At 39.9% G+C, this 288358-nt stretch overlaps 2 protein-coding genes across 2 annotated transcripts; one reads left to right on the top strand and one right to left on the bottom strand.

The window, feature by feature from the left end:
• Nucleotides 1-69198: 69198 nt before the first annotated feature.
• LOC124773398 (disks large homolog 5-like) lies at nt 69199-262054 on the bottom strand. Its single transcript, XM_047249398.1, has 27 exons — nt 261911-262054; nt 248447-248562; nt 236897-237029; nt 233369-233588; nt 208198-208365; nt 204044-204205; nt 197373-197615; nt 194458-194645; nt 190935-191089; nt 182131-182347; nt 180530-180665; nt 179900-180030; nt 176382-176532; nt 175783-175905; nt 173560-174840; nt 173055-173221; nt 166628-166804; nt 163600-163741; nt 162264-162387; nt 154989-155235; nt 145725-145889; nt 144593-144717; nt 123328-123550; nt 100747-100985; nt 82522-82751; nt 76419-76638; nt 69199-74964 (listed from the first exon to the last, which is right to left on the bottom strand). The coding sequence occupies exons 2-27, from the start codon at nt 248487-248489 to the stop codon at nt 74858-74860; spliced, it is 5517 nt and encodes a 1838-aa protein (XP_047105354.1). The 5' UTR covers nt 248490-248562; nt 261911-262054; the 3' UTR covers nt 69199-74857.
• LOC124775863 lies at nt 252889-264055 on the top strand. The gene is given in 3 exon segments (XM_047250696.1): nt 252889-253414; nt 263279-263475; nt 263477-264055. Coding segments are annotated over 3 exon segments (1287 nt in total). The 3' UTR covers nt 264041-264055.
• Nucleotides 264056-288358: the final 24303 nt, after the last annotated feature.

Below are 288358 nucleotides of genomic sequence, written 5' to 3'. Positions count from 1 at the left end.
GGGTTGTATATTAAGACTCGAAAATTCTGGAATTCTAATAATGAGAGGGGTCAAATTTTGAAGTGTACGCGGTTTACGTGAATTGCAAATTTTGTATGTCTCTCTAAATAAACTGTTGCTACATAAAGTATTTGTTGTTGTTGTTGTTGTGGTCTTCAGTCCTGAGACTGGTTTGATGCAGCTCTCCATGCTACTCTATCCTGTGCAAGCTTTTTCATCTCCCAGTACCTACTGCAACCTACATCCTTCTGAATCTGCTTAGTGTATTCATCTCTTGGTCTCCCTCTACGATTTTTACCCTCCACGCTGCCCTCCAATACTAAATTGGTGATCCCTTGATGCCTCAGAACATGTCCTACCAACCGATCCCTTCTTCTGGTCAAGTTGTGCCACAAACTTCTCTTCTCCCCAATCCTATTCAATACTTCCTCATTAGTTATGTGATCTACCCATCTAATCTTCAACATTCTTCTGTAGCACCACATTTCGAAAGCTTCTATTCTCTTCTTGTCCAAACTATTTATCGTCCATGTTTCACTTCCATACATGGCTACACTCCATACGAATACCTTCAGAAATGACTTCCTGACACTTAAATCAATACTGGATGTTAACAAATTTCTCTTCTTCAGAAACGCTTTCCTTGCCATTGCCAGCCTACATTTTATATCCTCTCTACTTCGACCATCATCAGTTATTTTGCTCCCCAAATAGCAAAACTCCTTTACTACTTTAAGTGTCTCATTTCCTAATCTAATTCCCTCAGCATCACCCGACTTAATTCGACTACATTCCATTATCCTTGTTTTGCTTTTGTTGATGTTCATCTTATATCCTCCTTTCAAGACACTGTCCATTCCATTCAACTGCTCTTCCAAGTCCTTTGCTGTCTCTGACAGAATTACAATGTCATCGGCGAACCTCAAAGTTTTTATTTCTTCTCCATGAATTTTAATACCTACTCCGAATTTTTCTTTTGTTTCCTTTACTGCTTGCTCAATATACAGATTGAACAACATCGGGGAGAGGCTACAACCCTGTCTTACTCCCTTCCCAACCACTGCTCCCCTTTCATGTCCCTCGACTCTTATAACTGCCATCTGGTTTCTGTACAAATTGTAAATAGCTTCTCGCTCCCTGTATTTTACCCCTGCCACCTTTAGAATTTGAAAGAGAGTATTCCAGTCAACATTGTCAAAAGCTTTCTCTAAGTCTACAAATGCTAGAAACGTAGGTTTGCCTTTCCTTAATCTTTCTTCTAAGATAAGTCGTAAGGTCAGTATTGCCTCACGTGTTCCAGTGTTTCTACGGAATCCAAACTGATCTTCCCCGAGGTTGGCTTCTACTAGTTTTTCCATTCGTCTGTAAAGAATTCGTGTTAGTATTTTGCAGCTGTGACTTATTAAGCTAATAGTTCGGTAATTTTCACATCTGTCAACACCTGCTTTCTTTGGGATTGGAATTATTATATTCTTCTTGAAGTCTGAGGGTATTTCGCCTGTTTCATACATCTTGCTCACCAGATGGTAGAGTTTTGTCAGGACTGGCTCTCCCACGGCCGTCAGTAGTTCCAATGGAATATTGTCTACTCCGGGGGCCTTGTTTCGACTCAGGTCTTTCAGTGCTCTGTCAAACTCTTCACGCAGTATCATATCTCCCATTTCATCTTCATCTACATCCTCTTCCATTTCCATAATATTGTCCTCAAGTACATCGCCCTTGTATAGACCCTCTATATACTCCTTCCACCTTTCTGCTTTCCCTTCTTTGCTTAGAACTGGGTTTCCATCTGAGCTCTTGATATTCATACAAGTCGTTCTCTTATCTCCAAAGGTCTCTTTAATTTTCCTGTAGGCGGTATCTATCTTACCCCTAGTGAGATAGGCCTCTACATCCTTACATTTGTCCTCTAGCCATCCCTGCTTAGCCATTTTGCACTTCGTGACGACCTCATTTTTGAGACGTTTGTATTCCTTTTTGCCTGTTTCACTTACTGCATTTTTATATTTTCTCCTTTCATCAATTAAATTCAATATTTCTTCTGTTACCCAAGGATTTCTACTAGCCCTCGTCTTTTTACCTACTTGATCCTCTGCTGCCTTCACTACTTCATCCCTCAAAGCTACCCATTCTTCTTCTACTGTATTTATTTCCCCCATTCCTGTCAATTGCTCCCTTATGCTCTCCCTGAATCTCTGTACAACCTCTGGTTCTTTTAGTTTATCCAGGTCCCATCTCCTTAAATTCCCACCTTTTTGCAGTTTCTTCAGTTTTAATCTACAGGTCATAACCAATAGATTGTGGTCAGAGTCCACATCTGCCCCTGGAAATGTCTTACAATTTAAAACCTGGTTCCTAAATCTCTGTCTTACCATTATACAATCTATCTGATACCTTTTAGTATCTCCAGGGTTCTTCCATGTATACAACCTTCTTTCATGATTCTTAAACCAAGTGTTAGTCATGATTATGTTGTGCTCTGTGCAAAATTCGACGAGGCGGCTTCCTCTTTCATTTCTGTCCCCCAATCCATATTCACCTACTATGTTTCCTTCTCTCCCTTTTCCTACACTTGAATTCCAGTCACCCATGACTATTAAATTTTCGTCTCCCTTCACAATCTGAATAATTTCTTTTATTTCATCATACATTTCTTCAATTTCTTCGTCATCTGCAGAGCTAGTTGGCATATAAACTTGTACTACTGTAGTAGGCGTGGGCTTCGTATCTATCTTGGCCACAATAATGCGTACACTATGCTGTTTGTAGTAGCTTACCCGCATTCCTATTTTCCTATTCATTATTAAACCTACTCCTGCATTACCCCTATTTGATTTTGTGTTTATAACCCTGTAGTCACCTGACCAGAAGTCTTGTTCCTCCTGCCACCGAACTTCACTAATTCCCACTATATCTAACTTCAACCTATCCATTTCCCTTTTTAAATTTTCTAACCTACCTGCCCGATTAAGGGATCTGACATTCCACGCTCCGATCAGTAGAACGCCAGTTTTCTTTCTCCTGATAACGACATCCTCTTGAGTAGTCCCCGCCCGGAGATCCGAATGGGGGACTATTTTACCTCCGGAATATTTTACCCAAGAGGACGCCATCATCATGTAATCATACAGTAAAGCTGCATGCCCTCGGGAAAAATTACGGCTGTAGTTTCCCCTTGCTTTCAGCCGTTCGCAGTACCAGCACAGCAAGGCCGTTTTGGTTATTGTTACAAGGCCAGATCAGTCAATCATCCAGACTGTTGCCCTTGCAACTACTGAAAAGGCTGCTGCCCCTCTTCAGGAACCACACGTTTGTCTGGCTTCTCAACAGATACCCCTCTGTTGTGGTTGCACCTACGGTACGGCTATCTGTATCGCTGAGGCACGCAAGCCTCCCCACCAACGGCAAGGTCCATGGTTCATCGGGGGGGGATAAAGTATTTAGGCTATTGTAATCATCAGCCTATAAACCATATATTGAATAACAAAGTATTTGAAAAAAATACAGACGAGAATTTGGAGCTTTCGTATATGCCTAATCTATGCATTATGATGGGTTTTTGTTTACTTTTTTTCCTGTGCCAACTTTTTCATCTCGTAGTAGAAATTGCTACCTCAGTTATTTGCTAGATGTGTCCCAATCTCTGTCTTCCTCTACCTTTTTACCTCTACAACAACCATGGAAGTTATTCCCTGATGTCTTAATAGGTGTCCTATCATCCTGTCCCTTCTTTTACCAATGTTTTCCATGCATTCCTTTTCTCGTCGATTCTGCGTAAAATCACTTCATTCCTTACCTCGTCAGCCCACTTAATTTTCCACATTCTTCCGTAACACCAAATCCCACATGCTTCGATTCTCTTCTGTTCCGATTTTCCCCTCTGTCCGTGTTTCACTATCATGCAATGCTGTGCTCCAAACCTACATTCTCAGAAATTTATTCCTCAAATTAAGGCCTATGTTTAATACTAGTAAACTTATCTTGACCAAGAATGCCCCTTTTGCCAGTGCTAGGCTGCTTTTTGAGTCTTCTTTGGTCCGTCTATCATGGGATATTTTGCTGACTACGAAGCAGATTCATTTACTTCGTGCTCACCAATTCTGATGTTAAGTTTCTCGCTATTAACATGTCTGCTACTTCTCATTACTGTCGTCTTAATTCGAATTACTCTCAATCCAGATTATGCACTTGTTACACTGTTCATTCTTTTCAACATATCCTGTTAATCTTCTTCTCTTTCACTCAGAATATCAATGTCATCAGTGAATCTTAGCACCGATATCCTTTCACCTTGAATTTTAATCCACTCTTTATCTTTCCGTCACTGTTTCTTCGAGGCATAGATTGGACAGTAGGGGCTGTGTAGGTTCTTTAAATGGCCTACATTTATAAATAAATATTCGAGCCGTCTACGTACGGCAAAGATATCGTAGGGATGTATGATTATACCTACGCTGAAAGGAAATTGAAGAACTGAAATAGCAATTATTTTGTAACTCATTTGTCTTTTTTCACGGATCTCGCTGTCGGTCGGTCTTCTGAGATGGCGCGGGAAAGACGTATGTAATCGAGTTGTCTCAGTATTGTGTTAAGTAAAAGTTCTAATATGTGGGAGTCGCAAGTTTTTCATTTTACTACCGAGTTACGTCCTAATTTCCTTCTCCCGATGCGACGAGGATTTGCAATTTAAAATTGGGCTCTTCGGAGAGGAAGTCAACTCGAGGTAGTAATACCCGCCGCAGCCACATTGTACGTCGCTAGAGAGAAAAGGTAAATTATCAATCCACGCACAAAAACTATGAGGTTAGCACATACACTCCTGGAAATGGAAAAAAGAACACATTGACACCGGTGTGTCAGACCCACCATACTTGCTCCGGACACTGCGAGAGGGCTGTACAAGCAATGATCACACGCACGGCACAGCGGACACACCAGGAACCGTGGTGTTGGCCGTCAAATGGCGCTAGCTGCGCAGCATTTGTGCACCGCCGCCGTCAGTGTCAGCCAGTTTGCCGTGGCATACGGAGCTCCATCGCAGTCTTTAACACTGGTAGCATGCCGTGACAGCGTGGACGTGAACCGTATGAGCAGTTGACGGACTTTGAGCGAGGGCGTATAGTGGGCATGCAGGAGGCCGGGTGGACGTACCGCCGAATTGCTCAACACGTGGGGCGTGAGGTCTCCACAGTACATCGATGTTGTCGCCAGTGGTCGGCGGAAGGTGCACGTGCCCGTCGTCCTGGAACCGGACCGCAGCGACGCACGGATGCACGCCAAGACCGTAGGATCCTACGCAGTGCCGTAGGGGACCGCACCGCCACTTCCCAGCAAATTAGGGACACTGTTGCTCCTGGGGTATCGGCGAGGACCATTCGCAACCGTCTCCATGAAGCTGGGCTACGGTCCCGCACACCGTTAGGCCGTCTTCCGCTCACGCCCCAACATCGTGCAGCCCGCCTCCAGTGGTGTCGCGACAGGCGTGAATGGAGGGACGAATGGAGACGTGTCGTCTTCAGCGATGAGAGTCGCTTCTGCCTTGGTGCCAATGATGGTCGTATGCGTGTTTGGCGCCGTGCAGGTGAGCGCCACAATCAGGACTGCATACGACCGAGGCACACAGGGCCAACACCCGGCATCATGGTGTGGGGAGCGATCTCCTACACTGGCCGTACACCACTGGTGATCGTCGAGGGGACACTGAATAGTGCATGGTACATCCAAACCGTCATCGAACCCATCGTTCTACCATTCCTAGACCGGCAAGGGAACTTGCTGTTCCAACAGGACAATGCACGTCCGCATGTATCCCGTGCCACCCAACGTGCTCTAGATGGTGTAAGTCAACTACCCTGGCCAGCAAGATCTCCGGATCTGTCCCCCATTGAGCATGTTTGGGACTGGATGAAGCGTCGTCTCACGCGGTCTGCACGTCCAGCACGAACGCTGGTCCAACTGAGGCGCCAGGTGGAAATGGCATGGCAAGCCGTTCCACAGGACTACATCCAGCATCTCTACGATCGTCTCCATGGGAGAATAGCAGCCTGCATTGCTGCGAAAGGTGGATATACACTGTACTAGTGCCGACATTGTGCATGCTCTGTTGCCTGTGTCTATGTGCCTGTGGTTCTGTCAGTGTGATCATGTGATGTATCTGACCCCAGGAATGCGTCAATAAAGTTTCCCCTTCCTGGGACAATGAATTCACGGTGTTCTTATTTCAATTTCCAGGAGTGTATTTAATGTTTTAGAACGCATTTATGCCAGCACACGTTTCTGGGCATACAATTTTTCATGCGGCTTCCCGATAATTGATTAATATACATCTCTCACAAATCAATATATCTGGCGACCTACAGAAGGACGTCGCCATCGGGAGACAGTTAGCACGTTTGTAATAATTTAAAATAATAATACAATTTTATAAATTTTCTATTCTAATAATTTTTATTTTTCTCTGTTTCATGAATGGGATACTTGTTATCGCAACGAGAAGAGAAAAGGAAAGCACACGATGTGCAATAGGTTAAACATAATCAATTGGAGAATAAACTCCGGCAAGAGCGAGAAAGCCAACGAAAAGATAGGAAAGTTCACGATCCAACGTGCGCATGACTGTGCTTACAAGGGAACCTCCCCATCGCACCCCCCTCAGATTTAGCTATAAATTGGCACAGTGGATAGGCCTTGAAAAACTGAACAGAGATCAATCGAGAAAATAGGAAGACGTTATGTGGAACTACGAAAAAACAAGCAAAATATACAAACTGAGTAGTCCATGCGCAAGATATGTAATATAATGGCTAGTGTGAACACAGAAGCGCCGTGGTCCCGTGGTTACCGTGAGCAGCTGCGGAATGAGAGGTTCTTGGTTCAAGTATGCCCTCGAGTGAAAAGTTTTCTTTATTTTCAGACAATTACCAAAGTTCAGGCACTCACACATAATCAAATTCACTCTCCAATATTCCGGGACATGTTCAGATTTCCTTGGACATATGCAGGATTTGATGGTCTACCCACGGAAAAATTTGAAAACGTTAAAAACATATGTTTTGACAGAGCACAGGGAAAACTGTGCGACTGTGAAACTGTTGCATTCATTTGTTGCAGTTTATGTGACAAACTCTTACGTTTTCATCACTTTTTTGGGAGTGATTATCACATCCACAAGAAAACCTAAATCGGGCAAGGTAGAAGAATCTTTTTACCCATTCGCCAAATGTACAAGTTAGGTGGGTCGACAACATATTGCTGTCATGTGACGCACATGCCGTCACCATTGTCGTACAGAATATATCAGACGTGTTTTCCTGTGGAGAAATCGGTTGACCTATGACCTTGCGATCAAATGTTTTCGGTTCCCATTGGAGAGGCACGTCCTTTCGTCTACTAATTGCACGGTTTTGCGGTGCGGTCGCAAAACACCGACGCTAAACTTATTACAGTGAACAGAGACGTCAATGAACGAACGGACAGATCATAACTTTTTAAACAAACAAAAAAAGTAAACTCTTCATTCGCGGGAAGGCTTGAACCAAGGACCTCACGTTCCGCAGCTGCTAACGCTAACCACGGGACCACGGCGCTCCTGTCTTCAGATTAGCCATGATGTTGCCTATCTTGCGCATGGACTACTCAGTTTGTATATTTGGTTATTTCTTCATAGTTCCACATAACTTATTCCTGTTTTCTCGATTGATCAGTGTTCAGTTTTTCAAGGCCTATCCACTGTGCCAACTTATAACTAAATCTGAGGGGGGTGCGATGGGGAGGTTCCCTTGTTAGTAGCGTCTCTGCCAAAAGTGATCGTAGTACCTTTCCAAATCCAGTTCCCAAATTGAAGCGTTTCCGTAAAATACGTAGACAACTGGACAGAAAATTAATTTTAGGGAGAGAAACTTCTGCATATACTTGCGTTTTGATAAAAGTTAGCGACGCAAAACTGACTAGCTTTCGTAGTGATATCCTCACTGTTACAAACAGAATATTTCATTTTCAAAAGTATTCACTTATTTGCTCATTTTGTGTGTTAAAAATTAGTTCACCCAAAAGGCCCATTGTTGTCAGTCCATTGCCGTATAGCCAGGGACATAATGTCGCCAAATGGATGTGGCAACAAATGAAATCCAAACTGAAAATGTCGGTCGCAATGACGACGACCAATTACATTTTCGAATTAACGTGGACACAGATTCGAAATGATACAATGATGACAGTAGATGAGACAAGGTCACAATTTTCTCCGGTGAGAATTTTTTCGTCTGGTGAAAATGTAACACGAGACAGCCTGCTGCCTGCCACACTTGCGACTAAGGCAGAGGATAGGGTGCATTGCGCACACCGAAAACCCCGATTACGACGCAAATGTTATTTAAACAAATCTTCAATGAGTTTTCAGATACACAAAGGGAATTATTTGAAGTGCAAAATCAAACTCTTGATGCTTTCAAAACCTACATAACACAACAGTTCAATGACTTGGCAAAAGATTTGCGTGCTGATCTTTCAAATTAATTATCGGATATACTTTCAAGTATGGGGAAAGGCCTGAAAACACAATTGCTCAGTGATTTGTCACAAGCTATAGATAATTTAAGCCAAAGAGTGCCATCATTAGGCAAGACATAAGAACAGCCCGCGGAAAAGGTGGCGGAAGTATCTTGAGGCTCAAAGATGCAGCAGGAACAGTCACAATCGTGTCAGAATATAAATACACTAGTAGGTACCATTGACAGGTTGCAAACAGCGTACAAATGTCTACCTAAATAGGTGCAAGACCTGTCATGGTAACTAAATAGCATAAGTTTAAATACTCATTTCATGAGAAAGGAGCAAGAAAGAATAGATAAAGTCATTAAAGAAATAAAGGATAGAGCCGAGGCTGTTATCCTAGACCAATGCAGTGCCCTGGCGCGTGAAAGTAGTCCAGGAACATAAGGGTTACGTAGACGTAATCGCGGAAGCAATGAAGGTACAGAAGGCAACACTAAGAGCTGAAATAGATCAGAGGTAGAAAGCAGTGGAAGAAAAATCGCGGACTAACATTGTTAATAACGCTGAAAAAGAAAGGGAACATTCAGCCCCAAGCCATCAGGTGTCAACTGACAGGGCAAATAATCCGAACATCTAACAGCACTTGAACCCTAACCTATCAGGTGAAACAGATGGCAACTAGAACATGCAGCACGTGCTGCCGACTTCTATAATTGTCGCGCAGAGGTATTCGGAAAATGATTCGATACATCAAAACAGATAGCCGTACCGTAGGTGCTACCACAACGGTAGAGTATCTCTCGAGAGGATAGACAAACGTGTGGTTCCTGAAGAGGAGCAGCAGCCTTTTCAGTAGTTGTAAGGGCAACAATCTGGATAATTGACTGATCTGGCCTTGTAACATTAACCAAAACGGCCTTGATGTGCTGGTACTGCGAACGCTTGAAACTAAGGGGAAACTACAGCCGCAATTTTTCCCGAGGGCATGCAACTTTACTGTATGGTTAAATGATGATGGCGTCCTCTTGGGTAAATTAGTCCGGAGGTAAAATAGTCCCCCATTCGGATCTCCAGGCGGGGACTACTTAGGAGGACGTCGTTATCACGAGAAAGAAAACTGGCTTTCTATCGATCGGAGCGTGGAATGTCAGATCCCTTACTCGGGCAGATGGGTTAGAAAATTTAAAAAGAGAAATGGATAGGTTAAAGCTAGATATAATGGGAACTAGTGAAGTTCAATGGCAGGAGGAACAAGACTTCTGGTCAGGTGAATATAGGGTTATAAATACAAAATCAAATAGGGGTAATGCAGGAGTAGGTTTAAAAAAGAATAGGAGCACAAATGGTTCAAATAGCTCTGAGCACTATGGGACTTAACTTCGGAGGTCATCAGTCCCCTAGAACTTAGCACTACTTAAACCTAACTAACCTAAGGACATCACACACATCCATGCCCGAGGCGGGATTCGAACCTGAGACCGTAGCGATCGCGCGGTCTCAGACTGTAGCGCCTAGAACCGCTCGGCCAATCCGGCCGGCAATAGGAGCGCAGGTAAACTACTACGAACAGCATAGTGAACGCATTACTGAAGCAAAGATAGACACAAATCCCACGCCTACCACGGTAGTACACATTTATATGCAAACTAGCTCCGCAGACGACGAAGAGATTGAAGAAATGTATGATGAGATAAAAGAAATTATTAAGATAGTGAAGGGAGACGAAAGGAAAAGCTAGAGAAATAAAAGTAGTAGGTGAATATGGGATGGGGGTAAGGAATGAAAGAGGAAGCCGCCTGGTAGAATTTTGGGCAGAGCATAACTTAATCATAACTAACACTTGGTTTAAGAATCATGAAAGAAGGTTGTATACGTGGAAGAGGCCTGGAGACACTAGAAAGTTTCAGATAGATTATATCATGGTAAGACATTTCCAGGGGCACTTGTGGACTCTAACCACAATCTATCGGTTATGAACTGTAGATTAAAATTGATAAAACTGCAAAAAGGTGGGAATCTAAGGAGACTGGACCTGGATAAACTGAAAGAACCAGAGTTTGTAGAGAGTTTCAGAATGAGCATTAGAGAACGATTGACAAGAACGGGGGAAAGAAATACAGCAGAAGAAGAATGGATAAATTTGAGAGATGACATAGTGAAGGCAGCAGAGGATCAGGTGTGTAAAAAGACGAGGGCTAGTAGGAATCCCAGGGTAACGGAAGAGATATTGAATTTAATGAAGCAGTCACAAAAGGAATACAAACGTCTAAAAAATGAGATCGATAGGAAGTGCAAAATGGCTAAGCAGGGATGGCTAGAGAACAAATGTAAGTATGTAGAGGCATATATCACTAGGGGTAAGGTAGATACTGCCTACAGGAAAATTAAAGAGACCTTTTGAGAAAGGAGAACCAAGTGTATAAGGTCAAGGGCTCAGATGGAAAACCAGTTCTAAACAAAGAGGGGAAAGCAGAAAGGCAGGAGGAGTATATTGAAGGTCTATTACAAGAGCGATGTACTTGAGGGCAATATTATGGAAATGGAAGAGGACGTAGATGAAGATGAAATGAGAGATATGATACTGCATGAAGAATTTGACAGAACACTGAAAGACCTAAGTCGAAACAAGGCCCCGGGAATAGACAACATTCCGTTAAAAATACTGATAAACTTGTGAGAGCCAGCCCTGATTAAACTCTACCATCTGGTGAGCAAGATGTATGAGACAGACGAAATACCCTCAGACTTCAAGAAGAATATAATAATTCCAATCCCAAAGAAAGCAGGTGTTGAGAGGTGTGAAAAATACAGAACTAACAGTTTAATAAGTCACGGCTACAAAATACTAACACCAATTCTTTACAGACGAATGGAAAAACTGGTAGATGCCGACCTCGGGGAAGATCAGTTTGGATTCCGTAGAAATGTTGGAACACATGGGGCAATACTGACGCTAAGACTTATTTTGGAAGCTAGATTAAGGAAAGGCAAAAGCTACGCTTCTAGAATTTGTAGACTTAGGGAAAGCTTTTGACAATGTTGACTGGAATACTCTCTTTCAAATGCTGAAGGTGGCAGGGGTCAAATACAGGGAGCGAAAGGTTATTTACAATTTGTACAGAAACCAGATGGCAGTTATAAGAGTTGAGGGGCGAGAAAGGAAAGCAGGGGTTGAGAAGGGAGTGAGAGATGTTATTCAATCTGTATACTGAGCAAGCAGTAGTGGAAACAAAAGAAAAATTTGGAGCAGGAAATAAAATCCATGGAGAAAAAAGGTTTGCCGATGATATTGTAATTCGGTCAGAGACAGAAAAGGACCTGGAAAAGCAGTTGAACGGAATGGACAGTGTCTTGAAAGGAGGATATAAGATTAACATCAACAAAAGCAAAACCAGGGTAATGGAATGTAGTCAAATCAGATGATGCTGAGGAAATTAGATTAGAAAATGAGGTACTTAAAGTAGTAGATGAGTTTCGCTATTTGAGCAGCAAAATAACTGGAGAGCTGCATCAAACCAGTCTTTGGACTGAAGACCACAACAACTTCAACACATCAAAACAATGCCACGCCGGCAAGAAACAGTGCTGCCTGCCTTTCTACTTTGCTCGCGGATGATGGCTTATTACGACACAGACAGTTTCCGACTTGGTCTTGCGAAGGTAAGGAAACAAACTCAGTCGTGTTCATAAGAGCCTTCCGGAACGTTTTACCCAAGGAATTAGACCGAAGCGCAGAAGATACGCTTTGTGGTAAGTTACAAACATGGTGATGTCTTGCTGTGGGCCACTGACATGGCGGAAAAATGTCACACGTATGAACAGTTTGACAGGGCATTTTAGACAAGTTCTGGTCCATTACAGTACCAGAGAGACTGAGGGGCGAAGTGTTTCACCTGGCGCCATTCAGCTGTATGAAAGGAGGCCCCAGAAGATGCTTCGAGAAGTATCTCAATAAAAATCGATACTGGACAAACCCGACATCACACATAGATGTCCTAAAAATCCGGAAAATCCGACTAACGGCTAACAAACGAAAGAAATTAATCATCACTCCTGAGCACGATATAGAGAATTTCCCCTCAGTTCTCTATTCCATTGATTTTATTTATGAAAAGACATCTTCGCAACCATTACGTGATAACGCACTAACGTGCAAGCAGACCCCACACGAACTAATGCACAACACGTCAGAAATGGCAATAACAACCAACACAGTTGGCAGCCATATCCCCCTCGGAACATTACCAACAAGAACCAGTTTGGTAACGGAAAGAAGCAAAAATTCAAGCGAGGATATAAAAACAACCAAGGACAGAATTTCTGTCGGACACGATTTAATGGCCAGAGGGGTTATAGTCAGCAAGCGAACAATGTGCCACCGACCCGATCGGCCACTGGAAAGCGCAGAAGGCAAACTGGCGACAAATATTCCGCTGCCGGCTGGCTATAATCAGCACAATCAAAATTACGTTTCGAATAGCGGCCAGGGAGAACGAAATTTCGAATCGAGAACAGCGCAAGATACTAACTGGCGAAACCAACCACACAATGTGCACGTAGCTGAGGCGACACCTAACGAAGAGGTCAGTGCTCAGAGCAATTCGGAAAACTCGAATCGGTCTCGATAAGCCCCTGTTCGGTTTACAGTAATAGGGGTGGGGGCATGGACCTAGTTAAAAGCTATTTTCTTAGATACGAAGCTATGGTGACAACAAAGATGACCAGTGTCTGGAGGAATTTACAAACTGTGTAGATGTAAATGAAGACACAGTACAGACAGTAATTAGTGCACAAATATTTGATTTAAGGGTACCCGTAGTACTGGACACTGGGCCTATGACGAATGTAATTTCACAGGGTCTGTTTGATCAATTATAAAAACTACGACACATACCCACGCTTCCAGTCGAAAAATGTGAAATCTAAACAGCTGTAGGAAGTAGATTTAAGGGCATAAAATTGCAGGCATGGATTCCTATTCAAATTCAGAGCTTCTCTTTACAATGCATTTTTCTTGTGGTTGAAAGGTTAATAGTAAAGTGCCTTATCGGCATGACACCTTTAGGAAGCACGAAGCACAAATTGATATTGGTAAGGAGAAGTGTCATTCCTTTGTGAACGACCTACAATATTCAGTAGACCAACCAAAACGCACTGCTGACATTCGAAGACAATTCTTTTTTCCTACCGTCATGTTTGTAAACACACAGGGAATTGAACATCCTCAGGAAGAAGAAATAGGCAATGAAATCGTGCGCGCCAAGACATGTGAGTCAGCATGTCTTACAGAAGAACAAAAGGAAGAACTGCAGGATCTTTTAATGCGTTTTGCTCATGTTTTTGAGTGACACCCTGGATTAACCAAAGGATACAAATACAAAATGGAGATGTACCCACACGAAAACTTCTGCTTTTCGTATTACCCCATCTCATGGGCCAAGAAGACGGCTCTTAGGGAAGATATCAGTAGAACGCTAAACTGGGAAATAATAAAACCATCATTATTTCCATAATAGAGCACCATTTTGACAGTTAGCGACTCAGATGGTAGCATCCGCCTCGTGCTCGATGCATGAGGAATAAATAAAATTATTGTTCCTGTCAGGACACGGCCTGACAACCTGGAAGAACAGCTTCTAAATTTCATTACTTTCATAATATATCTCCAAACCTCGTACTGGCAAATTGTTCTACATGACAATAGCCATAAGTAAATCGCTTTTGTATGTGGGGGCAGAAGTTTTGAGTTCTGTGTTCTCCCTTTTGGTTTAAACATCAGTGCAGGGGTATTTCTGCTTTAGATCGAGTCTTAGGACCTGAATTGTTAAGTAGAGTCACCATGTATGTTGATGATTTACTGATTGCTACCCACACATGGTCAGAACACTTAAGTCTCTTAGCTCAAGTCTTGTATCAGTTTTCAGAATACAGAGTCACAGCCAACCTAATGAAGTCACATCTCGGTAAGGAAAGTTAAACTCCTTAGACACATAATACCACCTCAGGGTGGTATCAGACATTGCTATCAGGCATTGTCCTGTACTTCAAAATAAGAAACAGATGAAGGGATATCTTGGATTAGTATCTTTCTTCAGAAAGTTTATACCACAGCAGCTTTTAAGTAATGATGCTCTAATGAAGCTGCGGAAGAACCACCCTCGGTTATGGACCAAGCAATACCGAACTGATTTTGACAACATCAAAGAAGCTCTTTTCAATGCCGGCTTCTTTCATCATCTTGACATCACCCAGGATTTTTCTCTGTGTACAGACGCATCCTAGCAAGGTCTGGGGGCTTGTTTATTCCAAACCACTGACACGAATGGGGAGTTTACCCCCAAGGTAATTAGATTTGCTAGTAGTACCGTATCTGAATCTTAACGAGCATATTTCGTGATCGAATTGGAAGCTCTCGCAGTAATAAGGGCGTTCAAAAAGTTCGTATATTACCTGTGGGCAAAGCATAACGAGGTGTATTGCAACCATCAGTCTTTGTCCTTCTTTCTCACTTGTAAACTCTTACATAGGAGAATCGCTAAGTGGTGTTTGCATTTACAGGAATTTGATTTTGAAATTGTGTATATCAAAGGTAATTGCAACGTAGTTGCTGATGCATTATTGATGCTTCCATAAGGCCTAGATGAATTCTCGGAATTCATGGAGAACAATTCAGAAATCAGGGTTCTGTCGATGAAAAATAAAAAACATAGGCCATACTACGTTAGAATGTGTAAAAGCGTGGAGCAACTGCAGCGTCATACTTTACAGGCAACCGCTGGAAAGAGTTCATGAACGCTCACAACATTAAACATACAGGGTATAAATTTTAATTTGACAAACCGGAATGACTCGAAAAATATGCTTCACATGAAAAAATGTGTAGAATTCAAAGTTGATTATTTTCGAGAGGGACATCTGCTGGATCTAAAATTAGCCCGCCTCCCCAGCACCCTGGGGGTGGGGAGGGATGAAAGTTTAAAATTTCAAATGGGAACCCAAATTTTATTGTAGAATCAGATTCTACATACAAAACTACGTACATTTTGTCTTAAACATTTGTTTTGATTCTTGGTAGTTGGCGTTGTAATTCAAGAAAATCCATGTTCACATTTTTGCATGGAAAATGGTTATGGATAAATAAAAAATATTTATTTACTTCAAAATTTTGATTCGCTAAAACTAAAACTTTCCATCTCTCCCCATAGGCTGGGGTTAGAGAGAGAGGAATAAGAATTTTACAAATGTTGACCCGAATCTGCGGAAAAAATTAATATTTGGGTCAACATTTGTAAAACTAAGTTACCTCTCGCCCCACCCCCAGGGGCTGGGGCGGCGGGCTAATTTTAGCACTAGCATATGTCCCCCTTGAAAGTAATCAACTGATAAAGAATGAACTGCATACTGACAGAAAGTGAAAATATGAATATTGAAAGTGTGATGCTTTAGTAGCCAGCGAGCAACTATGTACTTAGTTTTAAGTTAATATTTAAGTGCCCTTCCAGCGAGCAATGCAGAGTCATGTCCTGGGTAAAAAAGGGAACACAATAGTTGGGTTTTCGTACCAAAGCATAAGGGCTGTACCGAAAATAAATTGTATGTATAAAATTATGAGAGTGTGATGGTGTGAATCCGTGTATGAAAAAGCTGCAGTACGCCAGATGTATAAAAAGTTGAACTTAGGTCTTGTGCTACCGAATTCAAGAGGTCAGACTACGTTTTATCTGTCCATGGGACTGAGGAGAGCGCCAAGCAAGAGTTATTACAATATATTTGCACACGAACATAAGATGTCTCAACATTGTTTTACACTTGCTTATTGGCACAATTCAAGGAGTGACATATTCGTGCACAACAGAAAACACAAGAGTGATATCCTATAGTAAAATGGAGTATCAGTCACCGACATTGAAGTACACTGTTTGCAGAGCCCGCCCGGCTAGCCGAGTAGTCTAACGCGCTGCTTCCCGACCAGGACGGCGTGTCGGTCCCCGCCGCAAATCCGCCCGGCGGATTAGTGTCGAGGTCCGGTGTGCGGGCCAGCCTGTGGATGGGTTTTAAGGCGGTTTTCCGTCTGCCTTGGCAAATGCACGCTGGTTCCCCTTATTGCGCCTCAGTTACACTATGTCGGTGATTGCTGCGCAAACACTGTCTCCACACATTACACCATAATTACTCTACCACGCAAACATTTGGGGTTACACTCGTCTGGTGCGAGACGTTCTCATCGTGGTCTACAGGGGCCGAACCCTACAATAACCCTGGCTTCGGTGTGGGGCGGCGGTGGGGTGGGTGGACTGCTGTGGACTGTTGTGGGGTTGTGAACCACTGCGGGCTACGGCGGGACGAAGCCCCCCCCCCCCCCCCCAGTCGTTTCTAGGTCCCTGGTTCACTAAACAGTACACACAGTGTTTACAGTCGATGATGACACTTGTGTAACGCAATACTGTACTGTCAGAATGTATCAGTAGATGGTAAACACAAAGTGAATCAACACGAATAGATAGAAGTGAAATGATATACTCAGTAGTTCTCCCGTGATGAACAAAGGATTGCAGTAGTAAGAATAAAAACTAAATGCTTCTTCCTACCCATAACATTTCCTGTAGACCAGTAAACACGTCCTAGTAAACGAGTCAGAGGGGCAGCTAGGCGTACTTATGTAGGCTTATCGCGATTTCATATTACGAAGCTTTCTGTCCTCCGCATCCGTAACGACGGACACTCATATGCTGTGCATGAATAGAAAACTTTTGCACATCATGTAATAATATTGTATGCAAATATTTTGTCAATACTGGAAAATGAAGTTGAAAAAAACGACAACTTGCGCAATGTTAAAGTGAAATGAGACTGTGAACACAGATTGCTCACAAATGAACATTCAAAGTGTTAATTCCTGAGAGTAAAATGCGATAAAAATGATAAAGTAAAAACTGAAAGATATTACGTGACATAAAAATACAGCGGATGTACGTAATATTAAATGTCTAGTATGTATAATTTCTGTACAGTGTTTATGTAAAGTTCTGTATAAAGTTATGTAAATAAATATAAACGCAGTATGAAAATGTACAGAGTAAGAAATACGCAAACACGGCGTGTCAATATACACTACTGGCCATTAAAATTGCTACACCAAGAAGAAATGCCGATGATAAATGGATATTCATTGGACAAATATATTATACTAGAACTGACATGTGATTACATTTTAACGTAATTTGGGTACATAGATCCTGAGAAATAAGTACCCAGAACAACCACCTCTGGCCGTAATAACGGCATTGATACGTATGGGCATTGCGTCAATCGGAGCTTGGATGGCGTGTACAGGTACAGCTGCCCATGCAGCTTCAGCACGATAACACAGTTCATCAAGAGTAGTGAAGGGCGTATTGCGAAGAGCCAGTTGCTCGGCCACCATTGACCAGACGTTTTCAATTGGTGAGAGATCTGGAGAATGAGGTGGCCAGGGCAGCAGTCGAACATTTTCTGTATCCAGAAAGGCCCGTACAGGACCTGCAATATGCGGTCGTGCATTATCCTACTGAAATGTAGGGTTTCTCAGGGATCGAATGAAGGGTAGAGCCACAGGTCGTAACACGTCTGAAATGTAACGTCCACTGTTCAAAGTGCCGTCAATGCGAACAAGAGGTGATCGAGACGTGTAACCAATGGCACCCCATACCATCACGCCGGGTGATACGACATTATGGCGAGGACGAATAGCCGCTTCCAATGTGCATTCACCGCGATGTCGCCAAACACGGTTGCGACCATCGTGATGCTGTAAAGAGAACCTGGATTCATTCGAAAAATGACGTTTAGCCATTCGTGCACCCAGGTTCGTCTTTGAGTACACCATCGCAGGCACTCCTGTCTGCGATACAGCGTCAAGGGTAACCGCGGCCATGGTCTCCGAGCTAATAGCCCATGCTGCTGCAAACGTCGTCGAACTGTTCGTGCAGATGGTTGTTGTCTTGCAAACGTCCCCATCGAGACGTGGCTGCACGATCCGTTACAGCCATGCGGATAAGATGCCTGTCATCTCGACTGCTAGTGATACGAGGCCGTTGGGATCCAGCACGGCGTTTCGTATTACCCTCCTGAACCCACCGATTCCATATTCTGCTAACAGTCATTGGATCTCGACTAACGCGAGCAGCAAAGTCGCGATACGATAAACCGCAATCGCGATAAGCTACAATCCTACCTTTATCAAAGTCGGAAACGTGATGGTACGCATTTCTCCTCCTTACACGAGGCATCACAACAACGCTTCACCAGGCAACGCCGGTCAGCTGCTGATTGTGTATGTGAAATTGGTTGGATACTTTCCTCATGTCAGCACGTTGTAGGTGTCACCACCGGTGCCAACATTGTGTGAATGATCTGAAGAGCTAATCATTTGCATATCACAGTATCTTCTTCCTGTTGGTTAAATTTTGCGTCTGTAGCACGTCATCTTCGTGGTGTAGCAATTTTAATGGCCTGTAGTGTACCTTCATTGGCTTTAGTATTCAACAGTCCGATGAAATCCCTGCAGTACACTTTTGCATCACACATAGCTCGCTCAGAAAAATTAGTGTTTAAGTTAGGAATTTTCATCACTCTTGTTTGTAATTAGAATACTGTGTGAGGTGAGAACGAGAGCATTGTATGCTTTCCGTCTGGTCACCAAAGAAGCTCCCGGTAGTGCTGTAGCTTTGCCAAATATTATTTCATTCTTTTTAAGTATTAAATGACATTCGAAGCTATATTGTATCTTTGCTAGTCTCCTTTTACGTCTGAACAGTATCTGCTCACATCACAGCAGATTAGTTGGACCAGCTGCCTGCCCAGTGCTGTCGAAGTTAAATGCACCGGTTATGCAGTTGTGGCGCTTTAGCGCTCAGTCTATGTGCGTGTAACACAGCATAAAACGTACCCTTATGATCGTACTTGACTGTACTGGGCATTGCCGGCCACTGTGGCCGAGCAGTTCAAGGAGCTTCAGTCTGGAACCGCGCGACCGATACGTCGCAGGTTTGAATCCTGCCTCGGGCATGGATGTGTGTGATGTCCTTAGGTTAGTTAGGTGTAAGTAGTTCTAAGTTCTAGGGGACTGATGACCTCAGATGTTAAGTCCCGTAGTGCTCAGAGCCATTGGAACCATTTTTTACTGGTCACAGCTTGGTTTCCGCTCCACGTGAAACGAAATCCAATGAGATTGAAGCAAATGCTGGCGTAATGTTTACTTCAGGTTTATTCTTATTATGAACCGGGTATAGAAATTACGAAGTCAGTTACTGAATTGCACCAGACAGTGGGTCAATCTTGTTGGCTGTAAAGGAAGAAAACTGTCGACAGTCGACACGTCTGGGGCTGTGTTGGGAGACGTAATGGTGGTCGAGTGTCAACAGCTTCACACACACCTCTTGAAGCTACAAATCGGTGGAGGGTACTGTTCCAAAAATCGAAACAGTCTGGAGCACCTTTGTTAATGACGTGTTATGAATCTTAACGGTAGGAAGCGAACTGACAATCACATCTCGAGTAAGGGAATTTGTATAAGATGTTTGCCAGCCGTCGGATATAAAATTACAATGCCACCTTGGTGTTTTCAGATCTGTGATGCGTGCACAATAGGATTGATCTGCTTCCTTATTACAGAAATGTAGCTGCAAGCTGAAGGCCACAACGGAGTTTGAGGAAGGAAACAATTATGTGAGAGGTCACAAACTGCTTTAAAAGTCTGAGTTACCAGACTGATGATCCAAGAGATCATCTGTAAGAACTGAAAGATGCTGGAAAGAAGCATAACTTTTTGAGCTTGTGGGTCTAGTACTCGGTACACGTAATGATGCTGATGTAGCGGTTTATTGTAACCCAGTCCCCCTTCCCCTCCCAAAAGGATCTGAATGACAGGGGCTGCACCGTCCAATGGGCAAAGGAGCTTGTATGTACCATTTGTGTTGGCTGGTGCTGTTGCAGGAATACCACCAACATCTGCAGTTGCTCCTGGTGCTAGCTTTGCTTAAGAGCAGTTTGCTGCTGTTAATGTACCTCTTACGCGTCGAAATATTGTAAAAGCTGTGGCTCCATGATGATGCGTTCCAAAATTGTTAAACTTACAGGTTTGACTATGGTGCTCGAATCACCTTATCGCCAGTTTGTTTCATTTCAACAATTACAACTTCTTCAGAGAAATTCACATATGAATTCTCTGACAGTCATTTTATGAAATACTAATTCGACTTGCAGTACCACTCAGTGCTTCTATCCTGTCCACAGCCACAGCCTGCAACCGAAATGGATAACGCAACTAGGTACACACGTAGTCAAGAGTCTCAGAAAGAAGCGAAGTTGTCGACTATAATCCGTTCCGTTCATAGGCGTAATCGTGCTGAACAACGACTCTTTTGTCATGGAACAAATCACTACATATGTAAAATGCATAATGCTGATTTAAGAAAAACATATAAGCCGGACACACCCACGGAACACAATTAAATAGACAAAACTCTAAACCATCTAAGCTACTGTGAAGAAAACCTATTCAGAGAAAAATGAGAGTGGTAAGGACACATTTCAACGTAGTTTATAAATTGTACTATTTGTCATTTATATTATACAGTGATGCTAGAAGTATGTTAAAAACGAAACCTGCAGAATTCGACAAACCTCACTGGACAATGTTTTCAGTTTTATCCATGTCCAAATCATTTTCCTTTCTACTTCTCAGCCGGCCGGAGTGGCAGAGCGTTCTAGGCGCTTCAGTCTGGAACCGCGCGACCGCTACGGTCGCAGGTTCGAATCCTGCCTCGGGCATGGATGTTTGTGATGTCCTTAGGTTAGTTAGGTTTAATTAGTTCTAAGTTCTAGGGGACTGATGACCTCATAAGTTAAGTCCCATAGTGCTCAGAGCCATCTGAACCATTTGAACCAACTTCTCACTAGTACAAAGAGACCAAGTCATTAATAAATATTGCTTACGGGAAAATATACACGGGGATGGTAGAGCTAAAATTGTAAGAGTCAATCTGGTTTTTATGAAATGATACTTCAAATTGTGCTGGTAACCCTTTATTGTGTCATAAATAATCCTTGTGAGTACATGGAGTTACCTAAAAATATACAGGACTTGGAAGAGTGAAAATATTGAAAGGAGACTTACTCCCATGTTTAAGTATCAATGACTGAGAAGACCATTCTTATAGAGAAAACAATACTGGTTAAGACAGTAAGATAAAACACCAAATTATGCATCATAACAATTTCATGCAACTGCGTTTGCTGGGGGAGAGGGAGAAAAGGGTAACTTTCCCCCCCAAGTTCCTTGGGATCTGCAGTACAGAATTTTTAATTTAGTTCTTGTCGTATGGCACTTCTCGAAACTGATCAGCTCATTTGTATTAAAAATGAAAATTTTACAGTCCCTCCCCCCTTTTCCCTGGATAAATTTTTGTAGACACATAAGCGTACCACATAATTTTTTTCACATTCATGTACAAATCAATCAGTCAATATAATTCAGAACTTTCATCCTGACAAAACTTCGGAACAAGAATACAGTAACATAGAGAAATTATGCTAAAACACTGAGAGCAACATCATAGATAAATGGCCACAAACTGATAAAATGGAAAGATTTTGATTTAAAGGTAAGTGCATACACACAACAGAAGTTGTAGCTACATACAGACACTATATGAGTATCTAATATTTAAGAAAGACATTTACTTATTACATTTATTAAAAATATCTTTCAACAACAAATTTCAAGCAGAGCTCATCACAATATGGTAATGTGATAAATGTTTCCCACAGTCAAGATTTTTCTGGAATGGGTGAAAGTATTTTAATCAGCAAAATGAATATATATTCAACAATGTTAACAATTTATATGTTTTTTTAAAAGAATCATTCCTAGGTAAAACGACAACACAATGTCGTGGTATTCAGTGTGCACGCGTTTCCTTGCAAGACGACGTTCCAGTTTCACTTGCTGTGTAGTGTTCCAAGAGAGCCATCAGAACAACTGGCCACTAGAAATTCCATTTTCTACTAAGAAATTCAATATGCTTGGTCAGAATATATTTGACTGCTTATCTGAAAGTTTATATACATCGATTTCATCTAAATGAGTAAGAATGATCTCAGAAAAATGCTTCGAAGTTATAGTGAAAACAAATTTAGAAAATATAAAATGGAAGATACTGCCCTGTCAACACAGCACTACGGACGTGAACCTTTAAAACAATCAGTAATCAGAAGATGGAGGTCACTGAGAGCAAATTACTCTGTGTTGTCATTCATAACATTAAATATTGGTCACGAACTAAAGACCCTGAACCTGAATGTAAGGATATAACATATGCGATCAGATGGAATACGTGGCAGGAAGTAGCAGACTGAGAAAACCAAAGCCAATGAACGAACAAATCTGAAAACTGAGGAAATTATCATTGTAAAACAAGCGAAACCCGTGTAATCCTTGGTTCCAACGTTACTTCCGCTGCTGTTCAAGATTAGCATTAGTAGACGTTGTCGTTGTTTCATTCGCCTGCGAGTCATTTTTACATGGATGTTGGACATGTCAGGACATCGCATTTTGAAGAAAACAAAGCAACATAATTCATATATACCAGCATTTATATACTTGTAGGTGTAGTTTGAATAGAATGAGACAGATAGCTGGCCATGGTCTCTAAGAAGGAACCATCCTCATATTATTTGTCTGAAGTAATTTAGATGACTATAAGAGCTTCCATTCTTGCAAGTGCAATGTCTGTGTTTAATATTGCTTTGCAAATAAGTTATTTAACAGTGTAAAACACTAGTACCGCACTGTTCATTCATCTTTCACTACATGTAAGTTCAAGCACTACACACATGCTATTTCATAATGTAACACAACAGACACTATCAGCTGACATCATAACCGTAACAATGATTATTGGTTTCCATTTTGTGTAACGAAAATCTAAGTTCACTCTATATCTTGTTCCATCATCATGGCAAAAGCTATTTGAGCAGTAATTATTAATGTTTTTATGTACATAACTGATTGTTTAATGTTCTCACACGGCGTGGTTCAAATCCTCAGTGTCTTGAACAGATCTCTACAATGAGCTCAGTTACCATTTGTGGTTATTATTCTTAATCTCTTCTCTTTAGTCTGAAAACTTTGTTCATTTCAATTTAGTTTGGAGTCATAAACAAAAACACAGGTATCCCAAATGAAACTAGAAGCACCCTCATAAACACCCTTCATGGTTTTGCTTGTCTCTGTTGATCAATAGCGCAACAAGGGTAATTACAAGAACTGCGTCGGTAATTGACCAAGTGGCCACAAACCTAAAAAGGTAAATGTCAGAATCTGAGCTCCCATACTGTTCCTGGCAAACAGTAACAGTAAAAGCAAGTACGGAAAAAATTCATAAACTGCACACTGTAAAAGGCTTTCATCAGAAATCCAAATACAAGATTTTTCAAGAGGTATAGCAAACAAACCTATGGGACTCACACCTAGTGAGTACGTGGCTGGCGACCACGGGGTCCCGAGCTGCGTCCTGGCATTGCTTCCACTTACTTACGCCAGGCTCCTCACTTTTATCTTTCGTATTTGGCCACTCTCGGCCAACACTTGTTCTTTTCCGACCCTGACGCTATTAGGTTTCGAGGACTAGGGGTCTTTCATTTCCAACCTATACTTCTACTGAGCCGAATATCTCCCGGGATAAGAAGATTACCTCCTATGAAGTGCCAACGGTCTTCTAGGAGGGCGGATGAGCAGCTAGAAGGAAGGGCACTCTCTTGCCCTTGGGGTGGGAAACTGCTCCTAAAGGCGGAGGAGCCACAAGGTGGCCAACGGCATAGAATGAAGAAGGCAACGGGAAACCACTACATTAAAGACCCGGGCGGGTATCCCAAGTATCAACAGTTTATGATGGAAAGCTCTCTGGTTAAATTCTCCGGAGGTAAAATAGTTCCCCATTCGGATCTCCGGGCGGGGACAACTAAAGAGATACCGAAATCCAAAAGCATTAATGTAAGAAGGATGGCAACATGGAACGTCAACTCACTTCTTAAATGTAGTAAACTTGAAAACTCGAAAATGGAAATGAAACGAATGGATATTGATGTACTGGGAGTCTCAGAAATGAGATGGCCAAATGCTGGCGACTTTTGGTCAGGGGATTACAGAATCATACACACTGTAACAGCACAATACAATCCCGGGATTGTAGGAGTGGGAATTATCCTCAATAAAGAGACGGGGTTAAGAGTAAAAGGATTTGTTCAACATAGTGAGAGGATAATTTATGTCAGATTGGAAACTCAGCCAAGAGACACAATCATAATCCAAGTATACATGCCACCTACGAGGCACGAGGATGATGAAATCGACATGATGTATGACCACCTTGAAGAAGTAATTGGCAGAATTAAAGGAGCTGAAAACCTTGTCATCATGGGAGATATGAATGCCGTTGTTGGGGAAGGTAAAGAAGAGGATGTGGCAAGGAATTTTGGATTAGGATTAAGAAATGAAAGAGGGGATAAACTTGTAGAATTCTGCCAAAGAAATAAACTTTGCATTACAAATACCTTCTTTAATCATCATCCAAGAAGAAGATATACTTGGAAAATGCCTGATGACATTAACAGATATCAAATTGACTTCATATTAGTGAAGCAAAGATTTAAAAACCAAGTTAAGGAAAGCAGATCATATCCAGGCTGTGATGTGTAAAGTGACCACATACTCGTTATGATGACGACTGAACTAAAATTCAAGAACATTAAAAAAAGAAGTACATGTAAATGGGATTTGACAGACCTGAAAAATGAAAATACACTGAAGCACTATCAACTAGAAACAGACAAGAAAACAAATACAGAGGGCTGCAATGACATCCAAAGCAGCTGGGAAAAAATAAAAACTGGTATTTTAGAAGCAGCAGAAAAAGTAATAGGAAAAGAAAGGACAGAGAAAAGGAAGGAATGGATCTCTAATGACCTACTAAATATGATGGAAGAAAGAAGGAAATTAAAAAATTCTGTGAAGAAGGAAGACCAAGAGAAATATAAGAGCCTGAAAAACAGAATCAACAGAGTGGCAAAACAAGCAAGAGAAAAATACCTTGATGATATCTGTATTTCAGTTGAGGACAACATGAGAAAGGGAAATATTAACAAGGCCTATAAATGTGTGAGACATTGCTTTGGAGACAGAAGAAACAAGTGTAGGGCTGTGATGGATGAAAATGGCAATATGTTGGATGACGATGATGAAGTTGCAAGAAGATGGAAACAATATATAGGAAAACTGTACAGCGGACCAGAACTGTCTGAAAACATCATGGAAGAAGAAACAGAAGTAGATGCACACAACATAGGTGAACCTATATTACAGGAAGAGTTTGAACTAGCTCTGAAAAAATTGAAAAACAACAAATCGCCTGGTATAGACAATATCCCAGCCGAACTTTTGAAATCTGGAGGAGAAAAACTGAATCAGCTGTTGTATAATCTTGTTTTCAACATGTACGAGCAGGGTAAAATTCCTACAGACTTTGATACAAACATTATGATCCCCATTCCAAAGAAGGCAAATGCTACAAGATGTGAAAATTGTAGGACGCTCAGCCTAGTTACTCACGCCTCTAAAATAGTAACCTCAATTATCCTAAAACGCATAGAACAAAAAGTCGAAGCTACACTCTCCGAAGACCAGTTTGGATTCCGGAAAGATAGAGGAACCAGAGAAGCAATATTTGCTCTAAAACTAATAATAGAGAAACGACTAGATAAGAACCTGACAACATACATAGCTTTCATAGATGTAGAGAAAGCCTTTGATAATGTTAAATGGGATAAGATGTTTGAGATACTCAAAAAAGTAGGAATAGACTATAAAGATAGAAAAATGATATGGAACCTGTACAAAAACGAGACAGCAGTTATCCGTGGACGGACAAAACAAGAAGAGGTGCAGATACGGTAAGGTGTCCGACAAGGTTGCGCACTATCCCCTGTTATCTTTAACCTATACATTGAAGAGGCGCTGAAAAAAGTAAGGGAAAATTCACAGACAGGTGTAGCAATTCATGGCCAACGAATAGATATGATAAGATATGCCGATGATATAGCTGTCCTGGCTGAAAGTGAAGAAGATCTTGTAGTCCTACTGAATAGAATGGATAAAGTTATGGGGGAAGAATTGATAAAGCAAAAACAAAAGTAATGGCATGTGACAAAAAAGATCAAGTGAAAGTCCAAGTTCATGTAGGCAATGAACTGCTAGAACAAGCTGATAAATTTACTTATCTGGGCAGTAATATTACCAGGGATGGAAGGAGCGAGGCAGAAGTGAGAAGTAGAATTGCTCAAGCAAAGGCTGCTTTTAACAAGAAGAAAAACATCTTAACATCTAAGAGCATCAGCCTTGAAATCAGGAAAAGATTTTTGAAATCAAATGTGTGGAGTGTGGCATGCTATGGGTGTGAAACATGGACTCTCGGGACAGAGGTGCTATAGACGCATGCTCAAAATAAAATGTATCGACAAGGTCACAAACGAAGTGGTTCTGGAAAGAGCAGGTGAGAAGAGAAGCTTCTGGAGTTTCATTGTTAAAAGAAGAGTGCAACTTACAGGCCATCTATTAAGACATAAAGGACTCCTGAACACAATCATAGAGGGATATGTTGAGGGAAAAAGACCAAGAGGAAGACCACGACTGAGGTACATGGATCAAATCGTGAAAGATGTGGGATGTAACACCTATAAAGAAATGAAGAGAAAAGCTGAAAAACGCACAGAATGGAGACGAGCTGCCATTGTAGCTGTTGCAAACCAATCCTTGGATTGACCACTACAGAAGAAGAAGCAAAAAAAAGTTGGAATGAAGTGTTTAGAGAAATCAATGTAAATGCAAAATCTCAATGTTATTTAAATTTAATAATTTCATCTATAATGGTTAGAGAACTTCGCACCGGTTTTCGCAAATTGCACTATAGGAAATACTGCAATTAGCCAGAAGCTGTTACGAGTGATCTTATTGCACCGTTGCCAGTTTGAGGTCTGAGCCCATTGATAGTCGGTAGCAATGATTTCTTGGCAAGCTTTACATTTGTGTCCTAAAATATAACAAAGTTTTTATGATTTCATAGTTTACAAACGGTTTTACATTTCTGTCCTAAACCATAAAAAAATTATGATTACACAGCTCACATATTATAAGATACAGGTTTCATTCTCTTTTTCCATCCATGCTTATCCATGAGCTGAACATTTGTTTACATCGGCTGCTGATTTGACCTACTAAAAAACATGATATTGTACAGCTATGGAATACTTCTGGAGCTATTTCAAAGTTACTTCTTCGAAGTACTTATCATTCTTAAGCTACCAATTTAATTATTTAGGTACTGTGTTGTCAGTAGGAAAGCAGTTAGCAGAATGGGTCGCTCGAAACAGCTCAGTGGCTTCGGACGTGGACTTTTCTTTGGATGTTGCCTGAGTAACAGATACATCGGGTACATGTCAACCTTTCTGAAACTGCTCAAGCCGAGATAGTGAAGTGGAAACGCTAAGGAACAACCACACTGAAATCAACACCAGGTAGACCTCATGAACTGACTGATAGGGACCGTGGACCACTGTGGAAGGCGCTTGTAAAAAATTGCATGAAATAAGCTGAACGAATCAGTTGCGAGTTCCAAAGTGCTACCAGCAGTCCAGACAGCATAATGACTGTGTGTAGGGATTTAAAAAGAGTAAAAGAGTGGGGTAGAATGATCGAGCAGCTCCTCATAAGCCACTGTAGTCACTGCTAAGCGACAGTCGCGATAAATGATTGGAAATGAGTGATATGGAGCAATGAATTACACTATATCTTGCGGCAGTCCAAATGAAGGGCTTGGATTTGGCGAATGCGTGGAGAACGTTATCTGCCATTCTGCGTATTGACAACAGGAGTGGTGTTACGGTATCGGGGTGTTTTTCATGGTTAGGGTATGAGCCCCTCATATACTTTTGATCACATAATGTACTTAAAAAATTGTATTTTGTGCATAATAGAGGAACAGTTTGGAGACGATGATTGTATCAGCATGATTGTATCCAGCTTGTTGTAAAGTATCATCTGTCAGACAAGTGTTTGTGGAATACAACAGTCCTGAAATGTACTGGTCTGCCCAGAGTCCCGACCTAAACCTAACAGAAAACCTTTGGGATGGGGTGGAGTATCGACTTCGCTTCAGACCTCAGCATCCAGCCTCACTTACCTACACTGTTTTCGGCTCTTGAGGTAGAATGGGCTGCCATTCCTCCACAGACAACAGACACCTCACTGAAGGTGTCCCCAGCAGAGTTCGGGCGGTCATAAAGACAAATACCCCATATTAATTCCCACTAATACGTGTCCTGATACTTTTGATCAGATAGTTCACAGTGCAAAATGACAAAACAATAACTTTGGTTGCTGTTGATTCATTTTGCAATTTCATTATTAAAGAATCCATGGAGATACACATGATGGACAGTGTTATTTATTGGGACAGCGGTTATCAATTGGATAACACATGGAGTATCATTATTTCCACGATTTTGCTGCTAACAGTGTGGTCTGTCTTAAGATTACGATGACGTCTCATGTGTTTACAACACTATAATAAATTATGCGAGGTGGTTAGCCGATGCCGTTTAGAATAGCTACACTGCACAGCTCGACGAAGACACTGACATTGAGAAGTGGTGGCAAAATGCATGTGGAACTTTTCGCTCCGGGCCTGACAGCATTCAGAAGACTGAAAAGCGCTAAAGGCGTCCACAATAACACTGCAGTGAGGCGTCAGGCCTTTGCAGACGCGTACTCTTATCCCGAATTTGTTCTTCAAGACACTCTCTACAACCGGTAGTAGTTTGTCAGTGTCATTGCGTTGCATTTTAGTTGTCCCATGTTCAGCTGTTATGAAGAATTTCTTGCTAGACACGACCTCCGTGAACCTGCAGATTGCAAATTACAAAAGTAAACATTCGCTAATAAATTTAAATGAAAATTGAATTTAATTGAATGTCATGGAGAATTCGTTTTGTTTGATTAACATAACTGAGTTTGGGATTTACCGCAGAATTCTGCTTGAAAATAAATTCCCAGTGTTTCGACGGCGTGTTTTTGCAAGCTCTGTTCACGTCAATCTTAGGTTGGTTTCAGATCAAAAAACTCATGCCTTCGCTATAGTGTAGGCAACTGCCTTGCCGCAGTGGATACACCGGTTCCCGTGAGATCATCGAAGTTAAGCGCTGTTGGGCATGGTCGGCACTTGGATGGATGACCATTAAGCCGCCACGCGCTGTTGCCATTTTTCGGGGTTCACTCAGCCTCGTGATGCCAATTGAGGAGCTACTCGACCGAATAGTAGCGGCTTCGGTCAAGAATACCATCATAACAACCGGGAGAGCGGTGTGCTGACCCCACGCCCCTCCTATCCGCATCCTCCTCTGAGGATGACACAGCGGTCGGATGGTCCCGCTAGGCAACTCGTGGCCTGAAGACGGAGTGCTTTTTTCGCTATAGTGTAGCTCTAGTGTGATTAAATATCATTTAAAATGAACAGTACCAGAACGTTAAATATACTGTACTTTATGGCAGCCATTTATGAGGAAGGAAACAGAGATAACTCGTCCTGAATGGCGTTACACCATACACAGGTTGTGAAGCTAAGCATAACAGAAACAGTTATAAGGGACATCTTTTTTACAAAAGTTGGTTGTAAATGTGGATTTCGATACACTGTTATTGGTTAACCACGGATTGTCCAATGATGATGAGGTACGTGGCGACAACAGCAAGTGCAGAAACCAACAGACGGCGGTCGATTTCGACGAATCCTGAGGCAGCGAAATGCAGTGGTGGACCCAGCAACGTCACTCGCAGGAACAATTCCACTTCAGCGGAGCGTCCGTACGGCTGCACTGGAGACCTCTGGAGGAGCACACCGGTTCGCACCGCCTCTTTTTGAGCTGCTGCGCAGGCCAGGGACAGGGCCACCAGCTTGAGACAGTGGTACGCGATCCACAGCACAGAAGCGCTCATGGACAAGCGGAACGGGAGGACCTTGGTGTGTTGTAGACTTTGCAACAATACAAACACTTCGTATGCACTGCAGGTGGCAACACACACGCACTGCATGATGTCGAAGGCCACCGGTAGCCCAAAGTGTTCCTCCAGATGCTCGGCAGTGAGTCCCAGTGGCACAAACGCCTCCCGCAGTTGGGGTAGTCTTCCTGAAGGTGCAGCCAGATGTGGTGCCACTCGTGAAAGCGGACGGTCGCTGTGGTACAACTCCCCTACGAGACACTCGTTGAGACTGCGGAATCTCGTCCAGAGTTCCAGGACCAGCAATACGAACTGGAGGAGCACCACTGAATCTACGAAGCATCGGAACGTGACGTGTAATGTTAGAACCAGCCCTTCGATGCTTGAGTACAAACTGATCGTAATACCACTCAGCAGCACAATGGTGATGGCTAGTAGCAAACCACCAAACCATGTACAAAAAAGTGTCTTTTTCACTGGAATGTCTTTATCTACAATCTTCAGCCCCTTCAAGAAAGATTTTAAACGTTCGAGTCTTGTTATAGTGCATATACCAAATATCAAGAGGAGCTTTCCATCTGTCATCGTTGCTAAAACGACGTAAACAGCTAAGGGCACAGTAGGTAAACTGGTGTAGATTTGTAACTCTTGAGACCAGAAAAGCGCTGACATCAGAGCAGCTGCAAGCAACCAGAACGCGGAAGGACAAGTCACAGTACTCCACAAATCTCTACGGCCTCTGTTGCAGCATGTTATTGCAGGGGCGTCTTGTAGCACTGGTGCCAGCCCCAATATTAGCCATAGTTTGTATAGCAGCGCTAAGACGAAACGAAAATGTACCAAAGATGTGTGCTCTGGTATCATCACTGCAGCTGTTTCCTTTTATAAGAATCAAGTTAAGCTCTCCAGGTGAACAGTACCAGTAGTAAAGGAATGATGGAATTTTCACGTCACTAACTTCTGCTGCCTTCGAGTTCCTTTGAGTTCTGTTCCTCTAACGTGTTGCCATGGTGTTTCACATTCCTCAACACCTACATTAAGAAAATTAACTTTGTCTGCTGGGTCATCGACATTCTTGTAATTAGTTTAATTTTCTAACAGCACACACTGTAACCAACGTAATCTAGAAAATATGACTGTTATATTGTTATCATAGTTACGTGTCCATAATATCCATCATCCTATCAGCATCGCTAAATAACACTTTCCTACAGAGTTATTAAAGCTGAATCAATATTTGGCACCTACTTAGCGTTGTGACGTCCGTAACACAAAAGGATTGTAAGCCAATAATTCGCTCCATTCAGTACACAAAATATTTCACAAAGCATCGCAAGACCGACACTTAGTCTTTCCAGTACTAATTTAGATTATTAGAAGAGAATTTAATCACATAAAAACCGATCTGTGACAAAATAATAAAAACCATTTTTGTTCGTTATCGGATTGAATCATAGCAAATTCAGAATCCGTTTGAATTTAGTGTTATCAAACCGGAAATTTGACTCCCAAGTATACAACGAAGTTTCTAAAGGAATTTTGAAATTAATAAGTCGTTCATGGTTTTGGCGTTTTCTTCCAACTCTTCATATGTTTTGCTAATCTCTACATTCCTATTACACAACCAATCATCTATAATAGTGGTTCTCAAACTTTTTTCGTCTGGGCTTCCCTTCACGAGGAAAAATAACATTAGGTGCTGCCCATATTTTCTTTGCCTCATTCTCTGTTTTACCAAATTAAGTTTAGAAAGGTTTTAGCAACAAAAACCAAAATAACATGAATTTTATTATTCTAAAGAAATTACGGAACAAATTGTTTATCTTAATTAATTTTCATTTTTTCAAAAACTATGAAATGAACAATATTAACAATTCTGCAAACAAGGATTACAAGAACAATAAAAATTTTAATTAGAGGTTGCTTTTAAGAGGAAAGTTTCTCATGACTTGATGTAATAGCAGAATGAGCAACTGGAAGTTCCATGCTTACATTTAAATTTTAACGGTAGTTCGACTTCATAGTTGCCAAAGCTGAAAAGCCAGTTCCGCAAAAGTAGTATATTGTTGCAAGAGGAATCAGGATCTTCACTACATTTTGGCTCAGCGTTGGGAATTCGTTGCTAATATACAGTTAAAACGCCAACAAAGAGCCTTTATTAAATTCACTTTTCAGTGAAATAACACAAGTGAGATCAATAAGTTATGATGATCCAGGAGCATTTTTATGGGCTTTTAATCCAATTAAATTTAGCAAAATGGTCTCTAAAATATGTTTCGAAGTGAACTTTTAGTGTTGCAAGATGATGAAGAAGACAAACTTTTTTCTCCATTGGAAATACCGGATTATTTGTGTCCTCTAACACTAAATTAGCGAACATAGTCAGCATGCTACTTCCCTTTCGGTTTTGTCAGAGCACTAATTTGTTTATGAAAGCCTTCAGTTTGCAGGGTCGTCATGTCGTTTTGGGTTTTGTATGTCATCGACGTGCACGTCAGAGAGAGCAAGTTATGTTACTGTTAAACGATATTTTGTCTTGTCATGGCACAGTACTTACCTCTGCGCAGTCGGATACATTCCTAGTTGAAGTGTGGTAGGTGGTACATGTATTCAGTAGTGCTGTGTTGACTTGTGATTGTATGTGTTGGATAAAGAATATGGTAAAGGGCAACAAGGATGAGTATGCTCTGTTCATTGAAAGGTGAAAGGAATATGTATTTTGAGTAATGCTATTATATTTTAAGAGAAGAAAGTTGAGGTAAGACTGCAGCATTGCGCAGCTATGAATGATTACTGTCAGCTACCTAACACGCTCAGAGCTGAGAGAAAGACCACCCCACTTCCCTGAGTCGAGCATTAACATATTAATTGATCAAGCTGTTTGATTTTTATAGAAATTCTTTGTTAACATTGTACCCTGGAAGAAGATTATTATTAATGAACTAAAGATCCACGCAGTGGACACCAAGTGAAAAGCTACTCCTTATGTTTCAGATCTAGACTGCCATAAAAATGCGAAGGAACTGTTAATCAGAACTCAGGGAGAAGTTGTAGTCTAATTCGCAATCGATTTATTGATCTTAAAATGACAATACAACAAAATTATTAAAGGAACATCATACAAAAAAATATTTATTTAACAAAAGCCTTACTAAAATTGGGTCTGTGGTGGACAAAGTGATCTGCTGGGGATCGACACGACACTACTCACACATGACACTAATCAGAACACTACTCGCTCTATCTGACTTCATGGATGAGAATCCAGGTTATGGCATCAAACTACGCCACCACCAAGTATCTATATTCTAACATACAAAAAAAAAAAAAGAAAGAAAATTATGGTTCAAAAGAACAGGGTGCTGAGAAATATATATTATAGTGCTACGTCACAGCAGTGAATACTTTACCATCCTGCTGGTCAAGGCAGCCCACCACGATGCGTTCGGTGACTGAAGTCATGGATGGCGGCAATCTGTTATTAAACGCACGTTCCCGAAAAATGCAAGTACTCGGTCTCATGTTCGGTTAATTCAGAATGCAGGTACTTCCCTATGAGCTCCTGAAACCCCGATGGATTCCAGTGTGCAAGTGGACCCACTTGCTGGTGTGCCAAACCAATTTGACTCCGTGCCACGACTGTGCGTGTCGGAATACGCCAAATGTTTAGACGGCCAACTCAAGACAAATAAGCACACACACGCATCACTTGTTGTGACCGTGATGATATAAGCGGTACCTCTGACGGTTCAGAAGGTGACTGGCACAGGCTCTAAGTCGCTCACTAACAAAGGACGCAAGTCTCACTGTTTAGGTAGAGACCTGCAGTTCTTTACTAGCGAAGTGCCAGTACAAGAGACTTGTACAAGAGTGCCAATCTCCCTGTTTCCTCCTCAGCTCGGTTCCAAAAGCACATTTCTCTGTTTAGACTTCCCCCACTTTGCACAAGCCAATCAGGATCTGGAGCCCGGCATTCTCATCTTGGAGAATGGTCTTTGCACTGCAAACCGATTTGACCAATCAGAGATTTTAAAGTTAATTGGCACAAAACGGAAAAAATTCAGCTTCGCGGCCTATTTCCCACACGTTTACCATGTCTTTTGCTGACACAATACAGGGTGGAAGCACAGCCCTCCATAAACAGCTTGTTATCTCCCCTGTTGCATCCATTTCAAAGTTTGCAAAGAATGACCATAAACATGCAGACAGCTTTGTGCATTGACAAAAACTCGTTTTGAAACAGAGTCTGGACGTCTGGGCGCCAGTTTCCCTGTCCCACAGACATTTGCAGAACGTTTACATTTCTTTTGGCGGCTTGCTCACTAACAAGGTCTACAATGCACTGTCGGCGACTTTTCGGCGCTAGGCCGTATACCTGGATGTCTGCCCGCTGTCTGGCGCCAAAGCTAATGTGTTTTGCACAATGTGACCACTGCACGTGGCCATCTGAAAATGTCTCTTAATCGTTCCCAGATAAAACGCGCTTTGTCGGCCCACCAACGCCGTGTTTTACTGCAGTCGTTTAAGTCGGCACCCTGTTCCTTTGAACGCAGGTAAAGCTTACCATATTTCTTTCCCTAGAGCATGCAAACAAGACCATAAACTGCTGCGCACCATTTCATCACAATATATGAAGTCAAATCGCCGTAGATCGTATTCCCTACACCGAATTAGAAGTGACAGTGCCCTGCAACCCTCAACCCTTCTTAAATCATTGTTCACTTTGTTGAGCATAGTATTATTCAGACCAATGTTATGTGTGAAGGTCACGCGAAGTTTTACTCTGTCTTTTTGAATATATACTTCATTCTAAAATCGTTATCTTGGAATATCATTTCATAGGAATAGTTACTCGCTCCACCCCACTGTATCTCACTGTGCATTACCACATGCAACAGTTTGAATCTGTATTTAAAAACAGAAATCTAGGTTGCCCACTGCCTGTTTGCAGTTGTGCTTTCAAGATATCTGCAACACTGTTGTCAAGACGCGATGTAAATGGAAATTTTGATTATGACCAGATAATTCTTTTATTTTCATTCCGGATTTAATACAAAGACAAGCTGCATCCAGATCAGTTACAGTTCAGATTAGATTCTGTTTAGTGAAAGGTTAGCATACGAGTTTAAGTTGGTTAACAGTTTGTGAATACTTAGTTTTCGGTAATACGTTGACTTTTATAGAGTGGGATTGCAAGTTGGTCTAGATTTCAGACAGAAATAAATATAGTGGGAAGGTTACAACTTCTACATCCCGAGATACTACATTTGCCTAATTACCTTCAAGTGAAGTGTTTTAAGAATATTTAATTTCTCAAAAATTTCAGTGAGGTAAGCCATTTTCAAAATAAAATCTCCATTGTTGAAACAGTCTGCAAGAGAGTGACAGTTCTCCTTTAAAAAATAGAACACGTCGTTTCTCAGTTCAAACTTTCTTTTAAGTAGTTTGAAAGCTATCGATCATTACTAAAAAAGAGCACCTGTCTCATTACGTAGCAGTTTAAAAAGCCTTGAATTTATAGGTTTCGCCTAATAATATTAACTGTTTGCAGCACTTCATGAATGGGTGGGCTAAGTTATTTAGCGACCAGAGCCTACCGATATATCATGCAGTGAGCCCATACTGCATGTCAGCAGTAAGGCTTTAACTTTCACTTGCAATCCACCATAAATTCCGAACACCGAGCGAGCTCCATCTGTGCGTACTCCAGTGCACCTATTTGATGATATCTTGTTTTATTAAAGAAAGTATTCATCATGTCAAAAAGGCTTTGAGCTATAGCTCACAGAAAAGTAATTCCTCTCGAATGTTAAAATTCATCAACGAAACGAACATAAGGAATCTAAAGTGCATCTTTATGAATATCAGTCGGTTCGCCCATTTGAAGCATAAAACAGTTGTTAGGCAATTTATCGATTAACTACTCGAGTAAATTGTCAGAAACGTCTAAAATTCCTCAAGGCACTTTGTCTTTATAGAGATAGAAATACTATTCAACTGTTTATGAGTCACCATACGTTGCCGATTGTATATCAGTCGATGCTGGTAAAATCAGAGTTTCTGCAACCGTGTACGGTTTCTTGCATATAGCAATCCTATGTGAAATCTGGTAAGAGGCTACAGGGGGCTTAGATGTAACATTCGTAGCTTTAGCAAAGTTCTTCTGGGTAAAAAATAAACACTTAGTTTCCTGAGGAAACATTCTTTTGGTTTCCCGTTATTTCGGGATGTTTGTTTTCAAGATGTCTCTTTAACTTGTTAGGCTTCATGCTGTCAGCAGCCGAAGTGTTTAAACAAGTTACACACTGCGGACGTTCTTTGCCATTGATGGTATTTTTCGTGAAGCCTAACAATAAATACAGGGCTATTACAAATGATTGAAGCGATTTCACAAATTCACTGTAGCTCCATTCATTGACATATGGTCACGACACACTACAGATACGTAGAAAAACTCATAAAGTTTTGTTCGGCTGAAGCCGCACTTCAGGTTTCTCCCGTCAGAGCGCTCGAGAGCGCAGTGAGACAAAATGGCGACAGGAGCCGAGAAAGCGTATGTCGTGCTTGAAATGCACTCACATCAGTCAGTCATAACAGTGCAACGACACTTCAGGACGAAGTTCAACAAAGATCCACCAACTGCTAACTCCATTCGGCGATGGTATGCGCAGTTTAAAGCTTCTGGATGCCTCTGTAAGGGGAAATCAACGGGTCGGCCTGCAGTGAGCGAAGAAACGGTTGAACGCGTGCGGGCAAGTTTCACGCGTAGCCCGCGGAAAATTGGCTCATGCCACAACTGGAGACCGACAGCGCCGACTTCATCTTTCAACAGGATGGTGCTCCACCGCACTTCCATCATGATGTTCGGCATTTCTTAAACTGGAGATTGGAAAACCGATGGATCGGTCGTGGTGGAGATCATGATCAGCAATTCATGTCATGGCCTCCACGCTCTCCCAACTTAACCCCATGCGATTTCTTTCTGTGGGGTTATGTGAAAGATTCAGTGTTTAAACCTCCTCTACCAAGAAACGTGCCAGAACTGCGAGCTCGCATCAACGATGCTTTCGAACTCATTGATGGGGACATGCTGTGCCGAGTGTGGGAGGAACTTGATTATCGGCTTGATGTCTGACGAATGACTAAAGGGGCACATATCGAACATTTGTGAATGCCTAAAATCACTTTTTGAGTTTTTGTATGTCTGTGCAAAGCATTGTGAAAATATCTCAAATAATAAAGTTATTGTAGAGCTGTGAAATCGCTTCAATCATTTGTAATAACCCTGTAATTCCCATCATGCCTTCTCGGTTTCGCCAGCTGGTAGACCTCTTGCGTCTTGCGTGTCTGTCACTAACCAGAAACCGCTTCGTAATGCAGCTACGTCTTCTCGCAAAGTCTGAGGAGGCGTCCAGATACACGAGCCAAAGCTCAGACTGCGCGCGACAGTAAGAGGATATTACCACAGTGGAGCTGCCAACGTGACATTACGCCGACGTCGCCCAGTTCGTCAGATCATTCTAGACATGCTAAAAATATGATGGTGGTTTCACTGTCGTCGAGGTTCGCAGGAGAGCTTCTGTGAAGTTTGCAAAGTAGGAGACAAGGTACTGGAGGAGGTAAAGCTGTGAGGAAGGGGCGTGAGTCGTGCTTAGGTAGCTCAGATGGTAGAGCACTTGCCCGCGAAAGGCCCCTTGACTGCTATATTTGGAGCGTAGTCGGAAGAGTTACCAATAAGGCGAGGCACCCTAATGGCACATCTCTACGCAACCGTATCGAGACAGCATTCGCATATGTGGACAGCGCTGTATTAAAGCTTCAGGACAAGATTGGAGGGGGTTATTGCGACTGCAGGGGGTTGCATCAAGTAATATTACTCTTGAAACATACCACTACTTATATGTAAAAGTATGTTCATTTTCATTTGTATTTTGTTTTAACAATTTTTTTTAATTTCATTTGTCCGGATTTAAGGGCCGCACACTGTGTATATTTGATGTTGCAAAATATACATGTGACCGACGCAGAAACTGTTTTATTTGTGTTAATCGACGATCGCAGCCCTCATAATGCCGTCCATTATGGATGAAATGTTTATACTGATTGTGGTTTTTTGGGATATGTTAGCAACATGTAGACGGGGCGGAAAATCCATTAGCAGCGGGTACATTCCCACACTGGCATCCTCTATAGCGAGGAGGTTAACGTATTATCGAACTAAGCGGCCTCCATTGGCACTGTCCTTGATCTGAATTTGGCATATACAGACTACTTACGTGACTCAAGAAACACGGAAAACATCAGTGGTGGAAGAAGTGGAACACGTCCCAACAAATGAAAGGTGGTTATTAAGTGGAATTACGACATCGAATTCCGTGGTTTTCTACCATCATTCGACTCCGTTTCAACCATGCCTCCTTTCCTTGCCATCTACAGTTCTTCTCTATGTGAGTACGCTTCTGAATTGGAAGCTGGTGTAAAAACCACATCTTGTTTTCGTGTCCCAGATTTGACTGTAAAAGGCTGAACTTTTTGAAAACCTTGCTGAGTATGAGATGCCACCTGTCTCAATCAGCTTCCTGACTTTCGGTTACTATAGACATTCGCCTTTATAAAGTGACTCAATTTCCTTAAGAGCACTGGAAGAAATCTGTAGGTTTTAATGGTAAGCGTATTTCATTGTTACGTCTTACTCATGATGAAAGCACCGAAATGGTGTGACTTCATGAATCAAAGCGTTCCAATTTCCTTGTAAATCTAATTGTTAAAAATTTATGGTGGACAAAATTGCTACATCTGGGGGGTTTACATATACAGGGTGGTCCATTGATCGTGACCGGGTCAAATATCTCACGAAATAAGTGTCAAATGAAAAAACTACAAAGAACGAAACTTGTCTAGCTTGAAGGGGGAAACCAGATGGCGCTATGGTTGGCCCGCTAGATGGCGCTGCTATAGGCCAAACGGATATCAACCGCGTTTTTTTGTTTTTTTTTTAATAGGAACCCCTAATTTTTTACATATTCGTGTAGTACGTAAAGAAATATGAATGTTTTCGTTGGACCACTTTTTTTGCTTTGTGATAGATGGTGCAGTAATAGTCACAAACATATGGCTCACAATTTTAGACGAACAGTTGGTAACAGGTAGGTTTTTTAAATTGAAATACAGAATGTAGATACGTTTGAACATTTTGTTTCGGTTGTTCCAATGTGATACATGTACCTTTGTGAACTTATCATTTGTGAGAACGCATGCTGTTACAGCGTGATTATCTGTAAATACCGCATTAATGCAATAAATGCTCAAAATGCTGTCCGTCAACCTCAATGCATTTGGCAATATGCGTAACGACATTCCTCTCAACAGCGAGTAGTTCGCCTTCCGTAATGTTCGCACATGCATTGACAATGCACTGACGCATGTTGTCAGGCGTTGTCGGTGGATCTCGATAGCAAATATCCTTCAACTTTCCCCACAAAAAGAAATCTGGGGACGTCAGATCCGGTGAATGTGCGGGCCATGATACGGTGCTTCGACGACCAATCCACCTGTCAATAAATATGCTATTCAATACCGCTTCAACCGCACGCGAGCTATGTGCCGGACATCCATCATGCTGGAAGTACATCGCCATTCTGTCATGCAGTGAAACATCTTGTAGTAACATCGGTAGAACATTACGTAGGAAAGCCGGCCGGAGTGGCCGTGCGGTTCTAGGCGCTACAGTCTGGAACCGAGCGACCGCTACGGTCGCAGGTTCGAATCCTGCCTCGGGAATGTATGTGTGTGATGTCTTTAGGTTAGTTAGGTTCAATTAGCTCTAAGTTCTAGGCGACTGATCACCTCATAAGTTAAGTCGCATAGTGCTCAGAGCCATTTGAACCATTTTGAAGCCATTACGTAGGAAATCAGCGTACATTGCACAATTTAGACTGCCATCAAAAAAATGGGGGCCAATTACCCTTCCTCCCATAATGCCGCTCCATACATTAGCTCGCCAAGGTCGCTGATGTCCACTTGTCGCAGCCATCGTGGATTTTCCGTTGCCCAATAGTGCATATTATGTCGGTTTACGTTACCGCTGTTGGTGAATGACGCTTCATCAGTAAATAGTACGCGTGCAAAAACTCTGTCATCGTTCCGTAATTTCTCTTGCGTCCAGTGGCAGAACTTACACGACGTTCAAAGTCGTCGCCATGCAATTCCTGGTGCATAGAAATATGGTACGGGTGCAATTGATGTTGATGTAGCATTCTCAACACCGGCGTTTTTGAGATTCCCGATTCTTGCGTAATTTGTCTGCTACTGATGTGCGGATTAGCCGCGACAGCAGCCAAAACACCTACATGGGTATCATCATTTGTTGCAAGTCGTGGCTGACGTTTCACATGTGGCTGAACACTTCCTGTTTCCTTAAATAACGTAACTATCCGGCGAACAGTCCGGACACTCGGATGATGTCGTCCAGGATACCGAGCACCATACATAGCACACGCCCGTTGGGCATTTTGATCACAATAGCCATACATAAACACGATAGCGACCTTTTCCGCAAGTGGTAAACGGTCTATTTTAACACGGGTAATGTATCACGAAGCAAATACCGTCCGCATGGGGGGATGTTACGTGGTACCACGTACTTATACGTTTGTGAATATTACACCGCCATCTGTCACAAAGCGAAAAAAGTGGTCCAACTAAAACATTCATATTTCTTTACGTACTACACGAATATGTAATAAAAAATGAGTGTTCCTATTTTAAAAAAACGCAATTGATATCCGTTTGACCTATGGCAGCGCCATCTAGCGGGCCAACCATAGCGCCATCTGGTTTTCCCCTTCAAGCTAGACGAGTTTCGTCCTTTGTAGTTTTTTCGTGAGAAATTTGGCCTGGTCACTATCAATGGACCACCCTGCATAAATTTGCATTTGTGTATTGTCTTCATTCAATTCAGTGTACATTGTAAGCATGTGATTCAGATGGCTAAATATAGTTCACACTCTGGAGCCAAATAAATAAAAAAAGGAAGGAAACCATCCTCAGTAATGACATAAGGAAATATTAGGTGAAATCGATCCGCTTTGTTAGATATGACAGATCTCAACATCCCGTCCTCCCCTATCAAGAACACCATGAGCACTCTTCCACCTAAGGTGATTCACAAAGGACGTATTCCAGGCGTAGTTTACTCTCTGATGTCTCATCAAGCAGCTCAAGAGGAACCTCACTGGCATCACTTACCTGCATGTCTGCAATGCTTACCTCAGTACCGGCATCGGTGGCCTACCTGTTACCACTGCAGTATCAGAGGTCTTATTATCAGTGTTTGCAATGCAGAATATACGTCTCACAAGATCAGTGGGCGTCATAGCACAGAAGTAGTACATAAAACAAGGATTGCAGCGCGCCCAGAAACTGCTGTTTCCCTAAATGACTGAAGTTGCAAATGCTTGGCAATACATTTTTCAAGTAGATTTACAACTTCATCGTCCTTGACAAGTGGAGTATTTATACTTTGGTTCCCAAGAACTGCAATGATTTTACAGAAAAGTAATTTTACATAACAGTAGCGGACATGAAATGGAAGTAAAAGCAACTTTTATATGAAATTTTTCAGGAAAATCTCGATCCTGGTTCAAATTCAACTAACGAAGAGAATTTTATGTGTGATGGCAGTGCTATACAAGCCAGATACACTACTGGCCATTAAAATTGCTACACCAAGAAGAAATGCAGATGATAAACGGGTATTCATTGGACAGATATATTATACTAGAACTGACATGTGATTACATTTTCACGCAATTTAGGTGCATAGATCCTGAGAAATCAGTACCCAGAACAACCACCTCTAGCCGTAATAACTGTCTTGTTACGCCTGGGCATTGAGTCAAACAGAGCTTGGATGGCGTGTACAGGTACAGCTGCCCATGCAGCTTCAACACAATACCACCGTTCATAAAGAGTAGTGACTGGAGTACTGTGACGAGCGAGCTGCTCGGCCACCATTGACCAGACGTTTTCAATTGGTGAGACATCTGGAGAATGTGCTGGCCAGGGCAGCAGTCGAACGTTTTCTGTATCCAGAAAGGCCCGTACAGGACCTGCAACATGCGGTCGTGCATTATCCTGCTGAAATGTAGGGTTTCTCAGGGATCGAATGAAGGGTAGAGCCACAGGTCGTAACACGTCTGAAATGTAACGTCCACTGTTCAAAGTGCCGTCAATGCGAACAAGAGGTGACCGACACGTGTAACCGATGGCACCCCATACCATCGTGCCGGGTGATACGCCAGTATAGCGATGACGAATACACGCTTCCAATGTGCAGTCACCGCGATGTCGCCAAACACGGATGCGACCATCATGATGCTGTAAACAGAACCTGGATTCATCCGAAAAATGACGTTTTGCCATTCGTGCACCCACGTTCGTCGTTGAGCACACCATCGAAGGCACTCCTGTCTGTGATGCAGCGTCAAGGGTAACCACAGCCATGGTCTCCGAGTTGTTAGTCCATGCTGCTTCAAACGTCGTCGCACTGTTTGTGCAGATGGTTGTTGTCTTGCAAACATCCCCATCTGTTGACTCAGGGATCGAGACATGGCTGCACGATCTGTTACAGCCATGCGGATAAGATGCCTGTCATCTCGACTGCTAGTGATACGAGGCTGTTGGGATCCATAATGCCATTCCGTATTACCCTCCTGAACCCATTGATTCCATATTCTGCTAAAAGTCATTGGATCTCAAGCAACACGAGCAGCAATGTCGCAATACGATAAACCCCAATTGCGATAGGCTACAATCTGACCTTTATCAAAGTCGGAAACGTGATGGTACGCATTTCTCCTCCTTACACGAGGCATCACAACAACTTTTCACCAGGCAACGTATGAGAAATCGGTTGGAAACTTTCCTCATGTCAGCACGTTGTAGGTGTCGCCACTGGCGCCAACCTTGTGTGAATGCTCTGAAAAGCTAATCATTTGCATATCACAGCATCTTCTTCCTGTCGGTTAAATTTCGCGTCTGTAGCACGTCATCTTCGTGGTGTAGCAATTTTAATGGCCAGTAGTGTATATTTCACATGTGGTTATGGGCTGTTCGTATCTGTCAAGTGAAATGTGCCAATAAAGGAAAGCTGTGGTTTTTCTACAATTTTAATATATTTGGATTAGATGAATTCAAACAATCTGACTTTCCAATGACTGAAAATATGCAGTTTGCATAAATTGAAATTTCACTCCATGGCGTTGAAGATTTACGTACAAAATGCTTAGATGTATTTGCCCAAGGCTTAGTTTGTGCAATAAGATTGAAGTCTATGTCCCATTGCGCACGAGACCACCTGATACCGTGCGCGCTACTTGAGGCAGTTAAAGAACAACTATATAGACTAGAGAAAGAAGTATTTGAAACTGGGCTCAGAAGTAGTCTTTGTCCTAAGAGAATGTTCATAACGTAGACATTAGGGAAGACAATGGTTCAAATCCGCGTCCAGTCATCCAGATTTAGGTTTTCTGTGATTTTCGTCCGGGCAAATACAGTTATGGCTCCTTCGAAAGGGCACAGCCGATTTCCTTACCCACTCTTGTAACATCGCTAATGACCTCTACATGGACGGGACGTTAAAGCCTAATTTTCTTTCTTCCTTCCTATTGTAGCGATTGTTGCTGCTTGCACGATGTCAGACACTAAACTGCACAAAGTCTTGGGACGAATAAATAAGGGTTGGTCACATAGATTACAGACAATAGCAGATACATTGCAAAAACGTTTTTCTTTCTAAACAGCAGACTATTTATTAGAGATTAAACAAAGCTCTTACAAGCTGAGCAAAAACACTCTCGAGCCATAGTACCTTACTCCAACTAAAAGTGCCATGCACTTTAGCCAGATGTCGACAGAGATTTTGCATACCTAGTATGCTCACACGCTGAATGCACTGAGCAATAGTCCCCATCACAGAAAGTATCCTCCCCGTATTCATCATGACCATGGGAATGTCTCTGAGCACTATGGGACTTAATTGCTGAGGTCATCAGTCCCCTAGAACTTACAATTACTTAAACCTAACTAACCTAAGGACATTACACACATCCATGCCCGAGGCATGATTCGAACCTGCGACCGAAGCGGTCGCGCGGTTCCAGACTGTGGCACCTAGAACCGCTCGGCCACGACCATGGGAACCTGCTGATGTTGATTTCGTAGGACCATTTCTTGAGAGTATGTGGTTGTTAGTAGTTGACGCATATTGTAAATTTCCCTACATGAGACCACTGTATTCCACAGCGAAGGAGAAAAAACTCAAAACACTCACGCATTAAAAGGCATTCGAAAGGCAATAGTACCTGGCAACGGTCCACAGCATGTTTAGGCACAATTTTTGAGTTCTGTGGTCATAGTGGAACTCAGCATATTGTCACAGCCCTTTCCATCTACACTCCAATAAGAAACAGAACATATGGCGAAAATATTTAAAAAGAAAATGAAAGCAGTTATGACTGCCTCAAAGGATAATGCTCTTACATTGTTTGAAAGATTGCTCGTCCTTCGGGCTCGCCTCTGTTTCATCTAATTGATCTTAATTACGTTGTGTGGACAGATTAGGGCACTCGTGTAGCGTTAAAGAGACACAGTGGCCAATTCAGTGAACAATTACAGTGATTAAGCTCAGTGTTGGTTATAATGTAGTTTTGTATGCGTTATTTCGAGGTGAAGGAATTGTGCGCATGTTGGAAACGCGTTTTCATCATGACCAGCTAAGGCTGCTGAATAGTGTGGCAGCCGCCGCCAGCACAGATAGCACAACAGCTACTTTGTGGCAAGCAATTTAGAAATTGCGAAGCGATGAGCCCAATTATGCTGAGGAGCAGGCCAAGAGTCCCGGTCACTGCTTCCCCCGGTGGGTGGAGCGGTGGCAGATGGGCTCTTGCCGTTTGTGTGTATGTGTGTGTGCGTGTGCGTGTAAGGGGGGGGGGGGGGGCATACCGGTGTCCCCCGCGAGACACGAGGTAGTTCGGTACAGAGATCGGCACATCTACATCTACATTTACATCCATACTCCGCAAGCCACCTGACGGTGTGTGGCGGAGGGTACCTTGAGTACCTCTAACGGTTCTCCCTTCTATTCCAGTCTCGTATTGTTCGTGGAAAGAAGGAGTGTCGGTATGCCTCTGTGTGGGCTCTAATCTCTCTGATTTTATTCTCACGGTCTATTCGCGAGATATACGTAGGAGGGAGCAATATACTGCTTGACTCCTCGGTGAAGGTATGTTCTCGAAACTTCAACAAAAGCCCGTACCGAGCTACTGAGCGTCTCTCCTGCAGTGTCTTCCACTGGAGTTTATCTATCATCTCCGTGACGCTTTCGCGATTACTAAATGATCCTGTAACGAAGCGCGCTGCTCTCTGTTGGATCTCCTCTCTCTCTTCTATCAACCCTATCTGGTACAGATCCCACACTGCTGAGCAGTATTCAAGCAGTGGGCGAACAAGTGTAATGTAACCTACTTCCTTTGTTTTCGGATTGCATTTCCTTAGGATTTTTCCAATGAATCTCAGTCTGGCATCTGCTTTACCGACGATCAACTTTATATGATCATTCCATTTTAAATCACTCCTAATGCGTATTCCCAGATAATTTATGGAATTAACTGCTTCCAATTGCTGACTTGCTATATTGTAGCTAAATGATAAGGGAAGACACCTTTTCAACAATGCATAAGCCCACGGCGCTAGTATTTTATCCCTGTAGAGGACTGAGCGTGCCTCAGCTTTCATATGTTGCCCTAACAATACTTTTTTCGATGAACGTGCTGGAGAAAGCCATTTCAGCCTGTGGGGAAAAAAAAACTTTTCGCTTCAGTTGCCATAATGGGTCAGTGCAGACTGACGTCCGCCATCCGCCGCGCGGGATTAGCCGAGCGGTCTTGGGGCGCTTCAGTCATGGACTGTGCGGCTGGTCCCGGCGGAGGTTCGAGTCCTCCCTCGGGCATGGGTGTGTGTGTTTGTTCTTAGGGTAATTTAGATTAAGTAGTTTGTAAGCTTAGGGACTGATGACCTTAGCAGTTAAGTCCCATAAGATTTCACACACATTTGAACATTTTTTCCGCCATCCCGGTGTTCAAACAATTTATGCATTGTTTCTTTGAGGGAAGCACTGGCTCCCACGCCAGTGGTCCCGCGCTAACTGAGAAGTCATGTTTTGATTGGCGTGCTAACTGTGACGTTAAGGAGTCTACCAAAGGCCGCGTGATCGATGTCTCGATAGAGAGAGCATTGGTCCAAGAGGATCTACTCATCCGTTGAAGGGAGGCAGTACCAGGCATTAAAAATTACGCAGCTGGCGAAAACGCCCGTTCATGGCCCGCCGTTGGTGAATTGTGCTTTTTGATGCAGCTCCAAGTGGAGCACATGGTTTTGGAAGGCACTTAGAAGACTAGGGGGACTCGCGTTTTGGAAGATGTGGGGGGGAAACCTAGATTTGCGTTCTGGAGGTTGTGACTGTGAGGAAAGGACGAGGTCCGCAATTGAACTATTGGACAAGAGTCATATAGGACTGTCGGAGCTGTATCTGTTGTGTGGCAGTCGCTGCGCCCACCATACACTCTGGGTTGTGTTCAAGACATTTCATGTCGATTTTCGGTTTGTTACCACAAGGCAAATCTGAGCGAAATTTCTGAACAATAGCCTTGGCTTGTGAATCATTACTATTTCTTGTCCGGTTCGAAGATGCAACTCTGGGCCCAGCGTCCAGTACAATTACAGAGTCTTTGACCACAGGCATTTCATCTCAATGAAAAATCTCCAACACTGTGAAGACAATGATCATCCAGAGGGTTGGATAGCTCAATTTGATAAAATAATGACGCCCGATTGGCTCTTAGGCCGATGTTACAATATCGATATATATTGTCAGAGTTGATATATCAGATATTTATGTCAAAAAAATTTCATGGTGTAATGGAGAACTTTGTCAAATCGCGCCTGTCGTCATTATTATAAAAATGTGATCAAATCTAGTGCCTCGCCGTAGATTTGAATCATAAAAGTCGTTCGTCTTCTGTTCGCTGCAATGCGAGATGTAACCGCTTCGAGCGCTGGTGTCGCTACAGCTATTTGACGTCCCTGCAATGTTTTTGTAAACATAGCTTCAAAGTTTGTGTTTTCCTTAGAAGCAAGCCAGGTCTCTACTATCTTCAATGAAAAACACAGACAAACTGGAAAAGAAATGGTGCAGATTACCTTTTACAGGGAAAACATCAGAACACCACAGAAGCTGGAGATTGAAGAAGCCTGATTCAGCCTTTGGAGAACATTTCCTGAACAATACCTACAAATACACAATAGATGTACAAGTCTTACACACAGAGGAAAAGGCGGCCAAACTCAACCAATTAGAAATTTTAGAAATTAAAAGACAGATGCATATATCCCCACACCTATTATTAAATGAGTAAACCCAATTCAATTACTCACCTCTTTTAGATGATATCATAAGACCAGTAAAGAAGAAAAACTTCGGGCTCCAGTCCATCGCAGTTAAAATGTTCTTGGCTGATGCATAATTTTATTCTGGTTATTGTAGTTTAATTGCCGAATGTGTAATAATGTATGTAATTTGTTAACAAATAGTCATTGACGTAATTGTACATTAAGCTATGGATCGATACCTTAAGAAGCTGAGATGATTATCTTTGCCTTGTCATGTTTATCTGTGCATTATTATCTTTTGGAATCAGTAATGTACTTGAAAATTGGCTTATAACCCGAAACCTTCTACACTTGCAGCTCTCGTAACAAATTTTGCTGAATGCTTTTGTTATCTCGACGTAATACCTATGGCTTCATTCAAGTATGTCTCCTTTTTGCCGCCGCTTCTCTTCCAAATGCACAAACAATGCAATTGTGGTACTATCAACTGCAGCGCATAATAACAAGTTGTTATCCGCCATCTTCAAATTTAAGGAAAAGTGTGACGACAGTGTAATACCTCTTTTTAGTGGCACGTCAAAGATCTCTGTCAAAGAAATTTGACGAATATTTGATCATATTTCTTTGTCAAAGAAATATGATGGTGTAATACCGACCTTAGGATATAAATCAGAGTTCGTATGCGTTTGAATGGAAGGATCAGTTGCGGAAAAAATGCGAGGAATAGCAGCCACCTGTAGTATGCACCAAGAGTTTAAAAATATTTACCTCATCAGCTATTTGTCTCAAGAGGTGTAAGAAAGAAAATGGTTCAAATGGCTCTAAGTACTGTGGTACTTAACATCTGAGGTCATCAGTCCCCTGAACTTAGAACTACTTAAACCTAACTAACCTAAGGACATCACACACATCCATGCCCGAGGCAGTATTCGAACCTGCGACCGTAGCAGCCGCGTGGTTCCAGACTGAAGCTAGAACCGCTCGACCACCGCGGCCGGCTGTAAGAAAGAATTAAACAAAAATTCATAATATGCAGATACCTAGGATGGTAGGGATTCAGATGATTGATTAAACTTTTTGATTCATTAGTAAAGAAGGACCAGCTTTTAAGTGTTTCTTGTAGCACAAGCAAAATCATACGGCTCTGCCACATGAAACTGCCCTTCAGCTGTCAAAAAATACTAGCAGGAAGGTGCAGCGACAATTTAGAAACATTCAGGAGCATTCTCTGAGAATCAGAATTTCTTATGAGATGAATGACTTTTGAGAAAAGAGAAGAAATATTGGGAGGAACTTATGGGAACTGTCAAACAGGAACAATGATGAAAGAAATGACAACAGACGTGGGTCATCAGGAGGAAATGGTTACAGACATCTGCGAGCAAATGGACCACTGGCAGAATGGAGAAAGTAACTTGAATAATTTCGATGTTGGGAAGAATCACGGTAATCGACACTTTGAAAGAAAAAGGTGTGAAAGAGACACAGTACAACAGCAGGAGGGCATTGTTGAGATTAGACCTCAATTGAAGAATGAAATGATAACCTGCACCGCATCTGAGTAACGACCGACTCAGTATAGACTCATACTACTCCCGCGGCAAACATCAGAATGAGACGGATTAAAGTTACAGTAGGAAACATTCGACTGAAAGGGACTGTGGACAGCAGAAGCCGTATTACTGCCGTAGTGGAAACTGAATCAGAAGAATGCACAAGATCGTTCTTGGCCGGTTCTATTACTTTGCAAGACGAAGATAAAAGGTGCATTAGTGGACAACATTACGGAGTTACGACTCCAAATCCACCTCAAATTTCAGTGTCAAGGGCATACTTTGAAACAAATTACTCGACTGTGCCGAATTTGGCTATTGATATCACACTCGACATAAATTTTCTCAGTGAATAGTAGGCAATATTAGGTGTGGGAAGAGGAGAAATCACACTACACAAGGATTAGACCATTAAAATACGGTTCGTAGAGCAGGCAGTTACGCCTCAGGTTCCAGGAGCTTGTCTTTAAGCTGAGCTACGCAGATAGAGAACAGGAGGAAGAAGTCTGACAGTACGACTGTGAACTGCATGAACACTCGTGCTTGACTTGTGTGAAATAAATACGATCATTGAGATGGAGACAGACAGGTCAGAAAAATTAGAAGACCTACTTCACAACTTTCATTGTGTGACCGTATTTTCAATAATTAATCTGTGCTCCAGTTTCTGGTAAATCGTCCTGCACCCTAACTGTCGAAAATACGTGGCGTTCTCGGCATTCGTAAGATAATACCATTTAGATTAAATGTATCTTCTGCTGCCTTCATAGTGTGCTGGATAGCATTCTGAGTGATTCACTTAAGGAGAACGTAACTAGTTACGTGGACGATCTCTCCATCGTAGATGGATCATGGAAGGATCACAACAAAATTCTGAGGCAAGTACTTCAAGAAACACCGTGTGACAGCAAACGTTAATAACCATATTTCGTAAATATTGTGCAGCTTCTACATAATTATCCGACGCGATGCCCGTGAACCATTGAACCATATTTCGTAACTTTAAACGTCAAATTTCAGGGTCGTTTCGTCACTTTAGAAGGAATATCTCCCAACCGAGACAAGATAGAGGGAATCGCGAAATTCGCAACACCAACAACAAAAGAGTAACTCAAAGGATTCCTGAGGATAATAAATTTCTACCGTGTAAAAGATACATATCTGTCACGACTCCAGTATCAGCGCAACTCTACCAACAGACAGGCAAGAAGACATCTTGGTCTTTAGAAACAGAAGCAAAACAGGAATTTCAAGCCTTAAAATCAACAGTAATAGAAGCAGCACTACTATCACATCTCAGTTTGTCGCTGGACTTCTGTATGGCCACAGGGCAGCGCTTATTCTGGATTGGATGTCGCGATATTCCAGGAATATGAAGAGGACAGGAACTTAGTCCACAAGATCATTGCATTTGGGAGCCTTGTTTTGTCAAAATATGAGAAAATTTATTCCATTACCAAGCTAGAAGCTCTGGCTGTGGTTTGGGGATTCCAAAAATTCGAGTTTTTCTTGTTCCGGAGAAAAAGAAAGATCCTCACAGACCACAAGGCACTTGAATTCTTATTAACCACCAAACTAATACACAAGAGACTGGCACTAACGGCACTTTATCTCCAGCTGTTTAACTTCTCCATTACTTATGTACCGGGCAAGACCAACATATTTGCGGAAGTATTGTCTTATTCTCCTCTAGGTTTGGTTCAAGGGGTGAACAAAACATTGGAGGAGAACCGCTTTAAATTGTTTAATATGCACAATGTGGCCTTAGAAAATTACATAACCATGAGCCTGAAGGATACAGGGAAAGAACCGAACAAGGATCCAGCGCTACTAGTTCTAAAAAGGAAATGGAAAGAACGGTCGCATGCAGCAGTTAGACAATTTTACCTGTTACACAGAGGCAGTCTCTTCTACCAGAGCGGTGCAGGTGATTGGTGGTTAGATGCACCAGGAGAACTCATTGTCAAAAAAATTTGTCATACACACCTGACCTGCCCAAACTCTTATCGCATGAAGAGTTTCTTGAAACTGTGAACACTCTGCTACTTTGGCAATATCGAGAAGAGATTAAGGAGAATTTTGGCCGTGTATAAGGCGTGCCAGAAAACAAAATATACCACAGTAGCGGTACAGGTACCACTATATCCCATTATACGTGAAAAATTGAAGCAATTAGCGGCGGCGGATTTAATGAGGCCCCTGCCACACACTAGATGAGGATTTTGTGATATAATGGTGGTAGTGTAATTGACCTCAAAATTCGTAACACTCCGTAAACTAGACATAACTACAACTTTGACGATATCGAGAGCAGTGTGTAAGGATTTCCTGGCACAGATATGACACGTGGACAATATAATATCTGACAGTGGTCTGCAGTTCTGACCTGAGAGGTGGAATACCTCACTGAAAAGATGTAAAATCATTTCGAATGCCTCAGAATGTGTAAGGAAAGACTTGAAAATCTTTTTTAGGATCTACTGTGCAAAACAGCACTCGATTTTCCTACACGACTTCCTGGAGGTCATTAACAAGGTACCATAATACAAATCATCAAAAAAAAAGTGGACTTCCGCCAAGCACATGAGAGCGCCATCTAAAGGTAGTGGAACAGGCCCTCCACAAGAAGCCGCAAGGAAATCAAAGGCGCTCTCGGAGAGAAAGGCGCATGTGAGGAAATTCCGTGTAGTCCAGTAAGTCCTCATGAAGCCCTTCAGACTGTCGAACAAACAAAAACAGATTTACCACAAATTTTTTTCAGTATAGAATGGTCCTGTGCATATCCAGTGGATTGCTCCCCCAAAAGCAGGATAGCTGAAATCAATGAAAACCAGAAACAGGGTATATATGCGGACAAGGAAAAAAATTCCCGCATCTTTGACGAATAGAAATACACTTTTTCCCGGATGAAAATACACTTTTTCTTAGTTAAGTAAATGTATACTTTCCCTTGCAAGTGTAAAACTTAAGAATCCTTTGAATGTTTAAGGTTTATACATCGGCATAGAAGTTCCCGGCACTTTAGAAAACTAACACAAGAAAAAAATAAGCGTTTGGAAGATCTTTGATGTGCAGAAACATGTGTGCAGATACAGCACGTTAGTTTCCGAAGTACTGAAATCGAGATTGTGGTGCGCTTCTGTAAGCCAATCAAAGCTCATGTCACGTGATCACGCTAGTCGACGATAGCAGATATTCAGAGCATAGGAGACGTGATGTAGTCAGCCAAAAGCAAGATCATTGTTAAGTTGCGGGAACACACAAATATGAAATATTAATGGTTTAAATTAATATAAGCAGTGCAGCTACAAGGAAAGCTAAGCCTTCAAATATAATATTGGTCTTTTTAGCGTGTGTCACACTTTAAGATATATCAGACAAATGTGTTAAATAACGACGTAAATGTCTGGCCTTCTGGGCCCGGAATTATTCTAAGGGGCTGGCCCTCAAAGTGTCAAGCTTTAAGTGAGAATCAAACGCTCTGTGATTTAAGAAATTCAAAGCACGTTCACACACGTAACATAATTCATCTTGCGTAAAACGAAATTTACTTTGGAAGTAACGCTTTTCAAACCACCATTCGTAATATTTTCCGCGACCTGTTAGAAGTCGTTTCAGCAGTTGTCAGAGCGCTCCAGAAAACGGCATTACTACGCGTGCGCATCTGCGAAGACGTAGGAAGCCCGTATATTCGTACTTATATAGCATTAAGAGATCTTACATTGCGTAATAAACGAAACAGGACATCAGAGGATAGGAATTACGTAAACCATACTAAAGTGCATAATTCGGCTTAAAGTGCACATTACAAAGAAGTAGGCCCAAATCTGATATTAAGCTATTCAGTGTGGTTTTCGGGATGCAGATGTTCTTGGATTACCAGTGCTGTATTATCTCATGTTTGGTTCTTTATTATAGCATAATGCCAGACGTGCCAGAAGATAAAAACGTGCACTTGAAATTCAGCAAACAGCTGACACTAGGCAATAGTGTTTCAAATAAATTGACTGTCTCTGCGGGAAAGATTAATAAATGCCAAATTTCTTTAGCAGATCGATAAAAAAAACTTCATTGTTCTGTAAGCTAATTAAACTGCCAAAAACCTGGAAATAAAGTAAAATTAGAAAACTGACTAATAACATTTTACCCTTCCATAGTCATGTGAATGTCACTTAATCCGTTTTGTTTTCATTTGAAGTGAGAGCTGGAAACGAAGATGAAAAAGCAAAATCACTAAATGTAAAAATATGTCATGTGGAGACTACCCACCTCCCGACTGCAACTCAGACTGCTCTGCGTATATACGAATCTGGCAGCTTAGGCTTGTCAGAAAAATGTTTCCGGATAGCATCTGGCTGCTTGTTGCTATTGCTCATTCAGCTAACAGCCGCACGTCAAATAGCCAGAAACTGGAGATGCTACTGATCTACGCTACCCAACTGCGCATGCACACGAGCTCGCTGGCAACTGCTCGAACGAACCAAATATACCGTTGTGACGCCACGCCCAACGGAAGCAGTTTGTTGTTATGTAATATTGCTCAGTCTTCGTCCTAAAGCCTTTGACACAGTTTGCTGTTGGCAGACTTTAGTGTATGCACTGTGTTTTGTTGTTATAAAAGGCGCATTTCCTTTGCAACTTAAGTTTTATTTTGTTTTTTCCCCTCTTTTGTGTTTTATTGCTGCAGAATTATTCTGCAGTAGCGGGCTAAAGTAAAATTCTTTCTTAGAGTATCAGTTTTTACCAGTTAAAAGTACAAAAATTTAATTGAAAACTAAAAGAATGAAAAATTCCCGAAATTTTAAAAAAATTCCCGGTTTTCTTCGAATGAAAAAATTCCCGTGTTTTTGTAGGATTTCCCGCGGCGTATACACCTTGAATGAGCCATTAGGGGTTCATCACATTTGTCACGTCAAACCATTTGTCAAGTAGAGAGAGTGACTGTTCAAATGGTTCAAATGGCTCTGAGCACTATGGGACTTAACTTCTGAGGTCCTCAGTCCCCTAGAACTTAGAACTACTTAAACCTAACTAACCTAAGGACATCACACACATCCATGCCTGAGGCAGGATTCGAACTTGCGACCGTAGCGGTGGCGCGGTTCCAGACTGTAGCGCCTAGAACCGCTCGGCCACTCCGGCCGGCGACTGTAAATAATTATGTAGCATAACACAGATTTTTGAATTTTTTTCTGTTAGTAAGAATGTTAATCTTAATGTACTGTTTTCCTTATATTATAAAATGAACTACGTAATTATGCGTGGTACACAGTCGCCGACTCCAAAGAGCCTGAGGGGGCCCGAGCCCCCTCAAAAATTCGTTTGGGGGTCGGAGCCCCCCCCCCCCCTCCCCCAAATAATTTAAGAAAATTATTAGTTACATTATGCTTTGTAAAATCACAAAATTATGCTGGAATTTTTTATTTTCCTTGTTTGACGATAGTTACCTTTTAAAATACATTCAGTAATGAGTTAAAACAAATTATTATTACGGTAGTAAGCAGGTTAACTGAAAACGAGTGGTGTGAATCATGATAGTGTTACGGTGCTGTCGGCACTCTTAGAATTTGTCCTGGTGCACGAAAGTTCGGGTAAAGTCTGGCGCCGATATATATATATATATATATATATATATATATATATATATATATATATATATATATATATATATATATATATATATATATAGCCCACCCTGCTGTCGTAGTCATTCAGTATGGATAGTTTCGTTCAGTGCATGCTGCAGACGTGTTTAGTGTTCCGACTGTAGTGTCTAGTGGACTATTTGATATGACTATATTTTATTCATTTACTTTAGTCTCTTAGTGTATTGTGAATTAAGTTTGCAATGGATAAATTTGTTACCAAAAAGGCGCGGTTGGAAGTTGATACTGCAAGTCAGCCTCCAACAATTATTGTGTCGTCAATTGCATCGTCGTCTTCAGGCGAGAAACGTTCACAGCCGAAACCTGGCAAGGAAAGATCATTTCAGAAGTCTTGGTTGATCAAATGTACATGGCTAGAATATGAAGCATCTACCGAAAAAGTTTTAAATTATATCACTAACCGAGGTGTGGCCTCCCAATTGAATGAACAGTTAGATAGTGATATGAAGAAACGCCGTTTAGCTCTTGAGACAATTTTTACTACCATACAATTTCTATGCCGACAAGGACTAGCAATTAGAGGGCACGAAGATGCAAACTCAAATTGTTTTCAATTGTTGGAACTCCGAAAGAATGACATACTTGAGTTTAAAGATTGGTTAGGTCATTCGGGGTATAAGTGGACGTCCCACAATATTCAAAACTTGATCATTGATCTACTAGGAAAGTCTGTGTTGAGAAAGGTATTGGCTTCAATCAAGAAGGCTGAACATTTTTCTGTTATGGTTGACGAAACAAGTGATTCTTCGATTCACTGTTGATGATTCCTGAATCATCAATGAAGACTTTATTGGCTTATATGAGACCCCCAACACTAAATCAGAAACTCTGTTTAGTATTTAAAAAGACGTTTTTGCTTGTCTTCATTTGTCAATGGATTACTTAAGAGGACAGTGTTAAGATGGTGCCTCGAATATGAGAGGTAAGTTCAAAGGGCTAAAAAAGTTAGTTTTGGATATACAACCAAAATCATGTTAAGTGCACTGCACTGATCACAGTTTAGGCTTGGCACTTGTAGACAGTCTCCGTCATCTTACGTCTATGAGGGATATTATGGCTTTAGCCAAGAACTTAAACACCGTAAGGGAATCCAACAAAAGGATGGGACTTTTCAGAAACATATGCTGTTAGAGTGCCAACAACCTAGTTGGTCTACAATCCCTTTGCCCGACTCGATGGATTATGCGAGCTGCTAGTGTCTTGAGAATGTTGAAAAACTTCGAAGAACTTCTAGAGTTTTTTGAAACATTTTCTGCAGAGGACAAAACAGAGGCAGGTTACAAATGTGCAAGCAACCTTGAGTCAATGTTACAATTCAAGGCTTATTTCTTTTTACATCTTTATTGCCATGCAATGAACCCAGTAGAGGATATCAATGAAAAAATTCAATGCCCTCATCTAAGTGTTGCTGATCTGGAAAAAATATATGAGGGCTTGATTTGTATATTGAATGGAAGGCGTGATGGTTTTGAACACTTTTGGAAGTTGTGTTTAAAAGAAAAACCTTCACAAGTTGATGATCCTTCGCTTCCTCGGAATCGAAGTATACCAAAGAAGTACAAAAACAACAAAGCCATCTCACCGCACACTTTCATAACCTCAAAAGAATAACACAAAGCTATTTACATTGATGTTTGTGATACAGTGCCATCTTGCATTCAAAAGAATAACACAAAGCTATTTACATTGATGTTTGTGACACAGTGCTATCTTGCATTACTGAACAGTTTGCTTCAACTGGACTCACACAGGTCATTGCAGTTGAACAAAAGTGCTTGCTTTTAGGAAACAGAGGTGAAACAAATTTGGAAAAATCAAACTGAGTTTTTCAAAAAGGACCTAGACATTGAGAGACTGCACTTACACTTGAATATGTTAGCCAATATCGCTAATAAAAAACAACTGGTCATAAAAAACATGCGTGATTTAAGAAAGCACATAAAACAAGAGCCTGCAGTTGGAGAAATGTTATGTGAAGTAGTGAAATGCATTAAGCTTCTCCAAGTAGTTCCAATCATGACAGCAACAGCAGAACAATCATTTAGCACCCTTAGATGTCTGAAGTCATATCTCCGATCAACAATGAGACAGAAGCGATTGAAAAACTTGGCTGTTCTTCATGCCCACCAAGATGTTTTGGGTGAATGGGACATACGACCAGTCATCAATGACTTTATATTCAGTAATCCAGTCAGACGGTCAACATTTGCACCTTTCTAAAGACATTCTAGCCCAAATAATGGCATTTAGATCAATATTAAAAATCTTTATAAAATAGAGAATTAAATACATACATAATGTTAAATTTTCAGTTTCTAAATATTAATACTAGTTTAGTACTCTATTACTACATTACTATATTAGTTATTTTCAAATACTTAAATATTTTTAGGATGTAAGACCTAATTAAAACCCGCTATATACATACTTTTTGACTGAAAGTATTAGGCATACTGTATTAACTTTATCAACTGTATTAAAAAATTAACTTTGAGATATTGTTTTTATTTAATGAACCCTAAGCCTTATTCAAAGTAAGCTTAAATTAGCTATTTCACTTATTAATCAAAGTGCTATTACTGTCTGACAGCAATATTTTATGTTTTATTCATTTAATGATAGTTTAGGATTTATTTAAACATAATTCCAGTCTTTTCAGAGCTAAATATTCACTGCTCTGTAATAGTCTATAATTACTATAAATTAAATTAGCTTTTTATGAAAATACCGTGCATGTTTATGTTTTGTTTCTTTTTTTCAAATCCAAAAAATGTGTCAGGCTTGTCGAGTTTCCCGGAGTGTCGAGTTATCGAGAGTCCAGTTTTCGGGGTTCTAATGTTGATCATATGACTCTAAAATTCTTTAAAACTCACTGTTTTTTATCTAAAATTTAGAAAATTTCCCGGGGCAAGACCCCCAGTATGCCCCCACCCCCCCAATATTTTTTATAAATCGGCACCCCTGGCGTGGTACCATCAAGTTGGCAGAAGTCTCAATGTGACTAATCATGCACATATTTACTTTTTAATGCAACAGCATTGAAAGGGAATATGGAGGTTAGCAAACTTATTTATGGTCATTTATGAGATCATGAAAAAATAAAGTTAAAATAAACTAGGTGACAAAGTCATAATGTTTTTCTCATAGTATTCTGTCTTATTGTGTGAACATTTCATCGATATTTTTCGATGTGTGAGATTTTATACCTGTGCAGACAAAGTTCTTATATGTGTAGCAAGCAGTTTATTGTTAGAAAAGGTGTTTTTCCGATGTTCTTCTATGTGTAGTTCGTAGTTTTTCATGATGTGCTGTGAGTTACAAACCGTTTTTTGATGTGGAGGCCCTTATTTTCTCACGAGGGCTGTGTGTCTTCAGTAGCGTTTTTCTATCGTCCCACCAGTTTGAAGCCATTATGTTTATGTGAATTTCAAGCAGCAAAGCTGTAGGGTAATTGTCAGTTCGGTCTCCCTACCAAAATTTAGAAAATTTTTCCAGCAGTATAATAGATATATAAATAAATAAGCTCAGCACAGACTGAGAATTTCCCGCCAATTTCCAGGTAGGAAAGTGGGGGAAGGGAGATGGAGGGGGGGGGGAGTGCTAAGGATTTCCTGAAGGCGGGGTGGAGGGGGGGGAGTGTCAGGGCCAACGGCCTTGGCGCAGTGGTTTCACTGGTTCCCGTCAGGTTACCCTAGTTAAGCGCTGTCGGGCTTGGCAAAACTTAAGATAGGTCGTCCGTGTCAGCCGAGTGCTGTTGGCAAGTGGGGTGCACTTGTGAGGCCAATTGAGGAGCTACATGATTGAGAAGTAGCAGCACCGGTCATGAAAACTTACAATGGCCAGAAGAGCAATGTGCTGACCACCTACTGACCAGATGCCCCTCCATATCCGCATCCAGTGACATCTTTGGGCTGAGCATGACTTGGCGACCAGTCTGTCCTGTTGGGCCTTCAGGGCCTGTTAGGAAGGTGTTTGTCTTTTGTTTTTTTGTGGGGTGGGGGAGGGGTGGTTTAATTGATCAGTTTGATTAATTAGTCTATCAATTTGATATCAAAAGTGTGAAGTGTGCCCCTCCTCCTTATTCTTCTACTGCCACAGCCAAACTATGTTTGATATTTACAGCATAGCCAATACTTCCTTCTCTTTTTCAGTTTTCTGAACTTTAAGGATAACCCACAATAATGTCCTCTTCAGAAGAGAATTCATAATTGCAACTGAGGCAGAAAAGAGATCCGTGCCATATTGCTTGTCATATCGGTACAGTGGGAGCACCTGTGTGGCACTGATAAGCATTGCGTAATGTGATCCTTATTGCGGTATTTCGTATCGCTTATCGAATTGTCTCAGCATGAACTGTGCCTTAGTATTGTTCAAGTTTAGTGTTGTTACCAAGCCTGGTTCACTACATAAGGGGAGTGAACAGTGCTACATGTTGAATGATAACTGTGAAGAAGATACATAATCATATGACAGAATGATACAACCAAATGACACAGTTTGAAAGGGGGCTTACTGTGGTTTTCTGTTTGGCCAACTGGTCAAATACCCACATTTGTGGGGCATTCGGATGTGACAGTGGCCCAATGTTTCACTGCTTGGGAAAGCGAGGGCAGGCACACTCATCAGTAAAACTTCAGTTGACCATATCTGACCACCAAAAGGGAGGATCGCCATATTGTGCTTCAAGCATATCGTAACCTCTTCACATCTGTGCCTGTCATCTGAGAACAAATAATTGGCATCCTGCAATATTCTGTGTCATCCTGCACCACTGTTCGGAGCTTAGTAACAGCCAGACCAGAGAGAACCATATCATGCATAGGCTGCCATTAACAACATAACACAAACAGTTGTATTAGGAATGGTGCTGTGACCAGGAAGCATGGACTGCTGATGAGTGGCATCACATTATGTTCAGTGATTAACTGCAATTCTACACTACCCCAGAAAACCATCGCTGTCGAGTGTGGCAGGTTCCATTCTTCCAAGTTTTTGGAGAAGCATAGCAGTGTTACTCTGGCCACCACAGTGTAGCGAGTCACCAGGTGTGACTTACAGTCACAGCTCATAGTGACTGAAAGAACTCTGACGGCATAATGATATATCATGGACATCTTGTGTCCTCATGTATTACCTCTCATGTGGCAGTATTGTGGTGCCATTATTCAATGGGACAATGTTCGCCCATACGTGGCACATGTCTCTATGAACCGTTTGCATGATGTTGAGGTACTACCGTGACCAGCGAGATCCCCAGATCTGTCTGTGATAGAACACGTGTGGAACCAACTCGGACGTCAGTTCCATCCCAAAGTCAGTATCCAGGATATCAAGGACCTGTTACAATAGTTTTGTGCCAGCTTTCTCTATGACACCCTTCCCAACCGAATCAGTGCATGTATCCAGGCAAGGAAGAGTGCAACATCATAATGATAAATAGGTTCATAGTGTCAAGATATCTGACTCAATTCTGTGATTATCTAAATAACATCACACATCTCTCAACTCGTAAAATTCATTCATTTCCTCTTCTCCCTTGGCTGCTGCACTTCTTTTGTCATGCAGGGTAATTGCTGCCAACGGCCTTGCCAAAGTGCTAACATCGGTTCCCGTCACATCACCAAAGTTAAGCACTGTCACATTGGGCTAGCACTTGGATGGGAGACTATCCTGTCTGCCGAGCGCTGTTGGCAAGCGGGCTGCACCCAGCCTTTGTGCGGCAAATTGTGGAGCTACTTCACTGAGAACTAGCGCCTCCACTCACAAACACTGACAACGGCTGGGAGAGCGGTGTGCTGACCAGATGCCCCACCGTATCCACATCCAGTGACACCCTGGGCTGAGAGGATGACACGCTGGCCGGTTGGTACTGTTGGGCCTTTCACAACCTGTTCAGATGGAGAGTGTAATTGCTGCAGTTAGACTTTGAATGATTCGTGACCCAGAATGGGTGAGTATGCAGTTTCGATTTGTTGCCATGTTGCCTTGGAGCAGTACTTACACTTATCATCTATTAAAATCACAAGTAGTCTTACGTGCAAATTAAAAGTGGTCAAGTAGCTGCAATTAACTAATGATCAAGCGAAAGGTTCTGACTAGCGCGCTCCCTCCCATTATTTCAGAAGGGATGAGTAAATTGGTACCGGTATGTGCTCAGAGGAAACACAGGGGTGTGAACATCTGCTCAAAGTAAAGCTGTTGCTTGTGTCTAGTCCACGACATGCATTTATGGCTCCCAGGGCCTGATTGCTCACTGGAAGAGCCGAAGATCTATGAGACAGCCGTCTAAAAGCACTCATTGTTCAGTGGGTTGATGGCTGACTTCAGTGTGTGGATAAAGCTCTGATTACAACAAGACTTTGAAAAAAAAAAGCAGATTATAGACACAGCCAGGGAATTTGGGTGTATCACTCCACAATCAAGGGTGTAAATATTTTACAAAAATGTTTATGTGTCAAATAGTTTAATCAGGATCACAATCTAATGTGCTGTGAAAGACATGACCATGCATCAGAGATTGGTGTTGTTGTTGTGGTCTTCAGTCCAGAGACTGGTATGATGCAGCTCTTCATGCTACTGTATCCCATGCAAGCTTCTTCATTTCCAAGTAACTACCACAACTCCCTGTATTTTACCCTTGCCACCTTCAGAATGTGAAAGAGAGTATTCCAGTCAACATTGTCAAAAGCTTTCTCTAAGTCTACAAATGCTAGAAATGTAGGTTTGCCTTTCCTTAATCAATATTCCAAGATAAGTCGTAGGGTCAGTATTGCCTCACATGTTCCAACATTTCTACAGAATCCAAACTGATCTTCCCTGAGGTCAGCTTCTAACAGTTTTTCCATTCGTCTGTAAAGAATTCGTGTTAGTATTTTGCAGCCATGACTTATTTAACTGATAGTTCAGTAATTTTCACACCTGTCAACACCTGCTTTCTTTGGGATTGGAATTATTATATTGTTCTTGAAGTCTGAGGGTATTTCTCCCATCTGATACATCTTTGTCACCAGATGGTAGAGTTTTGTCAGGGCTCTCCCAAGGCTGTCAGTAGTTCTAATGGAATGTTGTCTACTCCCAGGACCTTGTTTTGACTTAGGTCTTTCAGTGCTCTGTCAAATTCTTCACGCAGTATCATATCTCCCATTTCATCTTCATCTACATCCTCTTCCATTTCCATAATATTGCCCTCAAGTACATCGCTCTTGTATAGATCTTCAATATACTCTTCCTGCCTTTCTGCTTTCCCTTCTGTGCTTAGAACTGGTTTTCCATCTGAGCTCTTGGTATTCATACAAGTGGCTCTCTTTTCTCCAAAGGTCTCTCTTAATTTTCCTGTAGGCAGTATCTATCTTACCCCTAGTGATATATGCCTCTACATACTTACATTTGTTCTCTAGCCATCTCTGCTTAGCCATCTTGCACTTCCTGTCAATCTCATTCTTGAGACATTTGTATTCCTTTTTGACTGCTTCATTTACTGCATTTCTATATTTTCTCCTTTCATCAATTAAATTCAGTATCTCTTCTGTTAACCAAAGATTTCTGCTAGCCCTCGTCTTTTTACCTACTTGATCCTCTGCTGCCTTCACTATTTCATCTCTCAAAGCCATCCATTCTTCTTCTACTATATTTCTTTCCCCCACTCTTGTCAATCATTCCCTAAAGCTCTCTCTGAAACGCTCTACAACCTCTGGTACTTTCAGTTTATCCAAGCCCCATCTCCTTAAATTCCCACCTTTTTGCAGTTCCTTCAGTTTTAATCTGAGATTCATAACCAATAGGTTGTGGTCAGAGTCCACATCTGCCCTCTTACAATTTAAAACCTGGTTCCTAAATCTCTGACTTACCATTATATAAACAATCTGAAACCATGTAGTGTCTCCGGGCCTCTTCCAAGTATACAGCCTTCTTTCGTGATTCTTAAACCAAGTGTTAGCTATGATTAAATTATACTCTGTGCAAAATTCTACCAGGTGGCTTCCTCTTACATTCCTTACCCCCATTCTATATTCACATACTACTTTTCCTTCTCTTGCTTTTCCTACTATTGAATTCCAGTTCCCCATGAATATTAAATTTTCATCTCACTTCACTATCTGAATAATCTCTTTTATCTCATCATACATTTCTTCAATCTCTCTGTCATCTGCGGAGCTAGTGGGCATATAAACTTGTACTACTGTGGGAGATGTGGGTTTCATGTCTATCTTGGCTACAATAATGCATTCATTCACTATGCTGTTCGTAGTGACTTATCCGTGCTCCTATGTTTTATTCATTATTAAACCTACTCCTGCATTACTCCCATTTGAGTTTGTATTTATAACCCTGTATTCACCTGATCAGAAGTCTTGTTCCTCCTGCCACCGAACTTCACTAATTCCCACTATATTTAACTTTAACCTATCCATTTCCCTTTTTTAAATTTTCTAACCTACCTACCCAATTAAGGGCTCTGGCACCCCATGCTCCGATCCGTAGAATGGCAGTTTTGTTTCTTCTGATAATGACGTCCTCCTGAGTAGTCCCCGCCCTGAGATCCGAATTGGGGACTATTTTACCTCCGGAATATTTTACCCAAGAGGACGTCATCATCATTTAACCATACAGTAAAGCTGCATGCCCTCGGGAAAAATTACAGTTCTTGTTTCCCCTTGCTTTCAGCTGTACGCAGTACCAGCAGAACAAGGCCATTTTGGTTAATGTTACAAGGCCAGATCAGTTGATCATCCAGACAGTTGCCCCTGCAACTACTGAAAAGGCTGCTGCCCCTCTTCAGAAACCACACTTTTGTCTGACGTCTCAACAAATACCCTACCGTTGTGGTTGCAACTACGATAGGCTACCTGTATGGCTGAGGCACACAAGCCTTCCCACCACCAATGGTTAGGTCCATGGTTCAGGAGTTCAGGAGATGGGCGGCAGGGGGGTGGGGGGTGAGTGGTATTAGTATGAAAATGAAAGTCGTTTCTAAAAAATGCAGTTTTGATCACTTAGCATCTAAATGTGGTGTGTCAATGACACTAGAACAGACTGAATTCGATTTTGTTCTGTAAGCAACAGAATGAAAGAAACGTGTTTTCACGTAACATAAAAATGAGTGGATCATTTTATACTTCAAATGAAGTCACATGGTAAGTCAACTGCACAATCAAATATGTGACTACTCATGTGAGTATGCAGAATGTTATAAGCTATGTCATTCAGTCTTGACAGAAACAGGGGGAAAACACTAGATTTTTACATCACCAGCAGAATTCAATCCCATGCACTAAACAACATAATAAGATGGGGCCTGAGGGTCGTAATCCGATCAGGTTAAACAAACAAGCAAATAAATAAATATCTGCTTCCAAGTTAGAACCCAATAACAAAAAAGATTTATTTAACATCAAGCAACACAATAATTTACGCTCAAATGTCACATACATAAAGACGTATTTCTCAGGGTAATAATTGTGGCTTAATGAGTGATAATCCCTGTGTATTGTAAGCAGACTAATAAGTCATTCATTCTGGATATTTTCTCTCGTTACGGCGAATAGTGCTCAAGGCGAATTACAGTGATTGTATTTTTATCGATGGACCCTTGTGCTTTCCTTATTCCAAAACAATCAACTCAAGAGATGATAGTGTTTCTCACTGAAATGCAGTCTGAAGTAAGTAAAACTCTGTTTTCAACAATATGCCAATATTAGGCTTATAATACCATATACGTTTTTAGCAGCACTGTAAATAATTTTGTGGCCATAGAAAGTGATGGCGACTTTCAATTCTCTGGCCATCTAACAGGAATGTTCTTTTGACAGGATCTGGTAAGTACTGGATGTGGCCCGAATTGTTACAGAAAACTGCCAATGCAGACGTTTACTGCAATACAAGGAATCTTTATCTGAAATGTTGTCTTTGATCTTTTGTTACAGTACAGCAGTGGAAATCAGTATAAAGGCAGGATTCTTCAAAAGTAATTGTATAATGTATGTAGCCTATTGTATCGAATTTATTATGAAATTAGTAGATACAAATAAGCCAAAAACAATCATGACGGACTTTCGTAGTTTCTTTCATAACACAGGTAACAAAACAAGGTGTTTGCATTTCCTGAGTGGAAATTGGTATAAAGGTCTTCATACATTCTAATCAGTTCTATCTCCAGCAAGTCAGTGTTCACGTGGAATTCAGTGTAGTGTTCAGCTACGTAATATGTTATTTACCTTACCACAGAAGCCTATCCAAATCATAACACTTTCACCACCAAAATTTCTGCTCTTCCGTTTAATTTTTGGTCTGTCACAGATCTTCATATGTTACTATTGTGTAGTAGATCTATACCCAATACAGCTGATCTCAATAAACTCATTCAGCAAATTAATTTCAAATTATTTCGTGAAGCTATGAATCATCAACAGACTCTGTTCTTCCTGACATGCATGCAATTATGATGTGTACTCGCCCAGGACATTTGGCGATTGCTCTCACATCTTTTATGCAAGTAAGGCGAGTAAGTGGACCCTCAGAAATCACGACATACAGGTATTTTTAAGAAAAACTGCTAAACATTTGAGACAAACAAGAGCATGATAATAATTGGTGCTTGTTTCACTTCAGCAATTTAAGCTGTGCTCTTAGGCTGCTGCCCTGGGAAATCACTACATTTTCAGAAATAAACAGCCAAATACTAGTGACAAGTAAGAATATAAGAGCCATTGCCGCTCAATTCACTAACAGCAATTCAGTCTTTCATTTTTTTAATTGGACTGAAGTCACAAAATCGAACAAATGCATTCCTGAGGAACAGCTCTGTTATATGTAAATAACATTGAGTATTGCAGTACATATTTCTATTACATCAATAAGAAAGTCCTAGAATCTTTTACAACCACAAAGATGTATGAAAAAATATAAGAACACAGCAGGATGCGATCCTACTTCTTTCCACACCGTAATTCCAAATCTGTAACCATTACACCACAATGACACAGACAGCAGTCAACAACAGTGTCCAGAATCAGATTTTCACTCTGCAGTGGAGTGTGCATTGATATGAAACTTTCTGGCAGATTAAAACTGTGTGCCGGATGGAGACTCGAAGTCAGGACCTTTGCCTTTCGTGGGCAAGTGCTCTACCAACTGAGCTACCCAAGCACAACTCATGCACCGTCCTCACAGCTTTACTTCCACCAGTACCTCATCTCCTACTTTCCAAACTTCACAGAAGCTGCCCTGCACTTGCACTTGCCCGCAAAAGACAAAGGTCCCAAGTTCGAGTCTCAGTCCGGCAAACAGTTTTAATCTGCCAGGAAGTTTCATATCAGCGCACACTCTGCTGCAGAGTGAAAATCTCATTCTGCAAACATCCCCCAGGCTGTGGCTAAGCCATGTCTTCACAATATCCTTTCTTCCAGGAGTGCTAGTTCTGCAAGGTTCGCAGGAGAGCTTCTGTGAAGTTTGGAAAGTAGGAGACGAGGTACTGGTGGAAGTAAAGCTGTGAGGACGGGGCATGAGTCATGCTTGGGTAGCTCAGTTGTTAGAGCACTTGCCCGCGAAAGGCAAAGGTCCCGAGTTTGAGTCTCTGTCCAGCACACAGTTTTAACCTGCCAGGAAGTTTCAACAACAGTGTCATTCACCTTAGGATCTTCTGAAAGCTTTTACCACCAGTGTGGCATAACATGGAAGTTGTAATATGAAAACAAATAATATACGACGCGGCCTCTCCCAAAAATCAGCTGTTATCAAGTTTCATGGTAGCACTGAGTGACACGCTGCCAGGGTTGTTTAACCTGCACCACAGAAGTTTCACTGTGTGGGCTTCACACATCCTCCGTAAAGTCCCGATCTCGTTTCACCTATATTTTGGAGCCCAGAAGAAAGATATTCAGGCCATCAATTTGCTTTGGACAAAGAAGTGCATGCCTGGGTACAACTATGGTTCTGTAGGCAGCCGAAAACTATTTTCCTCAAAGATACTGGCTTTGCTCACAGTGGGATATATGTATCAACAGTTTTGGGAATTACTTTTGAAATGATAAATAGATTATTTAGTTTTTCCTCTCGGTTTCATTTTCAATTGGCTGTCCCTTATATTTGTGAAAAAATGTTTTAGTCTCCTCTGCTATTTTGCTACCACTTAGGCTCGTTATTGACTTATACCAACCTCACTACTGTGCTTACATAATCTGATGTGGAAGTTCCATCATCATTTGACTGCTTCATCTTATGGCAAGACACTGCCCAAAAACAAAGTATCCATTTTGAAGTGAAGTCGCAGTTACTAACAGCAAACACAACCCTACGATACAACACACAATCACTGACTAAAGGTGGATTTACACACACAAGTGACACAGCAACACCATGAATGGCCTACGATTCTGCCAACATGGTAAGAAGTAATATTGTCGGAATTTAAATCACAGTGTTCACACTTGTCCATGGCACAACTGTGTAGACTGTGCTCTAACTGTTGAGTACATGTGTGTCGGTCATTCTCTTCAGTTTCATTCAGCATATGCCTTCCTTAGAGTGTTTCCTGATACTGTCATAAAACTCTTAAACACATTTCGACACTCTGTGAAACTGTAACATTAAATTCAAATTGAACAAGATTGCCTCAGAGATTTTTTCCTCCCTTCATTGTTACTGGTTTATCCGTCACAGAGGAAATTAACAGAGTAAAAAGCATTTATAAATCACTACCACCTCAGTCACTGCAGTCATTACACATTGTTTCCATTATGTCACTGTAGTTTCCAAATCTCATTAAATCTTGTTCTGCATACAGAATATACTGGCATTAATGCATCCTCAGTTGCCGTTTTATACAAACTATCAAAGACAGTGAACAATACACACGGGACCTGTTTGAGAACATTTTACTATGCAAGCAATGTATCATTAGGTGCCTCCCTCCTTTCTCCCATGAACACTTTCACCTGTGTCAGTTTTCGCTAATAATTGTGATACACACTGTGTACAAGTTTTGCTCTGTGTACCAGCCCCAGCTTGGTGCTCCAAGCGGCCTTTGCTAACTGTTTTGTGTCCTTATAAAAATCTTACAGTTATGGCACCTCTGGCATCCCTCTCAGCTTGGCGTCCTAAGCTATAATAGTGCACAACTAATAAACAGAATTACTTTTTTATGTATTCTGAAATTGTATATATAAGGGGGAGGGGGGGGGGGGGGCAGGGACCATTCCCTTGTGAGTGGTACAGGATAGTGATAAGGCATTTTAACTTTTATTTCATTCTGTACCCATTGATGTTGACGACTGACGAGCAACTCCTGAAGTTCCCAATAATTGTTATATTGTCTTTGACTGTCATCTAGCATTCACAAAAATACTAGTGTTATATATGCCAATTACTTTTCCTCTATTAACTAAATTTAGCCATTTCTTATATTTAGTGTGATTGTTCAGCCAGCCTGAAGTTAATTACACATTTATAATCAATTTTGCATCAATGCTTCCACAGACAGCACAGTATCGGAACTCATTGTCTAACTGTGTGTGTGTGTGTGTGTGTGTGTGTGTGTGTGTGTGTGTGTGTGTTCTTAGAGTGCAATAAAATCATTCTTTTTTTGCTAGGGGGTGTGTTATCCCTTTAACAGATGTATGGACAGTAGGGGGGGGGGGGGGGGGGAAACATATCTGTCTTATTTTGCTCTACTCAACAACATATTCAACACCAATCAAAATCAAAGTGTACCCCTTGAGTAGATTTACTTGTTGGTGTTAATAAAGTTTTATTGGCTCATGTAAACTGATTACTCTGCATGTAACATATATATTTCCAATGTCTCTGTGCTTTAAGCATACATGTACTTGGGTAAGTCATGTCTACAGCACCAAGAGTGGAACATTATTATGCAATTCACATCTCATATTTGTTAAAACATCAAAATAGAAGAATGGTTCAATTATATTCCTAAAATTTCAGTGAAGGATAGTAATTTAAAACGGGAAGCACAATATTTTATTCTGAAAAAGGGACATGTTTAAGGTCATTTCAATTAAAATTTACATTTTTTCCACAACTTTAACAATTGAACACTGTGTTTAATTAAATTATTTTCACATCACAATTATCTACTGCTTATAAAAAAAAGGAGGGAAAGAAAATCCAACATACACCACATGACTATTTTGTGCTTGGCAATTATCTGTACAGGTGCAACAAAACACCACAATAAAATTCTGAGCCAATATGGCTTCTTGTTCAGTCTCTGTAAATATAACTTCCAACATAAAATGATCTATCCACCAATATACATAATTTTTCCTTTACACTTAATTTTCTTACATTAATAAAACACGTTTGACAGTACCCTGATTTCTAAAAGTCACAAGAGGGTTAAATACATTACAAAAATACATTTTCAGTCAAAGTACACATAAAAAATTATTAAAACATATTCCTTAAGTTGGAAAGATATTTCACACATTACATTTACAAAGATATACAGTTTCATCTGTTAATCAAATACGTACACAAATAAGTTAAAAGTGATTCTCTATAAACATTATATTGCGGCATTTCTTTTAAAAATATAGGAAGAGAGAGCACCCTGTAAAATACGTGACTCGAGTGCACAATAATACTAAGAAACGTGGCTGCCACTGATTAAGGGCTTCTTTCCCACAGTAATTTCATAGAAAATCAGATCCTATCAACAGATATGAAGAGGAATGAAAAACTGGAAGAGTGTCATTCAAGTTGTACTTGAAGACTACTGTATTCTAAAATGCTAATCACAGTTGCCCATCTTTGACTCAATGGTTATGAATACATAAACAAAGCCACCAAACATTTTATTTTGTCACATGAAAAAAAAGAAAGAAAAGTGCACAGAGAAGCAATGAAAGTCTACCAAAGTGCAAACTAAATTCTTCTTTTTTAACGTGTTTGCAAGTAGTTTACGGTCCAATTGGAACTTCAGATGACTGTGTAGTTCAAACAAATAGATTTTTTCTTATTGCACTTTTTCTATCTTTCAATATTTCTCTTATGAATGTAAAAAGTTTACATTGAAGTTCCTTTCTAATTACAAGAGCTGACTACAAAAATAAAATTTGAAATTGACCTAGAAAGTCAACTGCAGATAGTGATCACATATTTGTCTAGTGTTTTGTGAACAAGTGTCTTACTTCAAACCACTATTGCTACAAAATACTCATTCCTAGAGGGAGTGAATTTTGAAATACTCTATGGCCCAAATCAAAACTGATGATATGTTTTGGGTGACAGCCAGTCAATGAGGCATCAGATTTAATGACCACATCTCCCTGCTGGTATATTTCACATGAGAATGAAAAGTGTTTTGAACATGGTACGTGAACTGAAATAATGACAGTGAAATCCACTACACAGAAAACTATATATGACATAAGAAACAAATACAATCACATGGCAAGTTATACAAAATGAAATTAAATGTGGAAGATGCTCAACAGAACATCAATTTATGAAACGATCACAGGGAGGGAAAGATGTCTCATGGAAGTGCTTGCTGGTGCATATTAGTACAATCTGTTTATCTGTACAATGTACTATAAAAAACAGGATTTTTTAAAAAAATAATTTAGGCCAGTTAATCCTCTCTTCTGCACCTCATTTCCCTGATTATTAAATAAATAAATAAACAATAATTAACACATACACAGAGAAAGATAATCCAAATCTATCCAGGACATACAAAAAAATGCTTTTCACAAGAGTGTCAGGGGAACCTTATGTAGCGATAAATTTGTTTGCATCTAGTTTACACTTTCAAAATATATTTGCCAACGTAGCAGATTCCTAAAATGGCAAATAACACCTGTCTACTGATTCCTCAATAAGTAAACAATTCATTATTCTTTATGCTGCCTGTAATTCAAAGACACCAACGAACTCTGGTGACAAATACTAGTCAACTGATTTGGCATATTTGTTACAAAGAACTCATGTAAGGCTCTATAAGAAATTAATTTTAAAAGAGGCAAAACAATTTTATAACCACCTGAAAACAAAAACTTCATGGCAAACAAAACTGCCATGACAAACACACGCTGGTGAATTGGACCATCGCTACACAACCACTGCCACCACACAGTTATGTAACTCTTTAGCTGTGACATAGTCTATCCTATGCTAATCTTTTTGATGAAGTATTGGTTCATGGATAAAGAGTGCCAAATGGAATTAACAGACCCCCTTTAATGTTCTTAGTATCAAATTCTTTCTCAAAAATGAAGCTTGAGTAAATAGTTACAAATGTTTCTTTTCTTTCTTATTTACATATACCAAGCTATAGTTGATATCATCAACCCATCAGCTTTGTTCACTGTGTTGTACTAATCATCTGTCATTTCACCTAATACGTAGGCATGACATATGGTCCAGAACCAGTATTACCAGCATATACAACCTAAATCTATGCAACTTAGTTTTAACTGAAGTTAGCGATTTCAAAACAGTAATCAAGACAAAAATTTCAATGTCTAAGTGAAATACAAAAATCCACCATTGCCGCAAATTAAACTGTAAAGTCCAATTAAAACTGTACAATCTTATTTGCAATTAACTACTTAAGTAATAACACTCTCCATCTGTGAGACATTTCCAATTTAACAGACAATTCATATTTTTCTAGCAGTCATTACTGAGACATAAAAAAATTTTCTTGTAAGAAAGGAACAAGTACCATGATAACAATTACTAATTACTACAGAGCACTGGGATTTATTTTTTACTGTCTGTTAATGGGAAAGAAGCACAGCAGACACAATACCGTTTAAGTCAAAAATTATTAACAATGTAAACAAGTACTGTACAAAATGCAAACTAAAATTTCCTTGATTCATAAATACCGTTGAAATTTCTCTAGTGCACAGCCAACAAAATTAAACACAGTGCAAGTCAAAATGGTCCAAGTAATTTGAAATGTTTGGTGAGAAAATTACAACAAAGCCATAACTGCAGGAAGACTTGAGTGTTTTCTGCTGACCATGTGTTCAAATAACTCTTCACTATGATAACCATGTGAGACCTCTTCAGGATGCTGCCATGTATTCTTATGTTAGCTCCAATGCATCACTCGTCTCCTGCATCTCACAATGTGAAATGAAAAAAACTCATGGTTAATCCTTATGGACAGTTAGATCAAGGTATCTCTTACACTTACTTTCTTCCTTTCTAGTGTCTTTGTACATTTCAGGAGACTGGATGCATATTTAATTTTAGGAGGTAGTGGTCGCTACTGTTTATCTTGAATGTAATGAATGAAGCATTCTAGTAGGCTGATCCTGAAATATTCTTAGTGCACAGTGGTAGCGTGTTCGCCACCATGTTGTTCTTTCAATTTCCACCTTACAATGAAATCATGATTATTTTTTAGTTCTCCAGTTGAAATATATGTCATGCAAAACCTTTATGTGATCACAGTGGCAGAAATAAGGCTCACTATTTTGAAGGTGGGAAACCACATAGTTCTCACAATAACAATAGAACTTGATTGGATTTGCTCAGGAATTTTAGTTTTATTCTTTCACCGATGAAGGATCAGTAAAATTTGAAGTTATAGTGGATTTTCGAGGCAGAGAGGTCAAGGGCTATCCGTCAATGTGCCGTCCTTGAGTGAGTGCATGTACTTCATGTTTATAAATCTCTAGGTTTCTTGGAATCTCATGTCATTATTTACTAATCTGAACAATAAACGGATCAAAATAGTGCCATTACAGCTTTTTTTTAATGTAACACTGTGGCAACCAAGCACAGCAGAACCACTCCTGTTTTTGTCAAAGGTGAAGAGGAAATTATAAATCCCAAAAGGATTTGAAAACCCATTTGTATAAGGGAGGAGTAATAAGACAACAGCAAGTTCAATGGAAGATTGTCATTGATCCCCTGCATGAGAATCAAAATTTATTGTAATCATATTAATGCAGTCAGCACTTTGTAAAGAAATGCCATAGTTTATGCTGTCCTTGGACAGATCTGAAAGTTACTATTAACACTACTGTGTGTTAATCATTTCAAATTACTCAAACAACTCTGACTCATGTTACATCAAAAAGTCTCAGAGAAGTACAATGAAGAGGTACAAAACTTTGTTAACAGGTTATGCAAAAACAGGTACAGTTCAGCTGAATATCAGTATCACTTGATAGAAATTAAACAGTAAATCTGTATCATTGTAAGCTTTTTTCCCATAAACTATTCTCGTAGAGAAAATGCTTTGACAAATTATTACAGCAACAGATTTTGACTGAACAATCTTACAAAACAGTTACAACAATTCTTTGACTGACACATTTCAAACAGATTTTGAATGAGTATTGCATTTACATGTTGCTTCATCACTCACACACACACACAGTGTCTACAATATATACATACAACAGATAAAAAATGACTAAAATTGAAAGTTCTCTCTGAATTCTCATATTAAAACATAACCTGCACATAAAATCATATGTTTTATGCTACTTACAACTGAGTTATTAATGTAATATCACACAGTATTCATAATCTAACAACTGCATTAACACATACAACAAAATAAACAAACAGAACATATAACAGTCTAGGGCCACTGACGCATAGCAGTCTTTACCAGCATAAATTTCCATATCAGCATGGGGTGATTTGGGAAATCGAATAATGGTGAAATGGGTTTTTTACAAGCCAACAGAACATGAACACAAGAGACATGGTTGTCACGTTAGTTTGCAATGGAATTGTTTTTTTTGGGAGAACCTCTGGATCTAGACGTCTTTCACAGAATTTTGACCACACAGGCATTAAATTATTGCAGTTACTGATTCAAAGCCAAAAATTTATGATGCATTAAAGCTTCATACACTGCAGACAATATTAAATGTTACTGAATATGGTACATCAATAACAATTATCCATGAATAATATAGCTACAGACATTTAGTGCCCAAAAATGTTGATTACTGAACTAAATGTCCAACTGGGCACAATCTGTCTCAAAGTAATCTTCATTTGTTACCCTGCCACTGAAATCTAGATGAGTATTCTTCACCAAAAATAATGGAGGTGGATCATTTGGAGGCTGTTGGGATTAATAATAACAACTGATAACATTAATGTGACACACATCTTCAGTTCGTGATGTGAAATTTGTCTAATTATGTACACTAATGCAATAAAAGGGAAACAAAGAGCAAGAATAATGACTGGGCAAATTATAGAAGAGCATTTGTGGTAGTTTGACACCACCAGGTTAACATCCCACAGATAGGCAAAAATGCAGAAATGTAAAGCAGCCAGGAGACAGACGTTCATGGCAACACAAACAAATGACAGACATGAAACTGTGTTAATACTCCTCTACCTCTACCCTTAATTTACTCTTATTGTAGAGCATTTATCTGAAATTACTACGTCCTTTACGATAAAATCACATCTACACATCCATGAGAATTCAAAGAGAGCTGGTAACAGTTTTTATAATACAACTCAATGTTATTGAGTCCTATTTATTATTATTAAACAATAAATACTAACACAATGTTCATGTCAGAATCTGACTGTTCTTCTAGATAAAAATTCCGCAAGGGAACATCATCAGTAACAGTTCTCAATATCTGACAAGCACAGATCTACAATGTTCCACAAGGAACCCACAGCGTCTTATTCTGTTCTTGATCCACTGCTGCCTTGATCTGTGTGCACATGTAGGCCACATTCACACCAGCTGGAATCACAGCTGTAACATCACAATTCAACAAATTTATTCACAAAGCATATGAGCAACAATAATGAGACTGATATAATCATAGGCAAAGCTACATTAACTCAAACACGACTTGTGCTTTGAGAGTTTAAGGTTCAGTCTGGAGGATAAAATAGACTAATGATGAAATATGGAAAAAAATGGATAAATAATTATAAAACATAAAATACACTTGATAAGAGCAGGCAACACATGAATTCCAGCACAAGAGAAGTTTATAAGAAATAAGTGGTGAATGACTAGAAAAGATGCACATCACACAAGTAGGAACATTATAGGATCCAAAGACAAACACTTCTTTGTCATTTTTTTACGTTCTCATCATTCTTCTCCAAGTACATCTGGTAACATGGAACATAGTTTAAAGAAAAACTTGGAATAGAATTCTGTCATTTGAGATTTTAATTACTTCAAAACAACAATTTCTTACACGTCTCTATCTCTTGGCAGGATGAATTGCAGGGGAAAGAGATAATTATGTGTGCAAAATCAGATGAATCACCCTGACAATGTGCATAGCAGTGTGTGAGTATACAGTCTTGTCTATCAAGACAATTCCAGCTCTTAGTTTTCATCACTGACAGTACTGAATGTCATATTTGGGGTTCAAAAATGTTACTGATGTTTCTAGTTCCACAATTCATTAAAAATGCACACCTTTGGTCAAAAAACATAGTTGCTTTGATTTTCTTGTATTTAATGGAACTTATTCAACTTTGCCAGATTTGAATGACGCCTCACCAATGACTGTTGCTTATGTTCCACCCAATAAAAGCAAAACAAATTTATTTCCACCTACCACCAGTATGAGTTCTAAAATAAACTTATGTTCTTTGTAAGCATTACTCAATTTTTTGTATCTATTTGGCAAATTATATCCGAATATTCACTTCCTCAATAACAAATCAGTGCAGTGTCACCTGAAATCATCATCTTTTTCTGAGCTTTATACAATACATTGGGTCAGCATATTGATGTGGGTTTAGCAATGTTAGTGGCAGAGGTGGGAAGTGGCTGGATGCCCTTTCTGTCATCTCCTCATACCTTTACAAAAATTTTTCAGCTGAAGTGGCACATGGGCACCAGAACGGTATTCACTACCTAAAAATGTTATCCACAGGCTGGTTGGTTAATCCACAGGGAAGATTCAATCTGGGACCCAGCATGCCTCTCTGAATACTGGAAGCAGCATGCTAACACACGTTGCTATCTTTCTACTTACTGTCATACAAATAAGTTGCTTCCTCTCATGTGGAGAACTTGCGCATTAGCTGATCACTGTAGACAACTGTATCTTTTAAGTTAACTCATCCTTCTTCTGATATACATTTTGTATAATAAATCACTACACCATGTAAATTATGTATTTCTATCTTGTTACTAAAGCTGTGCAGACCTTTTTACAAAAGGCATTTTACAGTTCTTACCTGAGATAAGATGTCGATACTCGACTTCCAGTTTCAAAGCATGTTCATACATTTCTTTTGCTGCTTTTGCTGAAACCTTTTCCATTGGATACCTAGTATCTTTGACCTCCTTAATCTGTTTTGTTGATTTGAATTTTATTAATAGAACAATGGGGTATATTTGGTGGCGATGAAGTCTCTCCACTGAAGTCAAGCTTATGTCAAGAATACAATGGGTATTCTGCAAATGAAAGGGAAAAGCACGTTTAATGTTATAAAGAAAGTTTGAATGTTTGGACAATATTACAAAATGTTAAATTTAAAAGTTGGAGCAATAGAGTGTGTACACATTTTATAAACAAAAATGAAGGAAGGCAACCACTCACCTGTAGCTGATTTATGTATGGTGCTTACACACACATAACTGCACAGAAAATTTCACCAACATTCTCTCTCTTGTTCCCCAGCTCAAGTGCGTGCGTGCATGCCCCCCCCCCCCCCCCCACACACACACACACACACACACACACACACACACACACACTCATTCTCACTCTCACTTTCTGTATGCAACTGCAGAAACACTTTACTGTTTATGAGCTGTAGTACAGGAAGATGAGTACGTGAGAGAGGACAAGGAGGAGTAAGAAGTGGAGACAAGGAGAGGATAAGGAGATATTTGAGGGGGAGGAGGGCACAACTTCAGAAGTGGTGGTGAAATGAACAGCAAAGTAGGTAACAAGCCCAAAATGGGAGGGTCATAGTCAAGGATGGGGTTTACCAGAAATTTAGTGTAAGTAGATAGAGGACGGAGAGAAGATGTGTTGGAGGAATAGCCCATGCCTGCATTTCAGAGGAGGAGGGGTTAAAATCCTAAAAGTATAGTTATTTAACCAGCTGCTGAAGTCACAGGTGTTGTTCTGTGCAGCACGTTGAGCAACTTGGTTTTCTTCAATTTGGTGGTAGCTATTCAATCAAGGTAGACAGCTTGTAAGTTATCCTAACTCACATACAATGTTGCACAGTAATTATGGCTCGGTTGGTATATAACATGGCTGTTTTCACATACAGGGTGAAGAAAAATTTGTGCACTCTGACTTCGTAGCACAATTCCTCACATACTGGCAATACAAAAATGTGTCTCATGAGATTCTGTCCTGTGCATATTTCGGGCTGTAAATGGATGTTAAAGACTGGCAATCTGGCAACACTGAAGTCACATGTACGGTAACTACCTCTGTCGGCATACACAGGGTGGTCCATTGATAGCAACCGGGCCAAATCTCCAATGAAATAAGCATCAAACGAAAAAACTACAAAGAACGAAATTCGCCTAGCTTTAAGGGGGAAACCAGATGGCGCTATGGTTGGCCCACTAGATGGAGCTGCCACAGGTCAAACGGATATCAACTGCATTTTTTTAAAATAAGAACTCCAATTTTTTATTACATATTCGTGTAGTATGTAAAGAAATATGAATGTTTTAGTTGGACCACTTTTTTTGCTTTGTAATAGATGGCGCTGTAATAGTCACATAGTCACGTAACATTCCGCCAGTGCGGACAGTATTTGCTTCGTGATACATCACCAGTGTTAAAATGGACTGTTTACCAATTCTGGAAAAGGTCGATATCGTGTTGATGTATGGCTATTGTGGGCAAAATGCCCAACGGGCATGTGCTATGTATGCTGCTCGGTATCCTAGATGACATCATCCAAGTGTCCGGACCGTTTGCCAGATAGTTACGTTATTTAAGGAAACAGGAAGTGTTCAGCCACATGTGAAACGTCAACCACGACCTGCAACAAATGATGATGCCCAAGTAGGTGCTTTAGCTGCTGTCGCGACTAATCCGCATATCAGTGGCAGACAAATTGCGCAAGAATTGAGAATCTCAAAAACATCGGTGTTGAGAATTCTACATCAACATTGATTGCACCCGTACCATATTTCTATGCACCAGGAATTGCATGGCAACGACTTTGAACGTTGTGTAGAGTTCTGCCATGGGGCACAAGAGAAATTACGGGACGATGACAGATTTTTTGCACACGTTCCATTCAGCAACAAAGCGTCATTCACCAACAGCGGTAACGTAAACCGGCATAATATGCACTATTGGGCAACGGAAAATACACGATGGCTGCGACAAGTGGAACATCAGTGACCTTTGCAAGTTAATGTATGGTGTAGCATTGTGGGAGGAAGGATAATTGGCCCCCATTTTATCGATGGCAATCTAAATGATGCAATGTATGCTGATTTCCTACGTAATGTTCTACCGAAGTTACTTCAAGATGTTTCACTGCATGACAGAATGGCGATGTACTTCCAACATGATGGATGTCTGGCACATAGATCGCATGCGGTTGAAGCGGTATTGAATAGCATATTTCATGACAGGTGGATTGGTCATCGAAGCACCGTACCATATCCTGCACGTTCACCGGATCTGACATCCCCGGATTTCTTTCTGTGGGGAAAGTTGAAGGATATTTGCTATCATGACCCACCGACAACGCCTGACAACATGCATGTGCGAACATTACGGAAGGCAGACTACTCGCTGTCGAGAGGAATATCGTTACACGTATTGCCAAATGCATTGAGGTTGACAGACATCATTTTGAGCATTTATTGCATTAATGTGGTATTTACAGGTAATCATGCTGCAACAGCATGCGCTCTCAGATATTATAAGTTTTCACAAAGGTACATGTATCACATTGGAACAACCGAAGTAAAATGTTCAAACGTATCTACGTTCTGTATTTTAATTTAAAAAACATACCTGTTACCAACTGTTCGTCTAAAACTGTGAGCCATATGTTTGTGACTATTACAGCGCCATCTATCACAAAGCGAAAAAAGTTAGCATGCAGGAGGTCGATGGTTTGATTATGTGTTGAGGCTTATTTGTTTATATTCGCTAAAAGTAGTCTGTGTCGTACAGCGATTACAGTGGGACTTCTACAAGATATTTGCAGTTACTTACTACAAACACAGAAATGGAAGTACTATCATTTTCATTGGTCAGCTTTTAAAGGAGCCTTTCACACATCGTGGACGTGATTTGTTTTGCACCACTGCATCTGCTAGATCCCAAACCTGTTTTCTGTGTGCCCTCCACAAACAGGCTCACTGAAATTATTTGCAAAGCATGTTACTAGCACTACTGGTGACATGAGGCCCTAACGAAGTGTTATGGACCTGAAGGTGGCAAGAATAATAGTTCATGTTAATCGACGGGACCACTGGGGGAAGTACCCATACAACTCAAGTTTGGAATCCAGTAGATACAAAACAATTCGCATCCACCAAGTGCAAAAGGTTTCTTTAAAAGTTGGCCAATGAAAATGATTGTACTTCCATTTCTGTGTCCACAGTACATAACTGCAAATGTTTTTGTAGAAGACCCACTGTAATCACTGTATAGCAATTAAGATGGCAGATATCATACCATGCAGACTACTTTTAGCAAACAAAAACTAATAAGCCTTGACCCAGACTCAAACCCTTGACCTACTGCATCTTAACCCAAAACGCTATCCACTGCACCAACCGCACAGCCCCGCTGCTACCTCCTGACAGAGGTATTACAGTACATGTGTTACAGTGTAGCCACACTGCCGATCTTTTATGTCCATCTACTGCCTGAAATCTGCGCAGGATGAAATTTTGTGAGAGACATTTTTTATTGCTGGTATGTTACGAATCAGGCTGTGAAGTTTGAGTGCACGAATTTTTCTTTATGCTGTGTAACTTCCTTTGGTTGGACTACAAATGTCTGTAACTGCAGTAAGTGTGGTGGATGGGTGTATTGAACTGACCTTGTAACTGGGTTATCCACAGGCAAATGACCTTTGAGATGTAGAAAAAAGAGCACGGGTGGCATATGGATGGGTTTGAATAGTGTGTGGGTTTGTGAGTAAAAAAATACTATTATAGCGCATATGACTAAAATTTTTGGTAGGATATCCATCATCTCAGGGCACAAGCAGAGCTCTGGTGAAGGATGTTAACATATTTGCATAATTTCTGCAATCAACTGCAATATAGTGCCCATAGGTGCCAAGATTTTAGAGGAGACTTTTTGACATGGAGACAGCTCTATAATTCTGAGACGAATCTTTCGCTCTTTAGTAGAGAGTGCACTGTCAAAACTTCACTGCACATTAAAACTTTGAGCCGGTCTGGCACTCAAACCCAGAACCTTGCAGTATGTTTTTCAACATCAAAACGATTATCCACAACCCACTGCAGATATAATGCCCATAGGTGCCAAGATTGGAGAGGAGAGAGATGGAATCAGAAGCAACTGACGAATTTCAAGATGAATCTTTCACTCTATAGGAGAGTGTGCACTATCAAAACTTCACTGTAGATTAAAACTTTGTGCCAGACTGGTGCTCAAATGCAAAACCTTGTGGTTTGCTTTTCAGCAACAAAGTGATTGTCCAAGAGGAATTTCTTCATCAGTGTACCGCAGATGACCAGCATTACTACTTTCAAGTGTAGGATGAATGCATGAGACATTGTAGTAAAAAGGGCTTGTATTGTGGCGAAGAAAGGATTGGCCTCTCCACCACACCTATTGTTCCAGTCACAAGTTGAAAATTGAGAATCAAGCAGTGACTTTAGTTTTGCAGAAATTAAAGGGACCTAGTATGGAGTGTTTTGGGGCTTAAAATAAGTGAGACAAAAAATTCCAAACATGTGAAAAAGCATTTATGATGGCAAGTAATGAAACTTTCCATACAGACGATGGTTGGTCAACTGTTTCAAAATAATATTTACCTTGAAGAAGAGCACACCACTACCTGCCCACTACTGGGAGGTAGGAAATCCCAACTGCTTATCGTTTCCCCCTCCCCTCCACTGCAAAGAGAGAGAGAGAGAGAGAGAGAGAGAGAGAGCAGAAGCTAGTGTCTGTCTGTGTCATGTGTCAATCAGCTACAGGTGAGTGGCAGCTTTTCTCCTGGTTTTTATGTAGTTTCTGTAATGTCCCCACAGAAAATACCCTCTACCACGCACCAATTCATCATTTTCAATCAAACCATCCACATTCATTCACTTTGGAAAAGTTATCTGATCTGATTTTCTCGTAATATATGCGGCGACAGCTCGACAACGCCAAAGTATTTTCTAGTGCGTTTATTCTTTGAAATAACAGAGATGCATATATGCATTCTCCATGGTTGTTAGAATGGTAACTAGGACAGCTTCTGGAGTATCTGTTGAGGTATTGACGTGTTTCTGAGAGATACATATTCTGCTTTTCTTCTCGCTAAAGCGAGCCAATTAACATTTGTGCCGCTAGCGGTTTGTTTGAAGAGAAAGAGACTGTAAACGGAAAATAATTAAGGCGTGGAATCACCGGAGATCTGGACATGTAATGGAGATGGATTTAATACACAATTTCCTCCATAAATAAGGTTTGTGACTTTTTTGTTCTGGAGTGAATGAATGAATGAGTTTTTTCTGAATCATTTGATGATCATGTTGGCCCTGTAATTAGTGGGGAAGTTTCAGCTGTGTCTAAGAGAGCCTGCAATCACTGAGTCTGTGTTAAATCGTCCAAAAAGGCTTCGTACATATCTGGAATTTGCAATCTTTCGTAAAAGGAACAAATTGTCCAAACGATTGATTCTCCCGACTGACTGCAGTGTTTAACAGTAATAATAAATGTAAAGATCTCTTACAGTAAGCCAGCCGCTGATTACCAAGACGAAGGACTCCACCAAAGATCCTATTTGGCTGATTTCACGTAATGAAATATTATATTAAAAACTGTACATAGATAAAGGAGAGAAAGAGAGAGAGCGAATGAAAATAGAGATAATACTAATAATCCTCCATTAGTCTAATTTTTCGCCTGTCTTATCACGGATCAGCCAAAAACGGGGAGGGCCTTACTTTACTGTATAGATTTATGTGTGAAGGTGAAGTGATCTTAAAGGCAACAGATACACGTCTATACAGACAAGACATTACACAGAGATAGCGGCTAGCTGCATTCACCATCTATTCTTAGATAAAGAGACGGCAACTTATTATCCGAACATTTTTAAAAATGTTAAATTTCTGTTGCAGAATTTATTTACTGTAACACATATTATGTACCTTATCACATATTTCTTTCACAGCATTAACAGATGTACATTCAAAATAGCTGCCCTTCTTTCTGTAGTCCACAAATAAATTTTCTGCTATTCCTTTTTCCATTACTGACTGTGGACATTGCATCACTTCTGGAATACAACGAGTAAATTTATCTGGAAAATCTTGAATAAGCTTCTCCATAACGCAGTCAGCAAGAGGTCCCATTATCAGCACTGGTCTGAACACAGGATCTGTAACAATCATTCAACATTTTTTAAAGTCTGCAGAAAATCTCTAATGGGAAAAAAGGGGAATAAATATGATATCATAAGATTAAATGATTGATACTATCCATCAATCAGCCTTAGTGTTGCAAACAATGGAGTAATGAAACTGGTTAGATAAAAAAATTTATTCATCATGAAGTGGCAGGAGAACCTACAAATATAAAAGTTATGGAAATTTACAAGCTTTCAAAGGCAGTGGCTCCTTCTTCTGACAGAAGGGTTGAAGGGGGAGGAAGAGGAGTGAAGAAAAAGGACTGGTGAGATGTAGGAAACGAAAAGACTTTGGAAAAATCTCCCCTGACCCAGGATTCTGGGTGACTTGACCAAACTCTCACCAATTCCTAAACTTCGCTAGTCCTCCTCCTTCACCCCCCCTTCTTTCCCCTTCAACCGTTCTTCCACAAGAAGCCACTGGCTCCAAATGCTTGACAATTTCTTTAACCTTTATACATCTGTGTTCTCCTGCTGTCATCTGCTGAGTAGATTTTTTAAATCCACCCACTTTCATTATTTTCTCAAAAATTGATTATTTTCATTGACACAAAGGAGTAAGGTATTCACCAGAAAAATCTTAATCACCTACTTAGTGACTGGATAATAAAATTAACTTCAAACACAAATAGAAATCACATCTGCTTCACAACTACAACTACACAGAAGAATTTCTGAATGTGTGGTTTCTTCACATTTTGTGGTGGTGGTGGTGGTGGTGGTGGTGGCAGCAGCAGCAGGAGTAAGAGGGGGGGGGGGGGTGCAGTTACTGAACACAGTTATGTATGAATCGCTGTATGCACACAACACTTAAGGACTTATCGAAACGGTCAGCATATTGACATATCTTCTGCTGAGAAGATGTGTTGGGTTCGTGCATAAGTTTAATAAATGCAACAGATACACATAATGGAGATTTTGGTCATCAATAATATATTCTCCTTTGCTATTTACAACAGTCTGCCAATGCTGGGATAACTTTCCGACTCTGCGGCTGCAGAAATTGTGCAGCTTTGAAGCAAAGAAATAGTCAAGTCATATTCAGACTGCATTTTCACCCAGAAAGGAAGCTCCTTGAAGGATGTTTCATAGAAAGCAGAAAGGTGAAAACCTGAGGGTGCAAGATCAGGTGCACAAGGTGGGTGCAGAATAACTTCCCAATCCATCTCCTGTATAATGTTTTTTGTGAGTCTAGTAGAATGCGAGCAGGTGTTATCGAGAAGTAGCATCAGTTCTTCGTTATTGTTCTTGGATTGCGTCTGCAAGACGTCTCAACTGTTGACAATAAATGTCAGCAATGATGGTTACACTTTGGGGAAGCAGGAGTTGCTGCTATGTTTGGGCTCAACCATTTCTTTCTTTTCCTTACGTTAGCATAAAGACACCATTTCTCATCATCAGTGATGATACAAGATAGGAATGGTTGGTGTTGTTCGTGATCCAATTGATGACAAGCAAGTAAAGATGCACAAACGGCCACCCGCTGATTTTTGTGATTTTGGCTTAGAGCATGCGGTACCCACACACTCGATTTTTGAACTTTCTCCATTGCATGAAAATGTCGCATGATGGTGGAATGATCAGATTTCATAACATTTGCCAGTTATTGAGTACAGTGAGGTGGATCCTTGTGGATTAACATGTTTGAACAATCTCGATCAAACCCTTAAGGTCTTCCTGAAGGTGGAGAGCCACTAATGTCAAAATGATCTACCTTAAAATGAGAAAAACATTTTCTTGCTGTGCCCTGTCCAATGGCATTATCTTCATACAAGGCACAAGTTTCTGGTTGCCTCAACTGAACTCAAACACACGAATATGTTGAAAATCTTCGGATTTCTCCCCTTGCCACTCCATTTTCTTGCGTCCACAGCTCCACTCACTATCTCCAAACAACCGTATGTAAACACAAATAGCACCAGTCAACTATAAATAATAACTGACAATCAATAAATAAACCCATTGCAACTGGAGGACTAACATGCAAAAGAAAAACACTACAAACTTACACACAAACCTAATAACACAATTCGGGTGTATACGGCCCTTGGACTGAGCAAGGTGACACACTGGTTACCACTCTGGACTCGCATTCGGGAGGACGACAGTTCAAACCCATGTCCAGCCATCCTGATTTAGGTTTTCCGTGATTTCCCTAAATCACTTCAGGCAAATGCCAGCGTGGTTCCTTTGAAAGGACATGGCCATCTTCCTTCCCCACCTTTCCCCACTCTGATGGGACCGATGACCTCACTGTTGATCCCCTCCCCCAAAATCAATCAACTAACCAACCAACCAACCAACAGCCTAGGACAAGCAGGAAAAATCTGGGAAAAACTTGTGAATTTCTTAGAATTCTGGAAGTTTTTCATTGTTTTAGTTTTCAGTTAAATTACTGCATAACCCCACTTTTACGTTCCTGGAATTAACATTTTCCCACCGTTTATGACATTTTTTATCGGTCCCGTCAAATTTCCTATGCCCACAATGTTAATTTGCACCTGATTCTGCATCAACATATTTATAACTTTCCCATGATTTACGCATTCCAAAAAAATGTTTGTGGAGAAAATATGATGCTGGCATAATGTTGACCATCCAGTAGTGTTTACAAATATTAAGTGGTTAAGTTTCTTACCATGAGGGCACTCTATTCAGCAGATTTGAACGTGTAAATGAGTAAAAGTTGTAACAATTTGTGCCGTATCTCCCGCCCCTGCCAAGCTCTACTTGGCGTGGTGGCTGATGGGAGTAATTAGGTTTGTTCGAATGAAGGTATCATGACCAATCAAACCATTTCTAAACTGCCTCTACTGAGCAAATGCAGTTTCATGATTGTTGTGATTATTGTGACACCTTTGTCTAACCATATTTAGCATGTTTCGGCCTATGGCCACTTGGAGTGCTAGTTGACACCTTCATTCACTTTGCGTTGCTCAAATGTGTTTAGTGTAAACACAGTGCCAATTACATATTGCAATAATGCTGAGCAAAACATGTTTCGAGAATTTATTCTTGTTGTCAAGTGCAGTATTTACGTATGTATTTCTTGTGATGTTACACAAACAAACAACATGAGTGATAGTGTGTGTGTGTGTGTGTGTGTGTGTGTGTGTGTGTGTGTGTGTGTGGTTTCTTACGTAATTGATGAGGCACACAGTATCCGATAACCTCAAAAACGACAAGTACAGTGCAAGAGATGCAGAACAACACATATTCAAACACTATACAAAACACTTATTTACACATTTGCACTTGACAATGACAAAAAATTCTCAAAACATGTTGTGCTAAGCATGAGAAAATACTAACTAGTGCAGTATTTTGTTATTCAAATAATGAATGACAGCTGCAGGCTTTCCAAAAACATCAATTGTGACATTCGAAATTAAAAATTCTCGAAATAAACAAGTGCAGTATTTCATTATTTAAATAATGAATGACAGCTGCAAGCTTTCCAAAAACATCGATTATGATGTCTGAAATTAAGTTAAATGTTTCCACTTCGCAGACAGTTATCAACTCCAGTTACATCAGCGGTTTTTATTAGATAATAAAAAATTCCCTGACAAGTCTTTTGATGCCTGTTATGTACATATATCATACATCAAGTGCAAGGGGATATCCTATATGTAACTTTCACAACTCAAAACATTATTTCCCACATTTTACATTTTCCCGCGTTTTACACCTTTTTTTTTTTTGAAGTCCCTTTAAAAGTGTAAAAGCGAGTTTTCACTGTATTGTAATTTTGACTGGCAAGAACTGGTACTCTAATGCAGAAATTTACTTTAGCCTGTTACTGTAGAATATCACTGCAGCAATAAAACATAAATGACAGAACAACGCCAAAATAATATTTTAGTAGCAAAGAAAATACACCCTTTACAGAAACAAAATATAATTCACACACAAGTGTCAGCCAACAGCAAAATGTGTCAACGGCTTTAGAATGAAAACTATCCAATACTTCAAAACAACAAGCTGCTTTTGATGAATGTCATTTCTAACATGTTGTGGGAAAATACACCAAACTGTTGTTCGAGAAGCATTACTTTCAAAGTAAATTTCCTTTTACACAACATTAATTATGTTACGGGTGAAAATGAGTGATGAATTTCTTTAATCGCGGAGCATTTGAATCTCATTCAAAACTTAACATTTAAGGAGCAGCCACTTAAAAACATTTCAGGGCCAAAGGCCAGCCATTTAAGCCATTATTTAAAATTTTACTGGCATGTTTGTGTTTGATATATCTTAAAAGACAACACACACTGAAAAAGACAAAACTTCAAGGTTAATTTTTTTATATCTGATTTAGTTTTTTTGTAGATTACAAATTATGCAATAACAATGGCAAGAAGTATAATTATTCTATATAAAGGGGGAAATGCGTTCTTGAGCAATTTTATTTGTAATTGGCTTTCCTACGGAAAACTCAAAGTGCTCAACAGAACGTGTATTCAGCCTCGAAATGTTCGGTGCACAACAGTGAAATTTATAATCATGCTCGTCAGAAATATTCAGCTCCTACAATTTAAGTTGTGCTCTTAGGATCCTGCGCAACCACATCCTTGGGGTGTGGTGAGGAAGGGGGGGGGGGTGGAGATATTTACTAACAATGTTTCCCTTGTGTGTGTGTGTGTGTGTGTGTGTGTGTGTGTGTGTGTGAGAGAGAGAGAGAGAGAGAGATAGAGAGAGAGAGAGAGAGAGAGAGAGAGAGAGAGAGAGAGAGAGAGAGAGTTTCACTAATCCACATTTCCTGTTTATGTATTAGATACATTTATGTATTATTATATTTAAAAAATATTCAGCCAGTGTCTCTTTGAATTTTTATTAGAGCCTGGAGTAAAAATTTCAAATTAAATGGTCACGAGCTTTTTGAGATTTTTGCTAACAACATTTCGCCTTTACTTATTATATATCCATTTATGTACCAGTTATATTAAAGAAATATGTACTCTATGTCCAACCAGTAAATCAGAGTATGTAGTGATTCGAGAATTTCTGTGTAAATTCTAGAACCACTAAGCCTTCTACCATCTTGAACAAATGATATTCTGGATATGAGTGTAGGATGGTAGAATCCTACCTATTGTGTGTCACATGTTAGTGTGTGTGCAGGTTTCAAATCAGTTGGGGGAAGAATGTACACGCGGCAGTCGGACGGCACCGACAAGTACCTGTCGGGAAATCCATGCATGTTTTAGTGAGTGTGTAAGGAAGAACCATGGAGTTTATATGTAGCTCTGGGCTTATTGTGTCATTGACTATTGTTATTAGAACAAGAACAGTTGAAAAAGAAGAACAGTTGAAAAAGATCTCTTGTGCACTCTTAACGCAACCTTGTTAGAGGCGAGACTAATTTTATGATTCATGTTAAGAAAGGTCATGGTATCCAAGCCAACTTTCTTTTAACTGTACTCCAATTTGTTTCTAATGTCTGACTGTATGAGAGACTTGCAGGAATTTACATATTCATGTGGAAAGTGAGATTTTTATTGTATATGGAGGTCAAATACATCGTTAATTGACAAAAAGTAAAGTTGGTATGTCTACTTATTTAATAAGTAGAAAGAGTCTAAAAATTCCTGTACCTAGCATTATTCGACGGAGAAGAAGTCAAGAGGGTTTCCAGCAGCTGGCTATTCGGTAAAGAAAAGTGGCTGCAAGTACCAAGTAAGTTATCTCGTAAAGAAGTGGAAGGTGGGTTGGGGGAATAAGCCAATATAACCCACATCCACATTTGCACTTTAAATCATCAGAACTTTAGAATTTGGCGACCTGTGTGAAAGGACCGAGAAAACAGGAATTTTAAGTCAAAAACGAGAAAACAAGCTGTTATGTGTTGCCATAGCAACCAAACATAATAAGACAAGGGAATTACTCCGAGACACTGGAATATGTTCAAATATACAATGGAGCGAAACTTAAATGAAAAAACATCGAGGAAATGAAACATTCACAACGATAAAAATAGTACAGAAGATTTCGACGTATTTGTCTAAGAAGAAGTACGCATAGAACGCTTTAGCTAAGAAGATCCAGTGTGGGGAATATACAGCCCTCACACACATCGTGGGGACACAGACGCAGAAACCAACATACACACTCGACGCCACCAACACCAACTGCTGTTAGCCGGTGCTGGCCTACCTCCACATCCGCTCACCTACACAATGTGAATTCTACGCCGGGTGAGTGTGAAACAAACTTGATTACTTTAGTACGAAGTAGTACAAGATACTGTTGAGTGAACTTTTATTGTGTAATTATCATATTTAAAGTCAGTTTTAAATGCTTAAAAGAACTAAGGCATATAAAAGTATGGAAAATAAACAACAGGTTGGGGAAACTCAACACCCTGCTATGGCCATGAAAATTAGCAAAGAAGTGCCTGACTGGGCTGAGTTGATAAATTTAATCAAAGCTCAGAGTCTTAAGTTAAACTCATTAAGTTCTCAATTAAATGATCAGAGTGTGATTCTAAGTAAAGAACTAGACTTAGTAAATTCTCAATTAAATGCTCAGAGTGAAACTCTAAATATTCAAAGGACAAATTTAGGTTTCTTAAATGCCAAAGTCGACTCTCAAAGCAAGGAATTTAGTAATCTATGTGAAGGCATGGGTGCTTTGACGACTGAATTTGACGCCATAAGTAGTAAAGTAGAGAATTTAAAAGTAGATTTAAAGAACGAGTTGACAGATTCTTTGGCCACTCATATAAATGATATGTTTACTAATCTTAGTCAGAAACAGAATGACACTTTTCGAGTTTTATCGAAAATGTTAGAACTTGACGTAGAGAACAAATGTAATAATGTAGAATCAGAACTTATTGAAAAGTTAGGATCTTTTGAAAACATGTACAATATGAAATACAATGATGTAATACAGGTAATGAATACTTTGAAAGAAAGTGTAGATAAGCATAATGAATTAATGTCAATCATTCAATCACAAGTTGCAGGTATCAATACACGGGTAGATAATGTAGAAAGGAATTTCAAAGAGAAAATAGCTAACTCTGATATTATAAATGTAATTAGTTTGGAGGAACAATTTGGAGAAATTATAGATCGAAAGGTTACTGAGAGAATAACATCTGGGAACGTGTCACCTATTCCTTCTTCCGAACGTAATGATACCAGGAAGGGTACGGATGACGTGGGGAGAGAAATTAAGCTTATCCAAGACAAAATAGAAAAAAGGGTAACTTCACCTAATGTCGTGTTAACTAGTGAAGTGGTGAATGATTTGCAATGGGGAACTGATTCAGGGTTATCTAGACAATTCCCTAAATTTAAGCCAGATGTAGATGTACATCCAACCCATTTCTTAAAAAGATTTAACCAAGCTTCGCCAAAAAATTGGGAAGATTCCAAGGAGATCGAATTTGCTGTGGGGTACCTTCTACGGGAAGCCTCAGAATGGGGAACAGTAAATATTGAGAATTTTTCCTCTTGGGAAGACTTTCAAAAGAAATTTGAAGAGAAGTACTGGTCTGCCAGTGCTCAAGAAAAGTTAATATCAGATCTGTGGGACCCAAAATATTATAATAATACTTGGGGTACTATGAGGAAATATTTCGATTGGCATTTAAGACAAGTAAAAACAAGGGGGAGGCATATTACAATGTAAAGGATGTAAAATTGTATATGTATGTTAACATTCTAAGTTAATGGGCGGAGTAACGACCGTTGGATCCTGAGTTGTTTTCGGTGTTTTTTCACAAATAGTTTCCTGCACCGAATTCCTTTAAAATCTAAAACTATTCTGTTATCTTATTGCTTAGAAAACTGGATAGGACTATGTAATAGAGAACAGCTTAAGAGAATCACAGAACAAAAGTGATACCTAGACAAAATAAACTAAATAGATTATTATATTTGTGGAAAATATAATAAGATATGACTAGCTGTACAGCTGTTATACCATAGTGTATAGGTTTTCTATTTTGTATAGAGTATTTTACACCTTTTATGAGATGTGATATAGATGGGAGGGTTTGTACAAATTTTGAAAGGGGTGGATATTGTAGCTAAAAGCATGATTTACAAGAACAGATAAATCATGATTAACACAAAACACACATCACACCTTTCAAACAACCCTCACAAACAAGTGTGCCCGATTTTTCATCATTTGTCATTTCCATAGCGTTGCTAGGATTTCCTTCGGGGACCTCAAAGGATGAAGGTCGGACACGTCCGTTTTGTAGGAAACGATACACCAAACCACCTCTGACGTCTCATTCAAGTACCTGAGGGGTAAGGATCCTAGGGAAGAGGGGTGGGAAGGGTTTCCTTCCTGTCTTTGGGGCTATCTTCTTTCTCTTCTTCGATCCCTGCATCCATATCTATTTTTCCTTTCAGGTCCTGTCTATTTTTTCCCTATTTCCATATTCACAAACTTGTATCACTGAAGTCCTCCCTTATCTCCGTGGTTACTAAAAACCTAAATCTTATCTTTAGATAAGAAGGCCAAAGAATCAGACTACACTAACACACATCCACATATACACAAATATACACTTCTACACAAACATTAAATCACATAAGAGGAAGCCTGTCACGATGTGAGAACCACCAGGTGTTGTAGGGAAAACGTGTACATATGGAAATATGCGCACATGTATAGGAAGTTATGATGGTTCTACATCGAAAATAAATAAGAAGAGTTGCACATACATAACAAACAACTATAAAGTAGTAATGAGTAATGAATAAACAAGACAGAGGCGTGAGAAAAGAAAGAAAATGAAAGTAGGAGTAGAATTAGTCATGTTGATCATTAAGAAACATCTGTGTAATGAGTACTCTGATGAATTGAAGGATAGGGGGACATAAATAGTATATGTAGACATAGTACCTATTGAAAATATAGAAGTTGATAAGTAGAGGACTCTAGGGAGTAAATGATATATTAAAGAATGAATGCGAAGTTTACGTAGATTTACATCTTTACCAGACAACACTTAATTATGGTATACATAGAAATGTATACTAGGGTAATGAACCATGAGGCCTACTCAGAAAGGATAAGGGGGCTTACCCGACATTCACTAATTATAAAGGGCAGGCATACCTACGTGGAGATAGGACGATATGTGGCCTAAAAAATAGGGATGTTTTGTAAGGGGTGTATCTATCAGAATGGAAAGAGGAAGTGCTCTCATACAGTCAACCCACAACCAAGGAATAGGAACTGATCCTAGGAGAAGGGGACAGTATCATGACAAAAGTCACAAATTTTATAGGGATCATTCTGGGAAGTGTGAATTCTATGAACAACTAGCATTATTAAGTTTTGTGGAAGTAAATGAATGTCAAAAGAACACTTTCATTTCATCCAGAGTTCCTCCAAGCTACAAATAATGAAAATAGTACATACTAGGAAAAAGATAGTACGAAGTTTACAATTGGAAAAAAGAAGAGTGTCCTCACAATTCCTAAATATTAGTAAACCTGACTAAACCCATGAGTAAATGCTCATGTCTTAATAACAAAGCAAATTAAGAAAAGAGTAGAAAAACAATAAGCGGAAGATTGTTCAAGAGAGGACAGAGAATTGTTATTGAAAGTAAAGATATGTATATAAACATATGTAAGAAATGTATACTGAAAAGATATGAAATATTGTTATGAGTGATATTATTTGCATAATGATTATGTACAAAATATCAGGTGTTCAATCTGAGGGGGGGATTTGTAGTGATTCGAGAATTTCTGTGTAAATTCTAGAACCACTCACCCTTCTACCATCTCGAACACACGATTTTCTGGATATGTGTGTGGGATGGTAGAATCCTACCTACTGGGTGTCACATGTTTGTGTGTGCAGGTTTCAAATCAGTCACAGGAAGAAAGTAGACGCGGCGGTCGGACGGCACCGATAAGTACCTGTCGGGCAATCCACACATATTTTAGTGAGTGTGTAAGGAAGAAACATGGAGTTTATATGTAGCTCTGTGCTTATTGTGTCACTGATTATTGTTATTAAAACAAGAACAGTTGAAAAAGAACTCTTATACACTCTTGACGCAACCTTGTTAGAGGCAAGACTAATTTTATGATTCATGTTAAGAAAGGTCATGGTATCCAAGTCAACTTACTTTTAACTGTAACCCAATTTGTTTCTAATGTCTGACTGTATGAGAGACTTGCAGGAAGTTACATATTCATGTGGAAAGTGAGATTTTTATAGTGTATGGAGATCAAATACATCGTTAGTTGACAAAAAGTAAAGTTTTTATGTCTATTTCATAAGTAGAAAGAGTCTAAAAATTCCTGTACCTAGCATTATTTGACGGAGAAGAAGTCAAGAGGGTTTCCAGCAGTCGGCTATTCGGTAAAGAAGAGTGGCTGCAAATTCTAAGTAAGTCATCTCGTAAAGAAATGGAAGGTGGTTTGGGGGAGTAAGCCAATATAACCCATATCCACACTCGCACTTTAAGTCATCAGAATGTTAGAAGCATCACCTAAATATTTTAACTAAATTGCTCAAGGACTTTTCAAGGTTTTTGTTAATGTGTCCTCTTTAAGTCTTATATAACTGAAAAACATGAAGCCAATGTCATTTTTAAAAATGTGTAGTCTACATATGTACAAACATTTTTTACAGTATCACATAAAAATTTGGAGTGAATCAGTCATGAACATTTCACTTTTTTTTTCCAACTATGTTTCCCATTTATGTAGTATATATTTATGTACCATATATATTAAAAATCTGAAGCTTATGTCGCTTCTGAATTCGGTGCTGCAGAAGCGCTGCACCGGCAAACGGATGCTTGAATACATTTCAGAATGTTCTCCATACTGCCTTTCTGAATACACGGTGAAGTCAATCACGTACTGTAATAACAGAGAGTGTTGTGCTTCAGAATTACTGGCTACAGTGTACAAAGTTCCAAGGTAAACGACCCAATTAAGGCAAATATTATTCCAGCCAGAAAAGCTTTATTAGAAGTTTATTAGAGAATCGCATAAAAATTTGAAATGATTTCATCAAGAACTTTGTTATTTTTGTTAGTAAACTTCCCCATTTATATGTTGTTTGTTGTTGTGGTCTTCAGTCCCGAGACTGGTTTGATGCAGCTCTCCATGCTACTCTATCCTGTGCAAGCTTCTTCATCGCCCAGTACCTACTGCAGCCTACATCCTTCTGAAACTGCTTAGTGTAGTCATCTCTTGGTCTCCCTCTATGATTTTTACCCTCCACGCTGCCCTCCAGTACTAAATTGGTGATCCGTTGATGCCTCAGAGCATGTCCTACCATCTGGTCCCTTCTTATAGTCAAGTTGTGCCACAAACTCCTCTTCTCCCCAATTCTATTCAATACCTCCTCATTAGTTATGTGCTCTACCCATCTAATCTTCAGTATTCTTTTGTAGCACCACATTTTGAAAGCTTTTATTCTCTTCTTGTCTAAACTATTTATTGTCCATGTTTCACTTTCATACATGGCTACACTCCATACAAATACTTTCAGAAACAACTTCCTGACCCTTAAATCAATACTCGATATTAACAAATTTATATAGTGCATTTATATTTATATACTGCATATATACTTATATACCACATACATTCGAAAAATGTGTAGGCCATGTCCGTCCCAGGTTTTATTAGATTGTTGTTGTTGTTGTTGTTGTGGTCTTCAGTCCTGAGACTGGTTTCATGCAGCTCTCCATGCTACTCTATCCTGTGCAAGCTTTTTCATCTCCCAGTACCTACTGCAACCTACATCCTTCTGAATCTGCTTAGTGTATTCATCTCTTGGTCTCCCTCTACGATTTTTACCCTCCACGCTGCCCTCCAATACTAAATTGGTGATCCCTTGATGCCTCAGAACATGTCCTACCAACCGATCCCTTCTTCTGGTCAAGTTGTGCCACAAACTTCTCTTCTCCCCAATCCTATTCAATACTTCCTCATTAGTTATGTGATCTACCCATCTAATCTTCAGCATTCTTCTGTAGCACCACATTTCGAAAGCTTCTATTCTCTTCTTGTCCAAACAATTTATCGTCCATGTTTCACTTCCATACATGGCTACACTCCATACGAATACTTTCAGAAATGACTTCCTGACACTTAAATCAATACTGGATGTTAACAAATTTCTCTTCTTCAGAAACGCTTTCCTTGCCATTGCCAGCCTACATTTTATATCCTCTCTACTTCGACCATCATCAGTTATTTTGCTCCCCAAATAGCAAAACTCCTTTACTACTTTAAGTGCCTCATTTCCTAATCTAATTCCCTCAGCATCACCCGACTTAATTCGACTACATTCCATTATCCTTGTTTTGCTTTTGTTGATGTTCATCTTATATCCTCCTTTCAAGACACTGTCCATTCCATTCAACTGCTCTTCCAAGTCCTTTGCTGTCTCTGACAGAATTACAATGTCATCGGCGAACCTCAAAGTTTTTATTTCTTCTCCATGAATTTTAATACCTACTCCGAATTTTTCTTTTGTTTCCTTTACTGCTTGCTCAATATACAGATTGAACAACATCGGGGAGAGGCTACAACCCTGTCTTACTCCCTTCCCAACCACTGCTTCCCTTTCATACCCCTCGACTCTTATAACTGCCATCTGGTTTCTGTACAAATTGTAAATAGCCTTTCGCTCCCTGTATATTACCCCTGCCGCCTTTAGAATTTGAAAGAGAGTATTCCAGCCAACATTGTCAAAAGCTTTCTCTAAGTCTACAAATGCTAGAAACGTAGGTTTGCCTTTCCTTAATCTTTCTTCTAAGATAAGTCGTAAGGTCAGCATTGCCTCACGTGTTCCAGTGTTTCTACGGAATCCAAACTGATCTTCCCCGAGGTTGGCTTCTACTAGTTTTTCCATTCGTCTGTAAAGAATTTGTGTTAGTATTTTGCAGCTGTGACTTATTAAGCTGATAGTTCGGTAATTTTCACATCTGTCAACACCTGCTTTCTTTGGGATTGGAATTATTATATTCTTCTTGAAGTCTGAGGGTATTTCGCCTGTTTCATACATCTTGCTCACCAGATGGTAGAGTTTTGTCAGGACTGGCTCTCCCACGGCCGTCAGTAGTTCCAATGGAATATTGTCTACTCCGGGGGCCTTGTTTCGACTCAGGTCTTTCAGTGCTCTGTTAAACTCTTCACGCAGTATCATATCTCCCATTTCATCTTCATCTACATCCTCTTCCATTTCCATAATATTGTCCTCAAGTACATCGCCCTTGTATACACCCTCTATATACTCCTTCCACCTTTCTGCTTTCCCTTCTTTGCTTAGAACTGGGTTTCCATCTGAGCTCTTGATATTCATACAAGTCGTTCTCGTATCTCCAAAGGTCTCTTTAATTTTCCTGTAGGCGGTATCTATCTTACCCCTAGTGAGATAGGCCTCTACATCCTTACATTTGTCCTCTAGCCATCCCTGCTTAGCCATTTTGCACTTCCTGTCGATCTCATTTTTGAGACGTTTGTATTCCTTTTTGCCTGTTTCACTTACTGCATTTTTATATTTTCTCCTTTCATCAATTAAATTCAATATTTCTTCTGTTACCCAAGGATTTCTACTAGCCCTCGTCTTTTTACCTACTTGATCCTCTGCTGCCTTCGCTACTTCATCCCTCAAAGCTACCCATTCTTCTTCTACTGTATTTCTTTCCCCCATTCCTGTCAATTGTTCCCTTATGCTCTCCCTGAAACTCTCTACAACCTCTGGTTCTTTCAGTTTATCCAGGTCCCATCTCCTTAAATTCCCACCTTTTTGCAGTTTCTTCAGTTTTAATCTACAGGTCATAACCAATAGATTGTGGTCAGAGTCCACATCTGCCCCTGGAAATGTCTTACAATTTAAAACCTGGTTCCTAAATCTCTGTCTTACCATTATATAATCTATCTGATACCTTTTAGTATCTCCAGGGTTCTTCCATGTATACAACCTTCTTTCATGATTCTTAAACCAAGTGTTAGTTATGATTATGTTGTGCTCTGTGCAAAATTCGACCAGGCGGCTTCCTCTTTCATTTCTGTCCCCCAATCCATATTCACCTACTATGTTTCCTTCTCTCCCTTTTCCTACACTCGAATTCCAGTCACCCATGACTATTAAATTTTCATCTCCCTTCACAATCTGAATAATTTCTTTTATTTCATCATACATTTCTTCAATTTCTTCGTCATCTGCAGAGCTAGTTGGCATATAAACTTGTACTACTGTAGTAGGCGTGGGCTTCGTATCTATCTTGGCCACAATAATGCGTTCACTATGCTGTTTGTAGTAGCTTACCCGCATTCCTATTTTCCTATTCATTATTAAACCTACTCCTGCATTACCCCTATTTGATTTTGTGTTTATAACCCTGTAGTCACCTGACCAGAAGTCTTGTTCCTCCTGCCACCGAACGTCACTAATTCCCACTATATCTAACTTCAACCTATCCATTTCCCTTTTTAAATTTTCTAACCTACCTGCCCGATTAAGGGATCTGACATTCCACGCTCCGATCCGTAGAACGCCAGTTTTCTTTCTCCTGATAACGACATCCTCTTGAGTAGTTCCCGCCCGGAGATCCGAATGGGGGACTATTTTACCTCCGGAATATTTTACCCAAGAGGACACCATCATCATGTAATCATACAGTAAAGCTGCATGCCCTCGGGAAAAATTACGGCTGTAGTTTCCCCTTGCTTTCAGCCGTTCGCAGTACCAGCACAGCAAGGCCGTTTTGGTTATTGTTACAAGGCCAGATCAGTCAATCATCCAGACTGTTGCCCTTGCAACTACTGAAAAGGCTGCTGCCCCTTTTCAGGAACCACACGTTTGTCTGGCCTCTCAACAGATACCCCTCCGTTGTGGTTGCACCTACGGTACGGCTATCTGTATCGCTGAGGCACGCAAGCCTCCCCACCAACGGCAAGGTCCATGGTTCATGGGGGGTTTATTAGATTATCATGTAAAAATTTTACAGATGAGGCATCCTTTACACAAGAGGGTATGTTCAACAGTCACCATGTGTGGGCATGGGGAGATTTGCTTGCTGCCTTTATTCATGGCCACCAAGAGTGCTTTGATGTCAACATATGAGCCAGCTTGGTAGGTGATAATAAAAATTTTTATTAGATTATCATGTAAAAATTTGAAGTTAACTGATCACAAACTTTTCAAGATTTTTGGTAACAATGTTAAACTATGACTTATTTTCATATAGAAGTTTGGGCGAATATATTAAAAAACATGCAGCCTATGTCTGTCCGAAAATTTATTCGCATATCACGTAAAAATCTGAGGTAAATCAGCCAAGAACTTTCTGACTTTTTAGTAAAAACCTTTTCCTTATATATATGCGCAGAGTGTATCTGAAATGAACTTAGAAAATTCGAAAACTAGTAGAGTGGGTCATAAACAAGCATATCTAACATAGAAACCCATGTCCCCATTCCTCAGCATACGGCACTAGGCGCTGTTTAACAGTGTCGCATACTACGAAGAGGGTAGGCACACAGCATGCTATCCGAGCCGTCATGGTACCAGGTCTGCAGGGCAAAGTTTTCAATGTATTTGTGACATCGAGGTAAATGAGATGTCGGGGTGAAGTTTTACAATCTTTATTTGAAAACAGTTACAAAAATTGCTTGATGTTATATCGTCCTGCTCGAATGCATGCTGTGCAATCATGCTGGAGTGACTGTGAAACTCTTTCAAATGTTCCTGGCAAAGTGTAAATTGCACTGCCATAATGTATACTACTGGCTCTCCATCAGTATCCAGATTTCAGGTGGCCCCAGAAGAAAAAAATCAAAGGGGGTCAAGTCAGGGGAATACGCAGGCCGTGCCACCAGCCCACTGTGCCCTATCCAATGCTCACCAAAAGTTTCATCCAAATGCATTTGCAATGCATGCCTAAAGTTCACAGGTACGCATCGTGTTACCACATACACTGTCACATGTTGAGTGGAACATGTTCCAACAACTCTGGCAGAGTTTCTTGAAAAAGATTAAGTGTCTGTGTTAAGTCACTGGGACAACACGTATGGACCAATCAGATTATCACCTACCAAGCTGGCTCATATGTTGACATCAAAGCACTCTTGGTGGCCATGAATAAAGGCAGCAAGCAAATCTCCCCATGCCCACACATGGTGACTGTCTGTTGAACATACCCTCTTGTGTAAAGGATGCCTCATCTGTAAAAAGTACATGGTTTGGAAAGTCCTGTTGAATGGCACACCTTTATAAAAACCACTTCCAGAATTCAATTTGATGTGGAAAATTGTCTGGATTAAAGGCCTGAATGTTCCACAGGCAGTAGGTTTGTAAATCATCTTCATGCCAAACAAGCCAAACTGTGGAATGGCTTACACCAATTTCTTGTGACCTTGTTGAGGGTGTGCTTTCCAGCCTGCTAATGCCTCCTCTTCAAGCCCTGGTGTACGCACTGTGCATTGACATCTGCCGCTGTCAGGCCTTCGCAACTGTAACATAAAATGAATATATAGTGGTTTGAAGTAGGCTTTAAATGAACACATGCCATTATGAGAATGTGCCAGTGATTCCGACTCTCATAGGGACCTGTGGATGCCAGTAAATGTGTATGGATCTGACACTCCACAATTCGGAAACTGCCAAATCTACAAATGTTGGACAGCGTGAGCACTTCCATCCACCATCCCATAAGCACAGTGCATGTTGCCCTTTCCTCCCAAGAATAGCGTTCCATTTCCTGTCTGCTCCACATAGTAACAAACACAAGAGTGTCCCTGTTTTATGACAAACTGAAGCAGGGCGAACCAGACTCCACAGTGTGCACACACGCTGCCATCTATGCAGCACTTATCAAACAGGCATTTGCACAGCCAAAAGCAATGTGTTCATGTGCCAGTAACAGGTGGCGGAAAGCCTGTAGTGTTGTCCTGCCTGGAATATCCACAACTATGTTGGCTACAGCAATTGCAAATAAAGATCATAAAACGACAACCCGGCATCTCTTTTACCATGATGTTACAATACAAGGAAATCATGGTCCTGCAGAACTGCTACCAGGAGGCTTGATTGGCATGCTGTGTGCCAACCATCTTGGCGCCGCACGATGCTGTTCAATGACACCTAGTGCCATACGCTAAGGGGTGTGGGCATGGGTTGTTATATGAAACACAAGCCCTCTAATTTTCTACAATCATTTCACTGTGTGTGTGTGTGTGTGTGTGTGTGTGTGTGTGTGTGCGCACACACACACGCTCGGACAACCACAGATTTTGAGTGAAATGTGCTAACAATAGAACTTTTGCAGCGGTTGAAGTAATGTAAAACAAATGTTGTACTCACAATTTTAAAATGCTCAGAAAAGCGTTAAAATAATGTTTTAAGAAGTCAAGTTTCGAAAATACACTGTGGAAGGTCACAGTGAAATCCCCCCCCCCCCCCCCCCCCCCCAAAAAAAAATCATACACTGTGATTTACACACACACACACACACACACACACACACACACACACACACATTATATATATATATATATATATATATATATATATATATATATATATATATATATATATATATAAAAAATAAAAACACAGATGATGTGACTTACCGAACGAAAGTGCTGACAGGTCGATAGATACACAAACAAACACAAACATACACACGAAATTCAAGCTTTCGCAACAAACTGTTGCCTCATCAGGAAAGAGGGAAGGAGAGGGAAAGACGAAAGCATGTGGGTTTTAAGGAAGAGGGTAAGGAGTCATTCCAATCCCGGGAGCGGAAAGACTTACCTTAGGGGGGAAAAAGGACGGGTATACACTCGCACACACACACACACACATATCCATCCACACATATACAGACACAAGCAGACATATTTAAATGTGAACAAATTTGGCAGTACACATCATACAAAATAAAGGCCTGTAAATGCCAAAATATTCTGCAACAAAAATCAGCAGTAGCGAATTTATACAAACAACTTACAATCTAGCCTCTCGACCCGCTGATATGAACAAAGAGCTACTTCCTCATTCAGAGTTCCAGAGTCACTATACCATCCCAAATTAATGTTGGAGAAGCTAGCAAGCTCTTTAGAGTCACGAGATGAGCTTCGCTGATGCTTTTTACGGCGGAAAAAACTCCGCCGAGCAGATGTTGTACCACGTCTGGCATCACCCTCCAAGTCACCAACACTTCGTCGAAGAAGTAATTCTTCATCTACTCTGTAAAGACAAAAACAAATACTGAATAGTGTTTTAAACAATGGTGATGTGTCTATTCAAAAGACAAATCTTTCTTAGTTATCAAAGTAAACCACAGGTGGATAGATGATTAGGACTATGTTGTAATGACACAACTACAACAGAGTTAACAGTACATGTTGACACACTGAGATGTCGTTAATTTCTATCACATGACCACAGGCTAGGCTTACAACACCGTCAAATCAATGTTTTGTTTTAATAGTGTCCTGTCATTGAATCCCTCACCAAAGAAGAAAAACCTGTTGCTACTCAAATTCATCTAAGACTTATGCATGAATATGGAGACGTGTACACAGATGACAGCAGTGTTAGAAAAAGGATGAAAAACTTCAAAGATGGGAACACCAGCACTCTGATTCATAACAAGCAAAGAGCTGACAAGTTACCTAGGGAAGGCATATATGTCACTGTGTTCAAAATCACATCAAAACTTGCAACAGAACACAGTGCGATGTTAGATATTAGTCGCAGCTTGGGTTATCCCATAGTTCGATTCCATTGGGGTCCAACATATATATATATATATATTTTTTTTTTTTTTGCGTGAATATCAAAGAGCTCCCCCATCACGAACAATGGACCTTGCCGTTGGTGGGAAGGCTTATGTGCCACAGCAATACAGATGGCCGTACCGTAGGTACAACCACAACGGAGGGGTATCTGTTGAGAGGTCAGACAAACATGTGGTTCCTGAAGAGGGGCAGCAGCCTTTTCAGTAGTTGCAGGGGCAACAGTCTGGATGATTGACTGATCTGGCCTTGTAACACTAACCAAAACGGCCTTGCTGTGCTGGTACTGCAAACAGCCGAAAGCAAGGGGAAAATACAGCTGTAATTTTTCCCGAGGGCATTCAACTTTACTGTATGGTTAAATTATGATGGCGTCCTCTTGGGTAAACATTCTGGAGGTAAAATAGTCCCCCAAATCGGATCTCCGGGCGGGGACTCCTCAAGAGGGTGTCATTATCAGGAGAAAGAAAACTGGCATTCTACAGATCGGAGCGTGGAATGTTAGATCCCTTAATCAGGCAGGTACGTTAGAAAATTTAAAATGGCAAATGGCTAGGTTAAAGCTACATATAGTGGGAATTAGTGAAGTTCGGTGGCAGGAGGAACAAGACTTTTGGTCAGGTGAATACAGGGTTATAAATACACTCCTGGAAATTGAAATAAGAACACCGTGAATTCATTGTCCCAGGAAGGGGAAACTTCATTAACACATTCCTGGGGTCAGATACATCACATGATCACACTGACGGAACCACAGGCACATAGACACAGGCAACAGAGCATGCACAATGTCGGCACTAGTACAGTGTATATCCACCTTTTGCAGCAATGCAGGCTGCTATTCTCCCATGGAGACGATCGTAGAGATGCTGGATGTAGTCCTGTGGAACGGCTTGCCATGCCATTTCCACCTGGCGCCTCAAATGGACCAGCGTTCGTGCTGGACGTGCAGACCGCGTGAGACGACGCTTCATCCAGTCCCAAACATGCTCAATGGGGGACAGATCCGGAGATCTTGCTGGCCAGGGTAGTTGACTTACACCTTCTAGAGCACGTTGGGTGGCACGGGATGCATGCGGACGTGCATTGTCCTGTTGGAACAGCAAGTTCCCTTGCCGGTCTAGGATGGGTTCGATGATGGTTTGGATGTACCGTGCACTATTCAGTGTCCCCTCGACGATCACCAGTGGTGTACGGCCAGTGTAGGAGATCGCTCCCCACACCATGATGCCGGGTGTTGGCCCTGTGTGCCTCGGTCGTATGCAGTCCTGATTGTGGCGCTCACCTGCACGGCGCCAAACACGCATACGACCATCATTGGCACCAAGGCAGAAGCGACTCTCATCGCTGAAGACGACACGTCTCCATTCGTCCCTCCATTCACGCCTGTCGCGACACCACTGGAGGCGGGCTGCACGATGTTGGGGCGTGAGCGGAAGACGGCCTAACGGTGTGCGGGACCGTAGCCCAGCTTCATGGAGACGGTTGCGAATGGTCCTCGCCGATACCCCAGGAGCAACAGTGTCCCTAATTTGCTGGGTTAGTGGCGGTGCGGTCCGCTACGGCACTGCGTAGGATCCTACGGTCTTGGCGTGCATCCGTGCGTCGCTGCGGTCCGGTCCCAGGTCGACGGGCACGTGCACCTTCCGCCGACCACTGGCGACAACATCGATGTACTGTGGAGACCTCACGCCCCACGTGTTGAGCAATTCGGCGGTACGTCCACCCGGCCTCCCGCATGCCCACTATACGCCCTCGCTCAAAGTCCGTCAACTGCACATACGGTTCACGTCCACGCTGTCGCGGCATGCTACCAGTGTTAAAGACTGCGATGGAGCTCCGTATGCCACGGCAAACTGGCTGACACTGACGGCGGCGGTGCACAAATGCTGCGCAGCTAGCGCCATTCGACGGCCAACACCGCGGTTCCTGGTGTGTCCGCTGTGCCGTGCGTGTGATCATTGCTTGTACAGCCCTCTCGCAGTGTCCGGAGCAAGTATGGTGGGTCTGACACACCGGTGTCAATGTGTTCTTTTTTCCATTTCCAGGAGTGTACAAAATCAAATAGGGGTAATGCAGGAGTAGGTTTAATAATGAATAAAAAAAATAGGAATGCGGGTAAGCTACTACAAACAGCATAGTGAACGCATTATTGTGGCCAAGATAGACATGAAGCCCATGCCTACTACAGTAGTACAAGTTTATACGCCAACTAGCTCTGCAGATGATGAAGATATTGATGAAATGTATGATGAGATAAAAGAAACAATTCAGGTGGTGAAGGGAGACGAAAATTTAATAGTCATGGGTGACTGGAATTCGAGAGTAGGAAAAGGGAGAGAAGGAAACGTAGTAGGTGAATATGGATTGGGGGTAAGAAAAGAAAGAGGAAGCCGTCTGGTAGAATTTTGCACAGAGCATAACTTAACCATAGCTAACACTTGGTTCAAGAATCATAAAAGAAGGTTGTATACATGGAAGAATCCTGGAGATACTAGAAGATATCAGATAGATTATATAATGGTAAGACAGAGATTTAGGAACCAGGTTTTAAATTGTAAGACATTTCCAGGGGCAGATGTGGACTCTGACCACAAGCTATTGGTTACGAACTGCAGATTAAAACTGAAGAAACTGCAAAAAGGTGGGAATTTAAGGAGATGGGATCTGGATAAACTGAAAGAATCAGACGTTGTACAGAGCTTCAGGGAGAGCATTAGGGAACAACTGACAAGAATGGGGGAAAGAAATACAATAGAAGAAGAATGGGTAGCTCTGAGGGATGAAGTAGTGAAGGCAGCAGAGGATCAAGTAGGTAAAAAGACGGGAACTACTAGAAATCCTTTGGTAACAAAAGAATTATTGAATTTAATTGATGGAAGGTGAAAATATAAAAATGCAGTAAATGTAGCAGGCAAAAAGGAATACAAACGTCTCAAAAATGAGATCGACAGGAAGTGCAAAATGGCTAAGCAGGGATGGCTAGAGGACAAATGTAAGGATGTAGAGGCGTATCTCACTAGGGGCAAGATAGATACTGCCTACAGGAAAATTAAAGAGACCTTTGGAGAAAAGAGAACCGCTTGTATGAATCTCAAGAGCTCAGATGGAAACCCAGTTCTAAGCAAAGAAGGGAAAGCAGAAAGGTGGAAGGAGTATATAGAGGGTGTATACAAGGGCGATGTACTTGAGGACAATATTGTGGAAATGGAGGAGGATGTAGATGAAGATGAAATGGGAGATACGATACTGCGTGAAGAGTTTGACAGAGCACTGAAAGACCTGAGTCGATATAAGGCCCCGGGAGTAGACAACATTCCATTAGAACTACTGATAGCCTTGGGAGAGCCAGCCCTGACAAAACTCTACCATCTGGTAAGCAAGATGTATGAGACAGGCGAAATACCCTCAGACTTCAAAAAGTATATAATAATTCCAATCCCAAAGAAAGCAGGTGCTGACAGATGTATAAATTACCCAACTATCAGTTTAATAAGTCACAGCTGCAAAATACTAACACAAATTCTTTACAGACGAATGGAAAAACTGGTAGAAGCCGACCTCCGGGGACGATCAGTTTGGATTCCGTAGAAATATTGGAACATTTTTCAGAAAAAATTAACTGTAAACACTGGATTATACATGCCTGATTTTACTGTAATTTTACAGCACTGGAAATAACAGATCATTCACTTAAGATTTGGGTGCATTTTTTAACATCTGAGGAATTCATTTATTAAACCACATATTACTACCACAAATTGAAACAACAGTCTTATTTACACATTTTACTCCATTCTGGTCTGCTGTGCATTATTACAGGACTTAAAACACAATTTTCTTGACAAAAATTGTTTGCTTTACAGTGTTAACAAAGATCCTACCGTTCAATTAAAATTAACTGATAGGTGACATCTGTCACTTGCAGCTACAGTGTTACTCGCTGCTGGCTACCACTCATTTATAGGTGACATACAAACACAGCTAATCTCTTCACAAATGTTTTTAATGTGTAACGTGCAGCAATGTTAGAAGTGGCCATCACAAGATATGATGGAAATGCAAGGTACTCTGTTGACAGCTGATTTTAAGTGACTGAACTGTGGCAGATGATGCGTTTTGTAGCCCTGAAACTCGTGTCCCAACCAGGATGTAATGATGTACAGTGTATCTGAGGAAACAGTGATCAACAATCTGTGGTGGAACTCAAATCATGATTGCTTTCTTCAGGCATTCAAGGCTAGCCTCTATGAGCAAACTCACAACGTAATAATTTCATAATGTTAGTGTGTGCATAACGATCTTACGCAGCAAAATTTAAATTTCAGTGGTAAAAGCAAACTGTAATTTTGCACTGTCATTGGTTACCTGAAACTATCCTCACACTGATTACATGAGAGGCCATGTTACCAACCAATGAGCAGTTTTGTTGGCACTTGGTTGCAGATTATAGGCGACACAAGCAGAGTCCAAACGAAAAAAAGAGTGACAGAAGAAAAGAGCAAATAAAAAAGTCAATACAATGAGGAAAATGATGTGGCAATGTACCAGAAAGAAGAAAGAAATACATTCACATCAAATACCTGAATATAAATCATAATCAAAGTCTTTAGATTAGATTCAGAAAATAATAAATTTCTCTGCATTTGACAAGATTTGAACCTACGACCTTCCACACATCAGGTTTATACACTAACCACTAAGCTATATAATTACAGTTCAAAAAGTAGTTGTATTTAGGAGTCTTATGACCCAGTCACAATGATTAACTGCAACCTTAAAAAAAAAATGGTTTCATGCAATGTTATATGAAGCTTATCTGATGTAAGCCAATCTCTCTGATTATAATAATTGCATAGGTGTGGCTGAATCTCATCTTGCGCAGAAGAATCCAGTTGTGTTTGGTTACTGCTGTGTAAGAAACATGAGAAAGTTGGACAAGGTACTGACAGTGAAATGAGTAATTGTTGTGGCAGTCTGGCAACTGCAAACGGTTCGCTTGCTCTGATGGGAGGAAGGCAGCTCCAATGTGTGAATTGTTAACTATTAAGTAATTTTAACTGGACTATACACAAATCATGTTGACACACCCTCCCTCCACACAACACAAGACACTATGCAAAACAGTCAGACAACCATAATACTCACAAGGGCTGACAACCACTAATACGACCAATGTTAGTGATAGTCTAGCTCACTTAGTATTGGCTGTTGATGTACTTTCCGGGATGTGAGGTCGTGGTCCAAGAACTTTTGTGCTCCTTACATTTCGTCCAGGACTGCGCTGGACTTCCTCAGAGGCGCTGCTCCGCTGAGTCTTGCCGACTGACTGGTCGGGTGTCTGAGAGCGACTTATATATTGTGAGAAAGGGGGGCGTCGTTCAGGTGACACGTGATGAGCAGTGATAATCCATAGCAAAGATAAGGTTGATTATCGATTACCACCTTGTCAAAGATAAAAATTGTTAGCAATTTTGTAGAGCCACTGTCCATATATCGCTAAGTTTCATAGCCTCCTCTTTCCTATTAAAATTATCGTGATGTTTATAAATTTCGATAGCTTCTCTACATAGCCGTGGATAGTAATTTAACGTTGTAGATAAAACTTCGGTATCCGAAAACTTCACTTGGTGGTTCCCTGGTTGAAGAGCATGTTCCGCTACAGCTGACTTTTCTATTTTTCCAAGTCGACAAAGACTTTTATGCTCTTTCAGTCGCGTGTTTACGCTTCTTTTGGTAGTACCAATGTAAACAGGTACATGGAATTTTATACACACCACATGTCGACAGGGGAGGGCGTTTATCCTTCACAGATTGTAGTACTTGACTTATTTTCTTTGTTGGTTTAAAGATTGGTTTTATGTCATGTTTTCGTAAAATCTTACCGATCCGATCTGTTACTTTTTTAATAAAAGGGAGAACTACTGTATTTTTCTGTTGTTGTGGTTCATTCTTATCTTTTAGGTTTCTGTTCCTTGGACACAAAATTCTATTTATCTCTTTTCTTGAATAGCCGTTTTTTTCAAAAGCCTGCTTCAGATGTTTCACTTCAGCAACCAAATGTTCAGGTGTACATATCCGTTCCGCTCGATCAACAAGACTTTTTATGACACCTCTTTTTTGTTGAGGATGATGATTAGCAGCGCCTCTGAGGAAGTCCAGCGCAGTCCTGGACGAAATGTAAGGAGCAGAAAAGTTCTTGGACCACGACCTCACGTCCCGGAAAGTATATCAACAGCCATGTCACCCGGTCGTGAAAGCCTTCATTCTACAATCACTTAGTATTGTTTTTGACATTCCAGTCACTAATATGAAATTTAGCTATAGTGCCCCTATAAAATATGTTTGTCTACCACATTTCAAAGCATTTAAGTGACATTTTCATTCATGCTTTAATGTTTAAGCTATCCAAACACACCAGTGTGGTCATTCTCTTCCAGTGTATGTCACAGCGTTAAGTTTCCATTTCCACCACTAAGTACAACACACATACAGCTTAACCAAGCAGTTTGTTGTGATGTTTTACTGTGTATCACAAAGATCTATGAAGCTGGTACAAAACTGTGTTCTACACAGAAGTACACACTTAATAAGTTCATACCATAATGCATTTTACTTGTTAACATGAACAGTAATAATTTACATTCAATTTCAAGGCAGTCTGTACAAGTCAGCATTTGCAGTGGTTGACAATGGCCAATATTGTTTGTTGGTAATTCAAGAATGGAACAGAAGAGAAAGTCATTAATAACTGAACAAAGTACTCCTTACAACACACTGTATAGTAGCTTGCAGGATACATGTTTAGATGTCAGAGTAGATACAGGGAAAAAACCTAGACCAGTGGTTGCTTTACTCTTCTCACTTACTGAAAACAAAATTAAGAACAACTGGATCACTTATTGGATTCACTATATTCATGGCTGTAGTAGGTCATGTCTCAAAACTTTATTTCAGATTTATGATGGAGAGACTTTGTACTCACAAAAGGCAAGCTGAATCACGTTTAGGACTTGTGACGGGGATTGTCAATTAGGCTACTTGAGTACCATTCAATTTTTCAGTGTCACACGCTTGCCTCAAATTTTCTGTGAATAGTATAGTTTGCTACAGTAGCATAACATCCTGTCTGCCTATCAACTGTTTCACATGTTGTGCTATTTATAAGTTGCTGGAGAACAGAGTATTATCCAGAGAAATAGGTGCAAACAAATGTTACAATGAGGATCCGAGTCCATCCAAACAGGTGCTCAAGTGTCTTAATTGGTAAAGGCGACCACTTGTGAGAAAATGGGAGATCATGGTTATGAAACCCATGTCTGGGACATATTTTCAATGGACACATTGTAATCATCATATTACACAATCAGCATCAACAAACTGCTTCCTTCAGTTTCAATAGTCAGGTAATTTTGGTATGGTGTGACTTTGTAGACTTTCCCAGCGTAATAAGTCTTGAAAGTCTCTTTGGGTTTGCTGCCAGATCCTAAAATCAACTCGATTCGATATTTTGGTGATCCAACTGGTCGCCATCTTCAGGAGAATGCTGCTTCTGCTGATGAATCCCACTGAGTACTGATGCCAGGCTGCAAATCAACGTCCTATATAGGCCACTGTACCATACATGGCACATGTGCCGCCCATCATGGTTGCTGCCCTCCAAGACTGCCCTTAGTAGAACACTGACGGCAACAATATATCGCACTCGGGGATGATTTTTGAACACTCGGATTAGTCGCACCAAAGAACTTTCTGTTTTGATGTGGGATAGCACAGGATTCCACGTCATGCTAAGTGTTGGCAACTGTCACAGTTTCGTCAAATTTCATACCGTGTCCCTCATTTAAGCAGTGTTCTGCTACTGCTGGTTTTTCCAGCTGTTGTAACCTCGTATGACGGCAATGTTCCACATACTTGTCATGAACTGTATGAATCGAATGGCCATTACAAGCCTTCCCACATTGACACAGAATTTTGTATACACTGGGTTTCCTAAGCCCAAAATCAAGAAGATGGACTCTTTTAATGTTAAAATTCCTTAAAATTCTTCCAATCTTAAAAGATATGCCCCCAGCATACGGAATAAAGGCCACTGATCTATGTTCCTCTTCATGCACCTCCAGAGATGATCCAAAATCCATAGCCCGGCAAATCTGCTTCTCAGCGTATCCATTTTCCTTAAAAACAGCCATCAAATGCACAAGTTCTTCGGTTAAGCTGTCCGTGTCGAATATGGCATATGCTCTGCATACCAAAGTCCTAAGGACACCACAGCATTGGTGTGGAGGATGACAACTCTTAGAATCCAGATACCAATCTGTGTGAGTGAGTTTTCAGTCAACACTATGTCCCAAAGTACCATCTGGCTTTTTATAAACCATGACGTCTAAAAATGGAAGCATCCCATCACTTTCAACCTCCATGGTAAATTTAATCTGGGGATGAAGACAGTTGAAGTGGTCCACAAATCTATAAAGGTTGGAACTTTAATAGTGGAAACTATTTATTTACAGCACATACAAAATAGATACACGTTTCAAAGTCTTACTTACCTTCGAAGTAGTCACCAGCATTGTGTATACCTGTTGCCAGCGATGTGGAAGTCATAGGATACTCTTAGCTGTGCCAGTTGTGTTGACAGTTCGAATGGCACGGTCTATTGCCCGACAAATTGGTAGCAGTTCTGAAGCGAAAGATGTGAAGTGTTTCCTTCAGTTTAGAAATCGAGCTGAACTCACGAGGGCTTAAGTCAGGGGAGTGCAGTAGGTGGTATAGCACTTAGCAGCCCCATCAGTCAAACAAATCAGTAACAGCTTGCACTGTACGTACTTGAGCATTGTCCTGCAAAATGATGGTCAGGTCCTGCAGAAAGTGACATACTTCTGTCTCTAAGCTGGTCGTAGGTTGTGATCCAAATATGAACAGCATAGAGACAGCAGTGATGACACTTTCTGCAGGACCAGACTATCATTTTGCAGGACAATGCTCAAGCACATACAGTGCAAGCTGTTACTGATTTGTTTGACTGTTGGGGCTGCTAAGTGCTATACAAACTACTGCACTCCCCTGAATGAAGCCCTTGTAAGTTCAACTTGATTTCTAAACTGAAGGAAACCCTTCACAGCATTCGCTTCAGGACTGCTACAAATTTATTGGGCAATAGATTGTGCCTCTCAAACTGTCAACACAACTGGCATAGCTAAGAGTAGCCTATGACTTCCACATCGCTGGCAACAGGTTATACACAATGCTGGTGACTACTTTGAAGGTCAGTAAAACTTTGAAACACATATCTTTTTTGTACGCACTGTAAATAAATAGTTACCACTATTAAAGTTCCAACCCTCGTATTAAGATCATCATGTCCATGTGACCAGGCGAAAAAGGTATCATCCACATATATCCATAAGCAAGTTGGTTGCAAAGCCAAAGTCCTCAGTGCCATAGCCTCGAAGTCCTCCATAAATAAATTGGCGACTGTGTGACAAAGGACTACCCATAACCACTCTGTCATTCTGTTCAAAAATGTTGCTGTTAAATAAAAAATACATGGATGTCAGCACATGACGACAAAGCTTCACCAACTTTTCATCCAGTCTTTCACTAATCAAAGTAAGAGACTCGAGACTCTTCCAGAGGGACTCTTGTAAACAGAAATACCACATCAAAACTCACTAATACATCTTAAGGACTCAGCCTTAAAGATTTCAATTGTCAAACAAAATCCACCGAATTGGAGATCTGGTGTTCACATTTGCCAACATACGGACTGAGAACAGATTATAAATACTTCACCAGGTTATAAGTGGGTGCACCCAAATTACTAATAATAGGGTGTAGAGGAACCCCTCCCTTATGCAACAGACCATACAACCTAGGCGGAACGGCAGCACCATGATGAAGTTTCTTCAGACAACGAACTCTTTATCAACAGCGAAAGTGTCTTGCACTTAATCTTTTCTGTGGGGTCACTAGAAAGTCTTCTATATGCCGGGTCGTTGAGTATTAAATCTATTTTTAGGACGTAATCATCCCATGTCATTACAACGTGACATTCCTCTTGTCAGCTGGTCAAACTACTACTTCATCATCATTCCTAAGGGCATGAATGGCTGCTCTCTCTGGGGAAGAGATGTTATCCAGCAGTGGCCGAGCCCGACCTAATGTGTGGGACACTTCTTGCCGTATTTCGTCCGCTCGGTCCTCAGGAAGGCAGTGTGCTGCTTGTTCTACAGAGCATTTAAACTCTGTGATAGGGAAAAATTTAAACCTTTCTCCAACACCACCACTGTGGGCCTATCCAAATCCTTGTTAGAAAGATTAGCCACAGCGCGTTGACATTTATTCCCTTCTGATGCTGTAGAACATGATAGAAGCCGTTCACATTTGGAGGACTGTCTGGAAACGGCGCTCCTACGTGCCCAATCCAAAAGTGCCCATGTGGAATCATCAACACACTGCAAAACATCACTTGAAAACTGCAATGACAAATTCATATGTAAGTAAAATAAATCTTTGGAAACAATATCCAGCTATCTATGGGTAAAACTAATGCGTTCTCTTATAAGTGCTTTGCTTGCACGCTCCTTAATTCTATTAGCTCTCTTACTACTAATAAAATGAACAAATCTGGCAAAGTTCTTCATCACGGCATCCCACCAAGAAGGCCACTGTACAGCTTTCCTTTTATTGTCTGAAGTTTATCTAACTTCTATACAAGTTTCACTATCTCCTCACCCTAGAGGTACTTGTGACTTAAATGATACACATTACATCGGGCTCGACCACTGCGGCATAACATCTCTTCCGCAGAGACAGCAGTCATTCGTGCCCTTCGGAATGATGATGATGTAGTAGACTACTGGCCATTAAAATTGCTACACCAAGAAGAAATGCAGATGATAAACGGGTATTAATTGGACAAATATATTATACTAGAACTGACATGTGATTACATTTTCACGCAATTGCACGTGTACAGGTACAGCTGCCCATGCAGCTTCAACACAATACCACAGTTCATCAAGAATAGTGATTGGAGTATTGTGACGAGCCAGTTGCTCCGCCACCACTGACCAGACGTTTTCAATTGGTGAGAGATCTGGAGAATGTGCTGGCCAGGGCGGCAGTCGAACATTATCTGTATCCAGAAAGGCCCGTGCAGGACCTGCAACATGCGGTCATGCACTATTCTGCTGAAATGTAGGGTTTCACAGGGATCGAATGAAGGATAGAGCCACAGGTCGTAACACATCTGAAATGTAACGTCCACTATTCAAAGTGCCGTCAATGCAAACAAGAGGTGACCGAGACATGTAACCAATGGCACCCCATACCATCACATGGGGTGATACGCCAGTATGTCGATGACGAATACGCGCTTCCAATGTCCATTCACCGCGATGTCGTCAAATACGGATGCGACCATCATGATGCTGTAAACAGAACCTGGATTCATTCCAAAAATGACTTTTGCCATTCGTGCACCCAGGTTCGTCGTTGAGTACACCATTGCAGGTGCTCCTGCCTGTGATGCAGCGTCAAGGGTAACCACAGCCATGGTCTCCGAGTTGATAGTCCATGCTGCTTCAAACGTCGTCGCAATGTTTGTGCAGATGGTTGTTGTCTTGCAAACGTCCCCATCTGTTGACTCAGGGATCGAGACGTGGCTGCACGATCTGTTACAGCCATGTGGATAAGATGCCTGTCATCTCGACTGCTAGTGATACGAGGCTGTTGGGATCCATAATGCCATTCCGTATTACTCTCCTGAACCCAATGATTCCATATTCTGCTAAAAGTCATTGGATCTCAACCAACACGAGCAACAATGTCGCGATACGATAAACCCCAATTGCGATAGGCTACAATCCGACCTTTATCAAAGTCGGAAACGTGATGGTACGCATTTCTCCTCCTTACACGAGGCATCACAACAACGTTTCACCAGGCAACGTATGAGAAATCGGTTGGAAACTTTCCTCATTTCAGCATGTTGTAGGTGTCGCCACTGGCGCCAACCTTGTGTGAATGCTCTGAAAAGCTACTCATTTGCATATCACAGCATCTTCTTCCTATCGGTTAAATTTTGCGTCTGTAGCCCGTCATCTTTGTGGTGTAGCAATTTTAATGGCCAGTAGTGTAGTTTTACCAGCTGACAAGAGGAATGCCACATTGTAATGACGCAGGATGATTACATCCTAAAAATGGATTTACTACTCAACGACCCGGCAAACAGAAGACTTTCTAGTGATCCCACAGAAAGGATTAAGTGCAAGACACTTTCATTGTTGATCAAGAGTTTGTTGTCCACAGATTTACATAAGAAACTACATCATGGAGCTGCCGTTCCACCTAGGCTCTTACTTTGTTTATCAGGCGACAGTGCGGAACAGTATTGAACACATTCCGGAAGTCAAGAAAAATAGCATCTACCTGGGAGATACAGGCTCCGAGGTAGATGCTATTTTTCTTGACTTCTGGAAGGCGTTCGATACAGTTCCACACTGTCGCCTGATAAACAAAGTAAGAGTCTACGGAATATCAGACCAGCTGTGTGGCTGGATTGAAGAGATTTTAGCAAACAGAACACAGCATGTTGTTATCAATGGAGAGACATCTACAGACGTTAAAGTAACCTCTGGTGTGCCACAGGGGAGTGTTATGGGACCATTTTTCACAAAATATATAAATGACCTAGTAGATAGTGTCGGAAGTCCCATGCAGCTTTTCGCGGATCATGCTGTAGTATACAGAGAAGTTGCAGCATTAGAAAATTGTAGCGAAATGCAGGAAGATCTGCAGCGGATAGGCACTTGGTGCAGGGAGTGGCAACTGACCCTTAACATAGACAAATGTAATGTATTGCGAATATATAGAAAGAAGGCTCCTTTATTGTATGATTATATGATAGCGGAACAAACACTGGTAGCAGTTACTTCTGTAAAATATCTGGGAGTATGCGTGCGGAACGATTTGAAGTGGAACGATCATATAAAATTAATTGTTGGTAAGGCGGGTACCAGGTTGAGATTCATTGGGAGAGTCCTTAGAAAATGTAGTCCATCAACAAAGGAGGTGGCTTACAAAACACTCGTTCGACCTATACTTGAGTATTGCTCATCAGTGTGGGATCCGTACCAGATCGGGGTTGACGGAGGAGATAGAGAAGATCCAAAGAACAGCGGCGCGTTTCGTCACAGGGTTATTTGGTAACCGTGATAGCGTTACGGAGATGTTTAACAAACTCAAGTGGCAGACTCTGCAAGAGAGGTGCTCTGCATCGCGGTGTAGTTTGCTCGCCAGGTTTCAAGAGGGTGCATTTCTGGATGAGGTATCGAATATATTGTTTCCCCCTACTTATACCTCCCGAGGAGATCACGAATGTAAAATTAGAGAGATTAGAGCGCGCACGGAGGCTTTCAGACAGTCGTTCTTCCCACGAACCATACGCGACTGGAACAGGAAAGGGAGGTAATGACAGTGGCACGTAAAGTGCCCTCCGCCACACACCGTTGGGTGGCTTGCGGAGTATAAATGTAGATGTAGATGTAGATGTAGGTTGTATGGTCTACCTAAGTTACATAAGGAAGGGGTTACTCTACACCCTTTTGTTAGTAATTTGGGTGCGCCCACTTATAACCTGGTGAAGTATTTATCATCTGTTCTCAGTCCATATGTTGGTAAGTGTGAACACCGTATCTCCAATTCGGTGGATTTTATTCAACAATTGAAATCTTTGAGGCTGAGAACTTCAAATCTATTGGTGAGTTTTGATGTGGTATCTCTGTTTACACGAGTCCCTCTGGAAGAGTTCCTTACTTTGATTAGTGAAAAACTGATAAAGAGTTGGTGAAGCTTTGTCATTAAGTGCTAACATCCACATATTTTTTATTTAATGTCGACATTTTCGAACAGAACGATGAAGTGGCTATGGGTAGTCCTTTATCAGCCATGGTCACCAATTTATTTATGGCGGACTTCGAGGATATGGCACTGAGGACTTCGGCTTTGCAACCAACATGCTTCTGGAGATATGTCGATGTTACCTTTTTTTGCCTGATCACATGGATGTGATGTCTTAATAGATTTTTGGACCACTTCAACTGTCTTCATCCCCACATTAAAGTTACCATAGAGGTTGAAAGTGATGGGATGCTTCCATTTTTAGAGGTTATGGATTATAAAAAAACCACATGGTACTTTGGGACATAGTGTTCACCGAAAGTCGACGCACACAGATCGTTGATTTGCAGCCTGGAGTCAGTTCTCACTGGAACTCATCAGCAGAAGCAGCATTCACCTGAAGATGGTGACCAGCTGGACTGCCAAAATATTGAATCGAGTTGATTTTAGGATCAGGCAGCAAACCTGAAGAGACTTTCAAAAAATTTAGGTATGTTTTTATCTGACATGGAGATGAACATATGTAACAGCTCATTTTCTTGATAAGGAAGAGCGTATGTTCACAAATCAGCTCGAATTTGGAAAGCACCACCCATGCAAAACTCAGATTGCCCTTTTGCCACATAGTATCCTGCAAACCCCATGGATGAAGGTAACAAGCTGATGACATATTCCTAGATTTCCGGAAAACATTTCCCCCCCACTGCGAACTGTTAACAGAGGTCCAAACTCACAGATTAGATTCCAAGATAAGCGTGTGGTTCAAAGACTTCTTATGTAGTATAACCCAGCAGATTGTCTTCAAAGGTGAGTGTCCATCAGAGGCAAGGGTATCATCAGGAGTGTATGATAGGACTGCACTTACTCTCTATGTACACAAACAATCTGATGGACAAAGTGATCAGCAAGCAGCAGCTATTATGGAAGATGGATATCATCAATAAAGAAGACTTTGTCTAGAACAGTAGTACGATCCATTCTTCCATGATCTCCACCTGATTGGAGTGATGTAAGACATCCAAGCGATTCAGAGAAATGCTGCTAGATTTATTACTGGTAGGTTCAATTTATACACAAGTATTACGAAGATGCTTCATGAACTCAAATGGGAATCCCTGGAGGGAAGATGATGTTCTTTAAGTGAAACGCTATCGAGAAAATTTAAAGAACCAACAGTTGAAGCTGACTGTAGAATGATTCTACTGCCATGAACGTACATTTCATGTAGAGGCCACGAAGATAAGAGAAATTAGGGCTTGCACAGGGACATGTGGGCAGTCACTTTTCCCTCGTTCTATTTGTGAATGGAACAGGAAAGGGAACAAGCAGTAGCAGCACAAAGTGCCGTGCACCATAAAGCAGCTTACATATGCAGCTGTAGATGCAGATGTCTTTTAAGTGGAACTGTTTTACCAAATAAATCAGTAAAACACAATCATCCTTATGTAAGGACAAAATCTAAGAGAATATTTCTAGCACCTTTGGAGGTCATAAACTAAATCTTTTCATGCATTAATAAAATTATTTCTGTTTCTGGCAAAACACTGCATGTTTCATATGTGCGTCACAAGGCAACATACTGAGAGAGGTATGAGGAAGCAGCAGATACAGTTGTAGAATCCATTGACTGTATATACAGCTCCAGCTGTCTGGTGCATCAAGGACCACAACAAATTAATAATTTTATTGTAGTTCTACCTTTGTAAGATTTTGCATTCAGTACCCAGTTACTCAGCTGGATAAATGTGCCGTCATCTGTATGATGAACTCACAGACCAAAAGTCCAAGATGCTCCTTAGTACAGTATATTTTGAAAATATTTTGCAAACCAATCAGGAAGCATGGGAGAGAGACCATGTGACTGCCTCCTGTGACTGTCTGCCAGAATATTCTTCTGAGTCTTACTGTCTCCTGTTCAAGATCTACAGCCATATGCTTCTGTCTGTCTCTCTTGTGTTGCAGCTCCTCTTCAGGGCACATAGATTACGCCAGCTGCCCTATCTTTACTGTAAATTGTGTCATCTCCGCCTCAGTCTCTCTCTATTATTCCACAGTTTCCCTTAAATGTCGCTGTTCTTTGTGACATCTTTTGACTTCCGGCCACCCACCAGGTAGCCCATGCAAATGGCATTGGGATGTTCTTTCTGGACGATTTCCTTTGTAACACATATTTGCAATAATGACCACACACTTTCTCAGATTTTATGACTTTCAATCAGCCTGAGAATCCAGTTCTCCCACTCTCCCACATCCCACATGATCCAACCTGTACACAGACATCACCTGTGATGCCATTTGACATGCCTCTTGTGTTCACAAGCAATATTAAATGCTTTTTCTGAAAACTACTAGGAACAAATAGTTTGGAAGCCCAATCATGACGAAAATACAAGATGGTTATTTAAACTTCTGCTACTTGTGAGATCCCACATGAAAAACAAGAGATCATATGAAAATAAAACTTGTGGAAACATGTTTAAGTACATGCAGGTGAGAAATAATGAATAAACCATTGAAAGAAACACATTTCATTTACCACATGTGAGGGTAAAATTTGTTAATTGCATACCATGTTTATGTTTAGGGTACAAATGTTGTCAATGTGATTGAGAATCTGTATCCACAACATTCTGGGACTGTACTAGAGATGGACCATGGAACATTCAATTATAGTGACACAGCTCACACTGCTTGAAAATTGCACATTCCTTCCAGCATTCTCAGCCATGGCAACAGTAACTTCTTCAACAACTTGTGGCACAATCTGCCAACAGACTCACCCAATAGCAATTCCCAAATCACAAAGTAATTCAAACTTCCGAGTCATGTTCTTCAACGCTGGTACAGAAAGAGGACCTCTCCGTATTCCTTTAATGTGTCGATACTCACAAAGAGCAGCAGCCCATGTTGACTGTCTGCAGCTGTAATTTACTATGAGATTGTGTTTTAACCCTAAGTCACTACATCAGTATCATGCCTAACAGTAAGTCATGACACTAACAATGCAAATCTTACAATGCGCAGTCTGAACATCATTTCTATAAAGTTTGTAACACATAGGGGTAAATATTTTTTCCACCCACAACGGCTCAAGTAGTGAAAGTTTAATTATAACCACCCTGTATAATAGTTCTAATGGTAACAAATATATCTGAGCTCCCTGAGGATATCCACATTGAAAATGATGTCACTGACCAAGATACAGCCCTACCAACAATGATTACCAAAGTACAAAGGAAATTAGAAATGTTTGTAACAATGAAAATATAATCTGTCATCAATTCAAAAGTTGGTTTGAACACCATCATGTTTTACTAGGCATGGTCCTGTTGAAAGTGCCATACACCCATCTTCAAACTGACTACACATACGGCTATAGGGGTACCGACAGATTAATAACGACTCCAAACCAGGTGCAACCCAGCATTTCCCAACAAACATTTTCTCATTTTCTGTGGTGAACGAAGTGATTAAAAAAAAACCTACAAATGACTGGGGCTCAAACTTCTGGCTCCATAGTCTGAGATTGTACCACTGAGTCAAGCAGAAGCACAATGTTCAGCAGACTAGATGAAGAGGCAGTAATATTATGACAGCTCTTCACTGCACTTCGATTTTAGCAGTCCGAATCCATTCAATACGCAATTATTTTTTCACTATGGCTGTCTAGTAATTCATTGAGGTCATTTCCTCATGCAAATCTGTCTACGTACTTCCACCCAAAGGTCTTAGTTCTGCCATGCGACCATACACCCATCTACTACAGTCACTGGCTAATGGGACCAAGACAATGGCCTTGCTCCTACCAATTCTTCCATCGGCCTAACTTCACTCTCAGTTCTCTTCTTCTTTTCAAGGTGACAATGCCAGTTTGGTTGTGACTTTATTCTGTGTGTCGACACTCATGTTGGACAGTGTATAGAGTGAGTGTTCCCCCCACCCCCTCCCCGAACAAATTGCTACTAATGATGCTATTTTTATTGCACTTCTTGGTGCCACTCTTTCCTTTCTTATTCACCATATCAACAACTGACATTAATATTGTGCCTCATGGTTTCAGGAACCAGTAAAAGCTATTAATTCTTGAGATTATTTCAGAGCTCCTTGTGGCAGTTCAGTTAATTCAATAATTCTGTTTTTGCCTTAAGTGTTTTGTGAAGGTTATTCATTGTGCCATTGCCTACCATGCCTATTCCCATGTGCTCAATTTTATCTAATTTTTTGTGGATTGTTTAATTAGGTACCAATGATCCTACATCGGTAACCCAATGATAAACTCAGGTGATTCAAACTCTACATGTTGCTAACTGCCACCTTGTCTCATTAGGTGCAAATCACAGACTCCTGCTCACATGCACACCCCACAAGCTACTTCTATTTCTTTGCTATGAACACAACCGCACTGAGGCTATTATGTTGTGTTTCACGTGACAAACTATACTGGCGGTACAGATAATATTTCGCAACAATCTATATTTCGTGCTTTGCATCACAAGCCATTTCACTCTCATGTGTTTCGTGTATTCACCCGCCAAAATTATCACTGATCTGACCATGCACTTTGTGGAGCTGGAATGCTAAAAAGCTAACTACACTGGAGACCCAGTCCCCTGCACCAGAAGCCACACTGGCGCCCCCACTGGCCCACATTTATTCTTCTTCTTCTTCTTCTTCTTCTTCTTCTTCTTCTTCTTCTGCTGCTGCTGCTGCCATTCCACCCAGTGACAATGTGCCAATATTTGAGACACCACCTATTTTAGCCACTCCATGCCACTATGCAACAGTAGCACAGCTCACCTGCCACTTTTCAACCCCTTACCCCTGGACCTGCACCTGCAGTTTTTCTCAGTGGATGCGATCTCCACCAGTTGCAGCATCAACGTGGTGATCAGCCAGTTCAAGTCAGCATACACGATGGAGATGCCCGACATCATCTTGTTGTCCCCCCAGCCACCGACCACTACAAGACTTTGAGACATCAGATTGCACATCAGTCTCTCTCAAATATAGCACTGCCAACTGGCTGTCGCACTGACAGCCACCCCACTCGTCATGGACTGCTACCCTCCTTGCCGGCCTGCAGCATGCTCTCCAGTTGTAGGGGGTACATGACATCTTCACGCACCTCAGCACAAAAATGGCAGTGCCACAGGCTGTTGTTGACACCCTCAACGCCGACCGCCACCAAGAGTGCAACCCCAGCTGCTGGCACAATGACAGCTATCACTGCTATAGCTCCAGCCACCCTGCTGGTGCCTCGCACAGCATGGCTAGTACCACGAGAGCTTTGTCCCAGATGCTTCAACCTGGGAGTGCTGCTCTTGGGCCACAACCACCAACAACTGCCAGGATTGGGCACCTGGCTGCTGCTCACTTCTTTGGTCTGCGATGCCTGCTCTGTCACACCTTTCCTGGTCGGCAATGGCTGCGAATTGTCTATTTTGCCATAATGGCTCATATGGGACATTGGTGTCACCACATCAACCCTCCTGACTGTGGCAAACACCTCTACCATCATCACTTATAGCATACATCATCGCATCCTCAATTTTGACCTCCAGTGGGACCTCTCCTCGGCCTTCAAGCCCCTGATGTCATCAAACCCGCTATTGGAGTGGACTTTATCAGGCACTACCACCTGCTGGCACCTAATTCACAGTGATACCAGGAGATCAACTAACTGCTCCACCCAGTTCACTGTCTTCTTCAATGTGAAGCAGGTGGCATACTCCAGCCCAAACGCTGACCTCCTGGCATAGCTTCCTGCTCTCACATGCCCATCCAGTGCACCTCGGTAAGTTTGTCATATGACTGTCCATTGCACTGATGCCACGACTGGACCACCAGTCTTCTGCCAGCCTTGGGCCCCTCTCATTGGGCAAACTCAAGATTGATTATGTAGAGTCTGACGAACTGATCGCCACAAGTGTTGTCCTTCAAAGAGCCCGTGAGTGTCTGCCCTTCACCTTGTCAAGGAGAAAGATGTCTCATGGTGATTATCAGATGTTAAATGTCTGTTCTATTCCTGAATGGTGCTCAGTTCCACTTGTACACAGCTACGACAACGCATTGGCTGGTGCTACAAACTTCACCACGATAAGCTGTGCCAAGGCTTTCATCCAGAGTCCTGTTGCACCTAAGGACATCCAGAAGACCACCATCACCACACCATTTAGCTTGCACAAGAACGCCTTTATGACATCCGACCTCCCAAATGTGGTACTATTTCCTGGACAATATCTTGTGAGGCTTTTCCTAGTGCCTCACCTACTTGGACGACATCCTCGTTTCCTCTGTGACACACGAGGAGCACAGTGAGCATCGCTGCATAATCTTTGAATGCCCCCAGGAAACCATCTTCATTGAAAACACTGCAAAATGCATCTTTGGTGTCAGCAAGATGCCATCGATGTCATCCTGCAGCTGCTCGCTTTTTTTCACGGAATCTCTCTGTAACTCAATGGTCCTTGAGTGCATCTCATTGCCATCTATGAGGCAATCAAATACTTTCAGCCATCACTGGAGGTCTGTCACTTCACAATCTTCACCAATCAGGAGCCTATAATGCTTGCTCTTTCAAAAGACATTGATCAGTGCTTCCCACGTCAATTCTGACAAGTCGTTCAACCCCAAGATCATGAAAGACACAGGTCACATTGTGGAAATTGCCAACATTGTCACCAAACGCCTCAACCATACCTGCCCCATCACTTCATTCCGAACTACAAGGCACTCAGCGCCACCCAGGAACATGATCCAAAACTTGCCCACCTCTGCCTGGACACCGCTTGCAGACCCCATCTTCAATGTATGTCTTTCCTCGGCTCAGACAGCAGTATCTGGCGCGATGTTTGTTGGTCCTTGGCTCAGGTGGCAATATCCTATTAAGTGCATCCACTGGCTCACTGCGCTGACCCTGTCCACTGCCTCCTGCAAGCCAAATTCAACCAGTTACACAATCTGGTGCACTCCAGCACACACACTTCCGCCACTCTGGTAGTGCACAATTTCGTGTGGCCACTGCTGATGCCTTCGCCACTCCCAATAGTTGACCAAGCACTGGAAAGATATGTACTTAGTAAAACAATTCATCATGTGTGGGGCGCTCCATGATTTATAGTCTCTATTAAGAAACTACTAGAGAAACAGAGACTACTACAAAATAGGCACTGAAAAGTGGCTGAGAGTATGGATAGAGAAATGCTAAATGAATTTTTCCTGTCAAAATGTCAATGACAAAATGACAATGCATAAAGCTTTCAATGATTACCATAGCAGTATCTTATTAAAAGACTTCTCACATAACCCAAAAAATTCTGGTCATATGTAAAGGCTGTCAGTGGTAATTTTATTACTCTATTATTGTATTGTGAATATTGTTATTACCTTTGTGTTGAGGTAGGTTATTTACATCAAATTTAACTCATATGCTTGAATTATATGACTGACAGTTAAAAGAACGTATCTAGACAGTTAAAAGAAAGTATCTATACTGTTAATATAGGTATCATATATATCGTATCCATAAACCTACTTGAGAGGAAAGCTCAAACAATCATGTTTAATAAATTCTCAGAAAAATTGTTTAAAATTCTCCTTGGAGAATTTTGAAAGAATATCATTACAAGTGAAAATGGAGGTTCAAGTGAATTTTCAGTAAGATGAGGTACTAAATATCTGAGCAAGAATTTCTGGAACTCTTGTAGGTTATTACTGCATATCACTCTTGCCATGAAAAGGTTAATATAATAAATAACCTTAACACCTCCACCATCTTTTGTATTCACAATATGATTAAATGTGTAATTTTGTCCTTCCAAATGGGAAAAGCTATGTCTAGTTCAGTTACATTATTAACTGAGAGTATACAATGCAGTGGTACTAACTTGTATTTACTGGGAATAATGCCACACTGCTGCATGTGGCCATCTTCACCAACAAACCAAGCTCGCCAATGGCCAGGAACACCATTGAACATTGTATTATCAACATAAAGCACATCATCTTTGTGGAACTGCAACTGATGTTGATCTCCCATGTCTCCCATCCGATCAAACATGGCTCGTATATAAAAGCTGTCACCAGGTTTGTCTCTTATTTCATTGTATCCTGGAAGTATTGGAGGGGAAAAAATTCAAATTCAAAACTGTCCAAGAGCACAAAACATTAAACAAAAAATGTATAGTAGTTCTAGCAAGACAGTCATTTTTATTTACATCCATGTAATTCTCTCAGAAATGTACTTGTGACAGGAAACGATCTTGTCAGCAAAACTTTATCAGCCAGTGACTGAAGGATAGAGCCAAGTTTCATAAACATACTGCCATATTGTGTATCCTGAGGGCTCTCAACATTGACACAAAATATTTTAGGCACATATTCACTAATCACTGTAAATAGTTTGGTGCTATTGTTTCATAAGGTTTCTAACAAAAGCTAAACATGTGAAAACATTGCTAGGCTTTCAATTAATGTCTCCTTGCAGAGTTAAAAATATAGCTGCGCAGGTGTATGTCTCTTTGCATCTTTGTATGTGAATGTGTATTCAATACTAGTCAGTTCTGAAAAACAACACTGTTTGAAAGCTTGGCAACTTTTCCAGACTTGTTTGCGTGTATATATTAACTGCTCAAAACCTTGGCTCTATGGTGAGTTGCTACCTTCATTCCTTCCATTACTTAAAAACTAAAACTCACTCTCAAATCTGAAACTCAGGTTTCCATTCTTGAAATAAAAAAGTCATTTTGACACAAACCTGTGATATAGCATGAATGCAATGCAAAAAGTGCTCCTTTACAGGGGTGGTGGTGAGGGGAGATGGTAGGGCAACATCATTACCATAACATAAGAACCACAGACTTATAAAGGCTGAAGCAGGTATGGGCAAAATCAACACTAGGCTAACATACATTACAAATGAAGATGTCACTAAGAACATTTCTGCTTATAGAATTCCACTGTGATGTGATGTAACATTAGCAAAGCATTTTGCTCCTATTGTGTACTCCCAATATGATGAATTACCATTTAATGAAATTCACTGTTTTGACAAAAATAAAGGACCACTCATGGAACTACAATTGGAGGTAGCTCTAACAAAAGATTTAGGACCACAGTTTGTGTTCAAAGCTTCATCAATGAGACTACATAAACTAATCATTTCACAGGTACCAACTTCTTAAAGAAGTTGGTTGGGAAGTTGATGGACCAGTGATGTCATCAGTCTCTTGTTAATGAGGTGGTGCACGTGAAGTTAGTGGCAAAACCAAGGAATGAAAGCTATATTGATACCAGATGTGAGAAATAATTGCATGAAAGATAAAATTATGTAGGACGGGCCAGTCTGTGGACTAGAGAGCAGATGAAGGACTCCTAGGGCTCATCTGCAACCAAGACACACCACCTACATGTCTGACTACCTCCAACACAATAGCAAAATAAATGAATAAATCGATGTAGCTGGGTGGAGCGGACAGTAAAAAGTGAAAAGGCTAACAACGTAATGAACACCAGTGGGGCCAACAAAAGTAAAATAAGATGATGAGAGAAATAATCAGGTTGGTAGGTGGGTAAGGAGGAGTGGGCTGTCCCCTCCACAACTATGCCATCCCAAAATTTGTTATGGTGAAAGCATTAAAGATGGAAAAAGTACACATTCTCTTGGAGGAAACCTGTTCAACTGTTCGTTCATCATCAGTTAGCATTACGGATGAGGAAGCCTTAAGGCCTAGCCATCATTGGAGTACTATAATGAAGAGGCACCTTAAAAAAATAAAACAGTGTGTGGCATAAAAAAGGGTTAATCACATCTAAAAGTACTTAAACACACAAAAAAAAGAAAAAAAGGGGTGACCAGGGTAGGTGGCAGAGGAGGTAGGGTCCAGCAAACACCGAGAGCCAAACCCAACCATCAGTCCCCCTGCCCTGAAAGCTGCTTTAAAAACTTTCTCAGAGGAAACAAAGGACCATTTCAACTTTCCCTATATAACTTCCATCAACATTAGAGGCAAAGAAACTGGAATACTGTGCACAGAGATGGATAGCAAGAAGGAGGAGACAATCAACCAGGATGTGACCCATCTGTAAGTTCCACAACCACAATGTGGGAGTGGCGCATTACATAAAGTAAAACTATGGTTTAACGTGACATGAATGACTCAGAGTAACTTGAGACAGTGGATTCTTCCGGAAGGAATGGGAGGAGGTATGCCGCACAGCCATCATCTCCTTGATAGTTTGGAATTTATTTGAGAGTGCAGTAGACAAACAGATCTTGTTCCATCTCTGAGTGAGTAGAGGTGTTATTATCTGCATTAATAGCCAAACAATCAGCCAGTTCATTTCATGAGATACTGACATGGCTTGAAACCCAAAGCAAGACAACTGAACAGGTAGTACGACGACATCAGAGAGAAAATTTTGAATCACTGGGTGACAAGATTAACATTAATCAATAGCCTAGTGACTCCTTGTTGAGTCACTATACATTAAAATACAGTCAATGGAGGTCTGTTTAATAAAATTTAGGGCTCTTTTAATGGCTACCAGCTTCACCGTAAAAGCATGCCATGTTTCCACCAACAAATGTTGCTCCTGACTCACAGGAGATGTAAAAGCATATCCCATCCTGTCTATCGTTTTAGAGCCATCAGTGTAAATGATGGTACCAACCTGATACCCATGAGGAACTGAGAAAAACAACTGCTAAAAGGTCATGGGGGTGACTAGAACTTTAGGTCCTTAAAATATATCTGTCATAGTATGTGGTCTGAGTACTAACCAAAGAGCAGAATGGCAAAAACACTGGGAGCTAAGCGGAGTTCCACGCAGAGGGTCTGTAGGTGCATTCCAATTGGGAAACGCACTCTAGGACAGAAGTCAGGAGATCAACACACCCTATATGAAGAATCTGATAAGTTAGATGATTAGGAAATCATCATATCGTGACCATGGGAGATGATACCATTAGAATTAATGCAGTAAGATCCCCACTGTCTATGGAACTATTCTAGGAGGTGTCAGTCAGCAGCCAGTCTCATTACACGATCATGTACTGGCTCCAATAATTTCAAAAACAAAGGTGCCACTGAGCCATAAAGATGGCAACCACAATTCAGTTGGGTCAAGATCAGCACCTGGCAAATACAGAGCAGAGGCATGCAATCTGCACCACAAGAGATATTGGTGAGAAAGCAGGTAGCATCAAGCCTTCGCATGTGGATAACATATTCGTCGTTGAATATGGAGCAGCCATGTCAGCTTTTTATCAGAGTTAAAAACTTCACGATAATGGATGACAGCCAAAAACAGTTGCAGGATAAAAATTTATTAAAATTCTTGACCAAGGTATCGGTACATATAAATATACCTTCATCAGAAGTAAAAAATCCTGAACAGGAAGACACTTTCATTAGAAAAGCCTTAGCATAGGAAGTGAGAAACACAAAAGCTTAAGTAATAGTGAAATTACCAGAGTAATACAGGCATAAAATCTTTAGTTACTTACTAAAATTACATCATGCAATGGAGATTAATAAAACAATTGTGCCAAAGGCGTCGTCAATAATTAAGACATCTTCTCCATTTGTACAACATGACTATAGGCACAGGGTCAAAGCGAATAGTTTAGCACCATTACTTCGCCTATGAACTATCGAGACAAGAGTGTGAAAGCACTAGGGCAAATGGTTTCGCCGAGAGAGGGCACTTGTATGTGCCAGACACTCATGCATATTAAAATCCATGAATACATACATAAGCACATCAAAAATTATTAAAAGTTGTGTTAATTCAAACTCTCTGTCTTAATAAATAAAACATATCAGACCATTTAAAAACATTTATGTAAAACATAAAATATAGAAACAATTTACCTGTGTCCTAGTGTCAAACAGATAACATCTAACGAGAGAGGGCACTAGTGTAATGCGCGAGAATCTCGCGTAAAGTAGGCGGTGAAATACATACTAGCGAAAACAACCAAAATGTTATAATAAAACGAAACCATCTGTCGTTGTGAACAAAAACATACTAGTCGATTAACCACACATACACATCGAAAATCACAAACAACAAACATCAAAAATAGATACGTCAAATCCCAACAAGACAAGAAAAGCGCATTTCACCAGCATCAACAAGCAAGAAAACTAACTTCTAGTCAGCCAGACTATATTATATTAAGGCAAGGAGGGGTTTGAAACTATCTAAAAAATTTTTGTTTCTAAGCTGCACCTGTTCATTAAGAACAAAACCATCTTTTAGAGACAGATGCTTGAAAATCTCTAATTCTTCGAGCAAGTCCAGTTTGTAACCCTTATTAGCTTCATGAAGCAACTCTACGTCGCCCAGTTCACGTGGCGTATGCTGTAAGAGCCATAGATGTTCAGCAAACGTGGAATTATGTACGTTTTCCCCATTTTTACCTAACATGTGTTCTTTCTTCCCCCATGAACCATGGACCTTGCCGTTGGTGGGGAGGCTTGCGTGCCTCAGCGATACAGATGGCCGTACCGTAGGTGCAACCACAACGGAGGGGTATCTGTTGAGAGGCCAGACAAACATGTGGTTCCTGAAGAGGGGCAGCAGCCTTTTCAGTAGTTGCAGGGGCAACAGTCTGGATGATTGACTGATCTGGCCTTGTAACATTAACCAAAACGGCCTTGCTGTGCTGGTACTGCGAACGGCTGAAAGCAAGGGGAAACTACAGCCGTAATTTTTCCCGAGGACATGAAGCTTTACTGTATGATTAAATGATGATGGCGTCCTCTTGGGTAAAATATTCCGGAGGTAAAATAGTCCCTCATTCGGATCTCCGGGCGGGGACTACTCAAGAGGACGTCGTTATCAGGAGAAAGAAAACTGGCATTCTACGGATCGGAGCGTGGAATGTCAGGTCCCTTAATCGGGCAGGTCGGTTAGAAAATTTAAAAAGGGAAATGGATAGGTTAAAGTTAGATATAGTGGGAATTAGTGAAGTTAGGTGGCAGGAGGAACAAGACTTTTGGTCAGGTGATTACAGGGTTATAAATACAAAATCAAATAGGGGTAATGCAGGAGTAGGTTTAATAATGAATAAAAAAAATAGGAGTGCGGGTTAGCTACTACAAACAGCATAGTGAACGCATTATTGTGGCCAAGATAGACACAAAGCCCATGCCTACTACAGTAGTACAAGTTTATATGCCAACTACTTCTGCAGATGAGGAAGAAATTGATGAAATGTATGACGAGATAAAAGAAATTATTCAGGTAGTGAAGGAAGACGAAAATTTAATAGTCATGGGTGACTGGAATTCGTCAGTAGGAAAAGGGAGAGAAGGAAACATAGTAGGTAAATATGGATTGGGGGGAAGAAATGAAAGAGGAAGCCACCTTGTAGAATTTTGCACAGAGCATAACTTAATCATAGCTAACACTTGGTTCAAGAATCATAAAAGAAGGTTGTATACCTGGAAGAATCCTGGAGATATTAATAGGTATCAGATAGATTATATAATGGTAAGACAGAGATTTAGGAACCAGGTTTTAAATTGTAAGACATTTCCAGGGGCAGATGTGGATTCTGACCACAATCTATTGGTTATGAACTGCAGATTGAAACTGAAGAAACTGCAAAAAGGTGGGAATTTAAGGAGATGGGACCTGGATAAACTGAAAGAACCAGGGGTTGTACAGAGCATAAGGGAGAGCATAAGGTAACAATTGACAGGAATGGGGGAAAGAAATACAGTAGAAGAAGAATGGGTAGCTCTGAGGGATGAAGTAGTGAAGGCAGCAGACGATCAAGTAGGTAAAAAGACGAGGGCTAATAGAAATCCTTGGGTAACAGAAGAAATATTGAATTTAATTGATGAAAGGAGAAAATATAAAAATGTAGTAAATGAAGCAGGCAAAAGGGAATACAAACGTCTCAAAAATGAGATCGACAGAAAGTGCAAAATGGCTAAGCAGGGATGGCTAGAGGACAAATGTAAGGATGTAGAGGCTTGTCTCACTAGGGGTAAGATAGATACTGCCTACAGGAAAATTAAAGAGACCTTTGGAGAGAAGAGAACCACTTGTATGAATATCAAGAGCTCAGATGGCAACCCAGTTCTAAGCAAAGAAGGGAAGGCAGAAAGGTGGAAGGAGTATATAGAGGGTTTATATAAGGGCGATGTACTTGAGGACAATATTATGGAAATGGAAGAGGATGTAGATGAAGATGAAATGGGAGATAAGATACTGCGTGAAGAGTTTGACAGAGCACTGAAAGACCTGAGTCGAAACAAGGCCCCGGGAGTAGACAACATTCCATTAGAACTACTGATGGCCTTGGGAGAGCCAGTCATGACAAAACTCTACCATCTGGTGAGCAAGATGTATGAGACAGGCGAAATACCCACAGACTTCAAGAAGAATATAATAATTCCAATACCAAAGAAAGCAGGTGTTGACAGATGTGAAAATTACCGAACTATCAGTTTAATAAGTCACAGCTGCAAAATACTAATGCGAATTCTTTATAGACGAATGGAAAAACTGGTAGAAGCGGACCTCGGCGAAGATCAGTTTGGATTCCGTAGAAATGTTGGAACACGTGAGGCAATACTAACCTTACGACTTATCTTAGAAGAAAGATTAAGGAAAGGCAAACCTACGTTTCTAGCATTTGTAGACTTAGAGAAAGCTTTTGACAACGTTAACTGGAATACTCTCTTTCAAATTCTGAAGGTGGCAGGGGTAAAATACAGGGAGCGAAAAGCTATTTACAATTTGTACAGAAACCAGATGGCAGTTATAAGAGTCGAGGGGCATGAAAGGGAAGCAGTTGTTGGGAAGGGAGTGAGACAGGGTTGTAGCCTCTCCCCGATGTTATTCAATCTGTATATTGAGCAAGCAGTAAAGGAAACAAAAGAAAAATTCGGAGTAGGTATTAAAATTCATGGAGAAGAAGTAAAAACTTTGAGGTTCGCCGATGACATTGTAATTCTGTCAGAGACAGCAAAGGACTTGGAAGAGCAGTTGAACGGAATGGACAGTGTCTTGAAAGGAGGATATAAGATGAACATCAACAAAAGCAAAACGAGGATAATGGAATGTAGTCAAATTAAATCGGGTGATGCTGAGGGGATTAGATTAGGAAATGAGACACTTAAAGTGGTAAAGGAGTTTTGCTATTTAGGGAGTAAAATAACTGATGATGGTCGAAGTAGAGAGGATATAAAATGTAGACTGGCAATGGCACGGAAATCGTTTCTGAAGAAGAGAAATTTGTTAACATCGAGTATAGATCTAAGTGTCAGGAAGTCGTTTCTGAAAGTATTTGTATGGAGTGTAGCCATGTATGGAAGTGAAACATGGACGATAACCAGTTTGGACAAGAAGAGAATAGAAGCTTTCGAAATGTGGTGCTACAGAAGAATGCTGAAGATAAGGTGGGTAGATCACGTAACTAATGAGGAGGTATTGAATAGGATTGGGGAGAAGAGAAGTTTGTGGCACAACTTGACTAGAAGAAGGGATCGGTTGGTAGGACATGTTTTGAGGCATCAAGGGATCACAAATTTAGCATTGGAGGGCAGCGTGGAGGGTAAAAGTCGTAGAGGGAGACCAAGAGATCAATACACTAAGCAGATTCAGAAGGATGTAGGTTGCAGTAGGTATTGGGAGATGAAGAAGCTTGCACAGGATAGAGTAGCATGGAGAGCTGCATCAAACCAGTCTCAGGACTGAAGACCACAACAACAACAACAACAACAACAATGTGTTCTTTATACCTAACCTTAATGGGTCTACCTGTCTGTCCAATGTAATAGTTTGGGCAGTCGTTACAAGTAATTTTGTATACACTGGACTTAGTGCCGAGTTCTTCCCGTGCTCCAATGGTATGAATTACTCTTTGTTTCAGGCTATTATTTACGGAAAATGCCACTCTGTAACCGTATTGTTTCTGTAAAAGTCTTCTTATCTTATATGAAACGTTCCCCAAAAATGGAATAGAAATAAAGTTATTACCCTCATTCTTTTTCGCCCTGTTATCTCCTAAAGTTGAACATTTTACAGCTGTTTTTTTCTTAACAATTTGGTCAATTAATTTAGGATCGTATCCATTGTTAGTAGCCATTGACTTTAATAAAGATATTTCTTTTTCGAAACAATTCTGTGCTAAAGGTGTGCTCACAGCACGATGAACAGCAGACTGAAAGAAGGCGATTTTGTGAGTTTGAGGATGACAAGAATCTACTGGAATAATATTATCAGAAAAAGTTTCTTTACGAAAAATGTCGAAGCTAATAGTGTTACCCGATAACTTAAGTTTCAAGTCGAGAAAATGGAGTTCTCTCTCATTGTTTTGTATCTCTTTTGTGAATTTCATTTTCTCGTGAAAACTGTTGAAAACATGAAACAGTTGTTGTAGATCTTGGTCTCTCCCTTGAAATATTATGATCATCAACATAACGAGCATAGAAAGGAATCATATTACCCAACGCAGGATTGTTTTTGAAGAAATTTTCTTCTAACGCATTCACAAAGATGTCAGCTAAGATACCAGCTAACGGGCAACCCATGGCTAAGCTGAATGGTTGCTCATACATTTTACCATTAAACTGAAAGTAATTGTATTCCAGTACAACCTGCAGTAGTGACATAAGTTCCGACAACTGTAGCTCACTTAGAGTTCTATGTTGTCGAATGTTATCTTCAATAATCTTAAGAGTGATATCCACTGGAACATTAGTGTATAAACTTAAGACGTCAAAAGAAACCAAACGAGAGGAAGAAGAGATCTCTATCGATTTTAGCTTGTTTATTACCTCGGCACTATTTTTAACAGAATAATTGTTTCCAAAAACAAAGGCTTCTTTGATTTTAGCATGTAAGAATCTCGCTAATTTATGATGTGGACTCTTTATTCCGTTAACGATGGGACGAACTGGGTGTTGCCTTTTGTCGACTTTTAGAAACAAAAATTTTTTAGATAGTTTCAAACCCCTCCTTGCCTTAATATAATATAGTCTGGCTGACTAGAAGTTAGTTTTCAAGCTTGTTGATGCTGGTGAAATGCACTTTTCTTGTCTTGTTGGGATTTTACGTATCTATTTTTGATGTTTGTTGTTTGTGATTTTCGATGTGTATGTGTGGTTAATCGACTAGTATGTTTTTATTCACAACGACAGATGGTTTCGTTTTATTATAACATTTTGGTTGTTTTCGCTAGTATGTATTTCACCGCCTACTTTACGCGAGATTCTCGCACATTACACTAGTGCCCTCTCTCGTTAGATGTTATCTGTTTGACACTAGGACACAGGTAAATTGTTTCTATATTTTATATTTTACATAAATGTTTTTAAATGGTCTGATATGTTTTATTTATTAAGACAGAGAGTTTGAATTAACACAACTTTTAATAATTTTTGATGCGCTTATGTATGTATTCATGGATTTTAATATGCGTGAGTGTCTGGCACATACAAGCGCCCTCTCTCTGCGAAACCATTTGCCCTAGTGCTTTCACACTCTTGTCTCGATAGTTCATAGGCGAAGTAATGGTGCTAAACTATTCGCTTTGACCCTGTGCCTATAGTCATGTTGTACAAATGGAGAAGATGTCTTAATTATTGACGACGCCTTTGGCACAATTGTTTTATTAATCTCCATTGCATGATGTAATTTTAGTAAGTAACTAAAGATTTTATGCCTGTATTACTCTGGCAATTTCACTATTACTTAAGCTTTTGTGTTTCTAACTTCCGATGCTAAGGCTTTTCTAATGAAAGTGTCTTCCTGTTCAGGATTTTTTACTTCTGATGAAGGTATATTTATATGTACCGAAACCTTGGTCAAGAATTTTAATAAATTTTTATCCTGCAACTGTTTTTGGCTGTCATCCATTATCGTGAAGAATTTCAACAGTTGCTGCTGCAGCCATGTTTAAAATCTTGAGAGTTAAAAACATCTGAACTGCACAACAGTGTCCAAGCTGAATTTTGGGTTTGGATGAAACATGGTGTGACAGCAGAAATCCACATTTTTGTGGGAGGAAAAGGTCCAAGTGGAGACCCTTTGAGTGGTTCCATGGAGCTGGCATTCAACAAAGGCTACAAGCTGGAAGCTATGTCAAATGCAACAGTCATTGATATACAGCACAGGGGTAATCACTGTTCTGACAGTGGAGGTTAGCCCACTGCTTGCAATAAAGAAGAGTGTATCAGTCATTATGGAGCTCTGAGGAATGCTGTTCTCTGGGACCTGGAGTAGAGTGACCTATCTACTTTAGCCCCAAAACGATTTGAGCGAGAAAAATTTATAATAAAAATCAGTAGTAGGGCGCCTTGAATGCTCCAGCCACAGAGGGTAGGCAAAATGTGATGGAGCCTACCAGCCTTATGTAGGTCAGTCATTCAGATCAGTACCAAACATTTAATGTCGATAGGGTATCAACCAAAACTCCAATTTAGTTCAAACTATGTGCTGTCATCCAGCAGTATGGGCATATATGTTAATTAAAAGTAACACCTGAACTACGAAGAATAGGAAAAGCATAACTATGAGTAACTGATATGTAAAACTTCTTTGGGGAAGTTGGCAGAGTGTTAGATCATTGTACCAAGGAGCTTGGGTTCAAGCCCCTACGATGACAAATATTTTTTTTTTTTTTTTTTTTTACTGTATTATGACTGAGCAGAAGTGTTATATGGGACTATTAATACTTCCGCATATGTGATGCAATTGTTTCTTTATTCTTTTGTTCCAACTGAGTTAATTCTGTGAAACTACAAATGCACTAACTGGTTCATCACAAATGGTGTCTGTCTTGTCACACATGTCAGACAGAACACCATACCTATCTATACAAATGTACTCTAATGGTTTGCTACTTTTTACACTAGAGGTTTGCTACTTCCAACCAATGAAGCTAAAGTGAACTGTCAAAAAAACATAGCTACAAACTCCAAAAAGTCCTTTTACATGTCAGGAAAACGTTCTCCCTTGTAACAGTTTCACGTGCAAACAGTTAAAGCAAATCTGCGTCGGCGACATCTGGTAGTTTGGGTGTTAGAAAAAGCCTGTCGTGTTGATGTTACTAACCTAATGCACTAGTCACTACTGGACTGTCCCTCATGGAAAATGACTGGGGTAGGTTGGGTGGGGGGGGGGGGGGGGGGGGGTGACAAAAGGCCTTGTGATTCAATAACTCAGCATTATCATCAGGCTACCACCCTTTCAAGCAGTTTTTAGAGCACACCAGAAAGTCTAATCAATTGGTACCTGTCAAGGACATTGGGTTTCTGCCTGGTTTATGGTTTATGATGATGACACTTTCTCTCCGTTACAGAGGAAAAACATATTCTAATCAAGTACAGTTGCAAAACATGAATAGATGGTGTTGTGAGTCACTCTCAAATGTTTGATCATCAGCTTACGCACTGATCAAGGCCTGGGGCTGTCTTTTACATATTCAAAAGTAGCTGGGTAAGAAGAGAACGCCATTGCAAAGTGGGTGCGAGATGATCAGTAGTAACCGACACTCTAGTAGAAACACCAGCACAAAAAAGGAGACCCACAATAGGGGATCGAGAAGAGTGATCATCTCCACACAAACACAGAATGGTGGTTCCTCACATGGGGAGTATTCATGAAGCGACCAACTAGTCTCCACAAATCACAATGCTAAACAAAGATTTTTATGTTTCTCAGATAGCAAATCCCCCTCAAGAGCAAGGATGAATGCTCCAGTGCCAATTTTGTGGTCTGGCACGCCTTGACATATGTGACATACATGACATATGAATCTTGCCCTCACTTCTCGAGGTTTTTGCATAATTCCTCATCTGTCTGCAGCATTATGTAACAGTGAAAAATTATACTGTGTACCACGTTCAGATGCTTGTGGGGTGTTGCATAGATAGCTATGTCACCAAGTTTCTTCCAAAAAGAGTAAATGCTCCGGCCTTAGAAAAATTCACTGTTTTAATTATGGCAGATCACTTCATAGTTTACGAGGAAAGAGATTTCTTCAAACTTTTTTTTTTTTTTTTTTTTTAATACAAAGAATGGCTTGATAGCCATTTGCCTCCTCCTGCCCACTTGGACTGGCAATAATGCTGGGTATAGGGTGACCAACTTGCTTGGCATGCACTTAAAAAAAAAATTGGATGTGTGGACCAAACACGACTTAACTGAAATGAATGTTGAAAAATAATTGTCTGGTAAAAAGAAATAAACTAACAAAGTGGGAAAAGCCATATGTCCTATATGCAAGCCAAGTTACCAACAAAGAACCTATCCTATAGACCAAGTCTGAGGAAAGATATAGCCAGGGAGTAAGGTTGCAGCACAGGCAAGGAACAAATACTGCAATGGCTCTGGGCCCCATGCCCATGCTCACCATGCACATGCTCACAAGAGATTTGTGAGCCATCTGGGGAGGAAATTTTTTTAAATGAAAAAAGGAGGAGAGAAAGAAAGCTTAATGCACAAAGTTTCAGATTTCTGGACTGCAGCATGAGCCACTTGTGTGTAAGTTCCATCTGAAAGGATAAAATAAATGTGGTTTCACTGTCTCATTTAGATAAATGTTACACTCAACTCCTTTCTCTGAACCAAAAATATGAAGTACAAACAACAACAAAATGAAATAAGAATACAAACAGAAAACTAAGAGCTGTGGATATTTTCCTCATTTTATGGCTGTTTTGATACGATGATTAGACTTCGTCAATGTTTGAAAATCATATCACCATAGGTCCAGATTACTGATGCTTATGGATGAATACCAAGGGTTGGTACATCAGTTAGTCAGGAACCTCACCCTGGATGAATACCAAGGGTTGGTACATAAGTTAGTCAGGAACCTCACCAATCATTCAAATATTCAGAGATTCAGTCCTTACTTTGACTTAGGATTACTATTATGTATTTGCCCTTAAAGTAATCAGCATAACTTCATACTACACACAGTCACAGAAACACACTGTCCCAGCACTGCAGTCCATTTGTGTTAGGGTAGTGTTGTTTTTTTTCTTTGTGTGTGTGTGTGTGTGTGTGTGTGTGTGTGTGTGTGTGTGTGTGTTTGGGGGGGGTTACACACAGCTTCGCTTTACAGTGAATTGATTTATTCATTACAGTGTTTGTATACCAATCAGTATTTTTCATTACTGTATTAATGCTTGCATTTGTTCTGTTTAGATGACTACTCGTATTCTCCAGGGAGCCAAAACACAGAAGCACCTTCAACATATTGAAATCTATCAGTAACACTCTTCTTGAAAATCAAGAGAGCAATGTCTTTTGTATCAGTCTGAATATCTTTCTAAATACACTTCATTTATTCCCTTGTGGAACTCATTCTTCCACCAAAACGAAGCAGTGGCCAGATAATGTCCAAGCAGAGTTATCAAATCCAATCAGTAGTCTTAACTAATTTACTGGAGCTACCTTAAATAAAGAACATACTTCAAAAATTTGCCAGTGGTTTGGCTGCTTGCTTTAACTGCTTCTCCAAGTAGCTATAAATTTTGGTACATATTTTCCCAACACCATTTCATCTGGCTCCAGTTGTCACTGGTGTCATATCTCCAGGGCAGCAAGTTAGATATTTAGTTTTGCCTGTGTTTTCTTAGTAGTATGTTTTGCTAAAATTTCATGTACATTCCTGTGTTTAAGAGGTTTATTCTTGCATTTTGTAAGTGTATATTCAGGCAGTCAGTAGTGCAGTAGGTGGAGATAAAGAATTTCTTTAACAAAATGTGCAGTATGTTCCACTAGTCTCTTGTAGAATAAGCAACATTGTTGTTTGATATAAAGGAAATTAATGAGCTGAAAAACATCTACTACTTTGACATAGCTGGCATTTAGAAACTTCCGTGATCCACACAACATGGAATATGGTTTTCATCAACAATACTGAACCAGGAAGAATCCTTCACAGAACACACAGTTTCAGTACCTTTCCTGTTCTCTTATTTCTATAGTTTTTGTCTACCATCTGAAAGTACAAAAATGTTTAATTTATAAGTTTTGTTTTCTTCTAACCCTAATTTCACTACTTTATGAAAATTTATTTGTATCTTCTACACATATTTGTAAAGTGATTCCTTTTCTCAATTACATATTACAAACGGAGCATGTTATATCTTCATTTTTTAATTGCCTTCTACTGCATTTAATTTCAACATTGTTGCATCAGACTGATTACTGACATTTTGGAAAGGATCCAGGCCTACAAAAAATAAATTTAAAAAATCTCTCTTAACTTAAATTAAAATTTAAAATTACTACTTCTACACACTCCCCCCCCCCCCCCACACACACACACACACACAGGCCTTGTTGGTTGAAAGCTCACTTTCTGGCAGTCTTGTTGTTGTGCTATCTGCAGCCAAGCATCTCCCCTGTACGGTGAGTATCAACTATCCTTTTCATAATACTGCTAATATACAGGGTGGTCCATTGATAGTGACCATGCCAAATATCTCACGAAATAAGCAGCAAACGAAAAAACTACAAAGAACGAAACTCATCTAGCTTGAAGGGAGAAACCACAGGGTGCTATGGTTGGCCCGCTAGATGGCGCTGCCACAGGTCAAACGGATATCAACTGCACTTTTCAAATAGGAACCCCCATTTTTTATTACATATTTGTGTAGCACGTACAGAAATATGAATGTTTTAGTTGGGCCACTTTTTTCGTTTTGTGATAGATGGCGCTGTAATAGTCGCAAACGTATAAGTACGTGGTATTACATAACGTTCCACCAGTGCGGATGGTATTTGCTTTGTGATACATTACCTGTGTTAAAATGGACCGATTACCAATTGCGTAAAAGGTCAATATTGTGATCAAAATGCCCAATGGGTATGCGCTATGTATGCTGCTCGGTATCCTGGACGACATCACCCAAGTGTCCGGACCGTTCCCCAGACAGTTACGTTATTTAAGGAAACAGGAAATGTTCAGCCACATGTGAAATGTCAACCATGACCGGCAACAAATGATGATGCCCAAGTAGGTGTTTTAGCTGCTGTCGAGGATAACCCGCACATCAGTAGCAGACAAATAGCGCGAGAATCGGGAATCTCAAAAACGTTGGTACTGAGAATGCTACAGCAACATCGATTGCACCTGGACCAAATTTCTATGCACCAGGAATTGCATGGCGACGATTTTTTACGTTGTGTAGAGTTCTGCCACTGGGCACAAGAGAAATTACGGGACAATGACAGATTTTTTGCACACGTTCTTTTTAGCGAGGTAGTGTCATTCACCAACAGCGGTCACGTAAACCAGCATAATATGGACTATTGGGCAACAGAAAATCCACGATGGCTGCGACAAGTGGAACATCAGCCACCTTGGCGGGTTAATGTATGGTGCGGCATTATGGGAGGGAGGATAATTGGGCCCCATTTTATCGATGGCAATCTAAATGGTGCAATGTATGCTGATTTCCTATGTAATGTCTACCGATGTTACTACAAGATGTTTCACTGCATGACAGAATGGCGATGTACTTCCAACATGATGGATGTCTGGCACACAGCGTACGGCACCATATTTCATGACAGGTGGATTGGTCGTCGAAGCACCATACCATGGCCCGCATGTTCACCGGATCTGACGTCCTCGGATTTCTTTCTGTGGGGAAAGTTGAAGGATATTTGCTATCGTGATCCACCGACAACGCCTGACAACATGCGTCAGCGCATTGTTGATGCATGTGCGAACATTACTACTCTCTGTTGAGAGGAATGTCGTTACACGTATTGCCAAATGCACTGAGGTTGACAGACATCATTTTGAGCATTTATTGCATTAATGTGGTATTTACAGGTAATCACGCTGTAACAGCATGCGTTCTCAGAAATAATAAGTTCACAAAGGTACATGTATCACATTGGAACAACCGAAATAAAATGTTCAAACGTGCCTACGTTCTGTATTTTAATTAAAAAAACCTACCTGTTACCAACTGTTCGTCTAAAATTGTGAACCATAGGTTTGTGACTATTACAGTGCCATCTATCACACAGCCAAAAAAGTGGTCCAACTAAAACATTCGTATTTCTTCACGTACTACATGAATATGTAATAAAAAATTGGGGTTCCTATTTAAAAAAAAAAAAAAAAAAAAAAAAAAACACACAGTTGATATCTGTCTGACCTATGGCAGCGCCATCTAGCAGACCAACCATAGCACCATCTGGTTTCCCCCTTCAAGCTAGACAAGTTTCGTTCTTTGTAGTTTTTTCGTTTGATGCTTATTTCGTGAGATATTTGGCCCGGTCACGATCAATGGACCACCCTGTATACTTAACTACTGTGAATCTGAATATCTTACATTCTGTTTTGTCTTGACCTTCTGCATCTAGTGAATATTTATTTAACGCAATATCATTTCAGCACCTCTTCAGTCTCATAAACGTTGACTGTTAATGCGTAGTCACTGCAACCAGACAACTCATAACTAAGAAAAGTGACCTGGCTGCCTGCTTTAATTGTTTCTCCAAGTAGGTACATATTCTGATACATATTTTTCTAATAGAATTTCAACAGTAGTCTGTAGGCTTTCACTGTCAGAAGTCAATATAGGAAGGATGGGAGGAAGATTTGACATTTCTTTGACAATAAGCTCATCACAGACAGAGCATTGATTTGTATAGTCCAAAGATGGTGAAGGAAATAGATATGCCCTTTAAAAGGGATCATATCAGCAACTGCTTTGGCTAATTAAGGGTAGCCGTGCAAAAACTAAGTTAGGAAGGCCAGATGAGTATTTGAAGCCTCCTCCTACCAAACGTGGGAGCAGTGGGTTAACCACTGCAACACTACATTCGGTCTTCAGTGACGAAGTGATTTTATATACACAGCCCCATCACATTAATGTGACCACTACCTATGTTCGATGACAATATGCAATAACCACTCAACCAGTCACAATTTAAAAAGGGAAATGGATAGGTTAAAGTTAGATATAGTGGGAATTAGTGAAGCTCGGTGGCAGGAGGAACAAGACTTTTGGTCAGGTGAATACAGGGTTATAAATACAAATTCAAATAGGGGTAATGAAGGAGTAGGTTTAATAATGAATAAAAAAATAGAGTGCAGGTAAGCTACTACAAACAGCATAGTGAACGCATTATTGTGGCCAAGATAGACACGAAGCTCATGCCTACTACAGTAGTACAAGTTTATATGCCAACTAGCTCTGCAGATGATGAAGAAATTGATGAAATGTATGATGAGATAAAAGGAATTATTCAGGTGGTGAAGGGAGACGAAAATTTAATAGTCATGGGTGACTGGAATTCGAGAGTAGGAAAAGGGAGAGAAGGAAATGTAGTAGGTGAATATGGACTGGGGGTAAGAAATGAAAGAGGAAGCCTTCTGGTAGAATTTTGCACAGAGCATAACTTAATCATAGCTAACACTTGGTTCAAGAATCATAAAAGAAGGTTGTATACATGGAAGAATCCTGGAGATACTAGAAGGTATCAGATAGATTATATAATGGTAAGACAGAGATTTAGGAACCAGGTTTTAAATTGTAAGACATTTCTAGGGGCAGATGTGGACTCTGACCACAATCTATTGGTTATGAACTGTAAATTAAAACTGAAGAAACTGCAAAAAGGTGGGAATTTAAGGAGATGGGATCTGGATAAACTGAAAGAATCAGACGTTGTAGAGAGCTTCAGGGAGAGCATTAGGGAACAACTGACAAGAATGGGGGAAAGAAATACAGTAGAAGAAGAATGGGTAGCTATGAAGGATGAAGTAGTGAAGGCAGCAGAGGATCAAGTAGGTAAAAAGACTAGGGCTAGTAGAAATCCTTGGGTAACAGAAGAAATATTGAATTTAATTGATGAAAGGAGAAAATATAAAACTGCAGTAAATGAAGCAGGCATAAAGGAATACAAATGTCTCAAAAATGAGATCAACAGGAAGTGCAAAATGGCTAAGCAGGGATGGCTAGAGGACAAATGTAAGGATGTAGAGGCTTATCTCACTAGGGGCAAGATAGATACTGCCTACAGGAAAATTAAAGAGACCTTTGGAGAAAAGAGAGCCACTTGTATGAATATCAAGAGCTCAGAAGGAAACCCAGTTCTAAGCAAAGAAGGGAAAGTAGAAAGGTGGAAGGAGTATATAGAGGGTCTATACAAGGGCGATGTACTTGAGGACAATATTATGGAAATGGAAGAGGATGTAGATGAAGATGAAATGGGAGATACGATACTGCGTGAAGAGTTTGACAGAGCATTGAAAGACCCGAGTTGAAATAAGGCCCCGGGAGTAGACAATATTCCATTAGAACTACTGACAGCCTTGGGAGAGCCAGTCCTGACAAAACTCTACCATCTGGTGAGCAAGATGTACGAGATGGGTGAATTACCCTCAAACTTCAAGAAGAATATAATAATTCCAATCCCAAAGAAAGCAGGTGCTGATAGATGTGAAAATTACCCAACTATCAGTTTCATAAGTCACAGCTGCAAAATACTGACGTGAATTCTTAAGAGACGAATGGAAAAACTGGTAGAAGACGACCTCACGGAAGATCAGTTTGGATTCCGTAGAAATATTGGAACACATGAGGCAATACTGACCTTTCGACTTATCTTGGAAGAAAGATTAAGGAAAGAAATAGCTACATTTCTAGCATTTGTAGACTTAGAGAAAGATTTTGACAATGTTGACTGCAACAAACTCAAATTCTAAAGGTGGCAGGGGTAAAATACAGGGAGCGAAAGGCTATTTACAATTTGTACTGAAACCAGATGGCAGTTCTAAGAGTCGAGGGTCATGAAAGGGAAGCAGTGGTTGGGAAGGGAGTGAGACAGGGTTGTAGCCTCTCCCCGATGTTATTCAATCTGTATATTGAGCAAGCGGTAAAGGAAACAAAAGAAAAATTCAGAGTAGTTATTAAAGTCCATGGAGAAGAAATAAAAACTTTGAGGTTCGCCAATGGCATTGTAATTCTGTCAGAGACAGCAAAGGACTTAGAAGACCAGTTGAACGGAATGGACAGTGTCTTGAAAGGAGGATATAGGATGAACATCAACAAAAGCAAAACGAGGATAATGGAATGTAGTCAAATTAAATCGGGTGACACTGAGGGAATTAGATTAGGAAATGAGGCACTTAAAGTAGTAAAGGAGTTTTGTTATTTGGGGAGCAAAATAACTGATGATGGTCGAAGTAGAGAGGATATAAAATGTATACTGGCAATGGCAAGGAAAGCATTTCTGAAGAAGAGAAATTTGTTAACATCAAGTACAGATTTAAGTGTCAGGAAGTCGTTTCTGAAAGTATTTGTATGGAGTGTAGCCATGTATGGAAGTGAAACATGGACAATAAATAGTGTGGACAAGAAGAGAATAGAAGCTTTCGAAATGTGGTGCTACAGAAGAATGCTGAAGATTAATGGGTAGATCACGTAACTAATGAGGAGGTACTGAATAGAATTGGGGAGAAGAGTAGTTTGTGGCAGAACTTGACAAGAAGAAGGGACCCCTTGGTAGGACATGTTCTGAGGCATCAGGGGATCACAAATTTAGCATTGGAGGGCAGCGTGGATGGTAAAAATCATAAAGGGAGAACAAGAGATGAATACACTAAGCAGTTTCAGAAGGATGTAGGTTGCAGTAGGTACTTGGAGATGAAGAAGCTTGCACAGGATAGAGTAGCATGGAGAGCTGCATCAAACCAGTCTCAGGACTGAAGACCACAACAACAACAACAACAACAACAACACTTACAGATGGCAAGAGGCAGAACTAGCAGTGGGACGTATGTAATGCTTATTTGGGGGATGTGGAAAACAGTGGAGTTGTTGTTAAGCAGAAATGGAGCGATGTACCTGACGACCAAAAGGGCATGTTCATTGCCTTTCGGGCTACAGCTGGAAGCATTTCCAAAACAGCTAAGTTCACAAACTGTTTGCATGCTGCTGTGGTTAAAGTATACTGCAGATGGCAAAATGGTGCTATCCAAAATGGCACTGAGGCAACTGTGGTGCACCACAGGCCAAAGATAACAGGGTTGAATGATGGCTGCGGAGATGCATACAGCTGAATAGATGTACAACTGTTGAGCCTGTGACCTCCCAGATGAACCAAGTGGCTACCAACAGTCTCTCCTCAATGACAGTCCAGTGAACATTGCTGCATATGAGCCTCCGCAGCAGGTGCCTGGTTTATGCACAGACTATTCATCAATGACAAAGGCTAGAACTTCCACACCTATATCGCTACTGCATAGCAACAGATAGCCTTTTCAGGTGAAACATGTTTTATGCTCTAAAATGTCTGAAAGCAAACATCCTGCAACCATCGTTGGAAAGGTCCAAGAAGAGGAGGGACTGTTATGGATTGGGGAATGTTTTGTGGCATTTCCTACGTGATTTCATCATTCTGGAAGGCACAATGGACCAACACAAGTATGCATCTATCTTGGGGCTCATGTCCACCCCTAAATGCCTTTGTTTCTGCTCATCACAATGACATATACCTGCAGGGCAGTGCAACATGTCACTCAGCTCACAGCGAATGTGTGTGGTTCAAAGAGCATGAAAATGAGTTTATCGTACTATCCTAGGCACCAAACTCCCCAGATTTAAATCTGACCGAGAATCTGTGGGACCATCTCAATTTGGCTATTCCCGCCTTCGGTCCTCAATGAAGAAACATGGCTCCACATCCCTGGTGGTGAGAGAGAGTATTGCACAGTCCGTAACATTTCATTGTCTGTTACAAAAGATGCCTGATGGGCTAGTACACAGGAAACTATGGATGATGGTGGTCATTCACTTCATAGGTAAAATATTTCACCTGTTCCAAACAATTGTATAAAAACAACTACAACCTACTGAGCTACCATGTATGTAATGAATTTTCTGAGTGCACTGAATTACAAAAACAGAAACTTATGTAGGCAACCACTTACAAGTCTCCAAAGGCTTCCATATGGTTTCTTATGTGCAGGAGCCACCAGATTGAGTTCTTATGTATTATGATTCCAGTAAATTAAGTGAGTTTCAGATTTTTTAAAAATTATAACAGTGCATTGTTAGTCTCTTCCTCTCAATGTATCTTTCATGTTTTAGACTTCCATATATAAAACTGTTTAGGAATAGAACATATTATATTGATCATACTTACTGTCAATGTTGTATTGAGCAAGGATGGTGACCTTATCAGCTGGTTTGGCCAGTTCATATGCAGCTTCCTCTGCTGTTGCATGCTGAAGGTCAGTGCCATTATATTCTAAAATTTGGTCACCAGTCCCTAGGGGATCAAAAAACCAGCCTTTGCTTACCTTTTCACATATCCAAACGATTAATTTGTCAGAGTACTTAGATGTAACTATTTATTTTGTTTAAATATCATGTCGCTTCTATGAAATGAGTGTACGTATTTCACTATCAAGTTAGTCAAATCACATCTTACATAAAACAGGATTAATCACCACCACCACCATCACCACCACTTCTTGCTGTCAATAAGTAATAAACAGAATAAATATCTGAGAAGACAAATTGAACTGCAGGATGTAAAAATAAATGCAAGATGCTGATTAGTCCTTGACACTAGAAGAACTGATGCTCTTGTAATGGAATTCCACTATTATGTATATGTACCACTACTTCTCAGGTTTGATGGCAGATCGTAAAAATCAGTCTGACATGATATTTCAGCACAGCATCTGGTCACTATTTTCAGAAGAGAGGCTTCTGCTGTGTTTGGCAGAATTAAGCAACAACTTTTCATCTGAAGACAGTAGCCAGGTGGACTGCTGCAATATTACATCAAGTTGCTTTTATGAACAATTAGCAGAGCTAAGAAGAATATCGTAAAGCAATATGAAATTGTAAATCAAAGATGAAGGAAATAATCCCAAAAATCACTCACTGAAAGTAATTTATGGAAGCCACTATAACAACTGGACAGCTATAAGTCCATAACTACTGAACACTAGACACATTCTTAACGGAACTTTTTGTTTTTTGCAAGAAACTGCTCATAATACCCCTCCTCGCAATTTACTGTTCCTCCTGAAATTATGGAGACTATGTCGGGCTGGGTTATAGTAGGGACACAGAGGTGGTGGGAAGATGAGAAATTTAGGTGCCAGTGTTCCAAGCAGATGTTGCCATAGGCCACAAACTGTACAAGTTGTTGTTGCTGTTGTTGTTGTTGTTGATGATGATGATGATGATGATGATGTGCATCAGATTTTCACTGCAGCAAATTTGGCATGTTCTTGTTAAAGGTACAGCAGCATATTTCTTACCGTAAACCAGCATTATGGGCCACAGAATCTGGCTGCACACCATGAACAAAGATGCCAACAGCATTTCCACCCACCAAACTCACACCCAAGTGACTGCTTTTTCTTGTTTCAAGAAAAAGATACCGAGGTTCACGAACTGGAATCTTATTTGCATCATCTGGGCTTCTGGAAACAACAATCTACATCAACACATATCTACAACTAATAAAATGAAATAAATATATTTTATATAAGGTTATATAAGGTTATAGAAACTTACATTAATTTAACTCATAGTTTATGAACTTACTCCACAGAAGAAAGCTATCAACAATAACACATAATAAAAAATTTAAAGTATGCTCCAAGTAACTGTCCAAATAGTACATGATAACATATTATCCAAAATGAATGAACTAATTTCATGGTCGATTATTTTACTATGAAGCTCCATAGTCCCAGGTATTCTCATGATGCCCAAATTTTATTTTCTGCCTTACAAGTGCTCAATGTTTCCCCTTCAAATCTTCCAGTTGCATGATTGTGCTCCAGATAGCTAAATCTTCGATCCTGAGATCATTAGAGATGAAGTACAACCTTGGGTTGGGGAAAAGTGCAAAAGAAAATTGGCAGTGTCCTTTTTCAATTAACCATCCTGGCATCTACTGAAAGTGTAAATCTGAGGAGTCAGAGGGGAATCTGAATGTTGGTCCTTTAGTCTGGAAGTCCAGCATTAAACTGAATGAAACATCTAATGAACTCCGAGGATCACAGTATGTTAGTACGCAACACCTTCATATGTCCAATGTTGCAGTTGGCACTGATAATGAAATTTGTAGGGCAACAAATAAAACCCTCAGTATCAGTGCAATACCTGTACCATGACTAAAACTGTTTGGTACTTTTATTTAATAAATCATTTTTTTTATAATTTTATACTTTATATGATTATATTATTATATTTTAAAGCTGTATCCCTTCACTGGACTAACTTGCTAATTGTTGGTAGTTTTATTTTAATTGTGTGAACTTAGCCCAACAGTCATGTCAGTTCTGTTTCAAAAATTAAGCAGTAGATGAACACAATGGATCAAAGGACTACAATCTACCGGGTGATCAAAAAGTCAGTATAAATTTGAAAACTGAATAAATCATGGAATAATGTAGATAGAGAGGTACAAATTGACACACATGCTTGGAATGACATGGGGTTTTATTAGAACCAAAAAAATACAAAAGTTCAAAAATGTCCGACAGATGGCGCTTCATCTGATCAGAATAGCAATAATGAGCATAACAAAGTAAGACAAAGCAAAGATGATGTTCTTTACAGGAAATGTTCAATATGTCCACCATCATTCCTCAACAATTGCTGTAGTCGAGGAATAATATTGTGAACAGCACTGTAAAGCATGTCCAGAGTTATGTTGAGGCATTGGCGTCGGATGTTGTCTTTCAGCATCCCTAGAGATGTCGGCTGATCACGATACACTTGTGACTTCAAGTAACCCCAAAGCCAATAATCGCACGGACTGAGGTCTGGGAGGCCAAGCATGACGAAAGTGGCGACTGAGCACACGATCATCACCAAACGACGCGCGCAAGAGATCTTTCACGCGTCCAGCAATATGGGATGGAGCGCCATCCTGCATAAAAATTGTATGTTCCAGCAGGTGTTTATCAGCCAGGCTGGGGATGATGCAATTCTGTAACATATCGGCGTACCTCTCACCCGTCACGGTAGCACTTACAAAATCGGAATCACGCATTTCCTCAAAGAAGAAAGGCCCAATAATGGTAGATGTGGTAAATCTAATCCATACTGTGACTTTCTTGTCGTGCAATGGAGTTTCCACGACAGTTATAGGATTTTCGGTAGCCCAAATTCTGGAGTTGTGGGCATTGACAGACCCTCGGAGCGTGAAATGAGCTTCGTCGGTCCACAACACATTACTCAACCAATCGTCATCTTCCGCCATCTTTTGAAATGCCCACACCGCAGATTCCCTCCGCTTCACTAAATCGCCACGTAACAGTTCATGATTCTGATGGATTTTGTACGGATAGCATCGGAGGGTACGCCTAAGTGCCAACCAAACAGTAGTGTATGGAATGCCGGTGCGACGTGCAACGGCACGAGTGCCGATTTCCCCGTGCATAGACAAACCCGCTATAGTCTCCATTTCATCCTGAACTGTCTCAGGAGCATTGCGCCTTGTGCTCGGTCAGTCACTACGGGGGCTATCGTCTAAACAACCCGTGGCTTCGAACTACGAAATCATTCTCGCCACAGCTGCATTTGTCAATGGACCTTTACCCGTTCGAATCCCCTTCCTATGGCGATAGGATCATAACGCTGAACTAGCACATTCCCCATTCTGATAATACAGCTTCACTAAAAATACCTTTTCAAGTAACGTCAACATGCTGTGACTGCTGGCGCATCCGATTCTCTCTCTCATTACAGCTCCTTTTATACACGATTCTCATGTGCAGTCAGTGACGTTTTGCTGTCCAGCATCATCTGTCGGACATTTTGTGATCTTTGCTTTCCCCCCCCCCCCCCCCCTAATAAAACCCCATGTCATTCCAAGCATGTGTGTCAATTTTTACCTCTCTATCTACATTATTCTGTGGTTTATTAAGTTTTCAAATTTATACTGACTTTATCCTTGTGCTTCACTTATAAAGCTTCAAACAGTAGAAGTATATTTTATTTGTTGGCCACTACTCAGTCAAATTTGCATGAGACAAAGATTACCTGCAATAGCACCTTCAGTGTAGGCTCTGTGACTTCTGATGCATGGCACAATTATAACTGATTTAAAATTGTTACTGATGTCCACCACCGGACAAATACAGTTTGTTTTAATAGATGCGTTACATAGTTAGTTGCAGGCCAACCAACCTCTCGCTTGACTTTTCTTGTAATTCAAAGATTGCACATGGAACAACAGTTGGAGTGCAGCATCAAAACAAATGCAGACCTGGTAATGCAGGTAGGATGAAACAGGTTGCAGCAGCACTGTTCGCTGTTTCTGGTATCCCTAGGTTGCACGCCCCACTTATTCTGCTAGTTTACGGCTGCAGGTAGTTCATTCTAGAAAGACACTGCATGTTGATTTTGTTCTTTTCACCTAACTGTTACATCAAGCTTGATTTAAACGGTTGCTTCACAACCTGGGCCATCTGGATACTCTCCTCCACCACCAGTTGTTCTGAAACGTGCAGATGGGAGTTATCCTTACAACACATTCTCTGCTCCCAAAATTATCCCAGCCTCAGCCTATGGTAATCTAGTGTTCCCACACCCTCCATCCAACAGTTTTCGTGCCCTCACCCTATCGCCTCCTCCTTTCTCACATTTCCTCACCCTCTTTGTGTGCTGCCCTTTGACAATGTACCCACCCATCATGGAAGGTTACGTGAAAGAGTGAGAATGAAGAACTGGAAGTAGCTGTTTATAAATGTTTCAGACAGCAATGCAGTAAAGGAATTCCAGTCAGTGGCCCAATAATACAGGAAAAACCAGTTGCATTTAACAAACAATTTGGCAATAGTAATTTGTTTGCAGCAAGTGAGTGTTGGCTATCAAACCGGAGAAAATGACATGGCATTCGGCAGCTGACAGTCAATAGGGAAAGTTGCTCATCTAAGAGAAGCAGATGAGTTTGTAAACAAGATACAGAAGATAACAGAGGAAGATGATTTAATTGAAGATGCCTTATACAATGCTAATGAAACTAGACTCTTTTACAAGACATTTCCTTCAAAAACATTAGCTGCCAAGAACGAGAAGGAAGCTTGTGAGTACAAGCAACGGAAACAGTGCATAACATTAATGGCATGTAGTAACGTAAATGAGAGGCATAAGCACCAATCATGGTGATTGGGAAATCCCAACATCCATGCTGTTTTTGAAATAATGACATAAATATACTATCAGTGCAATACTGCAAGTGTGGATGGACAGAGAAATAACTGTGTCAGTGGTTCCACGAAGCATTTGTACCAGCAGTGAGGAAAGAGATGAAGAAGAGAAAGTTTCCACTGAAAGTTATTCTTATTATTGACAATGCTTCCAGACACCCTTCCGACGTGACTCTTTAAGTCCGATGGTGTACATAACAAGCACTCTTTCTTCAAACCAATGTGACAGCCCTAAATCAGCCCACTGACTGAGGAATTTTGGAATCAATTACACATCATTATCAACATGAACTTCTTCTCTTCTTGCTGAATGAATGTGAAGACAATTCTACAAAGTCTATGCTGAAGGTGTGGAAAGCAATCAACTTATGTAATTTTTTTTCCACGGAGCCAACACATGGGATAAAGTGGAGCGCACTTCCACAATGAAGAGCTGGACATCCATTGATGCAGAGTTTAATCCAATAATAGTGTTGGTGAGAGTTTAATCTATTAGATGAGTTTTTTATTTTGGGCAGAAAAATAAACGATTATCTATGAAAGAGAGAGGATATGAAAAGCAGACTCACAATAGTCAGAATAACATTTCTGAAAAAAAGAGAAATTTGTTAACATTAGTACAATTTTAATGTGTTACAAAGTCTTTCCTGAAACTATGAGGGTTGAATGGAAAGTAATGCTTCTACCTTCGTTAATTGGGTTTTGATGGGAATATTTAATAAATCAAATGCAGAAATAATCCTTAGAATGTGATCTTTAATTACCAATGTTCACTTTTCGACATAAACAGCAGCCAACTGGATACATTTCTGCCAACGATGAACAAGTTTTCTGAAGTCGTCACGGAAGAAGTTGACATTCTGTTTCTGCAACCACAGTTTCACAGTTCTCTCAAGATCTTCATCAGAAGCATAATGATATCCCTGCAGATCATCTTTCATTTTGGGGAACAGATGGAAGTCAGATGGTTCTAAATCTGGACTGTATGGAGGGTGGTGGTGAGATTCAGTCTCTGAAGTTCTGCTGTGGTGGTACGTGAAGTGTGTGATTGGGCATCATCATGTTGCAGGAAAACATTTCCTTTTTCCTTTTGGATATTTGTTAGCCATTGTTTCAGAGTTCGCAGCATTGTGATGTAACACTCTGAATTTATTGTTGTTCCACAATCAAGGAAATCAACATGGATAACATCATCTGTGTCCCAGAACACTGTGGCCACGATTTTTCCAGCTGAGGGCTGTGTCTTGAATTTCTTTTTCTGGGGCGAGTCTTTGTGTCAATATTCTATAGACCGACATTTCGTCTCGGGGTCGTAATGGTGTACCCACATTTCGTCTCCTGTCACAACTGAATGGAGAAAGGCGTCGCCTTCATTCTTGTAACGCAAGAGGAGTTCCTGGCAAATTTAAAGTCTGCACGCTTTCATTTCAGGAGTTAGCATCTGGGATACCCTTCGTGCACAGATTTTCCGATAGCCAAGGAAAGCAATATTGTAACCTACATGTTCTTGTCAAATGCCAATTGTGCTTGAAATTTCTCTCTGAGTGATACGACAATCATCCTGAATCAATCTGTCAACATTTTGCTTGTGAAACTCAAGGGTTTCTGTCACAGTACGTCCAACTCCTTGTTTGTCACGCAAGTCAGATGTTCCCACCTCAACATCTTTAAACTTACTTGTCCAACGACAAACAGTTCTCACATCAAAACAATCACCCTAAACTGCTTTCATTCTCTGGTGAATCTCCTTTGGGGTGACACCTTCTGCTGTCAAGAATTCACTGACTGCACATTGCTTAAATCACATTGACCGACCGTCTGCACATGGTTCCATTCTTCCATTCTTTACACTGTAACAACACAACCATTCAATGCTAAGGCTTCCCGCAAACTGGAGCTGTAGAGAAGAGGCTACAGAACACGGCAGTACTTGCCACATACCAATGCTGCCAACTGTTGAAGAGTTACGAAGGTGGAGGCATTACTTTTCAGTCAACCCTCTTATTTGGAGTTTAGCCTTTTATGGAACTGAAAATGATGATAAACAGTTCAGACAGGAAGAAAATAGAAGATTTTGAAATGTGCCACAGAATAATGCTGAAGATTGGATGGGTAGATCAAAAAATAAATGAAGAGGAACTGAAAAGAATTGAATAAGAGAGAAAAAATCTCTATATCGTAACTTGAATAAAAGAAGGGGCATGTTGATAGCGCATATTGTGAGGCATCACAAAATAGTCAATTTGGTAATGGAGAAAAGTTTGAGGAGTTAAAACTGTAAAGAGGGACCAAGGTTTGGCTACACTAAGCAGGTTCAACTGGATGTAGGTTGCAACAGTTATGTGGAGATGAAGATGAAGAGGATGAAGATGACTCAGTACCACCCAGGACTAGAGCAACTGGAATTTTGCCAGGAATTTCACTACCTTTCGTTGTGGCCTGTAATGAGAAATAATGTCCTATCCATAATGTCCTATCCACTGTTCTTCCCACCCCACCCACATTGGTATTCCACCACCCATCGAACGTACACAGTATCCATCCATCCCTTCACAACTCCTGCTCCCAACCCCTTTCCTCATGGCTCATATCCCTGTAATAAACCTAGATGAAAGACCTGTCCCATACATCCTCCCACCACCACCTACTCCAGTCCAACCACAAACATTACCCGTCTCATCAAAAGTAGGGCTACCTGTGAAACTAGTCATGTGATATACATTGCTACGCTGCAACCACTGTGCTGTATTCTATGTGGGCATGACAACCAACAAGCTATCTGTACACATGAAGGGTCATCGACAAACGGTGGCCAAGAAACAGCAGGACCACCCCATTGCTGAGCAACGCCACCCAACACGACGTTCATCATTTCAATGACTGCTTCACAGCATGGCCATCTGGATCCTTCACACCAACATGCACATGTAAGAACTCCCTCTGCAATAAATCCTACGTTCCCATAACCCTCCTGGTCTCAATCTCCGTTAGTCAATGTCCTTACCAATCTAACCACTTCCTTGTTCCCATTCCAATACTATGCAGCCCTCTAATTCACCATCACACCTTCAGTCGTTTTACTTTCCTCCTTTTCCACTACCCTTGCCCCTCACTACATCTAACTTCCCGACTGCACCTAACTACTCTACCTTCTCCCCACCTCATCTCTGTACACTGCCACAATCAGCACTTCATCATTCCTCAGCCATACCCTAGTATTCCTCCCCATCGCTGCCTCAACCTCATCCTTACCCCCACCACCCGGCTGCATCTCTCATCATGTGCTGCTGCTCACAGTCTGGCTTCAGCTGCCAGAGACTGTGGTCTATGTGAACGAGTTGCGTTTGTGTGTGTGTGTGTGTGTGTGTGTGTGTGTGTGTGTGTGTGTGTGTGTTCTTGTTCCAAACTTAGGATGATAACAATGAACTCTATTAATGCTGTTGTAGCTAAGAACCTGTTATGTACACCTGAAATGGCATATCTCTGTAATGTAGTCTGAAGGGACGCAACCCCTTCAAAAGTTAAGGGAAAAGCAACTTCCAGTGCCAGAACAAAGTGTGAACAATGTCAAATGTCTGCTGTTGTGCTGAAAGCAGTTTGGCTTCCATGTTCAATTACAGACTTCCAGCAATCATTTTCACACTATAGTGAGGTGTTGGTGGATCATCAGAATAATGACCTAACAAAGAATCTGTGATGCTATGACAATGCTCTCTTTTGCAATTTTTTTTAAACAGATTAGATTTAATATAGTTAACACAAGGTTCTTTTTTTTTGCAATGTAAATACTGTATAAACTCACTTTTATGTTCCCAGAATAAAATTTTCCCGCTGTTTATGACATTTTTTATCACTCTCATCAAATTTTGTATGTTCACAATGTTAATTTGCATCCAGTTTCACATTAACATATTTATAATTTTCCCATGATTTACACTTCATAAAACAGTGTTCATGGAGAAAACACTGATGTAATTGACATAAAATAACACAGACATGGCAGTGTTTACAAAGGTTATGCGGTTAAGTTTCTTGAAACCAGGACGAATACTCAAAAGGTCTGTATCAATATAAGTCTGAACAATTTGTTCTTTTAATCTTTGTTGATCCCTTATGGCTGCTGGTACATTATTGCATCAAGAAATTTGTTCTTTATCTCCTTCTGCTGTCAACTTCTACTTGATGAGGTGGCTGATAGGAGTAACTAGGTTTGTTCAAATAATGACCAATGACAACAGTTTTCAGTCTACTGCGCATGCACAACTTTGTGATTGTTGCTCTCATCATGATAACTCGAAAGCACATTCGCAAAACACTGCACCAGTTAAGTATTTTTTTCAAGCTTAGCAAAATATGTTTCGAAAATTTATTCTCATTGTAAAGTGCATATGTTTATGTACATATTTTTTGTGATGTTTCACACACAACTCACGTGAGTGATGGTTTGTGCACACAAGTGTTTGTGTGTGTGTGTGGTGTGTGTGTGTGTGTGTGTGTGTGTGTGTGTGTGTGTGTGTCTTATTATCTCAAATGACAACTAGATTGCAAGAGACACAGATCATCACATATGCAAACATCACACAAATACGTATATAAATACTTGTGCTTGATAGTGGGACTAAATTGTTGGACACCTTTGCTCTAAACATGAAAAAATAGGTAATTTATTTGGTATTTTATGATTTAGATAATGAATGACAAAACTGCATACTTTCCAAAAACATGAATTATGATAAACAAAATCAAGTCAAACATTTCTACTTCCAAGACAGTGTTCCAGTTCCAATTACGTTATTGGATAAACATAATAGTAAATGCAGATAACCTTTACTGGATAATGCCTACTACGCACATATATCATAAATAAACTATGAAAATGAAAAAGGGGGGGGGGACCCTATACATAACTTTTATTGCTTAAAAAGTTCTTTCCCACATTTTACACTATTTTTTTGAAGTCCCTTTGAAAGTGTAAAAGCAAAGTTTCATTGTAAATGTAATGTCAATAAATATAATTTAACTGATAGGTTTGTTTTCACTTTCAAAATAACACTGAAAAAATGAAATAAGACAAAAATGAAGAACATATAATGCTTGAAAAAAATAAGCTGGCACAAAATAACACTGAAATTGGCAATAAAATAAAATAATTGTTTTCCACCCTTATTTATGTGTCACAATCATGTCAAAGTAAAGCAGCAAATAGCTGGTAGCCGATAACTGACATAAATCACAGATGTCAGATAGAAAACCAGAGATGGAGACACACCACTAAACTGTACTGCTTCTTGAGATAAGCTTGTGTGGTGTGACTATAGCCAAGAAACATAAAACATGAGGAAATGTTATGATTACCTGGTGGTAGCATTCTGACGTGTGAGAGATGAAACAGCTTGGGCAATTTTGCTTCTGGTTAGGGTCCCATGACCTGATGGTGTCGTACCACTACGGAGATTACAGATTGCAGATGGTGGCAATTCCCCCAACTGCAATGGTGTAGGCTTACGGGTTGTGTCAGGAGAATTGCATGGTGTAGGCGAGCCAGAATGGGATGGACTCTCATCACTACTAGAACTTACCGATCCCTCTAGCTCGTGGTACTCTGTAAACACACAAAAGTAATTATTTTTATCATGTATGGGAGAGTTCTCCAATTGAAACAAGTAATCTGCTTCCTTTGAACTTTCCCTCTTCTTTATTTTACTGCTCATTATTACTGCCACAGCTAGATAAACTTTTAAATTTTGGTAACTTCATGATAAATTCTATGACGTTCTCAAGTATGCAGATTTCACAGTCATAGGGATTACCATCCAGGTGGAAATCATATAGAGAAGCGCATTATACATACCTGCTGCCCTCAGGCCAATGCTTCGGACCACAACACCTGCCACTTCTGCTACGTATCAGCCATGCCATCCCACACCTTTGCTAGAATCATAGCCGCTGACCATACATCAGCTTGCCCTGGAAAGTCCTGCTACACTACACCTATGGCCTTTGACAGGATCACAGCTGCTGCTGTCCGACAACCAATCCAGAAGAAACACCAACTCATTGCCACTAACGACGAGACTGGGCTTCATCATAGTGGCCTTTGCTATGCATTATTACAGAAGGACATTTCGGTTGTACTCATGTGTGAACCTTCATCCTTTAAGCTGTACTAGAGAGCTAGTTTGTGGTCAATAAACAAACTGTTGTTACTTCAATGTGTGCATCTCAATCTCTCACTCAGCACATCATTCAGCCAAGCGCTAATATTGGTGATGAAAGTAATTGGTTTCATGATACAGTGCTCTTCCCGTGTTTGCCATATACTTCAGCTGATGATGATAATGGTTACATGATATGTGTAATACTTAAAGTGCAGTGCTTGCTCAAGATTCACCCACTCCAGCCCCTGTTCATGGTTCCCTGGCTGCAGCACCAGCTCTTGGTCTTGTCCGTCACCCAGCTGCCCTTCCTTTGCTACACCAAGCCCAACACCAAGCCATGTCGCATCTTACCCATACAATGCAGTCATGGCCAGCCTTCTTCCCACTGATGGCTCATGTACTGGACATGGAGTATTCTATTCTTGGATTCTGTATCTATGTTCATTTGTTTACTTGTCTCACTTCTGGTAGGCATTCCGTAGCAATTCGTGTTCATATTTCTCAGCAGGTGCATGCAACTTCTTGGGCAATGTTTCTCTTCTGTGTAGTCTGGTGGTCCATTGATAACTTTACCCTATGTGCATTCTCTTCCCTCTTCCCTTTTTTGTCAATCTGTGTATTTCTCGTGTCTCTGGGTATATTCAAGTTCTAATTCATTTGTAGTGTATTTTCCCCTCTCCAGAGCTCATGTTGCTTCCAGCCCTTCACTTCAGGGTTTGGGCAACTCAGGACCTCCTGCAGTCCACCATTCAATACACTTAAAAGTTCTCCAGCTCTTTTCCACAACAGGTATCTAGTTTTTGTGTATGATAAGCTGGGCCACCTACCATTAAGTTAGTTACAATGCTGTCATACAGTGCCACTCTGTTCTTGTTCACAGAGCTCAATGTCAGCTGCCCCTCTGGTACCAGCACAGCCCACTCAGGTAACGCCATCAAACGGCTATCTTTTTGTTGCAGTCCTGTCGCAGTCAGCCCTCCTATCCTTGCCTGCCCTGTCACAGCAGGAGCCCCTGTACTCGCCAACCTTGTTACACTGGTGCCCGTACACTCACCAGCCATCCAGGTCATCACCACCACTATCACAGCCTGCCCTCACAAATCTGTCTCCGTCTGTCATCGTCACTGTTATTGTGGTCACCTTCGCAGCCAACCAAGCAGCCTTTCCTGCTGTCATTGCTGGCTCTGTCACGGTGGGCCTTCCCATCGCTGTTCCCGGGAGTAGCAGCCTCCGTACCTGCCTCCTACATGGCCATCTTTGCTTTTCACACAGGCACCCCACTGGCATCTCCAATCCCATTTTGTGTTATTCCAGGCTTGTGTTGTGCCTCTGTGGACACTTCACTTCCATCCCAGCCTCCACCCAAGCCTTCCCTGCCTGTTACCACTTCCCTACATGGCCATGGCATGCTTCTTGTGTCAGGATCAAATTTTGTCTACAGTGACTGGTTCTGTTGTTGTCTTGTTCTAGCTAGTTCTGGTGGCTGTCTGGTGCCTCTTTCCCTGGAAGCTGCATTTCTCTGAGATAGTTACACCACCTCCCTCGAGGGGAGAGGGATGTAGTATTTGCAGCACTGGACCACTGCACATTGGGCTACCTCACTCATGGATATGCTTTGAGAGCCAGCTATGACACCTCCCTTACCTCAGGAGGTTGGTTGTCAAAAGAAGAGTCGCTGTGCTGTCTACCACCAAGCCGCCTGCAGCCACCACAGTGTCCAGGTGCACAAGCCACACCAATACATGGCATGCAAATCATGGTAAACAGGGCTGCAGTCACAGGTGCCTATTCATATCCACGCGCTCCCATGTCCACGTGACACTGCACCAGTATTCCTCTACTGATGGGTACTTAGGTCACCATTCAACATCTCAACAGCAGTTCAGCTTCAGGTTCCAGACCAAGTACCAGTCGTCCTTGAGCCTACACTTTGGATCACAACATATGCCACTGCTGCTACCCATCGGCTGTGCCGCCCCACGGCTTCGCTAGCATCACAGCAACTAACCCTATGTCAGACCCTCGCAAGGTGCCACTACACTGGACTTGTGTCCTTTGCCAACGTCAAAGTCACTGCCATCTGATAGCCACTCCAGATGGCCCGCTTCTTTAGTACATCACCGCTACTGATGATAGTGGGCTTCATCACTGGCCTTCATTACACATCACTACATAAGGACATTTTATTGTCCTCATGTGAGGACCTTCATCCTCTAAGCTGTACTGAGTTAGTTCGTGGTCAATAAACAAACAGTTGTTACTTCAACACATGCATGTCTATCACATAGTTGGCACACCCCTCAGCCAAGGGTTACTATAACTGATATATAATTTAATGCTTCAATGACAACACTGTTGAACAGATTATAATACAGGGTGTTTAAAAAAAGGATCAGATTTCAAAACTACATAGGTTTAATATCAATGGTTCCCTCAACCACTGAAGGAATGAGAAGTGTTGTAGCCTAATAAGCTAATCAGGAATTAAGAAAATAAGCAACAAACCCAAATCAAGGAACACAAAACAAGAAAATTTAGGAACCAACAATGGGATTTTAACATCTATTACTTCTGTCTTAAGCTGTCATTCAAATCTGTCTTCCAGTTCTAGAACCAAGCTTTACAAAAGTAATTCACGTCAGTAAGTAAACACAAAGTACTTCTTCCAGTTCTATTCTTTCATAGTCACAGGAGAGGAGTGTGTGTGTGTGTGTGTGTGTGTGTGTGTGTGTGTGTGTGTGTGTGTGTGTGTGTGGGGGTGGGTGGGTGGGGGGGGGGGGGGGGGGGGGGGGGGGGGGTTTGCACGCATGTGCAGTTGTTCTTGAAAAAAGAGCAGGAGTTCAAAAGCTAGCGTGAATTCTGTTTCCTGTTATATGTTCCTGTGCTCCATGCATCAGTCCACTGTAGGTGAGCAGTTCCCTTTCCCTTATTTTACATGTTCTTCCACTTCTTCACTAGACAAAGTTTACCATTTTAGGAAAATAAAAGAAACAAGGGTATTGGAAGATCTTTGTAATGATTCCAAAAGAATGTGGAGAAATAACTTAGCACAGCATGTGCCTTTGAAATGGAGATAATTGATAATGATACTCCAGCATTTACAAAACAAAAATAAAAATTTCCCAAGCCAAACAAACCACAAGTATACAGTGATAATACTAACTACTCACAGTACACAATAATAATACTAATTGCTCATGTTGCTCTGACACGCAACAGTGCTGCCTCTGCCCCCTATGGACACAGAAAATGCAATACAGATACAACTGTTTCAATCTGGAACAGAGCTTGTAATTAGTAAGAGACTGCACTTCATGTAATTTTGCAAAATCCTTGCTGGACAGGAGATAAATAAAACCAAGAGTGCAGGAATTAAAGTTACAAACAAACTTGCATCCCTCTTCATTGTGAAACTCCCCCCCCCCCCCCTCCTTTCCACACCCACACCCGATCTACACACACACACACACACACACACACACACATATGCAGTAATCATTAAATGGCTACACAGTGTTGCATGCAACATCATTAGAAATTTGGCCTGCATGAATAACTTCATGCAACAGAAGGGCAAACAATGTCTATGCACTTTTAGAGAGGCCCTCTTTACTAGTTTATGATTTCAGACATTCCACAGATGTCATCACCTTCACACAATGTATGGTCTTATTTAATTTTGCTGCAACAATCATCTCTTTTCAGCAACAAAGTGCCCATCCTAAATAAATCATAAAAAAATAACTATTGATAAAATTTGAAGCACAAAACTTATCATGTTATCATAGTAAAATTACGAGCTAGAACCACTAAACTGTTTTATTAATGTTTTTCCTCTTTAGAGAATGGTTCTATGATGAACAGTGAATAAGACCTTCTGGCACTTGAGAGGAGTGCCCCTTAGATATAGCTCCTTGATGCACAGCTGAGCAGTGCGCAGCAACATTTCCATCAAATACTCCTTATTTCTCAGACAGAGCACGAAACACTGAACACCCAGTACGCCAATATGCTATATCACAATGGGAGTTTATTTAGAGCATGGAAGAAAAAGTGCCATTTTATGGTTATGCCTAAAATGAAACATATTTGTTTGAAAAACACACTTTCACGTTATAATGTAATGCATATGTTATCTTTACTCAGCCAAGGTAATTACTATACCAAATATAAACTAACAGCTTAATTGCCTCCAATAGTGTTATATAAGCAACATATTCAGACCTCTATCTATTATTGTAACAGCTTCAAAAACATTATTTTGGAAAAATGATGTTTTGGAGATAAAATCAGTCACAGTTGTAGCTGCTTGTGTGATTGCACTGAAAAATATAAAAATTAAAGGTAAAAGAGAAAAGAAAAATAATACAGATGAATTACATGACAAGGGGGACATGGAGATGTCCCTGATGGTCCACGGAAGGATCCAGATGGCCCGGGTTGTTAAGCAGCCATTAAAATTGAGTTTGTTGCATTCAGCTGCATGTTGTGCCACCAGGTGGTCAGCTTTGCTATTGGGAACAGTTTGGGGGTGGTCATACATCCTGGTGGACAACTGGCTGGTAATCACATCAATATAAAACTCTGTGCAATGTTTGCAGCAGAGTTAGTATATCGCATGGCTTTTTTTAATGGTGGCCCAGCATATGGCAAGGGATTTGGTTTGAGGGTGGTACAGGGATGGACTAGGAAGTTGTGTAGGTTGGGTGAGCAATGAGACCCTTCTTTAGAAGGAGTAGGAAGGATCTTGGGTAGAGCTTCCCTCATTTCAGGGGATGACAAGAAAGAATCAAAGTCTTGATGAAGGATACGGTTCATCTGTTCCAGTCCAAGGTACTATTAGGGTGACAAGGATGTTGCTCCTACGTAGCTGATTCTTGTGGGTGGTGGGACAACTGGGTGTGCATGAGGATATGATAAAGGAAAATAATGAAAACTGTTCGTGGACTAGGTTTGGCAGGTAGTGTCTGTCTATGAATGGGACCTCCAGCATACCGAGCAAGGGAGTTCTGATCACTGCAGCTACGTCACCCACATGTTGCTAGGTCATATGAGAGAGTTTTTCTTGTGTGAAAGTGATGACAGCTGTTGAAATGCAGAGGGCAGGCTCCAGGAATGTGACACATTGGGTTGAGGAGTAGCCCAGATTGGAGAGGAGGTGTTCTGAAGGAACGAGGATGAGGTGGCTTGGCCATGAGTCCAGATCATGAAGTTATCACCTGAACCAGACTAGGGGTTGGGAGTTTTGGGATGCAAAGTAGCTTTCCTCTAGATGGCCTGTTACAGGTTAGCATACAAGGGTATCATCCAGGTGCCCATGGCTATGCCACGAATTTGTTTGTATACCTTCCCATGAAAGGAGACGAAGTTGCGAGTCAGGATACAGTTAGTAAGGTGTGTAAGGAAATGGGTAGTGGATTTGGAGGCTGAAGGACGTTGGGAGAGGTAGTGTTCAATAATGGCAAGGCTATGGCCATGGTGGATGTTGGTGTATAGGGAGGTGGCATCAACAGTGATGAGTAGGGATTCAGGAGGTAAAGGGGTGGGGATGGTGGAGAGTCAGTGAAGGAAGTAGTTAGAATCTTTGTTATGGGAGGCAAGATATCAGGCAATTAGTTGGAGGAGTTTGTCAACAAGAGCAGAAATTCTTTCAGTGGGAGCACAACAGCGAGCTACAATGGCGTGTCCAGGACTGTTGCGATTGTGGGTTTTGGTGAGTATGGATTACAGTTTGGCAGTGGCCTGTTATCCTGGTGGAAAGTTGACTGGCAGTCATACTGACACAAGAAGCTTTGTGGTGTTTGCAGCCGAGGTGGTATATGACTTGGCTGCTTTCACAGTTGGCCCAGCTTTGTTGGGTGAGGTAAGCCTGTAACAGGACTGGAGTTTCCCCTCTCCTGTTCTTTGACCCCATACCTATTTGTGTTCCCATGTCCCCTTAAAAGTGTTCCACTCCACAACGGATCCGGCAACTGCATTTCATGTGCCTAGCCCACGTACCTTCCACCCTCCTTCCCGCATTCCTAGCCAGCAAACGGTTACCTCCCTCTGAGCCATTAGCCACCTACTCTCAATCCCTCTCCTACTACGCACCCCACCCGACACATCCCCCAGCACAACCTTTTCCACCCGTCAAAATGCAGAACTGGCACTGTTTGTCCTGCCGGCACCATGTAGGGAACAGGTGCATATATGTAAGCATGTGTATGTGTGCATCTTCTGTGTGTATTTTACTCTAGTCCGAAAAAGAATTATTCCAAAAGGTAACATGGCTTCTTTCTTTTGTGTGTGCCTATTGAAGATGTGATGCTTCTGCTTTTTGGTGAATGGTCTCCTTTAATCCAAAAGCATTTACATTTTACCAGAACCTTCCTACAACAGAAGAATGAAAAATTGATAAAAGTAATGTTTGTACACAATTACTATTACTCATCTTGTAAATTTGTAAATGGATAAAATCAATTACACTTACTGTCTGGGCTGTACTGCACCAGCATAGTAATAGAGTTTCCACACTGCCGAAGAACACTAGCTGCTAACTGGTATGTGGCACTCCGCATATTTATGCCACACACCTCAAGCAACTGGTCTCCAACCTGTAATAAATTTCAAAAAGTGGAATATATGGGCACCAGCTCTTAGAGAAACTGCACGTAGGTTAATATTAGCAAGCAGTGTGTATTTGTTAGTAAAGCTTTATAGAGCTTAACCCATATAAAGCATTGTCCAAAATAGCATGTAAAATCCAGTTTTGAGGGGGGTGTATCAAAGTGTATGACATCATCTCAACTTGAAAGTGACATGAAAAGATAATTTTATGTTCTTACTTAAAATTAATCCAGTATATTTCCACAACTGTTTGAAAGTAGTATTGTTGATTCTTGTTTGAACAAGTAACTTTAGACTTTATCCAGAATGAAATAAATAAAATACAGTGCCAATTATGTTAGTGAAGTTAGTACTGACCAAGAGGAGTCATCTTAAGAAGTCATTCTTATAATAATTAAATTGTAAACTTTATTTTGTCCCTAATTTCTTCTTGTGCCATTAATTAATCATTTTACTATTGTGCATAGAACTTGTAGGGGTAAAAACTCACTATATAGGTGATGTGTTGTGTTGTTGATAGGCACATCAATAATAGTGAAATCATTGCTAGCTTTCAAATGAATTATTCGTCAGAGACAGAGAAAACACAAACACAAACACACAAACACAAACACACAAACACAAACACACAAACACACACACACACACACACACACACACACACACCTGCACAGCTACACTGGCCTTGCTCACTACAATGTAGTCAGCAATGACATTGAAGCTGTAAAGATGTATGTATGTTTACTTCTGAGGGAGGATTCATCTGAAAGCCAGTAACATTTTCAGTTTTAGTCATATTCCTACTGATGACTCAGCACTTCAACTATATTGTGAGTTGTTACCATTGCTTTCCTATTTCCCACAGCTTGGTTCTCTACTCTAGTTCTGAACAGGCTATGGCTTTCATAAGCATGACAACACTGGGAACCATGTTTCTTCAATGACTGCCCATGTGCCCTTACACGAGTTAACTTACAGAGATAAGTTTATCATATAATGAATAACGGAGCCACCAGAAATGTGTATAACAGTGGAGTTCAATGAACTCTGCAGTGTGAGGTACTACAACCAGTGAGCAAGTTATGTTAAAGGTGCAATAGCAGGAAGAACAAGGAAAGAACGTGAAATGAGAGCATTCAATCATATTGTATAGTCACTGGAAAAGCAAAGTGTGTTTTCAGTCCCCAAGCTACACTCACCTGCAAACCAACTTGTGAAGCCAGGCTATGCTCACTCACAGTAGATACAAACACACCGCCACTTTCTAAACAGGAAATCTGAATTCCTAACGGTTCAGCTGATTTATCTATGTGCACTCTTCTCAATTCTCCAGGTGCAGGTCTGTAAAAATTACAGAATTCAGTTAAATTACCAGTTGATGCAAGAAGCAGACATTATTTTCATTTCATTTAAACAACAGTGAATCACTCTGTGTTTTGACAAACTCTACTGCAGTCAGAAAGTAGACTAAGCAACTGGCATTTCAGCTATAAGCAACTGACTTTGAGAAATACCTCAATAAGGGGTAAAAGCACTGCCACTATAAAGCAGAAGGATCCTTTAGCTCTGCAAATGTTATCAGCTGCCATATTAGGGGCAAAAACAAGAAATGTTTCCCTGAAGATGCACTGGAAATTTTTACGGCAGTAAACAGATGGTGGATGACATTTTGGTGCAGAGTGCGCGGGCTATAATACCAAACTGGTAGTGTCATATTATGGTAACAAAATTAGAAAAAAAAATCCCAAACAACAAATTCTTTGACAGCTTTATTAGGGATAAGGGAACAGTAAATAAATAGACAAGTACAGTGTGGTCAAAAAGAATGCATCTGAAAATTAGAGGAATACAGAAAGAAATCATAACGGAGTCCTAGACAAAATCTCACTCTCATTCCCATATCATTTTCAGTGAATGCTATCATCAAGGAGAGCTTCCAGTGATGCGGAATGAACCAGGTTAAACATTAATAGACAGAAACACCTATTATAGCTACTTCAAAGAAGTAAACCAAATGCTGAGAAGTCACTGTTTTCCCTCTTGTGTAAGAGAGAGAACAGTGACTGCTCAGTATTTGGTACACTTGCTTTCTTTCTTTTTTCCAATTTATTACTTCAAGTTTTTATACAACTCTGCTGTTTTCAGAGCGCAAGTGCACGTACACGCACGCACACACACACAAAGTTAGGTTGTTCCGACTATTCATTTTCTATTTTATTTATTTATTGCAATACATATTCCAGATGTTTGGTAACACTTGGATATAGGACAAGTCAAAACATTTAATTCATTGTTATGTTAATGTCATTAAGGACCACAAAGATTAAGAATACAAATTAGAAAATAGTAAATTTCAGATTTATTTATACAGTTTTTGTAAAGTAAGAAAGACCATCTTGACATGCAGAACACAAATTAATGCATTTAAAGCAGCAAGACATGTTAAAGCAGGTCTCCACGGAAACACATTGGAAATAATTTTTTCTATTAGGTTGGTGCATAACTTTGTAGAGTTTTTCTTTCGCATGCTAATCGTCCAGTTGCTGTGGGTTTAATTACCAACTGTCATTTTTTATTTGTAGTTCACTGCTGCTATTTGAGTTTGTATATTGTTACTTTGTCATTTTGAGATAGTAAGTGGAGCTGTAGGCACTAGAAAATGGAGTGCCAAGAGGAGAAATCTGACATACTCTTCTGTTTGTATTTAGGTGAGGGATGACTGCAGCGAAGGCAGCGAGAAATATTTGTGCCCTGTATGGGGATAATAACACTGGACAGAGCATGAGAAGAAAATGATTTTCTCATTTTGAGGAGGATCACTGTGACTCTCCACATTCAGGAACACCTTTGGGATTTGATGAATATCGTTTAAACATACTGATCCATAATTATCCACATCAGTGTACTTGAGAAGAGGCAATTAGATGAACTGTGATCATTCCACCATCATGCAACATTTGCATGTAATGGGGAAGGTTCAAAAATTAGGTGTATGGGTACTGCATGCTCAAAGCCAAAATCACGAAATTCAGCAGTTGGCCATATGTGCATCTCTGCTTGCTCATAAACAACTCCAGCTATCCCTATCCAGTATCCTAATTGGTGACAATAAATTGTGTCTTTATACTAACATAATGAAAAGAAAGGAATGACTGAGCCCAAACAAAACAGCAATTCCCTGTACAAAGACCTGCCCCCATCCACAAAAGATAATGTTATGCACCTAGTGAAACAGCGCTGGATTGGTGCACTACGAATTGCTTCCCCAAGTTGTTACCATTGCTGTTGATATTTACTCTCAATAGCTGAAACATGTTGTAGACGCAATCTAAGAATAACGGCCAGAATGACTGTGAGAACTGATGGTACTCCATGACAGTCCCTATCCACATTCTGCTAGACTGACAAAAAGCACTATACAGGAGTTGGTTGGGAAGTCATTCTGCATACACCTTATTCACCTGATTTTGTGTCCTCAGAGTTTCACCTTTTTTCTCTCTATTGAATAATGTTCAAGGAACTTCCTTTCCGGATGAAAGTGCACTCCGAAGATGGCTTGATGAGTTCTTTGCCTCATAACCACAGGATTTCTACAGTTGCATAATACAAAAGTTATTCCAGCATTGACAGATTGTTGTGAATAGTGAAGTGGTATGTATTACTGATGACTCAAGTCTCTCTTATGTGTATCTATTGTGTTTATTAAACTTATCGAGAAATGCTACATATGTAGGTACCAACCCACCATCTCCACTAAAGAATTCATCTAGAGAACAGAAACATTTTTCAAGCAAGAACTCCTTTAGCTTACATTTAAATGGTACATTATTGCCTCATAGACACTCAATAATACTTGGAAATGTGTTGGAGACTGAATATATTGCTGTGTCGGCAAGGCATCCCAACTGTGTAAGTCAAGTTGCAGATGTGGCACAATATAGTCAGCCGGGACAGTGTAGCCATAGAAGTGTATGTGTGATATGTTTGTGTACTCTTTAGTCCTGAAGAAGGATTCACCCAAAATATAGTAAAGTTCTGTTTCATTTATGTATCTTTTCATGACACAGCATCTCTGTTTTTCGGTTCATTGTTACCTCTACTTCTTAAATTTTTTATTTCAAGAATGTGTAACACAGAACAACACAAACAGAGATGAGAAAACAATGCAAGAAATAAAATATCTTTACATTATACAAATCCACAATTAAAGAGAAACACTGAACTTACTTCCGTGAATAACAATAGTCAGGCAAAGAATTTCTCTTGTTTTCTCTATGACCAGGACTCAAGACTTCTACCAGAAATGTCGGCATGGGACTGCCTCTGTCTGAAGCTCTTTCAATGCTGCCAGTTGATACTTTTCCTGCACTGCTTTTGCTTGTCACACTGGGGTTTGATGGGATTCTGTAATTTTTACAATAATATTCAAACTTACTAAATTATAACATTTTACAAGGTGTTACTTTGATCATTCAAGTGTTGAAAGATTGAACACATGATATGGAAAGAAACTAAATACAACAAAAAACAACTATAGTAAATATCAACTATGTGGGGGTACAGACACACACACACACACACACACACACACACACACACACACACACACACACACACAACAAAATCTTAAAATGGAGACTCCAGAGTGGAATATCAACAATATAAGGAAAAGACAAATTGCTACTCACCACAAAGGTGACACATTAAGTTGCAGACAGGCACAACGAAAAGAGTGTTACACATTTAGCTTTGAGCCAACGCCTTTTTCAGAAAAAAAATGCACACATCATTCACACAAGCAAGCACACCTCATGCATACATGACCGTCATCTTCAGCAGCTCAGACCAGAATGCACAAAATCTTAATAGTTACAAGTAAAAAAGGATAACGAGACTGAAGATTGTTCTTGCATCAATTTTCATCCTCTTTAAGGATACAGGGTACTTTTCTGACTCAATATTACATAAAAATCAACACCTATTTCTTTCGGGCACTGTTTATAATGTATATGTTTTACAGATTTTTGGTTGATATCAGGTAATGCAGCACACTTTTTACACAAATTAGAAGTATTTCGAATATATTTGAACCAGCTTAGACTTATTAAAAAAAATAACAAAAAATGGATGTAATTTTTTTCCAAAATGCTTCCTCACATTGAGGTACCATTTAATCCAATGTTACACATTAGAAGATCAAATTTTTACCAGATATGCATGACATGATGACTGAGGTACTAGACCTATTTAATTCCCCCTATTACGTCCATTACAAGGATAAAAAATACATCTTACATTTTAATTTTTATAATTTTTTCCCTAATAAAAATTTTATTTTTCTATAATTTAGTTGATTCTGTAATAAAGTTTAGGTCTACTACATAAGTATGGACTATCGCAGGTTACAGAAAAAAATTAGAGCAATGCTTTATAAACTTTAGGAAATATTCGTACCTGAATTCTCAAAAATACAACTTGCAGGAAATTGTGAATGAAGATATAAGTCCAATTAAACTGTGCCTCAGAACATTTCTGAAGCATAGTCTTCATCCTGCAGCATTTCTTCATCTTCAAGCTTCCTCTTGGCATTCCCTTTAGCACTTCCTGCTTCTTTTGTAACTTGAAGAGCAAATCTTTCAGCTTCATTTCCTCGTTGTCTGTCACATGTGAGCAGGACTTCCAACCTTCCTATCACTCCATCATTGAAAAATATCACTGCATCTAGTACACCAACTTTCAATGTATTTAGTCCTACAAAAACATTCTTGTGTCATCTTTCCCATATGCAATGGTTGAAACTTTCATTTGCATTGTGAGTGCCCCCATGAAGACATTTACTACGCAAAACAGGGTCACTTAGGTCTCTAAAAATTGGTTTTATTTCATTCCTAACAGGCTCGGGAAGACAATGCTTATGATGGTATATCTGACCACTTTCTTTTGCTTTTTGGTAACCACACCAAGTATCAGCTCCTTTAGAGCAAAGTCCATTAACAGGGTGGTCATCTATGGACAACTTATCAAAAGTAGGTGGCCCATACAGCTTTTCTCATTGGTGTAACATCATTCAGACATGCAGTTCGTCTAATGGCCAGTCCATAATAACTCTGAAGAAGGTCTATTTCAGTTTCTGTCAATCTGCCTCGGCCAGACAGAGATTTTCCGTCAGATAGCAACTTTCCTTTCATTTCTCTTCATAGCTTCCTCAATCTAGCACCCATCCTCTTTTTCAAATGTTCCAGTTTTGTTACCACGGTATCACCATAAACATTGAACTCATTAATTTTATTGAAAGCTTTAGAGTCCCCATTGCCTAGGTGCATCGTATTTCTAACATTATAAAAGGGCACTGACCTCTGAAATATGTTTAGAGCCATCACACTCCATACCTCCAATGTAACCATCATAATTCTTAGAACACTGATGTTCAATACGTCCTTCAGTGTTACCACGGCAGGTGTGGCAGTACTTAGATAAGCACTCAACATCAACAACTTTTCCATTCTCCAGAGAAGTAGCACTTGCAACACCATTCACGGAACGATGTCCTCGATGTTGCCATGTCCCATCAAGTGCAACAGTAATGTCCCCGGTTCCACTAATATTTACAGTTTCTTCTACTGCACATTTCATAGATGCTTTAGACACAATCATCAAGGTGCCTAAAAGTATTTTTATGTACTTGCTGGAGGAAGAGGAGGAGGGTCCATCAAACCACAAAACGTTTGATCAGCCTTTTTTCCTTTTCCTATTGCACGAATTGCATACACTAACTTCAAATTCACATCATATGAATTATGCACAATGTTTGAAGTCATTTTCGAGGTAGATTTATTGCAGGATCTACAAAAAACAACAAATTTTGACGCTAAACCCTTCCTGCTACTCTGTTGTTCAGTTATTTCCAGACAGCCTACACCAACACATTGCTTACATTTCGCCACTTCCTTTATCAAAGAAGATAAGATGCCCCCATCATCATCAACAACAACAACAACAAATCCGCTACGAACAGCATCACTGTTAACGAAAAAATTTGAAACACCACGAGGCCCACCATGTGGGAGTTTCTTCCCAGAAGAACTGATACATAGGTAACTTTCAGCAGTGTGGCTTGCTTTGTTTGTTAACTGGTTACCACAGAATTTCCTTTTATTTAATTTCTTGATGCGTGTTCATATTTATTGCACACTAAAGGATGTGTACTTCCACAAATATATGTAGCATTTGGGCAACAAACATTTAGTAACATCTGAACAAACTGCTTCAGCGAAACAAAAGTAAATACTAGCAAAGATAATAATTTACAGACACTAGAAAACTGCACTGTTACCAACATATACAATGAATCATATGTATAATCACTAGAAACAGAAAGTTCACAGTTCTTTTTAAATAATACTGGTTTCTGTAACAGAAATAAAGGGGGTGTGGTGGCATACATGACCGTAACTTTAAAATTTGGTACATATTTTTCATTTGAAACCCTATAATGTATATATCAATGTAATCAGGAAAGACTATAGAATTTAATAGTCTTAAAAAATTTCAATTTTTCCACTATTCATAAGTACCCTGTACCCTTAATGGAGTCCCAGTTTTCATTCATCTATCACATTCTTTACTTAATTTTATATTTGTAAATAAGTCAGAATTTGGAGAACTTAAAAGTACACAACAAACCATCTATACACATAACTGATGAGGACCCATGGTCACCGTATTGAACTCTCACACAAACTTTGTTTTCAGAACAAATTTATCACATTCTATCTCAGTATTTTATTCTCGACACCTTGCAGATTTATTGGTTATTTTTCCATGAATGCTCTTAAAATGTCATATAGATGCTACAATCTGAAAGATACAGAACTTAAATCTACCGTGTTACTGCTCCTAGACTCCATGAAGCTTGTCATCAGGCTCGTGAGCACACGTTCAGTTGTGCACATTTTAAGAAGCTTATGTGAATGCGCAACTCGTGTGATGTAATAGCCTTACCGGCCAAATACATACAGATTTGACTAACAATGTGTAGGTTCATGATGTGCACAGCTCGCCCTTGCCACTCAACTAGAAGTTTACATCTGTGCCACCAGGTGGTCGCACACTGCAGCAGACTTTTATCCCCGTTCACTCAGAATAAATCTTGCTGGATGATATATGCTAATACACTCACTATACACTCTAGTAAAATTGGATCAGATGTCAGTATATGTTAAAGTTGTACTGACAGTAAACCTATTTTGTTGGTTTCTGAATGAGTTACAGTATATTAAGTTAAGAATTTTATCATACAGTAAGGCATTTGAGGTACTGAGAATCATAAGGGCCTAAAGCACATCACCGTTGATTGTGAGATTGTAGCATTTATTCATGCTTCTGAAATCTGTTGATCTTATGATGAGTCAGGTTTATCTGTGCTATAAGCCCACATTGTATACACGAAAATTCACAAAAAACTTTATCACTGGTTTCTGTGATATTCACTTAAATGTGGGATCGACAGTAGTGCGCTATAGGCCCTTATGGATCTCGGCACCTCTTTTGTAGTTGAGTCAAGTGAACATGTTGGTAGACATTACTACTTCAGTTTAATCATTTCCACAAACAGCACTGTGTGTTTGCAGTTAGTTGTTTACTATGCGGGAATCGACTTTCATGGGCAATGTTAATTTGAACTATGCTTAATCTATTTTAAATGCTAACAGAAAAGTGAAGCTATGAGGACAGGTCGTGAGTCGTGCTTGTGTAGCACAGTTGGTAGAGCACTTGCCTGTGAAAGGCAAAGGTTCCAAGATCGAGTCTCGGTCCAGCACACAGCTTTAATCTGCCAGGAAGTTTCAAATCAGCGCAAAGCAAAAATTTTATTCTGGGAACAGAAAAGTAATTTACCAGGAAAAGTTAGCCGCACAGGAGCTAGGGCTTCTGTGAATAGATCCTTCAATTGAGAGAATGACGAATACAAATAAGCTTGACTACAAGCGCACATTTAATAAGGAGGTGTACAGTTAGCACAAGTTGTTGTGTGGGCGCAGCATAAGAATATCTGATTTTCAGCATGGAAGTAAATTCATGAACTCGTATATCTATTAGGGATCTTATACATTTGTTTGAAAAAATGGAAAAGCGCAAAAACTCTCACTTACACAAAAATGCAAAATGGAGAGCTGCGAAAGCTTACACATAATTCTGTTATTGCCCTAAACTGCACTTACTTATGTACAAAACAACAAAATTACACAAAAACAATCCTTTCATCAGATAAGTTATGCATCTTATTATTATTATCATCATCATCATCATCATCATCATCATCATCACTACTACTTTTCTTGCTAATATTATTATTGGTGGTGCCTTTAGTTGCATTGTTGATAAGCATAACTGTTATACAGCAGATGCTATTAATTTCCCACCCTCAAATTTATTTGAATCTAAAAATCTGTGAACATCCATAATGTATATTCACAAGCTGCCACTGATCCAACTCCTTGTACTAACTCAGACCTGAAACATCACTGTTTCTCACAAACTCCTCCAAGCTTGTAATATTCCAGAAGGATATTCAACTGTCAATAGCTTTCACTGCCATTAACATGCACATTACATTTATTAGATGTACCAGCACTTACAAGAAACTGACCAACTGAGCTCCTCTCAAGCTCAGAACTTATGCGTAACTAAATGAGTATCACCCCTCCAACGATTTCAATAACCCAGTTAAACTGTGACATCACTACAACGAATCATATGCAGCCCCTATTTCTTCCATGCCACAGTTTTTTCAAGACTTCCACCAGGTAAGCTGGCAATGGCTAATAATCACATACTGACACCTACTGTCCTGTTTTAGCAGGTGTGTGTTATCAGAATCAGGCTGCCACATCATATCTAGGAGAAGACCTTGAATAGGCGACTGTCCGAGTATGCCAAGTGCTGTTGGCAATCGGGGTGCACTCAGCCCTTGCAAGCCAATTGAGGAGCTATTTGACTGAGAAATAGTGGCTCTGGTCACAAAAACTAACAATGGCTGGGGGAGCAGTGTGCTGACCACATGCTCATCCATATCCGCACCAAGTGATGCATATCGGCTGAGGACGACAGGGCGGTCAGTTAGTATCATTGGGCCTTTCAAGGCCTGTTCAGACAGTATTGTTTTACTTTAGTAAAATTGGAAAGCATGAGAACCTGTTCATTATGAATATCACCAGTTTCACAAAACTTTTAATTCCTTCTTCAGACTTTGTTAATAATTTCACAATGTAACAGAACAATGACTCCCTCCTCCCCCTCCCCAATCCCCAAAAAAATAAAAAAATAAATTAAGAATTTTGTGGGTTACTTCTCTTTTTGTTTATGTTACAACAACTTAAAACAGCCAGAAATTCAATGTTTACTATGGAATTTTTCTCTAGATACAACTGCAATTTTCACCAGTTCCGATTATGACCTTTTGTGGTGGAGAGGGCAGCAAGAAAACAATTGCACTCTCAGTGATAGACTGCAGAATACAACCAACTCCACTGGAATGTCTCATACTTCTACTTCTGAAAATCATTACCCTTTGGAAGACAAGAGAGGTAACTTCAATCAATCATTCAACAGCAATGCTGAAATTTAAAGAGAGATAAGTTCATTAGGAAATTTTTACCGTATTCTCTGATTTTCTTTTTTTCGTGGGAATGTTCCACCCTCACAGCATGAATAGCCAATGTTCATGTCATCATTTCCTCTATATCCTGGATGTGAATGAGCTGGCAATACTGGTCGTGGTTTATAAGGAAGATCTACAGATGGAGAGTGAGTGTGATGAAAACCCTGTCAAAGCACATTAAAAAAATACATATTACATAAAGGAATGGAATAAATGCACAACTTTCCAAAGTTTTTACCTTTGTTAATTCATATAAGTTCTGAGCGTATAACAAACTACTTCACAAACAATAAAAACAGTAACAGTGAGGATCCTTTTTCTAAAAGTGAACACAGTGTTCGTGTAAAATGCAGCTACAAGTAACTTATGCATAAGGAAAAGAGCCTCTCAGTTTCTTTCTCAGCTAAATTATATGAGGTTAAAATTAAAATACACTCAGGAATAAAATTCAACACACATCAACTTGTGAGCAACATCAACCATATGAATAAAAGGTGCTTACCTGTGATGGTGGAGCATATGAAGGTTCAAAGCAATATGATCTCATATCTGTCATTCCAATAGATTCACCACTCTGTGATGAAGGAAGCAATGTTGGAGATGGGTATCTGTTGGCAGTTGATTCTGTATGGGGATGTGGATGATGATGTGCAACTGGATACGGGTTAAACGGATATGACCTAACAGCACCATACAACTGGGAATGTATACGGCTGTGGGAATCTTCACTGTCACTTGGTGGATACTTTTTCTTTTTCACATAATATTCCATCACCTCTTTCCCCACATTCCCAGATTTCACAGACAAATCAATGCTAGCATCTGATGGTCCCCTAATCCTATCATTTTTCTCACAGAGTAGCTCCTTAAATGGAGCAGGAGTAAATGATTTCTGACCTGAAAGCAGCTGACTTGATTTACTGTAGTGAATATTTGCATTGTCAGGAGAATTTGCTTTGTAATTGGAAGAACCAGCAGTGCAAGAGGCTGTCCTTTCATGGGAGGTGTCTGCTGGTGGACAACAGTATTTTGGTGGATCATTCAACAGTGCAGCGAGAGGTAACCTTTCTTTATGTCTTCGAGGATGGAGAATAGTGCCTGTGGTATGCTCAATAATGGGGCCATTTCGAGCTTTTGGCCAAGTTCCTCCATTACGTTCAGCCTCTTTACCCGCACGTCGCCTGCTACGTTTTAATGTCACTGGCTTTCCGTGGTAACTTTCAATGACGGAATCCAGTTCTGCCAGTGCATCATCTTGCTCTCGCTCAAAAGTATTGGGGGACTGATTCTGGCGATGCTTTTTCTCTTCAGGCAAGTCGTGATTCCTGTCTTTGGCATGTTTTCGGCCTCTGACCATGTCAATAGTTTCTCGTACCATATCCCAAGCCCTAGAATTTCCTCCTTTCTCCACAGGAGAAGGAGTCACCTTGTACACAGCTTTCTCTCCTATCCCAAAAGTAGTATTTATATACCTCCTGTCTGACACAAAATCTTCACCCTGAGATGGATTTGTCACATAAAGTTTTTCTCCTTCAGTCTGGCAACAGCGATTTACCATCTTCTGTGCGTTACTGGGGGATTCCTTTAATGCTCTGGATGATGAATTAGATGAACCAAAATACCCTCTCTCTTCTTCAATACTCAGCATGTGACCACATGAGTGAGAACAATTCACAGATGATAAGGCCTTCAATGTTGTTATGGTGATGATATCTGTAGGTTCATCCAATATGGCCATCGCTTCAAGAGCACTTTTAAAGCCATCCATTGTCTTGTTATTAATCTGAAAGAAAATTGACCCTCCATCAACATGCCAAATTGTGAAACATAGAAAAGTGTACAAAGCAGTAACAGACACACGAAAAAGACAATTCCAAAACAATATTAAAACACACAAAAATAAACAAGATACACTAAAAGCATTATTTGTCACAACAGCAGGCAGGAGAGATGCTGATTTTAATGTCTGCCTGTTTTAAGCTTTTTTCTTTTTTTAAAATTTTAAGTGGCATTTGTTTGCTTGAAAGCACTCTTTGATATCTGTACACTATATGCATTTGCTACTTCTGCTCCACAAACTTTAAATAATCAGATCCAAGTTACAGAAACTTTCCCACACAGAATTTATACACAACAAAACATATAGCTTAAAGAAAATGCATCAAAAGAACAAAATGGACGACCTGCAACTAATTCACATTATTCCATGCTGGTAATCACTAGAATACACATCACTTCAAAGATACACACAGGCCTAAGCAATGCAACATAATAAATTTACTGTGCACAACCCACATCACCTAAACACCACATCAGTGATTCACAAGCATGAATTCTCTTAATGATTTTCACCACCATTCCACAAGAGATCAGCACATGACAGCAAAGAGGATGTAAGTTTGGCTGTTGCACACACAAGGCAGCAAAACATCTGACGTCTGAAATTCACGGCCCGAAGAAGTTATTCTGAACTCAAATGAAGGAACTATAAATATTTGTGGACTTTCTTCTCTGCTCTGATGATACCATTTTACTTGCTAAGTCAATGTGTGTGATTGTAAGAGACTTCAGACTGTACCAACAACAATGATGAGACACAAATGTTATACTGATCTATAGTTGCTGCTCTTCTTCACTTTGAAGGACATAGAACTTTTCTCCAGAGTCAGTACACTCAAGAAACTAGAAGGATATAAATCTATGACTGTGCCATTAATATACTTACACTGAGCACTCTGTCTCCAACAGCTAAGTTTCCCTCTTTTGCTGCTACAGAGCCGGGTGTAATTTTGCATATGTAAATACCAGTTTCCAACGTGAGGCCATGGTCTGTCATATTCAACTGCAACTTCAAGAGAAAATTTTTGCTTTACTTTCAAGTGCTTAATATCAACAGTGGAAAATCCAGGATGGAATGTAACAATATAATGAAAAGGATAGCTGCTACTCACCATACAGCGGAGATGCTGAGTCACAGAAAGGCACAACAGAAAGACTGGTGGAAAGTTAGCTTTTCACCAACAACGCCTTTGTCAAAAATAGACAACATACACACATGCACACACTCATGCAAATGCAACTGACACACACACACACACACACACACACACACACACACACACATCACCACACTCTCTCGCAGCTCGCAACTATCCTTTTCATTATATTGGTACATAATATCAACAGTGTGATAACAGCGTTGTTCACTTGTGTAACAGTGTTGTTCACCTGTGTAACTTTACTGTGCTACTACCGTAACAATCAACAATGAAGCAGAGGACACAGAGAAACAAATAAAGCATTAAAACAGTAAATAAGACACACCTGTGTTGTGTACAGACAGCGGCCCCCAATTCGTCTTCGCCGCACCACCATGCTGGCAATGCCACCACTTGAGCGTACTGTCTCAACCACCATACGCTTGCTTACATTGCTGCAGTCCAAGTTATTAACACGACTGATACAGTCATGTACTCTGTGAAAAAATCTTTATATGAGATTTGCAGCTCTTGTATACCATATGCAAAGATCAATCTCCAGAAAGTCTCAGTGTAAACTGGGAAAATTTTCATGAGAATAATATAAGTCAAACATGTACTACTGGAAACAAATTCATTAAACACACAGCAATTAACTTTCCTGAAACTATCAATGTCCATCATTAAACTGAAACTCCAAAGCAAAGATTCAAAATTCAGAGCTCTCTCTCTCTCTCTCTCTCTCTCTCTCTCTCTCTCTCTCTGTGTGGGGGGGGTGAGGGGGGGGGGCAGGGGGGGGGGGGGAGGGGGGGGCGGGCATTAAAATACACTTTCTCTTCCCTGAAGCTCGACTGAGGTTGTGGCTATGTCAGACAGATTGTATGCGAAGAATAAAGAACTAGGGAGGGGGGAGGGAGGCAGCTGGAAAGAGAGACTGAGAGCTGACAGCTGAAAGGGAGAGGCAGAAGGGAACAGGATATGAAAGTAGCCTGGTGAGTCTACTGTGATATATACAGAGGAAATTGCATGTGGTAACAGTGAAGTGTAGGTACTCCCAATGTCTGCCACATGATAATGGGAAAACCCAAGTATGGGGCTTCTTCTATGCAGCCATCCCGCATACCTTTATTAGTCCTGCCACCGGCATATTATATCCTATAATAAGTAGGAACAAGTGTGATAATTAACCTGTCAAGTATCAACTCCACCTCAACTTCTGCATAGCCTTTTATGTGTGAAAAACTACTAATCAACTGTTCCCTGAAGCATATGCTCTTGGACACAGCTTGGAAGTTGCTAAAGTTGACCATCTAGTGACTTAACATACTGCTGGACATAAAATGTTTAATGTCAATATCTGCTTCACAGTCTGTGCCATCTGTAACAACCACACCAAAAAAACCAGATACTCACATACTTTGAGTACTACAGCAACTTTACTACCCTGCATGAGTGTAGGCCCACCACCAATCCCACAATCCTATCCAGTACTGTTGCTGCCTCTCCCTTCCAGCCATCAGCCCCTGTCTCCCTCCACTCTTCCCTTCCCTCCTTCCTTCTCTGATCTTATCTCCCAGAGACAGCCCTTGCCACCAGTTGGGCTACAGTGATGAGACAACATAGTTGGCTGTACCAATGTGGTTTGGTGAGATTGTGGTGTGTGTGTGTGTGTGTGTGTGTGTGTGTCTGTGTGTCTGTGTCTGTGTGTGTGTCTGTGTGTGCGCGTGGGGGGGGGGCAGCAGAGGGAGTAGGGGGGGGGGCAGCAGGGGGGGGGGGGGGCAATGAGGGATTTTCTTGCTAGTTAGCTCTGAAGCAAGGTCTCAATTATATGTTTCAAGTTACAAATGTGTGCTCAACTGGATTCTTTACCCCTCCACATATGATTGTGTGGATAGTACTCCTATTGACTGAGTCTTCTGAGTACACTTCACAGATGAACTCGGAAAACTTCGATTTGCCACTAACTCCTAAGCACATCTTCCAACCTTTACCTGAGGCTCTCCTTCTAGCTATAGGTAATATGGGATGAGAGAGGGAGCTATGGACCTGACTGCAAAGAATAATAGGGTAGAAATGGAGCATGATGAAGGTAGTACAGGGATGGATTGAGGAAGTGTGTTGGAGAACAACTGAGTAAGAATGATTAGTAGAAGAAAGGATCAGAGAGAAGGAAATGGGGACTGAAGAAAAGAAGTATCCAAAGAAACTTAGATCCAGAACTGTATATTAAGTGTGAGTTACAGTAAAGAAAACTATTTGTTCTTTGATGAATAAGTATAATTTACATATAAAATAAAACACTGGCAAATCCAGGATGGAATAATAAGAATATTATGAAAAGGAAAATTGCTACTCACCATATAGTAGAGATGTTGAGTCGCAGATAGGGACAACAAAAAGACTGTCAAAGAAAGCTTTCGACCAAACAGGCCTCCATCAGAACACACACACACACACACACACACACACACACACACACACACACACACACACACACACACACACACACCTAAACACACAACCACAGCCTGGCTTTGGCAGCCAAAGACTGGTCACGTGTGTGAGCTGCATTTGTATGAATGTGTGTGTTCCGATGAAGGCTTCTTAGGCCAGTCTGGCCTTGGAAGTCAGAGAATGCAGGTGTGTGTGTGTGTGTGTGTGTGTGTGTGTGTGTGTGTGTGTGTGTGTGTTGTGATGAAGGCCTGTTTTGCCAAAAGCTTTATTTGACAGTCTTTTTGTTGGTGAGTAGCAACTCCATCCCAGATTTTCCATTGTTTGATTTTGCCTGATGGTTTTCTTCCATCCCATAACCCAGTGCTGTTTTCCTTTGTTACTATTTCCTAATGCATTACTATACTTGGTGTCTGCCCTTCTTTGTCTTCTCTCCTGTCTTTCATTTGTCACCTTCCAAATCGTATTTCATGCTCTAATTATGAGCCACACTGTATCAACTGTCTCAGCCACACTCAACAAACAACTACAGGACCACACTGAATATTCGTGCAGCATCTCATGTCCCACATTAATCCTGTCGATATCATTGATCCTAGACCTTCAAATTGATCACTCTTCCTGCGTCACTCTTGTGTATTTTTGCATGTAATTTTCTGTATCTTCCTATGCCACACTAACTTTTATCTCACCCTACTAACTCCTCCCCACCCCCACTCATTCTCCTCTCTATTCCAGCTCACACATACTAACTTCACCTAATCTAGTCACATCTCCCGTCCCTCTCCTTGACTCTTATTCACCCGCAGACCTGCAACCCGCATTAAAATCTTTTTATTTATTTATTTTTGTTTTATCTCTCAGTGTTTTCACGTCAATTTCAGTTGGTTTTCACCTTTCACTATTGTCCTACTCCCTCATATTTCATCTTGTTTCCCCATACTTCACCCACTTCATCATTTTGTGAATTTTCTGAAGTGTTCTGATGTATTTTTGAGAATTTTTTGAACATATTTCTACATTATTTAAGTTTTTTATGCATTTTTATCCTCCGCCATGAATCCTTGCTCTTTCCAAAAAAGGCAGTCTGGCCTTGGCAACCAGAGAAGGTGGCCATGTTTGCATGTGTTGTGTTTGCATGAGTGTATGTGTATATGTTGCCTGTTCTGATGAAGGCTTGTTTGGCCAAAAGCTTTGTTTGACAGCCTATTCGTTGTGCCTAGCTACAACTCACCATCTCCGCTGTGTGGCCGGTAGCAACTTTTCATAATACTGTCATTATGTACAAAATATATGTTATTACTTATTTGCATGGAATCCTGTACTGCATAGATATTTAAAAAATTGCCATCTGTGTGCATCACTTCTTAATCTACAACAATTTAAAAAGAATTAAGTAGTAGCTGCACTTACTTCAGCTTGCCATCTGCCACTGAGCCTTTTGTGATTGATGATACATATATTCCACTGTCATTTGGGTACTGGGGATCATCTCTACCACCAACGAGATCAAATCCAAGATCATCATCAGAGGCCAAACCACTCTGCATATAACAAAAACAATAGTTACTTATTAACTAAGAAAAATTTCCACACTATTTAATGACTCTACAATGAATTCTTATGCCAAAGTGTAAAAATATTATTAACACTATAATTAAATGGACAATTAGGTAGAAACTGCTGCTGATCATTTACTGTCTCTTAAGACATTGATCTTGCAAAAGATCTTGGCTGCACATGAAATAGTGATGGGCTTCATAGCCAAATCTGCCAAAGAATGTCACTTATGGGTTTTGAAAAGTGCAAAAGTGTTTGAGATGAGCTTAAAACATTTAAAGCCAAAGACATTTTAACATCTAAATCTGTCTTACAGTGCATCTTGCACAGCAACCTGTCCACCATGTTGATGATCAGGAAGCATGGAATATGGCATATGCTATACCCTCTCTGACCTTACTACAGAAGCTCATCTTAAAACCAAAATAAGAACCATTTTCTTCAAATATGCATAACACAGTGAAGAAAAGAAAATTTTCTTACCAGATCAATGTCCAATATCTCAGTTTCCCACTCTTGCATGTCAGCATCAATTGCAGAATCATGACTATGATTATGGCCCATTGCATGGAACTGTTGCATTCTTGTTTCCTTCTCCTGTTCTGCTTCCATTTTCTCTCTATAAATTTCAAAGCATTTTATTTAGTGGGTAGATGTATTAACTTTTTTTTTTTAAAGAAAAGAAGAATATGAAGACAGACATGCATTGGAAAGAATAAAAAATATGTCATCTTCAAATAAAAAATGCATAATGTGAAGAAAGGCAAAAGGTATAAAATAGAATCATAACAATCTTTATGAAGTAGTACAAGCAAATACCTAACAGGTGCACAGTTTAATTATGTGCAAAACAAAGCTCAACAGGACATGGCAGCCACTGAATATCACAGGAGATTTTTTAAATTTTTTTTTAACAATAAATGGGAGGAATGGACCATGACAATAAATGAATAATGATGGCTATAAAATATTGCTAAGAAGAAAAGAGGACAGAGGAGAAAGAGAAAGTTTTTGAGGGAAGGTATACTACTTCATGTAACAGAATTGTGATGCTGACTTAAAGTCAGAGGTCTCTGGTACACTTTGTAGTAATTTTGTATACAGCCTGACACAAACTCTATATAAAAGATGATGGTAAAAAAGAGCTTATGATAGGTTTCAAACATAGACTGATTACTACTCTCAGGAGCTCCTTGGAGCTTACTGTAAATAAAAAGTTAGCAATAAGGTTAAATGACATGTACTGGCATATTTTGGTATATTTTAAGGTTCCATAGGCATGGGCTTACTTTTCTTTTTTAAAAAAAGAAAGGGGAGGGAGGGAGAGGAAGAGGGAGAGGGAGAGGGAGAGGGAGAGGGAGAGGGAGGGGGAGGGGGAGGGGGAGGGGGAGGGGGAGGGGGAGGGGGAGGGGGAGGGGGAGGGGGAGGGGGAGGGGGAGGGGGAGGGGGAGGGGGAGGGGGAGAGGGAGAAAGGGGGTTAATTATTCTGAATAACATGCAAAGCTATTTATCCTTAATGGTAAAAGCTGTTCTGACTGCCTGCATTTATCGCGTGCTGAACAGAGACAACCCAAGATAAATCAAATGTTAAGCATTTATCTTCATCAGTTTAATTTAAACTTTACAGCATATAATTCACTGATAAGTATTTAAAACTGCAATAAATCTCCTTGATATGTCAAACAAGTGCCTATCAAGCAGCTGTATTGAATAATGCAGTCCATGCTCAAATGTCTGTGCATTAATACTAACTCATTATTTTGCCTGTAAACCAAAGACATGATGTTCCTCTCCAGTCTCTTGTTTGTTGTTGCATGGAAAAATTATAACAATATTACTTATTAATCTATACAAATAAGATCTATAACAACATACATTCAAATCTATGTAAATTGAGTAAAACTTACTATGTAATAGTAAAATAAAAATATGTATCACTAAATATCTAAATGTTAGAGGAAGACAACATGTAGCCTGGATTTATTCTTCATAAACTGTAATTCCAAAGTTTGCTTACTGGCAGTGTGAAGAAATAGAGGGCATTCACGAGTTCCTACATAGCACATATTTCATAAAATACTTACTTCAAGTCTTTCAACTCCTTGGAAGCCTCATTCCTCTGCTTTTTAATGTCGTCAGAGTCCCTCAATGCCTCTGCCAGATCAGAGACTGCTCTATCCCTCTCCTTTCTCAGTCGGTCACAGAGTGTCCTTATGCTCTCTCTTTCCAATACTATCTTATCCCTTTCACTGAAGGCCCAGTCCCGACGCCGTTTTGACACTTCAGCCTCTTGAGTAGCCTCTGCACAAATTACGTAAAATGTCAATATTCACCAAAAATGCTTACTGCTAGTCAGCTTCTCGCAACTAATGCCAAAATGGGGAGCATTGTAAATTATATATTCTGGTGTCCAAAATTAAAGCAACAACTGGAAATTTTGCAAGTTTGCATTTACTTTGCCACAAACAGTATAAACAGGTGATAGTAAAGTAGAAACAATGTAAAGAATACAGAGCATAATCAAATGCAACATGCATAACGGTAGACAAAAATGTTCTTCCTTTTTTTCCAACTTAATGGATTTGCACACAGTTTCTGACAACTACTTAATGTGCTCAGTATGGGGTGTGACCATCTCTGGCACCAATGCAGGCCTGACAATGTTGGGGCATGTTGTGAATGATGTCATCAATCTCATGTTGTGGCAATAACACCCATCCTTCCTGCAGAGATGCTCACAGGTCTTGGAGAGCGATTGGTGCATGCTGACGTGATGCAACCCATCTCCCTAGTGCATCCCAGACATGCTCTATGGCATTCAAATCGGGAGAGTGAGCAGGCCATGCCGTGGGTGCAATATCTTCCCGTTTCCAAAAGAACCTCAACCACTCATGCTCTATGAGGTCACGCATTATCATCCATAAATACACAGTCTGAGCCCACAGCACCTCACAACAACTGCTCATGAGGTCCCAAGATCTCCTCACAGTACCTGACAGCAGTTAAATCTTGCTGATTCACCCATACAATTTCATGAAGAGGTGTTCGAGTGGTCAACAAAATACCTGTTCACACCATTAGGGACCTTTCTCGATACTAGTCTCTTTCAGCAATGTTCAGATCCTGAAATCGTGTTCCAAATGCCCTCCAGATGCGAATCCAATTGAGGATCACTCTCCAGGCCAAATTGGGACTCATGTGAAAAGATGGGCCGCCATTCAACCATCCAGGTGGCATGTTGACAGCTCCACTCTATAGATGTTTCCTTTTGTGAAGACATGCCAGATGCAAACAGACAGCAGGTCTTCAACAATAAACGCCACTCTGTTGAGGCCTTCTGTACACATTTGCCTCAATACAACATGTCCAGGAGATGCTGCGAGGTCTGATGCCAGTTGCAGTGCAGGACTAAGGCAGTACCGTCGTGTCCTTGCAGCCAAATAACGGCCCACTCATTCTGATGCCACATATAGTCAGCCCTGCCCTGGGCTTCGGGATACAGTTTCTGCCTCTATAAACTGTTGCCTCATCCAAGAAACAAAAGAACAATTCCCATTAAGCCATCTAACCACATCAGTCTGCAAAGTCTCCTGCTTCCATTCTCCCTATGGCCCTCCACAGCAGAGTGTTTGTAGGCATCTTCTTTGTGCCATACTGCACTGTCTGTGGCTGTGTACACAGCGATTGTGGATTTGAGACTATCCTGCAAACACTATCCCGCTTGACAGGTGTCCTGATGTCACGGTTGTGGTTGTTCATCGATCAGACTGCCACCTTCCATGCAGAACATGATCTTAACAACATCTCTTGACTGTTCGTATGGTTATATCACACATTAGACACAGGGTGGAGAAATAGCAGTTTGTTGCTTTAATTGTGGACAACAGTGTAGTTATTTTAATTCTTTTCAAAATAAAGGAAACAAGAACACAATAGTTCCACAAATTATCTTATGGTGCACAGGTAGTCAATGAGGCAGTATAATTTCCTTATTCTGTTATCATCCTCAGGTAATATATGTTCTCTACTAATTGTTCTCTGAATCGTACAGAATCTAACCTACTACTTTCTTCTTGTGTCCATCAAAAATTGTCAGCAGCTCCTATCTCTCTTTCTTTTCTAAATTATTACTTAGCCACTGCAATGGTTACTGGAACTTAACAAGGCATAGTGTCAATGTTTTAGGTGTATAAAAAAATGCAAAATTGCAGTGTTTCAGACCCAACGTTAACCTGTATGATTTCACATCAGATCAGTCTGGGTGGGAATTGGTGGAATTGGTTCACAGCAGGGGCGTATAACAAATATTAAAATTACACTTGGTAAAGTACAATGAAACTCAAAAGTAGAATAAAAGCTGATGAGTGTCTTACTCTTTTTCTTAACAATGTGAGATGACGAGATTTTAACAGCACTTCTCTCCCCCTCCTTCCAGGCACCTTTTCTCAGTTTATCTGTAACCAGTCAAACTAGTTTCAAAGTATTACATTACATATCTTACCTGAGCACGCATACAGAAACCAGTAGCAAACTTCCCTTCTAAAGTACTCAAACTGCTTGACATTACCTTGTTATATGATTCTCTCCTGTGAGTCGAACAAACTTGTAACCATTCACGCTGCCTTTCCTTGCATATTTTCAATATTGCCTGTTAGTTAAGGGTCCCACAGACCTAAGCAATACTCTAGGATGGACTGCACAAGTGTTTTGTAAATAATTTCCTTTTTAGACTCATTGTCTTTTCCCAGTATCCTACAGATGAACTGCAGTATACATATGGTTCAGTGTATGTGGTCATTACATTTCATATCCCAACAAATTGTTAGAACCAGGTATTTGCATGAGTTGACTGACTCCAATTGTGGCTCACTGATATTTATTTGTTCTTATGTATTTATTTACTGAATGGCATACACCATGATTTTACACACACACACACACACACACACACACACACACACACACACACACACACACACAAATTAATGTACCAGACTCAGTTACAAATTAATGAACAAGCATTATATACACTCAGTTGCCTCATCTGATGCTGCAAGGAAATCAGTGAAGGTTCCCTTGTAGTCTTAATCCACATTCTTCTATTAGTTGCTGGGTTGTTTACTTTTCATCTCAGCAGTCACATGGTATCTTCCCCATTTGTGGTGAGCATTTGCACTTCAGTTACAGTACGTGTGTATTTGGTTTAATGTTCTCCACACTTTGTGGGATTGGTTTAAACCAGAAAGCTTCTCTGTGGTCATGAAACTTTGACACTGTGACCGATAGGGCTCATGCTAATATTGTTTCCAGGCATTGTGAATGATAAAGTTTTAGTTTATCAGTCCTTTAGCAGTGGTTATTGCTGGACTTCTCTGTATAACCTTCTCTGAACAAGGTCAGCGACATCATTATATAAATATAGTTAGCTGAGGGTCATTGTTAATCCTGTACACTCTATAGAGACAATTTTTTATGCTGTATCTCCATTTTTTGTATATGGCTCGAGGATGGAAGCCATGCAGTAGGGGTGGATTTTATTGTGCCATTGTTCGTACGCATAGTGTCATATAGTTTCACAACACTCTTTCTCATTGCAAGCTATTAACACTTTGCCGTCCGCACGTCACATACAAATTTATTCGCTTGGTGCTGGCAGCGCTAATTCAGATACTTGGCTTGTTGCTGGCCGTTCTTGACATTATCGGGAGATTATAAATTGTTACGTTTTACTAATCTCATCATTAGTTCTCAACCCTGTTCCCCTACTTTCATGAAATTTCGATGATATACATATGTAAATAAATACAAAATTTATTTATTTCATATATTTGTTTATTTACATTGTCTTTGGTACTTAATATTTCTCTTTCATATGATATGCAGCAAATCAGTCTCAAAGATATAACGCAACTCCACAAGACTCGCACATTAAGTTTATTGTTCTTTTTTCTGTTTTTGTAACATACATGGCAGTTTCTTCATTTTTGTTTATTGGTTTTGGAAATACATAGGCCTATTAATTGGTGTTGCTTTATGTGACCGGAAAGTCTGTCAACCGGATCATGATGAGACGTATGCAATGTAGTGGCAACCTCCAAGTCCAAGTTTTGCTCCCTGCAATCATCATAAATAATCAAATCATCTCTTTTATCTGCCATGATGAAAGGGCACAAGTATGTATAAAAACTTGTTGACGTGTGTAACTTATTGTTACCTCAACAGAACACCAATGCAAAAGATACTAAAGTGTTGTCGCCAGCCACTGCACAATACTACGCTCACAACACCACTGTAGTGTCGCCGGCCAGTGAGCGATACTATGCACATGACACCACTGTGTTGTCACCGGTCGTTGATCGCTGTTTAGCGCACGACAAACATTGAAGCACGACAGTTCTGTAGTTGGGTTCCATTTGTGAAAGAAGTCACTTAGCAACTTTAGTCAGAGCTCAAGGTATCTTCAGTGGCCTCAAATAATTCCTGTAGTCCAGCTATAGCCCAGTTATTGGTTAACCAAACTTCTGGATTCTGTGTTCACATGTCAGAAATATAAAGACTGAAGAAAAGCAGAGCAAGGACTGAATCCTTTAGCAGCCTGTTGTTGAGTATTTTGGCAGAGCTAATCCTTCCTCTAATAATCAGTTTAAAAGTTCTCCATGGTACAACTTCACTCTCAATGATACTGCAATCACGTGACAGAAGATTTAGCGTTATGTGACGTGCAAAATTTTACATTTCTGAAAATTTACAGCAAGTTGCCAATCTTTACCCACTCTGAAATAATATCAAGATCTGCCTGAATAGTTGTATATTTTTCCTGATTGTACTTCATTACAGACAACTACATCATCTGCAAAAAGTATGAGGTACTATTAATACTGTCTACCAATTAGACAATATACAAAATGAACAGCAAGTTTTCCAGTATACCTCTCTGGGGCATAACTGAAATTACTTCTACATCCATCAATGACTCTCCATCGAGGATAATGTGTAACATACTCCCTATCACAAAATCCTCCATACAGTCATGAATTTCATTTGATAACCATTATGATTGTATTTTCATTAATGACATGTTAATGTGTTACTGAGTCAAATGGTTTTCCTACGTCGAAGACTGCTGTATGTAAAGGATTGCCTTGATCTATGGAATTCAAGATGGCATGTGAGAAAAGTGTGAGTTAGATTTCACATGACCAATATTTTCATTATGGTTGCCAGGGCAGAAGCCATTCTGTTCGAGTTACCTACGTTCAAGTTCAAAACCTCATTCTGTTTGAGGGTATTCCTACCCACTATCCTCCCCACCCTATCCTTGGTGCTATTCCACCATCCCCAAAACCCATGCAATGTCCTTGACCATCCCTACTTCATTCCTGCTTTCAACCCTTGCCTCATGGTTCATATCCCTGCAACAAAGCTAGATGCAAGACCTGTCTCATAAATCTTCCCAACATCACCTACTCAATGCCAGTAACACGCATCATCTATTCCATCAAAGGCAGGGCTGCCTATGAAAGCAGTCATGTAATATACAAACTAAGCAGCAATCACTGTGCTGATTTTTACATGCACACAACAACCAACAAGTTGCCTGTTCACATAAATGGCCACCAACAAACTGTGGCCAAGAGACAGCTGGACCACCTAGTTGCTAAAAATGCTACCCAATGCAACATGCTTCACTTCAATCCCTGCTTCACAGCCTGCACCGTCTGGATCTTTCCTACAAACACCAACTTTTCTGAACTGCACAGATGTTAACTGCAATATATCCACCATTTCTGCAACCCCCTAGCCAGAGACAGTAGTTGTGTGTTTGAATTACACTTGCAAGAATGTGTGTGAATGTCTTTTACTTTAGAAGAAGGCCTTTTGGCCGAAAGCTCAAATGTATAGCAGTCTTTTTGTTGTGCCTGTCCGCAACTCATTACCTCCTCTATGATGAGTAGCAATCTATCCTTTTCATAATACTGTCATTATTGCATCCTATTTTTTCCATTTCATAATCCTAAACAGATGGATCTTAATAATACTTAGCAGCAGTTTTGTGGATGACGTCTGCTACAGACGGGTGTGACCTATTTCTCCCAACAACTGGGCACAATATATTTATTTATTCAGGTATTTATAGCATATTATGATTAAGAGAGAGACTAACTCAATTGCAAATATTTTACATAATCTGAATAAAAAAATCTTTGGTTCCTGGGGCCATTTTTAATTTTATTGATGTGTTCCACAATGAAGATGACACATATGCCTATATCACTCATTTTGCAGTGGTGTGAGAATTACACTCTAACTGTACTCATGGAACTTACTTCGTAAAAGACATGTTAAATTTGAGTTTAGCATTTCTGCTTTTGCTGTGCTACTTTCAGTTTTGGTTCCTGTGTCTTCCACAACTATCTGAACACCAAATGTTTGTGCAACCAACAGCCCTAACATTTGAACAAAATTGATTTGAGCTTTGCAGTGGTCATTAATAGCTTTATGCATTGCCCTTTCTTTGACTCTGACACTATGCTCTGTTTTACACCTACTGTGCAGCAGTCACAGTATCTTTAGAAGTTTCTTTACAGAGACTGGAAACTATGGAAGATCCTTCTCATCATGAAGGATGGATACATATCTATCCAGCACTTTGTCAACTATTCTTCTAAACTTCAGTCAAAGTTTCCCTATATGCACCTGCCCAGTGCTAAATGTCTGAAGTTCCTCTCAGATATGACATTACTGCCTCTTCATCTAGTTTCCTGAACATATAAATCATTCTGCTTCTTTTAGTTGCCCTTTGCCTTTGGTAATCACTGTTGGCACAACTGTATCATAATCACTGATACCAGTTATGACGTGGACATCTTCAAACATCTCACGAGATCTATTTGTTGCCATTAGATCCAGGAAATTTTTGTCTAGCGGGGGCTCTTAAAATATGTCTTCAGTAGTCTTCCAATAAAGCATCTAGTATTGTTTTGTAAGATGTCTTGTCATACTCAGTTATCCAAATTGAATGATGAAAGATTACAAAGTGTTATCTAATGATGATAGTATAATTGGAGAACTTATGTATTAATAAGCCAAGGTTTCCTTTAATATTTTTGCTTGTAAATTTGGGAATGAATTTCCCGGTCAGCAGAAGTACTCGTCCTTGACATTAAGTCCTGCTCAAATACTTTACAATTTTTATCTTGATTTTGTCTACTGTGATGAACATTAACACCTCGATTTCCCATAAGCTATTCTTCAATACACACAAAGAATTACTTAAAAAGTCTCATTGCTGTCAATTCATTACAATGATGCAACAACACTACATTTAACTCTACAGGTTTAGGCATACTGGCAGTAGAATAGTTTACCTGTTCCTTTTCTTTTTCTTTTCCATGTATTTAGATTAGTAAACATCAAATTTTTACAGCCAGTAGAGCTAAGTTCTGAAAATCTTAGCATCCTCTTTTCTCTAATACATCCCCAATATTTCTTGGTTTGAAGCTAACTTCTTATACAACCACCACCACCATTCTAAGGCATTATAGAACATAACATATACACAGTGTATTTACTCAGGTTAATATTTAAAGCTGACACTCAGTTACCAGCACCAGGGTACATGAAGGAAGCCTTCCAAAAGAGTGTGGAAATTACAAATCGGTTGTCCCTTGGGCAATGGTGAAAGACACTGGCTACTTGTTCCGAAAAGGTGCTGCTACACGCCCCGACAAGACGATATGCAACAAACACAAATAGTCCTTCCAGGGTACAGGAAACTGCTTAATAATGCTGGGCACAGCTTATGAATCTGCATCCACAACAAACAGGGTGTATTGATTCAACAGTGTGGTTAATGTTTAGAGCTAGTCAACCATAAACACTGGAGAAAACATAATATTTCTAAGTCTGGTTTAAGCTGCACAAAATACTGTTTCATTTAGAAAATGCTTGCCTGGTTTTATTTTACCTTTGAAGATACTGTCTTTTGAGGCCATAAACATTTTTGAGTCATGGATTTGCCTGTACTTTTAAACATTTGATGTATTTTTGCAAAAACTTATCACACATTGTGAAATAATCTTACTGTTATTGTCGAATGGGATTTTTGAATAATACTTCTGCTCTGGCTATATGGCTTTATACATTACAAAATCATAAAGTGAACAGTAAATGAAAATTTTGTTTGGTTCAAACTTACTGTTGTTGCCCATTCAGCCCATGAAATGAGATTATGAAAGCACAAGTACAAATAACCCCTAACTGTTTTCTTTGTTTTTGAACCTATTTTGCAAATAGTCAGACCTCAAAAAATATGAATATTTGATTCAGAAGCCATTCAACTAGTGGTAAAGTAAACACGAATCAGGCAACACAGATGTGTGTAGTAATTATTCATTACATACAGATATTTGGTTCCTCTCCTCACCACCCAAATCCCGAACAAAAACTTCAGCCCCAAATGAATAAACCCTATTTTTACATAACAATTGTCTTCCAGATCTGCTTAGGGCAATTTGTTGCCAGTCTGCTTTTCCTGAAGATCAATATCCTACTGAGAGTAAGACCGTCATAAACAGAGTACTGATGTAACTGTGCTTAAGAATGGGAGAGACACTAGCCTTGACTCCCTTAAAGAAAATGGCTTGAACAATTCTGAGAACATTGAAACACTTAAAGCAAGACGACATAATTCCATATATTTTTAAATCATCCTTATAAAGTTGTGTCATCTCAATTGTGATTCAGGCAGCAAACTAAAAATCTACACCACGAAGGTTGCAATGAGCTTTGAAACTCACATTTTCCAATTTTGTATCCAGCATTTTCGTGCCACACTGCCTCTCTGAAGACTACCTTTATACTTCATGAACTAAATATTACAACCCACCTTGAAGTTCAGCTTGCAGTTTATCGATCTGCTTGCGCAGTCTATCAATTTCTATATTTGCTTGATCTAGGTTATCCATTCTTTCTTTTTGGGATTTCCCATACATGTCCCTTGTGCTCGTTGACACTTCTGCTTGGTCCTTTCTAGTATTGTCCCTAAAAATTTAAATATCAGATAACAAAGGATCTGACTCCACAAATAAATTAAAATTAGAATTAATGACAACAATTAAGAACGTAAATTTTGTTTCAAAACAAATAAATAGGTGAATGATAACCTTACCATTTCAGTGCTGTATTGCTGAAAAGATAAAATGCACACAAAATGTAAGCCAGGGGAAAGTCACACTAAAATTGTGCCATCAATGTTACATACATTTCAACACCCTAGTGATGCAAATACCTGTTTTAACATCTCATTTCCGAAGTATTCACAGCTTGATGACTAAAGATGGATGCCCCATCATGATTAAGGATTCCATTTTTCCTAGACAACTTTTCAACAACTGACCCAGCAAAATTTGTCAGATACGGCAACTGGTAGATGTGCACACTATCTGGACTCCAACAATGATCCAATCCTCCTCTGCTACTCTCTACATTTGCACAAGTTTAATTCTTGATCCCAACCACACTCTTCCATATTTGGTTGTTTATATGTCCTAGGATGAGTTGCATGAGTAATTTGTAAGCAATCTCCTTTGTAGACTGATTGCATTTTCCTAGTATTCTACCAATAAACCGATGTTTGATGCCTGCTTTACCCATGACTGAGCCTATGTGATCATCCCATTTCATGTCCATACTAAGTGTTACACCCAAGTATTTGTATGACTTAACATATTCTGACTATGACTCACTAATATTATATTCAAAGAATAATTTTTTTTTCTTTTTGTGAATTAATAATTTCATATATTTGAAAATTTAAAACAAGCTGCTAATCATTGCATCACTCTGAAATCTTACCAAAATCTGATTGAATATTTACACAGCTTCATTCTGACAGTACTTCGTTGTAGATAACTGTAGTATCTGTGAAAAGTCTGAGGTTACTATTAATATTACCTGCAATGTCATTAATATACAACATGGACATTAAGGGTCCCAACACACTTCCCTCAGGCACACCTGAAATTACTTCTACATCTGTTGATCACTCTTCATCCAAGATAACATGTGCATTCTCCCTACCAAAAAATCCTCAATCAGTCACATACTTTATCTGATATCCCATATGATCATACTTTTGATAATAAGAGTAGCAGTCAAACGCTTTTCAGAAACTGAGAAATACTGTGTCTACCTGACTGTCTCAATCGATGGCTTTCAGGACGTCGTGAAAAAAAGTGGAAGTTCAGTATCACACAATCTATGTTTTTGAAATCCATGCTGGTTGCATCGAGGAAGTCATTTTGTTTGAGATACTTCATTATGTTTGAGCTCAGATATGTTCTAAGATTGTACATAATGGGTAGTAGTTCTGAGGATCACTTCTGCTAGTCAACAGAGGTGTTAATTCAACAGCGAATTGGGTATAGAATCTGACAGGGATCATAGGGTCACCACTAATTTAGTAAACTGAGTACCTCATATAAAACTATGCTAAAATTTGATCCTTTTTCTCTGTTTACCAAGTATCTCCATACTCATATTTGAATGGACATCTGATTCATACTATCTCAGAAGCTTGGAGCTATGCTGGAAGACTTGTCACACTTCATGCCACCTATAATAGTAATGAGAATGCTTAGTAACACCTAGTTTTCCTAGCTGTTTCATTCTGTTAGCCAAAATTCAAAAACCTCAATGGAGAAAATATTAGCCAATTATGATAAACTGAAGGGCACATAGTTCTAAGTCTGTGTTCGCCTCTTGTTTTACAATTAACAGCTCTCTCTCACATAATTTGGATGGAAGGGCCTCTCTGAATACCACATTCTCTACCATATAGCAAGTGTCCCAATGAAACCACAACACACAATGTTTGTTCAGCAATCCCACTTTATCAAACCTATGGCAAGTCACACTTGTGTCACATGGCTAATCTGATTTACATAAATTTCAACAGGTAAATACAATAAAATACAAAATTATATGTCAATTTACTAACCTTTAACAAATGAAAAATTAGCCCTAGAAATACATCAATTAGTGTGAATGAAATATGCATTCTTCATGCCATTTGTTCTTAGTTGGCATGACATAAACACTTGTACTAAAGTAATTAGCTACGTATTATGAAAACAGAAGCAAATATAGCTAAAATTAGGATCATATTTGCTTTTTATTTAAATATGATAGCAAGTGAAATTCACATTGCTCACATGGGCACAGTGCTGAGTAGCAAACAATATGTACAAATCAGAAAATAGGCACATATGTTGATAAATAAAAATGAATTCCATCACAAATAATGATTTCACCATTTTTTGGTTTTATTTCATAAGTAATAAAATACTCTCATTTACATAGATAACTGTATATTAAATCTGGAAACAGTACTGGAAATTTAGTTGCAACACTGAGCATTAAGAGAGTGCTTGGTGGTAACATTTGTTTTAACATGCCCTTTTGCTGAGTTTCTGTTATCCACTATCAATTTCTAAGTTAATAGAAGTCCCTTTGGTAACTGGTTGATAACACTGCAAGTTCCTAGTTTGTGTAAGTTCTGTGAAACAATGATGATGTAAACTAACATTTGTTTCTTAACCTGTTACAATGACATGGCATCAACACATAACAACACTCCTACCAGGATAACAATGCAGTGCACATGTGAATTATAATGAAGTTCAAATTGTTTTTATATGTCTGACTGGTTTCGCCACAGAAACTATGTGGCAAGTAATCCAGCCCACACAAATCACATCAATACATAGCAAAGAAAAGTACTTGAAATCATAGCTTTGTAGGACCTAGAACGTGGAATAACAATGGTTCCAAAGCTGGCACAGATTGTGCCTTCCTTTCAAAAATAACTCTGCTTCTGACAGAGTAAAGACTGTTAAAAATAAATGCAATGAATAGATTGCAAATAGATGACACTTCTACCACAAAAGCAGGATTATTTCACAAGAATCACAAAATGTTTGTACTATATGTAAAGTACAAAAAAATAAAGTTTTTATAAAAGTGAGAAAATTTCTAGTTACAGTATGTATGCTAATTGGCATAATAGAAACAATCTGGAAGCAAATGTGACTGGAGATACATCATCCAAGTACAAACATTTTTGTATGGCAGTTACACACCACTGTCTGGTCTTGGCTAAAATTTACCTGGGATAAAGAAACTGAAATCTAAATGTGTCATATCTTAAAAATACTGTGATTTTGTGTCATGAGTTGATTCCTCTTTTACACTAAAGTAGCTGTTATTAACCATCACAGTTCACGGTAGTAATATTATTTTGCATGTACCAAAGGTAAATCTGTAATCTCAATCAGCAGTCTTCTGAAAACTGACAATCATTTAAATTAACAGGCACAAGAAAATTATTTCTGCAAAAATTAGCACCTTACCTTTCTCGACTGTATGTATGATATTCAAGCCTGCTTTTGTAACCTTCTCTGTTTGAATCATCTTTTACAGTATATCCACCAAACTTTTCTCTGAGATCATTACATTCCTTCAGTGCTCTATCCCTGTCATGCAAGGCTGATGCAATTTCTCTTTTCAATGTTTCAACTTGGTATGACAAGGCCTTTTTCTGACAAGAGGAATAAATAAAAGATATGTGAATTAAACTTATCTTAACAATTAACTAAACAAATGTCTCATTACCAATTACTACATTTCATAAATTATGAAAAACTCAACGTCCAGTACAGTTCAGTTACAGTAACAAAAAAATTGTATTTTGAGACAGCTTAATTTGCAAGTATTGCTATTTTCTATAATTAATTAAAATCTCTTTTAAACCTCAATGACTGTATTGTGGTTTTATACAATGATCAGTATGTGCTTTTACACAATAAAAGTACCACTGACGAGATAATATAACTAGGTATATTCAATATCCTTTGATTACATAATTAGTAAGCCACAATTGTGTCTAACTATGTCTCTCCAAGATTAGTGTGTGGTCAGGAAAATGAATAATTGGTGATGCATTTGATACTCTGCAGCCAGTTGACAGAACAATGAGCAATTTTTGTTTATTCGGAAAAGCAGTTGCTCATACAACATTCATCTTGCCTATGTTTCATGCTAACTCAGCTGTTAACACAGATTACAAAGTATTAATATTTATCAAGCACTGAGGAAAAATAATACAAGTTTTCGTATCCGCCGGCAACAAAATGTATGAATTGTATAAACTAGCACAGTGTCAAAGCAAACCACAATTGTCCTATGTAAATGTAGTCACAGAATTTCAGAAACAAGTCTTTATCCCGAAATATTAACATATGCAGGTGGCTGTCAGAAGACCATAAAAAAATGATGAAATTGTATTTAGTATTGCAGATGCAAAGAGCAACATGAATAACCAACTACAAAAGGATATGGATGTAGAAAAATCTACTGACAAATGTCAGCAGACAGAAATGTGTAGATAGACATAAATCTGCTATCTCTTGCAGCCCTGGTGCTTCCTCTGGAAGAAGAAAGGAAAGGACTGGAGGGAAGAAACTGGCAAGGCTTAATGACTCAAAATCACCCAGGATTCTTAATCAAGGAATTTACTAGATAGGACAAGTACAAAATCCATTTTTCCCCTTTTTCCCCCTCATCCGATTTACTTTGCTTGCGTTGACCTGTGGTACCGTAAGACATTTTCTTTATCATAAGGCCTGACAAGTTTATTTTCCTCAAGCTTGGTTCCAAAAAACATCAGTTTTAAGCCTTTTTGTGTGTTTCCACCAACTGTTAGTTCTTACCTAAATTTATGTCTGTACAAATGAGGATCGCTCTGAAAGTAATGTCCCATATTTTTTCCCTCAACAATTATTTATTCAACGCAATCAAAATTACATACATGAAAGCATGATGTTATCTACATCACCCCCTTTTCTTCCATGTAATCTCCTTCTAGTTCTATGACCCTCCTCCAGTAAGACACAAGGGCGTTTATGCCCTGTCAGTACCAGTCTTTGTTCTGGTCACGAAGACATTTCTCCCGTGCACAAATTACCTTTCATCATCCTCAATACCTCTCCCATTAACGCCATCCTTTAGTGTCCCAAACAACTGGAAGTCCTGCTAAGTCAGCACTGTAGTGTGAAAGGGATACCACTGTCCAACCCTGAAATCCTCAAACTTGTGCGAGGTAGAGCATTTATTGTGCCAAATTACAATATCCTCTGGGTTGTTCACAGCAGCAGTGCAACTGCTGAGGTGTAATGTGTCAGCCCTTGTGAACGAGAACATCAGCACAATGCAACATGTCTGGTGTGACCGTCGTGGATGGTCTCCCCTCTCAGTGCAAATTGTGGAGCTCAGCTGCACCCTCTTCTGATGGCTTCACCTCTGTGCCCAATAAACAGCTGTACTCCTGTCAACTGCAAATGCTTCATAAACTTCACACAAACATTTGTGAAGATTCGACACAATTTCTTTCTCTGCAGTGAGACTAAAAAAACAACATGCTGTTTGTTACATAAGTCACCTATGACTGTCAGTTTGAAATGGTGCTGCAGCTGCACTACCTTTTAGGAGAGACAAATTTTGCAGACACACTCAGTAAGCTTAGAAGAACTCATACTTAATGCTTCACATTCGGAACATTGTTGTCAGCTGAGAAAAAATATGTGAGGTATTACTTTCTGGGTGTCCCTGTATTATAAATATTTGCATCTCGCTGATAACTTTTAATTGTAAAATAACTATGATAAACTCTGCCAATAAAGAATAAATTTTGTTCTTTGTAGTTGGCAAAAGTAAAACGGTCTGAAACTACCACTGACCAAAACAAGGTCTATATTTGTATACTTCTTATCTGGATTGTGTCGCAATGTTGCCTTCACTACACGAATGAAACAAGTCAGTGACACAAAAACAAAACATAGGATACCTGTACTTTCAGGGAATGTTGGAATGAGATAATTTGAATCAATTCTGTCTGATGATGTAAACTTGATTCAAAGCGAACACAAAAACAAACCTTAAACTTCACAGGAGATTAAACTTGTGTAGTACAATCCTGAAATTTCATTGTCATCAAGTGAACCTTGCACAAGGATCATTGTCTTTCTCAGTGCTCGTTTGAGATATCAAAACACATTTACAATCTGAGCACAGCTTCAGTCTGCCTTTGGGACTCTACTACCTTTCCTCAATAAAATACAAATAGTCAGTACACTGTTATGGCATCACAATATAACAGCAGTAATGGGCTATGGTTTCCACTATCTTTGATTTTAATTTTCTAGCTACAGATAATTCATAATACTGAATAATTTTTACAGGTGATTGATTAAAATTTTTAATAGCTTACCTTTTCCATACATTCCTTGTTTTCTCCTTCAAGGGTCTTGTACTTCTTAAAGGCTTCTGTAAGGTCTTCAGACAGCTTTTCCATTTCTTTATGAACAGTGTCTCGTTCACTCATGATGAGAGAATACTCCTGCATAGCAGCATTCCGCTCTTCTGTGAGTCTTTTCAGGTCTTTACTTGCCTTCATTCGAACAGCCATGGCTTGGTTAATTTCCTTCACAGCCTCCTCATGTTGTTGCTGAACCTGCTTTCAAAATACACTTATTAGAAAAAAAACATAACATCAAACAACATACAAACAAAATAACAACAAACAATTAAATTCATGTCTTTGGGAACAAGAATGATGCAAAAATTGAGATCTTCCTTTGATGATACCATGGCCATTGACCAAGTGAAAAGAAAGTAATTGTCCAACTTGTATAAATAATTCAATAAAATACTTGCTATATCAGTTCTGGTCATTTTTCAATGAATTTTTCCAAATCAGTATCTTTCTCCTCGAGTTTATTGGCTTTTGGAGAAGTCAGCAAAAAAGCTGACATCAGTTTCGTATATGATCTTCCATCATACAATACCTGGTGTAACTGACTGGATGGCAGAGTATATGGTTGTGCAGTTTATTTTATGTTATAAACAGCTATGAAAATACGAGGGCGGTTCAGAAAGTAACCTCCGATTGGTCACAGTGCGGGTTGTGGGGGGAGTAGCGACGCCATCTGTGCGTTCACGCACTCAACAGGTCAGTCGGCATCAAGCCGTGGTCGAGTGAACGTTGCACGCATCAAGCCGTGGTCGAGTGAACGTTGTACCTGCGCTAGTTTAGTTTTTGTGGCAGTTTGAAACGTGTGCTGCAATAGAAAACCCCGCCAAATGTGAAGTGCGTGCTGTCATAAGGTTTTTTACAGCCAAAGGATATTCTGCAGCAGCTATTCATCGTGAGTTTTGTGCCATGTACGGACCAAGAGTTATGAGTGAAGGAGTTGTCCGTGAATGGGTACGTTTATTTAAAAGTGGACGAGAAAACGTTCATGGTGAAGAGAGGAGTGGTAGACCATCATTGGTGACTGACGAACTCATTCAGACAGTTGATGCAAAAGTTCGTGAAAATCGACGTTTCTCAATGTCGGAGTTGTCTACTGGTTTTCCACAGATTTCTAAGACTCTCTTGTACGAGATAGTGACAGCAAGATTGGGTTACCGTAAGTTCTGTGCACGATGGGTGCCCAAAATTCTTACTGACCACCACAAAACTGAAAGAATGGCCTCTGCATTAGACTTTCTGTCACGTTATGAGGACGAAGGAGAACCATTGTTAAACAGAATCGTGACCGGTGACGAAACCTGGATTAAGTACGTGAACCCTGAGACAAAAGAACAATCAAAGATGTGGGCACATTCAAATTCGCCTACCAAACCAAGAAAAGCCTCGCAAGATTTTTCTGCCAGAAAACTGATGGCAACGGTGTTTTGGGATGCCAAAGGGGTGTTGTTGGTTGAATTCATGGAACGTGGTACGACCATTAATCAAGACGTGTACTGTGAAACAATAAAAAAGATGCGGTCACAGGCTGGCTCCAGGCACAAGCGGGTGATTCGCTATGGAGACTATGTAGAAAAATAGTGCAAAGATGTAGTTGTAAGATGTATATATTAAAATGTTTTTATTTAACTTGGTGTATTTTTTAAAATCAACCGGAGGTTACTTTCTGAACGGCCCTCGTATAATCTACAGGCTCTTTCCAGTGACTGGGTTGTTGAAATAAGGTTATTCTAGAATTTAACAGTATAATTTTGCACCGAATCAATTTCATTTTGAGATTAGTTGAAAAGAAAAATCCTTTTGGCAACAGACAGATCAATTTATGAACAAGGGCATGGTCAGACTTTTCACATCAAAATCTATCTTGATTTTTCTGCCACTCATAGCTAATGGCCTTTAAAACCAACAAGCTACATTTGAGTTGCCTACACGGTCTGCCACCTATTGAACAAAACACGAGAGTATGGAACATCAAACCAGTTGTGTGATTGGACTCAAGATTTTTCTTGCTAACAATGTTCTGTGTGATACTAAATAGAGAGAAACCTTCAGACAATACGGGAAAATTGTGCAAAATGCAGGACAACCTGCAGAGGAATGACGTTTGGTGCACAGATTGATAATTGACCCTCAGTATAAACAAATTCAGTGTACTAGGCATAAACAGGCAGAAATACCCATTACTGTATGATTATTTATTAATCATATGATGACAGGAAAAATACTGGACAATTATTCACAACCAACAGGAACAGATACTCACAATTTCAAGTTCAAAATGGGTTCACACTCAAGCCCAGGCTTGAAATCCAGTCAGAATCTTCTGCAGACAAATTGTCAAAGTCTTCCATTGTCCTTCAGAATGCTCTAAGGGAACATTAAAATGTTATGTGATGTACTGTTTGTGACCTTCGACACAGTCAAATTCGAGGGAGGACTTCCACACACACACCCCCCCCCCCCTCCCCCTACCCACCATGTGCAGTAATGCTCCCCACCTGCCGCAGCCAGATCTGATGCACCATTGTCACTCGGGTAGAGGAAAACTTGCTGGTCACACCCAGATATTTTAATTTACTGATGATGCTTTAGGGTATATTGCTACTGTCATTGATTATTCCAGGCTTGCTGCATGTTGAAGTTACCATCCTGCAGGTTGACTGCTGTGTGCCATGTTGGTTTTCTAGACCTCAGTCGGTGGGGTTCAAATGATGAAATTTCTTGAATGGATTGGTAATTCTGTTGTTTTTTTTCCCCCTCCTCCTCCTCCTCCATACATTCAGTAATGACTGTGATCTTCTTATTGATGGTAATGGAATATTACTAAGGACCAGTGGACAGCGTAAGCTTGTGGGACGAATACACCCTGTGATGAGGCGCATAGCTCAACTGAACTGTGTGTCAATTATTTTAGTGTGAGTGCTGTTTAGCCAGGTTACAGTATGAAAGAGCTGAAGCTGAGGACTTTTGCAGTGGCACCCAAGCTACTCTTGTTATCTTTTGGAGTGTATCGCTCTGAGTTTTGATTTTAGTTGTCATACTCCAGAGACGTATCTTTTACGTCAAAGGCCTGTCTAGGACCACACCTTGGTATTATAGAGTGCTGCAATATTGGAGAGTCTGATCTCTAAATGTGATGTTAGGTTTGTAGTTTGGTTATTTATTCCATATGTGGAAAGCTGATACAATGGTCTTTTGATGATTTGATCGGAGAAAGTTATATTTGAAGTATTTATCCATTGCCTTCAGATCAGATGTTAAGAGTCGCTTCAGCTTTCCTAAAGTTTTGATCCTGATTGAACAGAGCACTATCGTATTTGGAACGTCTTATGTATAGAAATTAAAAAGGAGTGGGGCCAAAACAGAACCTTGTGGTGTATCATGAAGTATTTATTGTTCAGCATGTTGTCAATTAGAGTGGTTAGTTTCCGACATGAAATGACACTGATGAATTTGAACAGGAGTCTGTCACGCCAGACTATATCATAAACTGCAGTTCAATCTAAGAAGATCCCAATGTTTATCTTCTGCTTCTCAAAGCCGTTTCCAATATGAGCTGCTGTTGTTAGAAACTGTTCCCTACACCCTCCTCCTGGTCTACACCCAGCTTGCTCCATGGGAATGTGTTTGTTGATGGCTGAGCAGATTCTTTTATAAATGAACTTCTGCAGGAGTAATGGGACAATAGTTTTCAACTTTGAAGGATCTTTGTTTGATCTTAGTACAGCAATGATCTTAGTTTTCCTGAAGAGAGGTGGCAGATAATTTGAGTAAGATGTCTGAAAAGAAGGTGTTCACCCATTTGACAGTAACAGGAGCAAGGTACAATAGAAATTCAGACTGGGTACCATTTACAAGCTGCCTAACCTCTCTTGTAATGTATTTATCTCCTGTTTACTTGGAAGTGGAGATCATGTAATTGGCCACATCATCTAAAATCATCTAAATTTATGTTACATTTTTGTTGGGTGGTGATGTATGTTGTATGCAGCATTCTGATTAAGGACCAGGACTTCCTTCTGGAAGGAGTATAGTTCAAGGAGGCTGCAGTTTCTTTCCAGTTGTTTCTTCTGTTCTCATTTAGTGACTTCAGAAGGTTTGAGACAGTAGCAGGATCACCAGTGTCTTTGAACTCCTTGAGAAGCCCTTCACTGTCTTCATTCCAGCCAGGAATGTATTCTTTGCAGTAACCCCTTGGCACATCACAGCAAGGAATATAATTCTTTGTGGCTGCCTCTCAGTATGTATTGTTTTGCTGTGATTTCAGTATGCCAAAGGATCTGTTGCATTTGTTGAAGATGGGCTTTATTGATCTTATGTTGGCATCTGTTTGTTTAGAAAATTCAAACCAGGTGGTTTTTTTTAAGTTACATCTAGGTTTCAGATAAGAGTGGAGGTAGGTATGAACAATCCCATCTGGAGACTTATTGGACTATGATTACACAATTGCAGAACAGTAACTGGAACCAGATATATCCATAAAATATCTAGAAGTATGCATAAGAGTGAAATGACCACATTAAATCACAGGTATGTCAGATGATACACAAACTCACTAGAAGAATCCTCAGGAAGTTTAGTCCACCCACAAAGGAGGTAGCTTGCAAAAGCCTGGCTTAACCAACACTTTATACAGGGTGTACAGAAAGTCCGGGAACACTTTCAATTTTTTTATTGCTCAAAAACCAAACATTGTACAGATATCATACATATGTCATTTTGAAGAGAAACCCTGAAAGTTTTTTTTTTCCATGTATACCGCCACAGTGTAGCTTGGTAATTTGCCGATAGTCAGCGCTACTTGCAAACATAGAGAGTTCAGGTGCAGAGCGAGCTTTCTGTGTGGTGGAGTTCAATAAAAACAAGTGTGTTACAGCTGTTCAATGGATGTTTAGAACCAAGTACGGTAAGAAGCCACCAACAAGGAAGGCCATTTACTACTGGTACAACAAATTCATTACGACGAGTTGCTTGTGCCTGGAAAGGAGAAGCGGACGTTCCAGAGTGAGTGAAGTGAATGTGGAGCGCGTATGAGAGACATTCATTAGGAGATCACAGAAATCGGTGCATTGTGTATCCCGTGAACTTGAAATGGCTCCAATAACAGTGTGGAAAGTTCTGCAACAGACGCTGTCTATGAAACCATTCAAATTGGAGTTAGTGCAGAAGCTCAATGAAGATGGGGGAACAGCTGTTTCATGAAATGGCCTCCCCATCACCAGATCTCCCTCCGTGTAACTTTTTTCTGTGGGGACACAGGAAAGGACTACCGCAGTCGATGATGCCATGCTGGGACGGGTATGGCAAGAATTCAATTACCGTATTGATGTGTGCCAGGTCACACATGGTTCGCTTATCAAATGTTTGTAAAAAAAAAAAAAAAAACTTTCAGTGTTTCTCTTCAAAATGCAATTTATATGACATCTGTACAATGCTTAGTTCTTGTGCAATAAATAATTGAAAGTGTTCCTGGACTTTATGTACACCCTGTATTGCTCGTCAATCTGGGATTCGGTACCAGATCGCATTGAAAGAGAAATGACAGAGAAAAGTGTAAGTGTGTGTGTGTGTGTGTGTGTTTTGTAACTTAGCTCATTAAAGAATTTCTTCTGGTAACAAGTAAGTTTTCATTCTCCTTATTGTATGCCTGTCAATAACTCAAACGCTACTGGTATTCATTGAATGGTCTTCTTTACTCTAAATTGTTTACATCTGGAAACCTGAATCTTTTTAGAACCACTTACTTGAAAAGTATCTCCTTGTAACATTACGTATGTATTCTATGAACAGTTAGAATCTAACCAATGTATGCTTTCTGGTATACATTTGTTAACTATTTAATTTTACATTGTGTTGGTTTAGTTTATTCCAACATTGGAAAGTAGAAAAAATTAATAAAATATAAATGAAATTGATGTCAGATCTGACCTAATCTTATATAATTGTAGCAACTATTACAAGAAACAGTAAACCATTACAGTTTCATGTGGGAGTTAATCACAAATAAGAATGCAGGGTCAACACTGAATCTTTAAGGGCTGTGGAGGAAGAATCATTGTTATAAAGTGTCGATTATTTGCTAAAATCAGCTCTGCAATTGAATTTTTGGTACAATCATTTTAATAGGACAGAAGTGAGGGTGAAGTTAAATTAGCAAGACCAGGATATAAATAGATTACAATTTTTGCTGACCTCAATCATTCAGTCTCCATCAACATGATATTGTATCATATACATTATCTTTTCTCATTCATATTTATTCACTTTTTGTGTGTTGTTTGCAACATGTTTCAGATTGCCTCCAGTGTGAATGTCAAACAAGTCGAAATAATCACTCAGTTACACGATTAAACCACTCATGCTATTTAACATCTGCGTGCTTGGAGAGATAGAACTACATCACAAACTGTAACAGCTGCATCACTGAGAGTGTTGTGTAGCTCTTGCAACCTATCTACTTAGATATTACTGGAGCAATATTGTTAAGGTTTAATACAAACTACTTCTGAATGCAGAAGGTTCTGCCTAAAACTAAAGTAAAGGATTATTATGAATACTGCAAGTTAATGAGAAACAAACAATAAAGTAATAATGCAATGTTAAAATGGATTGTGTGTGACAATACAGACCTTAGCAAGAGCTTCTCGATATTCGTTTCTCTCCCTGAGAGCCATATCCCATTGACGGATTGCTGCTGTACATTGTTGTTTTAGACCATTTCTTTCTCGAACAGCAGCATTTCTTTCTTGCACAACTTCTTCATACTGCTTTTTAAACCTTCCAACTTCTTCCTGCAGCAAAATTTGATCTTTTAAATTATAGGAAAGAATAGAATTAATACAAAAGTTTAGTAACAAGTTTAGGCACAGTTACACTGAAACTCCTGTAAATAATTTTTAAGTCTGGACATTAACAATATCTGAGATGTGAAAAGACTGTCTATTTAACAAGTCTTCACTACCAGTGCACAGTCAGTAAAGATTCATGTGAAGCTCTGCTCCAATTTTGGCATATGATACATAGACAATTATCTCATGCCTGAAATATTATTACTAAATATGCTAGATAGCAGTCAATGTGAATCAAAGTAGCAGTTTATGATCACTGCATTGCTCAGGATTGAAGTCTCTAACCCTATAATCTTCCTGACTACAACCTCTGCTAGCACCTGCCCCACAACCACCTCCATCCCTGCTGCAGAACTTAACTTTATTACTCCTACATCCATGCCCTCTTCTCCACAGTGTTCTCTTCATCTGTGCCATCTCCTTTCCAATCCTCTCCTCACACAACTCGCCTTGCCTGGGGCAAGAACGATTCCATCAGTGCCACATTCCTACCTGATGCCTCTGCTGCTGCTCCCTCCCAGCTGCCAGCCTCCCTTCTCCAACCTCTCTCCTGTTCCCCACCACCTTCCTACCCTCGCCCACTCCACCCAACATAATCACCACGCCACTCAATCTGGAGTGGCAGCATAATGTACTCAGCTAGGACAATGTAATTGCATATATTTGTGCATGCTTGTGTTCATTTATACTGTTTTGGTTTTGCTGATATTTAGAAAATGTTTCAAGAACCCAGATTTTCCTGAACTGCTCCTTCTGTTACTTCTCATTTTAAATTGCTATCATCACCCCAGTATCATCACCATCAAATGAAAATTCAGCCCATCACTAAGATGGAGGGCACTGGGAGGGAAGCACAAGTCTGCAGATTGGGAATTTTGCTTGCTCATACTCGCTCGAATGCGGCAGCACTCAGGTGTGGTTTGTTGGAGTGCGAATGCTCGGAGCAGAGCAAGCTGTGGTCGAATGAGGCACTATGGTGTGGGAAGAGCAGAGGCCACTTGGCCTGTACGCTTGCCACTCTGAGGAATCATCCTGGCATTTGCCTGAAGTGATTTAGGGAAATCACGGAAAAACTAAATCAGGAGGGCCAGGCAAGGGTTTGAACTGTCATCCTCCCAAATGCAAGTCCAGTGTGCTAACCACTGCGCCACCTCGCTCGGTACATTTGTCTGCAGGCCATTGTTGTTTCTGATATAATCCCACCAGCTCAGATCAAGTTATGCTGTAAATACATATTCCTGCAGAGTAGCATCTAACGCTTTAGACAATAAAGAAAATTTGGAAACAATCAAAAGTCTCGCAGACCACATCAGTTGTTCTGTAAAACTGCTATCTTTGTAAATTGTTGCACGTGACTGTAGCCAACATAAACTAAATTTCAACCATCTTAAAGCTATTGCAGGTACAGATTCATTGCTTTTTCATAAAGTTTCTATGTTTAAAAGCAGTCTTCTCTCTAGTATGTCACGTTAAGGGTAATCTTAGCTTTTAGACTATCTTGAGTTTTAACAGCAATCGTTTTTTTATTGTGTAACTAACCTAAAAATTATGTAGAAGTAATGGTCTGAATTCGGCCTATTACATGTGGTCTAAATTTAGGCAATGGCCAGATTTTGGAGCATTTCATCAATATGACTAACCTGAGGCACTGTTTTCTAGAATGGAAAGGAAAATGTCAAAACATATCCTGCAGGGAAAAAGGAAGAAGTGGGACAAAATAAATATGTTGTTGTTGTTGTTGTTGTTGTTGTGGTCTTCAGTCCTGAGACTGCAGCTCTCCATGTTACTCTATCCTGTGCAAGCTTCTTCATCTCCCAGTACCTACTGCAGCCTACATCCTTCTCAATCTGCTTAGTGTAAATAAATATGGCCATGGCAATTTGTGCAGCCAGAGATGAAAATATATGGACATCGAAGGCTGCTAAAGTATTTTATGTGCCACACACAACCTTACAAGCATTTAGCAAGGCAGAAGTTTTTGCTTCAAAAAATAATTTCACAAAAAATTTGAAGAAAGTTTGTATTAGGTGCAGAACCATATTTCACATAGAAAAGAAATTTTATGTCTTTGCATGTGGTGACCTACACTGCACAGTTTACCAGTTAGCAACAAGGAATGGAGAAGGGAGAGGTAGGAAGAGCTCGGATGGATCTATTTTGCCAACATCATAAGAGAAGAATTAAGACAGAAATCAGTGCCACTACCATTTCAAAACCACTTTTGTACTTTTAGCTGTATTTCATTCACAGTAATGTATGATCTACAGTAAAGTGATTAGTAAGCTGCACGCTATCATACATTTTCAATAGACAATTTGTGAATCAAGTGACTGCTGTAAATTATGAAAAGGTGAATGGTTTATTAAGAAGGTAAAGTTCCACACAAACACATGCGGAGGGGGGGGGGGGGGGGGGGATGAGAAATTTTAGAGAACTAAAAAAAAAAAATCATGGGAAATGAAAATCACTAGTTATTTTTTCTAACAAGAAAACTAAAGCTTTCAATGAAAAAATAAATTCATAAAATTATGTGGCATGGTCATATACACCTTCATTTTTGCAGCGTGAAAATCTGAGATGCGAATTTGCCCCTTTCCCACTCAAGCTTGGGGTGCTCAAATGGTACTGAGGGACAGATTCGAGTCATTTTGGAAAATCAGGAAAAATCTAAATAGAGATGGTGGGATGGAAGCTTCAAACCCACCCCTTCCATGCAATATGTACATTGGAAATTATAATTATTAAGAGCTTCATTCTTAGTGTACATTTTTTCTGCAGAGTATATTGTCATGAGCCTCACACCAACAGCAACAAAATAACGTCTAATGTCAGACTGGAAGGCAACAGTCATATTTCTCAATCTCTGTCCAAACAAAATGTATTTCAGTTGGTGTTCTGTAATATCTTCTCAGACCCTTTAATTCAACACTTTCTTAATTATTTTAAAAGAATCTCACTTTTTTCCCTGCACTGCACCTCTTCACACCAATGCATCGTTATTGTAACAACAACTATCAGATGTATGTAATAAAATGTCCAATTCCCAGTTCCCTCTGTTATCTTCCTTTTTACTGTTTTCTCCATTACAAAATTAGTTTAGGTGAATGCATTAAAACATGTGCCCATGTACTGTCTCCTCTGAGTAGTTTACAAAATATATAATTCCATTTATGGCCTATGCACAGTCCTTTTGTATCACACTAATTCAATGTAACAACAAAAACAATCAATTATTGATAAAATTATTTAACTGAATAGATAAAAAGTCTACTCACCAAGTGGCAGCAGAAAAAAAACACACACACACACACACACACACACACGTAAAAGACTGTTGCGATTGGCAAGCTTTCGGAGTTAGCGGCTCCTTCTTCAGGCAGAAGGGTTGAATGGAAAGGAAGAAGGGTGAAGGAAAAGGACTGGAGAGGTCTAGGAAAAGGGGTACATTTTGTGAGTCACCCAGAACCTCGGGTCAGGGGAGACTTACCATACAGGATGAGAAACACTAATTCAATTGATTGAAGAGAACTTTCATTGGGAATATATATTGTGGACGTCGTCAATACAAACATATAACAGAGAATCTAAGAAGGTGATAAGATTTAATGTTCTGGTTCATTTAGGGTACCTGCTTGTAAAATAGTTGAATGCTGTGAAATGATGCACAACAATTCCTTCACACTCAACACAGAAACTATTAAAGAAACCTTCGTTCCTGTCACAATAAGAACAAAGTCAGCTTACTTGTAAGTCACAATTCAAATCAAGTATATGACAATTTTTTGTTCAATTTACACATAATCAGGTTATATACAACTGACATATTCATATCGTTATAATATTTTAAAGATAATTAAATATCAACACCAAAGTATTCATGTAAAAATAATAAGACTAACTTCTGATACACTTTAATGACAGAGAGTATTACCAACCTGTGCCAGTTCTAGCTTGCTCACAGCAGTAGAATGGGAGGAGAGCAAATCATCATATCGTTTTCTCAAGGCATCATACTCATCCTTCACAGCCTCGTACTTCCTCAGTGCATTGAAATACTGCTGATTTAAGCTATCATTTGTACCACCCTCACTCACTATCACCTCCTGCAACAAATCATAATACAAATTATAAGCAATAAAAACAGCTAATTTAAATGTAATCTATGAGGTTTTCACAGCAAAATTAATGATTTCCAAGTTTCTGTGTTTGCAGATGAGCAAAAGCTATTATCTTACCAAATTTTGCTTACTTATAACTCATTGGTTGATCTTAAGTTTCTATGAGACTATTTTTCTTTGATGGTGTCACGAAAGCAATTGCTATGGTGGCATGTTGCATCTCTAATTCAGAATTTGGTTGTACTCCAACAGCGAGTAATGAAATCTGAGACCAACACCTTTCAAGTACAACAAGAAAAGTTAAAATATTGTGGAAGGAAAATGACAACTTAATGCAGCAACTGCAAACCCAATAACCTGGAAATTAAATTATTTAAAATCTCTCCTTTCATACAACTGGTAAGAGCTCTCTGTGAAACAGAACACTAATACATACAATGCAGGAAAGACTGATTGCTACTTACTGTAAAGATGACACATTAAGTTGCAGAAAGGCACAATTAAAAGATACTTGCATATAAGCTTTCAGATACAGCCTTCGCCAGAACAAGAAAGAGAGACACACACACCATTCATTCACACAAGCAAGCACACATCGCACACACATGACCACCAGCTGCTGCAGCTCAGATCAAACTGATACAGGCTCATCATTTCTATGATCCTTCAACAGGCAAGCAAAAAATTAGTATCACCAAAATTAAATGAATTTCAGAGTTCGCTTATTAAATCTTCAATTCTCACAAAGAAATAAATTTGCTGGACCTTGATCTCTTTACCACAGCTGATCTCACCATTCATAATGGAGCAAATCAGATTCATACAACAGAAAAGCTTGCAACACTGTTGCAAAAATCTGATAATATTTTTTCCAATGCAACAAGTAGCATTAACAATTACAAGGCACACATCACACTGAAGCCAAATGCTACGCCAAAATTTTGTAAACTGCACAATGTTCCCTTTGTGTTAAAGAAAAGTCAGATAGGAACTTGACCACCTTGAACAGACCGGTATTATCGAATCCATAATCAGTAGTCAATGGACAATGCCAGTCAGGGTTGTACAGAAAATGAATGGCACAGTACAAACCTGTGGAGACTGCAAAACAGTAGTAAATTCACAATCTATCATTTGATGCTTACCCAATTCTGAAACCAGAAGAGCTCATGTGTAAATTAGCAGTTGGTGTATACTTCAATAAACTTGATCGCAAGGAGGTCTATTTACAGATACCTTTGGATGATGACAAACAAAGATTCATGGTCATAAATACTTCATTTGCTCCATACAGATACAGGAGGTTGCTTACTTACTCCTGGGCACTACAGCCCTTGTAGGGCTTTGGCCTCTGACAATCACAGCCCAATCTCTATGATCTGTTCTTTTCCTCCATCTTCTCACTCCCATTTTTCTCAAGTCACTCACATCATCAAACCATCGCTTCCATGGTCTCCTTTTGCACCTTCTGCCACATGGATTTCCTCTGTAGATCTTCTTCACAGATCTATATTCTGACATTCACTCTAAACGGCCCAACTATATTAATCTGTTGCTCTTGATTTCCAAAACTAGGTCACAATAACCATAGTCCTTCCTATTCTTTGTTTTCCATGGTCTCTATTCCCTGCCTCACTCACCTCACTCACTGTTTCAGAAATCTATCTTAGTATTTTTCTGTATCATTTTCTCAGGAATTCCTTTTCTGCTCAACATTGTCCATGTTTCTCACCATACATTACACTGGTCTTACAACCATTCAATACACAGTCACCTCGGATTTTCTGCTCAGGCTATGTGACTGAATACTTTTCATCAGGGCCCAGGAAGATCTACTCCCTGTGGAAATCCTTCAATTTGTTTCTTCACTTATGTTGTTATTGTCAGTTACCAGTGCTCCCAAGTACTGGAACTTTTCATATCTCTTGTATTTGATTAAATTCAACTGGATGTATTTTGATTTAACCACAGCCTTTTCTCCTAGAAGTGAAGAAAAACTGTACTTTGGTGTTGTTTACACGAGGCCTCAACTCTTTTGCCACATTTTCGAGTCTGCCAAATCCTTATTCCAGCTCTTTCAATCTTCTAGACAACACACAAACACCATCAGGATATGCTAGGTTTTGGTTCATATGCTTAAGACATACACACACAGATTCATGCTCATAAATACTCCATTTTGTCAATACTGATACAGGAGATTACCATTCAGGACTGACTGTGCTAACATACTAAAGCCATCAAAAACTTCCCAGTTCCAAAAGACCGTACGCAGGTACAGACTGTGTTAGGCCAAATAAATTACTACAGGAAGTTTATCCAACATGCTGCATGAATTTTCAAAAGGCACAAAATGGAATCTGAACAGTGAATGCCAATTTGCATTCAACAAATTAAAACAAAGTTTGTGGATGCCAAATTTATAACAACATATGACCTGCATAAAATGCTGACAATTACGGAAGATCCATCAGAATAAAGAATTGGCACTTTTTTGTCACATCGACAATATGGTTTTGAACAGGCAATAGTGTTTACATCAAAGAACTGATAGTTGTTCAGAGGAACTACAGATATATCAAGAAAGAAGCAATTGTGATTATTTTCATTGTGGCCCTCTAAGAAACATGAGAAACCATTACATAGCACTAGCTTTCTTGTTCTTCTTATCTTCCCAAAAACTCTTCCTCCTTTTACTTTGGACCTGTCTTGTCGGATGGCCCCAATGGACCACTTATGGCCTGTCTTTGCTCAGTGCTTCTTTCTTGCACCCAGGAGTGGGGACCCCATTAACTTTACGTGGCTGTCAAAGTCTGTTATATTAACAAAGTTGTTTCATTATCCAAACTATATTCGTGAAGCATATTAAACGGGGTGATGCAGTCGATCGAGTCGTAAGCTTTCTTGAAATCTATGAAAGTGAAAACTGTGAAATTTGACTTTCAGTGTAGCAGTATCATTTGAGATTCCAGATCTGCTCTGCATATCATCAGCCTGATTGGAAGCCCACCTCGGTATTCCCTGACCAATTTTTCTGTCTGTTGCTCCAGCTTGGTAAGCAGGGTATCTGAAGAAGGAAAAAAAAGAAAGAAAAAAAAAACCTTGCAGGCAACTGGTAAACGTGCAACACATCAGCAACTGTTTGGATATGTCTTATTCCCCTTTTTGTGTAATGGATGGCATTTTTCCTATCTGCTGGTATGTTGCCATTTTCATGTGTATTGACAATGATGGTTTGTAGTCTGTCAATCAAGAGGTCACCTCCAATGTTGAGCATTTCTGCAATTGTACCGTTGTCCCCTGGTACTCTGTTGTTTTTAGATGTTAAACATTGTTTAGTATTTCCTCATGTGTAGATGGAAGAGAGTTTTATTTGGAGCAGTAAAGTGAAATTGCAGATGGTTCACAGTTGGGTAGTTTATAGAAGTACTGCTTCAGAATTTCATAGTTGGCTTGTATATTTGTCTCAAGTGGTCCATCAGGGTGACAAAACTAAAGACTGAAGGGTTTGTAGTTCATTTGTTCTTCCAGAAATGTCTTTTAAAAATTCATATGTTGTTCTTTTTGAAATCATTCTCAATGTCCTCTAATATTTTGAGGTAGTGTACTGTTTAATACATTTGATTGTTTTACATATTTTTCTCTGTTTTTCTAAAAAATTATGCCAATTCCCTGGAGTTTGTGGCTATACTATAACTTTCAGGCTCTGATATGGGATTCTAGGGATCTGTCGCAGTCTGAGATCCGCCATCTTTGCTTCTGTCTCCATGGTGGTTGAGCAAGTTTTCTTGCTGATTGTTGAACGGTTTCTAGAAGCTTTTTCCATATTTGTCTGTAGTGATTGTGCAAAATCTGCTGCATATTCTTTCAAGAATTCTGAGTTATGCATGGGAGTTTAGACTTTTGGCCCCTCTTTCTGTTGGGTATAAAATGAAGTTTGTTCTGTGAGATGTTGTGATAAGATTCCACACAACCCTCACATTCATGATTTTTGGAGAGAATTTTCTGGTTATTGCCACAGGATCAATCTGATATTCTCCTATGTGGTTGATTGGTTGTTACCTTCCATCGCAGCTTTTTAAAGGGCAACAAAAGGCCCAGAGATTCGAGAACCCAACGTAACCCATGGGCAACCATCCTTTCAAGCAGCTTACAGAGAATGTCGTTCTGGCTACATGGCCACTAACTGTCAAGATATGTTGGGTTCCTGCCTGGCGTAAGGACTAGGACAACTACGCTATTGTGAGGGAAAGGCACCTTGGAGTCAAAGATGGTTGAAGACCCTCAGGGGATGCTGCCTTTGGGTAACATCCAGGTGTTTGATCATCTGGTTGTGAATTCAGTCACAGCAAAGGGCTGCATCACGGGATGAGGCAAGAACCTAAAATAGTTCCCAGTCAGTGATGAGTTCATTGTAAGTTTCAGTTTGGTGGGGAGTGAAATGTAAGGGGCTGTCTTCAACTTGTTGCTTCTACAATAGAAAGGTAGCTGGATACGGAAGTATGCCAAATGCTGTTGCTACTCAGGTCATAAGGTATTTTGCAAGAACCAACAAATCAGTACAAACCCTGTGGGACAAGGCTGGGAACAGCTGTTGATCGTTGGCAGCTCATAAAACCACTGAGCTTGTCCCACACCTGAAATGAAGATGCATACATCCCCATGTAGGAGACAAAGCATTCCCAGCATTTCTTCTTGCTGCATTTGATTAGACAGCAAGGCTTAGCATGAAGTTGCTCAAAAGTGATAAGGCTGGTCTGCCAAGGATGTCATTTAAATCACCGCAGGGTGATCCTGAATAGCTACTGCAATGTATTTGGTTCATCACGGCACCATCCGACAGTCTAGGGGACCTGTAGAAAGGGAAATAGCAGATACAGCAGAAGAAAGAGACTGAGAATGAAACCACAGAGGCATACAAAGGCCAACTGGCTCTGTCAGATGCCCAATGCAGTAGTCTGTCTGTCTGGCAGTGGCAAAGAAACGACAGGGTAATTGGAAACTGGTCACTATCACACAGGTCGTCATGTAGTGAAGCCACAAGATTAGGGAAAAAGGTCATTAGAGCAATACACTATGGGCAGTACTGAAGTGAGTAGGAGAACCATTGCTGAGGACACACAGATCATGATCTGTGAGAAGCTAGTCAATTAGAAGGCCCCTACCAGGTGAAGTGGTACTCCCCGCACAGGTTTTTTTGTGTGCTGAAGTCACTAAGCAGGAGGAAAGAGGGGGGTGGGAGTTGTTGGATTGATGTGGTCAATTCAACATAAGTAAGTGACCTGCCTGGAGATAGGTAAAATTGCAAATGGCAATTGCTGAGGTCATCTGCATCTGCACTGCTACTGCCTGCATTTCTTGGATTCAAACCACAGAAGAAGAGGAAATAAGGTAGTGTCATTCTGGCAATTGACAGTACCCTTTACAGTTCTACTGAATGATCATGTGACTGGTGGCCAGGTTAGGCGTGAAGGGGTCAGGAGTACCAGCCATTCAGCATGATCATTGCCTGTCACCAGTGGGCAGTGTCCAAGAAAACCACATCCACAAACATCAGCTAAAAATGTAACTGTATGGGGTGGATCTGGCATCCCCAGAGATGAGGGGGAGGGGGGGGGGGGGGATGGGCAGAGGAGGGTGGCGTTGGGGGTCACAGGAGCAGCCTTGTCCCAACTCCTCTTCTTCTTTTCCAAGCCCTTGGTGGACGAGGTTCATTGAAGCTGCTATCTGCATTGAGCACGGAACAGCTCTGGGACCCATAGATAGGCAATGGCTCCTTCAGCCATTTTTGGTATTGAGGCCCTAGTCGGGGGGGGGGGGGGGGGGGGGAAGGGGGGGGGTAGACAGAGAGAAGGACCCAAAGGTGGTGCCCTGTCACTGGTGGACGCCGAAGGAGAATGTTTCTTCACCTGGGTGAGGAAAGTGGTTCCTAAAGAGAACTGCGGGCACATTTCGTGAAGGTTGGCGTGTGTGTGTGTGTGTGTGTGTGTGTGTGTGTGTGTGTGTGTGTGTGTGTGTGTGTGTGTTGGGGGGGGGGGGGGGGAAGAGTATTGTGATGTTAGTGTAATGGAATACAAGCATTCATACTTCTCGCACCTCATATATGACAGGTGTTCAATAGATCTGCATTCCTGACACTTCTGTCCTTTCTTGCAAACTGAGAAAACTGGCAAACGTGGAGGGTGATGTTCTGCACAGCTGACATTCAAATGTGGATGTTCACAAGGACCACTTTCATGGAGTGATCATCCACAGTTGCCACGTTCCGGCTCCGCCATGCAGCAGGACGACATATGCCCAAAGTGTAAACATCTGATGCACCTCATAGGCAGTGGGACATCAGATTTCGCATCACACATGTACACCATGACTTTAACTTTCTCCGGGATGACATACCTTTCAAAGGCTAAGATAAAAGGTGCCTGTACCTATGCGATTATCCTTTGGCCCTTATTCTACATATATGATAAATTGTACACCTCGCTGCTGGAAGTTAGTGTGGAGTTCCTCAACCGTTTGGAGTGTAAGATCTCTGTGGGAGATGATTCCTTGGTTCATGTTCAAAGCATTTTGTGGGTTTTCACAGGTATGTCACCTAGATGACCACATTTCTGAAGAGCTGTGGATTGGGTAACAGGGAAAATTGCAATTAATAACGAACCAACCACTTCATATTTTTCCCAGACTCAACTTCCCCAAATTCATCCTCAATGTTTTTGACAAAAAAATAATGGTTTCACTGCAGTAAAAGTATCCCCATCAGTCCAAGCACATACCCAGTATTGCATCAAGTGTTTTGCTCCCAGACACCTAGCTTGTCCCTCTTGCCACGGTGTGGCCAGGGATGAAAATGCCACGATGTCACAGCTCTCTGCGTAATAACAACCATTCCCACCTGAAGAGACAACTAGGGCCTTGGGGCCACCAACAGAAAAAAGTTTAATTCACTTCATGTGCAAATCTTCCACCATGGTACCACCTACTCTTGAGCATGGGCTCTGCCCACGGGTGCCACCTGGCCACAGCAATGTTTTGGCTGGCCAGTAAACTATTGTTCAGAGTCCCCTGGCTCCAGCCATGAAGGGCACTTATCCCTGGCTTGCATGGGGAGTTTCCAGTTCAGATACCAACAATGCAATCCCTGCATGGTTAGGGGCCTACCACCATACAGGTACTTGGTAAGTCTCTCCCCCCCCCCCCCCCCCCTCGCCTCAACAAAATGGCTACCATGCTGGGTTTTGGGCACACTACTTTTACAAGAAAGGAAGAGTGACTTCAAAGGAGAATTAATCAGCAATAGTATAAATAGCACTACATAATGTGCATTCTTTGTCGTCTCCCTCGAGAGCTGAGAGAGGAACCTGTGATGTAGCATTATATGAATGAGTAGACTTCTTTTGTCTGTATCTATCTTTAGCCGCCATTAGAGGAGAAATTATAAAGGTGTGTGTAATTTTAATTATTGTTATGGTCTAAATACATTATAATTTATCAAAATTGTGTATTACTAATGTAAATTAGCTTGCCCATGTCATCTATAATATTTCTTTAAAGAATTTTCAGCACTTTTAGCGATTATCGTTGGTGTTGCTGGGCTGTGCCGCGAACCGAACGATTTGCAGCGGCGGCACATTTAAAAAATTGTTCCGCTATAAAATTAACCAAACCCGTAAATCGGGAGCAGGTAAAATTAGCAGTGAATTACGAAATATTTTTCTTTTACAGCGATCCTGAGGCTGACAATTTATTACTGGTTTTACATTTGTGCATTCATAGGCGGATAATTAATGTTGAAGTTGTTAATCTGTTGGTTCTTTCAATTTCTAAAGCAAATAACTTAAACGTATAGTGAAGTGTGTTTTGTCAATGATAATTAAAAGTTCAGGTCGGCTTGGCAATATTTAACCATTTTATGCTAACAGAGACAGTCTTGTGTTCCATAGCTAATGCCGGGAAAGAATTCAGTAAATATTTAAAAACCCACGGCATCTAGAAAATATGTGCCAAGGACGAAATAGGTAAAAAATTTAATTTAAATAATTTTCAAAGTCATAAATGTTATTAATCAGTTAGTTCGAATTTATTAGCATGAGAGTGCTGCTAAAGTTCACGTAATTTTAAATGTGCTTAATTCTGTCTAAATGAATTTTTATTACCACACGTAAAAAAAGGGATTCTACAACAAAGTTTGTACTGAAAGAGTAAATAACAAAAATATTTAAAGCCATTTCTTCCCCATTTTCATCTTATTTTTTTTATATATATATATATATTATATATATATATATACAAAGATGAGGTGACTTACCGAACAAAAACGCTGGCAGGTCGATAGACACACAAACAAACACAAACATACACACAAAATTCAAGCTTTCGCAACAAATTGTTGCCTCATCAGGAAAGAGGGAAGGAGAGGGGAAGACGAAAGGAAGTGGGCTTTAAAGGAGAGGGTAAGGAGTCATTCCAATCCCGGGAGCGGAAAGACTTACCTTAGGGGGAAAAAAGGACAGGTATACACTCGCACACACGCACATATCCATCCACACATACAGACACAAGCAGACATATTTAAATATGTCTGCTTGTGTCTGTATGTGTGGATGGATATGTGCGTGTGTGCGAGTGTATACCTGTCCTTTTTTCCCCCTAAGGTAAGTCTTTCCGCTCCCGGAATTGGAATGACTCCTTACCCTCTCCTTTAAAGCCCACTTCCTTTCGTCTTCCCCTCTCCTTCCCTCTTTCCTGATGAGGCAACAATTTGTTGCGAAAGCTTGAATTTTGTGTGTATGTTTGTGTTTGTTTGTGTGTCTATCGACCTGCCAGCGTTTTTGTTCGGTAAGTCACCTCATCTTTGTATTTATATATAATTTTTCCCACGTGGAATGTTTTCCTTCCATTATATATATATATATATAAAAAAAACAAAGATGATGCGACTTACCAAATGAAAGTGCTGGCAGGTCGACAGACACACAAACATACACACAAAATTCAAACTTTCGCAACAAACTGTTGCCTCATCAGGAAAGAGGGAAAGACGGAAGGATGTGGGTTTTAAGGGAGAGGGTAAGGAGTCATTCCAATCCCGGGAGCGGAAAGACTTACCTTAGGGGGAAAAAAGGACGGGTATACACTCGCACACACACATATCCATCCACACATACACAGACACAAGCAGACATATTTAAAGACAAAGAGTTTGGGCAGAGATGTCAGTCGAGGCAGAAGTGCAGAGGCAAAGATGTTGTTGAATGACAGGTGAGGTATGAGTGGCGGCAACTTGAAATTAGCGGAGATTGAGGCCTGGTGGATAACAGGAAGAGAGGATATATTGAAGAGCAAGTTCCCATCTCCGGAGTTCGGATAGGTTGGTGTTAGTGGGAAGTATCCAGATAACCCGGACTGTGTAACACTGTGCCAAGATGTGCTGGCCATGCACCAAGGCATGTTTAGCCACAGGGTGATCCTCATTACCAACAAACACGGAATGTGTGGATGGATATGTGTGTGCGTGCGCGCGAGTGTATACCCGTCCTTTTTTCCCCCTAAGGTAAGTCTTTCCGCTCCCGGGATTGGAATGACTACTTACCCTCTCCCTTAAAACCCACATCCTTTCGCCTTTCCCTCTCCTTCCCTCTTTCCTGATGAGGCAACAGTTTGTTGCGAAAGCTTGAATTTTGTGTGTATGTTTGTGTTTGTTTGTGTGTCTGTCGACCTGCCAGCACTTTCATTTGGTAAGTCACATCATCTTTGTTTTTAGATATATATTTCCTACGTGGAATGTTTTCCCTCTATTATAACCATATATATATATATATATAATTTTTTTTTCATCAAACTGGCGCCCAACGTGGGGCCCAAATAAGCAGTGGCCATAAAATACCCATGAGATAATTAGGGAATTATTGCAGTCAAACTTTGTTGGAGAACAATTAATAATTTTTTCATGTATTGTATGTATTGCCTAGCCAATGTTGTGTGGTAATACCTGTATATGATTTTTTGCATGAGAACACTATATACCCAGAGGCAAGCTGAAGAAGAGAGCTCATTATATCGAAAAATTAATTACCTACCACAATACCAGGGGGCAGCTGCACCCAAGATAGATCACCAAAAGGTAAAGCTACAGTGTAGTTGTCCTGTGGATAGTAAAGTAGCCTCAGTGCGGTGTTCTTGGATCATTAGTGGTTTTTTTTTTTTTTTTTTTTTAATAATAGGACATTTGAGTAGTTAGTCATCGTAGTATATAATAAGTGTGTTTCAACAAATGACCATTTCTTGTATGATTATGTCAGTGAAACCTGAGTATTAGGATATTTAGTTCAGATTTTGTTTCTTTTGTTGACTATGGTTAAATTGTGTAGTCAGAAAAATATAAACATGGATAATGAACAACAGTTAGCAAGCAGTGATACCAAGTTAGAAAGTGGGGCACAAAGTAATGTTAGTGGCGTAGTTCAGGAAGTACAATGTGAGAATCTGGGGGCAGAAGGGCAAGAAATGTTGCCACTGCCAGTCAGTGATTCAGTTGAAATTAGAAACACTGTGCCACCCACACGCACTAGACACGGACCAGGGAGTGGTGAGGTGTCAGAAGTGCAATCATTATGAGTTATGTTCGAGCGCATGCTCAATATCCAAGCTACGTTTATGCACCCCCCATGAACCATGGACCTTGCCGCTGGTGGGGAGGCTTGCGTGCCTCAGCGATACAGATGGCCGTACCGTAGGCGCAACCACAACGGAGGGGTATCTGTTGAGAGGCCAGACAAACGTGTGGTTCCTGAAGAGGGGCAGCAGCCTTTTCAGTAGTTGCAGGGGCAACAGTCTGGATGATTGACTGATCTGGCCTTGTAACAATAACCAAATGGCCTTGCTGTGCTGGTACTGCGAACGGCTGAAAGCAAGGGGAAACTACGGCCGTAATTTTTCCCAAGGGCATGCAGCTTTACTGTATGATTAAATGATGATGGCGTCCTCTTGGGTAAAATATTCCGGAGGTAAAATAGTCCCCCATTCGGATCTCCGGGCGGGGACTACTCAAGAGGACGTCGTTATCAGGAGAAAGAAAACTGTCGTTTCTACGGATCGGAGTGTGAAATGTCAGATCCCTTAATCGGGCAAGTAGGTTAGAAAAATTAAAAAGGGAAATGGATAGGTTAAAGTTAGATATAGTGGGAATTAGTTAAGTTCGGTGGTAGGAGGAGCAAGACTTCTGGTCAGGTGAATACAGGGTTATAAATACAAAATCAAATAGGGGTAATGCAGGAGTAGGTTTAATAATGAATAAAAAAATAGGAGTGCGGGTAAGCTACTACAAACAGCATAGTGAACGCATTATTGTGGCCAAGATAGACACAAAGCCCATGCCTACTACAGTAGTACAAGTTTATATGCCAACTAGCTCTGCAGATGATGATGAAGATTGATGAAATGTATGATGAGATAAAAGAAATTATTCAGATAGTGAAGGGAGATGAAAATTTAATAGTCATGGGTGACTGGAATTCGAGAGTAGGAAAAGGGAGAGAAGGAAACATAGTAGGTAAACATGGATTGGGGGGAAGAAATGAAAGAGGAAGCTGCCTGGTAGAATTTTGCACAGAGCATAACTTAATCATAGCTAACACTTGGTTCAAGAATCATAAAAGAAGGTTGTAAACATGGAAGAATCCTGGAGACACTAAAAGGTATCAGATAGATTACATAATGGTAAGACAGAGATTTAGGAACCAGGTTTTAAATTGTAAGACATTTCCACGGGCAGATGTGGACTCTGACCACACTCTATTGGTTATGAACTGTAGATTAAAACTGAAGAAACTACAAAAAGGTGCTAATGTAAGGAGATGGGAGCTGGATAAACTGAAAGAATCAGACGTTGTACAGAGTTTCAGGGAGAGCATAAGGGAACAATTGACAGGAATGGGGGAAAGAAATACAGTAGAAGAAGAATGGGTAGCTCTGAGGGATGAAGTAGTGAAGGCAGCAGACGATCAAGTAGGTAAAAAGACGAGGGCTAATAGAAATCCTTGGGTAACAGAAGAAACATTGAATTTAATTGGTGAAAGGAGAAAATATAAAAATGCAGTAAATGAAGCAGGCAAAAAGGAATACAAACGTCTCAAAAATGAGATCGACAGGAAGTGCAAAATGGCTAAGCAGGGATGGATAGAGGACAAATGTAAGGATGTAGAGGCTTATCTCACTAGGGGCAAGATAGATACTGCCTACAGGAAAATTAAAGAGACCTTTGGAGAAAAGAGAACTACTTGTACGAACGTCAAGAGCTCAGATGGAAACCCAGTTCTAAGCAAAGAAGGGAAAGCAGAAAGGTGGAAGCAGTATATAGAGGGTTTATACAAGGGCGATGTACTTGAGGACAATATTATGGAAATGGAAGAGGATGTAGATGAAGATGAAATGGGAGATACGATACTGCATGAAGAGTTTGACAGAGCACTGAAAGACCTGAGTCGAAACAAGGCCCCGGGAGTAGACAACATTCCATTAGAACTACTGACTGCTTTGGGAGAGCCAGTCATGACAAAACTCTACCATCTGGTGAGCAAGATGTATGAGACAGGCGAAATACCCTCAGACTTCAAGAAGAATATAATAATTACTAACCCAAAGAAAGCAGGTGTTGACAGATGTGAAAATTACCGAACTATCAGTTTAATAAGTCACAGCTGCAAAATACTAACACGAATTCTTTGCAGATGAATGGAAAAACTGGTAAAAGTGGACCTCGGGGAAGATCAGTTTGGATTCCGTAGAAATGTTGGAACACGTGAAGCAATAGTAACCTTATGACTTATCTTAGAAGAAAGATTAAGAAAAGGCAAACCTACGTTTCTAGCATTTGTAGACTTATAGAAAGCTTTTGACAATGTTAACTGGAATACTCTCTTTCAAATTCTGAAGGTGGCAGGGGTAAAATACAGGGAGCGAAAGGCTATTTACAATTTGTACTGAAACCAGATGCCAGTTATAAGAATCGAGGGGCATGAAAGGGAAGCAGTGGTTGGGAAGGGAGTGAGACAGGGTTGTAGCCTCTCCCCAATGTTATTCAATCTGTATATTGAGCAAGCAGTAAAGGAATCAAAAGAAGAATTCGGAGTAGGTATTAAAATTCACGGAGAAGAAATAAAAACTTTGAGGTTCGCCGATGACACTGTAATTCTGTCAGAGACAGCATAGAACTTGGAAGAGCAGTTGAACGGAATGGACAGTGTCTTGAAAGGAGGATATAGGATGAACATCAACAAAAGCAAAACAAGGATAATGGAATGTAGTCAAATTAAATCGGGTGATGCTGAGGGAATTAGATTAAGAAATGAGACACTTAAAGTAGTAAAGGAGTTTTGCTATTTAGGGAGTAAAATAACTGATGATGGTCGAAGTAGAGAGGATATAAAATGTAGACTGGCAATGACAAGGAAAGCGTTTCTGAAGAAGAGAAATTTGTTAACATCAAGTATTAGTCCAGTGAAACGGTCAGAAAAAAAGCCTGTACCTTGCAAAAGGTGGGGTAGAAGATTTTATTTTTTTTTCACTCGTTCATATTGTTGGAAAGGTTAGAAAACCAAGTTCTGCCAACAAAATTTCTCTTGGGAAAACTTTCTGCAGTCAAAAAACTTCGAAAATTTCGGACTTTTTTCAGTTTTTTTCAAAATATCTCAGTTTCATTTGCTTTTATCGCTTTGACATCTATTTTCTTTTTTAAAGAGCACAAAATTCTCTACAAATTTGATTCTTACCATTTTTTCCTACTCCCAGTATCTAAGGCGCTACAGCACGTCAAAAAATACCAATTTTTCAAATTTCGAGCAAAGAATAGTTGGTGACAATTTCCACGATAACTCTTTTCCAAAGGATTCGTTTAATGAAACAAAGTGAAGAAGAGTTAAAAGCCTCTCTGAAATATGAACTTGCTCCTTACCCAATGTCCCTATTCTCAGAAAAAGGCATGCGAAAAGGAACTAAATCTTCATTCTACAATGCCTTCGTTCCAGTGGAAGATGTGAAGTCAGGTGGACCGAGTAAATTTTTTGTCATTGATGGAGGTTTCCTTATCCACAAAGTGACTTGGACTCGAAATGTTTCCTTCAAGTCAATAGCCCAAAACTATGTTTCTTACCTGCAACGTCATTTTGGATCTCAATTTGTTATTGTATTTGATGGGTATCCATGTGAGGGAGACAAATGTAGCACAAAGTGTGCTGAGAGGATTTGTAGGTCCAAACAACATTCTTCGGTTGACATTGTGGTTGAATCAGAGATGGTGAACCAAGTCCCTCAGGACAAGTTCTTGTACAACGAACGAAACAAGATGCGTTTGATCACACTTCTTAAAATGGAATTTCTGGAGTGTAGTATTGAAGTGCACCAGGCACAAGAAGATGCTGACGTTATAATTGTAACATCTGCCATTTCAAGAACCAAAGATTTTGGAAGTGTTGTCATTGTAGGAGAAGAAATTGACGTGGTTGTGCTCATGACCGGTTTGGGGCAAGGCAGGAAGAGGAAATGCAGAAGACAAGTGGTTTTCCACTGCATTTTACAAGTTTGACAGTGAACATATTCTGTTCACTAACGCCTTTAGCGGATGTGATACATCTGGTTTTTTTGATCAAGGAAAATTAAGTGCTGCAATATTGTTGCGAAAAATGAACACCTAACCTCAGCACTTTGCACATTCAATAAACCACATGCTACCCGTGAAGAAATAATAACTGCAGGAGAACAGGTTACTATCGCATTGTATAGTGGAGATGTCAGTAGTTCCCACACTCTATACCATTTGCGGTACCAGCTATTCGCCAAGTCTGCCACAAAAAGCAAACTGAATCTTGCACGGTTGCCACCTACACAAGATGCTGCACAACATCATTCGTTGCGGACTTACCAACAAGTCCAAAGTTGGATGGGATACTGGGAACCTCCTGAGAAATGGGGCTGGAATCACAGTGACCACGGTCCAATACCCGTTATAATGAGCCAAGATCCAGCACCTGAAGCACTTATTCACATTGTTTCATGCCCATGCAAGCTGAACTGTGGCGGAGCGTGCTCCTGCAGAAAAGTGGGTTTGAAATGTTCTTCAATTTGCAAGAAATGTATTGGGGTCAACTGTGAAAACGTGCCAAAATTTTTATATGAAGACAGTGAAGAAGATGTTATGGAGGATGTTGAGGAAACCGCTGACGAAACCAACGAACTTGCTGAGGATGACTCGCTGTTTAAAGAAGAGGTCAATCTGGGATCAACTCTATGTATAGACCCTGAATCCGTAACTCAAGGTATCTTTGGTGACACTGAGGAACCTGCCCCATCAAAACACTGGAAGTATTGCTCATATCTGTCTCAAGTGCGCTTCAGCGCAATATTACAAGTATTACACACCCAGAACTGTCAACATTTTTTAGTAACTGACAATGCATTTTAATTGTAATAAAGCTACTTATTTTTAATGTCAACTGTGTGGCTTTTATACACAAGAATAATTACCTACCTAATTATGTTGCCTATTGCAGCTAATAATAGTTCAGTTTCCTGAGACAATTTATTTTGTGTGTGTGTGCATGTGTGTTTTTATGTCTCTTAATGATGTATTTTTATATTTATAGTTTTACAAATACCAGGGCTGAGGTGGCCCATAGTGAACTTCAGGTAGTGATGTAAGAATCACAATAGTTGGGTGCCCAGCAATCCTCATGTTGCATACAGAGAAATTGAATACCTGAAAGTGAGGTGGTAAATTCCAACTTACATGATGTATAATGTATTTATACTACACAAACAGAAACTGAAAAAATAGTGTTCAAAAATAAGGTATCTTGCCACTATGCTCAAAATTTGAAAAAATTGTATTTTTGAGGCGCTGTAGCGCCTTAGATATTGGGAGTAGAAAAAAAATGGCAAGAATCAAATTTGTAGAGAATTTTCTGCTCTTTAAAAAAGAAAATAGACGTTAAAGTGATAGGAGCAAATGAAACAGAGATATTTCAAAAAAAACAGAAAAAAGTTCGAAATATTCGAAGTTTTTTGACTGCAGAAAGTTTTCCCAAACGAAATTTTGTTGGCAAAACTCGGTTGAAAAAATAAACTCTTCTACCCCACCCTTTGCAAGGTATATCTACTATTTGACTGGACTATATAGATTTAAGTGTCAGGAAGTCGTTTCTGAAAGTATTTATATGGAGTGTAGCTATGTATCGAAGTGAAACATGGACGATAAATAGTTGGGACAAGAAGAGAATAGAAGCTTTCGAAATGTGGTGCTACAGAAGAATGCTGAAGATTAGATGGGTAGATCACATAACTAACGAGGAGGTATTGAATAGAATTGGGGAGAAGAGGAGTTTGTGGCACAAAATGACAAAAAGAAGGGACCGGTTGGTAGGACATGTTTTGAGGCATCAAGGGATCACAAATTTAGCATTGGAGGGCAGCGTGGGGGGTAAAAATCGTAGAGGGAGACCAAGAGATGAATACACTAAGCAGATTCAGAAGGATGGTACGTACTGGAAGATGAAGAAGCTTGCACAGGATAGAGTAGCATGGAGAGCTGCATCAAACCAGTCTCAGGACTGAAGACCACAACAACAACAACAACAACAACAACAACGTTTATGCATGAACAAGCAGAGCGTGATCGATGCCAGCATGAGAGAGACTTGCAGTTAATGCAATCTTTGGAAGCTATGCAAAGTGAGATTGTTAGTTTGAGACAAAACTATGAAACCATACCCAAAGCGGTGCAAGAACTGAGCGAAAGAGTAGATAATATCCAGGTGGCTAACGCCAATATCGTAGATGAAATCAGTGTACTGGCTAACAGGATGGAAAAATTAGAAATTGACACAAGTCAAGCAATAGAGCAGAAAATGTCCAAAAAGGCGAACAAAATTGAAAAGGAATTTACGAACTGGTTAGAGGCAAAAGACACCGACCTTAATCAAAAAATAGACGAGAAGGTGCACGCCGCGATTGAGGCCAAATACTTTGGCTTGAGTGCGGAAGTCATAAGAAGGGCGGTGCACACTGACATTCCACTGTGGCAGCGGAATGTCAACCGTCGTCTTGCGGAGCTGGAAAACAGCTTGTTGCACGGCGACACACAGGTGTGTGTGACGCCAGCCAGGTCCAACAATGATAGGCATATAAATACAGCAGTGAAAAATTGCAACTGCGAGACAGAACAGAACAGGCAACCAATGTTAGCAAAACAAATAAATGTCACTCCAAAATAGTGATTGAAGAAAGCCTGATTAAAAACCGACAGTTTCAGATCTTTACAACGGAGAAGAAATCTGTTCACCCTGTAGTATTTATCAAGGGATTTAGAAACATTTTGCCTAGTGTTTGGAGTCATACACAGAAAATACAGTACGTTATGTCTCACATACAAGGAGATGCTGCATTATGGGCAACCGAAGCAGCTGACAGTTGCGACACATATGAGCAATTTTAAAAGGCATTCTCTGGCCAAATACTGGTCAACATGCATTCAGGACAGATTACGGAAAGAGGTATATAATCCAGAGCCGTATTCTCCACGATTAGGCAATTTGCGAAAATATTTTGAGAAATACATTAATAAGACCCGTTACTGGGACAAGCAGATTTCATCCCGGGATTTGATCAGACTTTCGAAATCACACTTGCAGATACACATAAAGGAAAAACTTATACACTTACCGGAGAATGACATGGAACATTTCTTGTCTGTTCTGGACTCAATTGACCTGATTCAGGAGGATGTTAAGGCAGCCTCTGAACAGGCTAGAAGTAACGGAAACGGTTACAGAAATGGTCGAAATAACACGACTCCACGAAATAATGGAAACGGCAGAGGTAATAATAGTAGACAAGATTACGTACAAAACGGCAATAGAGGTAGAGACCGGAACGGCAACAGTCCGCCGGTGAACAATGACCGGAAAAGGAGGTTCGATGACCGATACGAAACAGGCCCACCCAGCAATAGTAGATGGAAAAATGCCAGGGGGCCGTGGAACACCAATACCTATAACGATGCAAACCGAACTTGGCCACAGAACCAGAGGCCCAGTCCGGACCGGCAAAACAGTGAAAGGTGTGACAATAAACGACCGCCACCACAAAATGTGCCAATTGCGCAACCGTGGCGGCCGACGCAACACAACTTACACGTAGTGGAGGTCAGCGACACAGAGCAGCCACACCCATCCAGCAGCCACACCCATCCCCCAGTAATAATCCAACAAACTAGATTCAGCCGAGATACGCTCTCCATTGTCAGTTGAGGTTTGGAGTGAGAACAGCCCGACACAGAACAAAACATCAGAAATCTGTATCCTCAGGTATAATGACGGGGTACAGATGGGACATGACTTAATAACTAAACCACCCATGTGCATAAAGGAGCACAAAAACAAAGTACAAACGATAATAGAGATCAAAATTAACAATATTGATGCGCAAGCAATCGTAGATACAGGTGCTACTGTCAGTGTCATGAGTATGGACCTATTTAGAGTACTGGGGAAAGAAAAGCGTATGCTGACTTTTCCTGTGAACAATTGCAAAGTCACTGTAGCCATCAGTGCACAGCGACAAATAATTAAACTCCAAGTGTGGGTAGAGATGTATATAGGGGGAGAAGGCATAGCGTGCTCGTTCCTGGTAGTAAAGGGTTTAAAGGTAGCCTGCATTTTGGGGGTAGATTTTTTGAGAGAAAGGGATGCAGTAATCGACCTTTCTCGGGGAAAATTAAGTTTGATGAACACGGGTAGTAGGATAGAATTGTCCATGCTCAGATCTGAAGAGGTACCTGTGCCTAATTGTAATGCTATTAACATAAAATGTAGGAATCAGTGGATACTACATTTAGACAATCATTCTCTAGGACAAAATCTCTATTATCCAGACGTACAAGGTGATCAATTAAAAGCAAATGTGGACGCACTTGTGAACAAAGTATCACAGTCCGAAAATTTGAACTCAATGCAACAGCAGGATTTGGTACAGTTATTATCTGACTATGCAGATGTACTTTCAGAACGACCAGGAATTGTTAAGGGATATCAATACAATATCGAGGTGAAGCCTCACAAAACCTACTGTCGAGCCTCATACTCCATTCCTTGGTCCAAGAAGGAAATAGTAGCTAAAGAAATTAGAAAGCTGGGAAAGACGAAAGGATGTGGGTTTCAAGGGAGAGGGTAAGGCGTCATTCCAATCCCGGGAGCGGAAAGACTTACCTTAGGGGGAAAAAAGGACAGGTATACAGTCGCACGCACACACACATATATCCATCTGCACATACACAGACACAAGCAGACATTTGTAAAGGCAAAGAGTTTGGGCAGAGATGTCGGTTCTTTGCCTCTTTACTTCCCCTCAAACCCAGAACCTCCCACAGAAGAACCACAAAAGTGCCCCACTTGTGACAGGATACTTTCCGGGACTGGATCAGACTCTGAATGTGGCTCTCCAGCAGGGATACGACTTCCTCAAATCCTGCCCTGAAATGAGATCCATCCTTCATGAATTCCTCCCCACTCCACCAAGAGTGTCTTTCCGCCATCCACCTAACCTTCGTAACCTCTTAGTTCATCCCTATGAAATCCCCAAACCACCTTCCTTACCCTCTGGCTCCTACCCTTGTAACCGCCCCTGGTGTAAAACCTGTCCAATGCACCCTCCCACAACCACCTACTCCAGTCCTGTAACCCGGAAGGTGTACACGATCAAAGGCAGAGCCACGTGTGAAAGCACCCACGTGATTTACCAACTGACCTGCCTACACTGTGAAGCTTTCTATGTGGGAATGACCAGCAACAAACTGTCCATTTGCATGAATGGACACAGGCAGACAGTGTTTGTTGGTAATGAGGATCACCCTGTGGCTAAACATGCCTTGGTGCACGGCCAGCACATCTTGGCACAGTGTTACACCGTCCGGGTTATCTGGATACTTCCCACTAACACCAACCTGTCAGAACTCCGGAGATGGGAACTTGCCCTTCAGTATATCTTCTCTTCTCATTATCCGCCAGGCCTCAACCTCCGCTAATTTCAAGTTGCCGCCGCTCATACCTCACCTGTCTTTCAACAACATCTTTGCCTCTTTACTTCCGCCTCGACTGACATCTCTGCCCAAACTCTTTGCCTTTACAAATGTCTGCTTGTGTCTGTGTGTGTGCGGATGGATATATATATGTGTGTGTGTGTGTGTGTGTGTGTGTGTGTGTGTGCGTGCGAGTGTATACCTGTCCTTTTTTCCCCTGAAGGTAAGTCTTTCCGCTCCCGGGATTGGAATGACTCCTTACCCTCTCCCTTAAAACCCACATCCTTTCGTCTTTCCCTCTCCTTCCCTCTTTCCTGACGAAGCAACCATTGGTTGCGAAAGCTAGAATTTTGTGTGTGTGTATGTGTCGGTTTGTGTTTCTATCGATCTGCCAGCGCTTTCGTATGGTATAGAGGGAAACATTCCACGTGGAAAAAATATATCTAAAAACAAAGATGATGTGACTTACCAAACGAAAGCGCTGGCAGGTTGATAGACACACAAACAAACACAAACAAACACAAACATACACACAAAATTCAAGCTTTCGCAACCAACGGTTGCTTCATCAGGAAAGAGGGAAGGAGAGGGAAAGACGAAAGGATGTGGGTTTTAAGGGAGAGGGTAAGGAGTCATTCCAATCCCTGGAGCGGAAAGACTTACCTTAGGGGGAAAAAAGGACAGGTATACACTCGCGCACACACACACACACACACACACACACACACACACACACACACACACACACACATCCATCCACACATATACAGACACAAGCAGATATATATATATATATATATATATATATATATATATATATATATATATATATATATATATATATATATATATATATATATATATATATATATATATATATATACTGACCTGCCTACACTGTGATGCATTCTATGTGGGAATGACCAGCAACAAACTGTCCATTCGCATGAATGGACACAGGCAGATAGTGTTTGTTGGTAATGAGGATCACCCTGTGGCTAAACATGCCTTGGTGCACAGCCAGCACATCTTGGCACAGTGTTACACCATCCGGGTTATCTGGATACTTCCCACCAACACCAACCTATCCGAACTCCGGAGATGGGAACTTGCCCTTCAGTATATCCTCTCTTCTCGTCATCCGCCAGGCCTCAATCTCCGCTAATTTCAGGTTGCCGCCACTCATACCTCACCTGTCTTTCAACAACTTCTTTGCCTCTACACTTCTGCCTCGACTGACATCTCTGCCCAAACTCTTTGTCTTTAAATATGTCTGCTTGTGTCTGTATGTGTGGATGGATATGTGCGTGTGTGCGAGTGTATACCTGTCCTTTTTTCCCCCTAAGGTAAGTCTTTCCGCTCCCGGGATTGGAATGACTCCTTACCCTCTCCCTTAAAACCCACTTCCTTTCGTCTTCCCCTCTCCTTCCCTCTTTCCTGATGAGGCAACAGTTTGTTGCGAAAGCTTGAATTTTGTGTGTATGTTTGTGTTTGTTTGTGTGTCTATCGACCTGCCAGCGCTTTTGTTCGGTAAGTCACCTCATCTTTGTTTTTATATATAATTTTTCCCACGTGGAATGTTTCCTTCCATTATATATATATATATATATGTATATGTGTATATATATGTGTATATGAATATAATAGAGGGAAACATTCCACGTGGGAAAAATATATATATGTGTATATATATATGTATATGTGTATATATATATATATGTATATGTGTATGTGTGGATGGATATGTGTGTGTGTGCGAGTGTATACCTGTCCTTTTTTCCCCCTAAGGTAAGTCTTTCCGCTCCCGGGATTGGAATGACTCCTTACCCTCTCCCTTAAAACCCATATCCTTTTGTCTTTCCTTCTCCTTCCCTCTTTCCTGACGAGGCAACCATTGGTTGCGAAAGCTAGAATTTTGTGTGTATGTTTGTGTTTGTTTGTGTGTCTATCGACCTGCCAGCGCTTTTGTTTGGTAAGTTTCATCATCTTTCTTTTTAGATATATTTTTCCCACGTGGAATGTTTCCCTCTATTATATATATATATATATATATATATATATATATATTTTTTTTTTTTTTTCATCAAAACCGTCAAACTTGCAGCACTTTACTGTCCGCTACCACTATGTTACTATACCTCCCCCTCCCCACCCCAGCCTCCTCCTTACCCCCACCCAATCACTACTCCCATCAAGCACTGCTGCTGCTGCTGCTGCTTGCAGTGTGATATCAGTTGCCTGAGACTGCAGTCGCAGGTGCACGCGTGTGTGTGTGTGTGTGTGTGTGTGTGTGTGTGTGTGTGTGTGTGTGTGTGCGCGCGCCTCAGCATCTCTGCTATAAAGTGAGTAGCAACTTTCCTTTTCATAATATTGTTACATTCCATCCTGGATTTTGTAAATGGTCTTCAATCATGGTGCAGAGTCAATATGAACTTCATCTAATTCTGTTTCGATTTGTGCGGCATTCCAACCCTCCAAATGAAAATATGCAATAACAGCACAAAACTCAGTTTCCTCCATTTTCAATTCCACACACAGAGCAATTCAGACAGCTGTCAACAATGAACTATACACTGTACAGTGTTGAAATTCTTTATATTTATGGTGCAGTCCCCAACAATCAGTCTTTCCTTCTCAACCCATATGGTAAGTCTCCCTGACCCAGGGTTCTGGGGGACTTTTCTGAACTCTGCCCCTTTTTCTAAACATCTCCAATCTTTTTCCTTCACACCTCCTCCTTACCCTTTTCACGGGAGAAGGATCTGCAGGTTCTGAAAGCTTGCACAGCTAAAACATTTTTTTTTTATATGTGCGTTCTCCTGCTGGCGCATGGTGAGTAGATTTTTTGTATATCCAATTACTTTTCAGAAGATCCTTGGAATAATCAAGCTTATCAACCATGAAGACACAATGTAAATGTTCTGCTCTTTCATGGAAAATTTCCAAACTCACTAAACCATCCTCGTATAGTTAGGAATAGAAAGTTGTAGAGCACGGGAAGCGAAGAAAATGAGTGTCTAAAAATCACAAACCATATCCAATCACAGCTGGCACCAAGAGGACAATCTATTGAAAAGGCAGAGAGGAAAAAAGAATAGAATAAGATACTCTTGCAGCACAGAAAGGGAAGTAGCACTGCAAGGGTTGGGGCCCTGTAGTGGCCAAGCACATACTCATAAAAGAGAGGTGAATTCCCTGGGGATCATGCTGAAGGAGAGGGTCTCCATGTGTGGACAATTTCTTTGAATTTGAAACTTGATTACAGCATGGTGTTCCTCATGCATCGACATTGTTCATTACCCACCACCATGTTACACACTACAATTCAGAGCCCTCTAATGGCAGTAAGCTGTAAATCTGTAGACATGAAAAATAAAGATGTAGAATGTTAGTAACATTTGTTTTATTTAAAAAGCTTTAAGAGTTTTCATATAAAAAATTCAGAGAGATTACTTTTCGGTATACCCTCATATACATAAACAATTGGCCAGGTGCAAGTAGGATTCACACTCTGAGAGTTCCATACGAACTTCATTATGTATATAGACAGTCCACCCATACTGCGAATTGAGAATCTTGATATTTTTGCCTGTTATTGAAATTGATACTGGACAGATATCCGTCCCAAGAATTCGAGGACTTCCAAGAATGTTTTAATGTTAAGTTTGAAGTTTGATAACAAATGACAATAAAGTATTTTTTTGTGGGACATACTTACCAATTAACAGTTTTCAGATTTTTCCTTTACATGTACTTTTAAACCTTGCTTGTTGAAAATTTCATGATTCTAGGTCAATGGGAAGTACCCCATACATTCTAACAAATGAGTTTGTGAGTGCCAAAATATGTGACATAGATGGCCATGTCTTTAGACTGCATTGACTTAGAAGCTAAACTTTTTACACTGCCAAAGGACCATAGACCTTAGCATGTGACTTAAGTTTCAACTTGATAGATCTATCCGTTTCTGAGAAAACAGGGTCCTAACAGACAGTTGGACTGCTTGATAACAAATTACCAAAAATTATGTTTTCCATGTCATATAACTCCAAATTAACAATTTCCAGATTTTTTCCTTAACTTTTGCTGTGAAAGTTTGCTACTTGCTGAATTTCATGATTCTAGGTCAACAAGGCCTATAGGTTTTGATAAGACATTAATGGCCGAAAAAGGAGTCTTCACAGACAGACGAACACAGAGATAGTCGGATAACAATGACAATCTTTTTTTTTTCATATGGTATAATCATAAATTAAGAATTTTCAGATTTTTCCCTTTACTTTTACTATGAAACCTTAATTTTTGCCAAATTTCATGATTCTATGTTAATGGAAAGTAGGTTTTGATGAGAAAGTTTGTAAGTATCAAAATATGTAATGTAAGTAGCTGTATCTTTTGATTGTACTGACTTCAAAGCTTCAATTTTTTGCACCGTTAAGAGACCACAGATGTTAGTATGTGGCATGAATTTCAACTTGATACATGGACCTGTTACTGAGCAAAAAGGTTTTTACCTGTCGGACAGACAGACAAGAAGGTGATCCCAAAAGGGTTCCGTTTTTTATAAAAAAGAAATCTGGAGAAATACAGTAAACATAAAAAAGGAGGCACAATGTGCAGGAAAAAATAAAATAGTACATTTCTTTCACATGCCTTCTGCTTTTTCTGATCCACATTTCAGTGTAAATTTTTATTTCCCTCGCATAATCATGTATCTTACTACCACTTTTTCCTGTTTCTTACTTTTTTCTTTCTACTGATGCAACTTTTAAAATTCTACTAGATGTTCACATTTTTCGCATACACTGAAAAGTGACATATCCAACAAACCAAAATACTCAAGGTAACAGCACCAACATATTTCTAAACCAGTCTCAAAAAAAGAGTCTTAGAAATAAAAATATGATACCATGTTTAGCTTACCTGTTGCTGACATCGAAGTTCCGTTACTTCCTTCTGTAAGTTCTGCACTTCTCTATCTAAGCGTTGTTTCTCTGCTGCCAGATCACTGTATTTATGCCTTAGAGTTGAAGACTCTTGAGCAGCAGCTTCCAGCTGATTCATTGCTGCCAAATGTTGACCCCTGTAGTATTCAAGTTCTTTCATTGTGTGATCACATCTTCGAATAGTTTCACTGTGTTGCCTGCAAATTTCAGACTATCTCAACAATATGATTTTATTTTTATTGTTTCACAGTTTTGTGCCTGTTATTTTCTGCAAACAAAAAGACTGGGTGGCTTTGGTTGATAGGTGAGTGCACTACTTTATGAATGTGTAACATACTTTGTAGAAGACACTTTTATTCTGCCTCACATCCTATGCTGACAGAAGTTCAACCTCCCTGCTATCTGTGCTTATTACTACAAAACTGTATTTGATATGGTATCACTGTGGCATCTTTTTACTAGCATTCAGACGCCCCGACTCTTTGGTGACATTTTTGCAAACTGCTTTCAATATATATATATATCTAAAAACACAGATGAAGCTTGAATTTTGTGTGTATGTTTGTGTTTGTTTGTGTGTATATCGACCTGCCAGCACTTTCGTTCGGTAAGTCACATCATCTGTGTTTTTAGATATATTTTTCCCACGTGGAATGTTTCATATATATATATTTCCCCCCCCCCCCCCCCCCCCCCCCCCCCTCCCCCCATCAGATGTTACTGCACCACTATGCTCAATGTGCGCATCTCTTAACATAACATTTTTCCTCCTGCTGGTCATCTATTGCTACAGCAACCTGTCTGCTAATTAGTGATGCAACAGTAATGGCTGTCCATTCTATATGTGGCTTTAAATAAATCGCTCTACAGCACTGAAGGCAAGTTATTGCAAAACAAAAAGCTAGTCTGAGAAGAAAATGTGGATCAGAAATTTCTGATGCCATCTCTGTGAAAAATATCATCTACTGGCAGTAGTTTAGTTTCAAGGAATACACAATCTGCTTGTACTTCGCAGTTTCTTCAGCATCAACATCCTTGTTAAGATCAGTGAGCTGTGAGGAAGTGCATTTCTTCCAGGGCAGCTTTTATTTTTATGCTACATGCTACAAACACTTAAAAAGTCCTCGATATCAATTATACTACTAGTAAGCACCAATTCTAGTATTTTAGTGCATTGCGCAATCACACACTAAATGAACATATGAGGAATCAACTTTTTCAGTCTCAATTCACAAAATTCTGAAAGACAGATTTCTTGGTCACACTTCTTTCCCCAAGCAATGAACTTTTCTTTCAAACTGCATAGTGACAGTTGTGTCTGTTCTGAAATTTCATTCCATCAGTTCTTACAGAAATCCAGTCCTTCATACCAAGGACAAGTTTTTTTAACTCCAGCATCATCGAAAATTCTGATAATCAATTTTTTTACTGTGTCACAAAGACTTTGCCCTGTTCTTTCCTTGGTGCTGTTAGAACACCTTTCCAACTTTCTAGCTATTTTACTTATCCCCCCCGAGACACAAACATCTGCTGACATTTCTTTAAAGCATAATTTCTTTCGTATCAATGTGAGAGAGAATTTTCTCCATATGGGGAGATGTGAGCATTTTTTTCTTTTAAGCCTGACAATTGCCGAGTATATTCTGTGCAATTTATACAGTCCTGTTTACCTGAAATTGCTTGTTTCTGTAACTTGTCATGGTCAAAGTTACTAGCAGATGACACTTGACTACATATTAACTTTGTGTTTGACATTGGCTTTTATACCATTTACTAACTCCATGAATTTTAAAAGGGAAAATTCTTAAGAAAACTCAAAATGCTATTAAACTTTTCAAATGTTTCATTAGATGGAAGATTAGCCAGCTTGTAACAGATTTCCACTTGACAGTTTAAAAACCTGCATTTTACAGTTGATTAATTCAGCTCAAATTTGTTTTAAAATGTGGCGATTCTTCTTTGAGAAAGAATTACGGCATTATATTTGTAGAGATTCAAATTTTGACAGCAAAATGGCTATACGATAAAGACAAGTAGTACGTTCATCACTGAACCTCAGGCCAGAATGACTCAACAGTTTCTTTAATTTAGGAGCGAAGTCTCCAATGTTTTGCAGCTTCTTTTATCAAATTATAAGTCAGCAAATGATATCTCCAGGAAGACACTATCTCAAACATGAAACCCATAGGTAAAAAAGGGATAAACGTGATCCTTATGCATGTATTATCCCAGTACAACAATACACCACATCAAAACATGCTGTTATAACTACTGTTTTTGCCACCGGGTAACTTTAAATGCCCAAAAGGGGCAAAATTAGCTAATTTTAAAACAAAACAGCTTATGCAGGAAAATGGCTTCCCTGGAGTCTGCATTTTACTTTTAAAATGTTGAAAGGGTTTGGCAACTGTGAACAAGATCCACAAGTTGCTTATTAAAGTCAAGGAATCTAAATAAGATCTGCCAGTTGTTTGTGTACAGGAACAAACATAATGAGTAATATAATAGTAAAAATGAGGATTGGAAAATTTAGTAGTCTTGAAAACATTAATTATGAACCACCCAAAACTGACCCTTTATTTGCTCACGTGATTTGTTATCAGCATTCGAAGCAAAAACTCCTGACAACATAATCTCTCTGATTACTGGACACATTCCTTAATTTTCAAAATTAACACTCTAGTACAAGTGCCCCAGAAATGCTGTAAATTGACAGCAAAATGCATGTTGAAAGCAAAGTGAGTTGAAGTTGTTGCACGTTATTTGTAGTCTCAGGGTCACATGGGTTGTCAACATTTCCAGGTAGTTCTCTCCTGTTACTGTCATCAAACAACCAAGACCCATTTACTCCACGACATGAAATACCATTCCAAACAGCAACACCAGGTTGAGGTACACGTAGCAGAGACATATTACTTTCAAAACAATTACTTTTTAATTAAAGTAATCAGTAATTATTACAAAATGTACATAATACATAAGAACAACTAAATAAGGCCACATAACTTGAAAACTGAAAACACATGAAGCACCAAGGATTGCATAGACAAAATTAGCCTTTCTTATCATGCGAGGAAAAGGTCATATTACTGCCTTGAGGTGCTGATCAGGTTCACAAAAGTAGAGTATTCAGAGCATCATGTTAGGTGAAATATAAAATCATGAATGTCAGATGATTACACCATTAATCAGACACTGCTATCATATCATAATATAAGTCACATCATCAATTAATAAAAGTTGTGATGGGTAGTGCATTCATTCATGCTATAACTGCTGTCAGTGCTAATGCTATGAACAGATTCATGCCATATGATGGTCAGTCGACTGAAACTGGTTGCTTGAACAAACAATTTCATCAGCAACTCAAGGCGTAACATGATTTTTTTTTCAAACATTTATAAGCTGTTATGCACCACCTCCGAAAATACACTTATCATACCACTTTTATATAAAAAAAATAAAGATATACTAAAAAAACTGAAATGTGAATATATTTTTGTACCTCCTGAGTAGTTGGAGTTCATGCATCGCTTTGTCACATTGTTGCTTAAGGCCATCATAGTCTCTTACAGAGGCAACCCCAGATGAGTTACTTCTGTCATTATTGGACACTGTATAGCTTCTGGACAGCGTTCCTGAAAATTATCCAAAAATATGTTGTTTAATGAAGCAACCAGCAGCAATGTAAGTAAATTAGAGAGAGAGAGAGAGAGAGAGAGAGAGAGAGAGTGTGTGTGTGGGGGGGGGGGGGGGGAGGGGGGAGATTATAACACAATGGAAGGAAGGGGGAAACAAAAGTGTCTGCAAGGCAAGTTATTTGAGAAAAATTGATTATTCATAGCAGGCCAAAAATTTTAGCTAGATGCTTTTAATAACTACAGACTTGACTATAAAGCAACTGGAGTTCTGTAAGGATCTCAGTTAACTTTCACATACATACATCTGCATGTGGAAGAGATTTGAATAATTTAGCAGTGTAATAGGACAGTTGTGTTTTTCTGTATAACCAATAAGATCAAAGGAGTGTCTCGGAACATCAGCATGAGCTCACCTGGGAAAAACAGATGAGAAATTTGCCAACTGAAACACACTTTATCTCAATGAGAATATTCTCTCACAGTGGTGTCACTACCATGATACATATGTCCAAACAAATAGCTGACATTGACTGAGAGGCATGGTTACCAGTCCACCATAACTTTTCACTTAGTCATTTGGCAACATAGCAGAGCCAATGTGTTTATGCTCTTCTCTTGTGTGCTGTAACTAATCTACATGTTTTTGATCATTTTACCTCTATTTGTTTTTTATCTCATCATTTAAGCATGGTCTGAAAGAAGTGTGTGTTTAGTATAAACTTCTGAAATGGTGTAATGAGCCAGGTAATTCAAAACCAAAGTGTAGGTCGTGATTAACATTCTGAAAAAGTACCACACATTGTTGAAGAGAAGTGGGGAGTTTCAAAAGACTGATAATTCATTTTGCAATACACACTGGGCCAAAAGTCAGTACCCACTGTAATGTGGGGATCCACCATGTTGAAAGCAAAGTGAGTTGAAGTTGTCGCACGTTATTTGTAGTCTCAGAGTCACATGAGTTGTCAACATTTCCAGGTAGTTCTCTCCTGTTACTGTCATCAAACAACCAAGACCCATTTACTCCATGATATGAAATACCATTCCAAACAGCAACACCAGGTTAATTTAACTGGCTCTCAAAAACAGTTCTATGGTACTCTGCATACCAATATGTACAGTTGTAACTGTTGACATGACCTGATAATTTGAAAGTTGCCTCATCACTTCACACTATCTTAGGAAACAACTCATTATCACTTTCTCCTAATACATTTAACACTGTCTTGCAAAGCTGAAGGCTACAACCAGGATTGTTTTCCAACAGCTTGTGTATGAGATTAGGTATGTAATGTTTGAATTTGGCCTTATGTAAAATTCTCTGCACAGAAGTTCTAGAAATACCCTATTTGAGAGGTGTGAGTAGACTTTTTAGAGCTCTGGATAACCACTTGTAAAACCTTAAGCTTAGTTTCATGACTTATTGTTGGCCTACTTAACCAGGGGCAATTCTCTGTGGCTCCACTTTTCTCAAAACATTTCTGTAAATTGTAGTCAGTCTTCCTTGTAGGTGGAACAGTGTTGAAATTATTATTCCATTCATTTATTATTAAATTACAACCACCTTGGTAACACTTTTTTTAAACAAAAACTTTTTTCATAAGAAAATGTCTTTTTAACACATGAAAATCAACAATGTACAATGTCAAAGATGTTTGCTTTAATAACAGTGCATTCTGGTGTTTGTATCAATTATTATCTGAAAAAAATATATCAGTGCACTCTGGTGCTTGTATCTATAATCATCATAAACAAACACAATTACGTTAATGTTTTCAATAGGTTGCGATGAGCAGTGGCTTTTGGCCCACCCCATATTTCTAAAATGGTTGAGTCTGCAATGTCCTGTCATCTGCTCCAGTTGAAAGGGATTGTTCAGCTATGGAGAATATTTGATCTGCAGAAAGCAGTAGACATTCAGAATCTACTGTTAAACATCTGCTAAATTTAAAATTATTTCAGAACTTCCTTATTGTGAATTTTATAACGTACAAACCACTTCTGAAAAAGAGTCTATCTAGTGAAAAATACATCTGAATAACTAAAATTTAACGTTTCAGTAAACTGTTATGACTTTTGATTTTAAAATATGCCCTGGGTTGGACCCAAAGGAAAATGGTAGTACATCTTGGGTTGGACCCAAAAAATATGGGAAGCCTACATATATTTTAAATGACATTTGTTAATTACAGTTCTACATGAATAAGTATGATAGTAGATGAAAAATAACCTTCACTGCTATTGATTAAATCTGCATTTGGATCAAAACAGAATTAATCATGCTGCTACATACAATGTGCTCAAATTTTGCTAATCACAAAGAATGAAATTAATGATGACATACACTGTGCCTTCAATACATTTCACAAAATTATTTTCTAGAGTCTCCAATCACTGACCTTTGGTTTACAGTATAATAATACTTCAGTAATCAAAAACTTTGATTAACATACATTGCAATATTTCTAACCTCGAGTAAAAATCTGTAAATGGTAGTCACTGCTGAAAATATAACTGTCTTACATACATGGGTTTATTGCATAAACCTTATAGTTCTCAGATGAGAGACATATATGACAACTGCATCAGACTGTATCTTAGTGAAGAGAAACAAGCAATTAAAATGTGACTATGCAAGCAATCAATAACCAGAATAATTTTTTCACTCTACAGCTGAGTGTTGGCTGTTATTTACTCCCTTAGAAATTAAAACCTATGCTGGTCTGGGTCAGTACATGAATCAGCATCTTTGCCTTTCATAGACATTGCTGTTATCCACTGAGCTATGTAATCATAATGCTCAACCTCAACCATAGCTTGCTTTCTCATAGGAGTAGTAGTAAAGCGAAGCTTGCAGGAGAGTGTCCTCAAACAGAATCTGTTAGGTGGGTTGGAAGTCATGTTTGTGTCTCAAAATGTCATAGTATTGCCTGCAAAAGAAAAGATTCAGGGTTTGAATCCCTGTTACGCAAAGTGTTTCAGCCTTTCAGGAAGTACAACAAATAAGAAATCACAATATTCATTACGAGGATGTGGTGTCCCTCTGAGATCAGTCCTGTGACCAATGTGATGGCCATTACATCATACAAACGATTCGGATGGAGGGAGGACGACGACTTAGGTAGGGTCTTATGGTCTCTCTCTCTCTCTCTCTCTCTCTCTCTCTCTCTCTCTCTCTCTCTCTCTCTCTCTCTCTCTCTCTCCCCCCCTCTCCCCCCTTCCCCTCCCCTCCCCCCCCCCCCCACACACACACTGCTGTAACCCTCACTGATCATCTGAAGGTCAGTTTTTACAATTGTTATACTAATATATCCAAAGTATAAACCATCACTCAAACCCCACACACAATAGCTGATTTTAATCTCCTCATACTTATAAACATGTGGCAGCAATCATATGCAGTACCCATGAAACTAATTGAGTAAGTACACAGTCACGATCACGATTTTTCACAACACATGTGCAAAATCCAAACTTGTCAAGAGTGATAACAGGAGAACTTATTTCATTGGATGAACTTGTGTAATTAATGCAAAAACACTACATGCATTCACAATTAAGGATCTTGTGAACTAGTTATATAAAAACAGTAATAAATTCCTACACATCAAATGAATGAATAAATGGCATAATATTGCAGACAGACAGAATGGCTAGCCAGTATATACCTTCAGGAAGAAAAATTCCTGTACTGCCAATTGTCAAATTTGAAAGTTAAAACACTCAGCCTAGTTTTTATAACATTAGTTCCTTCCTCAGGGAGGAAACCAGGATAGATAGGGGAAAGTGCAGCATACCAGCTAAAACGAAGAAAGTCATCCATAAAGTAAATGTTGATTAAGCGTTCAGTCAACAGAACAGTATTTAAAAGGTGGAAACATGGCTTAGCTGAGTAAAAATTAAGGGAGGAAACTATCACAGGAAATCCCTTCTTCTATCTTCCAGATCATACTGTAGAGTTATACATCAGAAAACCAGAAAAAATATTTTAAGATGGTTGGGCTTCACTCATCGACTAAGTCTTAATTACTGTGTTACCACATTTACCCAAAATAATTATGAATGATGGAAGGAGTCGCGAAAACTGAGTTTTGAACATCATTTGTTTCATAAATGGGCCATACATACAAATTTGTGAACATCTATTAGGCAGTTGTATTAAGTAAGAAATGGCAATTCCCAGTCTTTGTGCCACAGAAATGAATGAGCCAGAGGAAAATCTATTCTTTTAACACAACAGTTAAAAGATCAACAGATTATCAACTGAATTCATAAATGGGGGCCATCAAATCTCATTTGACGTAATACAGTTTATAATGGACATCAAGTTAGTTTCCGAAGAACTAGGGGCAAATTGAGCTAAATAAAATATGCAAAGACCTTTAAATACATATGCCAATTAATTGAGCCCAACCCCTCCAACACAGAGGTATCCAAGTCAAGGATCAATGACATAGAAATGGTCTACCATTTTATCAAAGTTGTTTATTAATAAAAGAAAGGAAGAATGGGGTTTAATGCCCCATCAATGATGAGGTCATTACACTCTGAGCATGTGCTCAGACTGAGGAAGAATGCAAAAGGAAACTGGATGTGTCTTCATCAAAGAGCCCATCCCCATATTTGTTTTAGAGAAACTACAGAAAATCTAAATCCAGATGTTCAGATGGGGATAGGGACTGCAGTCCTCCAAAATGAGAGTCTAGTGTCTTACCACTGCAACACTCTGCTTGATAAAGAGTCTTTTATCACAAATTATTGGTGTCCTTGTCGAGCTTGACCATTACTTAACAGCCATTTAAGCAACTACATCTACAGCTGTACTCTGCAAACCATAGAGAAGTGCGCGGCAGAGGATTCCATTTATGTATGGCGTGTGGGAAGAATGATTTTTTAAATGCCTTTATGCATGCTGTAATTAATATAATCCTGTCCTCGCAATACCTACGTGATGGGTTCATAGGGGGTTTTAGTACTTTCCCAGGGTTGTAACTTATAGCCAGTTCTTGGAACTTGGTAAGTACACTTCCTCAGGGTGATTAACGTACATCTTCAAGAGTTTGCCAGTTCAGTTTCTTCAGTATCTCTGTGACACTCTCGCACAGGTCAAACAAATCTGTTACCATTCATACAGGCCTTCTCTGTATATGTTCAATATCCCCTGTTAGTCCTACATGGTGCAGGTCTCACACACTGAATATTTATTGCAGCTTCTTTCAGACAGTAATTCATTATAGATAATGGCATCATTTGTAAAAAATCTGAAGTTACTATTAATATTGTCCATGTTGTTGTTGTTGTTGTTGTTGTTGTCGTCGTCTTCAGTCCTGAGACTGGTTTGATGCAGCTCTCCATGCTACTCTATCCTGTGCAAGCTTCTTCATCTCCCAGTACTTACTGCAACCTACATCCTTCTGAATCTGCTTAGTGTATTCATCTCTTGGTCTCCCTCTACGATTTTTATCCTCCATGCTGTCCTCCAATGCTAAATTTGTGATCCCTTGATGCCTCAAAACATGTTCTACCAAGGGGTCCCTTCTTCTTGTCAAATAGTGCCACAAACTCCTCTTCTCCCCAATTCTATTCAATTCCTCCTCATTAGTTATGTGATCTACCCACCTAATCTTCAACATTCTTCTGTAGCACCACATTTCGCAAGCTTCTATTCTCTTCTTGCCCAAACTATTTATCGTCCATGTTTCACTTCCATAAATGGCTACACTCCATACAAATACTTTCAGAAACGACTTCCTGACACTTAAATCTATACTGGATGTTAACAAATTTCTCTTCTTCAGAAACGCGTTCCTTGCCATTGCCAGTCTATATTTTGTATCCTCTCTACTTCAACCATCATCAGTTATTTTGCTCCCCAAATCGCAAAACTCCTTTACTACTTTAAGTGTCTCATTTCCTAATCTAATTCCCTCAGCATCACCCGATTTAATTTGACTACATTCCATTATCCTCGTTTTGCTTTTGTTGATGTTCATCTTATACCCTTCTTTCAAGACACTGTCCATTCCGTTCAACTGCTCTTCCAAGTCCTACGCTGTCTCTGACAGAATTACAATGTCATCGGCGAACCTCAAAGTTTTTACTTCTTCTCCATGAATTTTAATACCTACTCCAAATTTTTCTTTTGTTTCCTTTACTGCTTGCTCAATATACAGATTGAATAACATCGGGGAGAGGCTACAACCCTGTCTCACTCCCTTCCCAACCACTGCTTCCGTTTCATGTCCCTCGACTCTTATAATTGGCATCTGGTTCCTGTACAAATTGTAAATAGCCTTTCGCTCCCTGTATTTTACCCCTGCCACCTTCAGAATTTGAAAGAGAGTATTCCAGTTAACATTGTCAAAAGCTTTCTCTAAGTCTACAAATGCTAGAAAAGTAGGTTTGCCTTTCCTCAATCTTTCTTCTAAGATAAGTCGTAGGGTCAGTATTGCCTCACGTGTTCCAACATTTCTACGGCATCCAAACTGATCTTCCCTGAGGTCGGCTTCTATCAGTTTTTCCATTCGTCTGTAAAGAATTCGCATTAGTATTTTGCAGCTGTGACTTATTAGTATGATAGTTCGGTAATTTTCACATGTCAACATCTGCTTTCTTTGGGATTGGAATTATTATATTCTTCTTGAAGTCTGAGGGAATTTTGGCTGTCTCATACATCTTGCTCACCAGATGGTAGAGTTTCGTCAGGACTGGCTCTCTCAAAGCTGTCAGTAGTCCTAATGGAATGTTGTCTACTCCCGGGGCCTTGTTTCGACTCAGGTCTTTCACTGCTCTGTTCAGACTCTTCACGCAGTATCATATCTCCCATTTCATCTTCATCTACATCCTCTTCCATTTCCATAATATTGTCCTCAAGAACATCGCCCCCATATAGACCCTCTATATACTGCTTCCACCTTTCTGCTTTCCCTTCTTTGCTTAGAACTGGGTTTCCACCTGAGTTCTTGATATTCATGCAATTGGTTCTCTTTTCTCCAAAGGCCTCTTTAATTTTCCTGTAGGCAGTATCTATCTTAACCCTAGTGAGATAAGCCTCTACATCCTTACATTTGTCCTCTAGCCATCCCTGCTTAACCATTTTGCACTTCCTGTTGATCTCATTTTTGAGACGTTTGTATTCCTTTTTGCCAGCTTCATTTACTGCATTTTTATATTTTCTCCTTTCATCAATTAAATTCAGGATTTCTACTAGCCCTCGTCTTTTTACCTACTTGATCCTCTGCTGCCTTCACTACTTCATCCCTCAGAGCTACCTATTCTTCTTTTACTGTATTTCTTTCCCCCACTCCTGTCAATTGTTCCCTTATGCTCTCCCTGAAACTCTGTACAACCTCTGGTTTAGTCACTTTATCCAGGTCCCACATCCTTAAATTCCCACCTTTTTGCAGTTTCTTCAGTCTTAATCTACAGTTCATAACCAATAGATTGTGGTCAGAGTCCACATCTGCCCCTGGAAATGTCTTACAATTTAAAATCTGGTTCCTAAATCTCTGTCTTACCATTATGTAATCTATCTGATACCTTTTAGTATCTCCAGGATTCTTCCATGTATACAACCTTCTTTTATGATTCTTGAACCAAGTGTTAGCTATGATTAAGTTATGCTCTGTGCAAAATTCTACCAGACAGCTTCCTCTTTCATTTCTTACCCCCCATCCATATTCACCTACTATGTTTCCTTCTCTCCCTTTTCCTACTCTCGAATTCCAGTCACCCATGACTATTAAATTTTCATCTCCCTTCACTACCTGAATAATATCTTTTATCTCATCAAACATTTCTTCAATCTCTTAGTCATCTGTGGAGCTAGTTTGCATGTAAACATGTACTACTGTGGTAGGCATGGGTTTCATGTCTATCTTTGCTTCAATAATGAGTTCACTATGCTGTTCGTAGTAGCTTACCCGCACTCCCATTTTTTTATTCATTATTAAACCTACTCCTGCATTACCCCTATTTGATTTTGTATTTATAACCCGGTATTCACCTGACCAAAAGTCTTGTTCCTCCTGCCACCGAACTTCACTAATTCCCACTATATCTAACTTTAACCTATCCATTTCCCTTTTTAAATTTTCTAACCTACCTGCCCGATTAAGGGATCTGACATTTCACGCTCCGATCCGTAGAACACCAGTTTTCTCTCTCCTGATAACGACGTCCTCTTGAGTAGTCCCCACCCGGAGATCTGAAAGGGGGACTATTTCACCTCTGCAACATTCCACAACATTCTACCCAAGAGGAAGCCATCATCATTACCATACAGTAAAGCTGCATGCCCTCGGGAAAAATTACAGCTGTAGTTTCTCCTTGCTTTCAGTCATTCACAGTACCAGCACAGCAAGGCCGTTTTGGCTAGTGTTACAAGGCCAGATCAGTCAATCATCCAGACCGTTGCCCCTGCAACTACTGAAAAGGCTGCTGTCCCTCTTCAGGAACCACATGTTTGTCTGGCCTCTCAACAGATACCCCTCCATTGTGGCTGCACCTACGGTAAGGCCATCTGTATCGCTGACGCACGCAAGCCTCCTCACCAACGGCAAGGTCCATGGTTCATTGGCAGGTGGGGGGGGGGGCGGGGGGGGGGGGGGGGGGGGGAATATTGTCCATAAGGTCATTAATAAACAACAAGAACAGCAAGGGTACCAACACATTACCTTGGGCACACCAGATGTTTCTCTTACATCTGATAACAACTCTTCACCTCAGATAACATGCTGCGCTTTACCTACCAAAAAGTCCTCAATCCTGTCACAAATTTCGCTTGATACCCCATGCGATTGTACTTTTGATAGTATGTGTACATGTGGTACTGTATCAGATGCCTTTTGGAAGTCAAGAAACACTGCATCTACCTGACTGCTTTAAGCAACGGCTTTCAAGATGTCCCACGAGAGAAGAGAGAGTTGGTTTTCATGTGAAGAGCGTTCACAGTATCCACGCTGGTTGGTAGTGAGGAGGTCATTCTGGTCAACATACCTCATTATCCTTGAGCTCACAATATGTACTGTGTTTTCACAACAAATTGATGCCGAGCATATTGGACAGTAGTTTTATGGATCACTTCTACTACCCTTCTTGTAGATAGGTGTGACCTTTGCTTTCTCCCAGTTACTGGGCACAACTTTTTGCCTGAGGGATCTACGATAGTTTATAGTTAGAAGAGTGGCTAACTCAGCCACGAATTCAGTATAGAATCTGATAGGAACTCCATCAGGCCCTGGAGCTCTGTTCACTTTCAGCTGTTTCTCAACACCACTGACAGTCATCTTTCCAATGGCATGAGGATTAAACTGGGGCAATTCTTCTGGGTTCTCCTTTCTAAAGGAACATTTGAAAACTGAGTTAAGAATTTCAGTTTTTGCAGAAGCTCTCCACGTAACCAAACATTTCATAATGAACAAGGAACACTAGCATAGCAACTAAAAGCCAAAGAAAGGAAAATCTATGATCCAGTCATAGAAAATGCGACAAGCTGAAAAAGATGGCATCATGAAAGCCATGTCTACTTTTTAACAAAGAAACCACCACACAGAAATGGAGTAGTTTGGGACCTCACACAATGCCATCATGAAACATAACACACTAAATGAGAATCTCAATTGGCAGTAAGTGTTTCCACAAAATATCTAAGGAAGGTAGGCAAAAGTGAAACAAATCTCTCCAAATAGTGGCAGAAGGGTAATGTTCAAAGAAACAAACAATTGAGATAGTGTGATATTTAATTTTAATTATGAACAGCCTCAGTTGCACCGTTTACGTAGAATTTACTTAGGTTTCAGTCTGGATAACCCAACCTTCTTCAGAATAACAGTATCTACAGTTTGTCCATAGTGGACATCATCAAGCTAAAAGTACAAATCCATAAATTATCGTCAAACAGTAAAACTTATCTGACACTGCCTCGGCCCCACTTCGTGACCATGATGCGGTGCTGTACTAGAATTGACCGTAGCGTCATGAGGCCCAACATAGGTTGATTATGCTCTAAGCTAAAGTGTGACTTGGTGAACATCACTCTAGTCAACAGACTTAAAAACTTGCTTAGAGCATAATCAACCTATGTTGGTCAATAGTTTTTAAGTGTGTTGACTGGAGCGACGTCCGCGAAGTCACACTTTAGCTTTAAGCATATTTCCGCTGTCATTCCCTAAGTTCAATGGCAGTGGTCTCCAGCCCCGTATTATGATGGCAGTGGCCCACACACAGCTTTTACAGTATATGTGTGGATCACCTCCATGAAGGCAAATTGAGTACCCCACTGCCGCCACATTATCCCCTACTATGGTGTTTTCTGCAACTCATAACCATAACTTCACCAAGAAGTTCAATCAGGCACGCGCATTAGGTTTTGAGTTGATTCTAGACCGTTTCAGGTCAAATATACTAACCTTGAATAATCACCATCTAATTTGTATGGCCTGTATTGCCGGATGTTACAGATTAGATATAGACTTGTTCATAAGTTCAATCATGACCATTTGTGTGCTAAGTCAATAGCATGTTCATGTGTTGTAACCATAGCTAAGCAAATGCTTAACAGTTACGTCATAAAAAATTTCTAGACCTAGTCGTAATAATGATGATGTTGGCTTTATATTGTCCTTCCCACTCCTAGGTTCTTTTTAGGTGATTAAACTTCATGCTTCAGTACAAAAATTTTCCTAGATAGGCCATACTTTTTAAGCACATGTCATCTTCCACATATCATGACCAATGAATACTTCATAAATGTTAAGACAGTCGATCCAAGTACATTCTGCACAGGTTAACATATAGGCCCTTTTCCTCAGCTATACCTTTTATTTCACTTTACTAGTAAAGTCAAGGTCAGCAGTTAAGTTCACGTCTTGTACAAGCAAGTAACTATCATACAGTTTATGCGCAGGCGCAAGGTATTGTGTCCACCTAGGAAGGCCTCATGACGCTACGGTCAGTTCTAGTACAGCACTCGTGGCTGCCGCATCACGGTCACGAAGTGGGGCCAAGGCAGTGCCAGATAAGTTTTACAGTTTGACGATAATTTATGGATTTGTAGTTTTAGCTTGACAATGTCAACTATGGACAAACAGGAGATACTGTTACTCTGAAGAAGGGTGGGTTATCCGACTGAAACCTAGGTAAATTCTAGGTAAACGATGCAACTTAGGCTGTTCATAATTAAAATTAATATTCATACAGTTGCTGACAGCGCTGCGAAATGTTGAAGATATTTAAGTATTACATTTGGCTGAGTGAAACATATAAAAGTAACACTGCTTATATTACTATAACATACATCTCAATTCTATACAACATTACTTCATAAATACCAGAAGCCACACAGTTAAATTCAAAATGTATAGTACGGGATGGTCAAGCATGAAGTAATTACAGACTTTTCTCATCATTTCACTTACCATTGCTCCCTGTACTGTCTAATGATGAGCCACCCGAAGCCATGTTTAGATCTTGCCGAAATTAGTGTCGAACTATCTTTCTCTCTGCCTCATTTTGTGCCCTTTATGTGTGTGACCTGAAGAAGAGAAATAACAGTCACATAGTATGAAACTGGAAACTTGGAACACAAAATAAACAAAGTATTTGACGTGTAGTGTTACAGAACGATTCTGAAAATTAAGTACACTGATAAGATTAAGGACTCATGAGAGACCTCACAGAATCAATGCAAAAAGGAATATGTGGAAAACATTGGCTACTATAAGGAACATTATGACACAAAAGAGAAAACTGAGCTGGGCTGCGTCAAGCCAAAAAAAAGGCTGATGACCCAAACAAACAATTAACTAAAATGGAATAAAGTTAAAAAAATGGAATACCAGTAACATATAACCACAAAACACCAATATTGTCTTTATTAGCAAGTGAATTAGTAGTAATATCATCCAATAACAGATGCCATTCAAATAACTAATAAAGCGGCATTTGTTGCTTGTCTTTAGCTAATGTATACTTTGACTTGAGCTACATTCCAGATGAGATCTATAACATGTAATGAATTAGTGAACGAATAAGCAGATAAGGGTGACTCATTCATTACCTGTTGATGACCAACATCTGCTATAAAGAATACACAGTTTGTATTCACAATAATGAAAACTAATAACTATCAAATAGTATATAATATGCAATTTTTCACATAAGCAACTTGGTCCAATAAGAAATGACAATGAGATAGTACTTAGTTTCTCCATGATGGATATTTTTGAGCTGCACGAGTGTTATTCAAGGAAGGATTATTTAGGAAGATTCGACCACCCACAATAGATTCTAAAATGCTTTTGCTTTATTCCATTACCGTTTTCAGTCAGCTTTGCCTAAGTACACTATTGCATTGTACGCATATATTTATGAAATAAGTGTGATTTTTTATGATACAGGAATAATCTAGCACACACATTAGTTTTTTAACGATTTAATTAAAGGCATTTGTGGTTGCCTGTGGTCTCACAGTGCAAACTTTACAAAATACTAATTACTTTTATATCACCACCAAACAACTCCAGGATGGAATGACAACAATAAGCAAAGGACCAATTGCTACTCACCACACAGAGGAAGCATTGAGTCGCAGACATGTACAATGGAATGACTGCTAACAATAACAGTAATTGCCTTTCAATTTTGACACACTGAATCCTTCTTGACAAAGTCAAGTTTCATCTCAATTATGAAGTTATAACACACATCCCATCTTATCCTACTGGCATTTCTCACAGCAGTGCAAATGCCTTTTATAATGTAGCTAATTAAATCTCCTGGAGATTAAGATGCCATCATATTACTTCTTGACTGTGAGACAGTTGCTCACTCACTGATGTCCTAATGTAGATTAGATCTAAAGTTCATGTTATAACTCTGATGAGAATTATCTTCACAAGAGTCAACAGAAAATGGCACCCACAAACGTTTGGAGCGTATCTTTCGTAAGTACATTTACTCATTGCAAGCTACTTTAGGAAGAAAATAAAATAAAATACACTACATAAAATACACTGTGCAGCAGTCAGTTCTCATAAGAAAGCCATCCTGATACAGCACTTCGTGGGAAATAAATCTGGATGGGTTATTTACCGATCTTCACTGCAGACAGATTAGTGAATCAATGTCTGCTATCTCCTACGCTTGACCTAAATGCATAATACAACAACACTGACTAGACAACTGAGATGGTACCTCATAAGCATGCAATATGATCTTGTTGACCCAAGGCTGAAAGAGCTGGAAACACTCAAGGCCTATGACTAATATGAACACAGCTCTGCTCAGGTTTAGCATTGTTCACATGTTTTGCCAAACTCTTGAGGTCCTGACAGGTTAGTGCAGCATGGATTCAGTTGTCACAGGTTCTACTGCTATGTGCTAGTTCCCTGACACTGGTGGCCTGGCTGAAAGAATGTTGGTTGTAGCAGGCTGAAAAACTTAGGTGATGACTAAACACTCAGGTACTTCTGTGCCTTGTTATATAAGTTTAGCTGAACAAAGAATAAATTGGATGTCTGAAACCCAAATGCTCCTATTACTGTTGATTAGGAACAATAATCTGCTGTAATCTAAGCAATAAAGACACATTTTTGGATTTGGAAGGGAATAACATTTAGTCAGATACAGCAGGCTTCTCAGAAGTTAAAAACAATATATGTGTTTTATAAAAAGCAGTAGGGAGGGACAAAATTCAGGTTAGGGTTTATTATGTAGAAAAATGTTAAAAACAATAGGGTCAATCAGTGGCGCCGACTTAGGGGGGGGGGGGGGGGGGCAAGGTACTTTGTGACCCCCCCCAATAGTTAAAAGTGGGGGCCTCACCCCCCCCCCCCCCCAAATATTCAAACATGCATTTCTCACTGCTCTCTCCCCCTTCCTCATCCTTTACTGGGAAATTTGTTAAAACTTGCACATACATTTTTGCATAATAGTATGTAATGATTATGTAGGAAAAAAATACCGATTTTACGAGCTATTGCGTATTCGCTTCTGCTATTCCTCTAGCCTCTGCATATGATGAACTGTCGTGACAGGGTTTGTCCCCTGCATCTGTACTATTCGCACACTTTTACTGTACTGAGGTATGCGGGGAACGAAAGCTCACCATGAGCTCGCAGTGCTTTGGCTGCTAGGACGAGCTCCACTTCCTCCCACAGCAGCCTGCTGGCAGCTTGTAAAAGAAACTAATGAGCAATAGTGACACCGAATTTGATGGCGACTGCTAGAAGGACTCTTCATTCATTTTTGTAAATTCTATTGACAATCAATATGTACAACACCACAAAAATCAGCACCGGGTCACGGGATTTTGCCGCCCCGCGCAAACATGTCAAGCGCCCCCCACCCCCCCTTTTTCGACACAGTCAACTTTTCCCACAATCTATTTCATACATGACGCCTTATTTTCACATATCACACTCATTCGTCTCTTTGTTGTGAATATGTCTTTAAGATCAAAGCAGCAGTCAGTGATACATTTACAGTGCAATACATTTTAAGCCATTTTTGTTGGAGGAAACGTTTCTTTCGTAAATCGGAGCACACTGTTTCTGTACCATAGATAACTTTCAATAAGACCCTTGATTTTAAGAATAATTTGTATTTCCAATTTATTCTCACATTCCTTCATTTACGCAAGATGGAATTGCCGCCCCCAAAAATCTGCCGCCCTGGGTGATGGCACAGTTCGCCCCTCCCTAGAGCCAGCCCTAACACTAATCAACACTACTTTTACATGGCTACTTCTTGTTAGGCGCACAGTACTGTTACACAGGCCGCAGCTAATGTTGGCAGTGAACATAAATATTCCGGAGCTGGGCATCGCCAGTGGTCAGTTAGTCTTACTGTGACTCGGTTCAGTTGTTAATATTTTGTCCCTTACTGCCCAGTTTAAAATGGACAAGTTTATAATTAGGAAGAAATGTGACAATGTGGCAAGTGTTAGCAATGGTGAAGCTAGACCCAGTGTTAGTGGTTCTGTGTGTGACAACAAAGACACAGATAGTGACGGAACTGTGGCGGTGACAAAAAACACTGTTCCCGGAAAAAAACAACACTGTGATCAGCCCTCTTGGAAACAGTAATTTGCATGGATCAATTACAATAAGGTAAAAGATGTTATTTTTTGCAAAATTTGAAGACAAGTGTTTGAAGAAAATCGTTTTCAGTTTTCTCACAAAATGGAAAAAACTTTCATGGAAACTGGTTTTACGAACTGGAAGAAAGGGATAGAAAAGTTGAAAGCGCATGAAGCATCGGGCTGCCACAGATACGCTGTACTGAAATTCAAATCCTTACAATAGGATGTCAATGTATTTAGCCAGATTTCCACAGAAAAGCTGACACAAATGAACAAAAACTGAACTTGTTTACTAAAAATCATATAGCCACCAAAGAGCAATTTAGTATCTGTATAAGATTTGTTGATGCTTCGCTAGAGATAGAAGAATATTTTTTAGGGCTATACTCAATACAAAGTACCACAGCTAAGGCTCTGTTTGATATTATTATCGACATTTTAAGACGATTTGATTTGCCTACATCTAATTGTAGGAGCCAATGCTTTGACGGTTCAGCTAACATGGCCGGATTATATAATGGTGTCCAGGCAAAGTTTATGGAAATGGAGAAGAGAGCTATGTTTGTGCACTGTCTTGCACATTGTTTAAATCTAACACTATAAGACACTGTGAAAGCAGTTCCAGAATGTCGAAATGCATTGAATGTTATGAAGGACTTAATAAATTTTGGGAGAGTTTCACCTAAAAGATTAGATCTTTTTGCTCACATGAAGGCAGATGCCTCTACAAATTTGAAACCACTCTGTCGTACAAGGTGGGCCGTAAGATACTTGGAAATGTCTTCAGTTTTGTCCAACTATACAGAACTTCAGGAACTTTTTCTAAATATTTCAAGAAATGACAATTCAGACACTGGGGCCAAAGCAAATGGCTTTTGGATTAATATGCAGAGATATGATTTCTTTTTCATGTTATCACTTTTGGTAAAATTGTTTGGTCACATTGATACCGTAAACATAGCACTACAGAGGAAATCCCTACACTTAGAGGAGGCCAATAAGATGATTTCCACTCTTGTAACTTCTATTACATTTATGAGAAACAATTTGGAATCATTCTGGGGTGAAGTAACTTCAAAATGTCAAGATATGGATGTTGATTTCCCAAAATTACCCCGTAGAAGAAAAGTCCCTAAGAAATATGATGACTCCATCAATTCAACTGTAGAAACATTCACAGAAGTATGTGACAAATATAGAAGATTGTATTATAAAACAATGGATACATCCATCAGCTTCTTGGAATCACAGTTCAAAACTCAATCATTCATGTTTGTAAATCAACCTGAACAATTTCTTCTTGGTGATAACAAACATTCCTTTGATATTTTATCTTTCTACAAATCAGATATAGACAAAGAACGCTTGCTTCTCCACCGAAGCATGAGATTATCCAAACTGGTGAGTCTGCGAATATTAGTTCGCTGGATGACATAGTGAAATATCTAAAACAGGAAAACCACCTGTGACCTACTGCCTGAACTAGTGAAATTCATAAGTGTAGTGCTGACGATTCCAGTAATGTCCTGCACCGCTGAGCGATTGTTTTCTAGTCTGCGGAGGGTGAAAATGTATCTTCGTTCTATAATGAGGCAGGATCATCTTAAAGCCCTTCTCAATGCCCATAGAGATGAATCGATGAAACTCGACCTTGACGCCATATGTGCTGAGTTCATATGCAGGAATGATCTGAGGACGATTACATTTGCCATCAAAAATTAAGGTATGTTTCTCCAACTTTATTTATGTATTTGTTTTGTACCACTACTGACCTATACTCCGACTGAAATGACATTGTGGTTGACGTTTCAGTGAGTCGAGGGGTAGGGGCTAGTCACCCTAGTTTGCATGATTTTCAGCTGTTTGCATTTTTCATTATCCTCACAATCTTTTTTTGTTTCTTGAAAGTTGTTATGCTGTGAGGGGAATTTCCCAAGAATATGATGTCATAACTCAAAAGGCAAAGTATACGTGCATAATACACCTCTCTCCTTCAGCACTTGTGTTGTTCCATGTAATTCTCATTGCATAGGTCATTTTAGATAGCTTAGAATTTAAGAATGTGATGTGAGAATTCCATTTCAGATTGTCTTGTAAGTAAATAAAGCAATTTTGTTTCAGTGAAAATTTTTTGGTTTTCCAAAGAAATATTTGATTTTAATGGATTTTTAATTTTGCTTTGTGTGGAATTGTAAAGTGGCGTTTTTTTAATTTTTTTTTTTAAAAAGGCGTAATCAGTAGCTTATTCCTCATAAACCACTCTGAAATATTTGCATTTGTGACTTCAGCATACAGCCTAAAAGCATTTCTATTTCCACCTTCAATCAATACACTGGTGTCATCTGCAAATAGGACTGGTTTGGAGTGTCAAACATGTAGATGGAAATGCAAAGTTACCTGTCAAATGCAGTACCTAATAAAATGATTCTTGACCCCCCCCCCCCCCTCAAAAAAAATATTTTCAAGTCGGCACCTCTGGGGTCAATCCATACCAAGTGGCCCATGAAAAAAATAATATGTTGCTTGACCATCTCAGAAAGATTTTATATTTGCTGGGTGAATTCCCCAATATTTAATAGTCACAAAAATATATTTTTTTAATTTGTTGTTTATTTCGAAATGGTGGCCATATTTGTTCCAGGCCGCATGCGTTTTTTCGTATTTGCAAGCAACTACATTTTTTACAATTATTCAGTAATGGATTGTCCTAAGCCTTTCAGATAAAATACATTTAGTTCAACACACTCTGGGCTACAAATTAACATCATTATCACTTAACTGAATGTATTCTTTATTATATTTTTAATAGTTCAAAGTTATCAGCCACAAATTTAAAAAAATTCAATTTTTGAACAGTAGTTTTCCAAAGAAAGATTAATTTCTCAGCTTTAATATTTTTCTGCTCTTACACTGTATAGTATAGTTACTTTTTATAGAGTATCAATGTTGAGCAGCTTACACTTAAAAAATACACTATTTTAAAAAATTGTTTTTTTTACTTTTTCCGTTTTGTGGCCTGCAATATCTTTGTTGGAGGAACAGATAAAAATCTGAAAATTTCACAGTTAATAGACCTTTATGATACCAAACTTCAGTATAAATTTCAACTTTGAGATTCAATTGGAAGTTACGGAAAAAAATATTACAAACACAAGTCAAAAATACGTTTTTAACATCTGCAATATCTGGTAGGCTAATCAAATAAAGTATACCAATGCATAATGTAACATACCAAATTACACTAGATAATGATTATTTGTCAAAACAATGTTGTGGTAATTGTTTCAGCAGACTAACAATTGCATCTGCAAGCCTATACAAGTCTGATTGTTGTCTTCCCCCTTACACCAACAATTGTCCACTCACACTTATTTAGCTACAAGTTCTTAAAGTGTGCAGTTGAAAAATGGTGTCTCAGTGTTCTGTTGGTGTTGTTATTAATGAAGCATGTCATAAAAGTGTGTATGGAGTGCATCCTAAAGACATTACTTTAATCGAAGATTACAGTGAAGAAGAAAAAGTGTTGTTTTACTTACGAGTCGGCCCAGAGGTCAACTCAACATGCAAGTACCATGAAATGAAATACTTAAAACAATTTCATCACCTTTTTGGACAATCTTTCATGGACCTTTTTGAGAATCATAAGAAACCTATAACTAAAGGTCTGCGAGAAATAACATTTGATCATTATTCTAAAAATGAAAGCCCTTTTGTCAATCTCATACCAGGAAAATCATTGTGTCCAACACGTTATTCTAAGATATTTGTAATTCAAAAGAAAAGCATAGTGAAACCTTAGATACAGAATTTTGAGACTTTTCAGAAGTTAAAAAAAGTAGATACAGCTTGTGAAATGCAGGGTATATTGCCTGCTAGAGTAAAATTAGAAAACTAAGTCAAGATAAAATACCAAGCGCCTTGAATACAAAAACTGAGAAAGTGGCAGCTACAGTCGAAAAGAATTTGGAAGTTTCATTTCAAAATACATATTGCACTAAAACAGATGGAAGTTCTAAAACTTCACCAACCAAATATGATGATTTGATAGAAAAACTAAAAACTAAATGCAGTACTTCAAACAAAGAGGATAAAATTAAGATTATCAGTTTACTGCTGAATTCTAGGAGTCAAGCAAAAGTTAGTGATGAATTTAATGCGTCAGAATGTCTTGTTAAGTTAACAAGGCAATTGGTAAAAGAACAGAGAATTTTACCAGCATTACAAAAGAAAAGTGCATCTAATTTGGTAGATGAAAACACAATCAACAAAGTTATTAAGTATTATGATGATGACAATAACAGCCATTTGATGTCTGGTAAAAAAGACTGTATTCCTGTGAAAGAAAATGGTTCTAAGATTCAAAGACAAAAAAGGTTAATATTGTGTAATTTAAATGAACTACTCACTGAATTTTAAAAAAGAAAACCCTGACATTAAAATAGGAAGATCAAAGTTTTGTGAGTTAAGACAAAGATGATGTATTGTTGCAGCGGCATCTGGCACACATAATGTTTGTGTTTGATTGTATCAGAACGTAAAGTTGATGATAGATGGAGCCGATCTTAGAGTTGACTATAAAGACCTTTTGGAAGTTATGGTATACAATACTGACAGTTACAATTGCATGTTCAAGGGAAAATGTGAAGACTGTCTAGGCAAATGTGCCTTACTTGACATGTTTGAAGAATCCGAAGAAGACGATTTGATTCCTGACAATATAAAATACAAACAATGGGTGACACAAGACAGAACTGAAATGGTGATAGTCATAAAATCACAAGAAGAGTTTTTTGAAGTGTTGGTGGCTAACCTCGAAAATCTGAAAATTCATCATTTTATTGCAAAAGCTCAAAGAAAGTTTCGAAAGACAAAAAGCAAACCTTGGCAGCTGATGAATGCTTAGTTCTTGCTGACTTTTTGGAAAATTATTCCTTTGTTGTTCAAGATGAAGTACAAGGGCACAACTGGGTAAACACACAGGTCACATTTCATCCATTTGTATTCTATTATAAAGATGAAGATAAACTAATGAGCCACAGCTTGTGTCATAAGTGACTACCTTGAACACAACACTTCAGCAGTGCACATTTTTCAACTAAAATTAACAAACTACATTAAACAGCACCACCCTTCCATAAAAAAAAAAACGGATTTACTTTTCAGACAGGGCAGCAAGTCAATATAAAAACAAACAAAAATTATTAACATCTCCTTTCATAAAGAAGATTTTGGGTTTGATGCAGAATGGCACTTTTTCACTTCATGCCATGGGAAGAATGCTTGTGATGGTGTCTGGGGTACAACAAAGCGAGCTGTTACAAAAGCAAGTCGCAGCGGACCGATGACAATCATATCATAACACCTCAAGAAATGTTTGAATTCTGTAAAAAACATATCAAAGGAATTACCTATGTTTTTGTACAATGTGAGGAAATACAATAAGTCTATGAGTGTCTTGAAGGAAAGGTACAACACTTGTCAGAAGATTAAAGGAGCTCTATGTTTTCATTGTTTTGTACCCCATTCACACAACTTACTGAAGTGTAAGATCACATCAATTTCGCCTGATAGTGAACTTCATCATTGTGGAAAACTTGTACAACTAGTTCTTTAAAATAAAGACATAGTGGCTTGTGTTTACGATGAACAGTGGTGGATTGGCAAAGTTGATAATATTGACTGTCACAACCAAGATATATACATACTTTATCACCCTCCAGGACCAAGAACATCTTTTAAACAAATTTAGAAGGATCAAGTTGGAATGCCACTTAAAAATGTACTAAGGAAGCTGTCTCCCATGGAATTTACAACTGTGACTGGGCAAACTTATAATGTAGGCTAACACACAAACTGAGTGAACAAATTTCACAAATGTTCAATGAGCGATGAACTAAAAACACATAACAAGAGAACAATATAATGTAATTAGCAGCCTTATTTTCAATAAAAAAAGTAAGTAATCATAGATATGATTAAATTATGTACTGTAACTGATTTTATTCCATAAGCCTAGATATCACAGATGTTAAAATGTATTTTTGACTCGTGTTTGTAATTTTTTTCCTTAACTTCCAACTGTGGGTAGATCACGTAACTAATGAGGAGGTATTGAATAGGATTGGGGAGAAGAGAAGTTTGTGGCACAACTTGACTAGAAGACGGGATCGGTTGGTAGGACATGTTTTGAGGCATCAAGGGATCACAAATTTAGCATTGGAGGGCAGCATGGAGGGTAAAAATCGTAGAGGGAGACCAAGAGATGAATACACTAAGCAGATTCAGAAGGATGTAGGTTACAGTAGGTACTGGGAGATGATGAATCTTGCACAGGATAGAGTAGCATGGAGAGCTGGGGACTAGTGTAGCAGGGGATACAACCCGTCGGCTTTGGACAATGACGTCACAAGTGGCCAATCGAGAAGCGATTCTTCTTAGTGTTGTAGCTCCCTTCAGTGGCTGATAAGTGTTTTTTGGCTTTTTTAAAAAAAACTCACGAGATAGAATAAACAGATCCACTTTATTAAGCCATCAGTAAAAAAACGAAACTGAAACATAACAGCAAAAGCGAAAATGGTAAACTGCTCTCTGGCGACTTGTGACGTCATTGTCCAAAGCCGACGGGTTGTATCCCCTGCTACACTAGACCCGAGAGCTGCATCAAACCAGTCTCAGGACTGAAGACCACAACAACAACAACAACAACAACAACAACTTCCAACTGAGTCTCAAAGTTGAAATTTATGCTGAAGTTTGATATCATAAAGGTCTATTTAACTGTGAAATTTTCAGATTTTTATCTGGTCCCCCAACAAAGCTATTGCAGGCCACAAAATGAAAACATTAAAAAAAATCCATTTTTAAAATAGTGTATTTTTTTAAGTGTAAGCTGCTCACCGTTGATACTCTAAAGTAACTATACTATAGAGTGTAACAGCAGAAAAAATATTAAAGCTGAGAAATTAATCTTTCTTTGGAAAACTACTGTTCAAAAATTGAGGTTTTTTTAATTTGTGGATGATAACTTTGAACTATTAAAAATATATTAAAGAATACATTCAGTTGAAAGATAATGATGTTAATTTGTAGCCCAGAGTGTGTTGAACTAAACGCATTGTATCTGAAAGTCTTAGGACAATCCACTACTAAATAATTGTAAAAAATGTAGATGCTTGCAAATATGAAAAAATGCATGTGGCCTGGAACAAATATGGCCACCATTTTAAAATAATACACAATAAATTTTAAAAAATATATATTTCTGTGACTACTAAACATTGGGGAATTCACCCAGCAAATATAAAATTTTTCTGAGATGGTCAAACAACCAATTATTTTTTCCTCGGAGCACTTCGTATGAATTGACCCAACATTATAACAAAAGAGGTAAAATGGTAATAACTATGTCTATCCATCAATGTGCTCACATTCTGACAAGAAAGTAGTAGGCCTCAACAAAAAGATAAGAGTGAAATTCGTTTTTGGAACAGCAATAAGCTGGTTTATGAATTCAATGATTACTGGCAACTAGTTTTGGCCATGATACGATTTTCAAGTGAACATATTTATTTATTTGTCCACACAAATCTCTCAGTAATACATATATCATACATAACATATTGGACAGAAAATCTTTTAATCTGTTGGTCTTCTAATGGTATGCCATTTAAATTTTTGTAACAAACTATATCCATATCATAAACAGTTACAAATCTGGGTACATACTGTACATTTACAACTTCTTACTATGATCGAAAGTTTGACTCACATGTTCTCGTGCATAAGATAATGAGTGATTGAATAAATATAGTTTTGTAGTAGGTAGAATGCCATTATACTCAAAAGACCTAATTTGTAACTATTATATGTTACACCTCACTTGTCAGTCATTCCATTGCCTTTTGCCTTGCAGCCTGTACAATTTGTATGATAATCATGATTCATGAATCACCTGCCATCCATACTCCGTAGATATGTATCCGTTACATGGACATATCTGAACTGGGTCTGCACAGACAGCTAATGTTTGTATACAATAATTACCCGACCTTACAATATTCTGATTATAACTGCTTCATTGCAAACAGTTAAGTCAGAAAGTTACAAACAAATGTACTAGGGAAACCTAAAAATTAACAATGACTATTAATTTGCAGAGATAAATATGGACAGCTCTGCACAAATTAAACGATCTGTGGAAATTCCTTGGTGTTAGCAACAGCGCTTAACATAATTGCCATGGACTTCATACTTCAATCACTTGTGCATGAAAGTCTGGCAGCAGTGTGTTAACCAGCATAGAAATATACCAGGACTGCAGTGTTATTGTGTAAGCTACTGGAACAATGCACCCACAATCAACTAGTGGCTCATCAACAAAAGTAAGCAATACAACAAAGCTTGAAGAGTCACAAAACAACTCTCGCCCAATGCTCAAACAACTTAATGGCACTCCTCAAGGCTCTTTTGAGTTCTTACACTTGCATGCTAGTTCATCTACTCTTTAATGAAATCTGCAGTTGTCAGATTCACAGAATTTATATACTGGCATGACAAGAAACAGAAATGATTTTCACATATGCCATGCATTCACATGCAGAGTTCCAAGCAGAGCACTGAATTCTGATGCATAAGTGTAGACACTACAGCATACAGTGTTAAATATTCCAATTCAGTTACTCAACACTGAGGTACACATCCTAAAAACTATTGTGTACTGGTTGCTACTGCAGGGAATAATGGCTAAAATGGCTCTAAGCACTATAGGACTTAACATCTGAGGTCATCAGTCCCAGGGAATAATGCTCACTGTAGAGTACATAAGCATATATATTCTCTCTACACATCCTTTTCCTCTGACAAATATCAACTGTATAAATGTGTAATCTGCACTATTCGGTAAATGACAACTTATAATGAGGAAAAGCAGCAGCAGTCTTTCTTAAAGTAGTGATTTTTCGGTCACTCGTTTACGGCCATTTTACTACATACAATACTGCTAATGTCCTCGATTACTATCAAAACCTGCATATTATCTGCATTAACATAATTGATAGCTGGTGCTAGTAGTTTCTATCTGCGCAAGTGTCTTCTTACTTTATTAGTGATAAGTATGTTGTGTATAACGTAATTTGAAAAAGAATGTTTCAGTTAATTTGTAGACCTTTTCCTGCTATAGGTTACCTCTGTCGTCCCACGTTCATTAAAATAAATTACTTGTTCAGATTTTTAATACCGTATCTGTACCAAATTAACAAGTACAAATTTGGTTAAATATAAATTACACAAACTTTCCACAGCAAATCACACTGTTTAGAGTGGGGTGAGAATAAGATTTTGTTTACAGAATAAACGTAACACAAAAGCAGCATAAATATTCCCTTACACTGCCATCCAAAACTAATAGTAGGACCACTGCCAACTTCATATTTACAACCATGCAATATTCGTTTACAAACAATTGTTCATAATTATTTAACAGGTGTTTGTTGCTTTTGGAAATTAATTGCATTTCTGGAGTGTATTGTCTATCGTCTGTTACATACGCAACAACGGTTATTTATTGCAGTTTATTTTCCTTAATGTAATACCTCTGTCTGTTTTAACCCTGAATAATCACTTAAAATGGCAACCTCATTTGGTTGCACATGACAGACAGAGGGTTTTGATTTTTTCCCGTCGGTCAGCTGATTTCAACTGATCTCGATCTTACACCTGCTTCCTTATTTCATTTTTGACCGCTCATTCGTCAACAATTTTCGCCAACGCTTCATATGACAGATGTAATCTATGTACTTACTTCTACGTTTACGGTTGTAAAAGCTTGAAAATATCACCTGTCGATTAAACATTACTATTTTCTGATTAGCCTCATTTCATGATACTAATAAGTATACTTTTTTTGCGTGACTGTCAAGTAATTGCTTATTGCTTACGACACACCAGCGATTATACTGCCGCAGATATTTCATTTGCGTTTACTTCGGCAAAGAAGATCGAATTGTATAAAATGGTTCATGACTGATACTAAATTATATTTAATAATAAGCTGATGAGTGTGACTGAGGAATGAAAACAACTCATGTCCGAATCTACGACAGCACTGGGCATTCCAGTGCCCTCAGAGGTGTAAAATGTCCATGAACAGACGAAAGGTGAGTGTGAGAGAGGCGGACGGGTGACACATTTTGTGCTGTCAATGTTGACAATGTGTAATTTTATACATCTTTTCATACACTGAGAAAGTCGACAAGATGACGTTTCTGACAACAGCAGTGAAAGTCCGTTTTATTTTCATTTTTGCCTGATGTATGTTTCAGTATCTGACACATTAGTTCAGTGCCATGCAAAGTCGCTGTTATTACTAAATGCCGAAGACGGTCAGGTTTTTTTTTGTATGAAAATAAAGTATTTGGGAGAATCCATATGTGGTGGGCACTTGGCTATATACAATTTATTTAAAGATCTGCACATTTATCACTGATGATTCACTATCTCCAGTTGCCCAAACCGAAGTTTGAAACCGTTAATTTTAACGGTGATACCCTCCTACACATTAACCTTGCAATTGTGTGGATTCATGAGGCGTTTTTTTCCTCCCAAGTACTTATATGTAGGACCAGTGGCAAAGGAAGCTAGATTTAAATTTGTCACTTATATTGACACGAACCGCGTTTATTTTGTAAAGTTATTACATCATACTAGAAATAATCCAAAATTTCACATTTTAGTACGCCCATTATATTTAATTTTGACTTGGACATTTCCGTATTTTACCCAACAGTAGCTGTTGGTTCGTGATTTCTGTGCCTTCACTGATTTTTGATAATATGAACAAATCTTTGTAAGCAATCTAGCTGAGCAGTGAAGTAACATAACGGGTCAAATTAATCATGGCTGTTTGTTCACAACTCTATCAATCAATAGATAACATGTCATAAAAGACATCTCCTTCTCCTCCCCCCTCTCTCCACCATCATGCTTACATTTATGCAAGTAGTGTACAACTGTCACAGAGCTTTCCAGGTTTATCCTAAATTTACTCATGTTTATAACACAAATATAGCAATTTTTGAAAAGTTAAATTTTCTTTACTCTTTTATATGGTTCTTTTCCGTTGCATAATAGCTCATAAACTTGTTTTTTTTTTCTTTAAATTACAGATAAGAGGCTGATTATTTTCCCCGAAGTGCAGCTTTCAAGTTGGGCAGCAATGGCCAGAGATCAAGTTGTCTGAGCTTTCATGATACACTGTTGCACAGATCTGACATTGAGCTATTAACAGGTCCATACTGGTTAAATGATACACTTATAAGTTTTCATTTGAATACTTACAAGGGTGTTATTCATGAATCAAAAAGATTATTTATTCATTGGACCAGAAGTAACACAATGTCTAAAGGTATCACCATTTGAGGAAATAAATGTGTTTTTGGACCCACTAAATGCAAAAGAATATAAATATATTTTCCTTGCATTGAATGATTCTGACATAGTTGAGACAACTGGTGGTACCCACTGGAGTTTGCTAGTTTACTGCAAGCTGGAAGATACATTTTTCCATTTTGATTCTTCTTCTGGCTTTAATAATCATCATGCAAAAGTATTGGCAGATGGACTTTCAAAGTATTTCTCTCCAATTGCTAAATCTGTCTTTATTGAAGCACCATCTCTCCAACAGACCAATTCTTATGACTGTGGGGTTCATTTACTGTGTAATGTCGATCACATTATAGGGGTGTCTAAACAATGTAAGAGCTTAAGAGACATTGGTTTAGTAAACAGAATGATTGTAAATACAAAGAGAATGGAAATTTTGGGCTTGATTGAAACTCTTTCAGAAAGAGTGAATAAAAATCTTATGTACATTGTGTGTATATTATCTGATTTATTGTACCCGTTGTATACCATGCATGGAATTGTACATTAAGAAAAACCTGCACATACATGCCTACAACTACATTAGGCCTGTTGATATGCTGTATCAGCCAATGGATTTGAAAGATTAAGCTATACTAGATACTAGAAATGCAGTCAGACAGAATGCTTCTGCAATATCAGATGGGTGCCATTAGTGAGAAGGATTTAAAAAAAAAAACTAGCTCTAATTTGATGATAAATATTCTGATGTTTATGCTTGGGGGGGGGTGGGGGCATATTTGGTGTAGCAATAAGACAAAAAATATCAGAAGGAATACCTTTTATCTATACTAATACAAAGATTCCCATTAATACAGGAGAATTTTGGGGCATTAGGGAGATGCCTTATTGTCATCAATGTGTGTGCATCTAAAGGCCCTGTGTTTTCATGTAGGATCCTGATGGATAAGTAGTTATTATTAGATGTTAACTGTTTGGCCATGAATTCTTATACTTAGGTGTTCTGGTTTAGTAGTACTGTGATAATGAATGTGATTGTAAGTTAGGAAATATTCATTTAATGCCCTCTGAGTAATTTATGCACCTCTATTCTATACTTTGTACAAAATCTTACCTGACTGAATATTCAAGACAGGGAAACTATCATGGAACATGTGTTAATTTCATTTTTAGATGCAAAAGTTATAGTGCAGACATGGAGTAGGATGCTTCATTATTTCATGTATCATAGAGATTTTCAGCAGCTAGACTATTCATGTTTGCAATTAACTCAGTAAATGAGGAGGATGTTAATCAGTTGGACACCTGAGTAAGCACATGGGCCATGTCTTATACTGACTTCTAAGAAAAATGCACTAATGGTTTTTTAACTGCAAATAATAGAAATAGCACATAAGAAAACATCACTTCATTAGATTTGATAGAATTGTTTGTTTGTTTAAGAATAATAATAATTACAGAATGCATTACGTAATACAGCTTCACTGATGAAAGGCGTCTTGGTCTTTCCTTCATGCCATATACAGAATATTAGTTAAAACAAAGAAATGCAGCAGCCCATTACGTTAATGCTCACCGCCTCTTAAACACAACATACGGTCATCTATAACATGCGTAAAGATTTCAAAAGTCCCATACAATTAATAAATGGAGAAAACAGCTCTTCATTTGATGGCAAATCCTTATATATAGCTACTATTATCTGTCCATATAAACAAATATCAGATATATTATGAAAAGGAAACTTGCTACTCACCAAATAGCAGAGATGCCGAGTCACAGATAGGCACACCAAAAAGACTGTCACTCTACACTATATGGTGAGTAGCAGCTTTCCTTTTCATAATATTGTTACATTCCATCTTGGACTTTCCATTGTTTGCAATATCAAATATAATCAATTTAGGAATAAAGGAGACCACTCTCTCTCTCTCTCTCTCTCTCTCTCTCTCTCTCTCTCTCTCTCTCTCTCTCTCTCTCTCTCTACAGGGATTGCATTTCGGCAGGTGGACTACAGTAAAGTACAAATTGTGTTGGGTTGGGTGAATAGAGGGAGAGAGAGAGACAGGTGTTAGGAGAACTAAGGGTGGGGTGCAGGTTGTGTCAGGTGTGGTAAGTACAGGGCGGTGGGGGGGGGGGGGGGGGAGGGAGGGGAGAGGCAAGAAGAGGCATTGGAGGTGGGTAACTAGCACGTTGGAGGGAGGCAGCAGGTTTGTTGTCTAGGAATGTAGGAGGGAGGAGTAGTAGGTGCACAGTCTAGGTATGGATGCTGGAGCCAGTGGGTTGCAGTGCACAGAGAAGGTGACATGGATTGGGAGGGAGTGACAGGACAGAGGAAGGGAAAACTGTTGTGTGGAAGGTGTGGGGCAGTGAGTTAATGGAGATTGAGGCAAGGAGGTTTATGGAATCAAAGGATGTATCGCAAGGACTCCTCCCGCCTGTGTAGTTCAGAGAAGCTGGTGCTGGAGGAACCAGATGGCCCAGGTTGTGAAGCAGCCTTTGAAACCAATCATGTTGTGCTCAGATGCCTGTTGTGACATTAGGAGGCCAACTTTGTTCTACGCCTCAGTTTGGCAGTGGCAATTGATTCCAGTGGACAGCCTGTTGGTAGTCATACCAACGAAAAAGCCGTGTTCTGATTGCAACAGAGTTTGGTATACGACATGGCTGCTTTCACAGATTGTCCAGTCACTGCTGGTGTAGGATGAGCCCATGACAGGACTGGAGCAACAAGTGGGTTGGGGGGTTGAGCAAGTCTTGCACCAACATGTTCCACAGGGATATGATCCCTGTGGTAAGATGTGGGGAGTGTCATAAGGATGGACCAGGATGTTGTGTAGGTTAGGTGGGTGATGGACTACCATTTTAGGACGTGTGGGAAAGATGTTGTGTACAATGTCCTTCATTTCTGTGCATGATGATAGATAATCAAAGACGTGGAAAAGGATATGGCCAAGTTGTTCCAGTCCAGGGCGACAGTGGATGATGAGTGGGAGTGCTCATTTACAGCTGAGACTTTGGGCTGGTTGGAGGATTTGGGGTGTGTGAGGATATGGCAGGGGAAATCTGTTTGCAGGCTGGTTTGGGGGCTCATGGCTGTCTGTGAAATACCTCGTGAGACCTTCAGCATACTGGGAAAAGGAGTTATTGTCACTGCAGATGTGCTGTACATGGTTGGCCAAGCTGTATGGGAATGATTTTTTTGGTGTGAAAGATATGACAGCTGTCAAAGTGCAGGTACTGTTTTGGTGGTTAGTGGCATCCACCTATTCCAATCTGGCCTCACCTTCCTTCCCCAGGTGCCTTCCTACGAACAATACTGTCTTAGAAATTCAAAATATCCTGACCTAATCATTCTCCCTGTAAGCAAAGACTCCACCACAGTTGTGGTGAATCACAGTGACTATCTGAAAGAAGGTTTCTGCCAACTGTCTGACTGCTCTACCAACATCATTTGCCTTAGTGATCCCATCTCAGAAGCCCAGCATAACTTCAAATCTCTACTGTAATCCTTAGGCCCATCTCAGAACCTTTCCCGAGACAATCCTTCTCCTCATCCCAAGACACCCTGCACATCATCCTTCTACATGCTCCCCAAAAACCGAAAACTCAATAATCCTGGACACCCTACTATAGCTAATTATTATGCTCCTACTGAAAGAATTTCAGCACTTATTGACCAACACCTCCAAGCAGTTGCCAGAACCTGGCCTTTGATATCAAAGACAGTCACCACTTCCTTGGCCACCTTTCCAACATCCACACACCTTTACCTCCTGGATCCCTATTTATCACTGTTGTTGCCACCTCGCTATACATCAGCGTCCCACATTCCCATGGTCATGCCATTATGAAACACCACCACTCCCAACGACTTTCAGACTCTAAAACCCATTACCTCATCATTCCTCTTACACCTTACCAGACATAACTATTTCTCTTTTGAGGGGAAGGTATAAAAACAAACCCGTGGCACAGACATGGGCACCCACTTGACACCCTCAAGTGCCAACCTTTATTATGCCATTTAGAGGAAACGGTCCTAACCTTCAAAACTCCGATCCTCTTGTCTGGTTCAGGATTCATTGATAGTATCTTCATGATCTGGGCTCAGTGCCAAAACGTCCTAACCTCATTTATGTGCAACCTTGACATCTCCTTTCACATCTCCTTCAGCCGGTACTCCTGAACCCAGCCTGTCGCCTTCCTGGATGTTGATCTCCACCTCTCTGATGTCTTATGTCCATTTTTAGCCCACAAACCACTGTCACTAACTACATTTCAACAACAATCCCTTCCATGCCAAAAAATCTCTCTCATACTTCCTGGCCAACTGTGGACAGTGTATCTGCTGTGACAAGAACTCCTTCCCCAGTATGATGAAGGTCTCACAAGTGCCTTCACAGGCATGCACTACCCCCCCCCCCCCCCCCCCTAAAACTAGTCTGCAAACAGATTTCCCATACCATAACCTCACACATCTCTAATCCCCCCACCCCTTGCCACCCATTCCCACTCTGGACTGGAACAACTATATTTCACCAGGGTGTTGATAATCTGATATCATGCTCAGTAATGAGGGATGTCATATCCAAGATACTTTACACCTCTCCTAAAGTGGGGTCCCATCACCCACCCAACCTACACAACATCCTACTCCATCCTTATGCCACTCCTAGTCCCCTTGCCACGAGGATTATATATCTGTGGAAGATCCATGTGCAAGACCTGCCCAATCCATCCACCCAGCACTTGAAACTCAAGTCCTGACATGACACAGGCTTATCCCATCCTATCAGTGGCAGGGCCCCATATGAAAGCAACAGTGTCATATACCAACTGTGCTGCAAACAGCCATCCACCATAATGAATGGCCACTGTCAAACTGTAGGCAAGAACAACCATCGGCAAAATGTGCAGCTGAACAGAACATACTGGATTTCCATGGCTGCTTAACAATGCAGGCCATCTGGATCCTCTCCTTAACCACCAGCTTTTCTGAATTACACAAAAGGGACTTGTCTTTGCATCTCATTCTTCACTCTTGTAACACTCCTGGTGTCAGTCTCCTTTAACCTGCTGTTCCCACACCCTCTACCAAATGGTTTCCACTTCCTGCACCCCATGACCTGTAACGACCATGCATCACACCCCTCCCAATCCATGTCACAACTACTGTATGCTGCACCCCACGGCCTGCAACAACCATGCATCACATACCTTGTCCATCCACCTACTACTCCTCCATCTTGTATTCTTAGTCAACAGACCGGTAGCCACCCTCTTGACCTCTCTTTCCCTCCACTCACCTGACCCTATTTCTGCTAAAGCACAATCCCGTTTTTCTGAAATCCAACAAGTTTTCTTTCTCTTTTATGTGTGCCTGTCAGCGGTTCAGTGTTTCTACTATCCAATGAGTGGTTGCCTTTACACCTATATTCTTTACAGCCTACCAGAACTTATCTACTATATAAAATAATAACGAACCTGGCAGTGTTTCACAGTTGCTAAATATGTATGGGAATTTGCCATATGCCCTAATCTTCGTTTAATCTTCGTTCTCCCCTCTCTCTGTGCAATTCCTCCTCTCCCCTCTCTTTGTCCATTTCCTCCTCCTGCTGTTAGCAAAAATCTCAAAATTCTTGACAGACTTAATTCAAATTTTTACATGACACTCTGTCCACCACCACATCCTCCTCCCCCTCTCTCCTCCATCTGTTCCTTCCATCTATCTACCCTATCTACGTCCAACCCCCTGGCCTCGTCTGTCCATTTGACCCCCCGCCCCTTCTCTCTCTCTCTCTCTCTCTCTCTCTCTCTCTCTCTCTCTCTCTCTCTCTCGCTCTCGCTCGCTCTGTCTGTGTTTGAGCCTTGTTCATTGTTATTGCCAATGAAACATTGCTGGGGACTGAAGTCACTTAAAATGAGCAGGTAAAGCAATTGAGACCATTGGTCTACAGGCTTCAAGAGACCTCTCCTGCTTCTGGATCAGTGGAGATAGTAGCTTCAATAAATTGTTTTGGACAATTCGGATTTCGTAGTAGTTATTATTTTTGTATAATATCTATATAACTATATAAAGACAATTCATCCTTATTTAAAATTGTAACCAAAAATCTTAAAAAGTTTGTGACTGATTTACTTCAAATTTTTACACAGTACTCTATAAAACATTCGGATGGACTTAGCCGACCTATGTATTTGATATACCGGGTGATCAAAAAGTCAGTATAAATTTGAAAACATAATAAACCACGGAATAATGTAGATAGAGAGGTAAAAATTGACACACATGCTTGGAAAGACAAGGGCTTTTCTTAGGAAAAAAAAAAAGTATTGCTAGACGCGTGAAACATCTCTTGCACGCGTCGTTTGGTGATGATCGTGTGCTCAGCTGCCACTTTCGTCATGCTTGGCCTCCCAGGTCCCCAGACCTCAGTACGTGCGATTATTGGCTTTGGGATTACCTGAAGTCGCAAGTGTATCGTGATCGACAACATCGTGAAAGACAGCATCCAACGCCAATGCTTCACCATACCTCTGGACATGCTTTACAGTACTACAGCTATTGTTGAGGAATAATGGTGGACATATTGAGCATTTCCTGTAAGGAACCTCATCTTTGCTTTGTCTTACTTTGTTATGCTAATTATTGCTATTCTGATCAGATGAAGCGCCATCTGTCGGACATTTTTTGAACGTTTGTATTTTTTTGGTTCTAATAAAACCCCATGTCATTCCAAGCATTTGTGTCAATTTGTACCTCTCTATCTACATTATTCCATGATTTATTCAGTTTTCAAATTTATACTGACTTTTTGATCACCCGGTATATGGTATATAAATATACGGGTAAAAATCTCTGCTACTATATAAAGAAGAGTTATCGTTTAATATTGTTACCAAAAATCTCCTGTCCGATTTACTTCAAATTTTTACATGATATGGTATACGTGTGGTTCCTGAAGAGGGGCAGCAGCCTTTTCAGTAGTTGCAAGGGCAACAGTCTGGATGATTGACTGATCTGGCCTTGTAACAATAACCAAAACGGCCTTGCTGTGCTGGTACTGCAAACGGCTGAAAGCAAGGGGAAACTACGGCCGTAATTTTTCCCGAGGGCATGCAGCTTTACTGTATGATTAAATGATGATGGCGTCCTCTTGGGTAAAATATTCCGGAGGTAAAATAGTCCCCCATTCGGATCTCCGGGCGGGGACTACTCAAGAGGATGTCATTATCAGGAGAAAGAAAACTGGCGTACTACGGATCGGAGCGTGGAATGTCAGATCCCTTAATCGGGCAGGTAGGTTAGAAAATTTAAAAACGGAAATGGATAGGTTAAAGTTAGATATTGTGGGAATTAGTGAAGTTCGGTGGCAGGAGGAACAAGACTTTTGGTCAGGTGACTACAGGGTTATAAACACAAAGTCAAATAGGGGTAATGCAGGAGTAGGTTTAATAATGAATAGGAAAATAGGAACGCGGGTAAGCTACTACAAACAGCTTAGTGAACGCATTATTGTGGCCAAGATAGATACGAAGCCCACACTTACTACAGTAGTACAAGTTTATATGCCAACTAGCTCTGCAGATGACGAAGAAATTGAAGAAATGTATGATGAAATAAAAGAAATTATTCAGATAGTGAAGGGAGATGAAAATTTAATAGTCATGGGTGACTGGAATTCGAGTGTAGGAAAAGGGAGAGAAGGAAACGTAGTAGGTGAATATGGATTGGGGCTAAGAAATGAAAGAGGAAGCCGCCTGATAGAATTTTGCACAGAGCACAACTTAATCATAGCTAACACTTGGTTTAAGAATCATGATAGAAGGTTGTATACATGGAAGAACCCTGGAGATACTAAAAGGTATCAGATAGATTATATAATGGTAAGACAGAGATTTAGGAACCAGGTTTTAAATTGTAAGACATTTCCAGATGTGGACTCTGACCACAATCTGTTGGTTATGACCTGTAGATTAAAACTGAAGAAACTGCAAAAAGGTGGGAATTTAAGGAGATGGGACCTGGATAAACTGAAAGAACCAGAGGTTGTACAGAGTTTCAGGGAGAGCATAAGGGAACAATTGAAAGGAATGGTGGAAAGAAATACAGTAGAAGAAGAATGGGTAGCTCTGAGGGATGAAGTAGTGAAGGCAGCAGACGATCAAGTAGGTAAAAAGAGGGTTAGTAGAAATCCTTGGGTAACAGAAGAAATATTGAATTTAATTGATGAAAGGAGAAAATATAAAAATGCAGTAAATGAAGCAGGCAAAAAGGAATACAAACGTCTCAAAAATGAGATCGACAGGAAGTGCAAAATGGCTAAGCAGGGATGGCTAGAGGACAAATGTAAGGATGTAGAGGCTTATCTCACTAGGGGTAAGATAGATACTGCCTACAGGAAAATTAAAGAGACCTTTGGAGATAAGAGAACCACATGTATGAACATCAAGAGCTCAGATGGAAACCCAGTTCTAAGCAAAGAAGGGAAAGCAGAAAGGTGGAAGGAGTATATAGAGAGTCTATACAAGGGCGATGCACTTGAGGACAATATTATGGAAATGGAAGAGGATGTAGATGAATATGAAATGGGAGATACAATACTGCGTGAAGAGTTTGACAGAGCACTGAAGGACCTGAGTCGAAACAAGGCCCCCGGAGTAGACAACTTTCCATTGGAACTACTGACGGCCTTGGGAGAGCCAGTTCTGACAAAACTCTACCATCTGGTGAGCAAGATGTATGAAACAGGCGAAATACCCTCAGACTTCAAGAAGAATATAATAATTCCAATCCCAAAGAAACCAGGTGTTGACAGATGTGAAAATTACCGAACAATCACTTTAATAAGCCACACCTGCAAAGTACTAACACGAATTCTTTACAGACGAATGGAAAAACTAGTAGAAGCCGACCTCGGGGAAGATCAGTTTGGATTCCGTAGAAATACTGGAACACGTGAGGCAATACTGACCTTACGACTTATCTTAGAAGAAAGATTAAGGAAAGGCAAACCTACGTTTCTAGCATTTGTAGACTTAGAGAAAGCTTTTGACAATGTTGACTGGAATACTCTCTTTCAAATTCTAAAGGTGGCAGGGGTAAAATACAGGGAGCGAAAGGCTATTTACAACTTGTACAGAAACCAGATGGCAGTTATAAGAGTTGAGGGACATGAAAGGGAAGCAGTGGTTGGGAAGGGAGTAAGACAGGGTTGTAGCCTCTCCCCGATGTTATTCAATCTGTATATTGAGCAAGCAGTAAAGGAAACAATAGAAAAATTAGGAGTAGGTATTAAAATCCATGGAGAAGAAATAAAAACTTTGAGGTTCGCCGATGACATTGTAATTCTGTCAGAGACAGCAAAGGACTTGGAAGAGCAGTTGAACGGCATGGATGGTGTCTTGAAGGGAGGATATAAGATGAACATCAACAAAAGCAAAACGAGGATAATGGAATGTAGTCGAATTAAGTCGGGTGATGCTGAGGGTATTAGATTAGGAAATGAGACACTTAAAGTAGTAAAGGAGTTTTGCTATTTGGGGAGCAAAATAACTGATGATGGACGAAGTAGAGAGGATATAAAATGTAGACTGGCAATGGCAAGGAAAGCGTTTCTGAAGAAGAGAAATTTGTTAACATCCAGTATAGATTTAAGTGTCAGGAAGTTATTTCTGAAAGTATTTGTATGGAGTGTAGCCATGTATGGAAGTGAAACATGGACGGTAAATAGTTTGGACAAGAAGAGAGTAGAAGCTTTTGAAATGTGGTGCTACAGAAGAATGCTGAAGATTAGATGGGTAGATCACATAACTAATGAGGAAGTATTGAATAGGATTGGGGAGAAGAGAAGTTTGTGGCACAACTTGACCAGAAGAAGGGATCGGTTGGTAGGACATGTTCTGAGGCATCAAGGGATCACCAATTTAGTATTGGAGGGCAGCGTGGAGGGTAAAAATCATAGGGGGAGACCAAGAGATGAATACACTAAGCAGATTCAGAAGGATGTAGGTTGCAGTAGGTACTGGGAGATGAAGAAGCTTGCACAGGATAGAGTAGCATGGAGAGCTGCATCAAACCAGTCTCAGGACTGAAGACCACAACAACAACATGGTATACATAAGAAGAGGAAATGTTAGCAAAAATCTCCACATTCTTGACAGACTTACTTCAAATTTTTACATGACCCTGTAATACACATTTAGACAAACAAAAGCTATACATTTTTCTAAACATCATCATACAGGTTTTTCTGTTAGAAACAACTGTGAGAAAGAAAATTCTGTGTTTGTCAGGCTGTGAAAATTTACAGTTTTGTTTTCTTTTTTGCATTCAGTTTTAGCTATGACAGCGGGGCATTTAAACTATCAAACAAATTGTTTCTCCAATACATATATATAGAATTTTAAACAAAATTGTAAACACAGCTATGTGCTGTTTTGCTTTCTTCCCTGCAGTCCATTTTAACAGAAAACAGGAAAGTTGTATTTATGGATTATTGGCTCATGATTACATCAGAATTTGAATCGCCCAACACTTTGTAATCCTACCCATTTACAGACTAAAATTATGTGAAATCGTTGAAGCTATTATCCTCACAGATCCAGCAGCAAGAGAGGTCTCTCAGACCAGTATACCGATGATTGCAATCGAATTACCCATTCATTTTAATCAACTTCAATTCCCAATCAAAGTTTCACTCACAAAGGCAATAAACAAGGCTCAGGCTCAGAGAGGGGGCAAAGAGGAGTGCGGCAGAGAGGGGGAGGGGATAGAGAAAATGGATGTGGAGAGGCAGAAGAAGAGGGTAGATGGAGAGGGGGGTGGGGGAAGGAGATTGAGAGAGACAGAGGTGAGGAGGAGGAGGAGGAGGAGATGGACAGAGATAGGGGAAAGAATAAGATTACAGCATATATCCAATTCCCGCACATATTTAGCAATTGCGAAGCATTGTTGAGTTCACTGGTTATATATAAAGAGAGAGAATATGTATGGGAAAAACAGTTTGTCTAATGGTTTAAATGCCCTGCTATCGTAGTTAAAACTGACTGAGAGAAAGAAAACTAAACCACGCTTTTTCACAGCACAGCATTTTTCTCGTTAGAGCTGGCTGTAGTAGAAAATGTGTACATTGTTGTTTATAAAAAGAGTATGCTGCCTACATCCATCTGAATGTACACTGCTGGCCACCGTAAATGCAACACCCTGAAGGAAGCATCCGAATCAAGTGAAATTTACACCATGGGTTTGCAGCGATGAGATATGCAACTGATTAGAATTTCAGCGCAGACGCACATCACGCGCGCCTGTGGCGCCACCTCATAGCGCCATTTAAGGCTTGGCGATTTCGACGAGTGTACGTTCGGCACGTGTGTTTACCTTGTGGTTGTTTCACAAGATGATCAGTTATGCCTCGTAGACAACAGCGAACGTCGTTTGATCAAGTATCCAAGTTCGACAGAGGAAGGATAGTGGCTTACCGAGATTGTGGGTTATCATACAGAGAAATCGCTAGTCGTGTTGGACGAAACCAAACAACTGTAATGCGGATATGTGACCGTTGGATGCAGGAGGGTACGACGGACCGACGTGGTCGATCGCATTCACCTCGGTGCACCACTGCACTTGCTGATAGGCAAATTGTGCGCATGGCAGTGACGGATCGCTCAGTGACATCCCGAACCATAGCACAGCACATTGCGTCTGTAACGCATCATCCAGTGTCTGCGCGTACCATTCGACGCCGTTTACAGCAGAGTGGTCTGTCCACAAGACGTCCATTGCTTCGTCTACCATTGACGCAGAACCACAGACGTCTCCGTCGCCAATGGTGTGATGACAGACGGATGTGGACGGCAGAATGGAATGACGTTGTCTTTACTGACGAGGCACGCTTCTGTCTGCAGCACCACGATGGTCGGATTCGAGTGTGGAGACACCGTGGAGAGAGGATGCTGGACAGCTGCATTATGCACCGCCACACTGGTCTTGCACCGGGTATTATGGTATGGGTTGGTATTGGATATTACTCTCGCACGCCTCTAGTACGCATTGCCGGTACTTTAAATTGCCGGCGCTACATATCCGAGGTGCTGGAGCCAGTTGTCCTTCCTTACCTTCAGGGCTCGGCCACAGCCATATTTCAACAGGATAATGCGCGACCACATGTGGCACGAATTGTCCAAAGGTTCTTCGTCAATAACCAGATTGAAGTGCTTCCCTGGCCGGCTCGCTCTCCGGACCTTTCGCCGATAGAAAACATGTGGTCCATGGTTGCTCAACGAGTGACCCAGATTACATCCCCAGCTGTCACACCAGATGATCTTTGGCAACGTGTGGAAGCTGCTTGGGCTGCTGTACCCCAGGAACACATCCAACGTCTCTTTGACTCAATGCCGAGACGTGTGGCAGCGGTGATCTCCAACAATGGCGGCTACTCTGGCTACTGATTCTGGCAGGAACCACATGTCACAGACGTCTGTAAACGTAATCATTTGATACTTGGTCAACATGTTATCTACAAAATAAATTTTGTTGTGCTACCTCTTGTCTTTCTTGGTGTTGCACTTACGGTGGCCAGCAGTGTATATAGAAAGAATGTCAAGAACTTTTAGAGATTGCTACTGACGATGTTTCTCATTTATACAGTACATATGGGACTTACCAAACAAAAGCGCTGGCAGGTCGATAGACACACAAACATACACACAAAATTCTAGCTTTCGCAACCAATGGTTGCTTCGTCAGGAAAGAGGGAAGGAGAGGGAAAGACGAAAGGATGTGGGTTTTAAGGGAGAGGGTAAGGAGTCATTCGAATCCCGGGAGCGGAAAGACTTACCTTAGGGGGAAAAAAGGACGGGTATACACAGGCACACCCACACATATCCATCCGCACATACACAGACACAAGCAGTATATATATATATATATATATATATATATATATATATATATATATATATATATATATATAAAAATAGAGGGAAACATTCCACGTGGGAAAAAGTACTGTAGATTTTATTTATACTTTTAGATACATAAATAGGATAAAAATCTGTAGCCTATGTCAGTCTGTATATTTATTAGAGTATCATGTAAATATATGAAGTAAATCGGGCAAGAACTTTTTGAGATTTTTGGTAACAATTTATTTCACGAAGGTTCAGTTTGTGTGAATTATCGTCTGATTGTGACATAGACACTAGAAAAAAATTGGACAGTGCCTACAGTGTGCAAGATACATACAAGTTTAAGCACTTTTTGTGCTATCTTCAACGGATTATTATTATTATTATTATTATTATTATTATTATTATTATTATTATTATTATTTACTACTACTGTTAATAATATTCTGCTTCACATATTGCTGTCAGTTATTTTATGCTGGTAGTGTCTTGGTGTTGCCTTCCTCTTTGCCATTATGCTGTCTTTCTCTTTACCATTATATTAGACATGTTCACTATTCCACTTGTATTTTATATTATCATGAAAATACTAAGTTTTTGCCATCAGCTCAAGTGTTATGCTCTCAAGTATTTCTTTGCACGGAAACTAACTAGAGCTACAATATTACAAAGATAATTACAGATGTTAGGTTAATAAGGAACACAAGGGGGAGAAAAAGAAGAATAGTTACAGATTTACAACAGGTCAGTGCATGGACAAAAGTGTAGTACTCAACACGATATTACTGCAACTGGCCATCGTTGGAAACACCTGTTGACATTACAGTAAACAAGTACAGTTGCAACTAAGGAAAACACATGACACTGTCAATACTTTCAGGTCAGTGAAGCATAGACTATCAAACCTGATTACACGCTCACCCATGATAAGTCAGCCAAAGTGCCCTCACTCCCAGCTGCAATAATATTGTGGTCAACTAATACACTGCTTGGGAACAAAATAATTGGATATTATTGTTGCTCAACATAAGAAAGCAAATATTTAAGAATAACCAATGTTTGAGAAACTACCCAGATGACAAATCTGTGCTCCAGAGAAATATGTGGCAGTTAACCAATCTATGAACATACAGAACTTTATATGAAAGTTACTTTTTATATCACCAAAAAAAGCTGCTATTAAATAGTTCTTGACTTTGCTGAGACTAGTTTTGAGGTGGTATTTTCACATGATGGTCTTTACCGATAAAGTGGTGTAAACAATAGACCAGTGTGGCCATGATTACAATGTACTTCAAATATAAGCACTGCCTGACAAAACAAAAGAAGTACCCTGGTGCTATTGTTGGATATCAATGTAACTTCGTGCACGTACACACGATTGATGGGTCTAAATAATTAGAGCTGCAGTTCTCTGTGACAAGAAGAATGGCCACCAGAGAACGTTAATTTTGTTCATCTTTAGTGTTGTTATCAGGCCTGGTAGGGTGTATGAGGGGTGGAAACAATGTTAAGTTGAGCGATCATTGTAAAGGGCACAGGTGTGCTGCATACACATGTGAGACAGCATTATCAGCATGTGACCTTTTGGAAGGGGGCCTCTCATTTTGAGTCTCCATTTGGCAGGCTGGTCAAATCATGCAATATTCAGGTTTGTGGGGCACTTGGCTGTGACAGTGGTCAGATGTTGGACTACAAGGGAACTTGAATAAAAGGATTCCTGTAACACTCTTGTCGTCCTGCACAATTGGTCAGACAAAAGCAGTAGCTGGACTACAGAATTATCATCCCGGCTGTTGACTGTGATTAATGCCACAGCACAAACTGCTGCATTTGCAGTGGTCCATGACCAGGAAGCATGAACAGTTGATGAATGGCTTCTTGATGTCATGGTGTGGGAAACCATGGCACGACTTCATGGCTGGTAGTGACTGAGGGAACTCTGATGGCACAGTACTTCAAGGACAACCTATGTCATATGTTATATCTCATGTGACAGTTTTGTGTTGCTGATTTTCAGTGTACAGTACTCACCCACACATGGCATGTGCTGAACTGACTGTGTGATGTTAAGGTACTCTGTAGTAAGCAAGATCCTCAGATATGTCCCAAATGGAAAGTGTGGGACAGGTCGGACAACAACTGTGTCCCAGTGCCATCCCAGATGTCAAGGACCAAGTTACAGCAGCTATGGACCGGCTTACGATATGAGAGAATCAAAAGCTTTGTGACACCCCTCCCAACCAAATCAGGCCTGAGAGGGTGTTACATTCTGTTGATAAATGGGGTCATACTGCCAAGTTCTTTGTAAATTTGACTTGATTTTCTGATCTCTGAAATAACATCATATACCCTCTGAAGCTGTGACGTTTCGTTTTCTCTCCTCTCCCTTCTGAGTGCTTAACTTTTTTGTCAGGAAATGTATTTGACACTGTGGAAGCAAGTGGGCATATGGTAGACATCTTATACAGAACACAATATTACATACACAAGGAACATGAAACTCATTTACCACTGCATCATAGGATTACATGTTCACTTGTTTTGCACCCAATCTAGAGCTGTGTGCCCATTTTCTTCCACAGTGTTGGGTATACAAGATGTAAATTATAACTGTATAAGCATACCACAGTGGTGTAGGTGAATTAAAGATGAACAGATTGGTATAGTTGAGGTGGTTTATGCCACTGCTGAATAAGTCACTAGAATAACTGGTCATTTGCTGTTCAAAAATTCTCATTTATTGATAAGTTTTGGGCACAGTCCTTCATCAGAAGATCTGCGAAGGAAAAATACAAAGCCATAAATCTAAGCATAAATTACAAAAGCCACTTAGAGTAAATTTGAAGAGACACATCAGAGAGTGCTCGCAAAGAAAATACACTAGAAAGAGAAGTCAATGCAGAGTGTGGAGTCACTTGTATCCGTTGTCAGCAGCAGAACTAAACTGATTACAAAATGTCACCAGGTGGCATGAATACATCAGAACAGAGGTGCTATATTGTGCCACAGAAAGAACTGGAACGATCAAATATTGAAACCAAAAAGTGTGTGGTAGAAAAAAGATCTAAATATGACCTAAAAATATAAAAGCAAAAGTATACACAGTAGTGCATAAATATCACACAAGATTCAATTAATGGCTTTACGAAACTTAGTTGGCAGGAAGTGCTGCCAGGCAGTAGGAATGAGTTAATACAGTGACCCTACATGTGACCACATAAGTAAATGGACAGCTTAATAATGAAAATAAAATAGACATTGAAAACTCTGGCAAATAAGCTATATGTATGGTAATGTAGTTTTCTGTTCCCTTCCGGGTTGATTGTGGTAAGATACCAAACCATAGGAATGCTTGATTTCTGTGGCTGACCTCAAACTCTGCTATCATATGCGTTTCCATCCAGCCTCCATAATTCTTGCGCTGGCTGCAAGATGGCTACTGGCAGAGTATAAACCACACCATTGTAATAAGGTAAAATGTCCATGACGTGATAGTGCTTGAAGTGATAGTGACAGGCACGCTTGCCATGGATACTCACCAAAAATCAAGCACCCCAAGGGTGTGAGGCAAGGGACTCACTGATATCAAGCATCCTGAAGGAACAGAAAACTTTTACATCCATGTCATCGTACCTGTATCATGCTAATTTTAGTTTCTAACCAGACATTGAAACGGCTAACCGTAATGCACTGTACAGTCAAATTTGCAACCCTAAAGATAATTTTGAACATAAATATTAACTGTCGGAACAGAAAGGTTTACATTTACATTGTGAATGAAATGTAGAATCAAATGCGTCACTTCTTAATTGCAAAAACAGGCACACTTGATATTTGTCAATTACAGCACCATCTACCACAAGTGGAAAATATAGTTTGAGGAAATCGTACTTATTTTTGGCGCACAATCTGAATATCCAATAAAAAGGGGGGTGGGTGTTCCCATTTAAAAATACAAATCTAACTGTGCCAGTGTATGAGGGATAGTTAGGAAGTGTCTAGATGTAGCACAGACAGATGTCTGCTTTATTAATATTAACTTCTCACCTAGAATTTTTTTTTTTTTTTTTCATATGATGCATCATTTTTGAAATATTTAGTTGTTTCAAGTTAAAACAAACAAATACAGAAAATGAATAGTTTGGTAACTGAGATCCTAGTTATACTTAACAACTACAACACACAGTATAAATTTTGCCCTTTGTAGGGATAGTTAAGATCCGCAGGGAAGAGTTGTCAGTGTGGCAACCAACTGACAGTACAATAACAAGAGTTGTTCAATTATTTCTACGGGCACACTATAGTGCTACTGTTCTTATGCATTCACGTGACGTAATGGCATCTACCGGTTGAGTTCTGATGCTGATGGCAGATAGATGCAACTATATAATGTGTATGAAGACTTCTGTTCTTGGTATGTCCTCTCTTTGAGCATTCATTGTTGTTGTTGTGGTCAACATTCTTTATTACACCTTTTGTAAATTTACTGTAGATGACTTTCTTCATTTATGTTGGATTTATGGGTTTGCATTTTTGCTTGCCAGATGTTCTGATAGGCTTAACATGAGAAGAGGCACCAATATTAGCAATGAGCAGGGGATCATGGAGGAATTTTATAAGGGGGACTATCCTCCAGACTGAATGCTGAACGGCATAATCAGTCTTAAATGATGATGATGATCTGATGGTGGACTGTGCCCAAAACATGTCAATAAATGAGAATTTTTGAACAGCAAGTGACCAGTTATTCTGTAATGTATTCAGCAGTGGCATAAGTCTCATCAAGTTTGTATCATGGTCACAGGACTAGTGGCAACTTCACGTCACACCTGCCGTCTATTGAGCCATGAAACAGCCTCAAATTGGTGTACAAAAGCCATCTAAGCTACAGGGCATTCAAGCCACATGAGATTTTGGCTAAAATTGACCTTAAACACTTACACAGTGTAAAATTGACATTTGTGTAAATTTTGCCTCAAAATATCATGACTTTTGACAGTATAAAATTAACAATTAAGTCATTCTGTTTGTCCGCCCTTCTTACTAGAAGACTTACTTTGCTTGTAGAATTAGATCAAATTGTAGATGCTAGGAAAGTTTAAATTTAACTTTAGTGTAATACAGGGTATTGAAAATCTTATGTGACATTCACGCGCTATAGTTTAGATGACCTGTAGATTAAAACTGAAGAAACTGCAAAAAGGTGGGAATTTAAGGAGATGGGACCTGGATAAACTGAAAGAACCAGAGGTTGTACAGAGTTTCAGGGAGAGCATAAGGGAACAATTGACAGGAATGGGGGAAAGAAATACAGAAGAAGAAGAATGGGTAGCTTTGAGGGATGAAGTAGTGAAGGCAGCAGAGGATCAAGTAGGTAAAAAGACGAGGGCTAGAAGAAATCCTTGGGTAACAGAAGAAATATTGAATTTAATTGAGGAAAGGAGAAAATATAAAAATGCAGTAAATGAAGCAGGCAAAAAGGAATACAAACGTCTCAAAAATGAGATCGACAGGAAGTGCAAAATGGCTAAGCAGGGATGGATAGAGGACAAATGTAAGGATGTAGAGGCTTATCTCACTAGGGGTAAGATAGATACTGCCTACAGGAAAATTAAAGAGACCTTTGGAGAAAAGAGAACCACTTGTATGAACATCAAGAGCTCAGATGGAAACCCAGTTCTAAGAAAAGAAGGGAAAGCAGAAAGGTGGAAGTAGTATATAGAAGGTCTATACAAGGGCGATGTACTTGAGGACAATATTATGGAAATGGAAGAGGATGTAGATGAATATGAAATGGGAGATACAATACTGCGTGAAGAGCTTGACAGAGCACTGAAAGACCTGAGTCGAAAGAAGGCCCCAGGAGTAGACAACATTCCATTGGAACTACTGACGGCCTTGGGAGAGCCAGTCATGACAAAACTCTACCATCTGGTGAGTAAGATGTATGAGGCAGGCGAAATACCCTCAGGCTTCAAGAAGAATATAATAATTCCAATCCCAAAGAAAGCAGGTGTTGACAGATGTGAAAATTACCGAACAATCAGTTTAATAAGCCACAGCTGCAAAATACTAACACGAATTCTTTACAGACAAATGGAAAAACTAGTAGAAGCCGACCTCTGGGAAGATCAGTTTGGATTCTGTAGAAATACTGGAACACGTGAGGCAATACTGACCTTACGACTTATCTTAGAAGAAAGATTAAGGAAAGGCAAACCTACATTTCTAGCATTTGTAGACATAGAGAAAGCTTTTGACAATGTTGACTGGAATACTCTCTTTCAAACTCTAAAGGTGGCAAGGATAAAATACAGGGAGCGAAAGGCTATTTATAATTTGTACAGAAACCAGATGGCAGTTATAAGAGTCGAGGGACATGAAAGGGAAGCAGTGGTTGGGAAGGGAGTAAGACAGGGTTGTAGCCTCTCCCCGATGTTATTCAATCTGTATATTGAGCAAGCAGTAAAGGAAACAAAAGAAAAATTTGGAGTAGGTGTTAAAATCCATGGAGAAGAAATAAAAACTTTGAGGTTCGCCGATGACATTGTAATTCTGTCAGAGACAGCAAAGGACTTGGAAGAGCAGTTGAATGGAATGGATAGCGTCTTGAAAGGAGGATATAAGATGAACATCAACAAAAGCAAAACAAGGATAATGGAATGTAGTCGAATTAAGTCGGGTGATGCTGAGGGAATTAGATTAGGAAATGAGACACTTAAAGTAGTAAAGGAGTTTTGCTATTTGGGGAGTAAAATAACTGATGATGGTCGAAGTAGAGAGGATATGAAATGTAGACTGGCAATGGCAAGGAAAGCATTTCTGAAGAAGAGAAATGTGTTAACATCGAGTATAGATTTAAGTGTCAGGAAGTCGTTTCTGAAAGTATTTATATGGAGTGTAGCTATGTATCGAAGTGAAATATGGACGATAAATAGTTGAGACAAGAAGAGAATAGACGCTTTCGAAATGTGGTGCTACAGAAGAATGCTGAAGATTAGATGGGTAGATCACATAACTAATGAGGAGGTATTGAATAGGATTTGGGAGAAGAGAAGTTTGTGGCACAACTTGACCAGAAGAAGGGATCGGTTGGTAGGACATGTTCTGAGGCATCAAGGGATCACCAATTTAGTATTGGAGGGTAGTGTGGAGGGTAAAAATCGTAGAGGGAGACCAAGAGATGAATACACTAAGCAGATTCAGAAGGATGTAGGTTGCAGCAGGTACTGGGAGATGAAGAAGCTTGCACAGGATAGAGTAGCATGGAGAGCTGCATCAAACCAGTCTCAGGACTGAAGACCACAACAACAACAGTTTAGATGGATTTTGCAGACCAATTGGAGGTTATTTCCCGGCTTGATAGACTGCAGTTGCCCTATATCAAATTGTCCACTTCGATTCCTGTTCACCACTATTGTACATTGTAAACAGTTATCATTCACACTCTCTGTACTTGAAGTAAATTGTAATTGTGGATATGTGTTTTATATCACATTGATATGTAAAGGCAGCCAGATAATGACACTATGTCCAAACTTGTCACAGCAGAATTAACTGTTATTTAACAGCTGCTTTGGGTGGTACAAAGAATGTGTTTCATATAACATATCAAAGCAGTAGGGCACAATTTAAAGAACATTCAGAGATTTGCAGTCTCATTTTAATTTCATGAAAGACACAGGAAGAAAGGACTACTCTAGTGATTAGTATGTGTACAATCACCTTTTTTTACCTTTTCTTCAGGCTGAAAATGCAATGGTGGCGATAAAACATTTACAAGGATTTACCGACACACCTTAACTTGTTAACTGCTGTGGCTACTGATGGCCACAGCAGGTAGCTCTGCTGCACCATTGGCAGTGTTGCGGCAGTCACTATGTTCATGGAAATGATGGTCAGAGAGGGCTCTATTTAGAAAAGTATGTACTGTATTTAACTTGTAATGAATATCAAGATTTCAAAAGTGATCTAGATTGTAATACAGGTGCCAAGAGTGTCAACTTTACAGAAAAATAAGTAAAATAATGATAATTCCTCCAATTCTATATTATTATGATTCAGTATAAAAACAAAGATGAGGTGCTTGTGTCTGTATGTGTGGATGGATATGTGTGTGTGTGCGAGTGTATACCTGTCCTTTTTTCCCACTAAGGTAAGTCTTTCCGCTCCCGGGATTGGAATGACTCCTTACCCTCTCCCTTAAAACCCACATCCTTTCATCTTTCCCTCTCCTTCCCTCTTTCCTGATGAGGCAACCATTGGTTGCGAAAGCTAGAATTTTGTGTGTATGTTTGTGTTTGCTTGTGTGTCTATCGACCTGCCAGCGCTTTTGTTCGGTAAGTCACCTCATCTTTGTTTTTATATATAATTTTTCCCACGTGGAATGTTTCCCTCTATTTTATTATGATTCAGTTAACGTATGACTGAAGGCTTCATTTCAAGTAAAATTAACAATGCAACTTGAGTAAATCTCCTTCTCTGTAAGATAAGTTAGTTATGTATGCTATAAACAACATATATAATGCTGAAAAAGAAGTAAAATTAATCAACAGGTGCTGTACACAGGAAATGTTCTACCAAGTAATTAGAGACATGGACATTGGAAACATTCCAAACTACATAATGCATCACTGATTAATATTCGAGTTGTGAGGAATAACAAGGAAAAATGCAAAAATACTGTGTAAACACAAACTAATTGGTACCCAGTGCACAATAATATTAAAACTATCCATAGAAACTGACTTCTGAGATGGAGGATTACCAGCATATGTGCCCACAAGATTTACTAAAATATTTATGAATTTGTAATGCAAATGCTACACACCAAGAATACAAAATAATATTTGAAACAACAAAAACTTGTGTCACATACACTTGGTAGCTAGCAGAATGAGATTTCCAACTGACTTGCATGAAGACCGAGTGCTTAACAACTTGGGGGCGGGGTGGGGGACATGGACATGTGACATGGTAAGGAAAGTATATGAGAGGAGCACAGACAAATAAGGAATCATTTTAGTGACGATAAAAGCCAGAAATGGAGTAACTCACTCAAATAAGCCACATGAACAAACGGCAGAATACCTGTGAACGGGTATCACAGAAATGGGGAAACTAATTAGATGTTTGCATGCTACTGTTGTGAGCATCTATGGGAAGTGACTGAAAAACAGTGAAATTACAAGTAGGAGACACAGTGTTCGATGTCCGTGCCTCATCAAAGAATGTGGCCTGCTCTCTGAAACAGGACAGGCAGTGATCTGTGGCAGATCTGACAACAGAGTACAATGCTGGTGTAGATGCAAATGCCTTGGAGCACAGCATTCAAGTGCACATTTTTGATCACCAGACTACACAGCAGATGACCCCTGTGTGTTCCCATGTTGACCCAACGACATTGTCAAGTATATTTGCATTAAGAACAAGGCCATCAAGATTTGACCATAGATCAGTGGAAATGTGTCACATGGTTGCATAAATTATGTTTCTTGTTACACGAAGTTGAGTCTGGATATGATGTCATCTGTTCGAACATCCACTCGAAACATGCACTGCAGCAGAGACAGGCCACTAGAGACATCATTATGCTGTGGGGGCATTCACCTGGGCTTCCATGGGACCTGTGACAGCAATTGAATGCTGTATGACAGTTGTGGACTGTGTGAACATTATTATGGACCACCTGTATCATCACTTCATGCCTGATGTCTTCTCAGTTAATGATGCCATCTTCCAGCAGGATATCTGTCCACGTCACAAGACCAGAAATGTGCTTCAGTGGTTTGAGGAATGTGATATGAACCCATGTTGCTGTCTTGGCCACCAAATTCAACTGATCTGAATCTGGAGGACAGCATGTAGGACACGATCAGGCACCAGCATTGCTCGCAAACCATTAACCCATAATTTACAGGAACTGCAAATCCATACGTAAATGTCTTGGAAACATCAGTCAAGTTCAGGTTTGGGGTCTTGTAAGTTCTGCCAATCCTGTATCACTCTAAGCTTTGGGCATGCCTCAGCAGCTACTGTTGCACACAATGGCAGAACAGTTGCTGGTCTAACTGCCTGGATCACAAAGATGGTACAAAGTTATAAAACAAAACAAAAATCTCAGTCGCCAGGTAAGCTTCATGCCAATATGCTAAATGTCTGCTGAGGTATTAGCGAGTAGTGCCATGTTGAATTCTACTTGCTCGAGAGTATGTGGGGCTCTGTCTGAGTTGACTTATATTTCTGTAGTTGCCCGTGGTAAATCCTTGCAGCATAATGTAAATCTAGCTTGCCTCCACATGGTGCACCCAGTGTGATGCTAAATGAGCCAGAGTGGTTACTGGCAGCCAGATCATCGCACCAGGGTCTCCTGGCTATTATTTGCATGGATACATTAGAGCAACAGAATGGTACTTCTTAGAAATATCGGTCCCTGTCTCCGTTTTTGTCAGCTCAGTATCGAAGAACTTAGTCGATCAAAATCCAGACACATAAAAATCCTTCTAGACATAGTTACCATCAAGAGATGCATGAAGATGGTGTTACCATAGTGAAGTTGAGGGGTGACACTATTGGGATTTAAAGTTGTAGGAGTCACATTTCATCTTATCTATGGATTTATTGCATGCAGGGTGAAAATGATAGTTGTTTACAAAGTACCACAATGGAGTAGAGGAACTTGAGACAACAGTTTTATACACATGTGATCTATCAAGTCAGGTAAGTACCTCAAATTGGCCTGTAAAAACCACCTAAGGTACAGTACATGTGCTTTATGTGAGAGTTTTATATTCTCTCGCTCTCTACACATGAACTATCTGTCCTAGAGAAAAAATAAAGAGGACCTTTTTGTAGGAAATTTAATGTAGTTCAATTATTTACTGCGATACATTTTCACTAGAGGCTGTGGTTTTTTAATTATTCAAGGAAAATGTACAAAAGTGACTGTCAAATGCCCCCACACTCTATCCCAACCAATAAGGATTCTTAGTATGTTGTTCATGGTAATCCCTCCCACCACCATGCAAAAATTTGCTATAACATCACTTATTTCCCATATTCAACCTTTTTTGGTCTTCACTACTGGGCTATTATCCAACCAAAGAATTCCTACCAACATTTAACCCTCATAGAATCTACATTTTTTATTTTAATAGCCATCATGTGGAAATGCAACAACAATTATCAAAATGGAGATAAAGTTGTAAAGTGAACTGAAGAGAAAAATCTAACATATATATATTTGATGCCAAAGACAGGGGCACATTTAGATTCTGTACAGAGTAGGAACACAAATATTGGTAATAAGGTCCACTGAGAGGCCAGTTGAGATTGCTGGAAACAAAACTGAAATATCTTCTCACAAGACCTCGATAGGGGTGTAAGATGTGTTCCAGTTGCAGTGAATGATATGGCAGATTAGTTAGTGCCATCCTTTGCAACAGCTAAAACGTGGATTGCGAGAGACATCTGAAAGGAATATATTCCAGAATGGAGTAATGAAATAAAGAGCTCTATAATGCCCGTGGAAAACAGTGACCTTGATATTATTGAGGACCTTCTGGAAAAAATAGATGATGCACACAGAGAAAGATAGGCTGAGACAACAAGAAGAAACTGAATTTCCAAGAGTCAAGCAGGGAGCCTATTGATAAAGCTTGGAGGGAGCAGTCCACCCAAGTGCAAAGACCTATTAATCACTCCAGACCACATAGCCTAAGAATTATTTCTCCCTCTAAAGCACCATGAAACCAACAACACACACATCAAATTAAACAGAAATGTAGCAGACTATGTAAAGAAGCACCACTTAACATAGAGTTTTTGGGTGCTTTTAGCAGAAAAAAACTATCAACTGCTCTGACAGACATCAAAACAGGCAAAGCACCCCACTGTGAGAGAATATACTCTGAGTTTCCTGTCTGATGATACAAAACCACGCAAAAGTGGCTTG

Source organism: Schistocerca piceifrons, chromosome 2, assembly GCF_021461385.2.
Source record: "Schistocerca piceifrons isolate TAMUIC-IGC-003096 chromosome 2, iqSchPice1.1, whole genome shotgun sequence".
Taxonomy (NCBI): Eukaryota; Metazoa; Arthropoda; class Insecta; order Orthoptera; family Acrididae; genus Schistocerca; species Schistocerca piceifrons.
The sequence above is the reverse complement of the archived record's forward strand: the minus strand, read 5'-3'. Positions and strand labels throughout refer to the sequence as shown.

What these genes read in the sequence shown, in the direction of transcription:
- LOC124773398 (XM_047249398.1), bottom strand. Translation starts at nt 248,489, where the DNA reads ATGGCTTCGGGTGGCTCATCATTAGACAGTACAGGGAGCAATG. An exon ending in GTGGCAGATGGCAAGCTGAA is followed by an intron (nt 176,533 to 179,899) that starts GTAAGTGCAGCT and finishes ATTTTTTCACAG; the next exon opens with AGTACATGACTGTATCAGTC. An exon ending in GGTGCAGTACAGCCCAGACA is followed by an intron (nt 155,236 to 162,263) that starts GTAAGTGTAATT and finishes GTGTGTTTACAG; the next exon opens with AGTACCACGAGCTAGAGGGA.